At 40.1% G+C, this 265,147-nt stretch overlaps 7 protein-coding genes across 9 annotated transcripts in view; 2 read left to right on the top strand and 5 right to left on the bottom strand.

The window, feature by feature from the left end:
- LOC139442972 (uncharacterized) overlaps nt 1-11,625 on the bottom strand; it is a 24,970-nt gene extending 13,345 nt beyond the window's left edge. The window contains exons 1-3 of the mRNA XM_071223897.1: nt 11,497-11,625; nt 5,584-5,643; nt 1,244-1,406 (exon numbers count right to left, since the gene is read on the bottom strand). Of these exons, the coding sequence (XP_071079998.1) occupies nt 1,244-1,406; nt 5,584-5,643; nt 11,497-11,543 (270 nt within the window). The 5' untranslated portion in view covers nt 11,544-11,625. The remainder of the gene's footprint in view (nt 1-1,243; nt 1,407-5,583; nt 5,644-11,496) is intronic.
- A 26,994-nt stretch (nt 11,626-38,619) lies between these two features.
- On the bottom strand, nt 38,620-64,557 carry LOC139443503 (thiosulfate sulfurtransferase-like). The gene is made up of 8 exons (XM_071224489.1): nt 64,479-64,557; nt 62,818-62,983; nt 59,538-59,733; nt 51,412-51,507; nt 47,453-47,594; nt 46,159-46,257; nt 44,938-45,062; nt 38,620-39,440 (listed from the first exon to the last, which is right to left on the bottom strand). Exons 2-8 carry the CDS (start codon nt 62,970-62,972, stop codon nt 39,381-39,383), a joined length of 873 nt encoding a protein of 290 aa, XP_071080590.1. The 5' UTR covers nt 62,973-62,983; nt 64,479-64,557; the 3' UTR covers nt 38,620-39,380.
- Nucleotides 64,558-64,630: 73 nt separating this feature from the next.
- Nucleotides 64,631-72,022, top strand: LOC139444106 (uncharacterized). Its single transcript, XM_071225012.1, has 2 exons — nt 64,631-64,812; nt 71,439-72,022. The coding sequence occupies exons 1-2, from the start codon at nt 64,631-64,633 to the stop codon at nt 71,875-71,877; spliced, it is 621 nt and encodes a 206-aa protein (XP_071081113.1). The 3' UTR covers nt 71,878-72,022.
- An 8,702-nt stretch (nt 72,023-80,724) lies between these two features.
- On the bottom strand, nt 80,725-162,892 carry LOC139444032 (alpha-mannosidase 2x-like). Of its 3 annotated transcripts, none has more exons than XM_071224934.1 (2): nt 162,796-162,892; nt 80,725-92,594 (listed from the first exon to the last, which is right to left on the bottom strand). In XM_071224934.1, exon 2 carries the CDS (start codon nt 92,502-92,504, stop codon nt 89,262-89,264), a length of 3,243 nt encoding a protein of 1,080 aa, XP_071081035.1. In that variant the 5' UTR covers nt 92,505-92,594; nt 162,796-162,892; the 3' UTR covers nt 80,725-89,261. The 3 variants fall into 3 exon arrangements, with proteins under 3 accessions (XP_071081035.1, XP_071081036.1, XP_071081034.1); XM_071224935.1 differs by lacking the exon at nt 162,796-162,892 and adding an exon at nt 142,414-142,541; XM_071224933.1 differs by lacking the exon at nt 162,796-162,892 and adding an exon at nt 130,259-130,354.
- Nucleotides 92,668-94,446, bottom strand: LOC139442475 (uncharacterized). Its single transcript, XM_071223283.1, has one exon. The coding sequence runs from the start codon at nt 94,444-94,446 to the stop codon at nt 92,668-92,670; it is 1,779 nt and encodes a 592-aa protein (XP_071079384.1).
- Nucleotides 162,893-223,395: 60,503 nt separating the features above from the next.
- LOC139442471 (uncharacterized) lies at nt 223,396-224,487 on the bottom strand. Its single transcript, XM_071223280.1, has one exon. It carries the CDS (start codon nt 224,485-224,487, stop codon nt 223,396-223,398), a length of 1,092 nt encoding a protein of 363 aa, XP_071079381.1.
- A 25,580-nt stretch (nt 224,488-250,067) lies between these two features.
- On the top strand, nt 250,068-251,075 carry LOC139442468 (uncharacterized). Its single transcript, XM_071223276.1, has one exon. It carries the CDS (start codon nt 250,068-250,070, stop codon nt 251,073-251,075), a length of 1,008 nt encoding a protein of 335 aa, XP_071079377.1.
- The last annotated feature ends 14,072 nt before the right edge of the window (nt 251,076-265,147 follow it).

The raw sequence follows: 265,147 nt of genomic DNA, 5'->3' as shown, positions 1-265,147 counted from the left end.
CATTTTACGTCAAGCATGGGTTGGTGAAGAGCTATACCCCAGATCTTCACAGGTCAAATAGGGGTTAAAATAAGCTTTGTTTTTTCATGTGTTTAAAAATTCAGTACAGATTTTTATGTATAATAAACATATCAATGTCCTGCCTTAAGATACTAATGGGAAATACAAACAGCACTTCATGCTTAACATGCTTAAGTTTCTCATCGAAAGACTAGAATGACTCATTTGTGGTGTTACTGGGTTCTAGATCTCAACACCAACCACGCTCAGGTGGCCCCTGACCTTCGGTGTAAATCTTATCAAACATTTACTCTAATCACTAATCAATAATTTATAAATAGCCAGATCAGCAAAGGGAACCATTCAGTAAGCTGTGTGTAGTCATCTGTCCTTAGTAACTCCCAGATAGTATTTAATGTATGATATGCATGTGTTGATGGGTCAGTAGAGAAACACTTGGTGTCTTCTTAATGGCTGTGTTTACGGTGTGGGTTAATAAGCAGACATTTTAGACTTGTTGAAATAAAATTTTGTTTTTCATGATCCACCTGTCCTAAAATTGCCCATATATTAAGAAACGTTTTTTCGCTACTTAAATTTCATTTCTTTACCATATTCCAACTTCTACAATACACCATGACTTTCATAGTGTTTCAAATTTGCAGGGGAATCTAGCCATGGCGGTATCTTTATATTTTGAGTTGCAGGAGGCATATCAAGTTAACTTTTATAGATTTCTATCAAATAAAAAAATAAAAGGAAAAATTAAATTTCCTCCATACCCAGGCATTTTATAAAAAGTCATGAGAAACACAAACCTTTTTAAACCGGCCTTATTTTGCACTTTACTGTCATAATGTTACTGTGAAATACACCACTGGGGTTTGCCTGGAGTACCCAGTGCATCAATGCATCATATGACCGTTTTTTGGCCATGGACTGAGTGAGTGAGTATGGTTTTACGCCGCTGTTAGCAATATTCATGCAATTATCAAAGCGGGGGACACCAGAAATGGGCTCTACACATTGTACCCATGTCAGGAATCGAACCCGGGTCTTCGGCGAAGTGAACGCTTTACCAACGCTTTACCGCCCCTTGTTGCCATGGAAACTTGTTGGGGAGCCAAGGAGGTAGTGGAATAGTCCTCGATGATTTGGCGTTATGTCTGTCTGTAGTTCTGTATAGGTGCGTCTTGTTGTCAGTGCCCCACATACCCTCCCACTGAAGGGTACAATAACTCACCTGTATACCTACATCAAACGAAGAGGATCTGGCGGAGAGGGAGCCACGGGTACGGGGGCGGGGTTTGTGGCCGCCCGGTGAAGAGGACCGGTACCTGGCTGTTTGACTCCCGGCCAGGGGGTGAATGGTGCCCATACGCCCAAAGTAGTCCTCGACTGGCATGCTGGAGAAGAGAAGAATTACACAGCTGTCATTGTAGTAATAATGCTTTGACGTAATTTTAGTTGTTTTGACACTCAAATAATAATTTCAGGACTTGTTGAAAGTACTGTGCTAAAACACAAGTGTTTTAATTATCACATTCAGGTTGACAACTTATAAATCATACAATCAATGTTATGAAGATAGCACTGAGCTATTCTAAAGCTCTCCAAGTGAAGAAAAGAATGGCATAGAATCCCACGTCTTCGTCCTGTAAGCTTTAATGGTGTCAGATAAATGGTTCTGAAACCTCCTCACTTACCATGCTCTCAGACAGTTGGTATGATAAGTTCCTGATCATTCACCTAAGGTAACCATGGTAACTGATCATGAACTGGTATCACAACCAGTTAATCAAACACTCATTCATCACTTGAGTGAAGTTTGTGTCTTATTGATGAAGATAATTATAAATATTAAAATAAGGGAGTTTTTCTAAACTGAAATAAGATCTTCAGGGATGTAAACACACTAGCCTAGTTGGGTATTCATAAAATTGATGTGTTCTATCCACCAAACCTGGACTTTGATCCGCTGATGTCAAACAGGAATTATGATATGCATATCTGCAATTCATAATCCAAAATATTCCATAGTTGAAACAAAGCTGAAAATACACAAAATGAATAATGCAACTTAACTTTTTAAATTTTTTTGGTCAAAGTCTAGATTAAAAATTATAAATGTGACACAAAGTCTTCATTAACAGTAATATCGCTGAAATATACAATTCAAACAAAGTGGTAGAATAGAGACACTCTACTGACCTGTCTTTACTTGAACAGATTCGTGATGGCTCGTAGCAGGTTTAGTCAGAAATTCATCACACCACTTGTACTGAGTACACTAGGGATGTCACTGAGTAAACTCCTTGCAGCATTCTAATTATCAACGTTTTGCTTGGAAGGTTTCCTCTATCGCTAATCAATTTACACATAAGTAATAAGCTACTAATCAATGTCAACTAGCTTGTGTTCATGCCTCCTTAATTTCTTACCATGAGTAAGTGGATAAATTACTAGCTTTATTAATATATAATAGGGTATATATATCAATTTATTTCATTTGATAAATGATGTTGATACGATACGATAATGTCTACAAAGTTTTACGTCTTAATTCAAGAATTATCCTTATGAACTAATGACATACAATAGTTTATCTGTGTATGAAATTGCTTTGTTTGACAAATAAGATGTATACCTATCTTGAGGGTGGCCAGGAGGAGTGAATGAGTATCGTTTTATGCCACTTTTAGCAATATTCCAGCAATATCACGGCAGGGGACACCCGAAATGGGCCTCACACATTGTACCCATGTTGGGAATCGAACCCGGGTCATTGGTGTGACGAACAAACTTTAACCACTAGGCTACCCGACTGCCTCTGGCGAGTAGGAGGTCCATAAAGTATTTCAAATATGCAAAGAATCAGTTATCAAGTTAAGACACGTTAGTCCTGAAAGCTGCCTTGTAAGAAATGAATGCTACGTGTTGTATGTAAATTTTTACATATATGTATATTGATATGATTTCATAGGTTATCTAAAATGAAATCACTTACAGTGCTTAATATTTATTTAATATGAAAACATTTGTTATGTTAATATTAATATGTCAATACTCTAGCGCATATATTATCTTTACGTTTAATTCTGTGTTTTGTTCCAATAATATTTTTTTCCCTATTGCTCAATTTGTTCAGATGTGCTTTCTTACCTCAACTGTCAATATTGATCTGCAACCAGTTTTGCTAAGTGATTTCTTTAGAGCTAGGTCTACTTTGTGAAAAAGTTTCACATTTGAAGACGGACAATATCTTATGTTTCTCAATCAATACATCCTCACTGAAGCACCACAGAAAGACAGGTGAAATGATTAGCACAGGTAGATAGACGTGTTGTTACCTTGGCACCAGGGGGAATAAAAAGAATTTGCCTGTTTGTTTGTTTGTTGTTTAATGCTGCACTCAGCAATATGTCAGCCTGCTGAAAATAGTCGAGTCTGGACCTGACGATCAAGTAATTATCATTATGAACAATCTATTCTGTCAGTGTACGATGACACACACAACCAAGTCACCAAGCCTGACCATGAAGTGAGTGAGTGAGTGAGTTGGGTTTACCGCCACTTTTAACAGTATTTCAGTTATATCGCGGCGTGTCAGCTTAAAGAGGGAGGAAAGCCCGAAGTGATGCAGGTCTCAGACGTTTACCACTTCAGTGAAACCCACGAGCAGGGGTATGGTGCTGACAAACCTAGAAATATAATCGGGGCGAACTGAGATTTGAACCCACAATCATAGGTTTCTGACATGCTCAAGGGACGCACCTCTGCACAGCGAATGAAACTCCATCTCGCTCACGTATCTTTACCGAATCTTAATCTTAGCTATGTTGGACAAATAACTCATGTATTAAAATCAACTATGAGCGTCATCTTCCCGAGGCAAGGGAGTTAACTGACTATAAAAGTCCAGTTTCCACCCTTGACGAACTAGGCTGGTATTTCAGAGTTACATTTTGGCTGGACTAACGTCTATGCATAGTCCAATCGAAATTACTTAATGAACTAGACATCCAGTTCGTAAACTGCCATGCAGATTTCGATTAACTGCATAGCATATTTACCGTCAACTGGGCGTCGACAGACATTTTCCAAATGTTTTCAATCAAGATGCTCAAGTGATTTGATTCACTTAGTGAAATAAGACCCGTTTTATTAAAATATGGATCTTGATTATTGATCAGATCGTCTTGATTGGGTGCTACCATTTTTTTTCAAGCAAATGTAAGTGATGTGAGAGATGGAATCTAATTGGTCAATTGGAGGGACACAGATGGGACCTAACTCGTAATAACAACTGGTGGCGCTACGATCGAGCCTGGAAAATCCAGCCTAGTTCGGCAAGGGTGGAAACTGGACATTTACAGTCAGCTAGGCCAATGCCTCGGGAAGATGTAAGCATGATAATTGGTTAGTACAATTAATCATATTCATACAATCTGAAAATTAAAAAACACATGATCTATATTCCAGTGAGACAAGTGTTATATCACATATGACAAAAACAAAACATGCACATGCATAATTAGTGACTGTGACAATGTGTGTGACATCACATAAATACAATTTAGGGCTGGGACGAGTCAAATTTACTACCCGGGTACCCGACCCCCTACTACCTGACCCTACCCAGGTACCTCCTATAGGCCTCAAAGTTGGGTACAAAATGTCTGATTGAGAATAGTTTGACCGTAGCCCTGGCAAAATGTATTCAGATACACGTATAAAACGATCTGGTCATGCATACACTGAAGGTTTATACATTTGGCGTATCATGCTTTGTGTATGGAATATCAACATTCATGTGACATATAGAAGTCAATAACATGCAGTTTGAAAGAAGGATGCAAATACCAGGAAACCTTGTTAATCCGAAAAAAATATCATCTAGATGATTATTGTTGTATATATAGTGTCACAGAATATTTGTGGTGACCAAATATTCATAAATCCAGAAATAATAATAATTTGGACAATTTCACATTTAACAGCCCTATCTGGATTAACAGGGTTTTATTGTATATGTATACATATGTAATGATATAGCCCATATGTTTTATACATAAAATTATACCCTATATGTAAATTGAGGATGTAAGGACCGGACCATTGTATGTTCTGGGGGATGGGTGCGGGGTTGGGTTCATTTTTGCGGAGGGGGATTGGGAGTTTTGTTACAGGAATGTGTTTTTAGTTACTGCTTCAAAACAGAACATTTACTTCTCTGAAGGGACAGAAAGACATCCAAAAGTTATAAATGTATGCATCGATGCTCAATCCATTTAATTCTTTATATTTTTGAGGGGGGATACAGTGTATGCATTGTTGCTCAATCCTTGTAATTCTTTATATTTTTGAGGGGGGATATGGGTGGAAGTCTTACAGAAAGGACCCCCAATATTACTTTTCGTTCACAACACATTTTAATCCAGTGAAACCTTTTTGTGAAAATGATTACCCCCACCCCCCACCCCCCGAATATAAAATGGTCGGTCCCTATGACATGCATATGATACATCAAAGGTGGACACATCACACTTGGTGCTGAAAGTGAGGACAAAGGGAGACAATTACTCTGGCTTGGAGGCGGTGGGGATTTCTGGGAGAGGCTCGATAGCTCCACCGCCGGGTTTCCTGTACAAAAAGCAAAGTTGTCATGGAAACGTGACCAGCAAAATGACAATCAAAGTTAACTGTGTCTAGAAATAACAGTCTTGTCATACTTGTTAAAAAAATGTCTTGTTCGTTATCCTTTGCCCCTTAAATTCCTCTGCCTAATATATACTTTTATTTGTAATCACTGTCACATGGTAAAATAACAACTTTTTCAATTTAGTTTTATGTTGCATTGGAAATTGACTTTTTACAGCTCTAGGCCAAATGAAGTAACGTTGTACATTAGAATCATGTTTTGTTTACTTTAATAGATTTGTAACGTGCCAAAGAAAAAAATAATATTATCATCATCCATTCAGTATCTATATTTTAATTTTTCTGTTTAAAACAGACATTTTATAAATTTGTAATCTTTTTAGGACAAAATTGTTAAAAATATGTTTTCAATAATACAATAAAGTAATGCATTATTCAGGCAAACATCATGAATTTTAGTCCTAAATTTGAGATGTTGATAACCACACTGTCTATTTTCTTCTGAAAAAGATGTCAATAATGTAGATATTCAATTACAGTTAGTGTGGAGGTGGACACTTCCACAACCTGAAACCATGTTTGACAGTAAAAGGCTGTTACTAGCATAAATAGTTTAGAAAATACTTAGGCCAAAAACACTTGTGTTTCAGACAAAATACCCAAGTTGCTATGTTGGTAGGTAGGTACTAAAGTCTTAATCCAGACCAATCTAATTACTAGCGGAAATTATTTCTATACCTTAACTTTCTGAAGACAGGAAGAAACTATAAAGAAATAATAATAACATTTTAAAATATACAAAAATAAGTGATTAAATTTAATAATTATGTTTAACAAGTTATTATGTTGATCTGTCCTTATATTTTGTTATCATGGAATTATTGAGCGTTCTTGGGAAAAATTCAATCAGAAAATAAGTGACCACATAGGTAATTAAATAGGCCTGTTATATTATTGTTAACAGACTTCTTGAGCTACCTTGATGACTATGATGAAATGATGGATGGGAAGAGTTACCAGAAACAAATATATTGTGTTGTCCTCATGACATTTGACACGGCCATCTTGTGGGCCTTCTCATGTCATACACCAGGGTGCTGGGAGTGATATATATACAAATCTTGAAAAAGAGGTTTATTAGCTTGTGACACTTGATGAATGAATTATTACTCTAGGATGACGTTATGTCTTCATAAGGTGATAAGTGTTTTGTTAGGGTGTATATCGTAGGCGTGGGTTGTTTGTGTACATTGTTGACCCTACACCATAAACAGTGACACAGGACAACTTGTTACAATCTTGTACAAGGGTGGGGGAAAATGGCCACACTTTTTATCTCTTAGTTTACATATTTTATATATAATGCTGCTTGGTAGGTGAACAAAAACTAAAAATATTAATAGGCTTTTCAGATTTTGTTGTTGTTCAAAATGTTATCTGAACCAGAGACCATATAATAGATTATTATATACATATATAACATATACCCATCTCTCAATTTTAAAAGCTAAACTTGTGATGCTGTTTAAATATTATTTTGAAAGAGATACAATAGAGAATGATATAAAAGATTTTATACATATTTTCAATCTGAGGTCAAATTGATCTAATTTGATGAACAGACTAACATTAATCTATAAAAGATTCAGATTCTTTGTTTATTGAGAATATAATGACCCTATTTTCATCATAATTCATAGCTTTGGTATTAATGACAATAAGGGAGGCGACTCTTGCATGGACAAGAGATTTCACCCAACCCCCTCCCCCCCTCCCCAACTAGATAGTCATGTTATTTATACATCTACAAATCTAAGAAGAAACTTCAAATGGAGCCCGGAATGCCTTTTTTCAGAGCTGAGGTAATCTAGACTTGCCAAATCATTCTAGACTTGAGTTGGGATTTTTTAAATTTATTCTGTAGGGTGTTGAGACAAGTCCCCTGTTATACAAGCATCATGGAAGACACTGTTGTATCAGCCAGCAACTGTCAGATCACCAGCCTCTTTGTGAACAGGTATTTTGTAACAAGATAAATGTCAGCTTGTATGCATAATGTATCTTCACATTTACAAGTGAATAGTCTAATCAATACTATTACTCTTCATGTAACCTGTGTTTGTATGAAGTGTGTTCGTCACTATACTATCCTTCTGCATGTATGAGCATATCAGAAACATTGATGCCAAATGTTTTCGGTTTATGGATTTCAAAGACTGGAGCATTACATCATTAAATAAAACAAAAGAAATTCTTATTTTTATTTGCTGAACTGTTCCATCTGATAGATTAGAAAAAACCCCATAAAACTACAAAACTTGTAAACAAGTTTTTATATAATAATTGATCAAATGCACTGTATGTTTTTACTGGTCTCTGCAAACCTCTTATGAAGATAAGTAAACCTTCTTGTAGTAAATAAATGTTACTGTAGAAATACTAAACATCCTGTATGTAAATTATAACAATATTAGCATTTTTTTTTCCTTCTAAACCGACTGGATCAAACAATATTATGCCAAATATGATATATTGAACTACACACATTTATTTAGAATTTTATTCTGACTGACCCATGCTAATCTGTCATTAAAAATAACCATCCTCTGTTCTCCAGGGTATTATATCTCCCTCCCATCAAGATAAACACCCTTGACTCATTCACGACCATATCTTCATTTCGGATCGCTCTTGTCTCTAGCAGAATTTGATTGCATAGATGGATCCAGAGGGGGTCCAGGGCGTCTGGACCCTTCCTTTTGAAAACCAAAAGTTGTATGTTGTAGGCAGCAAAATGATCTGAGAGAGGATTTTGATGTTTTGGACCCCTCCCTTTTCAAAATGCTGGATCTGCCCTTGGTTTGGATGGGTATTTTCAGCATAAGTGCCATTCAAATCGGGCTCAAAACAAGATATCATTTTAAAGGTAGCGAATGTGTCCGGGTTTTAATAACATCAAAATGGAGATAATACACAGAAAAACTGATGATGATCAAATACCATCCAATGAAATACTGAACACAACTTGGTAGGTAGGCAACCACACATACAATCCCAAAGATGGCTACATTATGCATGCACACACTCTACTCAGTGTGAACATATTCGACCAGATTCCTAACATAATGAGATTTCCCACCTGGAAGTGTTCCATCATGAATGTTATTAAATATTCCCTGTATAAGTCATGTTTCAACTGCCAAGGTTATTCCCACTCACATAGAGCTGACACACAATTAGCCAGGTCCCACGTTACGACCACTGGATCCCCATTTTAGTCGACTCTTACAACAAGCATGGAACATCGGGGGCTTATTCTCCCTTGACTCAGGCAATAGACATGGTTCAGTGCCCTGAGTGTTCCTTTCGTGACACTTTCTTTATTTATCCATTTATAGATTTGACCAAAAGAGTCCAAAGCCACAATCATAAAATAAATAAAAAATGATTTAAATTTATTTTTATTTGCCCAACTATCTTTCTTTGAGATATTAGGAAATGATTTGTTAAATCACAAATAATTAAAGTAACTGTTAAATCAATAATAGTTATTTTGTTCTAATGTAGATTCAAAATATAATATTGATGGACTTCCCTTTCCAAACCTATTCTCTGATTAAAAGTTAATCATAGTTTAAAAAAATTGAACATAGGCATAAAATAATATGCATTTTCATATTCAGGTAGTCATGGTGGATGAACTTATATAAAAAAGTTCTTTTATAATATCTTCATTTATCTTAAAAGAGTGAGTGAGTTAATATTTAAAGTCACATCAGCAATATTTCAGCCATATCGTGACTTGAAAGACAAGCGCTTAGGTAAATAATACCAATAGCTGAAAAGTGGCGTGAGAATAACTGATTAAAACAGAGCACATAGAAATGGCTTTTCTAAATTTCTTCAACAATTCTTCACAGTTGCTCATAAAATGGAACTTATTGCAAGGCGGACATGTTACCACGCCATCTCCACTCATAGTGTAATTTTAAACATTATTATACAGGCTAGGAATTTTCTTTAAAGGTGTGCCTTTGAAATACTATGGAAAAAATTCATGTCAAATCAAAAAGGCTCCATTTATTATCTACCATATCTTGAAGTAAAACTAATATAACTGAAAGTGTAAATAAATCTACACAGCCATAAATCACTACAAACTTCAAATAAATAAAACAAAATATAAATAATTTTACACCAACAGTTCAATAAAGCTCTGCTATAAAACCATATCATTTATCAAATGCTTTCAAAAGAGATCAATTCTTAAGTCATACATACAACCGACTTCAACCCAACATGGATAAAAAATGATTAGAGATAATTAAATACTAAGCCTTTTTGCCTGAGTGTGCTTTATTGTTGAATAATGGACTTAGTCCGTCTATGAGAAATACCCTCTTTTGCAGGCCTCTCGGAGATCAATGAAATATGTAATAATATATGAGTTGAGGTGTAAACGAACTACATGATATCATAACTTATTCAATGTGGCATGCAGGGTACAATGCCACCCCTGCCTGTATACAAAGGCAACATACAGTGCCCCTGTACGCTCATAGAAGTGAGTGTACCTCACTCTGTTCTGTACGCGACAGGAGTTTCATGCTTGAAGGAAAGTCAATAGGTAATTTGTATATTGATGAATAGGGAGACATATGTATTTGATTTATTGTAGGGTTCTATGAGGAGGGTTTCTGTGGGGGTGATAACTTATTTCTTGGGGTGACACCAGCTGTTGTTGAATATAATATTGGTGTGAACTCAGAACGAACTTTGTACGTTGCATGTATGTCATTAATGACAATGATAAGATACAATTTCTTAAAGTACTGTCGTAATGGAATTATTCTCTTTATTTCAATCAATGTTTTATTATGTTTTATTGCTATTTGATTTTATTATGGAAATCATTACAGAAGCCAGACTTGTACACAAATTTACTAAATATGAACAGTTTATCAGTACAATAATTATACAAACACTATGGTTATGATAAACATGCACTGCATGACAGCAAAATCATAAAAAGACATATCTCATTTTTCCACATTACTTATCATTTGAACAGAAAAAACTCAACTTTAGAGTCTGTTACATGCAGTTTTATAGGATAAACCACCAACACGGTCAAGAGCTATTTAACTAAGCAACCCTACGTTTATGAGAACCAATGTATAATTCATAATCTTGAGCATTGCCGTTGTAGGATCCGTACAAGAAACACTATAAACATACAACAGATGATATGGAGTTTGCAGTGAGCTTGCCATGATTTATTCACTTAAAGGGGAACTTGACTCGGCCAAAGTGATGCATGCCCCTTGAATAACAGTTTTTTGGTCTGATGTTCAAATGTTAACCTGAATACCAATTTAGCAATTAATAATAACACTAATTATAAAGAGACAATATCTATGTTTTGAAAAAGGTATTAATTACTATGTTTTGATCTAAGCAGTATATTGGCACAAGACTTTGAAACATATAGTCTTCCTTTTATGCGTACAGGAACAGTTAACACAATGTTACCACTTTATGAATGATTTACCTACAAGAAAATATATAGTGTATAGGAACAGTTAACGCAATGTTAACACTTTATGACTGATTTACCTACAAGAAAATATATAGTGTATAGGAACAGTTAACGCAATGTTACCACTTTATGAATGATTTACCTACAAGAAAATATATGTATAGGAACAGTTAACGCAATGTTAACACTATAATTCATATTCCCTACAAGAAAATAAATAGTGTATAGGAAAAGTTAACACAATGTTAACACTTCATAAATGATTTACCATACAGGAAAATGAATAATGTACTTACTCTGCGTACATGTCGTACATGGTCCTAGCACGTCTGATGTCCTGCATGGCTGCTGGTATAGTTCTATGGCAAACCTAGGTTAAATCTCTACAAATTCCACAGTTGTTGCAAATGCAATATCAACCTCAATTGACAGCAGTGCACAAGCAAGCAGCTACACAGACTATAGTAAGATTTAAAGTCACTCTGTTTGTCAGTGAACCATATCCAAGCAATCTGCCTACACCTGATATCCCCGAGTGCCGATAGCCTGACTGTGGTGGACCCTTGAGACCCTCTTGTTGTAGACACCTGATGATTTGTTGCTTGGCAACGGACAGGTGAGAGAAAGCGGGGGGGCTACAGTGCGATGATCGTGTATCCCGTAGTTTCATGAAATGTTTAAGAGGTATTACTACAGCCAGACTTTACACTCGGTTGACAAATTAGCTACACTGGCCTGTTACTGCATAAGTTGTGATCAAAGTTCTCATTCCACTTACTTACCTGCCTAATCGAGCAGGCTCACCCACTTTGATTACAGGTGAGAGTGTTACCTGTGACAAATTGTGCCAATACCAATAGAGGTGTTGGTATGCTAAGAATGGAGGCCCTTGACAGTAAAGATGGTAATTTTGGTTTGAGTTTGATCTTGGAATACAATGACTTCACACTTAATAAAAGACAGTTGTTGATGTTGTTGTTGTTATTGTTATTATTATTACTTAATAATAATAATAATAATAATAATAATAATAATAATAATAATAATAATAATAATAATAATATAACAACAACAATAATGAAAAATAAAAAATGATATAATTGGGCATTAGACTGAATAACGATAACAGCAGATGTGTAGTGTGATGTTTTGTTTGTTTCTTTTCTTAGTTTAATGAAAGTCGTAATATTCCATCTACGACATGGCTGCTGCTTAAAGATAATTGTGTCTCCAACAAATATAAAGCAGTGGCTCATATACCACTAAAAAGAAGTTAAAGAACACAGTTTTCTTTCATCTTACTATAGTAAATCTGTCCTGGCATGATGGATTAACTATAGTAATATGAAAGAATCAGGTTTTCCACTTTTTCCCTGTGCAGGTGTATGGTGCTGACAATCCTAGGAGCGAATGAGTGATTTGGGTTTTTAACGCAGCTTTTAACAGTAATCCAATTATATCTCGGGGTGTCAGCTTAATGTGGGAAGAAAGCCCGAAGTGATGCAGGTCTCAGACGTTTACCACTTCGGTGAAACCCAGTAGCACGGGTATGGTGCTGACAAACCTAGAAATATAATAGGGGCGAACCGGGATTCGAACCCACAATCATAGGTTTCTGGCATGCCCAAGGGAAGCAACTCTGCAAAGCAAATCGCGGTGCCTTAGACGACTGGGCCACCCGTGCCCCCCGACAATCCAAGGACATAAAATGGGTAGTTTTATCTCGCAATCCTAGGAACACAATATGGGTAGTTTTATCTCACAATCCTAGGAACACAATATGGGTAGTTTTATCTCACAATCCTAGGATTCTGGCATGCAACTCAGCACAGTGTATTGTGAAGCCTTGGAATTATTTTTTATAATGGGGAAGTCACATCAGCATGTGGCCTTCATGTGGGATGAGGGCTGTAGAGCTTTACTTCGGTTAATGCCTTGAGCAGAGGTAATGGTAAAGAATCTGGGAATTCAACCCAGAACCTTTGGATCCTGGCATGGCCAAGGGATGTAACTCTGCACAGAGAGATGAAGCACCTTAGACCACAGGGCAACAAGTAAAGTCAAAGGTCAAGTCCATTTTACCCGGTTCGAGTATTATTTCGGTTTTGTGAAATAAAATTCAAATTATTTGCCACAAATGAGAACTAATGCGAGCAGTTTTTAATAAATAGTATCACAGGTCAGTTAATATGTGATAGTGAGTGTGTTTGGCTTAATCCCTCTCAGGATTGTAGCTATATCACAGTGTTACCGTAGTTTGATGTGAGAGGAAAGCCTGACCATGTAGGTCATACACGTACACCACCGTAGAGAAACCCACAACTATATTATGTTAACAAGCCAACAAACACAATCAGGGTGTATTTGGGATTCAAACAGTTTCAGTTTCTGACAAGCCTTGGACAACTGGGCCACCTTTGCTCCATTAACATGTGATAATTAACCCTACAGCCCTATTCTGTGTCAGTGTTGCTAAAGTAGGTCAGTGCCAGCAGATAGGGTAGGTCACTCCGCCACCAGTCACAGAGATCAGTGCTACACAAACACTGGTATTGTTTATTTATATATCAAGGAGGCTCACCCTCAGGTAACGGATCCTTACAGGCCGTGTATGTAAACTACTCCCAAGTTAAACAACACTCGATTCTTTCATATTTCTATTGGCTATCTGTCATGGCTCAAAAAAAAGTTAAAGAATCTGTCATTCCATGACAGAATAACTATAGAAATATGAAAGAATCGGTGTTCTTTAACTTCTTTTAAGTTGTATACATTCATATGAATCTGAATCTTGGAACTGACCGATCAAGTTTCGAAAATTATTATTTTGTTAAGTAATAAATATGTTATTCAAATAAATATCTTAATGTCATAATGTTTTCCTTGAATAATATATATATATATTTTTTTTATTTATCTGTAAATTACTGAGGAAATGACCTGAAAATGGCATTTATAGTGAAGCTAGGCCCCGGACATAGCAGTTCTAGCATGGTTGGTTAAAATTATTCAATGCTTCTTAACCTGCTAACTTTCATTTCTAAATTAATCTTGCAATTATTGAAGATCCTGATGACAGAATGTTCATGTCACATTTCCAGCATGGTGCTAATTACAACATGAAGACCTTGGCTAGAAAAGGATGCTGACCTTTAATCATACACTGAGACACTGAAAACACATATTTTCCGGGTATTTAGGCATGAAATAATCAAACAAAACAAAATCTTTGTACGAGTTCAAATCTTATTCAATGTTTTTTGAGATGGACTACACAAAAACAATTTTTTTCTGATTATGAGTTAAAGTTGATTTTGCGTTTTTCACAGCATCTCAGAATAGTCTCCCTTTAGTGTATAAAATAGAAGAAAACTGTATTTCAGTTACCGCACAGATATCAGCTTAATGTCGAGGAAGATTAAATTGATGAATGTTGTGATTATTTACTGCTTTGGTTAAATCCACGAGGAACTGCACAGAAAAATGACTGTGGTAAGAGTATATCTGAGGTTCAAACCCACTGCCTGTGAGTTCAGTCACAGCTAAGGGACACAACTCTGCACAGAGTGATGTATGTGCTTCAGACAATGGGGCATCTGTGGACCCCCGCTGACAGGAGTTCATTAAGAAATAAGTCTTGTCTGGCTGAGCCTGTCACTGATGCCATCTGTCTGAACCCAAACACCCCAGCAGATAGCACTGAGGAATAAATAATTTAAAAAAAACACTCCACCTCTGAAGTACCTGGCACAGCGATCTGTTCTTAGTGGTAGTGTAGGGAGATGTTGATGGTGTTGGTGGTTGTAGTGTAGGGAGGTGTTGGTGGTGGTAGTGTAGGGAGGTGTTTATGGTGGTAGTGTAGGGAGGTGTTGGTGGTGGTAGTGTAGGGAGGTGTTGATGGTGTTGATGGTGGTAGTGTAGGGAGGTGTTGGTGGTGGTAGTGTAGGGAGGTGTTGGTGGTGGTAGTGTAGGGAGGTGTTGATGGTGGTAGTGTAGGGAGGTGTTGATGGTGGTAGTGTAGGGAGATGTTGATGGTGGTAGTGTAGGGAGGTGTTGATGGTGTTGATGGTGGTAGTGTAGGGAGGTGTTGATGGTGGTAGTGTAGGGAGGTGTTGATGGTGGTAGTGTAGGGAGGTGTTGGTGGTGGTAGTGTAGGGAGGTGTTGATGGTGGTAGTGTAGGGAGGTGTTGATGGTGGTAGTGTAGGGAGGTGTTGATGGTGTTGATGGTGGTAGTGTAGGGAGGTGTTGGTGGTGGTAGTGTAGGGAGGTGTTGATGGTGGTAGTGTAGGGAGGTGTTGGTGGTGGTAGTGTAGGGAGGTGTTGATGGTGGTAGTGTAGGGAGGTGTTGGTGGTGGTAGTGTAGGGAGGTGTTGATGGTGGTAGTGTAGGGAGGTGTTGGTGGTTGTAGTGTAGGGAGGTGTTGATGGTGGTAGTGTAGGGAGGTGTTGATGGTGTTGATGGTGGTAGTGTAGGGGGGTGTTGATGGTGGTAGTGTAGGGAGGTGTTGATGGTGGTAGTGTAGGGAGGTGTTGATGGTGGTAGTGTAGGGAGGTGTTGGTGGTTGTAGTGTAGGGAGGTGTTGGTGGTGGTAGTGTAGGGAGGTGTTGATGGTGGTAGTGTAGGGAGGTGTTGGTGGTTGTAGTGTAGGGAGGTGTTGATGGTGGTAGTGTAGGGAGGTGTTGATGGTGTTGATGGTGGTAGTGTAGGGAGGTGTTGATGGTGTTGATGGTGGTAGTGTAGGGAGGTGCTGGTGGTGGTAGTGTAGGGAGGTGTTGATGGTGGTAGTGTAGGGAGGTGTTGATGGTGGTAGTGTAGGGAGGTGTTGATGGTGGTAGTGTAGGGAGGTGTTGATGGTGGTAGTGTAGGGAGGTGTTGATGGTGGTAGTGTAGGGGGGTGTTGATGGTGGTAGTGTAGGGGGGTGTTGATGGTGGTAGTGTAGGGAGGTGTTGGTGTAGGTAGTGTAGGGAGGTGTTGATGGTGTTGATGGTGGTAGTGTAGGGAGGTGTTGATGGTGGTAGTGTAGGGAGGTGTTGATGGTGTTGATGGTGGTAGTGTAGGGAGGTGTTGATGGTGGTAGTGTAGGGAGGTGTTGATGGTGGTAGTGTAGGGAGGTGCTGGTGGTGGTAGTGTAGGGAGGTGTTGATGGTGTTGATGGTGGTAGTGTAGGGAGGTGTTGATGGTGTTGATGGTGGTAGTGTAGGGGGGTGTTGATGGTGGTAGTGTAGGGAGGTGTTGATGGTGGTAGTGTAGGGAGGTGTTGATGGTGGTAGTGTAGGGGGGTGTTGATGGTGGTAGTGTAGGGGGGTGTTGATGGTGGTAGTGTAGGGAGGTGTTGGTGTAGGTAGTGTAGGGAGGTGTTGATGGTGTTGATGGTGGTAGTGTAGGGAGGTGCTGGTGGTGGTAGTGTAGGGAGGTGTTGATGGTGTTGATGGTGGTAGTGTAGGGAGGTGTTGATGGTGTTGATGGTGGTAGTGTAGGGGGGTGTTGATGGTGGTAGTGTAGGGAGGTGTTGATGGTGGTAGTGTAGGGAGGTGTTGATGGTGGTAGTGTAGGGAGGTGCTGGTGGTGGTAGTGTAGGGAGGTGTTGATGGTGTTGATGGTGGTAGTGTAGGGAGGTGTTGATGGTGGTAGTGTAGGGAGGTGTTGATGGTGGTAGTGTAGGGAGGTGTTGATGGTGGTAGTGTAGGGAGGTGCTGGTGGTGGTAGTGTAGGGAGGTGTTGGTGGTGGTAGTGTAGGGAGGTGTTGATGGTTGTAGTGTAGGGAGGTGCTGGTGGTGGTAGTGTAGGGAGGTGTTGATGGTGTTGATGGTGGTAGTGTAGGGGGGTGTTGATGGTGTTGATGGTGGTAGTGTAGGGAGGTGTTGATGGTGGTAGTGTAGGGGGGTGTTGATGGTGGTAGTGTAGGGAGGTGTTGATGGTGGTAGTGTAGGGAGGTGTTGATGGTGGTAGTGTAGGGGGGTGTTGATGGTGGTAGTGTAGGGAGGTGTTGATGGTGGTAGTGTAGGGAGGTGTTGATGGTGGTAGTGTAGGGAGGTGTTGATGGTGGTAGTGTAGGGAGGTGTTGATGGTGGTAGTGTAGGGAGGTGTTGATGGTGGTAGTGTAGGGAGGTGTTGATGGTGGTAGTGTAGGGAGGTGTTGATGGTGGTAGTGTAGGGGGGTGTTGATGGTGGTAGTGTAGGGAGGTGTTGATGGTGGTAGTGTAGGGAGGTGCTGGTGGTGGTAGTGTAGGGAGGTGTTGATGGTTGTAGTGTAGGGAGGTGTTGGTGGTGGTAGTGTAGGGAGGTGTTGATGGTTGTAGTGTAGGGAGGTGTTGATGGTGGTAGTGTAGGGAGGTATTGATGGTGTTGATGGTGGTAGTGTAGGGAGGTGTTGATGGTGTTGATGGTGGTAGTGTAGGGAGGTGCTGGTGGTGGTAGTGTAGGGAGGTGTTGATGGTGTTGATGGTGGTAGTGTAGGGAGGTGTTGATGGTGTTGATGGTGGTAGTGTAGGGAGGTGCTGGTGGTGGTAGTGTAGGGAGGTGTTGATGGTGTTGATGGTGGTAGTGTAGGGAGGTGCTGGTGGTGGTAGTGTAGGGAGGTGTTGATGGTTGTAGTGTAGGGAGGTGCTGGTGGTGGTAGTGTAGGGAGGTGTTGATGGTGGTAGTGTAGGGAGGTGTTGGTGGTGTTGATGGTGGTAGTGTAGGGAGGTGCTGGTGGTGGTAGTGTAGGGAGGTGTTGATGGTGTTGATGGTGGTAGTGTAGGGAGGTGCTGGTGGTGGTAGTGTAGGGAGGTGTTGATGGTGTTGATGGTGGTAGTGTAGGGAGGTGTTGATGGTGGTAGTGTAGGGGGGTGTTGATGGTGGTAGTGTAGGGAGGTGTTGATGGTGGTAGTGTAGGGGGGTGTTGATGGTGGTAGTGTAGGGAGGTGCTGGTGGTGGTAGTGTAGGGAGGTGTTGATGATGTTGATGGTGGTAGTGTAGGGAGGTGTTGATGGTGGTAGTGTAGGGAGGTGTTGATGGTGTTGATGGTGGTAGTGTAGGGAGGTGCTGGTGGTGGTAGTGTAGGGAGGTGTTGATGGTGTTGATGGTGGTAGTGTAGGGAGGTGTTGATGGTGGTAGTGTAGGGGGGTGTTGATGGTGGTAGTGTAGGGAGGTGTTGATGGTGGTAGTGTAGGGGGGTGTTGATGGTGGTAGTGTAGGGAGGTGCTGGTGGTGGTAGTGTAGGGAGGTGTTGATGATGTTGATGGTGGTAGTGTAGGGAGGTGTTGGTGGTGGTAGTGTAGGGAGGTGTTGATGGTGTTGATGGTGGTAGTGTAGGGAGGTGTTGGTGGTGGTAGTGTAGGGGGGTGTTGATGGTGGTAGTGTAGGGAGGTGTTGATGGTGGTAGTGTAGGGAGGTGTTGATGGTGGTAGTGTAGGGAGGTGCTGGTGGTGGTAGTGTAGGGAGGTGTTGATGGTGGTAGTGTAGGGAGGTGTTGATGGTGGTAGTGTAGGGAGGTGTTGATGATGTTGATGGTGGTAGTGTAGGGAGGTGTTGGTGTAGGTAGTGTAGGGAGGTGTTGATGGTGGTAGTGTAGGGAGGTGTTGATGGTGGTAGTGTAGGGAGGTGTTGATGGTGGTAGTGTAGGGAGGTGCTGGTGGTGGTAGTGTAGGGAGGTGTTGATGATGTTGATGGTGGTAGTGTAGGGAGGTGTTGGTGGTGGTAGTGTAGGGGGGTGTTGATGGTGGTAGTGTAGGGAGGTGTTGATGGTGGTAGTGTAGGGGGGTGTTGATGGTGGTAGTGTAGGGAGGTGTTGATGGTTGTAGTGTAGGGGGGTGTTGATGGTGGTAGTGTAGGGAGGTGTTGATGGTTGTAGTGTAGGGAGGTGTTGATGGTGGTAGTGTAGGGAGGTGTTGATGGTGGTAGTGTAGGGAGGTGCTGGTGGTGGTAGTGTAGGGAGGTGTTTATGGTGGTAGTGTAGGGAGGTGCTGGTGGTGGTAGTGTAGGGAGGTGTTGATGGTGTTGATGGTGGTAGTGTAGGGAGGTGCTGGTGGTGGTAGTGTAGGGAGGTGTTGATGGTGTTGATGGTGGTAGTGTAGGGAGGTGTTGATGGTGGTAGTGTAGGGGGGTGTTGATGGTGGTAGTGTAGGGAGGTGTTGATGGTGGTAGTGTAGGGAGGTGTTGATGGTGGTAGTGTAGGGAGGTGTTGATGGTGGTAGTGTAGCTAGGTGTTGATGTGGTAGAGCATGGTGATGACAATGCGCCATTATAACTCATTGTGAAATTAGTGGTTTTAAAAAGTATATCAGTAATATCATAGATTGCATTTAAAGCCTATGTTAGCAAGGTTGAAGACCTTTACCAAGGAGCCCAATCTAGGATTTGAACCCCGGACCTTCATACCACCTTAGACATCTGCGACACCCATGATTCCTGGGCCCTCTGTAAATATCTGTTAAGTCATAACAAATTCATTGTTAGATTTTCTGTCTTACTGGCCTCACTACCAAACACCTGCCCCACATGATTTTAGTATTCCCAAGTGCCTTCAGATGAAAAAACTGCATGTGTTGACGAATGAGTCGAAACTCATCATCCTTCCTTACATCAATGCTTCCTGTGAATCACAACAGTTGACAGATACCTGACACAAATACCTCGGACAGTTTGTTTTAGAAACAGAATCTAAAAATAATAATGGCTCTTGTCTCACATTCATTAAAATTTGTAAAAATATATAATCATTATTTTATTGTGTCCTTAAACATTATGAATACAAAGTTATGAAAAACATGTATCACATAACATGTTGTTTAATGAATGAAGATATTCTTAATGCCTTGCTGATAATCAAAAGCAGTATAAAAACTTTCCAGAGTTAGTTACATGGCTTGGCTTACTCATCATATGACATAAGCATGGTATCAGCATAATCCCCAGGGAGCTGAGAATGAAAATTAGGGTTATAATAATGTAGCACCATGAGCATTCACTTGAGTGGAATTATGTTGTTGATGATGATGATGATGATGATCACGATGACAACGGCGATGACGATGATGATGATGATGATGATGATGATGATGATGATGATGATTATATATACTGGATCCCACTTGCTTCATATTTATTAAAAATAGTTAATAATTTAGTGTGAATGTACCGAATGGCTAGGGACGTTGCACAACTTCCATTTAAATCAGAATGGACATATATGACAGAACAGAAGTAACATCAACAAAAACGAACATTATTTTTCAAGAAAACTGTACATTTATGGAAAAAAACGATATTAATCATTAGATAAATACATATGTTCACAAATGTTATTGCTCCCAATGTAAGTGTCGATTAACTCTTGTTAAAAAATCAAAACAGTCAGAGGTCATAATCTCGACATGACAAGTGGGGCCCTACAATTGTTCCTGGCTATAGAGTATGAGGTTTGAGTAAGTTCCACATGAGATTATATACCTATGTACAATAACAGTCTGAAGGGGTCCCTTGATATGTGATAAGCTTAGATTATACCTGTACTTAATGCCTCATTGTTGGCAGAGATTTGCCTGCATTATATTCATTATCCAATAAGTAATTTCATACTGCTCTCATTGATATGTCTTCATGTTGGAATGGTTTTTCTTATTTCAGTGCAGAACAATTCAAGTGTGTGTCTTCATGGAGTTTGGGGCTGAATGTTTTTCTATTTTAGTGACGCATTATAACAAAGTATTTTAGCTTGAAATCTCATAATATATTTTCCCATGCCTATAATGTAAAAAATTGCAGTTGGAGGGGACCTTGTCATGAACATATGTTTTTTTGTTTATTAGGTGTAACAGTTTTTTAATTGTTTCACATATTCCACCAATGCAGTAAAATGAAATGATTATGATTATTTTTAATTGCCCTAAACAAATTTATGGGTTCATCACAAATATGTTGAGTGTCCAAAAAGTAAACAATGAGACAAGCTTAACTTACACAATAAACATGAGAACATATTCAGCTGACATTTTGAAGAACGAAATATACATTTCCCACCTACTGACAATGACTTTTTAACGAAAAAATCTGTAAAGAAGTACATAAAGAAGTCTGGCCTTACACTGCCCAAAAAAGTATGCATGGCAAAATCATTTCTTACGTAAGGTTCTGAAGGATTGTCCTTCTAAATATCAGCAATTCTTAAATTATGGTGTTCCATCAATTTCTTAAATGTTCCTTTGAAAATAATTAAAAATGTTCTTTAAAAAATAATCATCCACAGTATCCTTACTTTAGAAAAAAAAATCAAATGAAGTTGTGGCTTAGAACTGATTCTTTCACAAAACATTACTTATTACTTTGTACATGAACATAATTGTTAGTATCAAAGTATTACTGCATTGAATTCAGAATTTTTAATAATTAATTTCACAATACGATATTTCTCTTGTAACACCTAAGACATAAATTAATATCAGTTCACACTGCAAAGCCTCAAGTAATTACCTACTGTAAATTGGGATATCTTATCAATATGTTTTTGTCATTCAGGACAGGTTCTTGATATTACCTTGACATTGACTGTTATTCAATAGGTAAAACTACAGTGATTGTCAGGGTAGACGGCCATGTAATCCTTGACAACTAATATGATAATTGAACTTGTCAGATCATTGGGTACAAACACTTAGTACATGCTGACTACCGTATTACATGTATTTAAAGCTTGAATTAGTAATATTTTCCTAATTTGATGTCAGTCTTCAGAAAAAAGCACAGAGGGTCAGTAGCCCACAACCCGGACTCTAATGTTAATGTTTGGGGTTGCAGATATCGAAATGGAGACTTCGGTCAAGTTGGCAGTCACACAAAGTTTGATTCATGGCATAAAAAATTACTTTGTTTTGGTGTAAACTAAAATTCTACAATGCACATCAATCTTGCTAACAATTTAGCTCAGGTTGGTCAAAATACAAATAGAAGCGTACTACTCACAAGAATTAAAAAAACCCACCTGAAATTTTGTGTTCTTGAACTTCTTAAGCATTTGTGTAGCTATTTTGTGTGTGTTTTTTTTGGCATGAATTTGTGTGTTGGTCATTTAGAGGGAAAAAATAAATGCTGATATTGTTGTAAGTGTAGACTGTTTAGTCTATCTACATATTAATGTGTATGTATTTACTTCTGGGAAGGGACCCATGAAGATCCGGGATAGAATAGGTCTTCAGCAACCCATGCTTGCCGTAAAAGGCGACTAACGGGATTGGGTGGTCAGGCTCACTGACTTGGTTGATGCATGTCATCGTATCCCAATTGCGTGAGTCGATGCTCATGATGGCAATCACTGGATTGTCTGGTCCAGACTTGATTATTTACAGACCACCGTCATATAGCTGGAATATTGCTGAGTGAGGCGTTAAACAACAAACAAACAAAATTCAGGGAAGGAATTGTTATCTTTATAAGAGGATTGCAGTGACCAGAGACTGCATACACTAAAGTTAGCAGTATCACGAGGGGTGTCATGTGGTTTTAAGCATTTTATAAAACCTAATGTGGGGTGCATAAAACCGCATGAAAACAATTAAAAGAATTAAAACATGATAGACAACAGCCTGTTCGATTGAGTTGAGTTTAACCTGTGCTATGCTATGTCAGGTGACTTTCATTGACTCGGAAAGAGAGTGCAGCTTTTTGCTATGAAGTGGGGTGTAAGTGATTGATTCTGCTTGTCCGAAATCCACATGCAGTCTGTCTTGTTCATGGTGGGGTATAAGACATTTAGTCTCCTGCTGAGAAATTTATTTCCCTTCAAGGCAGGATACATAGCATTTCATCAAGATCACATGGACCAATCAGGTCATATCATTCTGACATGGAGGTATTTTATCACCTGTCATCAAAAAAGTAATAGTTGCTTGAATTTTGTATGATTTTTGTGTTAGTATATTTTATGTTCTCATATTCATCAAAGATGAAGTGGTCGTGTAAACACAATTTATTTAAACTAACAGTATTTTTATTTATGGGGCTTTTGTCCCATTACTCTATTTCACTGACAGATTAGGCTATCACAGTGCCAAGTATGTAATGAAATATTGTCCTTGCTTGAGAAAAAACACACAATCACCAGTGTTGCAGACTTAAAATAGATTTCCCCCAAACCACAGGACTGGCTACTTGAAAATCTTACCAGTCCTTGTCAAAAAGGCCAGTCCAAAAGTTTATGCATAAATTTTGTGTTGTCTATTACTTCGAACTTGAATTAGGGTGGTTTAGTTTTTGTACACAACAGACATTATGGAGATATGGATAACTTATTGACAGATAAAAAAACCCATCCACAGGACGGGGAGACTTTGTATTCCACCGTCCTTCGTGAAATGAACCCGTCATGCGGGGTGTTTCTAACTCTGCATACACCCACATACACATCCATGCATGCATGCATACAGAAACACATGCACACACCCATGCATTGCTGAAACAAAGTCAACCCCAGCAAAGACAAACATGCTTTTCTCAAAGCAAGACATGTTCGTAACTGACAGCTCAATGTTGATCCGACAAATGCACTTTTATTACTTCAAAGAACCATGAGTAGATCTACGTCAATAATTAACGTCTTCTTTCACAACCATTCAGGTTAGCCTAGTTAGTAAACATGTTTTGAAGCCTTGGAGACCAAACTTTTTATTCCTGACACAAAGATGAAGCATATCATGCAGAGACACAGAAATCAGAAACAGCCACCAAGTGTGAGGTGCCTGCTCCCCTGACAGTTGCCTGACACAGGAGGAGTAAGGATACTGTTGCCATGAGGGAATACTGTTGACATGACATGACAGATTAACTATAGTGATATGGGTAGCGTGTACTGTACTTGGGGCCCATGCCCTATAACCTCTACTTGGGGCCTATGCCCTATAACCTATACTTGGGGCCTATGCCCTATAACCTATACTTGGGCCCATGCCCTTTACCCTATACTTGGGCCCATGCCCTATTACCTCTACTTGGGGCCTATGCCCTATAACCTATACTTGGGGCCTATGCCCTATAACCTCTACTTGGGGCCTATGCCCTATAACCTATACTTGGGGCCTATGCCCTATAACCTATACTTGGGCCCATGCCCTTTACCCTATACTTGGGCCCATGCCCTATAACCTCTACTTGGGGCCCATGCCCTATAACCTCTACTTGGGGCCTATGCCCTATAACCTATACTTGGGCCCATGCCCTTTACCCTATACTTGGGCCCATGCCCTATAACCTCTACTTGGGGCCCATGCCCTATAACCTCTACTTGGGGCCTATGCCCTATAACCTATACTTGGGCCCATGCCCTATTACCTCTACTTGGGGCCTATGCCCTATAACCTATACTTGGGGCCTATGCCCTATAACCTATACTTGGGCCCATGCCCTTTACCCTATACTTGGGCCCATGCCCTATAACCTTTACTTGGGGCCCATGCCCTATAACCTATACTTGGGGCCTATGCCCTATAACCTATACTTGGGCCCATGCCCTATTACCTCTACTTGGGGCCCATGCCATATAACCTATACTTGGGGCCTATGCCCTATTACCTCTACTTGGGCCCATGCCCTATTACCTCTACTTGGGGCCCATGCCATATAACCTATACTTGGGCCCATGCCCTATTACCTCTACTTGGGCCCATGCCCTATTACCTCTACTTGGGGCCTATGCCCTATAACCTATACTTGGGCCCATGCCCTATTACCTCTACTTGGGGCCTATGCCCTATAACCTATACTTGGGGCCTATGCCCTATAACCTATACTTGGGGCCTATGCCCTATAACCTATACTTGGGCCCATGCCCTATAACCTATACTTGGGCCCATGCCCTATTACCTCTACTTGGGCCCATGCCCTATTACCTCTACTTGGGGCCTATGCCCTATAACCTATACTTGGGCCCATGCCCTATTACCTCTACTTGGGGCCTATGCCCTATAACCTATACTTGGGGCCTATGCCCTATAACCTATACTTGGGGCCTATGCCCTATAACCTATACTTGGGCCCATGCCCTATAACCTTTACTTGGGGCCCATGCCATATAACCTATACTTGGGCCCATGCCCTATTACCTCTACTTGGGGCCTATGCCCTATAACCTATACTTGGGGCCTATGCCCTATAACCTATACTTGGGGCCTATGCCCTATAACCTATACTTGGGCCCATGCCCTATAACCTTTACTTGGGGCCCATGCCATATAACCTATACTTGGGCCCATGCCCTATTACCTCTACTTGGGGCCTATGCCCTATAACCTATACTTGGGGCCTATGCCCTATAACCTATACTTGGGGCCTATGCCCTATAACCTATACTTGGGCCCATGCCCTATAACCTTTACTTGGGGCCCATGCCATATAACCTATACTTGGGCCCATGCCCTATTACCTCTACTTGGGCCCATGCCCTATTACCTCTACTTGGGGCCTATGCCCTATAACCTATACTTGGGGCCTATGCCCTATAACCTATACTTGGGCCCATGCCCTATAACCTTTACTTGGGGCCCATGCCATATAACCTATACTTGGGCCCATGCCCTATTACCTCTACTTGGGCCCATGCCCTATTACCTCTACTTGGGGCCTATGCCCTATAACCTATACTTGGGCCCATGCCCTATTACCTCTACTTGGGGCCTATGCCCTATAACCTATACTTGGGGCCTATGCCCTATAACCTATACTTGGGGCCTATGCCCTATAACCTATACTTGGGCCCATGCCCTATAACCTTTACTTGGGGCCCATGCCATATAACCTATACTTGGGCCCATGCCCTATTACCTCTACTTGGGGCCTATGCCCTATAACCTATACTTGGGGCCTATGCCCTATAACCTATACTTGGGGCCTATGCCCTATAACCTATACTTGGGCCCATGCCCTATAACCTTTACTTGGGGCCCATGCCATATAACCTATACTTGGGCCCATGCCCTATTACCTCTACTTGGGGCCTATGCCCTATAACCTATACTTGGGGCCTATGCCCTATAACCTATACTTGGGGCCTATGCCCTATAACCTATACTTGGGCCCATGCCCTATAACCTTTACTTGGGGCCCATGCCATATAACCTATACTTGGGCCCATGCCCTATTACCTCTACTTGGGCCCATGCCCTATTACCTCTACTTGGGGCCTATGCCCTATAACCTATACTTGGGGCCTATGCCCTATAACCTATACTTGGGCCCATGCCCTATAACCTTTACTTGGGGCCCATGCCATATAACCTATACTTGGGCCCATGCCCTATTACCTCTACTTGGGCCCATGCCCTATTACCTCTACTTGGGGCCTATGCCCTATAACCTATACTTGGGCCCATGCCCTATTACCTCTACTTGGGGCCTATGCCCTATAACCTATACTTGGGGCCTATGCCCTATAACCTATACTTGGGGCCTATGCCCTATAACCTATACTTGGGCCCATGCCCTATAACCTTTACTTGGGGCCCATGCCATATAACCTATACTTGGGCCCATGCCCTATTACCTCTACTTGGGGCCTATGCCCTATAACCTATACTTGGGGCCTATGCCCTATAACCTATACTTGGGGCCTATGCCCTATAACCTATACTTGGGGCCTATGCCCTATAACCTATACTTGGGGCCTATGTCCTATAACCTCTACTTGGTGCCTATGCCCTATAACCTCTACATGGTGTCTATGCCCTATAACCTATACTTGGGGCCTATGCCCTATAACCTCTACATGGTGTCTATGCCCTATAACCTATACTTGGGGCCTATGTCCTATAACCTATACTTGGTGCCTATGCCCTATAACCTCTACATGGTGTCTATGCCCTATAACCTATACTTGGTGCCTATGCCCTATAACCTATGCTTGGTGCCTATGCCCTATAACCTCTACATGGTGTCTATGCCCTATAACCTCTACTTGGTGCGTATGTACTATAACCTCTACATGGTGTCTATGCCCTATAATGTCAGGTATGGTAAGGACCCTAGCTTCCATCCCAGGGGATCGGCCTAATTTAAGGAAATGAGGACAACTTTTTCAAATTTTCATGAAAGTGTTCATCAGATGTGTTGGTATGGTGAGAATTAAACTTCATTCATTTGAACAACAGAAATATTTGGGACTTAAAACAACCCTAAATGCATAGGTAATGCTAAAATGTGTCTAAAAAGCTGATTTCGAGGTTTTCGGGAAGTGCATTTCTCATATTTGAGCATGAGCAAGTCTTTTACCCCAAGCTGACTTTCTCTGGACAACAAACTGGAGATGTAGGTACTACTAACACCACAAGAAGATGGTACAGACTTTGTCTTACGTCACAGACTAGCTCATACTTAAATTTTCTCTTGAAGTTTGGTAAATCAACCTTTTTCAGTCATATTGGCCATACTGATAATTTGATCTTGGTTATGAAAAAAGATAAACCAACTGAACTGCATAACTATTTAAAAATATATATCCAGAATGTTTGAATGCATTCAAGAAATGAAAAAAATTACTTTGTTTTTTATATAATTGTTTTTGGTTATTCTGGAAACAGAAAGAACCTCAGTCCGAGGGAACACTCTGCTCTGTCAATGGATGTCCTGTGTCTTGCCTTTACCTTACTATAAGTAGTGAGCCAGCGAGTTAAATTCTTTGTCAAATCAGCAATCTTTTAACACTAACAGGTCTCACGCCTTTGCTGGCTAGCATATGGTTCATGTAATGTTATAAGGTTATGACTGTGATCTAATGGTTTTTGTGCAACCATTGCCCCATGATTATGATCATACTGTTAAGCTGATTGGAGAGATTTGTATGTACCGGTAATGAATAGACCTGTCGGTTGCATGTTATTCATGAAATATTTCACGTCTACGTAAATTCATGTAACACTTGATGATTATGCAAGTGAGATTATTTTCTTTAGAGCATTATGTTCAAGACGCAAAACCAGTCTGTGTTGTTTGAGAACAGTTATTACTAATCCCCATATATGGTCACTGTTACCCTTCCATTAAGCAACACTTCATATTTTCTTGATTATGGATTCAATGGACTGAAGCCAAAAGACACACAATGAAAATAAGACAAAATGAAAGTAATTTATATGTATTTGGATTTGCCTAGATGCTTCATCTTTGATGAATTAAATAAATGAAAAAATACATCTACAAACTCAAATAAAATTACAGTAACTGTTAAGTTTGTAGTGAGTGAGTGAGTGAGTTTGGTTTAACGCTGCTTTTAACAGTATTCCAGTTATATGACCGCGTGTCAGCTTAATGTGGGAGGAAAGCCCGAAGTGATGCAGGTCTCAGACGTTTACCACTTCTGTGAAACCCACGAGCACGGGTATGGTGCTGACAAACCTAGAAACATAATTGGGCGAACTGGGATTCGAACCCTGAATCATAGGTTTCTTGCGTGCCCAAAGGACGCGACTCTGCACAGCAAAAACGCAGCGCCTTAGACGACTGGGCCACCCGTGCCCCATGTTAAGTTTGTAAATGATAATTGATCAAATGCATTCATTGCATGTAGTGTTTGGCCACTGCACCCCTCTATCAAGTGAAAGAGGTCTTCTCTGGAAAATTTATAGAGGATATTATATTGTGCTCGGGAAATACTGGAATTTAGACACTCGTGTCATAAACACGAATATAATCTTCTATTTATTACCAAAGAAGATGTTTACATACAGAGACAAATTTTAGGGTTTACTTATAAGGACAGCAAGTTGCAACAGAAGGTTATAAATACAGATACTGTTGCTGTGAAAATAGCAAATGTCCTACACTTTAAACAGTATTAGCATGATCAGCATTCATTCTCTGACTAAACAGATTGCCCCACATGACTTCGTGGCAAACCAAAAACTAAAATATTGAGCTATACAAATCTATTTTTGTTACTTATATGTCAACCTACCCAAGCTAACTGGTTCAATTATGTCAACCTTAACATAAAAAACTGTACTCTTAGTTAAAACACGAGGCATAAAAAAGGCTAACCTCAATGAGATTTTTGGCAAAATTAGATTAATAAGAATTGATCATAAAAAATCTCTACATATCATAAAAGTGATGCACTGCAAATACAGCCAACAACCAGTCTATACTAAGCTACATGATAGAAGTCCATTTACCCCTTCAGTTCTTGTGAATTAAACAAGCAACATCTGTTTCTATAGAGACATATCAACTTATATATCACACAATGACATATGGTGATAAATAGCTCAGTAACGAACGAAGCTGACATTTCAACAGGCCAATCAGCCATATACATACTCCATTTTTATTATGCAAGGAAAGATCAGTGATATTATTTCCAGATAGTGTTCACATTTATTATTGAGCCCTGGCTCCAACAGGAGATATCGCTTGTGTGAGCTGAATAATATCTCCAGACGATGGCAGATTTATATAAGTGTTAGCTCGAGTTTAGAATATTAAAATCTGACAAAAAGTTTTACAACTTTATTCTACCTTTTACTTTAAAATAAAATACCGTTTTTATTTAATTATTATACCACTAGGGTGTGTAACACTGGGTCGTTATTATAACGACCTCAGCATACGCAACATGCTGAGGTCAGACCATGTGATTCAGTGAGTGAGTGAGTGAGTTGGGTTTAACGCCGCTTTTAACAGTATTCCAGTTATATCGCGGCATGTCAGCTTAATGTGGGAGGAAAGCCCGAAGTGATGCAGGTCTCAGACATTTACCACTTCAGTGAAACCAACAAGCATGGGTATGGTGCTGACAAACCTAGAAACATAATCGGGGCGAACCGGAATTCGAACCCACAATCATAGGTTTCTGGCGTGTCCAAAGGACGCAACTCTGCACAGCGAATCGTGGCGCCTTAGACGACTGGGCGATTCAGACGAGAGGGAGTGAGCCTCAGTTAATGGTTTTGGCTAAAACACATCATGTTCTTGGCCCAAGTTATCGTTCCCTCTCTGTGGGAGGAGGGTGCTAAGCTATACATATTAAATAGCCTCCAAAACTATAAAACTCTTTGATTCCATGTCTGTGACATCAAGCAAAATAATGTTACAATGTTACTTTTCAGCTGTGTCATCAAGAATTAACGTAGCCAAAATGTACAAATTGGTCGGATTTATCAACATATAAAACTCTTGACATTTCATTCAGTTTAACAATTCAAACAATAAAATTCAGTGTTGACTTCAGAGATATCAATGGAGCACACGTAACCCAATTGTGTAATGTGCTACGTTTCATGTGCAGAGTTGCATCCCTTGGGTGTTCCAGGATCCTATGATTTGAATGCCAGATTCGCCCTGATTATGATTCTTGATTTGTTAGCACCATACCTGTACACCATGTCAGACATTCCTCCCACATTATTTGTTTGTTTATTGTTTAAGTTAAATTATGATGGCAGCATGTAAATTGTCATGTCCGAACCACACAATCCAGTGATCGATATTGTGAGCAACAATTCGGGCATTCGGAATATGAGAACACACTATCGACCAAGTCACCAAACCTGACCACCTAATCCATTCAGGCGCCTCTTACAATCAGCATTGGTTGCTGGAGACATATTCTGACCTGGAATCCCCATGGGGGCCTAAACATTAACATGACAATGACTTGGTGAATGGAAATATTCAGCCACAATCCACCAAATTAAAAAAAATCCGCCTTGAAGCAGTGGTTGATAGAGTGAACACTTATCAAAGCCCAACGCATGATGTAACCATTACACATTTGTCCTGTTTGTTAAACACCACACACAGAAATAGTTCAGTTACCGACGTTATTGAGTCAGGACCAAACGAGCAGGTGACTGATCTTATGAGCATGGCAAGCTGTTAGGGAATAATGACACACAATCAATCAAATCAGCCGATTCGTTTAGTTACCTCTTCCAGAAAGCATAGGTTATTGTGATAATCCGATAGAAAAACTTAGTCTGACACAAGTTACCTCCCCTTGATCCCTTCAGTTGTGGATCTTGTAAACATTACATGTGAAAGCATGGCATTCATCAAACGTCCTAGGTGATGTCATTGTAGTGCCATGACCATCAGTGTAACTCAATGTTAATGTATCTGAATAATGCATTCTTAAAATATGCTTCTGAAACATGTGCCTTGAAGTTAAATTAGGACTGAAATAGGCTTCTCTACTCACAAAAATGCAGCCCTGGCAGAAATCAGAATACAGAAGTGTGCCTAGCTGGCGACTGCAGAGATGTCAAACTGTACACACAACCATATTCCTGTTATTTGTAATGTAGAGACTCATTTTGGTGGAACACATTATTGTTAAAAAATGTCAACTGTGCATTGAAATAAAACAGATCTTATGAGAATGCATGATTCAACCTGAAAAGTGGTTCTGAAAAACAGTTAACACATCACCAAGTCAAGTCTTCCTGCAGGTGGGAACTAGTTAAAATGTTCAAGCACCGTTGATTTACCTTGTCCATTGGCGCAAGTGGTCAGTTAGGGTACATTTCTGTTCTCTGCTTCCAGCTAGGGTACCCTGCATCATACGACCACTTCAGCGTGTGTCTTTCATAATGTAGCGGTCATAACATTTCAGAATCACAGGATTTGGACCATGGACCTTCTGATCCGAATTCAGACGCCTTGTCCACATGACCAAAGAGGTTAACCCCATCAGCAAGCTGACAAGGTAAGGATGTCATCTGTGAGATGACTCCATGCCCTGCTACATACTCCCCCGTCAACAGAAGGCACGTCCCGGGCCGCAAAGTAGGGTACTGAGGCTTATTTTGCTCAAATTTAATATGAACGTGCTCAGCCCCACGTTGGGCGCCAATGTAGCGGCCATAATATTTCCGAGTCCCGTGATGGGATTAGAACCACGGACCTTCTGATGACAGGTCGGACGCCTTGTCCACATGACCAAAGAGGTTAACCCCGTCAGCAAGCTGACAAGGTAAGGATGTTATCTGTAGGATGACTCCACGCCCTGTACACAAGAACACACACCCACATGAATATACTCAATACAAGCTTTATTTTCAATATATCTTAGATGACATAAAACATCATCAGCTTCTCATAAACAGGCAAAAAGCAACTTATTCTAGCTACAGTTGTAAATACTTTTCAGACAACACTATGAGCCCTACACAACTTAGTACACGCAGCAAGGAACATTTCAAACAACAAAGTTTTTAATAAGTTCTATTCATTTTCATCCATGTCAAGCTCATCTGAATATGTAATACTGCCCGATAATCAATATTACTTGATGTTAATGTAAACACTGGAAACAAACAGCTTAATTTCAGAATACAAAGCTGCTGGGTCTGACAGGCCACTCTGTTTCCAGGGTCAAGCAGCCTTTGCCAAAATGGTAATTAACGCCTCACACAGCCAGAACAATACTGTCAAACACAACTACTTCAATACTGGAAGAATTACATCACCTGTATTGAGTGATGATGTGCCCAAAGAATTCATGGTGTAGATTTTTAGTACCGTATTTTGACGTAATAAGCGCCCAGGGCGCTCTCAAAATTAGAAATAGGGGCTCTTATAAGAATATTATTTTGGTGAAAAAAAAACAGTAGAAAGATCGTAAATTTCGTGGTTTATGCTGACAGCCTGAAATGTTTATATGCAACAGATATATTTTTCCAGAATTTAATTGCCCATAATTAGGGGTGCATATAACACACGAGTGCATATTACACATGAATAAATAAGTCTTCTGTACATTGATCAATCTGAAGGGGTGCTAATTGGGATTGTTCACTAGCCAATATATTCGGAAATATTGCTGTGGTCGCTTATTACGTCGAATACGGTATATGGATAAATAATCAATTACTGGGATCTACAGAACAGTAGAATTGGCTGTATTTCACACACAGAGAGCAAGGCACAGATAACACCAGACAATCTTACCATACAATCAGTAAGAAAGCTACACTGACATACTTTAAAAATACGTATTGTCTGTCTTCATAGCACCATTACTTGTACTGGTATTCAGGAAGTGCTGACAATTTGCGGACCATGGTTTGTAGAAAAAGCAACTCTTTCATGCTTTAGGCTTGGTAGGGTCAAGAATTGGAGATTTCTTGAGTCTTTGTCGATTCAGTTAGGAAAATATAGATTCAAATATAGAATGCTGATGCCATTTATTGTATCCAAAATAGCAAGAGGGCCCCAAAAGGATGGAATTATGTGGTCATTGAGTGTAAACAGATGGTTAACAGGCCTTCCATTGAAAATTAGGAAAGAGCAACCAAATTCTGGAATATCTACACACTTTAAACAGAAAAAGATACATAAATTAAAAACAAGACACAATCCCCACAAAGTGTGCATCATAAAGATTAACACCTGCAATATTTTAACTGGAACCAAACATAGCAAAATCACTCAGATCACAACAAACCGATTACCGGTACCGTATATGACCGCGGATAAGCCGACCCCGTAGATAAGCCGAGGTGTTTATTTGACCATTGAAATACGAAAGATAATGATATGACCCGCAGATAAGCCGAACCAGGAATTGAAAGACAAAAAACACTGCGAAGTCGGACTGCAAGACATGTGCCGGTACTCGCAGATATTCAAAAATATAAGATGAAAAATGTCATTATATTGAAAAAGTCATTATTATTTCTAATAAAGATTTAACAAACCAGTCATCCACTTTCATAATGTGGGAAGCTGTTTCTCGTGTTTTTTTTTAATTTCATAATGATCGTTATATGTTGCCATCAACAACCAAGCGTGGCTTATACGCGGTCATATACGGTATGTGCATGCTCGGTGTGCACGCTTGGTGTGCACACTCTCCACTGTACCTATTCCATAACTGGCTGACTGTGCTGGTTTTCTCTGATAGGCCTGGCTAAGTGTCTGCATACAGTAAGAAAACTAAATAAAAAAGGCTTAAATTTATTTTATTTATCCGAGTGCTAAATCTTTGATGGCTCATAAGAAATTATGGGACAAAAATACATAAAATTAATAAAATTACATGACACAGTCTACTGTATAAATTGCTAATAGCTACACAAAACATTACAAATCTAGGGAATAGCTGCATGTTTGAAATGACAGGTGTTCCATACACTAGGCCTGGCTAAAGAAATTTATATCAAAATAATCGTCAATGGGAAGAAATATTAGCGATTATCAATATGAAATTGTTTTCATCCATTTCAACTTAGATAATCAACTGTGATGAAGTAAAATTTAGATTTATCAAAACAGAATTATGAAAATTCCTCTTTGACATTTCCTTTTACATTTTTTAAAATTCTGTAAACAAATGGTTTTTTTATTACATCTCTGTGACCATGGTCAAAAAGATTATCATTTTCAGCTAAGTCTTCCTGATACTTCATCGTGACAGCTGTAGTATTCACTATCAACTGCCTTTTTGTTTAATTTATTTGACATAAACACAGTCATTTCATGGAATTCTTGTGCAGCAGTACTTCCAATGTCTGTTCCGTTTATGGCTCTGCATTCTATCCATTTCTGTCATAATTACCATATTCGATGTAATACGCACCCATGGCGCTTACAAAATTAGAAATAGGGGGCATTTATTTTGGTTGAAAAATAAACAGTAGAAAGATCATAAATTTTGTGGTTTATGCTGACAGCCTGAAATGTTTATATGCGACAAATAAATTTTTCCAGAATTTAATTGCCCATAATTAACGGTGCATATAACACACCAGTGCGTATTGCACACAGATAAATATGTCTTGTGTACATTGATCAATCTGAAGGGGTGCTAACTGGGATGGCACTTATTAGAGCGAGGCGCTTAATACGTAGAATACGATACATGTTTTCAAATTTGTCTTTACCCTTAACTAACTATCAGGATTTGTTTCATGCTTTCTTTTTACATCATATTCTTTTGTTTTTCATTCAGATTATGTTTATATTTATTGTGATTGTATGTCTTAGTTTCCCTGTTGCACATGAACAATATACAGGAACATCTCTCATAAACACATCCAACATTTGTTCCTGTTGACCAGAACTTTTCACTACAGGGTCGGAACATTTTCACTGAAATTTTATGTATGTTAATATCCTGATATCCTGTGGTGAGATAGAGCTATTCCTGTAACAGTTTTACCTGAGAGTACCCATCAACATCATCAGGTAAAAAGTCATAACATTCATATGTACAGATAAACTTTTTCTCGTCCAGTTAAATCTTTATCAAAAGTGGTATGTATACATACAAGGCACTCGTGTGAAATCAATAAAGTTCAATATAAAGAGTCAAAAGAGATCTGCTACGGAACATGTATTCATTCACAAATAACACTAGGTATAAATCATAACTTCTTTCAGTGCCATTTAGAAGTTGGTGTGATGAAGAAAGACAAGTTCTGTGGATGAACAACTTCTTTATTACAATTAGTGCGACTTTTCCAATCATCTCTATCAGTCTGCTTGCTGACTGTGTCCATATTAGACAATTCACTGGCTTCGTATTCACGGGCTTCCAATCATCCCAATCAGCTTCCGTGGTTGTTTACCTTGCCCCATCAGTCATTCACTGGCTTCCAATCATCCCAATCAGCTTCCGTGGTTGTTTACCTTGCCCCATTAGTCATTCACTGGCTTCTAATCATCTTAATCAGCTCTCTGTGTCCATCAATCAATTTACTGTATAAACATTGATGTTAATAAGTATATATACCTATGTTGTTCAGCACTATCCATCACTTGCTTGATCAAGGTGTTAGGATCTACACCGAAACGTCTCACTAATTGTAATAAAGAAGTTGTTCATCCATAGAATTTGTCTTTCTTCAAGTATAAATCAGCAGTAAACCGACACAGGGCTATCACATGGACTGTGGATGTGCATCTTCCCGAGGCAAGAGAGTTAACTCACTATAAAAGTCCAGTTTCCACCCTTGCCGAACTAGGCTGGTATCATGGAGTTACATTTTGGCTGGACTAATGAGTTTATGCATAGTCCAATCAAAATCATGCACCGAAATCCGGTACGTAAAGTGTCATGCAGATTTCGGTCGATTGCAGGATTTGCAAAGCATGTGCACGGCCAACTTGTTGTCAGCAGATATTTTCCAAATCTTTTCATGTTTTTAATCAAGGTGCTCACGTGATTTGATGCATTTCGGGTGTAAGACCCGTTTTATCACAATATAGATCTCGATTAACGATCAGATCATCCTCAATGAGCGCCACCATTTTGTGTGAAACAAATGCAAGTGATACGACAGGTGGAATCTGATTGGTCCATAGAAGAGGCTTAGAAGGGTCATAATTGGTAATAGCCACTGGTGGCGCTACGATCGAGCCCAGTAATTCCAGCCTTGATCGGCCAGGGTGGAAACTGGACTTTTAAAGTCAGTTAACTCTCTTGCCTCGGGAAGATGCAGGATGTGAGGTGGGGATCAAACAGACAACATGAAGTAAAGTTCTTGAATATTGCAATACTGTTTGGTGACTAAAATCAAACACCATAAAAAGTATTGACATCAACATTAGATAAATTAGTTAATGGCAACATGACAAAGGAGCAGTTCAAACGTTTGAACATCTGACACCACTCGTACAGTCCATAAGGGTTCAGTTCAAACGTCTGACACCACTCGTTCCGTCCATAAGGGTTCAGTTCACACGTTTGAACATCTGACACCACTCACTCCGTCCATAAGGGTCCAGTTCAAACGTTTGAACACCCGACACCACTCGTTCTGTCCATAAGGGTTCAGTTCAAACATCTGACACCACTCGTTCCGTCCATAAGGGTTCAGTTCAAACGTACGACACCACTCGTTCCGTCCATAAGGGTTCAGTTCAAACGTTTGAACATCTGACACCACTCGTTCTGTCCATAAGGGTGCAGTTCAAACATCTGACACCACTCGTTCCGTCCATAAGGGTTCAGTTCAAACGTTTGAACGTCTGACACCACTCATTCCGTCCATAAGGGTTCAGTTCAAACGTTTGAACATCTGACACCACTCGTTCTGTCCATGAGGGTTCAGTTCATACGTTTGAACATCTGACACCACTCGTTCAGTCCATAAGGGTTCAGTTCAAACGTCTGACACCACTCGTTCTGTCCATAAGGGTTCAGTTCACACGTTTGAACATCTGACACCACTCGTTCCATCCATAAGGGTTCAGTTCACATGTTTGAACATCTGACACCACTCGTTCAGTCCATAAGGGTTCAGTTCAAACGTCTGACACCACTCTTCTGTCCATAATGGTTCAGTTCACACGTTTGAACATCAGACACCACTCGTTCCGTCCATAAGGGTTCAGTTCAAACGTTTGAACATCTGACACCACTCGTTCTGTCCATAAGGGTTCAGTTCAAACGTTTGAACATCTGACACCACTCGTTCTGTCCATAAGGGTTCAGTTCAAACGTTTAAAGTCCTAATTAATAAATAATAAATTCCTTTGGGATTGAGACATACTCCCACACACAATCAAACTTACTTTCGAAAATACTGACATTCTCAAAGAGATTTCAGAAGAAAATATTATACAAGTACACAAAAAAACCACAAACGCATAGTACCATTACTTAAATGTTAGCAAAACAGCACTACAGAATTAAGAATTTTGTCTCAGAATTCCCAACTGTTGAACCACTCTCTTACATCCTCATATTCACATAAACTCATTTTCATTGGTGTCAAGATTTCCTATGTCGATCGCGTGTCATCACCTGTCTAAATACTCTAAATCGTGAAATTAATGCTTCTCCAAAAGAATGTGACCGCTGGCCCCTAGCCAAAAATGCGACTCAATATGACTGTGACACCCCCCTCCTCTCAAGCATCAGTTGATTTATATCTTAAAAAAATGTCCTCTGTCAGGTTTACAGGAGAATCCTCACCTTAATCCAACCTTACATCAATCCAATCACACACCAAGTAGCACCGCTTATTAGTGCTGAGTAAAGTACTTCCGCTAAAGAAATACATGCACGCTGGCTCGTGTCGGCCTTTGATGCAGTCACAAAGACACAAAGACCACTCGCATTTTTCTCATTTAATTCACACTCGCGTTAATTTCAAGATTTACAGTATATCAGGGGCGGTGGGGTAGCCCAGTGGGTAAGGTAGGGCTGGGACGAGTCCAAATTTACTACCCAGGTACCCGACCCCCTATTACCCGATCCTACCTGGGGACCCGCTGTAGGTCTCAAGAGTTGGGAACAAAATGTCTGATTGGTAATTGTTTTATTGTTTTACCGCAGCCCTGGCTAAAACTATTAAGATACATGTATCAAACAATCAGATCATGCATTCACTGAACGTTACTGAATCTTTATCTTTACTCAAACATATATAAGTGAAATGAATGTGTGCATCTTCAGAAATGCGAACATTAGCGACATGTGATGTAACCGCAGAGCTATAGTGAGTTTTTGTCATTAAACATTATATCACGTGGCTAACCACGGGTCCGGGTAGTCCTGTGGGTACCCGGGTCCTACTCAGGACCCGCCCGATCAGAGTACCCGAGTTACCCGTCCCAGCCATAGGGTAAGGCTCATCATGACGAAGACCCGGGTTTGATTCCCACATGGGTATAATGTGTGAAGCCCATTTCTGGTGTACCCTGCTGTAATATTGCTGGAATATGGTTAAAAGCGACCTCAAATCAAACTCACTCACTCTAGGTATATGAGACGTGATGTATGCCAACAATACATGTCTCGCTTCGTGAAACATCGCTACAATTGCAATAAAGTCTAATCCCATCATACAATCATCTATTCTATCTTGTCATTAGCATATAGTTCTGCTTCAGTGACAAAGACAACTAGTGAAATTGTTATTATAAATGGTGACAAATTTCATCCAAATGGACATTCATTCGTACTTGATAACATGTAATGTGAAAACAAGAGTATGATTTGACTTCAATACATGAAACACAAGGTTGAAAAAACTTCCATACATTCAACACCTAAATATGATAATGACTAAAGTTATAATATTGTATAACATACAACCCTGTTTAGTGCAGACCGCAGATCTTGACACAGATCACTATCATCTTGCATATAATTTCAATGCAAGTTTTGTGTAGAAAATAAATTTTATTATTGCATTTAAATGTCAGTAATGAAAGTGCATAGTATGATTATTGCATATATTGTCAATACTGATCCTAGAGCCCGGCTGCTGTCACTTGCCAGTAACACACAAGTCAGCATCAGCTCTCTGTCCCCACTCAAGCCAGGAGCCCTGCAAATACACAAACATCTAGGTCAAAGGGGGACAACTCTTGTGTGACAAAGGTTTACTGCAGTCAGACGCCATGTGACCAGCTGGGTGATCGCCAGTGGGGCAACATTTAAGTTATTTAAAATACAGCTAATTTAAGCTCATGCATAAATTCTAAACATGATCAAATCACACAAAAATGCATGGGCAGTACGAAATATACAGGCTAGTTCGAATGCAGCATGGATGGTGAAGCAAGAAATTAATGCTTTTCCTGTATTAGATATGTACGCGATGTAATGTCCCTGCACCATTTTGTGTTGTATTTATTTTTGTTTATTTATATGTTTTAACTTTCAGACTGTATTTTAAATCTGAGCATGCAGTATTTTGTCACTTCGATGCTGTATTTTAAGTCACGAACACGTTACTGGACATTTGTTACAAGTTATGAGACTCGCCAGCTTTGATGGCTCAAACATTATATGTAACGAATGTCCAGTTACAAGTGCATGGTCCAGAAAATATTCTTCCTGGTCCCATTTGGTTAACCAGCTTAATGTGGGTATAAAAGAATATGCACAATAACTTAATTGTGGGTATAAAACAATATGCACAATAACTTAATTGTGGGTATAAAACAATATGCACAATAACTTATTTGTAGGTATAAAACAATATGCACAATAACTTAATTGTGGGTATAAAACAATATGCACAATAACTTAATTGTGGGTATAAAACAATATGCACAATAACTTATTTGTGGGTATAAAACAATATGCACAATAACTTAATTGTGGGTATAAAACAATATGCACAATAACTTATTTGTGGGTATAAAACAATATGCACAATAAATTAATTGTGGGTATAAAACAATATGCACAATAACTTATTTGTGGGTATAAAACAATATGCACAATAACTTAATTGTGGGTATAAAACAATATGCACAATAACTTATTTGTGGGTATAAAACAATATGCACAATAACTTAATTGTTACATTTTCCACCAAATGTTTCAAACATTAGTCCTGCGCCATGACTGTGGAATTTATATATACATATATATTTTTTTATGAAAAGCCTTGGCAAGTCTAGATCAAACTAAACCTAGTTTCTTAGTTTCCGAATATATATAGCAGAAGAGGAAAGGTTCTTTTGGAGAATTTTATTTGGTGTTAGTCTATTCAAACATGTATGGCCAGAGGTATTTAATTTTATTATTTTTAGTTTATATTGTTGAACAAAACATGGCAATTGTGAACATGAACTGTCTGCTGATGTGATTCAATATTGACAAGTGTAGTCCCTCGATGGCCATATGGTCAGAATGGCAGACACTGACATCAGCAACAGGTGCAGGCAGGTCAATTTCACCAGCCTGCCCATTGTTTTCATGTCTTGTCACAGTTCAATAACTTCCCATAAAGAAACAACACAACATGTTTAGTGATATTCTTCATCTGTAAATGGGGACAAATGATGCGAGGGCCATTGGTAGCGTGGCAGGTGGGGATGGCTGAACTAGAATGTGTTTTTACTCAAAAACATAGGTCTCCACACTCTTTTTTTGATACTTAACCGTATTCGACGTAATAAGCGCCCTGCTCTAAAAAGCGCCCACAGCCATATTTGCTAATATATTGGCTTGTGAACAATCCCAATTAGCACCCTTTTCGATTGATCAATGTACACAATACTTATTTATTCGCGTATAATACGCACTCGTGTGTTATATGCACACTTAATTATGGGCAATTAAATTCTCGAAAAATATATCTGTCGTATATAAACATTTCAGGCTGTCAGCTTAAACCACGGAATTTATCTTTTAACTCTGTTTTTTTTCGAGAAAATAAGCCCCCTGGGCGCTTATTACGTCAAATACGGTAGTTCAAGTTGTTACTGTAAATGTGTATGCAAGTCTGTAAAACAATACTAGCAACTTATTGGTCGAGAGAAATAATGGTTTCATGCAGAAATATTCATTAACTGCTGAGTTTTGCTGGGAAACAAACACTGCTTGTTAGAGACTTAGTCCAACATGTTTCCATGGAAACACAACAAATTAAAAACTTTAAAAAATATGAAAATGCAATATATTCATTAGTTTCCATGGAAACGAAACAAAATAAAATTTAGAAAATTTCAAAATAGCAAAAGGCACCAGTTAAGCTGATGAGCAATGCATATGGCAAGTTTTGTAGAACAAGGTTGAACAACCATTTACAACAACAGCCATACACCGATACAACAACCAACTGTGTTGCGGAATAAAATAGTTCCTCAAAGAGAGAAGTGACATGAGAGTATGTATGCTCAACTTGCTCTACAGGAACATCTGTTGTAGTTTGTTTACAACAAATGTATTCAAATAATATCATCGTTGGAGGAGAAAGGTCTGTTAAGAATGAATTCAGGAAGTCAGTCACAATGACAGAGCATTGTAATTTATATACATCATGTACAGGATGTCAAAATGTCCGACACGATAAAAGTGACGGGAGAGATTTCCAAAGTTTTTAATGAACCTGTGGCGGTTACATGTGTTATTCATCACAGATCAATTGGCCGATCATCGAAAGGTGATTATAAAGATGTGTCAAATAGACACTAAGGTAATTTCATAGATTGCTGTAGACTGTCACTGTCATTCTAGACACATCCAGTTGATACTACGATAGTTTGGATTTGCATTTCTTCGTTTTGTTCGCTAGGATGGGTCGTAGGGAGGATATTCGTAATCGATCATGCAGTCAAACTCTCTGACGTTTTGTCAATGTACTCTAAAACTCTGAGTTCAAGATTAAAGGGTCTAAATGATATATGATCAGAAACAACGCTTCTGTTTGTATTCGTGCTAGAAAATTCCAAGGGGTTCCACCAGGAATATGGGAGTAGTCCATCAGTGTTTACGTCATTTCAAGAATATAGTCTTGTGAAAAACGTATGAATATCAACTTGTGTCGTTCATACACCAATGAATGTCTATTTTGTGGTCATGTGACCAACCTCTTGTCCAATGAAAAAGCTGTATATCATGTAAACGTCACAAAAAAATTATTTAGCTTTTTCACAAAGGTTCCTTTGAGCCAGCTCATATTCAATGTATGATTAAGTATTATACAATGACCCTATCTACAGTCAAGTCCCGTTAATCCGACATCGTTGGTTGCATATGATTGTGTCGGATTAACGAGTATGTCGGATAAACGAAATTTAGTAGTATCAACGTTCGTGATCGAAAATCAAACAACTACACGATAGATAATGATTCAAACACGTTATAAAAAATATGAAATATATATTCATATTGTTATGTTAAATTATTGGCGGAATATGTTTTCTAATCATTCAACCTCTAAAGTTTAACACAAAACAACTGTTACGGACTGTTTGACAGATTCAAAATACTTTAAAAAGCATAGTCTGAAATGGAAGTCGCAACTTTGAAACTGGTACCCAAAGTTTAAGAAAGCTGCTTTCTAAGTGGCTAACGTCGACTTCCTATTGGTCATTTCATTGGTAGGTCATAGTTCGCGAAAGGTTGTTCTGACGTGACTTGTAATGGGATGTCCTGGTCTATAGCGAGAACTTGTATCTTATTTTGATAAGATTGAGGTAATCTAAGCATGTGAATTATCCTGTTTTCTTTATTTAAAGCATTAATTGTTTATTGTTAAGCATGTTTATCGCTGCAGCCGTTGTAATATGCAGCTACCAGTTGACTCGCCTCGCATCAAAACACTGGCTGTGTACTCGCGGGCAGATGACCACGGAGTACGCTGATCACTGTGTCGGATTAACGAGACTGATTAATGAGTGATTTCGGTATTTCGTTGCAAATTAGGTGTGTCGGAGTCGGAGTGCGAGAATGTCGGATTAACGGGACTAAATAGCGCTGAATCAATCGGTTCCCATCATTTGTGTCGGATAAAGCCGAGTGTCGGATTAACGAGTGTCGGATTAAGGAGACTTGACTGTACATTGGTTTAGTTTTGCCAAATACCATCTAAGGGCTAACATCTAATATAAAGTATTGAGCGTATCATTCCTTTTCCGATAATTCGTATAGCATGAGGGGGCGGAGTTGGCAAGTGGTCTAAAGCACCAGGGCCCATTTGTACAAAGTGATCTTAGCGCTAAGATGATCGTAACTCCCATGCTTTAACATAGGCTTACAATAATTGTAGCGCTAAGATCGCTTTGTGCAAGTGGACCCAGGCTAGGAAGCATAAATACTGTATCTATCAAGGACATGATGAAACAAGCTTAGGCTCTTTTAGCAATATTCCAGGCAAATTGCAGAAGTTGAAGCCAAAAATGGGCTTCACACCTTGTACCCATTGAACATGGTTCTCCGGGACATCAACAAATCCCCCATGAGGATTCCGGGATAGAAAAGGTCCCCAGCAACCAATGTTGGCCATAAAGGGCGGCCAAATGGATTGGGTCAGGCTCAGTGATTTGGTTGATTGCTTATCATCGTTCCCAAAGGCATCATTGCTCATAATATCGACCACTGGATTATCTGGTCCAGACTTGATTATTCGCAGGCATCCATAACATAGTTGGAATATTCAAACAAGCAAACAAACCAACAAAACCGTGCAAGTGCTTTATGCCATACCATGACCTCTTAGGAGCACGGGTGGCCCAGTCGTCTGAGGCACCGCAATTCGCAGCGGAGAGTTGCATCCCTTCTGCACACCAGAAACCTATGATTGTGAGTTCGAATCCCGGTTTGCCCTGATTATGTTTCTAGGTTTGTCAGCACCATACCCGTGCTCGTGGGTTTCACCGAAGTGGTCAACGCCCAAGACCTGCATCACTTCGGGCTTACCTCCTACATTAAGCTGACACGCCGTGATTTAACTCAATAACATTAAAATCTAAGTTCTCACTGCCGCTAAACAAAGATCTGAAATGACCAACAAGAAGTCGACAACAGCCAATTAGAAAGCAGCTTCCTCGAGCTTTACAGCACTCGTTTGAACCCGGCGACTTCCATTTCAGACTACGCTTGAAAAATATGTTGACACAATTCTCTATTAAAATTTTGAAAACTGAACAAACGAACATTCCGGAATGTCTAATATAAGGTTGAGATTGTATGGCAGTGCTCCGAACGTACTGCGCAACGCCTCCTCCGTTTAAATGTTTGTCCAAGGGAAGCGAGAGATAGACGATAATTTTGACGGAATCAGTTGTATGGGCCATAACTGGAATACCCCGTGTGAACGTTTTTGAGGTTGCATGATTAGAAAACACATTCCGACTGTCACTTTCATGATCTGGTAAGCGACGCTTTGATTAGTTGGATGAAAGGTCGTTCTGACGTGACCCGTAACAGGATGTCTTCAGATCTTTGTTTAGCGATAGCGAGAACTAAGGTCTGATTTTAATGAGATTGTGATATAACGGGGATACTGTTAAAAGCGGCATTAAACCCAACTCACTCACTCACTCACTCATGACCTCTATGAATGAATACAGGTGTTTTCTACTTACATAGTAGACGGGGACAACTTCCTTTCCCAGGATGTGAGCTGCTGTAGAAAGGCCACATGCTGTTAGTCCAGCCAGGCAAGATGCTACAAGAGGCTTGCCAAGGTCAATACCAGCCTGGTCAAATACTGCAAGGGAGATAACTCTCAAAGTTAACATACAGCTACGCACATGAAGACATTATCTGCTTGTCTGGACCATGCTTCTACAAGCTCTACCACAGCTTGTTAGTTGACACGTTAAATTATATCTATGTTAAGTCTAAGTTAGATATAAACAAGCATGTCATTACAACGTCCACGACACAACGGCTACTTCTGAAATCAGTGCGTCACCTTCAACATTACTGACGAAAGATGGTTTTGATCATCGTCAGTACTTCACGGGCTACACTACGGTCTTCCATCACCCGTGTTTACATACATGAGGGTTGCCTGGGATTTTGTATCAAGATTAGATGTTTTTCAGCTTCAGTTTCAAAACCAAACATTTTTTATGTTTAAAACAAGATATTTTTTTATTTAAAACTATGAGCCTGAATAAAAAAACACCTTGCAACAATGTAATTTTTGTGACCAGTAATCTATTTTTTTTCAAGCCTACAGATTATTTTTTCAAGAATGTTTTGGGACAATTTATTTTTTTCAATAATGTTGTGTCGTTAGTTGTTTTACGTCGCACTCAGCATTATTCCAGCTATTTGACGGCGGTCTATAAATAATCGAGTCTGAACCAGACAATCCTGTGATTGATATCATGAGCATCGATCCACGCAATTGAGATCAATGACATGCTTCAACCAAGTCAGCAAGGCCGACCACCCGATCCCGTTAGTCGCCTTTTACGACAAGCATAGTTGCCTTTTACAGCAAGCATGGGTTGCTGAAGACCTATACTACCCCAGATCTTCACGGGTCTGTTGTATGAGGATCAGGTGGTCAGGCCTGGTGACTGAGTCGACTGCTTGCCATCATACCTGTTGATTGCACTGCATATACTATCAATCACTGGTTTGTCAGGTCCAGACTTGATTCTTTACCACAACACACAGCTGGAATATTGCTGAGAGTGATGTTAAACAACAAACCCAATCTCATTGTTTAGCGGTAGCGAGAACTAAGATCTGATTTTAATGAGATTGACAACAAACCCCAACCACAATATGTTTTACATGTTGGATGAAACTTGGAATAAACATATAACTGATCATGCATGTCAACTTACATTTCTTGAGATCTTTCTCAGACTTGAATGTTCCATCGGGATTGAAGATATCTTCAAATGGAATACATCTTGATCCAGGAATGTGGCCAGATTGGATTTCTGGATGAAAGGCAGCAGTAGTCATGGTTACAGGAATGAAAACAAACGTCTTATTTTATTATATACATAAGAATGAAATACTGGAATTTATCAGTTACGATAGATCAAGTTATCAGTCACTAGTGACTGATATAAACAAGGTGCCGGAACTACTTTCTCCTGAATCAAAACATTACGTTTACGCCAGATGCCGACTCTCTCAACCGCAGGTGCACAGCTTCTCTTCAACTGCGTCACTTGTGAAAATATTAGACTCTCCCCACTTCACTCGATGAGATAAAAGTGGTATTTGTGAAAACACATTAAATATCCTCTGTATATCCTGAAGGCTGCATAACTACACTGGATTTTTAGAACCAAGCCTCTTGCCTAAGGAGACACCACAAGTAACATGTGTTTCAATTATTATTCAAAATATTTCATGCTCTTACTTTTAACAGAATTAGCATCTTTATGTTTATACTGAAAACTATGGTCATAAGGAACTCAAAGGGACCAATAACTTTAGTTCGTTATAACCGTAGTTCGTTATAAGCATATATACAGCCTATGCAGCAAATAGATGGGACAGTTTGTTATATCCGTCAGTCTGTTATATGCAAGTTCATTATAAATGTATTTTACTGTATATATTTTGACTCCCCAAAACTAACTGACATGTAAATTTATCAGTATACTGTGATTCAGAGGAAAGTGTGACCCTAGAATGCCATTAACTGTGGTATTTCAGGCCTACAAGGTATGAACATGTAGCGGCCATAAAATATCCGAGTCCCGCGATGAGATTCGAACCACAGACCTTCTGATCCGAGGTCGGACGCCTTGTCCACATGACCAAAGAGGTTAACCCCATCAGCAAGCTGACAAGGTAAGGATGTCATCTGTGGGATGACTCCACGCCCTGCTACATACTCCCCCGTCAACAGAAGGCACGTCCCGGGCCGCATAGTAGGGTACTGATGCTTATTTTGCTCAAATTTAATATGAACGTGCTCAGCCCCACGTTGGGCGCCAATGTAGCGGCCATAAAATTTCCGAGTACCGTGATGGGATTCGAACCACGGACCTTCTGATCTGAGGTCGGATGCCTTGTCCACATGACCAAAGAGGTTAACCCCATCAGCAAGCTGACAAGGTAAGGATGTCATCTGTGGGATGACTCCACGCCCTGCTACAAACACATTAACATGGCTACCTGGGGGCAGATCTGTCTCTCCCATGAAGCTCTCCACATCACGGGCATCGACTATTTGTTCACGCTTCGTCTCGACATTGTCAACCATCGTGTCGTAGTCCCTCAGCAAATTGGGATTCAGACGAGTTGTAAAATTCCCTCTCTGAAACAGACAGCCAAGTTGGGTTTTCACCTATGTCCACAATAAATTTTCAGTGTAAGCATTACAAAACACAAATTCATATACACATGTACCATGTGTGACATACCACCCATGTTAATGTGTGGAATAACCAGGCTTAGCCGCATGTACCTTCAGCATAACGACAAAGAAACAAGAAGACGGAATAATACTAATTATTTAAGGAAGAGAATACATGGATGTCAACTTCATTATTATGAGTGAGTGAGTGAGTTGGATTTAACACCGCTTTTAAGAGTATTCCAGTTATATCACGGCATGTCAGCTTAATGTGGGAGGAAAGCCCGATGTGATGCAGGTCTCAGACGTTTACCACTTTGGTGAAACCCACAAGCACGGTATGGTGCTGACAAACCTAGAAACATAATCGGGGCGAACCGGGATTCGAACCCACAATCATAGGTTTCTGGCGTGTCCAAGGTACGCAACTCTGCACAGCGAATCGCAGCGCCTTAGACAACAAGGCCACCCATGAGGAACACAACATTTCGGAGTATATGCTTACACCTTCATTAGGTGAATGTATACCATGAGGCAGAGGGCATATATATATATATTATAGGGCTGTTATGGTTCATTCATGTATTCGGTGAATCAAACCGTATCCCTTCATGAATTGAATTCATTATTCGTGGACACAAGAATCGAATATTTACAACAAAAATAAAATGAGTTATTTAAATAAAAATATCCTTAAGAACTGAGAGCATGTGTAGATTTCTTTAAAGACAGCACTCTTATATATTTGATTTGACAGAAATGTGGTCACTGGTCACTGTCGCATTTTAGCAGATAATAGTACCTGGATCAGTGCAGTATATGAATGTATAATATTATAATAATCATTATCGTTACCATCAACTGATGACCTGTTACTGTATTCATGATTCAATATTCATATTCGTAACCATATATTCGTGATACGAATCGTATTCGCCTCACAGTGTATTCATTGCAGCCCTAGTATATATATATTTGAACATTCGAATACCATCTGTTGATTATTAATTACACATATATATGTGTGTGTGAGTAATTAATCAACAACAGATGGTATTTGATTGTTCAAAATTGGCACACATTGTCATTGACCCCGGTTCAAGATGGCACACATGGAACAGTGGACTTTCAAGGTGAAGGTCTTCCGTTCTCATTATGTTGTATGGCCACCATTAGAGTCCAAAACTGACTGGCATCGTCGTCCCATGGAAGCAGTCAGATCCCGAATTATGGGATCCATGCAGAAAAGAACGATTACTTTTTTGTATTAATATTGTATGGATGTCAGCAACTCTGTCAGATATTTACAATTTTACTACTTTTGTGTTTATTTTCTTCTGGAGTACATATGATTCAAATGACGTCAACAATGCCGTCCAAATGACGGAAACAATACACTGTTGTCTCATGACATGATATGACCCTAGATTTTTATAAACTCCGATATGTTTGCCCTCGTAGGTAATAAATTGTGTTATGGATGTGATAAACCATATCAATAAACTTGGTATCACTATCCAATAAATACGCAAATGAGGTCATTCAACTGGAACTACTTTTTTCATGAATGTATATCTAAATCTGATGCCAGTTTATTCAATAACCTTGATATGACATTCCACAAAAGTTGATTTAGGTTCCCTGATGTGTAAACAATCATGGCCGCAAGTCATTTGGCACTGTGTTATAAATAGGATGGTTCAATCAGGCATTGGATTCCTACACTGATTCTAAAATTACTTGAGCAAACGAAAATGTGTCCTCAACTTCAAGATAAAGATATAATTACGCTTGTGTGTTATTTTAAAGTAAATATCATAAATTAGCAATAAACAGTATTGTGTTCACCATAACCTCGCACAAGGCAATATTTATTCCTAATATTTAATATTTGCTATTCAAAAGCATACTCGCCTAATGATCTTTATTTAAGGCATATGCATCGTGTGTATCGGAGTCGCTACGTCCCGAATTTGACTTTCAACCCCATTTAACCTTAACCCAATCTCATTAAACTCAGACCTTAGTTCTCGCTACTGCTAAACAAAGATCTGAGGACATCCCATTACGGGTCACATCAGACCGACTTTGCACGAACTTTGACCGACCAAAGGAATGACCAATCAGAAACCAGATTTCTCGTGCCTTTACGGCACAAATTTCAAATTGGCGACTACACTTCGAAACATATTTTGACAAATTCTCGATTACAAATTTAAAACCTAAACAAAAAAACATTCTGGAATGACTAACAGATGGTCTAGAATGTAATGATTCAGTCGTTAAACCCGTTCGTTCGGAATACCCCATGTTAAAGTTTTCGAGATTGCATGATTAGAAATCACATTCCGACAGTCACTTTCAGGATCTGGTAAGCGACGCACTGATTGGTGGGATGAAAGGTCGTTCTGACATGACCCCTAATGGATTGTTTTCAGATCTTTGTTTAGCGTTTGCGAGAACTAGGATCTGATTTTAATAAGATTGTGTAAAACCTCTACTGATGGAGGAAAGCTAGTTTTGCTTCTAAGATAGAAGGTTAGAGCATATGACATTACTGTGGAATCGGTAAAAGAAAATTCACTTTCAGATCTGGTATTGACTGACTGCTTTCTGACGTATCTGAGACTGAGAGAGAGAGTTGGTGTTCTTACGTGTGCATTCAGACTTTATTCATATTTCCCGAAACTGCCCCAGGCCAATTAGTGGTTTTTCCAAGGATATGTCCAAAAAGAAAGGGCAACCTGGGGGACTTCAGGGTTGCTTATTGAATTTTGGGGAAATTTGGAATTTGGAAGAATGTTGTACAATAGATGGGGGAACTAAAGGAGTTTGTGTGGGTTTTAGTGTCTTTTTTTTAGGGTTTTAGTGTGGTACAGATTGATTTTGTAGTTTATTAGATGCGGCCTAGAAGACCTGCTGAGCATCACAAGACAGATTATATAGTAGACAGATGATGCAACCAAGTCGACATATCAGACAATAAAAACATTCATCACATACCACTGCACTGAACGGTTTAGGCCATACCCAAAAAGTTTGCGTTGGAACCTGATGTTGGAGTGTGCTAATATCAGCATTTTCACGTGGACATTTGAATTCTTTCTACAAATGTTATGAATATTTTCTCTCTTCGGAATTGCTTAATGATACTGATATTCACAATGAAAGCGCAATCCATTTTTTCACCTTACTTTCACATTAAGTAAAAAAAGAAGCAGAATCGAAATCTGAATGTCAAGCTCTAATGTGAACCCCACTGTGCCAAAATATCAACATTTTCATCCTTTCAGCCTCTGACAGACTGGATCAGACAATTCAGTGATTGATATTGTGAGCAACTATCCATGCCGCCAGGGTACAAATGATTATGCTTAAATAAATTCCACAATTGAAGGTTTGGTTTATTTTTCATTTTACCGCCATGAACAAATATGAAACCCATTATGGCACAAACTTGGGCTTCAAACCTACAAACAGGATTCTGGTACACCTAAGGGAAGCAACTCTGTAAAGCAAAATGTCTGAGCACCTTGCTCCCCACTAGTTAGAGTGAGTGAATATGGTTATACGCCTTTTTTAGCAATATTCCAGCAACATCACGGTTGGAGACACCAGAAATGGGCTTCACACATTGTACCCATGTCGGAAATCGAACCTGGGTCTTTGGCTTAACGAGCGAACGCATTAACCACCAGGCTACCCGACCGCCCCCCACTCTTTTGAGGTAGTTGAGAGGTATGTAGATTGTGAGTATGTCACAACAGCATCTACTTACTTTGACTTCGGGTTCTTCGTCTGTAACTTCATACCCATTCTCCAGCCACTTGTTCAGACCTCCGTCAAGCACCGATATCCTGTTGTGACCGTACAACTGAAAAATAATGTCACTCCAGTCACCATGGTTACAAACAATTTAAATATTTTCCTTTGTAATTCAGAACTACTTTTTATCATGTACAGGTAGTTTCCCCTTAAACATAAAACATCTTGTATCACATGTATAACAGACAGACATTTCGCTCAACTTGATGATTTGAGGTGGGGTTAAGGTCAATCTACCGCTAAACAAAGATCTGAGGACATCCCATAACGGGTCACGTCAGAACGGCCTTTCGCGAACTTTGACCGACCAATGAAATGACTGACAAGAAATCGACATTAGCCAATCAGAAGGCAGCTTTCTCAAGCTTTACAACACAAGTTTCAAACTGGCGACTATGCTTCGAAACATATTTTGACGTATTCTTGATTAAAAAATTTAAAACTGATAAAAAGAACATTCTGGAATGGCTTATAGATGGCCTAGATTGTATGGATGTAATAAAAAAACGTAACTGTCGTTCGGAATACCCTCTGTTAAATATTTCGAGGTTGCATGATTAGAAAACACATTCCGTCCGTCACTTATATGATCTGGTAAGCAACGCTCTGATTGGTTGGATGAAAGGTCGTTCTGACGTGACCCAAAATGGAATGTCCTCAGATCTTTGTTTAGCGCTAACGGTTAAGGTGCAATGGGGTTGAAAGTCATATTCGGGACGTAGCGACTCCAATACACACGATGCATATGCCTTAAATAAAGATCATTAGGCGAGTATGCTTTTGAATAGCAAATATTAAATATTAGGAATAACTATTGCCTTGTGCGAGGTTAAGGTGGACACAATACTGTTTATTGCTAATTTATGATATTTACTTTAAAATAACACACAAGCGTAATTATATCTTTATCTTGAAGTTGAGGACACATTTTCGTTTGCTAAAGTCATTTTAGAATCAGTGTAGGAATCCAATGCCTGAGTGAACCGTCCTATTTATAACACAGTGCCAAATGACTTGCGGCCATGATTGTTTACACATCAGGGAACCTAAATCAACTTTTGTGGAATGTCATATCAAGGTTATTGAATAAACTGGCATCAGATCTAGATATACATTTATCAAAAGTAGTTCCTGTAGGATGACCTTATTTGCATATTTATTGGATAGGTATATCATGTTTATTGATATGGTTTATCACATCCATAACACATTTTATAACCTACGAGGGCAAACATATCGGAGTTCGTAAATATCTTGGGTCATATCATGTCATGAGACAACAGTGTATTGTTTCCGTCATCTGAACGGCATTGTTGACGTCATTTGAATCTTATTGTGACGTGAGGTCGGAATGACATTGTACTAGAAACGTCACAGCTGAAGATTGTTCATCCGACAAATTGTGGTTCCTCTGCTGTTGAGACTTGCTATCCTTATAGGAAAACACTAAAAATCGTCTCTGTATGTAGACATCTTCAGTAATAAATAGAACCTTATATGAGTGTTCATATTATATTTACAACACTCATTGCTAAATTCATGAGAATAGTGCTGATATAATCAGGGAGGATCTGGGATTCGAAACCACATTCAGCGGAGTCTGGAATGCCTAAGGGACATAACTCTGCAAAGGTGAATTTCGACCCATTAGATAACTTGGCCACCCATGCCCTCTGAATGTCAGTTATTTATATTGCCATTTTCAAGATCGCTGATGCGTAGCATGTGAAGAGCTAATCAGTTCTCATCCTGGTACATGGTCAGTCAGCCATAACCCATTCCCCATCACGCACATTGTCCTGATGTAAATACACACAATAGTGTTTCACATCCTGGAATATACCCAGCGGTCAAACAAGGGATCTAAAAAACATATACCGTATTCAACGTAATAAGCGCCCAGGATGCTCTCAAAATTAGAAATAGGGGGCTCTTATTAGAATATTACTCTGGTGAAAAAACAGAGTTGAAAGATAAATTTCATGGTTTATGCTGACAGTCTGAAATGTTTATATACGACAGATATATTTTTCCAGAATTTAATTGCCCATAATTAACTGTGCATATTACACACGAGTGCGTATTATACACGAATAAATAAGTCTTGTGTACATTGATCAATCGGAAGGGGTGCTAATTGGGATTGTTCACTAGCCAATATATTAGCAAATATCGCTGTGTGCGCTTGTTAGGGCGGGGTGCTTGTTATGTTGAATACGGTAGGTCTGTTGTGGGCAACTTGACATCTACAAGCAAACCAGTCATCCATGCTAGTAAAGAGGCTGCCTCCCCTGAATCCTGAACACCATGAAAGTTTTCACTCCCACTGCTCACCCCTGAATCCTGAATACTACATAGCATTAATATCAAAAGAATTGAGAAAAAGGTGCCATTTAAAGTTAAATTACTGAAAAATATATATATATAAGGATATATATAAAATATAAGGAACATGTTTACATACACCATTTATGAACACACAACTCCACTTAGAAAGAGGTCAAATTCAACAAATGTTATATTTGGGATAACATTTTCTGAGTAAAGTACAGATTCTCATACTTTTTGGGGTTGAGTCCTGTCCGGGATTCGACCCACACTGCCAGAGTGAGGCACCTAATCACCAGCACACAAAGTCAGCGATCTAACCCACTCAGCCACCAAGGCTTCCACAAAAATGAAAGTCCGACAACTAGTACATCTAGATCACATACTTTTATGTTTAAATGTTGAATCAGTATATCAAATACGAATATATTTCCATCCTGCCCGTCACACCGCTGAGTCTTGTACACCTATGAATGGAATCCTGAATCTTGTGTACCAATTGTTGGCAGTCTCAGTAAACAGGTTGATAAATTGTTGCTTGATCAAAAGAAATCACTTGTGACCCAACCAAAACACACTGGTAAACTTGAGACAATCAAACTAGCAATGGTTAAGAAAGTTATAGTTATTTAAGAATTGAACATCAGTTTGCATGGGTTCATTGAAGTGTGAACGACTGAAGCGATGGTTAAACTGTGTGAACCTCAGAGCTTGTGAGCTTGGTTTCATGAAGCAGCTAAACGACATCAATCACCAGAACCAAAGCATTTATTTATCTATAAGTCAGATGAAATGTTACAAGACCGGGGAAAAATACTAAATTAATTATATTGCTGATAAATGCAGGTGTTAGAAAGAAAATAGAAAAACGAGTTGATCGTAAACACCAATTGAGAATACGGGGAAACCCTGGAAAGTAGTTCCGGCAAAAGTTCACACGATCAATTTCACGAAAAATTGTTCACATCGTGTGAACTTTTTTTGGCCGTTCACAGGTGTGTGAACTCAGATCACGTGACTACCCATTCAGCCAATCAGCACGAAAGAAACAGTGTGAACGTCAAAGTATGAAATTATTATCTATTATATAACCATGATATTGTCTTGAACAACCCGTCCAACATTTCACTATAGTCCTGTTACAGATGTTACAGTGTGTTAAAGTATGAGTGGTTCTGGACAGAGCTACAGCATGGGGACTTGTATCAATACAACACGATCCACCTGCATATTAGAATGACATTTCATTGAAATAAACTGCAAAATAATATTTCTATCACTCTGCACTTACCGTATTCGACGTAATAAGCGCCCCACTCTAATAAGCGCCCAAGGCGATATTTGCTAATACATTGGCTAGTGAACAATACCAATTAGCACCCCTTTCGATTGATCAATGTACACTTATTTATTTGTGTATAATACACACTCGTGTTTTAAATGCACCCTTAATTATGGGCAATTATATTCTGGAAAATGTATCTGTCGTATATGATACGCACAGACTTTTCTTTTGTATCATTTCAGGCTGTCAGAATAAACCACAAACTTTATGATCTTTCGACTCTGTTTTTTTTCTCACCAAAATTATATTCCAATAGGAGCCCCCTATTTCTAATTTTGAGAGCGTCCTGTGCGCTTATTACATTAAATACGGTAATCATGTTAATCTATCTCTCAAACAACATATAATATACCTATAATATTTGTTTATTAAATTAAAAAAAAGACAGTCACGCAGTAGCCTTATCATGCCAATGTGCTTTTGGTATATAAGTAGTCAGAATCCCTTGCACCCAAATACTACAATGCCCTGTTGTCTTCTATGTACACATAGCAGTGGGAAAATATGATTCAATTAATAGTAGTTTTTAAGGGCTTCAAAAAAGTTAGGCTATACTATTTTCAATTTTTGACCAGAGCCAAATCATACGATATAAATATATATAAATATATATACGAATACAATAAAATACAATTTATTTATATCTTCACAACCACCTCCTATTTGATGGAATAGTAAAAAGAATACAACAAAATCAAGCAAAATTAAAGAATGTGTTAACTTTGATCGAATGAATTGTATGTAGTGCAATCATGACAAAAGCCTTCTTGCATGTAAATAGATATACAGGTTACTGTAGGGACGGTGGGGTAGCCTAGTGGTTAAAGTGTTCACTTGTCATGCCGAAGACCCGGGCTTGAATCCTCACAAGGACATAATGTGTGAAGCCAATTTCGGGTGTTCTCTGCTATGATATTGCTGAAATATTGCTAAAATCCTCGTAAAAGCATACTCACTCGCCCGCTCAATGCAAAACTATTAATCATCCTGTATTCGAAACAGGTCTATGAGCATGGCAAACCAACAAATTCCTGACAAATAAAAAAAATATTGAGCTACATAAACTTCTTGATTTTGATAAAACAAAACTACCTGTAATTGGTTACCAAAAATCTGTTCACCAAATATTGAGACGTGTGGTCATCATAAAGAGCCCTGATCATACTGATGGCTGTCACAGTATGCATGAAGGGAAGTTAGCTATCACTTCCACAGTTTGGATGTTTCCTGCTCTAAAAAGTCATTTTGATGGAAGTTCTACGATCTGAGTCAGAGGACTATACACTGAGTGCCAGGGGTGTCACGAAATGTGTATCTTACAATACGATACATAACGCGATGCAAGGGTCTTTATATGGTTAAAAGGTCGGAGCACCTTAGAATACAGCACCACAACTTCCCTTGATCACCATCTCTGTCGTTGGTCACATATTACTAAGACAAGCAATTCTGTGAGAATCCATCTGACTCGAACTTGTGACCTTCAAATTGTTCGTCCAACAGCTAAAGGCCTCCTCCGTGGTCTTGTGGAAGAGGCCCTGCCCGGAGAGCGGAAGGTCCTATCCCCGGCCGCGTCATACCAAAAGACGTTAAAAGATGGAATATGTTTTTACCAAGTCTGGCGCTCGGCATAAAGGGGGCTAAAACAAGGACTGGTCGGCTCGGAGTCAGTATTCTGTGTCTGAGTGGGGTATTCATGTTAAACTGCGGCATGGTATCTCAGTGAGCTAACACTATAAATCGGCATCAGTCCGGACTAGTACAAGCAGCCACGCAAACACGTGCATGCACGTCACTATGTAAGTGCAATAATCTTGGACGCGACGTTAAACCTAATTTCACCTCACCTCACCTCCAACAGCTAACCGACTGAGCTATGTCCACTATGTCAAACACAGTGCAATTTTATCTAGTCATGACTAATTTGTTACAGAAATCAACGGAAAAGGTCAAATAGGTCACAGACACTTTGAGGATTATGGGTAGGCATGATGTCCTTGTGACTTAAGTCTATGGGCACTTACAAGCCATCCCGATGCCATTTGGCACTTTTATCCCATTCCGTAATCTACAAGATACCTAGTGGTGAGGAATGAGCGAGTGAATGTGTCTTGGGTGGAAGTTCAAGGACAGTTTCAAGTTGCCTAATATTTGACACTAAACTATACTCAACATTTAAGGGTCACCCATATAGCTAAGGACGATACAATTGAAGGTCTCCTATTCAAATTTGAAACTGACAGTTAGCAGCCCCAGTTGTTAAAGACCTAATTATTGTTAATGTTTGTGGCCATATTAATGAAAAACAAAATTTGACCCATGTTACTAATGCAGGGGCACGGTACGAAGCAGGCTGCGTTCTGCTGGGCCCCGTTCTCGCTGTCCAGCAGTTCGTCCACAACTGACACCACGTCACAGACAAGCTCGCCTGCAATGGTGCCGACATCATCTGCGTTGGAATCAATGAGTCAATGCTGTTAAATGATGAAAGCAGAATCAACCTGTCCTTCCATGACGAGTTTACCGATGGCAACGTGAACGTTTTCATGATGCTACAGTGGTGGTCGCATTATCCATTTTGGAGTAGTTCCATAATGGTCTGGGGTGGCATAACAGCTACTGCAGGTACCCATTGACTACCTCTTATAGTTGGTAATAAAGTGTGTCATCAATGACAATACACTCAATTTTAGTCAATATGTCCTCATTATTTATATAAATTAGTTTTCAGTCCAATGACATTGGGGACCCTTCAAGAGTTGCATTTTATATATTTTATCTTGCTCTCTTGATGTTTTTGTGTGAAAAATTGTATAAATGAATGTAGAAATTTTAAAGCAATAGCTGACAAGTACATTTATTTACACATGTCGACACTTCGTCTCCCATCTTGTAAATGCACGAAAAGGGGGTATTACCCCCTTAGACCCGCAGCACAGCTTTTACCCATCGCTAGCCTAGAAACCTCTTTGATATGTTGCTAAAGATAGATAGCAAGCGAGCAAGTTTGGTTTAACGTCGCTTTTAACAGCATTCCAGTTATATCAGGGCGTGTCAGCTTAATGTGGGAGGAAACCCCAAAGTGATGCAGGTCTCAGACGTTGACCACTTCGGTGAAACCCACGAGCACGGGTATGGTGCTGACAAACCTAGAAACATAATCGGGGCGAACCGGGATTCAAACCCACAATCATAGGTTTCTGGCATGCCCAAGGGATGCAACACTGCACAGTGAATTGTGGCGCCTTAGACGACTGGGCCACCTGTGATAGATAGTGTTAGTACCGGCAACGCTGTGGATGTGTGCATCATGAATATTCATAATATACGTAACATGCATTCCTGTGCATAATAATGGCAATTACTGTTTCGAAAAAATAACATATGTCAATAAGCTTCCATTTATGACCTATGAATTTGGTTGAAACCGAAAAATAAAATATATTGAAAATAGAAGTGCTTTCATAATTTAGCGTTTGCTTCAAAATGCGCTGCTGCAGGCTATATTAAGTTAACAAATATTGAAGATAAAATATTCAATTGAACATAAAATGCGCCGCAATGTCACAGGACATTGTGTCAATGATGTGCTTTGCATCAAAATGTCACAAGTTACGTCATAGGGTATTGAGATATGTTGGTAAACGTTCTTGGTGCTGAATTCTAAAAGTAGGCCTAAAAATATATTGTTATGTACAACAATACTTTACTTGTGCCATATTTGCATGAAATTCTCCATGTTCCATTGGGCATGGTTGACGAGGGGTCATTATTTATTTAGTGTGTGTATCTGACAAAACTATATAATTTGGGTTTGTTCTAACAGTATCATGCAATCAGATTTCGGATCATGTTCCATGATGGGTGGTAAGAGATAGCCAAAGTAGCTATCAGACCGGGTTATCATAAAACTTGATAAAAATTACTTTTTAAAAATCGATGCAAAATTAAAGCATAAATTAATTCATGCGTAGGTGCAGCATGTTTGGAAAAGTCATCAATGTATACTACTCAAAATAAGTAAAGGATCACCCAATTAATTTCATGTGACGATAATTAATCTGTCCTGGTAGTATACACAGGTGAATAATAAAGTGAATTGTACTGTGTCACTCGGGGGCACGGGTGGCCCAGTTGACTAAGGCGCAGCGATTTGCTGTGCAGAGTTGCGTCCCTTGGGCATGCCAGAAACCTATGATTGTGGGTTTGAATCCTGGTTCGCCCGGATTATGTTTCTAGGTTTGTCAGCACCATACCCGTGCTCGTGGGTTTCACCGAAGTGGTCAACGTCTGAGACCTGCATCACTTCGGGCTTTCCTCCCACATTAAGCTGACACGCCGTGATATAACTGGAATACTGTTAAAAGCGGAATTAAAACCAACTCACTCACTACTGTGTCACTCACCCTGAACAGCCACCAGGTACGCACAGAAGGCCTTGTGTTGAACCTGTCATATGCTATGATGTGAGTGTCACTTGAGATACCGAGGCCCTGTACGTAGTCAGCGAAACACTTGGGGTCAGGGAGATTGCGAGGTATCAGAGGTGTGGGCTGCACGCATTGGTTCAAGTCAAAATGCTTGGATCCAGGAATATGACTTCTGCAACAAGATTGGTATCAAAATATTAACCATTATAAATACTGTAATTGTCAAAATAGTTTACCTCTTCAATGCCTGGCACACTAGATACATGACACCCTGATCTAGCTGGAATATTGGTGATTGCGAGCTAAAACTACAAACAGAAATGATATTGTGATGTGATACATAGACTTGTTTGTATGTTGTTTAACGCTGCTCACAGCAATATTCCAGCTATATGACAGCGGTCTGTAAATAATAGTCTGGACCAGACAATCCAGTGATTGACATCATGTGCATTGATTTACGCACTTGGGTTATATGCAGACCTTTATAGTGATATTGTATGTAGGTATGCTATAAAGTTTAGCAGAAATATAATGTTATTAATGAGGACTGTGGATGAAAATAGGGCGCGGTGTGGATGGTGTGGACGGGACAGTATGCGTGGGAGGCATAGTTGCAGACGGTATAGATATGGGATCTGGAAACATCAGGCAGGGAGATTTGGACTGACGCCATAGAAGCAGCAGCCAAGAACCCAGGGTTAAGTGACGTAGGGCATGTGAATGTACGGAAGTGACGTGATTTCCGGTTGCTGATGATCAAGGAAGTAAATGAGGGATTACATGTGTGAGGTGAATTTTGTCTGTTAAAAGTAGGCTTACTTACAGAGGGAATAAATGGTGGGATGTAACATAAATGCTGCCTATAAACCCATCTAGCGAATTACTGCTAAATGTTAATAAGATGACATGCATCAACCAAGTCAGTGAGTCTGACCACCCGATCCCGTCAGTCCCCTCTTACAATAACCACAGTTGCCTCTAATGGCAAGTTTGGGTTCCTGAAGACCTATTTTCTCGAGGCTCTTCATAGATAAAAAGACCAATGAGGAAACAGGCTGAATAACCCAGATTATATAATATCTCAGAGTCAAGATTGTTCAATTTGTCAACGTCTTACTAAAGACAATGATAAAAAAATAAGTACTTATATTTTGAAATATATCAGTAAAACACATACTTCTCCCAGTTGTGCTGAACAGTTGGATGTTACAGACAGCCATTAGGGAGGAGTGTTAAAGATTAATACCACCAAAGATACAGGGGCTGTTTTTACCTTAGAGTTAACGAGGACACAGGTTAACAGGTAATCAGGACAAAATAACAATTATGTTGTGTCAGGCAACAGTCAGCAATATTCCAGCTAGATCACACTGGCCTGTACATAAACAAGCCTTAGGCAGTTAACCAGTGGTTGATATCATGAGCAGCATTCCCTAGCAAGCTTGAATCAGGTTACTGAACAGCATTTTACTCACCTGATATATCACGTCTAGCACACTGAGGCAATAAGGGATGACTCTAATTAGAATTCACCCAATGGAACTGTGTCAATTCCCATCCCACAATGCACAAGAATAACATCTAGACACTGGGATACAAACTGGCACTAGCCTGCTAGCCGGGTCAGGTTTAAAAATACATACTACGCAAAAGAAGTTAAAGAAAACACAATCTTTTCATATGATTATAATTAGTCTTTCATGTCATTACAGACAGACCATTCAGACAGACAGAAACATTTATTCGGTACTTCAGGCCACCGGCCCATAATACAATGGAAATATACTATAAATATATTTGCATGCTGAGTAGATTTAATAATGATTTACCGTCCAACACTGTGTTTCCGTTCGAATGTTCATGACTTAGAGAGAAATTTACCTAAGCTTTTTATAATTTGCTCTTTTTCAGCTGACATGTCTTATAAAATTCTCAATAGAGGGAGGGGTAACGAGACGCTTGGGAAAAGAGTTTCTTCTTGCTCTAGAATACTGGTCACAAATCATAAGAACATGGAATTCATCTTCAACATGGTTATGACCCTTCGAAAAACAGATTACAGATTAACTATAGACACATGAAAATATTGTGTGTGCGTAGTATATATGTTGTCACTATTCAGGTTGGTAAATGTTTCGGACTAAAACAGGTACTCCTCCACGATTATCCAGGGTATAACATCTCTATTCAAAAATGATAAATACTCGGAACTTGAGCTCATGAACTCATGAACAAGAAACATTTTGTGATAAGACAGATGGACTTTGTGATGGCTAGGGTGCAACGAATACACTATAAGACAAATACGATTCGTATCACGAATATAAGGTAAAGAATACGAATATTAATTCACGAATACAATAACAAGTCAGCAGTTGATGTATTATTTGTTATATTCAGTGAAACAATAACAACATAAATTATTTGACATGGTTTGTTAATCATTATATATTATACATTTATAGACTGCACTTATACAGGTACTAGTATGTGCTCAAATGCCACAATGACCAGTGACCACAATACTGTCAAATTAAATATTATGAGCGTGTTGTCTTTTGAAGACATCTATGCGTATAATATGTTCTCGTGTATATTTTTAGGTACAGGGTATGTAAATGCACATGATTTCATATTCATAAATATTCAATTCTATTTGCCACGAATAACGAATTCAATTCATGAATGGATACGGTTCGATTCACTGAATATGTGAGTGAATCATCACAGCCCTAGTGATGGCACTTCTGGAGCAAAGGCGAGGTGAGGTGAAATTGGGTTTAACGTCGCGTCCAAGATTATTGCACTTATATAGCGATGTTTGCGGGTGTGTGTGTGCGTGTGTCTGCTTGTACTAGACCGAACTGATGCCGATTTATAGTGCTAGCCCACTGAGATACCATGCCGCAGTTTAACATGAATACCCCACTCCGAGCCGACCAATCCTTGCTTTAATCCCTTAACGCTGAGCGCCAGACAGGGTAACAACAAGTACCATCTTTTAACGTCTTTTGGTATGACGCGGACGGGGATCGAACCCCGGACCACGGAGGCGGTCTCTGGAGCAAAGCTTCAACTGTGGCCCAGGGTACTTGTGACAACAGAATTGAGAAATAGTTCTAGTTTATCAATGTTTCTTAGTACCCAAGATAATCAAGGATTCTTGAGTCTAGCTTCTCCCACAAGAGCTATAATTAAAACTTATAAAAGTGACATTACACTTCAAGTAACAAATGCAAACAGGAATGCTTACTTTTGATAGAATTCTGTGTAGCTATCGATACCTGGTTTTGGCAACCAGGATGTGTCAAGAATTCGCAGGACCCCATTGGTGCTGTGCTGGATGGAAGCTAACTGCTCACGGAGCCAATTGGTAGAAACTAAAGTTCCAAGTCTTATAACTTTCATAGTTCCAATATCTGAAAACAAAACAAAACAAGCCCTATATACATGAAAAATATATCTGTCGTACATAAACATTTCAGGCTGTCAGCACAAACCATGGAAATTATCTTTCAACTCTGTTTTTTTTAACCAAAATAACATTCTAATAAGAGCCACCTATTTCTAATTTTAAGAGTTCCCTGGTCGCTTATTATAAGTCAAATACGGTAGGTGATTTTGTTATTATTCTCAAAAAATAAGTAACAAATGAGATAAACAGCTGGTTTGGTTGCAAAATGATGGCCCTATTGCTGCAAGACAGATACTTTGCCAATGAATTTACTTATTTTTTACCACTATTATTATAAACTATATTCCTGTGGATGGATGCTGTGGGTCTGACTATACTGAACATTAAGGGATTATGTCTAGGTTTTGTGATACAATGTACACTGGCCCATATTTACTGTTATTAGCTCAATTGCATAAATAATGAATTAAAATGATAAGATACAACATTTACTTCCTATGAAGCTACGTTAAATCAAGAGAAAAATGCCCTGGTAATATTAACACCAGAATCATGAACATGCCATTAGACAACGTAGAATACAAATACAAAATGTCTACATTATGGTCAGTATATATATATGTTCATGTATGTTTCATCAACTCAATATGTTAGAATATAGCATGAAAATGTTACATATATTAGGTCAGGGTTTTACCATGACTTACAAAAGTTGGGTTCAGAGGACCCCCAATAATTACTTTTAGGGTCCCTGCAGGCAATATGAGCTAGGGTCCTGTGAAGTAATGAAATGGTGTAGTGTACTGTACGTTTTGATAATTACTTTAGAGCCTGGAATGAATCAATGATCATAGGGACAGTGGTCATGATTGATGGGGAAATAACAGACACCATGACTGTTCCTGATGCGCTGTAAGTACAATGAATGTCACTGACTTTCCCTTGAGATGTAGAATAATTGTTTTCTGTGTCCATTCTCTACACTTATGCATACTGGACAGACATTTGTGCATCTTGTAAAGCCCTGATATATCTAAAGTTGCTTGTAAATTATGCGCTAGAGACATTGTCAATTATAGAAATTTGTCTCATTTTCTTGATAACATCAATAACAATAACATAGAACAAAATAAAAACTTTATCTTACTAATCTGATTATCATCATTGAGGTCATTAACTTTTCTAAGTGTGTGATCGCTACATATATCTAGTGGCTTAGGATAAATGACGATATAACTGTACAAAATCTCAACCGGTACATACATGTATTCAGAGCACTCTACATGTATTCAGAGCACTCTGAGCTGACCTACTGACCACTGACCTACTGACCACTGTCTGACCAAACTTGACTGCTTGAGCCTTTTGCAGTGGACACAGACCTCCCCTCACCAACAGCTTACCAGCAACAGCGAGCAGATGTGATTATTACCGTTGTGTTTGCTTTCATGGATAACTGTGACAGCGACTGCAAAGCACCTAAAACTAAAAATACTCACATAATACTGCTCCTGGCAACGACAAAAAGTGTCTCCGGCAGCGTGCAGCTCGTGCCAACTGCTTCGCGAACGTGATCACAACGCCGTGCGAGTTACATGTGACCTTGACCTGTAATGTTTTGGAATGCAACATTTAGCTTCCGGCGACGTTCATGTCACGTGACTATGTTTCTTCCGGGTCCATTTTGACGACATGTTGGTTACAGAAAGCAAGGAACATGCCACACTGTTGTGTTCCTCAGTGCAGAAATAGAAGTGAAACAAATCCTCATTTGTCATTCTATCGTTTCCCTGCCAATCCTGCCACTCGAAGGAAATGGATCTTGATGATTCAGTAAGGGACACCGACGAATTCATTTTTAACGTCTGTTGTCAGTGTGGTTTATTAGGCTGATGTTGCCTCGATGACTTTTCCTGCGATTTAGGCATAAGGAGGATTTGCTTTAGATAGTTGTAGCTACATTCAGCATATGTTATGTTTTGTAGAAACTTTAAAATGCATGACGTTTTCCAGACTTGGACCTTACGATTCGTCTCACGCAATGTTAATGCAGCTTTTGGTACTTTGCGGTACAATAAATACTACATTGCTTCGCTTTTATACCATCAACGGGCCTGCTAGTCCTGTATCAAGCAATGTAAGCAAGCTGACCAGTATGTCATTGATAGTAGGTTAGTGTAGCAATATATCACAAGTGGCGTAAAAATAACCTAGGCTCTGATATCTTGGAGACTGTTCCAAAACAATGTCGAAAATGTATGTATAGGGCCTATGATAATTTTTTAAATGAACAGTTGTTTAAATGAGTATTATCTTTATAAAGAGTATGTGTCCTAATGATATGATAACTGCAACAAAAATAAACATGTGAGTGACACCTGTAATCATGGTCATGGCTCTGGATTTGCACTCACTCATTAGGGCTGGGACAGGTAGAAATATAGGCTGGGAATATGGACAGGGAAATATCTAAGTGGGGTTTGGTACTATTTCGAACTCAAATCATCTGACAAAACTAAATATCTACTTTGTTAAGTAACTTAATTACTCTGAAGGACATAAGAAGGACAGTAACAATATTATTATTTCGTCTATCCTCATCTCTAGTTTGATGAATTGTCATAGATGAGGTGAGGTGAAATGGGGTTTAACGCCGCGTCCAAGATTATTGCACTTATAGAGAGCCGTTCATGTACGTGTGAGTGTGTGTGTGTGTCTGCTTGTACTAGTCCGGACTGATGCCGATTTATAGTGCTAGCTCACTGAGATACCATGCTGCAGTTTAACATGAATACCCCACTCAGATACAGTATACTGACTCCAACCGACCAGTCCTTGTTTTAGCCCCTTAATGTCGAACGCCAGACAGGGTAACAACAAGTACCATCTTTTAACGTCTTTTGGTATGACGCGGCCGGGGATTGAACCCTGGACCTTCCGCTCTCCAGGCGGACGCTCTACCACTAGACCACGGAATTGTCATAGAAATGTCTGAATTGGCAAGATAGTGAGGCAGGAACACAACATCTGGAGTCAGAGGTCGAAGCCCGGGACATTAAATTCAGTTTGTTATGGAAAACCTAGGTGTCCATTTACTGCAATCAACATTTACGTCTTTGCCTAAGAAACTAGTAACTTGAATCGTGACCCTCTTGTCCACTACATGCATGAAATATATATTGGCACTTGAACACTTTTAAGGTCCCCGGTAAGTTTTGTCTCTGCCACAAACTTCTGATAAATCTATCTAAACAGAAAATGAAACATGGGACTCATTATGAAGGGTTTATTTCTTTATCTACAAACATGGGTCTGGTAATTAATTCAGTCTCGGGTAAACTGGTAACAGCTCTCCAAACCCAGGTACCCTGGGTACCCATCCCAGACTCCATTAGTACAGTACTCAAAAGATACGAGATTAATGGATTATTCCAAAACTCAGTCCTTCATCACCCATCATCAGATTGTATTCTTTTGTGTGAGGAGGAGGAACCAATACTACGTCCTATCAGCAGCACTCTGCTCTCCATCTCTGACATGGTCGCTTCTACATATTATGAAATCTGTCCTAAAGTATTATCTTGCACCTTCCTTCTTAATGTAAGCTCTGTCTCAGGAAAAAGTCAATGAGTATCATGGGCATTTTTTATCCCAAATTTTGGATTAAGGTAATATTCAAAATGGACCCAATATTTGAACAACTGAATGTTTATTTTATATGTTTGTATTAGGGCTGGGACGAATCCAAATTTACTACCCTGGTACCCGCCCCCTATTACCCGACCCTACCTGGGTACCCACTCTAGGTCTCAGGAGATGTCTCAAAATGTCCGATTGGGAACTTTTCTAGCATAGCCCTGGCAAAACTTATTTAGATACATGTATTAAACAACCTGGTCATGCATACACTGATGTTATATCTTTATTCACCCATATGACAAATCAGAAGGAATGGGTGCATAGTCAGAAAGAAAAGCGAACATAAATGACTTGTAGTGAAACCATAGAGTTGCAGATAATTTTAGTGATTAGACAATGTATCATGTGACTAACCACGGGTGTGGGTAATCCTCTGGGTACCTGGGTCCTACTCAGTACCCACCCGACCCGGGTACCCGAGTTACCCGTCCCAGTCTTAGTGTGTATGACATTTATATTCCGTCTGTGCTTTTCTTACTTGCCATTATTTTAAATATTTTCCAATTTCTTGATTTATATTTTTATCACATCTGTATTCATGACTAGCGTAATTCTTATTCATCCTGTGTACACTGACACAGACATGCAAATAACCCTAATAAATCCATTTTTAGCTCACTTGACTTAAATTCATGTGAGCTTATGTACAGTCATGTCCCGTTAATCCGACATTGTTAGTTGCATATGATTATGTCGGATTAACAAGTAAGGCATGTATCAACGTTGGTTGCAGCCGCTGAAATATGCAGCTACCAGCCGACTCGTCTCGCATCAAAACACGGGCTGTGTACTGGCGGGCAGATGACCACAGAGTACGCTGATAACTGTGTTGGATTAACGAGACTGATCAATGAGTGATTTCGGGTGTCGGAGTCGGAGTGCGAGACTGTCGGATTAAAGGGTCTAAATAGCACTGATTTAATCCGTTCCCATCATTAGTGTCGGATAAAGCCGATTGTCGAATTAGCGAGTGTCGGATTAACAAGACTTGACTGTAGTGACTTGTCTGTCATGCATCGTAAACATCTTCTTAGAAACAATTGGACCAATGAAGCTGAAACTTCACATGCTTGTTCCCACCAGTGATAACACCAAATTAGTTAAAGAACTTTGAATCTGATTTTAAAAATGTGCATCCATGGCAGCTGTGTTGAAAGACCTGTTTATGGCCATTAATCAGTCTCGTCTTGTTCCAAATCTAATGGGGCGATCTGGTAGCCTAGTGGTTAAAGCGTTTGCTCGTCACACTGAAGACCTGGCTTCGATTCCTGACATTGGTACAATGTGTGAAGCCCATTTCTGGTGTCCCCTGCTGTGATATTGCTGGAATGTTGCTAAAAGCGGCGTAAAATCAAACTCACTCACACTCCAAATGTAATGAAAATTTAGTAAAATGGCTTAACATATATGTTCTGATTTGTTCTGATTTGTTCTGACCATGCTCCTAAATTCTCTTAAAAGGCATTTTTTGCACTGTAAATATAATCTGCTCAGAAACCATTAGACCAATTAGACTTAAACATGTTAAAGTTCACATGCTTGTTCCCACAATGATGTTACCTGAATTTGTCCAAGAGGTTTGAATCCGACTTTCCATCTGGCAGCCATACTTGTAAATAGTTTCCTGCAGGAAGTATTGTTGGTAACCTATGGCGACTTCAGACTTGTAACCATGGTAACACAGCTATAGTTTGTAACAAGTAACTGTTACACTTTTTATATCTCCTCTGAAACTTTAAGCACCAGGTACATGTTTTTTATCAGAATAACGTAATATGTTTTAGGCATATTACTGCATTTGTGACATCTTGTCTCAAACTACAAGGCCTATGTAGCTGAAAGTTTGTTTGAATTATACCAGCCATGGTGTCGCGAAGAAATGCTTATGGAACTCCAATCCAGTTTAAAATATGTTCCCCAGACCAGACATATATCAACACCCATTAACGTTTTGTAATCGGCCATCAAATATCAAATGAATTTCCAGTACTTTCTTGACTGCACACTAAGTCTGGAGCAGAACAGGTTCCCAGAAAATTCTAAAAGCGTTTAATTTCTTCTGACTGACAAAATATATGAAAGAAGGGAGTTTCTTTGGTCTAATATGCTAGGGTTCTTGACATCAGAAGATATCCTTCATGGATTTCTTCCAAGCGGTCCTGGGAATTTGTTTTGCACCTCATCAGAATATCAGAGGTCAAGGTCATGAGAGAGAGAAATGTCAGTGAAAGTTTGTGGGTACACTTTTCTTCAAAAAGCTGTATCATAAAACTTTGTAAATGCCTTCTCCAGGATTTGAGGTCAGCATTGAGGTGTCTATAAGACATAGTTATGACATTGTCAGCTTTTGAGGCATCGTTTAATACCTCTACAGACATGGAACTTATATATTTGCATTTACGTCATCTTAACAGATCCTACAACCTCAAATGTACCTATTTTTTTAGTATAGTGCACTCCCAAGTTTAATGTGCAAACCCCTCTAGGTGATTCATTTTTTGGAATATATATTTTTTTAGTATTATGTAAGTGGCATGTTTATCAAAGGTCAAGGCTATCTTGGATATCAGCGTGAAGCCTTGTGCCCATGTACAAAAGTAGTTTACAAATAATATTTACCGTATTCAACGTAATAAGCGCCCCGCTCTAAGCGCCCACAGCGATATTTGCTAACATATTGGCTTGTGAACAATCCCAATTAGCACCCCTTCTGATTGATCAATGTGCAAAAGACTTATTTATTCGTGTATAATACACACTTGTGTGTTATATGCACCCTAGATTATCGTCAATTAAATTCTGGAAAAATATATCTGTCGTTTATAAACATTTCATATAAACCACAAAATTTATCCTTTAACTGTTTGTTTCACCAAAATAATATTCTAATAAGAGCCCCCTATTTCTAATTTTGAGAGCGCCCTGGGCGCTTATTACGTCGAATAAGGTATATCTGAGTTAGTGGGATTCATGATGTTGCGGGAATATGGCACTAAGTGAGAATGGCAATCTCAAGGCTTGCTGTTATTTAAATACTTGCAGGACAAATAGCACTAACATTTACATATTGATCTAATTCCTTAAGCTACTTTAAAGTTGACCCTGGTCAACACATAGGTTGTTGTTCTCAACTCTCGCCCCCAAGATTTGTGTGTGTAATTAACGATGGCGGAATCTACTGACTACTCCGACTATTGTTTTCTATTCATTATATTAGGTTAATTGTGAAGCCGAAATTATTGACAATACTGTAAGCAGTCAGGTTGACCTCTTGTTTATGCAGCTTTTCGAGAGGTCAATTTTCATGGCTCTGTGTTTGAATTCAATAAGCGCATTTCAGACCAGAATTTACACATTTGTCCCCTATTTATTATAAAAAAAGATGCAAACTCACTTTAAAAAAAGACATAATTAGTTGTATGTATTCATTTTAATTATATTAATTTAATTTTTCAAAACGAAATAACAGTAAATCATGGTTATAACGAACACAAGGGGAACTAATTCTAGTTCATTATAACCGTAGTTCCTTTAAAGCATGTATACAGCAAATTGCGGGAGAAAAAACCCAGTTCATTCTATCCAACAGTTCGTTATAAGTGTAGTTTAATGTAACAGTAATCTTGATGTAGAGAGGGAAAAATGTTCAAACAAATCTTATATAAGTGGGGTCGTTTCAGCTGCTCACCGCAGAACTTATATATTGAATTATGTTCTAAATCTTACATATGGTAATAATTATGTTCTAAAACTTACATATGGTAATAATTATGTTATGATACTTACATATGGTAATAATTATGTTATCAAACTTACATATGGTAATAATTATGTTATAAAACTTACATATGGTAATAATTATGTTATAAAACTTACATATGGTAATAATTATGTTATAAAAATACATATAGTAATAATTATGTTATAAACATTATGTATGGTAATAATTATGTTATAAAAATTATGTGTGGTAATAATTATGTTACCACATAAAAAATACATATGGCACTAATTATGTAATAAAACTTTCATAAGGTAAAATTATGTTATGAAACTTACATATGGAAATAATTATATTATAAAACTTACATTTGGTAATAATTATGTTATGTTACTTACATATGGTAATGATTATGTTATGATACTTACATATGGTAATAATTATGTTCTAAAACTTACATATGGTAATAATTATATTCTAAAAATTCATTACATATGGTAATAATTATGTTATGATACTTACATATGGTAATAATTATGTTATAAAACTTATATTATATATGGTAATTATTATGTTATAAAACTTACATATGGTAAAAATTATGTTATAAAACTTACATACAGTAACAAGTATGTTATAAAAATACATATAGTAATAGTTATGTTATAAACATTATGTATGGTGATAATTATGTTATAAACATTTTGTGTGGTAATAATTATGTTACCACATAAAAAATACATATGGCACTAATTATTTAATAAAACTTTCATATGGTAAAATTATGTTATAAAAATTACATATGGTAATAATTATGTTATAAAAATTACATATGGTAATAGTTGTGTTATAAAACTTACATAAGGTAATTATTATGTTATAAAACTTACATATGGTAATAACTGTGTTATAAAACTTACATATGGTAATAATTATGTTATAAAACTTACATATGGTAATAAACCTGGAATAGTGCTGACTGTGTTGTAAAAACAAGTAGACTTATTCTCTCTTACATATTCTGTTTGTGTCATTTCAGGCGAGATGACTTTGACCCAACACCTAATACGCGAGTTTGCAGTTGGCACTTCCCCCATGGCAAGGAGAGGGGACCATCCAGATTTCACTGGACTGAGAATCTGAAGGAGGGACAGGACACTCCTCAAGATGAGGCTTCTGATGCGAGGAAAACGAGGCAGTCAAGGAAAATGGGTGGCAGTACTAAGAATTACGCTAAATCAGACAATCCACTGGAGATTCTGGCTTCTGCTGCTTCGGTGATGGAGGCACTGGCACCACATCCTGTAGCCAAGGCAACAAAGGATCATGGGAACAGATACTTCAGAGTCATTGATGATATTGAACGCTACAATTTACATGCTTATGCTAAAAAGCCACGGTCAGCAGATCATGTACATGATAGTAAATCTGAGACAACAGTTGACAGTGGTGTGTCTGAAGACTATGTGGCCATGTGACCATCAAGACTTATTTTTGTACATATGTATTTGCGAGATATATTTGTATATTGTTTATTGTGATATTGAAAAAAATATTTCCTATTTTGTCATGTACTGGTAATTTCTATTTCAGCTATGTGAACTGATTAATTTTCAAATAAAGATTTGGGACAAGTGATTGAGTTTTATTTAGCATTGCTTTGAACACTCATGGGACACTTAATGACACTCATGGGACACTTAACGTTGTGAAGAAAGCCAGAAGTGATGCATGTCTTAGACATTTACCATCTTGGTAAAACCTATGAGCATGGGGATTGTGATGGAAAACAAAGGAACAGGGATATGAATCTGGGATTCCAACCCATTATAGGATTCTCATTGGATCCTTCCACTCCTAAGGGATGCAACTCAGACTGGACTGCCCATGCCTAGAAGGTAGAATGCAGCTTTTGATTTTCACAAATTTACAGGCCTACACGCACCAATGAAAGCTGATAGACTGCACAAAATCTTAACTCCCTTTCCTTGGGAGGATGTCATGACATGACTGTCAACTTCCTTCTTGTTCTGCCCATGCCCAGTTCGTCAGGGATGGAAACTGGACTTTTATAGTCAGTTAACTCCCTTCCCTTGGGAGGATGTCATGACACGACTGTCAACTTCCTTACTGTTCTGCCCATGCCCAGTTCATCAGGGATGGAAACTGGACTTTTATAGTCAGTTAACTCGTTTTCCTTGGGAGGATGTCATGACACGACTGTCAACTTCCTTCTTGTTCTGCCCATGCACAGTTTAGAAGGTTGCAGTCTGTGTGTTGTAGTGTTTCCGTTTGCATGTTTACTGCAACATATTCTCAGATTTATGATGCTGTTTCTTAGTTTTTGGTTATGTTCTCGTTGTTTTCTGTTTCCGATTCCTTGTGTATTGTAGACATATGACAGTTTCTGTTGAGGGGCGGTCGGGTAGCCCAGTGGTTAAAGCGTTTGCTCGTCATGCCAAAAACCCGGGTTCGATTCCCGACATGGGTACAATGTGTGAAGCCCATTTCTGGTGTCCCCTGCCGTGATATTGCAGGAATATTGCTAAAAGCGGCGTAAAACCATATTCACTCACTCAGTTTCTGTTGCAATCTGTCAGTTTTCATTGGAAGGCCTGCTTTAAGTTCCTGTGGATGATAAACTGAAACATCCTCCACAGTTACATAATTGAGGCCATAATTTCATGGACCTTTTTGATCTACAGACTGCGCTTTCATAAACACTTTCATATGTGTTCATACAGTAAGAACTGTTTTGTACTATTAGTTTGTTTGTTGTTTAATGCCGCACTCAGCAATATTCCAGCTGTATGACCGCGGTCTGTATGTATACGAGTCTGAACCAGACCATCCAGTGATTGACAACATGAGCATCGATCCACGCAATTAGGATTGATGACATGCATCAACCAAGTCAGCGAGCCTGACCACCCGATCTTACGACAAGCATAGTCGCCTTTTTTCTTGAAGACCTATTCTACCCTGGATCTTCACAAGCCTTGTAGTATTAGTAACACTGTGGGTATAGATAAGGCTAAATGTGTCAAAAATGATTATTTTGTAAGAAAACTTAGTGAGTCTTTGTCCCAATCTGTGCTAGGAGATGTAGAAAAGAAAGTACAAGCTTGTCAAAAATATGTCACAGACTTGTTCATAATTAGACTTGTTCGAACAATCTTCCTTTTCACTCATGTTAGTCTTATGTATGTTTTTAGATCATGTCAGAAAATTTTACTGCCTACAACATACAATTGGTTTTCAAGAGCAGGGGGGTCTGGACCCCCTTGGGATCTGCCTATGGGCAGGGACACAAACTTTCTGTGGAACATGGAATATTTTATGTGTGTTTCATATTATATGCCAATATCAGTCCTCTGACTCAATTATGGCTGAGATGCTAATCAGAGTTACGTCCCTTTGATTGTAAACCTAAATCTGCAAAGGTGGTGGAAGCTGGAGGTTTCCAGTGTGGGCAGGCTGTTAAACATTCAGTTTGATGGTAGGTTTGTTTATTGAATTAACCATAAACTGTATAAATGTCGATGTCACCATAGTAATAGGGTAGGGACCCGTGAAGATCCGGGGTAGAATAGGTCTTCAGCATCCCATGCTTGCCGTAAAAGGCAACTATGCTTGTCGTAAGAGGCGACTAACTGGATCGGGTGGTCAGACTCGCTGGCTTGGTTGATGCATGTCATCGTATCCCAATTGCGTGGATCGATGCTCATGATGTCAATCACTGGATTGTCTGGTCTAGACTCAATTATTTACAGACCGCCGTCATATAGCTGGAATATTGCTGAATGCGACGTTAAACAACAAACAAACAAACAAACAAAACAAACAAAGTAATAGGGTAGGGGTGATACTTTCCCATCCATCCATTCATAGTGAGCGAGTGAGCTGGGTTTAAGTGTTTTCAACATTATGTTGCTGACAAATCATTGTGAATCGGGAATTTAAACTCACAGGTTTCTTGAACACACGAATTGTGAAACCTTTGCGACACCTGTGCCCAATCCATTCATTGTGACAACATAAGGAATTGTGACAAATGTTTTGACAGTCATTCAGCGTGGTACTTACATTGCTGCCCTGCCCTTTTAGGATTGATGAATCGATGCTCATGATGCCAATCACTGAATTGTCTGGTCCAGGCTCGATTATTTACAGACCGCCATCATAAGGCTGGATTTGTCTGAACGCAGCGGTTAAGCAACAAATAAAAACAAGCAAGCAAATGTACAGGCCTACACATGACACAATTAGTTGCTGCCAAGTAGTCTCGTAACTACCCAGGCGATGACCTCACAATTGCGGCCATATCATTTTTTTCCCTCACCTACGACTAGAGGTAGATGAATTAGGGAGGTGGGAGGGAGTAATTTGTATCTAATAGAGGTAGTATTCTTAGAATTATTAACAATGATAACTACTGTTCGATAATTCTTACCTCCATTGCCTATCTGCCAGAATATGTCAGGGGGACATATCTGGTGGGATCTGCTAACACCGTATTCGTGCGTGCGTGATTCCCGTGCACCCTTTCGAGTTGAGTTGATTGGTTCAACTGTGTCATATGGCCCTGTGACGCAGGGGTAGCATTATGCAGATGGCTGTTTCAGTGAATGCTCGTTCCACCCGTGACGAACAGGTCTGGTTGTTGATGAAATATAGTGATAGCTAAATAGACAGATTTTTAATTCATGCACAGATTGTCTTTAAATGTAATATCCTTTTATGTATGACTGTTTAATAATCTCATACCAACTTTGACTGGAGTAGGTCCAATAGTTTTTCAGATATTGTAGTAAATGTTGGTACCTTAAAGGGGAAGTGTACACGCAAAAATCACTTTCTTTCTTTTTCTAAACAAAACGCAATTTTAGAATTAGTTAGTATCTGTGTTTGAAAATATACACTCATTTTTTTCACAGTGAAAGTAGGAAGCTCACAATAGTGTGAAAGTGATATGCCGTTATGAGGCCTTCGTTTTACGAGCGAAATAGGCCTGAGTTATCCCCCTTAGATTATGACGTAATTGGTGCCAATTCAACTGGGTCCCTGTCTATTCTCAACGCAAAAGATATCAAGGACCAGTTTGCGGTAAAACAATATGGTCTACGACACACTCCGGCGCAGGGTGACTCAGCATAACACAATTCTGGCTGGCATCTGAGATGCTAGAATCACAAAACTGTACCTACCCCACGTGAAGCGGCTCTAACAAAGCATGATGACGTCATAATGTTTATCAATTGGCACCAATGACGTCATATTGCAAGGGGCATAAGCCATGGTGTTTTTTTATGGAAATAGAACACTTGCTAAATGTGAAAAATATAAATCGTTTTAGTGCAAAAAATATGTTTATTAAATATGATGTTTTTATATTTTTGTCTATGACACTTCTATGTGAACACTTTTAATGTGGAAAAAGTACAAGAAAAAATGGTTCATTTCCGTGTGAACTTGCCCTTTAAATTACCTTCCAGACTATAGTTGTAGTTTGGAATCGTTCTGCAGTGTCTTGTCTCACTTCATCTATCACGTGTCCCAAGTTTCCGTTGAATGTTGTGGTAGCTCTTGGTCTGGTTAGAAACAGCTCTGGATCGGATGTCGGCTAAAAGTTATTGACGCTGTAGCCATAGGTGTTGTGAAGACATCCAAACTTGGGAGGAGAGTAAGTCATCTGGCATTCTGACAATAGTAGTGAGTGAGTTGTGTTTAACGCCGCTTTTAACAGTATTCCAGTTATATCACGGCGTGTCAGCTTCATGTTGGAGGAAAGCCCGAAGTGATGCAGGTCTCAGACATTTACCACTTCGGTGAAACCCATGAGCACGGGTATGGTGCTGACAAACCTAGAAACATAATCGTTGCGAACCGGGATTCGAACCCACAATCATAGGTTTCTGGCGTGCCCAAGGGACGCAACTCTGCACAACGAGTCCGTGGTGTGACTGTTTTATGTCCTAACGTGGGCGGCAGACCCATGGAGTCCGTGCGACGACCGTACGGTGTCTTATGCTGGCTGGTCAGTTGGCTAGATAGCTTGATTGCCGTGGACGGTTGGTCCATAGATACCATGAGGTTCCTGTATAGTAATGTGGCATGATATATCAAAGCCTGCTGCTTTATACCCGAATAGCTGGTCGGCTTGGTGGTCAGCTGGCTGGCCGTATGGCTCAGCTTGCTGGTCATCTGAAGAAGGCCGTGTAGGAAGATTGGATTTCTTCATCCAGCACTGAGAGCTTTGTCTTGAACATCTCCTGTTGTTGGAATAGTTGATAAATAAGACTCATTGAGAGTACAGGAGATGATGGGTTATCCGGAGATGGAGACGCTGGGGTGATTTCTCAGCTGAGATGTTTTCCACCTTCTTAGTGGCCTCACGTCTCTTGGCCTTAGTCGCAGCCTCGGCCATCTTGGAAAAGATCTTATCAGATGTGTTGACGCACTTCTCAGATTTTTTATCCTTATTACATGAAGTGCCGCTGCAGGCCATGGTTAACTTTTTTTGACGGGTGGGGTGTGGGGGAAGTGTGTGTGTGTGTGTGTGTGTGTGTGTGTGTGTGTGTGTGTGTGTGTTTGGCAAATATTTGTACAAGTATCACTTGTCCCCACTAACTTGATTCAAATAAAACTGTTTTCTAAAAAAAAAAATCTTGGGGGGCAACTGCCCTCCATGCCCCCCGGCTGGCTACGGCACTGCACTGCACCTCGTGCAGCTTTCATGAGGATCTCCTGTGACCATGAACCGGCCACACTTCTTGCACCAGGGGTAGAGGGAGACTGCATGCTGATCTCACAAAGAGCACCAAACACTAGCTATATTTACGTGCGTGCTGTTATTACTCCAGCAGCAAAATTAATGTATACTTATATGTCTGTTATTACTATTATTATTAGAATAATCTTAGGTTGATGTGACTTACTACCAACTGTTAGATCGTTACCATTATTATATAAGGTGTTGACTCTAGCACACACAGGAAAAAAGTTATGTTGCTGCCATTATGATGTTATGGCTTTGGTAGTTACGAGACTACCTGGCGACAACTAGTTGTGTGTAATTGACAGTGAAGAGGACGTCTGTTGAAAATTTTAGTTAGTGTGATTGAAGCCCAAATACAGGATTTATGGCAGAGATGTAATAGAGGTAGAGATTTTGTAAGGATTATATTGAAACTGATTCCGTGGCATTTTATTGGCTAACCAAGCAATTTGTTTTGCATTTGTTTCAATAAATTACCACAAATAGATTGATATAGGAACCTAGTTCGTTCGTCCGTACGTTATCCATAGATACGTTATCAATGAGGTCGAAATTTCTGAAACACTTTATAAGTTGGAATGAAAATAAGAAATAGAATTTTACACCTTGATGTTACTAGTCAGGATCTCAAATGAGTTCGAAAATTTATGTCCTAAATAATATTTTCACAGAGTTATGGCCCTTGCTCAGTGCTTTTTTACTTATACATGTATTGCATTAAATGGGAACAGGTTTTACAGAAACTGATGAAGTTACATGAATGAAAGTTTGCATGCTCATCTAAGAGATACTTGTCGAGACAGAGTTCGAAAATTGGTGCCGTAAAATATTTCTTTTACACAGTTACGTCCCTTGATCAGTGTTATTCTACTAGTGTGTCTGCAGTGGGGACAGGTTTTCTCAGAAACTTCTTAAGTTACATAAATGAAAGCAAGCTTATCTAAGAGATACTTATCAAGACTGAGTTCAAGAATTGGTGCCATGATTTTTTTCTTCAAAGAAGGGGCCTCCTGTGTGTATTAATTCCACATTTAATAATTTTTTCTTCCATTAAGGAAAATTAAAGAAATATCAATTTTGCTAGCGACAAACATCGAGTTTTGACACTGTGGTTACAATTCGGGTATTTTCGGGCAGTCAGGTGACTATATATTTAGGCTAAATTTAGCAGCATGTGCAACTTACACACATTTATCAGCACGAACTGAAAAAAAACCATGTGCAGATGTAGTATTCAAAATACAATTGACCAAGGTCATTGCTAAATATAACCACTCACAGTCACCTGAATGTCGATTCTTAACCAGATTGAGACCACGTGATCAAAACTCAATGATAATGTTTATCGCAGAGAAAACTGACATTTCTTGAAAAGCGCACTTTGCAATGTTTGTCACTGCTAAGAAAGATTGTCGGAATGCCTTGTTTTCACTTTATGAGTTTAAGCACACATGCAGCTATCATTGTTAAATAATCATCGCGATATTTTGTAATTCTATTTCAAGCTGCGAGTACTATGGTGCCTATCTCTAAGGTTTTATAGGACTCTTTTATATACTGTAAATCTTGAAATAAACTCGAACGTGAATTAAATGCAAAAAATGCGAGTTGTCTTTGTTAGCATTTATGAAACTTCGCATTTATGTCTCCAAAATGACCATCAACAATAAGGCAGCCTCACTGCACATTTGGATAGCGGAAATTCCAACTTGAATATAAACACAAACACGGTTTATTGAGCAGCAGTTGTAACAAGTATATAACAATTTCATTCAAAGAATAGGAATTACATAAAAGGTATCTGGTGCGTTATCACTGCGGGGGTCAAGAGTTCTACCCACTAATATCAAGCTGGGCATCATTGACCACTCCAATCAGTGAAGTGTTGTTGGTTCAATTTTGTTTATTGCCTTTGAACTTCCTTAGTGCCAGTCAGCAGAATAAACATATAAACTGTGAGTCGTTAGGAAAACACTTTTATTGTTATTACAGAAGTGTTTAACTCAGTGCTAAGAAGCGGTCATTAGCTGTTTGATTGGATTAAGGTAGAATAGGTATCATTCCAGTTGTATTAATTTGGGGACGCATTAATTTCAAGATTTACAGTAGTTAACATTAACTTCCATGTTATTCCCTACTGTATGAAAAGACAAAATTCTCATGTGCTGTTTTCTCCTTGTTGCTGGATTGGTTGATAATAGAATGGGTGAGACTTGTGTTGTATTACTGCACTGAAAGAAGTGGCAGATTTAAATTATACAGTATGCATAGACACATAAGTGAGTGAGTGAGTGAGTGAGTATGGTTCTACGCTGCTTTTAGCACTATTCCAGCAATATCACAGCGGGGGACACCAGAAATGGGCTTCACACATTGTACCCATGTCGGGAATCGAACCCGGGTCTTCGGCGTGACGAGCGAACGCTTTAACCACTAGGCTACCCGACCGCCCCGCATAGACACATAAAATATTGAAGTCTATTTTATAAATCACATCACACATACATCCTGCCTCATACCAGTTGAGCACACCCTCACTGTCAAGCTCCAGTCCATGAATACCAACAGATCAATACCAAGCAAAACATAAGACCATCTTGGTTAGATTATTTTATTTCCAATCAACATGATCAGTTCAAGGCATGAAAAAATCTGACATTCAAACTGAACAAACATTTCAAACATATTCACACAGTTAATGATGAAATTCCTGTATAGGTTATTGTAAAAACCATTGTCGGGACAGAATCGACATGAGGATAGCGTCACATGAATACATCTTAAGTAGACCACCATGGCCTTTCTGCACCAATGGAAATCAGGATTTATTCCAACTGACACACATCACTCCACATGTCTTCAATGATGGTATGTTTCAAAGAATCGTAAGACTATGGAATACATATTTGAGCATCAGACATGTTCTCGGCTAGTAAGTGGAGTGAGTGAGTGTCTTGACTCTGCTTCTAGCTGGGGATGAACCAGCCACACTTGACATGGAACACAATATGGAAATATACCCACATGAAGAATTAAACCCATGCTGTCGGTGAGATCCCAGGCCCACTAGGGCATCGGTACCTCTGTAGTCTGTACTGACGCCTTCGTGTGTACAGTGTAGTTGTTCCAATGGCATATGTTGTCATATTTTTAAACACTTTTTGATAAGAAAATGGAATTCCATTAAGCTCAGCTGAGTCATTAAGGGTAATCATTTTTAGTTTTTAGTTTAATCATTTTTTTCTTAAATGTCAAGAATTTCAAATATTTCAACAGGTGACATTTTGTCAACTGAGGACCATTATGTTAAACATGAAACGGCCTGATTTCAGCTTAAACATAAACTGTAGTTTAGCCGGTGATCTGCCTTGTGTAGGGTTGTAGATTAGCAGGTGATCTGCCTTGTGTAGGGTTGTAGATTAGCAGGTGATCTGCCTTGTGTAGGGTTGTAGTTTAGCAGGTGATCTGCCTTGTGTAGGGTTGTAGATTAGCAGGTGATCTGCCTTGTGTAGGGTTGTAGATTAGCAGGTGATCTGTCTTGTGTAGGGTTGTAGATTAGCAGGTGATCTGCCTTGTGTAGGGTTGTAGTTTAGCAGGTGATCTGCCTTGTGTAGGGTTGTAGTTTAGCAGGTGATCTGCCTTGTGTAGGGTTGTAGAATAGCAGGTGATCTGCCTTGTGTAGGGTTGTAGAATAGCAGGTGATCTGCCTTGTGTAGGGTTGTAGATTAGCAGGTGATCTGCCTTGTGTAGGGTTGTAGATTAGCAGGTGATCTGCCTTGTGTAGGGTTGTAGATTAGCAAGTGATCTGCCTTGTGTAGGATTGAAGTTTAGCAGGTGATCTGCCTGGGGTGTGATAGCATACAAGCAATCTTGGTTTAGCAGAACTACTCGACCAGTTCACAGAAACCACAAATAGATATCCCTCACATAAATATGGCACATGATATTTTCTAAATATTTCAAACATATAAACCTCGCAAAACGTTTAGTACTGCTAACTCAATAAATATACTTAAAATTTTCAAGTTTCTGAAGAAAGCATCTGTTTTTCTTTGACAAGTGACGTCTTCAAAGACTGAAACCAAATGGATTATCTGTTGACATTTTTTGTAATTGTTCAATTGTACTAATTTTTTCCCTACCCATGCTACTGCATCAATGACCTAGTTCTTGCGACCATCTGGAGAAACATACATTGTTCTTGTACCAAGTTTCAGCAGTTAATGGTGGTGATTAATGTCCAATCTAGATATTTCCGAATTACACATTCAGAAGAAAAGATATCTGCAATGTTGTTCCTGCAAACATAATCATGGAAGCGAACCCATCATCACAGGTTCCTGCCGTGCACAAGGGATGCAACTCTGTACAGCACAATGTGATTTTGGACGACAGGGCCACCTGTGCCTCCCATGACAGAGGTTGCTAAGCAACAGACACTCAGATTTTTCTACTATTTACCTGTACATTCTGGCAAACGTGCAACATTGATAATTTAGTGCACAATATTTTACAAAACTGGGAAATTGACAATTATTGAAAAGGACGGTCCTTGCAACTTTCACAGATATATTCATCAAAAGTGGAAACATTTCTTGAAATGTGCAAAGCTTTTAAACAAGACAACCCTCTTTTCGTCCCAGTTTGAAGCCCTTGAATTAACCTACCATATCATTAATTAACTTGGCAGTTAACTTATAGTTTAAAATAAAGTCTTAAATAATAAATTATATATACCAATTGGATTGGTCACAGGAGTAATCAAATAAGCTCTTGTATATGGATATAATACCTCGTACAAGTTTTGCACATGAACGCACAGATTAATGTATGGCCTAGTATATATATATGTATCATCAATATTCAATAACTACTGAATAAATTGAATAAACATTATTTTTTATGACCTAATTCAAGATTATGTAATGACTACACTCCTGGGTTTTAGGGCTGGGACTAGTCCAAATTTACTACCCGGGTACCCACACCCCGCTTACCCGACCCTACCCGGGTACCAGCTGTTGGTGTCAAGAGATAGGTACAAAATGTCCGATTGGGAATAGTTTGACAGTAGCCCTGGCAGAATGTATCTAGATGAACGTATAAAATGTGTGGTCATGCATACACTGAAGTTGGCTGAAGTTTTAGCTTTGTTCAAACATATATAAGTCAGAAGGAACGTGTTCATAGTCATAAAGAAATGCGAACATTAGAGACTTTAAATTGTCGTGTAACCATGTAGTTATATGGTGAATTTTTATATCAACAATATATCACGTGACTAACCACAGGTCCAGGGTCCTGTGGGTACCCGGGTCCTACTCAGTACCCCAGTACCCGAGTAACCCGTCCCAGCCCTACTGGGTTTCATCACAAACTTGCATAAACTGTGCTCTTATAAAGTCATTGATTTGAATAACTATATCCAGGTTGAATTTGTTAATTAATAGGGGTGTCATGTTATGCCTATGTAGTGTATCTGTACATATAGCGATACTAGCATCATGATAATATAATTATCCTGATTCTGAAACTTCACTGTTTTAACATTAAATCTTCCATGTTCCATGTGGCCTCGCTTACAAAGATTATTGCTCTCATGTCTTGCGTGACTGGTTGGTTTTGGCTTGTCTCTGCTATGCACTAAAATTTAGCAGTTTGTTTTGTAGTAACAATACGATAGGCGAAATCAAGAAATTATGATGGGCTATTTTGTAATGTAAATTGATACAAAAGTAAAATATGAATTGATATAATCGCGTATCACAGCATCGGATGAAAATTGTGATGCACTGAATAAATGACACTCCTATTAATTAGTAATACTGTATTCGACGTTAAAAGCGCCCTGCTCTAATATCTGCCCGTGGCGATATTTGCTAATCTATTGGCTGGTAAACTATCCCAATTAGCACCCCTTCCGATTGATCAATGTACACAAGACTTATTTATTCGTGTGTAATACGCACTCGTGTGTTATATGCTCCCTTAATTATATGGGCAATCAAATTCTGGAAAATATATCTTTTGTGTATGATACGCACATATTTTTCTTTTGTATCATTTCAGGCGGTCAGCATAAACCACGAAATTTACAATCTTTCAACTTACGGGTTTTTTTCTCACCAAAATTATATTCTATTTATAGCCACCTATTTCTAACTTTGAGAGCGCCCCGGGCGCTTATTACGTCGAATACGGTAACAAAAATATGCCAACAATTATATCAGTCCACTCTAAAGTTCATTACCTCCCTCTGGAAGTTTAATTGTAGCATGTGGACATATATATTCACAAGTATCAAACAAGTTTCTACAACTGGAAATACTCAGATGAAGCTAAAGAACAATACATTTATGAAAAAATAAATTCAGAAACATTTACAATATTTCAAAAGCTTATTCCAATCACATACGAGCCTGTTGGTAATGATTTCCAACTTACAACATTTCGGTATTATAATGTACTGTATTTCCTCTAATAAGCGCCAGTCTCTGATAGGCATCGCCAGTGTTCAATAACCACTGGGTACAAAACAGCTACAACACAGTAAGCATTGGCTATGTTAGATTTAAATTGCTACATTAATTAACACTTATCGGTACAAACCGTATTCGACGTAAGAAGCACCCAGGGGTTCTTAAAATTAGAAATACGGGGATCTTATTAGAAGTTTGGTGAAAAAATTGGATACATTTGGATTTTGGATACAAAAGAAAAGTCTGTGCGTATTATACACGACAAACATATTTTGTAATTGAATTATGGGTGCATATAACACACGAGTGCGTATTATACACGAATAAATAAGTCTTGTGTACATTGATCAATCAGAAGGGGTGCTAATTGGGATGGTTCACTAGCCAATATATTAGCAAATATCTCCGTGGGCGCTTATTACGTCGAATACGGTAATTGACACTCGACGGCATTTTTGTTGCAATTTCTTCGTACAATGTTCACATTCACCCTCTATCTTGAAATACATTCGGTATGAAGGAACATAAGAAGTGTATTTATGTCAATTTATTAGTGACTGCAGCTTATGCAATACCGTAGATTAAATATTAGGCGCCATGTTTGTAATTACTGCCAGGCCTGCATTATTCGCGGTGTTTGGAAGGGCGCGAGGGAATCTGGTACTCTTGCCAACACCTGTCAAAGTTCCACAGTAGCTGCTCAGTTACACTACAGAGCTCTATCAATAATTCAAATATATATCCTTTTCTCATGATTAAAAGTGTCAGACTTCTATATGATTAATATGCAATACAATATATGGCATCATCTATTGTTAATTTAATCACAGCATTTGGTCAATACATGGTCAGATATCATCCAAATAATGATTAATATAGTTTTGCTCTATTATACAATAACACAAATATTTTTATAGATTTTCTTTACGTAGAATTTGGACTCGGTAACATCAAGCTACTCAAGGTAAATATTCACAATAACAATCCTTGTTAGTTAACAAAAGTGACGTGCCACCATCAAGTCCCCATCATTATTTGTAGGTTTTTGGGATCAAAAGTGGAATGCTGCCTGCAAATATTTTTGGGTATTTTTCTTTGTTAAAATCAACATAAAATGTTTTCGAAATAGCAAACAATAATTTACACCATTTGGCCTTACTCTGGCCTAATCACAACTGTAAAGATGATCAATTTCTTTATATAATTGTGGCAACATCTTACTGTTTTATTCTACCATTATTATTTACATGTTATACAATGTTAATCCATGGAAAACAGTGACCTTTTTAGCCTCATGGTAAAATTACCTTAAATAGATGTAGCAGTCATTCTGACTGACATACCGTATTCTACGCAATAAGCGCCCACGGCGATATTTGCTAATATATTGGCTAGTGAACAATCCCAATCAGCACCCCTTCCGATTGATCAATGTACACAAGACTTATTTATTAGTGTATAATATGCACTCGTGTGTTATATCACCCTAAATTATGGGCAATTAAATTCTTTAAAAATATATCTGTCGTATGTCAACATTTCAGGCTGTTAGCATAAACCACGAAATTTACGATCTTTCAACTCAAAATAATATTCTAATAAGCGCCCCCTATTTCTAATTTTGAGAGCGCCCTGGGCGCTTATTACGTTGAAAACGGTATGTGATTCTGTTGCAGCACTTTCATGTTTAGTGTCATTTTACAGAAATGTCCCTTCACCATCTCAGAAACCATCTTGTTACCCCATGCCTGTGGTTTTGCTTCATCTGAATACTCACTGTGTAAAAACAATGGAAATAATATATACAAACAAATAATACAAATATTTACAATTAAAAATATCCATCACTGTATCATGCTGGAGTGTACTAATGAACACGAGACTGTCTGACGTTCACTCATCCCTATGTCAAACATTGGCAGTTGTGTTAAGACAATTACACACAATATTGTGACCAATCAGGAGATAAGGGACAATATGGGTGAAAAATCACATTTTGACTTTTTATTATGTTTTTATACTGCATCTTCGGAAAACAAAACTACAATTCACAAACTTCAGTTCCTATTTATTACAGTGATACATGACTTCAAACATTTGGACTCATTTTCCGACATAACTGGTTATGTAACAGTAACTTTTTAGACATAATGTCGGATGAATTGATTGTAGATAGTATGCTGAAAAGTTTTTAAATAATGTTTTTATTACATTACAAACTAATAAGAGAAAAATACGATATTTTTTGTAGAGTCTGTATCATAGTGATCTTCACTGAAGTAAGTTGACGACAAACGTCTTTTTGACATCACAGCATAATTGCATCCTTGCACCAATTGTCCCTCATCTCCTGGTGGGTCATACTTAATGTGATTTTAAGTTATGGGCACAGATAAATTTTTGTGAGTATGTGAGTGAGTATGGTTTTACGTGGCTTTTAGCAATACTCCAGCGATATCACGGGGGGAATACAGCGTGAAGAGGAAACGCTTTAACCACTGGGCTACCCCAACGCCCCAAATTATCTAGACTTTAGAGGGGTAGTAATAAGACTTTTTTGAAGAAGTTTGTTACTGGAATGATAAAACACTTCTCTACCATGTTATTTTTCAGGCATAATATGCTGAATTATTCTCTCCCAAGAGAAATGTATCTCTTGTTTAGTTGCCTCTAAGAGTTTTTGAAAAGCATCACTTAATGAACAAACATTTTATTTACCAAGAAAACAGTGATATCAATATGTAACAATGACACACTGTTATATTTAGATAAATATACTTGTGGTAATCAATAAGGAAAAACAGGGCTTATGTCTGTTATCTTAAGTTTCATGAATTTCTCATAGCGATGAATGTGCTGGAATATTGATCAGGGTAAATGGTTTGAGATTTTCTGATGGTACTTAAGGGTAAGCACTTAATCATCACAAGATGAATACAAAATTAATGAATTCATGCATCTACATTCAGAGCTAGATAAAACTAATTTTTCTACCTGCAATGTCATGTCACAAATAATCCCATGGTATTGATGGCCATAAATTATGTAAGTAATCTAAGTACAAATGACTCCCTCTCATGAAACACTCTCCTTTCCAACACCTTTCAACTATACTTAGCACGAGATGAAATTGACGAGATTACTTTTTCTGTGTAATTGCGACTTTTTGAAAACCAATCACTTTTGAAAATAAACTTAATTTTCTGCTAGTTTGGTTTCAAGCATCTTAATTCATACACATCCTGATGAAAGTTTCAATACTGAGATCAAATTTGCTAAAAGTGTAAATTTTTCAAGTAAGATCACATATTCCAGAGGCAAGTGAGTTAACTGACTATAAAAGTCCAGTTTCCACCCTTGCCGAACTAGGCTGGTATTATGGAGTTACATTTTGGCTGGACTAACGAGTCTATGCATAGTCCAATCAAAATCGCGCACCGAAATCGAAATCCGGTTCGTAGAGTGTCATGCAGATTTTGGTCGACTGCAGGATTTACAAAGCATGTGCACTGCTAACTCGTTGTCAACAGATATTTTCTAAATCTTTTCATGTTTTTAATCAAGGTGCTCACGTGATTTGATGCACTTCGCAATGTAAGACTCGTTTTATCACAATATGGATCTTGATTATCGATCAGATCGTCTTGACTGGGCGCCACCATTTCGTTTGAAACCAATGCAAGTGATCCGAGAGGTTGAATCTGATTGGTCAATAGGAGAGCCTTAGAAAGGACATAACTCGTAATAGCCAGTGGTGGCGCTTCGATCGAGCCAAGGAATTCCAGCCTAGTTCGGCAAAGGTGGAAACTGGACTTTTAAAGTCAGTTAACTCTCTTGCCTCGGGAAGATGGTAAGATCAGTGTTCACCTATAACAATAAAGTAGTGATTTTGGCACAAAAGACATCTAAGAATTTGACAATGTATAGAATCAGCACCATTGGTATAGTTTCCTGTGCTGTGGAGACGAATTAAGCTGTAAAAGTTCTTCTCTCCAAGATGTAAAACTAATGATAACGTCTGCATGAAGACAAATTCTATATGAAACACGTAGGTCTGTTTGAAGGCCTCCATTCGACTTACTACTACAAGTATCCAAGCTAGGTCAGGCCAATTTCATTATTTTGTTTTCAATTTTGCATGTCATTTTGAAGCCATTTCCACCAAAATATATTACAAAAGTATGTAAAGGGGAATAATCCTGTCTTGAAAAACCTGTTATCTCAGAATTTACGTTTCATTTACATGAATTTCTTGTCTCTTTTGTATGCTCTAGTCTGAAGCAAAAGGATAACATTCACCTACTCACATACAAACATACAATACAAAATAACTCAATAAATGTCAGTGTGTCCTATGCAAGAAAATAGGGCAATGGGCAAAGTTATGTACCATGAAGACATTGATTTCTTTTCTAAAAAGTGTTAATTACTCCCCACCCCCTATTACTTATATTTAGGACATAACAATCATAAAAAATAGTAAGACTTGGGATGTGATCGTACATGTAAAACCTTTTTTTCCTGTCCTAAAGTAAGAAACATATATTACACAGACACTCAGGGTTTGGGTCATATATATACACGCAAACACACCCATAGCAGTGTTGGACAATATTCGTAAATAACCTAGCTTGGATAGAAATAGTGGCAGCTGAAAATCAAAGATGATTATTTACATATACTCTTGAACTAGTCAGCAAGTTTGGCGACAATATGTAGAATATGTTGCTTAATGGACGAATACTATACAAAACATGTTAAAGAACACCCACAATTGGATGGCTGTGTTACAGATTAACTATAGTCATATGAAAAAATCAGGTGTTCTTTAACTTCTTTTGAGTAGTATATATCCCACCCAGGAAAATACCAAGCATTCAATGCAAACTAATTTCCTCTCAGTAAGAAGCACAATACAACCACGGATGCTCTCATTCTAAACTGCCCGACTTAGGACAGGGATAATTTATTTTAGTGATATTGTTTTTGCGTGACACGCAAAACCGATTCTCATATGTCAAGAGTATATTTAAATAGTGACTTATCTGATTATCCCTATCAAAAGTTGAGTGGTATATAAATTACTAGATCACTAAACGCATACGCCGTGGTGTTATCAAACACAAGAAACTCCTAACATACTAACAATTGTCTGTCTAACTAGGCTTCTATTTAAACTGTGTCATATGAACAAAAGGACCTGATATCGGATAGTGGGCAGTGTTTCCATCGAGCAGAATCCATACATGCATCCATTCTTTGCATTTAGGACTGAAAAAATACCCAAGCCGTTTGACTTTCTGGAATTTTGTCGAAACCTAACATTCCACTGTTTTTGAGTATTGATCACTGAAATGATAACACTGTATAGAAAATAAATAATGATCTGTATTTCTATCTGCATGAATACAGTTATTGTTAAAAGGACAGCACTTATGAATGATTTATGTCATCACTGGAGTCTTACGCTTGACCTAGTGCTTACACTGGTGGAAATGTGAGAACAAAGTCACTGACAGGCATTCGTACCATATCTGTCTATGAAGTCTATGCTTGTTGGGTGTAGATGCCTTTTGTTTCCAGCCTGTCCAATCTCATCACAAGACTACCACCGTATATGGTATGTTACAATTTCCATGGGAGATAACTCTAAAGGAGAATGAAGATCAACAGTGGCTTTGTCATAAAGATGGGTGAGAGTTGTCTCCCTTAGAGACCCCACTGGAAAGTCCTTGAGCAATGATGCAAGAGACACAGACCTGTCAGTCACAGCACATTGCAACCCTCTAGCAGGGAAATCACAGTTGTAACCACGGCGATGTAAAATCAAACTTGTACCATTGTAGGCCAGGTTTGCTGTGGAGAGACTACGGAAACTAACCACTGTCGTGTCACAGGGCAGTGCTGCGCCCAATGGCAGCAGAGTTCGCTGAAATATGTCGGAATCTACAAGACTGAAGTAAATTATGACTGGCTGCTGGAGGATGTCGTTTAAGGAAATGCTGAGCAGCGATGGTAGTGCATAGTGGGCATCTGGCTGTTTGGAAATATGGTTCCGCTTCTCAAGGAGCAACAAGAAATCCAATGTAACCTCCTTGATATCCTCAATCGACTCCTGAAGTCCACGGTTGTCATCGTAGATGGTCTGCCTGTCTAGCATAACCTCTAGCCAACCAGATTCCAGAGCAGCTACACCATGTGACTGACTGGAGTGTAACGTCAGCCTTCGATGTTCATCCTCTAAGAATGCTGTCGAGGTCATCGGGTAGTAGTTAGCCTCAATGCGAACATTTTTATTTGTTTTGCGTTTGATCATTTGGAATCCGTTTTGGTCTGTGTAGTATGATGAGTCTTTGTTATGAATGTCTGTTTTCATTCTCATAATGATTTCCTTCTCCTTCAACAGCTTGATGTTGATGGTGTTGGCGATGCGGACTCCGGTCGCCTGCAGCTCGGGGTGGCTGTACAGTTGGACTGAATGCTGCAGGTAGGGCTGAAATAGTACCTCCAGTCTCGACATCAGAGGTCCTTCAATCACACGAATAACTGGAATGTTGTTGATGTAGAATGCAGGTTTGGCCTCACTAGAAGGATAGAAAAGATAGGCGCCACTGCCCTGGGATTTATAGGCTAAAAACTCCAGACCAATATCGGTCTTGTTGCCTGTGGCTTTTTCGATGATGTATTGCAGTCCTCCCCTGGTAGGTTCAAACACAAGCTTAATATTCTCATTCTCCATCACTATTGGGTTAGTGTTGTCTTTCTTGGGCCTTGCCTGGGGAAATCTGAGCTCTGGTGGTACTATAAGAGTCTCAGTATTATACACAGATATCTTGGCTGGGAAGACATTGTCACGATCAAATTCATCTGTTTTGAATAACATGAAAGGTGTTATACTAAATGGCGCCAACTCAGCAATAAACACCACCTCAAATTTCATATTTGAGACAATTAAACTGTCATCCCATATTGGATTTATCTGGCAAGGGATCACATGCAACTTATCATTTTTAACGATCAGATGATCCGTGTTGACATGGAGATGGATGACTTCTCTCCTGTACTGGGCGAGAGGGTTGAACAGGACTACCCTGGAGCCCTCCTCCCCCACCTCAATGTTCTGCTTCCTGGGCTGCTCATTGAAGTTCCGCCTCACGGTTTCTGGTCGGAACACAAGTGGTGTTTCCACCTTGCCCTGCGACAGCAGCGACTGGATCGTCATCTGCATCACTGACTGAGTGGCATTGTAAGCCTGCAGGAGCTGAGTTTCATAATCCACAACCACATATTCCTTGGAGGTTCCTGTGATGGCATCATGATGAAGAAACAATCCCAGGCTTCTGCGAGCTTGTTGTAAGAAGGTGGCGTACTTGAAGTAATGATCTCTAGTTGGCATCCTCCACTTTTTGAAATACGCATACGCCACAGTGTTCAGTGTGTCTGCAGCTTGGATATGGTTCTGGACGTCCCGGGAAAACTTCTTGTCAAAAGGCCTTGTAGTGTAGTAGCCTGTCCAGTACTCATTGTTCCTGTCAGAATAGGGGAAGAAATCCCCGCTCAGGACAGGGAGATCTTTATTCTTCTTGAAAAACATCTTGTTTTTCTGCTCCTTCATGTGATCAAAGTAGTCCTTGAGGGTTCCAAATCTCACATTTATGTTCCAGTCTCTTCTATTGTTCATATAGTTCATAAGCTTCCCATAGTTTGTGTACTGTTGGTCCCACTCAACCTCGTAGTCGAAGCGGAAGTCGTCCCCCAGAGGGACAAGGATAGTGTTGTATTTATATAGGTAGGACTTTTTGCGATATTGTTCATACAAATATTTGGCTTGTTTTTCAAGGTTGTCAGAAGTAATACCCTTTGCTCTGCTCTCAGAGAATTCATTCGGGACCTGCCTGAAGTCAAACAGTAAGCAAATGAACCTATTTGGTCCACAGGTGTATTTGATGCTGTACAACATGTAGGGCATGACGTGACACAGGATGTCACTGCTTCCCTTGGTGTCCCAGTACTGTCGCCACATGAACTCAAGACTGTTTTTGGATATGAGAGATCCTTTGATTGCCTGATGAACTCTCTGAATCACCATATTCTCCATGCCAGCCTTCTTCCACAGATAGGGCATAGTCCCAGAATATCCGAACGGGTCAATTGACCAACTGTTCTCGGGTTTCACCCCCAGGTTCTCCCACATCCACTGATGTCCCTCCAGAAGCTGATCGATCACAGACACATAGTGGGTGGATGCTTCATCAGGCATCACCCATCCACCCAGGACAATCTCCAACTGCCCACGACGGACCAGGCGGCGCACGTGCACTTTCACAGCGTCCTCCAGCTCGTTCCACCACATACTGAAGTACACTGTCTCTGCCCAAATGAAGGTCATGTTGGGGTAGTCGGTCAGTTTGTTGACCATGTTGGTAAGGATGTGCTTGGTCTGGTCCACATAGTACTCGTCTACAGTCTTCCGCCATCCTGGATCGTTGTGCGAGTGGGGCACCACAATCACCTCAAGATGTTCTAGATCATGGTCCACCCGCCTGGGGAAGTCAGGAGGCACTGTCGGCATCTCATAGGACCCGTCAGGGTGCAAGTTGAAGTCTGTCTGCTGGTACACGTCAAATGTAGAGATGTTTGAACTGGATTTGGCTGTCTGTTGAAAGTGACACATGCTGGCGTCCTGTTCCAAGGAGAAGTGTTTGACTGGCCAGTAGTTGGGCTCCACCAGTCGTGCATGGTTGATGTGGGGGTTCTCGTACAGGCCATCATCAGTGTAGTAGTACAGAACTGTAAGGGTTATGAATGCAGAGCTGCATAGGATCACAAGTCGCTGCCAAAACTTCATCCTGGAACAATCTTGTTGTGGGTGACGGCCAGCCTCTTACACATCTTAGCCTCCACCCGCCTCCCTCATATAGTCACTGGGCAGTGCTGCCTGGAAACAGAAGTACAGTCATTAGGCTTACAGAAAACAGTACATAAACACACAAACACAACCTGTCATTGATTCAAGGTGGGTGGAGTTGAGTGGGGTGAGGCATGGTGGGGCAGGGTGGGTTGGGGTGAGGCATGGTGGGGCAGGGTGTGTTGGGGTGAGGCATGGTGGGGCATGGTGGGGCAGGGTGGGTTGGGTGGGGCAGGGTGGGTTGGGGTGAGGCATGGTGGGGCAGAGTGGGTTGGGGTGAGGCATGATTGGGCAGGGTGGGTTGGGGTGAGGCATGGTGGGTTGGGGTGAGGCATGTTGGGGCAGGGTGGGTTGGGGTGAGGCATGGTGGGGCAGGGTGGGTTGGGGTGAGGCATGGTGGGGCAGGGTGGGTTGGGGTGAGGCATGGTGGGGCAGGGTGGGTTGGGGTGAGGCAGGATGGGCAGGGTGGGTTGGGGTGAGGCATGGTGGGGCAGGGTGGGTTGGGGTGAGGCATGATGGGGCATGGTGGGTTGGGGTGAGGCATGGTGGGGCAGGGTGGGTTGGGGTGAGGCATGGTGGGGCATGGTGGGTTGGGGTGAGGCATGGTGGGGCAGGGTGGGTTGGGGTGAGGCATGGTGGGTTGGGGTGAGGCATGTTGGGGCAGGGTGGGTTGGGGTGAGGCATGGTGGGGCAGGGTGGGTTGGGGTGAGGCATGGTGGGGCAGGGTGGGTTGGGGTGAGGCATGGTGGGGCAGGGTGGGTTGGGGTGAGGCAGGATGGGCAGGGTGGGTTGGGGTGAGGCATGGTGGGGCAGGGTGGGTTGGGGTGAGGCATGATGGGGCATGGTGGGTTGGGGTGAGGCATGGTGGGGCAGGGTGGGTTGGGGTGAGGCATGGTGGGGCATGGTGGGTTGGGGTGAGGCATGGTGGGGCAGGGTGGGTTGGGGTGAGGCATAATGGGGCAGGGTGGGTTGGGGTGAGGCAGGTTGGGTTGGGGTGAGGCATGGTGGGGCAGGGTGTGTAGGGGTGAGGCATGGTGGGGCAGGGTGGGTAGGGGTGAGGCATGGTAAGGCAGGGTGGGTTGGGGTGAGGCATGATTGGGCAGGGTGGGTTGGGGTGAGGCATGATTGGGCAGGGTGGGTTGGGGTGAGGTATGATGGGGCAGGGTGGGTTGGGGTGAGGCATGGTGGGGCAGGGTGGGTTGGGGTGAGGCATGGTTGGGCAGGGTTGGTAGGGGTGAGGCATGGTAAGGCAGGGTTGGTTGGGGTGAGGCATGATTGGGCAGGGTGGGTTGGGGTGAGGCATGATTGGGCAGGGTGGGTTGGGGTGAGGTATGATGGGGCAGGGTGGGTTGGGGTGAGGCATGGTGGGGCAGGGTGGGTTGGGGTGAGGCATGGTTGGGCAGGGTGGGTTGGGGTGAGGCAGGATGGGGCAGGGTGTGTAGGGGTGAGGCATGGTGGGGTAGGGTTGGTAGGGGTGAGGCATGGTGGGGCAGGGTGTGTAGGGGTGAGGCATGGTGGGGCAGGGTGTGTAGGGGTGAGGCATGATGGGGCAGGGTGGGTTGGGGTGAGGCATGATTGGGCAGGGTGGGTTGGGGTGGGGCATGATGGGGCAGGGTTGGTTGGGGTGAGGCATGGTGAGCCATGGTGGGTTGGGGTGAGGCATGGTGGGGCAGGGTTGGTAGGGGTGAGGCATGGTGGGGCAGGGTGGGTTGGGGTGTGGCATGATGGGGCAGGGTGGGTTGGGGTGTGTAGGGGAGAGGCAGGATGGGGCAGGGTGGGTTGGGGTGAGGCAGGGTGGGTTGGGGAAGGGTGTGTAGGGGAGAGGCAGGGTGGGTTGGGGTGAGGCAGGGTGGATTTGGGTGAGGCCGTGAACATATGACATTTCTATTTACAGATTATTTTGTGAAAAATGGGGAAATGTGAAAGAGGGGGAAAATACAATATAAAAGATATTCAGATAAATATTGCTGTTCAAATGGTATACATTATATATCTATATCTATCTATATCTACATCTGCATCTATATATATATATGGCTATGTGTGCAGTGGTAGCTGAGCTTGTCTCGTGGTTTAACCTATTGTAACCTGATCAGCTAAACTATTTATTGCAGTGAGCATAAATTTCATTTTGTTGTACAGATTTCTTTTTGTAGAGTCACTACTTATACAATAATCACTTATTCAACTTGCTTCAAAAAGTGTTTCTTTTCACTTTTGCTTGTTGAAATTATGGCATGCTTTGCTACTCGTTAAATTTCGAATAGTGAATTAAACTAAACTGAGCTGCAGCAAACATAATCTGTGGCTCTGATGACAACAGACAAAAACAGATAAATGCCATTCTCAAGTCACCAAACAGAACAGTTTATAAAAGTCATGCAACTTAAAAGCTGCCTTCTCTAGAATTCTGATTTTATCAATATTACCGTACAACCAAATCTATCTCCTTCTCTAGAATTCCAAGTCATCTCAATATTACCGTACCACCAAATCTATCGCCTTCTCTAGAATTCCAAGTCATTTCAATATTACCGTACCACCAAATCTATCGCCTTCTCTAGAATCCCAAGTCATCTCAATATTACCGTACCACCAAATCTATCGCCTTCTCTAGAATCCCAAGTCATCTCAATATTACCGTACCACCAAATCTATCGCCTTCTCTAGAATCCCAAGTCATCTCAATATTACTGTACCACCAAATCTATCACCTTCTCTAGAATCCCAAGTCATCTCAATATTACTGTACCACCAAATCTATCACCTTCTCTAGAATCCCAAGTCAAATTACCAACTACCAAATCTATCAACTTCTCCTCCTGTGATTACAACAAACCTGTGAAATTCTGACTTCCATGTAAGGACCTGTTTTAATACTTTATTATTCACAACAGCTGCCAATGCTAGCTTGGATAACATCACACATGTGTAAAATGGCTTTTATGACCAAATATTGTAAATGAAAGATAAACAGATATTTTTCTAATCAGTCCTGTGGCTGACAAAGGGTCCTGTTTGGTCCTCGGTATATAATTAGTTAATAAATGAGGACAGTCTTTACAAATCATTATGAAAAATCAGTAGATCATATCAATGAAAATTAGCCTATGTTCATTTCAACACTTGCATGTTTAGGATTTACAAGACTATCAAATTAAAGGTATGGTGAAACTGTATGTCATAAAGATTTTAAGTTTTTCAGAAAGCATATTTCTAATATTTGAACATTAACAAGCCTTTAACCAAATCTTATTTATGAAGATAGAACCAGCATGTAAAACAATCCATCTTTGGTCACAGACATTCTTAGATTTTCCCTTCAAGTTTGAAAAATCTGCCTTTACCACTCATTTCAGCCATTTGAACACGGCTAAATAATTTCAAACTAATATTTCAAAGTTTTCCACAACCTTAAAAGTGGACATTTTGAGTGAGCCCAAAAGGGGCCTTAACCTATTTCGTCCCTTCCAAAATTTCACATCTGCGCTCAATGTAATTTCTCCTTTAGTTCTCGGCGACAGATGACTAAATCTCAGTTCATGTTGATAGAACAAAACCCATATACTTCTGTATGCCATGGCAGATTAACTAAATCTCAGTTCATGTTGATAGAACAAAACCCATATACTTCTCTATGCCATGGCAGATTAACTAAATCTCAGTTCATGTTGATAGAACAAAACCCATATACTTCTCTATGCCATGGCAGATTAACTAAATCTCAGTTCATGTTGATAGAACAAAACCCATATACTTCTGTATGCCATGGCAGATTAACTAAATCTCAGTTCATGTTGATAGAACAAAACCCATATACTTCTGTATGCCATGGCAGATTAACTAAATCTCAGTTCATGTTGATAGAACAAAACCCATATACTTCTGTATGCCATGGCAGATTAACTAAATCTTACTTCATGTTGATAGAACAAAACCCATATACTTCTGTATGCCATGGCAGATTAACTAACAGTCATAGGAAAAATATTGTGTGTTTTTTAGCTTCTTTTGAGTTGTATATAAATAAATATTCTTTGCGAATAACAGTTCATCATCAAACAGATGTAGAATGCTGTAATTTCTTTTTAAATAATAAAATATGCACAGACTTTTCTGTAAATAGACAGAAATACATGTCATATACCATATTCATATTAGAGGATGATTATGAAGATTACTTGGTTAAGATTGGCCTAGATGTTTGTGAGTAGGGACTTTTTGGAGCAGAGCATTTAATATGGGAAATACAGTATGTTTATTTGATAATTATTTCATTGTTTCAAAAGATTGTGTTCCTTGAAATTCATACACAATGTATAACCGTGAATGTCAGTGACATAAATATGCAAATGGCAGGCAAAGGAAAAGCTGGCCTCAAATTTGGAAGCCAGCATGTCAGATCAAACCTCTTTCACACCAACTACAGTTTACACATACATCTAACAAGAAACAAGAGTGAATCTCTTTATCAAGAGCTAAATCATTCCCATAAAACACCAAGACACAAACTGTGACAATCCATTAATCTTTGCCAGCATGTTAATCTCCTTTCAGAAGGGTTTAAATAATGCATTTAACACTGGAAATGGGAGCCCAAAATATGCTTTATCCATAAATCTGCAGGAGAATCAATGTTCTGTGGCATTTCAGCATAGGTACAAATGATGTTCACAAAATTAGACGGAGCAGTGAAGGTAGCCTGTTGGACCCATGCATGACATATCTAAGCAATGAATTATAGAGGTTAGTTTTGGTTTTTCACAAATTTTGATTTCTACCCTTGTGAGACACATTGGTCATTAAAAGAATAAAACAAGTACACAAGTAAAACGAGTCATAGTATGGCATTTATGATATATGTATCCATTCTCTGTCAACTAAAATTTGTTTCAAGGAGTCAATAGCGGTAATCTTACTGTGGTTGCTGTTAATAACGGTGAGTTGTGCGATCTTCCGATCGTTTCTCACACGATTTCGCCGAAATTAATTAAAACAATATTAAAAGGAATTTTGAATAAAATCAATGAAATAAGTTACAAACATAAGTCCAGATATACAAAGAACACTTTTTATAGCCAGTCAGTGTAATAACATGATTAATTTGCGTACTTCAGTATGGATTTGTTGACATAGTATTTCCGGTGTTACGCACTCACGGTAATGTCTTTCCATGGGGGAAAAACATCAAAACTCATTAATTTGTGTATAATACGCACCCCCTCCAACACACCTTTTTTTTGGAAAAAAGGTGCATACTATACTCAAGAAAATACGGTAATGATAAATTAACACCAAATTTTAAAATATGCACAGTTAGAAATGAGTGAGTGAGTTAGTTGGGCTTAATGTCGCTTTGAACACTACTTCTTGTTTAAAGCCAGAAGTGACACAGTTCTCAAGACGTTAACCACTTGGGTGAAACCCATGAGCACGGGTATGGTCCTGACAAACTTAGAAACATAATCGGGGTGAACTGGGATTTGAACCCACAATCAAAGATTCCTGGTGTGCCTTAGGGACGCTACTCAACGAACTGTCGCGCCTTAGACGACTATGCTTGATACAACAAACATTCCAACCCAAAGATTTTACAGTCACACCTTGATATAACAAACATTCCAACCCAAAGATTTTACAGTCAAACCTTGATATAACAAACATTCTAACCTAAAGATTTTACAGTCAAACCTTGATATAACAAACATTCCAACCCAAAGATTTTACAGTCAAACCTTGATATAACAAACATTCCAACCCAAAGATTTTACAGTCAAACCTTGATATAACAAACATTCCAACCCAAAGATTTTCAGTCAAACCTTGATATAACAAACATTCCAACCCAAAGATTTTACAGTCAAACTTGATATAACAAACATTCCAACCCAAAGATTTTACTGTCAAACTTTATATAACAAACATTCCAACCCAAAGATTACAGTCAAACCTTGATATAACAAACATTCTAACCTAAAGATTTTACAGTCAAACTTGATATAACAAACATTCCAACCCAAAGATTTTACAGTCAAACCTTGATATAACAAACATTCTAACCTAAAGATTTTACAGTCAAACCTTGATATAACAAACAATACTAGTCATGCTCTTGGTATTACACAAGGACAATAATGTGTACACAATGAATATAAGTAAATATAATATTTAGACATTTTAAATAAGTTCCCAAAGTCAATGGTTTGTATCAAAGGTTGACAAGACTTTGCATATGAATCAGACCTTGTTATCACACTAAAATTACCGGTGCTCCTGTGCCCTTGCCATCTAGTGCATCCTTGCTATACATCATCTTTCTAAAGTGCCTCTGAAACCTGGTAATACAATATATGAATCCTGATTATACTCACTGCATAAGTTATGAAAAGAGCTAGATGACATTTACTAAAAGTTGACAAATTCACTGTAAATTATTGATGATGATGATGATGATGATTCACTGTAAATTATTGATGATGATGATGATGATGATGATGATGATCATCATCATCATCATCATCATCATCATCATCAATAATTTACAGTGAATTTGTCAACTTTTAGTAAATGTCATCTAGCTCTTTTCATAACTTATGCAGTGAGTATAATCAGGATTCATATATTGTATTACCAAGTTCATCATCATCATCATCATCATCATCATCATCATCATCATCATCAATAATTTACAGTGAATTTGTCAACTTTTAGTAAATGTCATCTAGCTCTTTTCATAACATATGCAGTGAGTATAATCAGGATTCATATATTGTATTACCAAGTTCATCATCATCATCATCATCATCATCATCATCATCATCAATAATTTACAGTGAATTTGTCAACTTTTAGTAAATGTCATCTAGCTCTTTTCATAACTTATGCAGTGAGTATAATCAGGATTCATATATTGTATTACCAGGTTCATCATCATCATCATCATCATCATCAATAATTTACAGTGAATTTGTCAACTTTTAGTAAATGTCATCTAGCTCTTTTCAGAACTTATGCAGTGTTTATAATCAGGATTCATATATTGTATTACCAGGTTCATCATCATCATCATCATCATCATCATCATCATCATCATCATCATGTTGCATCGATCACGAGCATTGATCTACGAAATTGGGATAGGATTACTGGATCTTCATGGAGAAGCTGCTACTAATTTGCTACAGTAACATACTAACACCCTATTTATAAAAAAAACACCCCTTTATATCAGAACAGAATTACATACCAAAGTATATAAGTAGAATCCATTGATTGTCCTAGTGATACAGTTTGTGATCAACAAGTTTCCACAAATCAACATTGAATATCAGTTCCCAGTACTTGAAAACACTTAACCCCCAAATCAGTTGACAGGTATGCATGATTTAAATAGGGAATAAAGATACTGGATATGTGAATCAATAGTTGACTGAATTCATTTGGATGGAAACCGCCACATATGGAGAATTTCAGTTGAGTGACTTATGTTATAAAATGTATCAACACGGTCGATAAAAGTTTAAAACTCTGAGGTTTGCAAAGGAGTCTTAAACTTTTATTGACAAATGTTGATATATTTTATATTAAAAGACTTTTGTGGGGCAGATTCTATTTATATTTCCAAAACATTCTTTTTTATTTGTGAAGAGAAATATCCAGCATCTTTAGTGTAAAAAGTACAGCTAACAAGCTTCAGTGACAGAGAGATTAGTGATGTCATTTGATTGTGACGTCATGGTAACCGATGACACCACAACGGTCTGCAAAGCAGTGATGCATTTTCATAGATCTCACCCAATCGTCTTTGGAAGCCAGTTTTGGAAGGAAAAACCAGTTGTTCACAGAAGAGTGAGTGAGTATGGTTTTATGTCGCTTTTAGCAATATTCCAGCTGGTGACACCAGAAATGGGCTTCACACATTGTACCCGTGTCGGGAATTGAACCCGGGCCTTTACCATGATGAGTGAATGCTTTAACCAGTGGGCTACCCAACCATCCCCTATTCACAGAAGAAACCTTGACTAATACCATGAGTAAAAAGCCACAAATGTGTGCTGACTGTTTCACAGCACCCCAACGGCACAGGACATTGCTCACAATATCAACCACTGGTTTGTCTGGCTAGACATGATTATTTACAGGCCACAATGATATAACTAAAATAAAAGCTGACTCCAGCGTGAAACAACAAGCACATGAGCACCATCAAATGGTTTTTTTGTTTGATTGTTCTTTAACGCCACACTTAGCAATATTTCAGCCAATATTGATATTGTGAGCAACGATCCATGCCATGGGGGTATGATGACACACAATCAACCAGGTCAAGAAGCCTGGCCACCCGAACCATTTGGTCGCCTCTTTCGACCGGATGGGTTGTTGGGGAACCGTGAATCACCTCGGAGGACCAATGAATTGAGGTGTATATAGTTTCAGCGAACAATACAGACATGCACATCCCATCTGAAACCCTCTACTTAACAGAAGCCTTAATGCAGACGTAATACATCCCAAACCTCTGACATGATTCCCTCAACAAACGAGCTAACAATCCGTATAAGAATGTGAAAGACTTTATCCTTCAAGTTTACAGTGGGATTAGTCAGGGTTTTATTTCTGTAAACATTGAATACCTACTTAAACATTCTCCTTAATACTGTCTGGGATCCCCCAAAATAGTACCTTGCAATGTCATCATCAACCTTGGCATTAAGTGTAACATTCGTATGCTGTTCAACGTTCAGTTGAGGAATGAGGAGTTGCCAGTTTACACACAAAGTAAATACAGAGACTAGCACAGCTTCTGAGCTCCACCGAATTAAATAAGATTAGTTTTGAATCCCAACATGACAGAATATCTCCATGTCTCATCAAAGAGTTTCAACTTAGACAGACTAGGCAAGTTGTCAACACCTTTGCTCAGAAACACAAACCTTTAGACCCCCTTTAACAGCGCAAAAAACACCAGTGTTACACAATTGTAGCATATGATGTTTTGTTGTCATAATATGATTTGTTTCATAACAAAAACAGAACCATTATCACAGGGCTATTCCAACAGTTCGACTTCTTCAGAATAGGAATATGAGCAGCTTCATCATTGGTTATTAATCATCAAGCAACAGTACCCAGAAGATAAAGTCCATGTAAGTGTATGTAATTTCCTCGCTATCGGAGATACACAGCTCTTGATGTGTTCTTCACACCTATAATTGCATCAAATTTCTCCCAGAAAATAACTACATCTTCAAGCAGATACTGTGTGGGGAGTCGATACTATGTGCTTAACATGGTAAAAAGCTGAGCAAGGATCAACATTACATCTATTTTGGCCACTTTCGAGGTATTTCCGTGCACATAGTCAAACCATTATCACAAAAGAAATGTGCATTGTCAAATCTGTTCGAAACATGTGTAATTATCAGAGTCAAAACAAGCCCGGGTTTATTTTTATACCATATCAAAGGTTTAGCAACACCAACAGAGCGCTTGACTTAGGTTTTGTGTAAAACCTTTTCACCTTGACATTTTTATCTTGCATGCAGAAATCACTTAGCTCGTTCAAATGCCTTCAGATAATGCAGACAAGAAAAAACAGGGATATCTTGTATAAACACTAGAAGGAGGATCTCGGGAAGAAATCACTTTCATGTATCACCGATAATTAACATGAATAATATTTACAGTGAACCATTCAAAGAAATCTATGGCTATTAATACATCATCACCTTAGAAGCATTTTTGTTTTTACAAGCAGATAAAATGGCCTTAAAATCAGAACAGTTTACATTCAATGTGAGTGTCCAAAATGATCTTGAAGCTGAACACTATGACAAGAATAAATCTTTGTCAGTGTTAGGCTGTGAAGAAAAGAAAGAAAAATCTTTTTCATCCAAAACCTTTTTTAAAATGGAACTTGTTAGCAGCCATGGCAACATACATGGTCAAGGCACATGTCAAAATCAGATTTTTACAGGACAAAACCAAAACTTATTGATCATCTTGTAACAAATGTAAGATAACCAGGTACAAGTTACAAAGAATTAATGTTTGTAAAAACCTAGTTTGGACCAGACAAGCCAGTGATTGATATTATGAACAACAATCCATGCAATTGGGGACCTATTACAACCTGTCATCCCCATAGGATTTACACAGACAGACAGACAGACAGACAAAGACCATATTGGTCTGTGTCCTCACTTCAGGGCAAAAGATCCAAAGAACAAATTATCATTTTGTGATGGTCTAGTATGAACCTGACTCTTTGACAATAGTATGGAAACAAGAATGTGTATAGCTTCCCAGGACATGAAGGTAACCAGTAATTTAGAAACGTAAGATCTGGTAGGATTAGCTAATGCGATGCTGCATGGTAGATACTATCACATGCTTGTGAACCTACTTGTGACAGAAGCTGTTCTAAGTAATGTTAATAGTCCCAGGCACACAGATCAGGTTTCACAAAAAACACAACAACAAGTGTACCAGTTCCGGAAGACCTGTACAACATTATAAGTGTGCCTCTTATAAACCTACCCAATACTGGTGTTCCTCCATCCACCACCCAATACTGGTGTTCCTCCATTCACTACCCAATACTGGTGTTCCTCCCTGAGTGTTCTCCCCTCCACAACCCTATACTGGTGTTCCTCCATCCACCACCCAATACTGGTGTTCGTCCATCCACCACCCAATACTGGTGTTCCTCCATCCACCACCCAATACTAAGTGTTCCTCCATCCACCACCCAATACTATGTGTTCCTCCATCCACCACCAAATACTGGTGTTGCTCCATCCACCACCCAATACTGGTGTTCCTCCATCCACTACCCAATACTGGTTTTCCTCCCAGAGTGTTGCCCTCATCCACTACCCAATACTGGTGTTCCTCCATCCACCACCCAATACTGGTGTTCCTCCATCCACCACCCAATACTATGTGTTCCTCCATCCACCACCCAATACTATGTGTTCCTCCATCCACCACCCAATACTGGTGTTCCTCCATCCACCACCCAATACTGGTGTTCCTCCATCCACTACCCAATACTGGTGTTCCTCCCAGAGTGTTGCCCTCATCCACTACCCAATACTGGTGTTCCTCCATCCACCACCCAATACTGGTGTTCCTCCATCCACCACCCAATACTGGTGTTCCTCCATCCACCCCCCAATACTGGTGTTCCTCCATCCACCACCCAATACTGGTGTTCCTCCATCCACCACCCAATACTGGTGTTGCCCTCATCCACCACCCAATACTGGTGTTCCTCCATCCACCACCCAATACTGGTGTTCCTCCATCCACCACCCAATACTGGTGTTCCTCCAGGAGTGTTGCCCTCATCCACTACCCAATACTGGTGTTCCTCCAGGAGCGTTGCCCTCATCTACTACCCAATACTGGTGTTCCTCCAGGAGTGTTGCCCTCATCTACTACCCAATACTGGTGTTCCTCCAGGAGTGTTGCCCTCATCTACTACCCAATACTGGTGTTCCTCCAGGAGTGTTGCCCTCATCTACTACCCAATACTGGTGTTCCTCCAGGAGTGTTGCCCTCATCCACTACCCAATACTGGTGTTCCTCCAGGAGCGTTGCCCTCATCTACTACCCAATACTGGTGTTCCTCCAGGAGTGTTGCCTTCATCCACTACCCAATACTGGTGTTCCTCCATCCACCACCCAATACTGGTGTTCCTCCCAGAGTGTTGCCCCCATCCACCACCCAATACTGGTGTTCCTCCCAGAGTATTACCATGTACAGTTCCACATCACACTTCACGGAAATCCTACTGACTTGTATGTCTATAGGAATAGGAAACCAGAATCTCTCTCCAATGTACAACGGAACTGGCAGCCCTATACTTTACTTGTATACCTCCCCACTCTCTCCAGCAATTTACAACTGAAGCTAATTACCAGGGCCTATTTTATTAGTCGCACTTGGGACTGTGTGCTTCATGAAGCATGACCCTCCCCTCTGTAAATGATCCAGCGTTGATGAGCGGGGCACCTACTTCCTACTCCACAGACACCAGTCCAGGGCCCCGTTCCTCAAAGCCATCATAGCACTAAGGTGATCATAACTCCCATACTTTAACACTGGCTTACGATAGTCGTAGCGCTAAGATCGCTTCATGGAATGGTGTCCAGCGCCACAGGCAGAGATATACCTAGCATGTCTCCGTACACGATACACTTATCTCATTACCCTTTTCACTTTGAGATCACAATAAATTAATTATTACATTTTGTTAGCAGGGGTGTGCATCCCCCTTTCTTTCGACACCTCACATGTCAACTGTGCAAAGTAACGTCGTGACTTTGGTATCATGTGCAGTCCCTATTTCCAATCGGATCATCACTTTCCTTGTAGGTCAAACCAAAGATGTACAGTAAACTACGATTATAATGAACACGCTTATACAAACTGACGGATATAACAAACTTACTTTTTTGGTCCCGACTATTGCTGTAGTTATGCTGTATATATGCTTATAACGAACTACGGTTATAACGAACTAAAATTAGCAGTCCCTTTAAGCTTGTTATAACCATAGTTTACTGTATACACATCTTTGGCCAAACAGTGTGCTATCCCATTCTGGCAGTGTGCTATCCCATTCTGGCAGGGTGCTGTCCCATCCTGGCAGGGTGCTGTCCCATCCTGGCAGTGTGCTATCCCATTCTGGCAGTGTGCTATCCCATTCTGGCAGGGTGCTGTCCCATCCTGGCAGGGTGCTGTCCCATCCTGGCAGGGTTCTATCCCATCCTGGCAGTGTGCTATCCCATTCTGGCAGGGTGCTATCCCATCCTGGCAGAGTTCTATCCCATCCTGGCAGTGTGCTATCCCATCCTGGCAGTGTGCTATCCCATCCTGGCAGTGTGCTATCCCATCCTGGCAGTGTGCTATCCCATTCTGGCAGTGTGCTATCCCATTCTGGCAGTGTGCTATCCCATTCTGGCAGGGTGCTATCCCATCCTGGCAGTGTGCTATCCCATTCTGGCAGTGTGCTATCCCATTCTGGCAGGGTGCTATCCCATCCTGGCAGGGTGCTATCCCATCCTGGCAGTGTGCTATCCCATTCTGGCAGGGTGCTATCCCATCCTGGCAGTGTGCTATCCCATTCTGGCAGGGTGCTATCCCATCCTGGCAGTGTGCTATCCCATTCTGGCAGGGTGCTATCCCATCCAGGCAGGGTGCTATCCCATCCAGGCAGTGTGCCATCCCATCCTTGCAGTGTGCTATCCCATTCTGGCAGGGTGCTATCCCATCCTGGCATTTAATACGGTGGTCTCGAACAAGTACCAAAGATGAAAATATTTCTATACACTCAATGTGTTTGTCTGACTCTCATCCATGATACAGTGCCATGTATTTACCATAAACAATCAAATCGTCCCTGTATACTGGAAAAAAACTCATCTGTTGATGCTGGAAGTCATGTCTATCTGATGAACTCAAAACATTTACATTCCTTGTGTATCTTCTTGTCTTGATTTTTACCTATTCTTTTTAACTCATCAAAAATGTATTGAAATTGTAAAATGTCAAAGAATCTGAATAGGGTTTTGTACATATTAGAACAGCGTGAATATTCTAAAAGGACAAGATATGATAAGGATCCTTTATAGCCCACTTAAACTGGTAAACTTACAGTAAAGGCTGCGATAGGAATTCATTATCATTTTTATGAAAGTGCCAATCTGACTTTTTCTAACATTTGCCATTTCCAAGGCTTGAAAGTTTTAGATACAGACATTTGGCTTGGATGTTTGAAAAAAGATACACTATACTACTCAAAAGAAGTTAGGGACCACTCTTTTCTTTCATATTACCATAGTTAATCTGTCAGGCATGAAAGAATCAAGTTGTCCTTAATCTGTGAGTAGTTTATCAAACTATACAATCTGTGAATGATATCTCCCAGTCACCTTCTCTTATTCCTAAACAAACTCCTAAGTGGGTGAAATCCATTTGAGAATTGCGCCAAAATACAACTTTGGCTAATCACCCCCAAATGAAATGAGTTGCGAAGGAAGGAGTCTAAAATCTGAAGACATATGTTACAGGAGCCCCGACTGTCTTCAAACATATGGCAGTTGGAAATGCACTGAGCCAGAAAAGAGTCGGAAACTCGAGCCAAATGTATAACAGTTTTGCTGAAGCTGTAAATGAGGTTTGTGCTTTGAGGGGAGCATGCAGGCCGTTACAAGCTCTTTTAGGTCTAAACATGAAGCCTTACCCCCGTAATGAAAACATAGCCTGTTTTTTCTGGCTTGTCCCTTTTTTTGTTTTGGAAAATAGAAAAATAAACACGAAGTAGAGTTCCTGCATGTAGAAATACATTAAATCAGTGTATCCATTTGTCAGCGAGGAAATTGAGGGACTCAACTTAAGTGTGATGTACAGCGATACATTAAAAAAGAACTGTGAAGAGAATGTAACACATTGAGAATGACAGGAAAAAGTGCGACCATTTAATTGAAAGAAAAGTTCACACTGAAACACCATTGATGAAAAAGAAAAAAATATTTGTGCATAAACTTGAGCATATGGTTTTAAAACATAAACAGTAATTGAATCAACGCTGGGTTTTTTCTTCTTTTGTGTTAATCTAGTTTGTATGTTAACAGAAAGTGGACTGTTTTAAAGGTAGGGAGATCAAAAGTATCACAGAATTTTTCCATAAGGAACAGGATCGCAGTTTGGAGGCAATATGTAAGCTGACACAGTGAGTGAGTGAGTGAGTTGAGTTCAAAGCCGCTTTGAGTTGTTTCCATTAATATGACAGCATGTCAGTTTCATGTGAGAGGAGTGAGTGAGTGAGTGAGTGAGTTGGGTTTAATGCTGCTCTGAGCAGTATTCCAGTTATATCATGGTGAGTCAGCTTCATGTAGGGGGACACCCCGGAGTGATGCAGGTCTCAGACGTTTACCACTTTGGTGAAACCCAAGAGCACGGATATGGTGCTGACTCACCTAGAAACATAATTTGCAAATGGTCACCAAAGACATTCTATTTATACTGATCTCACAAGAGTGAGTGAGTGAACATTATTTCAGTTCCATCATAGTGAGTGAGTTGGGTTTAACCGCAGCTTTTAACAGTATTACAGTTATATCGTGGCGTGTCAGCTTAATGTGGGAGGAAAGCCTGAAGTGATGCAGGTCTCAGACGTTTACCACTTCGGTGAAACCCACGAGCACGGGTATGGTGCTGACAAACCTAGAAACATAATCGGGGCGAACCGGGATTCGAACCCACAATCATAGGTTTCTGGCGTGCCCGAGGGACACAACTCTGCACAGCGAATCACTGCGCCTTAGAAGACTGGGCCACCTGTGCCCCCTCCATCATAGTGTGTCAAAGTGGTGCAGGTTCTACGCCTTAACCACGTTTATTTCACGAACTCAGGCAATAAACCAGGATCTTCATCTGGTCGAATCTGGGATTCAAACTCAAGATCATAGGTTCCTGGCATGCTCAAGCGGGATGCAACCTAGACCACTGGGCCACCCTGGTTCTTCTGTGAGATACAACTCTGTACAGTGAATTGCATATAGACCATAGGTTCTACAGAGCACACAAATGCTTTTCTTGTGTTTCTTTGTTTGTTGTTTAACGCCACACTCAGCAATATTCCAGCATTATGGTGGTGGTCTGTAAATATTCGAGTCTGGATCAGACAATCCAGTGATTGACATCATGAGTATCTATCCCTGAAATTGGGATAAGATGACATGCATCAACCACCTGACCCCGTTAGTTGCCTTTTCCAGCAAGCATGGATTTCCGAAGACCTATTCTAACAAGGATCTTCACGGGTTGCCCACAAATGAGATAGATCCATTTACTCTGCTGATGACAGTTCAATAAAGAAATCTTCCAAAGAGATCACTGAATATGAAATGTTCGAGGAAACGGTGTAATGGATTTGATTTTATAATATATCAATGTCAGCAGTGTACAAAAAATATAAAAACCCTGCTAACGTGCTAGGCGATTGAATCAAGACAGAACTTTGGAAATCCAGTATGTCAATGACTGTTCATCTGCAGAAAGCTGAATTCCAGAAACCTCACGCCAGCGCACGTTAAAATGTCATTACTTCTATTCATTTTGAAGAACCTATAACAAGCCAGTGTTACTTGGAAAATGAGATAACGAAGGACAACAACCATTATTGCCATTACGCAAATTCCCGGAGGTACAAGACAGCATAGCCGCCACACTCCCCTCACCAACTGTGACCATGGGAGTTAAAAGCACTCCGTCAATATCTAAGTACGGCCCTAGGCTCAGCAATAAACTAATGGGTTTATAGAGTCGTCTTGATAGCCATGTTCCTGTAGCCGGGAAGGGAGTTAAGCAAATCTCTTGTTGTGGTCGTCCATAAAGACTATCATTACTCCACTGTTTTAGGGTATATCTATTGAATTGTGTAGTTGGTGAGTAGTCGTTAAGTGATTTTTCCTTTTGATGTCTGAGTGGTAAAAATCCTCTGGATCATATCTTTTTACAAAGAACATACTTTAATTTTCAAGTGTTATGTTTAAAAGGACGATTTAGTTGTTTGGAGAAAGTATTTTTTGCGTTGGATAACATTGATTGTGTTTTTAAATGCTATTCTATATTAGAAATACAATGATAAATTGAAATTTATATTATCTTATGTAAAACATGTTAATTATTTTCGGAAACCCATTGAGTGAGTGATAAAGGTTTTAACTTGGCAGTTCATTGTTTTTTCATAACCACATATCAGATGTGAAGTAGGCATGTACTGTCAGAAAATAAAAATGGTTTAAATTTATTTTCATTTGCCTGACTGCTCTGTCTGAGTTGGATTAGAACAGAGATACCACAAAATCATACAACAATAAATTCACTTCATCTAGTGCCCTGGCTGTGTGAAGCCTCAGGCAACCATGGCTGCTGCAGTCCTCTCGTAAAGAGATCAAAGGCTCTCTGATGAAATGTTATATACATGTTTCTGACAAATGTTATATTTTGGATAACACTTTCTCAGTAAAGTACTTTCTCATACTTTTGTTGTTTTTTTGTTTGTTACCCCAAATATAACATTTGTTACATTTGACTACTTTCTAAATGGCATTGTGTGTTCAAACGTTTCGGCCATGGGTGCCGTGCCAATTTACACGTGTCAGAGGGGTACACAAAGTATGTGATCTGGACTACCAGTTGCCGGACTTTCATTTTGTGGAAGCCTCGGTGGCTGAGTGGGTAAGATTGGCGACTTTGTGTGCTGGCAATCAGGTGCCTCACTTTGGCAGTGAGGGTTCGAATCCCGGATGGGACTCAACCCCCCCAAATGTACAAGAATCTGTCCTTTACTAAGAAAGTGTTATCCCAAATATAACATTTGCTACATTTGACCACTTTCTAAATGGAAATGTGTGTTCATACATGTTTCTACATGAATACTAAACATTCTGTACTTTAATCAGGACTTTTGTATCTTGTTTCATTTCAAGTGTTTGCATAAAATAAAAAAATGTGGGCTTATTGTTTAAGTGAGTGAGTTTGGTTTGGTTTGCTCAAAACAATATTCAAGTCATATCATCAACTGGCACATAAGTTTAATGTGGGAAAAAATGAAAAAAACCCTCAACATTTCCATGATCATAAGATTTGGTTGGTTGGTTTGTTGTTTAACGCCGCATTCAGCAATATTATATTGAGTCTTGACCAGACAATCCAGTGATTGATATCATGAGCAGCGATCCACGCAATTGGGATAAATGACATGCATCAACCAAGTCAGCGAACACAACCACCCGATCCTGTTAGTCGCCTTTTACGACAAGCATAGTCGCCTTTTACGGCAAGCGTGGGTTGCTGAAGACCTATTCTACCCCGGATCTTCACGGGTCCATGATCATAAGAGATCTCTTCCAAAAGCAGAGTCCTCTGTATGATTGCCACTATATCATGAGCTTATGAATCATTATCAAATAGAGATGATACCAGGTGTTTGTGAACATGTTAGTACATCCTGCCCCATTGTGTGTCAATCACACCCATCACAAACACATGTAAAGGCAAGTCAATTGTTCACCTGAAGAAACACAGGAACATGGTCCAAGTAAAAATAGGTAATTGCATCAGATATCTCTTTGGTCAACGATGCATAAATTTTGGAACTGTCCTCTACATGTCTACCATAAAATCTTTTGAAAACTTAACTGAGGCCTTGTATATTGTAACCCTGATTGAAAAGGAAAGTGATGCAGGTCATCAACGTTTACGACTTTGGTGAAACCACTCAGCAGAGTTTTACATGGATCAAATTCAGGACAAATCTGGTATTTGAACCAATGATCATCGCTTTCTGTCACGACAAAGGGACACAACTCTACACAGTGAATTGCACAAGCATAGACACCAGAGTGAGTTTCAGGGTCTCCATGTGTATATACACCAGCATCTTCCCGAGGCAAGTGAGTTAACTGACTATAAAAGTCCAGTTTCCACCCTTGCTGAACTAGGCTGGTATTATGGAGTTACATTTTGGCTGGACTAACGAGTCTATGCATAGTCCAATCAAAATTGCGCACCGAAATCGAAATCCGGTTTGTAAAATGTCATGCAGATTTCGGTCGACTGCAGGATTTACAAAGCATGTGCACCGTTAACTCATTGTCAACTGATATTTTCTAAATCTTTTCCTGTTTTTAATCAAGGTGCTCACATGATTTGATGCACTTCGCGATGTAAGATTCAGATTATCACAATATAGATCTTGATTATCGATCAGATTGTCTTGACTGGGCGCCATCGTTTTGTTTGAAGCAAATGCAAGTGATACAAGTGGTTGAATCTGAATGGTCAATAGGAGAGCCATAGAAAGGACATAACTCGTAATAGCCACTGGTGGCGCTACGATCGAGCCCAGGAATTCCAGCGTAGTTCGGCAAGGGTGGAAACTGGACTTTTAAAGTCAGTTAACTCTCTTGCCTCGGGAAGATGATACACCAGTTGAGGCAGTCAACATGAGCAAATCATGTCAAGGTTTGTTTAAAATATGAAACTTTTCCAGTTTATACATATGCCAACAATACTGGATATGTTTCCTTAAGTAAACAGTGATCTGAAGTGAAACCAATCCACCAAATTAGATCACATAATACAAGCACCTCATGATTAAATGTTAAACATTTCAACAAAAATATTGTTATGGCACTAAAATGGTTCTGTGTCAAATTCCCAAGAAAACAGTCATAAATGTAACAGCATATTAACACATACCTCTAAATTGGAAACATACTTAGTTTGTCTCCAAATGAGCTGCAGTCCATATATGTTGCGACATGTCTGCTAATGTGTCAGACCAGCACTGTTGGAGACTGGCTGAGGCCACTATTGAAACAGACGTTTATCATGTGCACACCAGATTTTCTCAGACAAATTATTCCCACAAATCCCTTGGGATATTAAACAGTCCAGATAGCAGAATGAGTGAGGTAACTTGTTTTCTTAAAGAAAAACACACATGAAATATAAGCCTGACAAAATACACGCTCACATCTGTCAACAAACAATCCCAGCTCTGAAGCATTCTCGAACACACAACATTCACTTGTGGGAAAATGTTGAAAAATACAGTTCCAAAATACAGCTTCTTTTCCTGAGTATTCGATATGGCAGAAATATTTCACTTGTAGAAGTTACTCAAGTTGAGAGAAACCAAAACATTGATTTGTCATTCTATGACATTGCACTGTGTGCTCATGACACTGCATTCACACTTCAAGAGGCTGCACTCACACTTCAAGAGTCTGCACTCACACTTCAGAAGGCTGCACTCACACTTCAAGAGGCTGCACTAACACTTCAAGAGTCTGCATTCACACTTCAAGAGGCTGCACTAACACTTCAAGAGTCTGCACTCACACTTCAAGAGTCTGCACTCACACTTCAAGAGTCTGCATTCACACTTCAAGAGTCTGCACTCACACTTCAAGAGTCTGCACTCACACTTCAAGAGTCTGCATTCACACTTCAAGAGTCTGCACTCACACTTCAAGAGTCTGCATTCACACTTCAAGAGTCTGCACTCACACTTCAAGAGGCTGCACTCACACTTCAAGAGTCTGCACTCACACTTCAAGAGTCTGCATTCACACTTCAAGAGGCCGCACTCACACTTCAAGAGGCTGCACTCACACTTCAAGAGGCCGCACTCACACTTCAAGAGGCTGCATTCACACTTCAAGAGGCTGCACTCACACTTCAAGAGTCTGCATTCACACTTCAAGAGGCCGCACTCACACTTCAAGAGGCTGCACTCACACTTCAAGAGGCTGCACTCACACTTCAAGAGTCTGCATTCACACTTCAAGAGGCCGCACTCACACTTCAAGAGGCCGCACTCACACTTCAAGAGTCTGCATTCACACTTCAAGAGGCCGCACTCACACTTCAAGAGGCTGCATTCACACTTCAAGAGGCTGCATTCACACTTCAAAAGGCTGTACTCAAACTTCAAGAGGCTGCACTCACACTTCAAGAGTCTGCACTCACACTTCAAGAGTCTGCACTCACACTTCAAGAGTCTGCACTCACACTTCAAGAGTCTGCACTCACACTTCAAGCAGCTGCATTTTTACTCCAACAGGCTGAACTCACATTCCAAGACTGCATTTACATTTCAAGACATTGTATACACTTCAGGACACAATATTTTAGGTAAACTAGATTGACTTTTCATTTTCTGGCTTGAAATTTGAACTGCATGATAGATATTTTCAGTCAATGACATTCTATGGTTTATTCCATTCCATTTATACTCAGAACATCATATTGCCTCTCATAACATTCAGGTTTCTACATGATTGCATTGTACTTAGTCTTCTCAGGGCCATGTTTGTTTTCACCCTTGATATTTCACATTAGCTGTCCTCTCATTCACTCAAAGGCTTGGCAAATCTACCAGAAACAGTGGCAACATACAGATTGTTCAAAAGAATTATCTAAATTCATCATCTTGAAACAACAGATGAACTAAAGAATGACATCCTTTTCCACGTCAATACATTTGGATTTAACAGCAATACCTTTATATCAAAGAATATTACACAGAAAATATTCTACATTTGCAACTTGGCAGGCCCAAACCTGTCATTGTTATGGACAGCATATGGCTTCCAGAACACGAATGAACCACTCAAGAGGGAATATAGCCTGCCTGTCTACAGCCAAGTTCCCGACAGGGCAATTGCAACAGACATATTGTCGAACAATAATTCTAAAATAATTATCAAACTCCCACAACAGTACTCAAATCAGACAAGACAACTGAACATTGACAGCTTAATGAGAACACTGTTGTTGATCCATTGTGAGTGATAGAGTGAGTGAGTTGGGTTTAACACTGCATTGAACAGTATTTCAGTTATATCATGGTGTGTCAGCCTCATGTGGGAGAAATGTTCTAGGGGATTCAATTGGACACAATCATAATCAGACGTCTCACTCCGATACAATGTAACCTCTTTGCTTGAAGATCTCACTAAGGGACACAAACTCTGCACAGCAAATGGTGGTGTCTTAAACGACTCTGCTACCCTTGCCACTACTCAATTGTGAAGAGATAATGTTGAACTCAATGCATACTTACACGCATGCAACCAGTGATATTATATTCTGTAATACCGATAAGGTTTAAGTTGTGGCAATTCAGACTTGTGCTCTCATCTTCCAAGCTCTTAAACCACAACAAACAGACCTCTTTTCCTATAAAAATTAATATTACTACAACCATTACAAAGACAATCTTGACTTTAATGAGTTTAAAGTATTAAACTGTGGCCCTTAATAATTCAAGGATAACATTTTCAGTCTATTTCATTGGATTCTATCACACTGCATGAGGAGAATTTTTCAAAAAGAAAATTTAATCCATGAAGATGACAAGTGCTGAAATAAATGTCATCGATTTTTAGAAACAAATAAGAAGAACCCAAACGATAGCAGACTCACTATTGAAAATGACTTGGATGAAAATCTGCCTCGGCAATGTTCCTGATGCTTATGCCGATGGTGAACTATTGGCTATATGGGATATTAAGACCGTCCAATATGCGTGTCATGACGACTGTCAGTGTCAGACTTATTGGGCATAGGTCTACTTAGGATGGAAATGTCAAGTGATATTTGAGGAAACGCTACGATATGTCATGAAGAGGTTTATCAGGTTTAAGGATGGAATTACCAATGTGAAGGACGGCTCATAATTTCCATATTGAGTTTCACTCGTTATTGTATATTGTTTCACGTCATATGAGTTTATCTAAATGATAATGAAATGTTCCATGCTGTATACACTCTGTAACATGTAAAGAGGCAAAACAAATATCAAATGACAAAAATAAAAATATGTAAAAAATATATCAAGAGGAGGCAGCTAAGTCTTAAGCTTCTCAATGAGAACAAATTTCACAAAATGAACCAAGTTGGGAATCAAACCCAGGTATTCTTCACGGCAAGCAAACACACTACCCACTGAGTGGCCGCATCAGTGAACAAATTTCAACATATCTCTGCTTTCAACAGTATTTAAGTTACTGTCAGTTGTGAGGAAAGCAGGGTGAAGCGATGGACACTTTGGTGAAAACCACGAGCATAGTTTCACAGTATACAGGCAAACGTGGGTCCATGGGTGGCCCATTGTATAAAGAGCCCAGAATTGGCTGTGAAAACTTGTATCCCTTGGGAATGCCAGGATCCTGTGACTGAATCCCAGTTTGTACTGATTATGAACCTTGGTTTAAATTGTCAGCACTATTCCCTTGTAGTGGGTTTCACTTAAGTGGCAAACATCTAAGACCTGTATTGCTTCCAACATTAATCGGTCACATCATGACACAATTTAAAATTCTGTTCAAAGAGCATAAACCACAAAATTTATCTTTAACTCTGTTTTTTTCACCAAAATAATATTCTAATAAGAGCCCCCTATTTCTAATTTTGAGGGAACCTGGGCACTTATTACGTCGAATACGGTACCCTGGACAACCGACGTTGCTTGACTTCTGATTTATGAGTTGTGTGCTATAAACAGGACCACACGCCACCACTTGACATGAAAAGTTAGTTAACAGTGTGATAACAACTATCAGTGTGACCCAAACCATCTCAAATAGTCATGACACTGTACATTAGGAAAATCTCGCCTAATTCGCTATCTCTGCCCTCAGATATTGAACAACTGATTCAAACAAAGCCCAAATGGTAGAAGATAATAATCAATATGGGAATTATCGTACACAAAAAATTGATAAAATAAAAGAATAAAAACAAAAATCCTTCATACAGGATTTATCCCCATGTTTGGCGGAGCGACTTCTCTAAATAAATATTTATATAGCAAATGTACATGAACAGTGTTTTAAGAGCTTAACATCAATTACCCATTTGCATTGATTAAAGTCTGACTTGGATTTACAGTAGTCGGGAGCTAGACACTGTTCACAATGACTCTGTTTGTCAGGGCTCGACTTCACAACACAGTGTAATGATTGCATAAATAAGAGTTATCCCTAACCTCTGATGGCTGGTATTGTGTGATCAAGTCGAAATGGTATGGCTGAATTAATGAATGCTCAACATGAAAGGATATATAACTGAACCATTTGTATGCAACAGGGTATGTTTGACTCAACATGAAATATCAGGTGACCTAGACTATTCATTTTAACTAAGGTCATGTAAAAGGTCAATGATTAATTTTATTTCTGAAAGACAAGGACATCATATATAGTCTGGAAGGTAATTTAAGGTACCGACGTTTACTACAATATCTGAAAAACTATTGGACCTACTCCAGTCAAAGTTGGTATTAGATTATTAAACAGTCATACATAACTGGATATTACATTTAAAGATAATCGGTGCATGAATAAAAAATCTGTCTATTTAGCTATCACAATATTTTATCAACAACCAGACCTGTTTGTCACGGGTGGAACGAGCATTCATTGAAACAGCCATCTGCATATTGCTACCCTTGCGTCACGGGGCCATATGACACAGTTGAACCAATCAACTCAACTCGAAAGGGTGCACGGGAATCACGCACGTTGTGAGGCCCAACGCTAACACCGTATTCGTGTGTGCGGGATTCCCGTGCAAATTTTCACTGGTTAGCCAAAATGTCACCCAAAATTTTCAATAACCAGCCAACATACTAAATGGTCAGCGAAAAAATGTCACCAAGTATACTAAATGGTCAGCCAAAATGTCAACTAAAATTTTTAATGGTCAGTCCAAATGTTACTCCAAAATACTAAATGGTCAGCCCAAATGTCACCCAACATGCTAAATGGTCAGCCCAAATGTCAACTTAAATTTTCAATGGTCAGTCCAAATGTTACTCCAAACTACTAAATCTTCAGCCCAATGTCATCCAACACACTAAATGGTCAGCCAAAATGTTAACTAAAATTTTCAATGGTCAGTCCAAATGTTACTCCAAAATATTAAATGGCCAGCCCAAATGTCATCCAACCCACTAAATGGTCAGCCAAAATGTTAACTAAAATTTTCAATGGTCAGTCCAAATGATACCCAAAAATTTCACTGGTTAGCCAAAATGCCCCCAAAACTTTCAATAGCCACCCCAAACTTCACAACCTCTGTTCCACCAAGCTGCTCCCATGGGGAAAGACAGTCAAGTCATTTAGTGTTCAACCAAACACACCATTTGAATGAATGAAATTTGACACGTGTGGAATTTACCTAGAATGCTCTACGGGACAGTGGACTGGATGGCAACCATCTACCATTCTGCCGGCCAGCAGACAATGTTTAAACAAAGACGGGTTGAATGGCTATCTGACCACCGATGTGATGCTGATCCAGGCAATCTACATACCGTCCACCTGACATGAATACTAATGAACAGGGTAAATAAACACCGAGCTGCCACCCTGTGATGATTGGTCAACAGTCAACAAAAGAGGGGATTTTATACAGCCAAACAGAGCAAGCAGGGAACGGCTACAAACACGGACTCATCTTTCTCCAGGCATTAGCTTACTGACTTTTTTCAACCTTATTTTCCATTGCTTGGTAACAAAATGTTTGGCCTGAATAGATTGCATAAAAAAATAAAAAATATCCTACCCCCCAAAAATGAATGACCACCCGATTCTTCAACATTATATGGTTAATCTGACAGAATGAGACAGATGACAGATAAACTATACAATATGAATGAATCGGGTGGTCCTTAGGTTTTTGTGAGAAGATTATTAAACTTCCAATTTAATGGGATACCGTATTCGACGTAATAAGTGCCCAGGGTGCTCTCAAAATTAAAAATAGTTGGCTCATATTAGAATATTATTTTGGTGAAAATGACAGAGTTAAAAGATAAATTTCGTGGTTTATGCTGACAGCCTGAAATGTTTATATACAAGAGATACATTTTTTCAGAATTCAATTGTCCATAATTAAGGGTGTATATAACACACGAGTGTGTATAATACACAAATAAATAAGTGTTGCGTACATTGATCAATCGGAAGGGGTGCTAATTGGTATTGTTCACAAGCCAATATATAAGCAAATATTGCCGTGGGCGCTTATTAGAGCGGGGCGCTTGTTACGTCGAATACGGTAAGTGTGTTTACCAATGTAGTGATACCCATGAGCATGACAAACCTAGAAACATAATCAGGGATTCCAACCGATTATCACAGGATCCTGGTACTCCCAAGGGAAGCTACTCTGCACACTTTCTGCTATGCCTTAGATGACTAGGCCACCCATGCCCCTTAAAGACTATTAAAGATTGGAGAAAACAACCAGTTTCAGCAGAATCTGTCATCTCCGTATACACGCTAACACAAATACTTGCAGTGAAAGTTGAGAATATGAACCATAATTTTTGGGTTTTCGGAATCTGTAAACAAATTCTTAAAACCAAGTCTGACTAATGAATCAAATTATTTCAATTTCTCATGAATATGAGGGTAATCTAAAAAGGATCACTTACACCTGATTGTATTAAATTTTATTCTCCTAAAACTGTAAAGATAATCAAATACTAAAATACAATTTCAAATAAAAATACAATTGAAATTTGAATTGATATCAAACTTAGAATTACTGAAAAAGAATCCAGTCCTACTGAAAAATGAATGTGAATATGTTAACACAGAAAGCAAGAAGAAAGATATGATCAAGATATGATCAAGTATGTCAGGTATTCAGTACCTGTTCGGAACAATTATCAGGCCACATCAGTTGATGTGGCATTTGTACTTTCAGTTTCTGTTCTTATCAGTTCAAATATTAACATTTTTACATTCCGGTCCGCAGGTCTAAAAAATATCTTAAATACTTCCATTACTAATTCCATATTACTCTGCTGTTAACGGATATGTCTAGATATTTAATACCATATTCCTCTGCTGATAACGGATATGATGCTAAATCATGAAAACCACATTACTCTGCTGATAACGGAATTGTTTAGATCATTAAACATATGTTACTCTGGTGATGACAGTTGTGCCTAGATCTTATAAAACCACATTACCCTGCTAATAACGGATATTTCTAGATCATCAAACATATATTACTCTGGTGATGGCGGTTGTGCCTAGATCATGAAAACCACATTACTCTGCTGATAACGGATATATCTAGATCATCAAACATATATTACTCTGCTGATAACGGATATGTCGAGATCATCAAACCATACTACTCTCCTCATAACGTATATGCCTAGATCAATGCCACGTCAGTCTGTTCATAAAAGACATGTCTAGGTCATCAAAACCATATTACTATGCTGATAACAGATTTCTCTGGACCATCCATACCACACCACGCTGGTGATAATGGATATGTCGAGATCATCAAACCATACTACTCTCCTCATAACGTATATGCCTAGATCAATGCCACGTCAGTCTGTTCATAAAAGACATGTCTAGATCATCAAAACCATATTACTATGCTGATAACGGATTTCTCTGGACCATCCATACCACACCACGCTGCTGATAACGGATATGTCGAGATCATCAAACCATACTACCCTCCTCATAACGTATATGCCTAGATCAATGCCACGTCAGTCTGTTCATAAAAGACATGTCTAGATCATCAAAACCATATTACTATGCTGATAACGGATCTCTCTAGACCATCCATACTGCACCACACTGGTGAAAACGGATATGTATAGATCATCAACACCATACTACTCCACAGATAACAGAAAAGACTAGACACAAGAAACAGGTGCTTGCTCCTGTCTGCATCATAACACAGAGAGCTCCAGAAAGAGACATTAGAAACCCTATCATGTACAATCTGATGTCAACGAAAAATAAATGAATTGTGACAGCATGTAGCTGGAAGCAAAAGTCAAGTGCACAAACTACTTGGGTCAACAACATTGAGATTTCTATATGAAAAGAAGCCATGAGAAAGCAGTGATCAGAAGATGATATCCACACACACAAGCAGACAGGTGCAGATCAACAATCCAATAATAACATGATCGCTCCATAATGTTATTCAAGGGACAATTGTGCCAGTTCTTGCAGGTTTTTTACCAATATTCCATGGGGATATTTGTGGGAAATAGGCCCCCAAGGGATGCCCCTGACAGTTTATCAGCTTGACAGGACTTATCAAATCAGACCCACATCAATTGTGTAGACACCCTAGTTTAATTCACAGCATGGTGTCGCCGATATTGAATTAAATTCTGGTAAAATCTCAGGCTCTCCGAAAAAGCTGTTGATATTCTAGAAGCACATGCAGACTTGCATAAACATGCCTGGCTTTCTATGGATGTAACCTTCATTACAATGAGTCTGTATGTCTTCTATCCTGAGGTATTGCTACTACAACGATATCTGTCATAGAGTGTCCAATCTCACACACAAACCTGTGTGGAGGTGTACCACTGATATGGGTATGGGTGGCCCAGCTGTCTAAGTGAGTGAGTGAGTTAGGTTTAACACCGCTTTTAACAGTATTCCAGTCATATCGCGGCGTGTCAGCTTAATGTGGAAGGAAAGCCCGAAGTGATGCATGTTTCAGACGTTTACCACTTCGGTGAAACCCACGAGCATGGGTATGGTGTTGACAAACCTAGAGAAACATAATTGGGCGAACCGGGATTCGAACCCACAATCATAGGTTTCTGGCGTGCCCAAGGGACGCAACTCTGCACAGCGAATCGCGGCGCCTTAGACGACTGGGCCACCTGTGCCCCCTCCCAGCTGTCTAAAGTACTGCAATTTGCTGTGGAGAGTTATGTCCCTTTGGCACACCAGGAACCTATGATTGTGAGTTCAAATTCCAGATTCACCCTGGTTATATTCACATTATTTCGCCAAAATGTCTGATACCTGGATCACTTCAGGATTTCATCCCATATCAAGATAATACACCAAGATATAACTGTAATTATGTTGAAAGCAGTGTTAAACCCAACTCACTCACTCACTCATGATAAACACAGCTGTAGTCTGCACATGGTTTCACTTCATTAACTTGTTTACAAATGTCATTTAGTTGCATTTTTATGATCTTCTGTTGCTGCTGCTGCTCTTCCGATATCCGGCACAGCATCTATGTACATCATTGTGGTTGACCTTTTCACTTCTACTTAATTGATAACAAACTTTTTAAAGTGTCATTGAGTTAACTTTTTATGACCTGTTATTGCTGCCAATTGTTTTGTCCTGACGTATTCAGCACAAAATGAATTTGTTCTTGCAGTATAGCTCCACAAACAGACAGAAAAACATGGCTGTTACTATGAAGAAATGAAGCAAATGTCCAGAGGCTGATGGAGCTATTTGCGATGGCTGAAGTGATAATGTTTTAAGTGTAAGCAATTCATTATTTATAATGCCTCCAAATACAAGAAATAATAATCCTCTTTATTTTAATTATGTGGATTACATTTTTTTTAAAACCTTAAGTTGACCAAAATTGAAATAGAGAGCAAGTGAATAGGGTTGGGAACAGTATTCCAGTTATATTACAGCTTGTCAGCATAAGAGTGAGTGAGTGAGTTGGGTTTAACGCCGCTTTTAACAGTATTACAGTAACATCGTGGCATGTGAGCTAATGTGGGAGGAAAGCCCCAAGTGAAACTCACAACCACATGTATGGTGCTGACAAACCAAAGATAAGGCTAACTGAATTTGGGATTCAAACCCATTACCATCAAATCCTGGCATAACCAAGGGACACCACTCTGTGAAGTGAAATGTGCCTCAGACCACTAAGGCCACCCTGCCCTAGCCACTGCACAGAGAGTGACATATCGGGAGGAGATGTGTTTGTGGAACCCAGGTGTGATTACACAGCCATGCCACACACCTAGAGCAACTCCTGCCATTTGTGACTGCCGCCTGTTTGTGAAGATTATCTGCACAAACATTGGGACAAACATGCGATGCTGATGCTGGTGGGATGGAGAGAATGCTGGCTGCCACTGTGTCAATACATTACATGACTGCCTTTATCCTTGAAATATTATGGTCATCACAATATCTAGACAACTAGACAAGGTCATCTGAGGGGGGATTGCTGTATGACAAAAAATGGATTCAGACAAAGGTAATAATGTTTAGGGACTGGTCATCCCATTCGGTGGGGGGTGGGTGCGTTGGATTGGTCTTAGGACTGTATTGTATTCCACCAACACTCACCTCCACCTACTCATTTTATGGACTGAGTGAGTATGGTTTTACGTCACTTTTAGCAATATTCCAGGATAATCACGGCAGGGGACACCAAAAATGGGCTTCACACATTGTACCCATGTTGGAAATCGAACCCGGGTCTTTGGCGTGATGAGCGAACGATTTAACCACTGGGCTACCCGACCGCCCCACCCATTTTATGGAACATAATGTTATCTTTTTAGAGGTTGTAGAACAGTCAGCTCATGTTCCTAACTTACCACAAGCCAGTCTGAATTTATCAAACAGTGTCTGATGCGTAATATCTTCAGACTTTCGCACAATGAAATATTCATGTGACAATCTCCACATACATTGTAGATTTATGTTGGGAAGAATAGCCCTGCCCTTACATCTGAGATACTAATGTCAGCTGTTACATCAGCAGCACAATGGATGCACTGAAATCAAGATAAAGGGGAATGTTTCTGAAATATGATGACAATATTGTGAAATATTTGTCTCGGTCATGTGAGATATGATCGCTACAAGTAAAACGTAATCCTCTTCAGCGTGTTAGCTGTCTGGCGTGGTAACACTTCAGCTGGCTGAGAGTCGGGATAATCCAAGCCCACTTGATGACTTGGCACACAACCATGGCACATGGACAGGAGGCTGCAGACATGATACTCATTAAGTAAACTGCCAGTTAGATCTATCACAGGAACTTTGGTAGTTATTTATTCCATACCGGTCAACAAGTGGAGAGTGTGAGCTGGTTTAATGCATCTTTGAACAGTGTTTTACAGTTGTAACACAAGTCGTTTTTTATATGGGAGGAAAGAGAGGAGAGATACAGGTCTTACCACAGGTATGGTGCTGAGAAACCTAGAAATATAATCATAGGTTCCTGGCATGCTCAAGGGATGCAACTCCGCACAGGTTTCTGTATTTCACTATCGGAATGTCACTTTGTAAACCAAATCAAATAGGATACAGGATACAATTTTGTGAAAATGGATATTTAATATGGAAATATATAGTATAAAGCGTTACTTTTGTCTTTCAATGTGTATTAGCTGTTCAACTAGGTTCAATCAGATCTGACCGCCTCCCTGGTGTAGTAGAGAGTCCGCCTGGAGAGAGGAAGGTCCGAGATTCGATCCCCAGCCGCGTCATATAAAAAGACGGCTGGTCGGCTCAGAGTCAGTATACTGTGTCTGAGTGGGGTATTCATGTTAAACTGCGGCATGGTATCTCAGTGAGCTAGCACTATAAATCGGCATCAGTTCAGACTTGTACAAGCAGCCATACAAACACACACACGTACATGCACGTCGCTATATAAGTGCAATAATCTTGGACGTGACGTTAAACCACATTTCACCTCACCACTCCTCAATCAGATCTGAACGTTCAAGTATGTAACTGCTTGGTTTGGCCTCCCCGTAATATATATATAGATAACAACCCTGTACCAGTGACACAAACACATAGCTCACCACAGCTCCATAACTTAATACAAACATACAAAAGGGTATACCGTATTCGACGTAATAAGCGCCCTGCTCTTATAAGCGCCCACAGAGACATTTCATGATATATTTGCTGGTGAACAATCCCAATTAGCACCCCTTCCCATTGATCAATGTACAAAAGACTTATTTATTCGAATTTAATATGCAATTAAATTCTGGAAAAATATATATGTCGTATATAAACATTTCAGGCTTTCAGCATAAACCATGAAATTTATCTTTCAACTCGGTTTTTATCACCAAAATAACATTCTATTAAGAGCCCTCTATTTCTAATTTTGAGAGCGCCCTGGGCGCTTATTACGTTGAATACCGTATTTCAATAGAGATGACAGATTGAAGACTGTATCCCATTTTGCTGGACCCTCCTCCCTTTTTATGTGAAAAAAATCATCCCTTCAATACATGTAGCATTCTTTCATGACCACCCCCCTACCCCCCATTTAAGGAAATAGGACTGTCAACAAGAAAAGCATCTACCAAGTCCTTTTTTTTAACCAAAATAACATTCTATGAAGAGCCCCCCATTTCTAATTTTGAGAGCGTCCTGGGCGCTTATTACGTTGAATACAGTAATGTACAAGGATATATACATACAGATTATCATACAAGCATGTGTGTGAAACTGATATTACGAAACGAGTGTGAGAATTCTTGTATTTTCTAAGAGAAAGCGAGTGTAATATATGAACTTTTACACGGGTTTCTTGCATATGGGTGGCCTGATTTCTTTGTTACCAAATTTTTCTCAATAGTTTTTAGATCTTTAGAAAAATGCAATTATCCTGACCGCCGTCTTGGAAAACCACAATTGTGGAATAACATCAACAATCATCAGTTATGACATCGTTTCTAGTGTGACATCATTCCGACCTTGTGTCAATAGTAACCAGTCCAGGATAATTCAAACACTAAAAATGTTATTGTCTACTGAACCTGAAAAAAATGTGCCCCCTTTCAGCGAAAAACAATTTATGCTTTAAAGGAGTAAATGAAAATATATCCTCTCTGTGACAGCAAAAAAAACCCAGCCCCCCTACCCAAATATGAATTAGTTGGTCCCTATACGTATCCAAATATCATATTTTTCAAATTCTATAAGGAATCATAATGTATCTATAAATAGGGTCCTGTAAAGGCACAACACTCCTTTGTTCTGAAGTCTCAGTTAGCATATTGACTCTCCACTCAAAGAACTCAGAAAATACAGAAAAAAACTCCGTGATGATCTGGACATATGTTGAATGGTTAACAACCCCATACACACTGCAAATGTCAGTGCAGTGGGTCGCGCTGACATTGGAATGATCCAAGGATGTTATACACCGTAATGCACTTGTACTCAACCTAGAAACATACATGTATTATTTGTTGCGAGTGTATTTTCTTACAAACTTAATGTTGCAAAAATAACTGATTTGAATATCGTTCAGCAAACAAGTAAAGTTCTAGTGCAGTATATTAATAATCAATGTCAATATTCCCGATTTAGATAATGAACGCTTTTGTATGCATGAGAAAAACAGAAAAACCTAGGCTTAATACATATAATAGTGAAGTTACTAGGGTTGGGACGAGTCCAAATTTACTACCCAGGTACCCACCCCCCTATGACCAGACCCTACCCGGGTACCCGCTGTAGGTCTCAAGAGGCAGGTACAAGTTTTAGATACTTTTTGTGACTAAACCATATATCACGTGACTAACCACGGGTCCGGGTAGTCCTGTGGGTACCCGGGTCCTAGTCAAGACCCACTCGACCCGAGTACCCGAGTTACCCATCCCAACTCTAGAAACTACACTTTACATTTACCCTTGTAATTTTAAAACAGGGTAGGTAGGATTTTCTTTTTGGTAATTTTTTCAAACTTCCTTAACCTATCACTGTAAATTTAGAAGTGGTGTCCATTTTAATGTCAGTCTGTTAGCCCCTTGGATTAGGAGTGATTAGGTAATAAGAACCACATCATTTGTTCTAACTAACAAATAGTCAATAACAGCTATTACACAAACCATTTCTCTCCTCTAAATTGTTTTCCTTCCTGGTGGAATAGATCTAGCTTAGACTTTGTGTAATCTTGATCACTTTTCGTTTCATAAAATGCATATTTTTCACAACCGTGGTGCAGCACTAATCCCTTCAGGCCCTATATAGAATTAACACATGTGTCGAGAGATTTTGTTTGTCAACCATATGCTAAGGCTGTTGGTATTGACGATATATCATATATCATATATCATATATCATATAACATCAAAACAGTTTGCCTTCTTTCAGAAGTTTTTGAAACAATTGATCATAAATAACTTGAATGCCTCCATGCTTTCATATTCTAGGGTATAACCAGTTTCTGGGGAGATAAAATTACATTTTCATGCTATATTTCATATAAAATATCAACTTATATATAGGAATTAAAAATGTATAGCAAACTCTAAACAATGTGTTTTAGGTGACTTAAATACTTATATAATGGCAAACAGATAATATATATATATATATATATTTATAGACAATCAAAAGACGTATATATAATAGTATATATGTCTTTGGACAATCCTACAGCCAGGATAACACTTAACTTTGGTTGCAGAAAGTATCTATCACTTAGATAGAATTAAATGTCTTCTACCATCAGTATACAGAAGTTTATTACTTAATTTAGACCAGTCACCATTATAAAGTAATCGTCTGTATCGGAGTGGTAAAGGGTCTCATCGCACCATGCTAAAAATACGTTCAGGTTGATGCCTTAATTTCAGCCTGAGTATTGCTGCGGATCAATCAGTTGGAGAGAGTCGACTCTATAACCTTTTAATGCAAAGCAAACACAACCAAACAAGCAGCCCCACCACGCACATGACAATCTCACAACTTTCAAAAATTACATAACGGAAATTCTGATAGCTCTTTTCATGTCCATGAGTCCCCCTGAGCTTTCCGATTGTCTTCTATGAATTATAGATATCGCAAACACCATTTCAAAAGGCGGAATCAGTGACGGGTTAATATGAAGAGCTATCTGAGGTTTCCTTGTATTGTTGAGGGATGCTGGCTACCAATCTCAGCCCTGGCAAACATACCCCTCAAAAATCATCCTCGTCATTTGGGAGGCGGACAAACACTGATTGGAACTGATATGATGATAGAATCAATAGCAGCGATAGTCTTCTCCGTCTGGTGTGATACCCTCAAAACGATAAAGTTCACTACAGTAGCTTGATCCTGGCCTGACAAGTCATGCTCCACTAACTTGAGTCAAGAGCTGCACAGCAAGTACAGAGCAGTTGCCTGGAAAGCAGTGGGGGAATCGTGGGAGAATTTAGGGTCATCTTTGTGCCCTAGTTATGCAATAACCTTATCTCATGTTGTCACAGTGTCAAATCCATGTCACTGCAATGTCAAATATTTGCCCAAATAACTTAGCAAAAGTTGACAAGGTTTAAGACCAAGCTTAACAATTAAGACGGTATCTTTAGCAAACCAGTTATGTTCAACTGGGCATTAAAGGCGACAAAAGGCGACAAACGGCGACAAAAGACCACATGATACCTCAAGGAAGTTTGGTGATGGTTATGCTGCACATAAATGTCGACCTCTTTCATAGCCGTGAGAGCCGCGGTGATGAGGTTGGTAACTCTAGGAAATCTCTCACTTGGTCGTACAGCTGCTGCCAGACCTGGTATCAATAGAGTCTTATGGTAATGTGCAGTGGAGAGAGAGGCCTGTGTCAGTCAGGATGCTGCGTCATATTAAAGAGATGACTTAGCATTGCAAGCTTGTCAAATAGCTAGGTTCGTTTTTTGTTCCCATGAAATGGCTCACGAATGTAATTTACGACTGACATTTATGATTTAACATAAATATTGCACTTTCGGACCATACTCATATCCTTCCTGTGAACTAAATTTATAAGTTCTTGGGTTAGTCTGAAATTTAAATATTAACAAAAAAAGAGTAATTCAAAGGCACTTTTGAATGTGAATTGAATACTTGAACTAGCCGGCTTTCTAACTTAGGCTCCAGTTGAAAACATGATGCCTGCTGTTCCTATCTGTATCAACACCTCAACTTTCTATTTCTTCTCAATGTAAAAAGATTTATTTTTTAAAAAAAACATGGAAAAAAAGCTTTTTGAAAAGCCCACATTACTGTGCAATGTATAAATTGTAAGTCAAACTCTCCCATTCTTTTTGAAGTGATGTTAGTACCTTCTTCCATCATTAATTATTGAATCACCCCATATCTGAAGGTGAAATTTGTTGAGTATGAAGGCTCTGCTCGTGTGAACACATACTGGAAATGGGCAGATGTAATTAATTGATGAAAGTTCAGACAATTTAACAAAAAAAAGTATTCTTGAAAAAAAGAAGATTTTGTAAGGAATACATTCCGATCACAATCAAAGCATACTATGCTCTCAAATCCCTTCACAACTTGATATTCATCTTGATCACACATGCAATATTTATTGCAATACCGTTGTTGAAAGAGAACTAATTCCGTAGCTAATTAGGGACGTGTGTGAAAGGTTATCAACATACAAAACACAAGGTTCCGGGATCAAGCTTCCATATTCACAAACAACGCCTTAATGCCGGCACAAGGGAATGAAATATTAATATCATTGACTTGTTCACACTCAGAACATTATAAATGTATATGGTATACAATATTTAAGAGAATCAGTGACACTGCGGTTTACTCTGACGGCCACCCCCAATAAGGTGAAAGCTATTTTCTCTTCATGTGTTCAAATATAAAATGTGAACCAACGCCAGAGAGTAACCAGTCTCAATTATCCTACAAAACAGATTCTAGTTGACGTAAAAAGCAAAATAGCAGTGAAAATTACCGTATTCGACATAATTAAAAAATAAGCGCCCAGGACGCTCTCAAAATTAGAAATAGGGGGCTCTTATTAGATTATTTAGGTGATAAAAAAAAGGAGTTGAAAGATTGTAAATTTCCTGGTTCATGAACAGCCTGAAATGTTTATATATGACAGATATATTTTTCCAGAATTTAATTGTCCATAATTAAGGATGCATATAACACATGTATTATACGCAAATAAATAAGTCTTGTGTACATTGATCAATCGGAGGGGTTGCTATTGGGATTGTTCACTAGCCAATATATTAGCAAATATCGTCATGGCGCTTATTAGAGCGGGGCGCTTGTTACGTCGAATACGGTAAGTGTGTTTACCACTGTAGTGATACCCATGAGCATGACAAACCTAGAAATATAATCAGGGATTCCAACCAATTACCACAGGATCCTGGTACTCCCAAGGGCAGCTACTCTGCTTATTAGAGCGGGGTGCTTATTACGTCGAATACGGTATACGAATGTATCACTGAAAATCAGTGATGACACCAGGTGTTTTTAAACAGGATACAAATGTCTTTAGCTGGCTCCTATCTTTAGACCAAAGGGAATTATATTTTACGACTGATCAATTATGTGTTGAAGCATGGATGTGCTCGTTGTGAATGGAATCTAAGTGGGTTTACACCTCTTGCTATAGACCTGGACACAACGGTAGAACTATCAAGGGCTCTACAAGTTCATTGGGGAAATTCAACTTTTGGTTTGATCTGCCAATGTGGTTAAAACTTTTACATTAGTTAACTCAAGTTCTTAACATACTGTTTCCTATCATAGACTCAAAGTCAGTTAAAAGATACACACTACAAAGGATCTACCCTATACACAGACAGTTCTGCCAGACACAAAGTCAGTAAATCATCTTAATTATTAGTTAATTTCATAACATAAAATATATACAAAATTTACTCAAAGACAGAATTTACCTCAACACATTAAACTGAACTGCAGCAGTAATTTATGTAAATTTTTTATTAAATCAAAATCCATGAATAAAAGTCCAATAGTTTCAAATTGTATCCATGTAAATCTTAACTTTATTTGTCAACTTTTCAGATATATTGTTGGTGTGAGTGAGTCTCTACAAACACTGTGGTATGACACTTTGAGGTAATTAAAAAAATCCCTCCCTAAACCTGCCTCACTCACCTACAAATAAGTTGACTGTTATTTTAAAAGCTTCTATTACGCATCACAAAGGAGACCCACTAAGAAATATCCTGCTTATTTCAGTCCAACATCTAAACTCGGTCAAGCAGGAGAACCTTCCGTTGTCAGTTTCCCGAGTTGCCGGCCAGGCCAGGTAAGATCATTAGCAGCTTACCTGGCTGCGAAAGTATGCACGAGGGTCAAGTTAACAGTAGCATGTGTCATGCAGGACCAACACATGAACAGTAACAACTATGACTCATATGTACCGGTATATCTCCAACCGATTGACACACTTTGCTGTACATTATAACACACCTGTGATTTACACCTGAAACCATTAATAAACATGTGCTACAACTCCTCTTGTTTTTTGGACTATAGTAACTACCTTTCATACACAACTATCCACCTACCTTTCAAACTCCTGGAGAGACTCACACAACCTCAATATTCCCGTACCTAAAGGTACAATGACAGAAAATCCCTCTGCCTGACTAAATATAACTCAGCTCAGATCAATGGAGACTTGCTATATGACCTTAACCTTGCACCAGCATTCAGCCTTCACCTTTACAACTCAGGTAGGTTTGCTGGTGAGATTTCCTGTGCTTGCTCACCTTACTGGGCCATTCGGGTGTGACGTTTTCAATTATTGTGTTTACGGTATTTGCCAATAAACTTGTTCTTAATGCACTGTCTGAATAATTCATAAAGTGTTTTATTTCTGTTATAATTGTCTGATAGGAATTAATTGGCAAAAAATCTTTATTTGTAAAATGAACTTGTTTGTCATCAAGTAATTATCTGGTTTGTTTAGACAAGTGGAAACTAATAAATTTTCCTCAGGTAGGGTTAATAGATTAGGTACAAGGTTTTGTGTTTGTCAGTATTGATGGATGTTTTATCCTCTTGTATAGGTTATGCTTGAAATTATCAATTGTTTTGCTCCCGCAGACAATATTCTATTGTTACTTGATAACAGTTGTTAGGAAAGTGTATTTGCTCAGTAATTGTTGAGGATATTTGTACAACAACTGATCTTAGACTTGGGTTCATCAATTATAATATTTGATAACAATCTTGCTATTTTGTGAAAACATCTGATCAACAATCCAGTTTAATCCCAAAATGTGTGACTACTTGTATTTTTGAAACAGTAAATTGGATCATGTGTAATTAATTTATTATCAGGGATTTAAGGACTGCTTAAGGTAGGTTCATTTGAAAATTATACAATTTCTATTTCATGATTGAGAGGTGTGTTTTTATTGCATACTGGTGTCAAGAAGAAACGCACACATCAAATCTGCTGAACTAACATTTTCCACAACTTGTGTGAAAAACACAAACATTGTAAGGTAGAATATTAAATTGATTTTTTAAATGTTAAATTTTATTTTTCACATTAAAAATATTTATGATGTATACAATCATCTTACGCCCAGTTATATTCTGTGGATATTAAATATTCAAAGATGAGCTATTAAGATTGAAGCACTTCTCAGTTACTTCTGACTTTAAGGATATACACATAAACGCACGATTGCTTTCTCTGTCAAAAAAGATAACTACACAAAGCTACTTTCTTCATTAAAACCATAGATAACAAATAAACATTATTGTCTGAAAATCTATTTAACATCTTTTACAGAAATATTTTAATGAAAACAATTATCAAACATCCCCCAACCTTCAACCCCCCTCCTCTGTTTGTTTGTTTGTTTGTTGTTTAACGCTGCACTCAGCAATATTCCAGCTATATGACAGCGGTCTGTTAATAATCGAGTCTGGACCAGCACCAGACAATCCAGTGATTGACATCATGAGTATCAATCCGCGCAATTGGGATTGATGACATGCATCAACCAAGTCAGCGAACCTGACCACCTGATCCCGTTAGTCGCCTTTTACGACAAGCATAGTCGGCTTTTACAGAAAGCATGGGCTGCTGAAGACCTATTCTACCCCGGAATCTTCACCCTTCCTCTGATACTTTCTGTCAATCATTAACTATGAAGAGTCGTCCGATATTTGTGAAAAATGATGCAGTGATGAGTGAGTGAGTGAGTGAGTGGGTGGGTGGGTGAGTGAGTGAGTGAGTGAGTGAGTGAGTGAGTGAGTGAGTGAGTGAGTGGGTGAGTAAGTGAGTGAGTGAATGATCGAGTGAGTGAGTGAGTTGGGTTTAACACCACTTTTAACAGTATTCCAGTTATATCACTGCGTGTCAGCTGAATGTGGGAGGAAAGCCCGAAGTGATGCAGGTCTCAGACATTTACCACTTCGGTGAAACCCATGAGCACGTGTATGGTGCTGAAAAACCTAGAAACATAATCGGGCCGAACCGGGATTCGAACCCACAATCATAGGTTTCTGGCTGCCCAAAGGACGCAACTCTGCGCAGAGAATCGCAGCGCCTTAGATGACTCGGCCACCCGTGCCCCCTTCAATAGGCATCGTGGTAAGCCACTCCACTGTCAGGCGATCAATAAGTCATCAGCTCCAACTTCATCCACCACAAAAACCTGTGCAGGTGAATGCATTTGATCAGTTGCTCTCTATAGAAATGTGTGAAGCCTTGAGTGGGAACTTGCATGGAACATGTCAGGGATATTGTCGCCAATCACGAATGTGTGTTGTGTGCTTCAGGACGGCTACAGGAAATGACAACATGTTGTTGAATATATAAAAGACGCACATGACAGTGTACTGTATGATACTGCATGCCTTCTGAGGAAGCAATGGCCATGTCTTGTGTCTTGTGCTATTAACATTAATCCTATAGAGATCCTATCCTCTAAACGATCTTTTAGTGTTATTCATGTATAAAATCAATATCGTATTCGAAATCATATTTGATGATATTGTTTTGACATGATTACGTATTGGTATCTTTTCAGGAGGAGATGCTATTTGGGGATGGACTAGCTTCCACATCAGTTTAAATTTCTGCTTCTTTTTCACGATGTAAAGCAATGAAATCCGAACCTGGTTTAGGAAATCTCCACGGGATGTTTTATGTGAAAGTCTATTTGTTTAATCACTACCAATGTTTAAGGGCGCAGCATATATCATAACAAACATCCGGTATATATCAAATATCATGATGGACAGACAGTATATCATATATCATGATGGACATCTGGCATATATGAAATATTATGGACATCCATTATATATCAAATATCATGATGGACATACCGTATATCATATATCATGATGGACATTCGGTTTATATCAGTGAGCCATGATGGTTTTACGCCGCTTTTAGCAATATTCCAGCAATATCACGGCGGGGGACATCAGATATGGGCTTCACACATTGTACTCATGTCAGGAATTGAACCCAGATCTTCAGTGTGATGAGTGAACGCTTTAACCACCAGGCTACCCGACCGTCCCCCCCCCCCCCCCCCCCCGCCCCCCAGTTTAAAGTAAATATTATGATGGACATCTGATCTGGTATATATCAAATATCATGATGGACATACAATATATCATATATCATGACGGACATCCGGTATATATCAAATATAATGATGACATTCGGTATATACCAAATTTTATCATGGACATCTGATATCCATCAAATATTATGATGGACATCTGGTATATATCAAATATCATGATGGACATACGGTATATCATATATCATGATAGACATCCGGTATATATCAAATGTCATGACATTCAGTATATATCAAATTTTATCATGGACATCTGATATATATCAAATATCATGATGAACATACAGTATATCATATATCATGATAGACATCCGGTATATATCAAATGTCATGATGACATTCAGTGTATATCAAATTTTATCATGGACATCTGATATATATCAAATATCATGATGGACATCCAATATATATCAAATACCCGAATGGACATACAGTATATCAAATACCATGATGGACATACAGTATATCATATATCATGCTGGATTTCCGGTGCAGACAATAATCCTTCATCAGAATATTAAAGCTCTTTTCATCGCAAGTCAAATATACTTTTCTGAATGTTAGATAGGAATTCATGAACTGAAATCGCATACTTTGTAATGAAACAGAAATAACAGGATTGCCATAACAATTTTCAATCTTCATTTTCCTTCTGGTAAGAATAGTTTGATGGTAAGTAGTTTGTATGAAGGCCTATTTTTGGATAAAGTACTTCTTTATATTTCTGACTTGATGGTCATTGGTAACTTGAAGGCTTTAGAACATATACACATTCAAAGTAATTGCCCCCGCAAAGATACCGAAATGTATTATAACAGTTGAAATTTTTCGGTTCGGTTAGATTGAAATATATGTTGTAAGTGCCATAACTTTGTTTTTTAATCAAATTACTACTTTTAGGTATGTGATGGGATCAAACATGATTAATAGTTCACATGAACATAGTTTTTCAATGCCAGTTCATCTAATAAAGCGAAACATGTCAATATTACTAACCAATGAGATTCTCTATTTAGTGCCCTACATCTGTTTCCTGGCATTTGATTGGCTAACATTATCTCGAAATGGCTCAGCAAACTTTAACACATTCCAGTTTAATTGTAATGACGAGTCATTATCAGAAATAGGTCCCGCCCAATGCTGGAGAAGAAACAATCTTGAGTTTACTATCACAAGAAAGATGGCTCTCCTAATTTAACCCCCACCTGACGAGACTCATCGCTTACAGCGCTGTAAACTACATGTGTTTCGCCAACAAGTGTGAAGATTATCTCCCTCCGAAAAGTTCACTGCATTAATTCAAGGCTGTCTCGACTTCTCCCGCTTCACCCACATACAAAAAGTAAATAAATCATTCCGCTTCTTCAGGTGGAAGTCATTGAGAAGCTTCCTGCTTTTTCACTATCTGTTTCTAACAAGATTTGTCACCATGCCTGTCATGAATGCTGGAGCAGACGTACAATGGCAGCCATGTTTGCTTTCAAGACACTGGCTCCAAAATTGCAGCTAATTATATGAATCCCTTCAATGAAAAACTTTTGAAGCTTCAACAAATAAAGATCTTGAGATGCTGAGAAAATATAACTCTTCAATGAAAGAATAGATGAAACGATGTGAAACAAATTATCCTCAGTAAAAATTGAGATTACACCATGCCTGTTTCTTTATCAAGTCAACAAATATTGACTACAGTGGAATAACTTGGTTTCAAAACGAAATGTGGACACGCTTAAAAAGCATTGGAGCAGACGTCACCACAGTATTCATGTCCTCACGAATAACTGACACAATAATCATATCATGAAAATTGCACTGTCACTTCTCAGCAGACATGGGTCACATCGAGTGTTTGATTCCGCAACAATTCTACCTAATTGCCTCAAACCTTTTCTAACTGGATTATTTTCCCAGAAATACTCATGCAACATTGTGATGAAATTATGAAAAGGTTTCTTTATAATATTTACACTCCATTTACAACCAACCCCTCATTTGACTGATAAACTTTTTAAGCAAACATATATGCTTGCATAATGAGATTATGAGATTAGAACATGGTTGTAGGTAGTTGAAATATTTCATGAAGATCCAGCACGTAAAGTCATTGTCAAGACGTAGCCTTGCTCAAAGGCTGTTGTGAAAAACATGTACATGGATGTGTACTAATTCCATGCTCCTGATAGGCAAGTCTAGATATGTTGACAGTCTATGGACTTGTTGGGACAACTTGTTCTTATTATTTATGTAATCTAGAAATTATGATTTAAATGAGTACTTATTGCCTTAGAGACTTGTGCAAGTCTAGTCAAGATGTTACAATTGGGGAAGACTTATCAAGACAATAAATAACACTTACTCCAGGTGAAGCAAGCGTATTCAAAGACAACGTCTTCCATACATACATTACGAAAATAAACAGTTCAGAGTGTTTTCTGATTTAAGGTAGCATAGTGCATGTAAATTGACATGTTTACACTGTTATTTGCTGGATACATCAACAAACTGCACCTGTTTTCAAGCCAAGTTTTGTGTGATCTGCATTTACCAGCAGATATTGCATATATACACACAAGACACTAGCTGATCCCTAGCGCTATGTAGTTGTAGACTTTGTACAATGTCCCCCACCCAAAAAAAGAAAAAAGAAAAAGAAAATCCACCGAAATATACAGAAGCTTTTTAGGGACATTTTTTTTTTTCATTTTTTTTCGATACTATCTTGAAATTTCAAGACACTAAGTTCAAATTTCAAGATAATAAGTTAACATCCTAAGATGTAGAATACGTTTGAAGTGAATAATCTTGAAATGTCAAGATCCTACGGAAGCCTTTTAGGGCCATTTGGTTTAAAAAATAATAATTCGATCCTTTCTTGAAATTTCAAGATGCTAAGTTGAAATTTCAAGATATAGAAGTTGAAATTTCAAGATACTAAGTTGAAATTTCAACTTAGTTTCTTGAAATTTCAACTTAGTATCGAAAAAATTTAAAAAACAAATGGCTATACATGCTTTCAGATAATATTTCTGGTTTACATACATTTGTATCATTCTTTTTAACTGTGCATACATATTACCTGACAACTATTTATCATCATGTATAGCATGCAGCTATACAGAAGCGTTAATAAAAATCTGTGTCACTTCTGTACTAATATCATGACATTTTTATAAATTGTTAAAATTTGATCAAACACAATGCAGACACATTTAATACCTTAAGTACTTGAGACATAATACTGGTTATATATACTTCCTTCTGGAGATTGTATTTCCCAACTAGGTTGGTTTGTTTGTTGTTTAACACCGCACTCAGCAATATTCCTGCTATATGACGGCGGTCTGTAAATAATCGAGTCTGGACCAGACAATCCAGTGATTAATATCATGAGCATCGATCCACGTAATTGAGATCAATGACATGCTTCAACCAAGTCAGTGAGCCTGACCACCCGATCCTGTTAGTCGCCTTTTACGACAAGCATAGTCAGCTTTTACGGCAAGCATGGGTTGCTGAAGACCTTTTCTACCCCGGAATCTTCACGGGTCTTTCCCAACTAGGACATTTCCAGATCGAATATATGTATATCAATTAGTAAATTATTGCATCATGCTGTAAATTGTACATGAGGTAAAAGATGGCAAGATATGTCATAATTTTTAAAGTTGATACACGCATACTATCTTGAGTGCTGAGTAAGGAAGGTGAGCTACCTAACACCATGACACTCCATCCTGACTGTGCAGCTTACTCACACACACAGACACTATCAGCCTCATCAACTGTTCCCAGATACACTGCTCTGATACCTTCATATTGCCTCTTCTTATTAACAGGACCAATTGATAAGAAGCCCATCTGTTCCCTGCAGCTCGGAAGCTGACACGCTAACCACTGTTGTATGTTCTATTCTTTACCAGGGACTCTTACCGAATAAGCTGCTTGATGGAGATCTAGCAACATGCATGTGTCATATTTTTCCATGTGTTTATCCTCATTATGAGGGTCAAGTCAACCTCAGCTCCTTATGCCGACAGCTTCTTTCAGAAGGGACATTTTAGTTCCAAACACACAATACAGGTAGCAATCTCAGGATTCAAGGTGAGGTGAGCTGAAATGGGGTTTAACGTCGCGTCCTCTAGATTCAAGAATGAAATACATGTAGCAGTATGCTTGTAAATAGAACATTGCTAGATTTTAAAGTATATAGTACCAAACATGAATTAAATTAATAAGCTAACCTACATATTTAACATGTATTTTCTTAAATACTTGTGTTAATTTCAGCACTTGCACAAACCTACTAATTCCCAGGTGAGCTAGTTTCTGTATATGGCTTGGGTAGTTCAGCCATTTCGTTCTTAGGTTTATGGCTATTGTCACTGGGTCGTTCAGGGCTTGGCCTGGGATTAGGAGCTCTTTGTTATCTAGCTTTTTGCATGTTCTCTGCAATCATGTGGATACCCTGATCACAACTTCTACTGGTCAGTCAGCACATATTTCTCAGCACGTTCTCTTCACTGTATCATACAGGGTAAGTTCATTTAATTATTACTTTATTTATCTGGAAGCGTAGGTTACTATGTATTTTAAGCATTTTTGTTGTATATAGTATTTAGCTAGCATTGTATTTTGACATTGTAATGTATTCTTAATTCAACTTAACCGTGTATTTGACTGAGGTAATAGCCAAGTGTACATTTAATAGAACAGATATTAAGTGGTTAGAAGTGATATATGTATCATGTATATAGGTATAGTATTTTGTAGAATTTATAATGCTTGTATTTCATACATACTAGGGTAATGGTGGCTATGTAATATTTTTATCGGTATATGTAGCATACTTATTTGTGCAGGGCTATTCACTGTACATCAGGGGGCACGGGTGGCCTAGTCATCTAAGGCGCCGCGATTCGCTGTGCAGAGTTGCGTCCCTTGGGCACGCCAGAAACTATGATTGTGGGTTCGAATCCCGGTTCGCCCCGATTATGTTTCTAGGTTTGTCAGCACCATACCCATGCTCGTGGGTTTCACCGAAGTGGTAAACATCTGAGACCTGCATCACTTAGGGCTTTCCTCCCACATTATCACGATGTAAAAAGCGCCCCGCTCTAATAAGCGCCCACGGTGATATTTGCTAATATATTGGCTAGTGAACGGTACCAATTAGCACCCCTTCCGATTGATCAATGTACACAAGACTTATTTATTCGCGTATAATACACACTCGTGTGTTAATGCACCTTTAATTATGGGCAATTAAATCCTGGAAAAATGTATCTCTCGTATATAAACATTTCAGGCTGTCAGTATAAACCACAAAATTTATCTTTCAACTCTGGTTTTTTTCACCAAAATAATATACTAATAAGAGACCCTTATTTCTAATTTTGAGAGCGCTTATTACGTCGAATACAGTATCCCTTTGCTCAGAGAGCTGATATAAAAAACTGAGTTCAGGGATTTCAACTTTGCATCAGTCTTCTAAGAAAGCTGGTGCGGTCGGGTAGCCTAGTGGGTTCGGTTCCTGACATGGGTACAATGAAGCCCATTTCTGGTGTCCCCTGCTGTGATATTGCTGAAATATTGCTAAAAAAAAGCGGCGTAAAACCATACTCACACACTCACTCTAAGAAAGCTCTCTGTCTGATTCACCTCAGCTTACAGTCATACATGCATGGCTGACATCATTGTACTGCTGCTGTCTGTCACTCACTCACTCTGTGGACCCTGGCCTAAAGAGGAGGCCACTCATCTCAATTGCAGCTACTCTTTATGCAGAGTTATATCCCTTGATTGTGGCAGGATTTGCTGATCTGGTTTTGAATTAATCAACAATTGTCACCCCATCTTTTTCTCTGATGGACAGAGGCATGGATAGCCAAGTTTTGTTTATTTGTTGTTTAACGCTGCATGGTGGTCGGTAAATAATTGAGTCTGGACCAGACAAGTGGCATAAAGTGGTCTAAAATTGCAATCTGTCATCATTAGGATGGTAATGGGTTTAAAGCCACCATAGTCATGCTTGACAGTTTCATCAAACTGATAAAAATCTACCAAACCTGCATCACTCTTGGCTTTCCTCCCACACTAAACTGACACAAAGCTGAAACAATGTTCAAGGCAGTGTCAAACCCAACTCGTTCACCCACACACAAAGAGACCAATGTTTTCCTCTTGTAACATTGCAACCATAGTCTAGACATTCCCCACTGGGTTCTTCCATCAACCACAAGTATATTTCCTACATGCAAAGACCTCCCCTAATGAAGCATATCAGATCAGCATTTGAATTTTCAAAATGGCCGAAGCAACAATGTCATGCATGGCAACAAGCTTAAACCTTCCAGACTGGAACCAGGAAACATTTATCATAATCGGTCACTTGCACATTCCAGCAGTCCCCAAGTTCCCAGGCTACATAAAGCACCCGCTGCTACATCTGCTCAGGGCTTATAAACTCTGCTTGACATGCAGAAATAACAAATTATTGGGGAAAAACCTGCGTCCCCATCTTGTTGTGCCTCATCATTCATTCCTTCAAGGGGAACTGGTACACCCAAGATAGACTCTGATTAAAGGGAGGCAACAGCCATATATCACTTGTTGCAGCCTTTCAAATAACTGGAGAGGTTGCAATGAATAATTGGAATTTATGTTAAACTTTGAAATATTTTGGCTACAAGCATGAGGCAACTGTTAAGATTGTCATAATGACCCTCCATGATATTGCCACATCCATTGCTGACACTGATGTATGTTTATAATAAACACCTTACACCTGCTGGGAGATTCAAACAGAATTAGATTGAAATTAAAATTAGAATTGATTAAATGTTTGAAACTGCATTAAATTCTTCTCAAGTTTTTCTGCATTGTATCTATTTCTATTATTGTAATTTTGCCATGTCTATAAATAATGTCAGTAGATAACAGTTTCTCAAATTGCCACAGAGATGGCCTTGCCACAAACAGTCAATAATTGCTGACTGAGTTGCAAACTTGGCAACAACTTCCCTCAGATTTACTCAACTTCTTTTTACATAGTCTATTTAAGTAAAGTGGTGAGGTTATTTTAAAAATAATTTTTATCGTCAGGAAGCTTTATATGTCCGGAACTTGCCACAATGTAATAGCTGATTACTCAGACCTGGAGGAGCAAACCAGTGGTTGACAGCATGAGCATCACATCATCACTTCAAGAAGGTTACAAAAAACAATCTGTCTACAACCAGTGAGCTTACCATGTTATAAATAACTTGGAGTGAGAGAATGAGTAGGGTTTAACACTGCTTTTCATAGTATTCCAGTTATATCACAGCGTGTCAGCTTAATGTGGGAAGGGGGCGGTCGGGTAGCCTGGTGGGTAAAGCGTTCGCTCGTCACGCCGAAGACCCGGGTTCGATTCCCGACATGGATACAATGTGTGAAGCCCATTTCTAGTGTCCCCCCGCCGTGATATTCTGGAATATTGCAAGAAGCAGCGTAAAACCATACTCGCTCACTCACTCACTAATGTGGGATGAGAGCCTGAAATGATGCAGGTCTCAGACGTTTACCACTTTGGTGAAACCCATGAGCACGGGTATGGTGCTGACAAACCTAGAAACATAATCCGGGCGAACCGGGATTCGAACCCACAATCATAGGTTTCTGGCATGCCCAAGGGATGCAACACTGCACAGCGAATCGCGATGCCTTAGACGACTAGGCCACCTGTGCCCCCAAATAACTTGGAAAAACAGGTACACACAGACACACACCACATGCACAGAGACACACACACACGATACACCACACACCACATGCACAGAGACACACACACACCATACACCACACACCACATGCACAGAGACACACACACACCACACACCACACACCCCACCCAAACATCCTCTGCATGCTCAATAGTTCCATCCACCAGTGCCAATACAACATGAAACCGTAAATGTCAACATAAGATCTGTATTCTCATAAAACTGAGGCTCATTGATAATTTAATATAACATCAGACTAATCACCAGTAATAAGGCTTTTTCATGGCTTTAATCAAATGACAAGTATTATGTCTAGACTTAGGGTTTACGTAAACATTGGAATCGGCTTTGGATTACGCTATAGAATGCTCACATTAAGGTTTGCTGGTCATGAAATTGAGCTGCAGTTACAGCATAGATCAGTCATAAAATGAATTAACTTCAAACATGAATCCTATTTATTAACTAACCTCAGGACAATATTGCTATGGAATTGAAAAAGGGCACACACACACAAGTTCATAAAAATAGAAAAATATCAATGTAGTGCATTTGAATGGATGCAGACAGGCGGTTTGTCAGGTGAGAAAGTGAGTGAGTATTGTTTGACGCCACTTTTAGCAATATTCCAGCAATATCACGGCAGGGGACACCAGAAATGGGCTTCACACATTGTACCCATGTCGGGAATCGAACCCGGGTCTTCGGCGTGACAAGCGAACGCTTTAACCACTAGGCTACCCGACCGCCCCCAGGTGAGAAAGAACTGAGCCTTAAATCAAAGATTGATTCAGAATCGAAGCATCTTTTTTCACATTTGATAATGCAGTGGACAAATGTCAACCGAGCGAACGCTTTAACCACTAGGCTACCCGACCGCCCCCAGGTGAGAAAGAACTGAGCCTTAAATCAAAGATTGATTCAGAATCGAAACATCTTTTTTCACATTTGATAATGCAGTGGACAAATGTCAACCGTATGACAAAATGAAAATATGTGCACAGATAATTCATCGTTATGGATAAGAAAGGCACATGCAATGATTATATATACAAATGTCACCTTAATAATGAAAAAATACATGTAACACAACATACCCCATGATATACAGAAGTTATAACATTTACAGTCTTGATCATGAACAGATTCCGAATCATATGTGGCACCTAACTGTGTATTTAATGATGCCCAAACCCATTAAAAAAATTCTAGCCAGCTCTATTAAATGAGCATCAGGGAATAAAAATCTGAAGAGAAATACTGTAATAAATGATTCATTATTAAGACTATGATAGTCAGGGTAGCATGGCACATACAGATATCAATACTATTTTAAGCACCTACCTTTCCCATTCCATGACATCAATGAACACCGATATAACCAGCACGGCTTTTAATCCTTCAACAGAGCAGCGAGGGAGATTAGCGGCAAAACTACTCCTTGCCACTCTCTCACGACATCCAGCCGAGAGAGAGAACAACGTTTACACAGCAAGCACACAACATGCTGTGTGATCACTTGTAAGTGGCGCTATTTGTCTATATAGTCCAGTCACATGACTACCAGAGCTTTCGTCAAAGTATAAACGCAGTGGAAATGAAAATACTGTGGCTCTATCAGAAGTAGGAGGCTATGAGAACACCATGAGGAGCTTCTCATGGGTCCTACAGATGTTTTAGGAAAATAGATTGCTGTTTTACAAAAACAAAACTTTGGAATTGATTGTCTGGTGGTTCAATTTGAAAGACTGATTGTGAAGATTTCCCAGAAAAGAGTCGGATGTGATACCGAGAAGTGGATCTGTCTCTAAACAGGTCTCCGTCAGAAGGAGCTTACCATGTTATAAATACACGTCATTTGTTTGTGTAACGGTGTCAAAGTAGTTAAAATGTTGATAGTTTGGTGCAAGTGCACGTGGTTGTTATGTGTGATAACATCATGCATTGAGACACGATACATCTGACAGGCACCATGGACTAAGTAAGCTGATGATATTTATAAGTGTGTACACCTTAAACCTTACCAAAATCAATATACCGTATTCAACGTAATAAGCGCCCCACTCTAATAAGCGCCCACGGTGATATTTGCTAATATATTGGCTAGTGAACAATCCCAATTAGCACCCCTTCCGATTGATCGATGTACACAAGACTTATTTATTCGTGTACAATATGCACCCGTGTGATATATGCACCCATAATTATGGACAATTAAATCCTGGAAAAATATATCTGTCGTATATAAACATTTCAGGCTGTCAGCATAAACCACAAAATTTATCCTTCAACTCTGTTTTTTTTTCACCAAAATAATATTCTTAAAAGAGTCCCCTATTTCTAATTTTGAGAGCACCCTGGGTGCTTATTACGTCAAATATGGTAAGTTATGACAGGAATGAGGAATCGGAAAGCCGAAATGATTCTGAAACCGATGTTTCTTATTAGGACATTGATATATATATTCAATCAGATTTGATGGCACATTAGCATGTAATCTCAAGTTTAGATGTTACAGACTTATGAATAACAAAACTATGAAGTTAGTTTTTGCCTTTACGAAAGAAGTTGGAATTATTGACTCATAAAAAATGTGAATGCATTAAAACTTGGATGAATTCATCATAATATATCTACTGCAGTTGTCAAAGAAGATATTAATAGATCAGAAAATGCTTTATCGTAAACGAAATGGGTGAATTCGGCTTTTTTCATTAATTGATTAAAATGAAAGAATTTTATATCTGCTTATCACACATGGATGTCCATGAGGGAGTTTGTGGAATATATTTTATCTTATCCTATCTTATCATGTAAACCAAATTGGGGTTCAACCCTGATCTTCAGCCAGCATGAAGAGCTCACACGATGACCACTTGACCACCTTGCATTGTTGAATACGGTAACACAAATCTTATGAGTCAGATATTGAATCACATGTCATGAAAATGGCCAAAAGCATAACAAAATAGCTATCCCTCCCTGTGAGGAAATGAGGGTCCCTCTTCCCATCTGTTGCGGGAGGTACCTGCCCTTTCTGTTTACGGGAGAATCTGACAGTAGAGTTTCTAATTGCTGTGATGACAGGCCTGGTTATGACCTAGATAAGTGTTGATTAATGGCAGTCTATCGGAAGCTCAGCCCACATCTGGCAACTCTGCACTGATAAAAAAGCAAGTGCCACAACTAAAAAACACTAATATCAACTTGCCATTTCAATTACAGTTCACTGCAGTGCCAAAAAAATGCTTGTCCATTGAAATGAAAAAGGATGCCTTCTACAAAGCCTTGAAATGTTGGTGGCCGGCTTCACAAGGGTGGAAGTGTGTACACTGGAGAACCTCATTACAGGGGCTGATCACATCATTACAGGGGCTGATCGACCCTCGAACCCAGAGCCTTTCACTTTTTTATAAGTTGGTTCACAAAATTTTGGCCTTAAATTCAATGTAGGTTTGTAAAAAAAACCACATCAACTTTCCAAAAATGTCAGTATTGCAACTAATGAGTGAGTGAGTTTGGTTTAATGCCACTTTTAAAAGTATTCCAGTTATATTGCGCCGTGTCAGCTTAATGTGGGAGGAGTGATGCAGGTCTCAGACATTTACCACTTCGGTGAAACCCACGAGCACGGGTATGGTGCTGACAAACCTAGAAACATAATCGGGGCGAACCGGGAGATTCAAACCCACAATCATAGGTTTCTGGCGTGCCCAAGGGAAGCAACTCTGCACAGCAAATCGTGGCGCCTTAGACGACAGTGAATAGCCCTGCACAAATAAGTATGCTACAATCATTGTAACTAATTGTAAAACAGAGCCGGCCACTAAAAAGTTTTTGTCACGTCATTACATTTTAAAATGGTTGGTTTTGTAAACCTACAAAGAAACAACAAGGCAACAAGCAACATTATTTATGACTGATTATTTATACTTAATCAGGACACACTGTTATCATGGTGAATGTTTTACATATTTTATCCTAATTTGTGGAGTGTAATGTTTCGACGTGTCTGCCTTCTTTATGTTTTGGCTGCTGGAGCTGAGAAAGATGAAGAGGGTGGAATGGTAGTCTTACACCATGACTGTGAAATTTATATTTTTTAGGTGTTTTGTTTACTGAAAGCCTGGGCAAGTCTAGATCAAACTGACCAAGCCTAGTTTGCCTGATTCCACAAAGAGGAAAGGTTCTTTCGAAGAAAAAGAAAAAACATATTTTAAAGACATATTTTCATTGACTAAGTGTTAGTCTAGTGGAATGGGAGTGACTGTTTTATTCAATATACGCACTGTATGCTGGGTCTGTCAGAGTATATAATTCACCATGAAAGACAAACTTTCACTCTTTCCACATTCCATTCAAAAGACAGTGTTACCCCAAAAACACAACACCAAAAGAACTTTACAATCTTCTGTCTTTTCAATAATTGAAAGCATCACCCATCAAATGCACAATTGGCCCTGTCCTGTTCTCTTAACCTAGTCAGCATAAAAGGAAGTGTTTTGCAAAGAAGATGAATTAGCAACAAGTGACACATTCCTGCTGCCAGATAATATACGCACCACTGACAAGCTCTCCCAGTAATGACATAGGCCCTGACACAGTTAAACCTCAAACCGCTGATCTACTGTGGCCAAACATCAACAAATACATTCTTTCTTGGCATAACAGCCCAATACACAATCTCGCCGTGTTTATTGATCATTGTGTGGTGCTTTTTACAAGTTTACTTGTCAGCAGGCCTAATCATGTCAGTGTGCTGTGGTGCTTAGTGTCCCCCACAATGGGGCACTTTGGGCTGGTGCTTGACGAATTCATCTATTTCCTTCCACTTGAGAAATACAGAAAGAAAATTCCTCGGCACCAAAGTTGTCCCTTGAAAGTTGCCTCCTTTGAAGTCCACTTTCTTTTAAGTTCCTCAACAATGATTTAAGGACAGCTCTAGGGGAAAACATTGCTAAATTGAATTTCATTTTCAAACTGAACAATTTTTGAACAAGAAATAATCATAACAATAACAGTTAATTATGTAAATAAAACAAAAATATTGCCATGAAGATTTTCATTATTGCAATAAAAAATTAGTTTCTGAACATTTAGCAACATTTTAATGACAATCAACAACAAATTGAATTAGAAACAAATAACCCAGATGATAATGTTCATTATCTTAATTAAAACATTAAAAAACAACACATTAATTTTGGCAGGTGAATGGTTATTCCTTGCAAAGCATTGAAGATAAACGATTAACTTGACATTGTTCCACAACATATGCATATTGTTTATGTATGTCATGACCTTCCTTGGCAAGCAAAGGGTGTATATTATGTCAGAAAACAAACATTTTCATTGCTGCCTCAAAGCAACAGCAATATTCTCGAATAACAAGCAGCAGGGAGATCCCTTTAAACACAGGCTGCTGAACACATTGTCACTCGCTGAACATTTGTTTGGATTCACTGCTTTTGCGCTATTGCAGCACTGCGAATAGCTGCTGCATAAAATCACACACAGTCCTCGTGCTAATGAAATCACTGTTGCACCTCTGTGAAAATAAACTTCAACGTGCAAAGCCAAACAGCAGGGCCAATTATGAGAAATATTTCCTGCCGCTGGACATTTTTATAGTGAAACTGACACTGTAACATGTTGCATACTGCAACTTGTCCACCTATTGTTTAAATTAGGTTGTGAGAATTTTGGAATGAACATGCACACCTAATTACTATCAGGTTGGTGGACAGACTGTATTAGTCATACAATTGCTGTACACTTGAGTTAAGGATTACATTAAATCAGCCTTGCACTTAGCCTTCCACGCTCCAGGAAGTGGAACAGCTCTCATAGTTGAAGCTTATTGCTCTCCTTCGGGTGGATCTCATTACCCGCTACCCTTTACTAGAGATCATATTGATATACATGATCTCTGCCTTTTCTTACTTATCATAAAAGGGTGTTTATCTGTTTGTTTTGTTTGTTTAACGCCTCACTCAGGAATATTCCAGCTATATGATGGCAGTCTCTAAATAGTCAAGCCTGGACCAGACAATCCAGTGATTGACATCATGAGCATCGATCTACGCGATTGGGATCAAAGACATGCATCAACCAAGTCAGCGAGTCTGACCACCCGCCTCTACGACAAGCATAGTCGCCTTTTACGGCAAGCATGGGTTGCTGAAGACCTATCTACCCCAGATCTTCCTGGGTCTAATGGGGGCGTAAAGACTCCATTATCTATACAACTAAAAAAGGTAAATATCACCGATTCTTTCATGGTACTATAATCTGTCCAGCCATGACAGATGAACTATCGTATAGAAAAAAATCAGATGATCTCTAACATGTTTTGAGTAGTATATATCCCACAGACTATAACAATATGGCTTACACACCAGTAGCTGGTGTTCCACCATATAATAATAGGCTATACATATCTCGTCTGTTTACCCTTACTGTCACTACATCCCTGGGTTTCAACAGATGGCGGTCTCGCACTGGAACCTCTGCATATGACCTTGGCTAGAAAACCATCTGATGCTAAGAAAATCTGTTTACCGGGTGATTATTCCCACTTTCAACAGACGACATTTGTGATGCTTCTTTTTCAGTCAAGCCTGATGAGTAATTTCATGGAGAATATGACACAGCTACTGTAGCAGCAGGCTCCACTACACTTCAAAATCAAAATCCTGAATTACTGTCATGTATATTAACTGTATTCTTGTCAAGGTGTTCATGTAACTGTGTATAATGTGGGATGATGAATGTGAATATTATTCTTATACCTGGAGTGACTGAGTTGCGATAAATGGCAGATCATCATCAGAGCGAACCTGGGATCAAAAGCCATGACCAAGGGACATAACTCTGCACCTTAGACCACTGGCCCAACCATGCCCCTGCAAATGTGTAACGTGACGAGTGTATGGTCAGACGAGTGAGTGAGTGAGTGAGTGAGTGAGTGTATGGGTGAGTGAGTGAGTGATTGAGTGAGTGAGTGATGAGTGAGTGAGTGGCAGGGTGTGCAATAAAGAAAAGAGTGATGAGTGAGTGAGTGAGTGAGTGAGTGAGCAAGCGAGTGAGAGTGGCAGAGTGAGTGAGTGAGTGGCAGAGTGAGTGAGTGAGTGAGTGAATGAGTGAGTGAATGAGTTAGTGATGAGTGAGTTAGTGGCAGGGTGAGCAATGATGAAACGAGTGAGTGAGTGAGTGATTGAGTGAGTGAGTGAGTGAATGAGTTAGTGATGAGTGAGTGAGTGGCAGGGTGTGCAATAAAGAAAAGAGTGATGAGTGAGTGAGTGAGAGTGAGCGAGCGAGTGAGAGTGGCAGAGTGAGTGAGTGAGTGAGTGAGTGAGTGAGTGAGTGAGTGGCAGGGTGGGCAATAAAGAAAAGAGTGATGAGTGAGTGAGTGAGTGAGTGAGAGTGAGCGAGCGAGTGAGAGTGGCAGAGTGAGTGAGTGAGTGATGAGTGAGTGAGTGAGTGAGTGATGAGTGAGTGAGTGGCAGGGTGTGCAATAAAGAAAAGAGTGATGAGTGAGTGAGTGAGAGTGAGCGAGCGAGTGAGAGTGGCAGAGTGAGTGAGTGGCAGAGTGAGTGAGTGAGTGAGTGGCAGGGTGAGTGAGTGGCAGGGTGAGTGAGTGAGTGAGTGAGTGAGTGAGTGAGTGGCAGGGTGAGTGAGTGAGTGAGTGAGTGAGTGGCAGGGTGAGTGAGTGGCAGAGTGAGTGAGTGAGTGAGTGAGTGGCAGGGTGAGCGAGCGAGCGAGTGAGAGTGGCAGAGTGAGTGAGTGAGTGAGTGAGTGAGTGAGTTAGTGATGAGTGAGTGAGTGGCCGAGTGAGTGAGTGAGTGAGTGGCAGAGTGAGTGAGTGGCAGAGTGAGTGAGTGAGTGAGTGAGTGAATGGCAGAGTGAGTGAGTGAGTGAGTGAGTGATGAGTGAGTGAGTGGCAGGGTGTGCAATAAAGAAAAGAGTGATGAGTGAGCGAGCGAGTGAGAGTGGCAGAGTGAGTGAGTGGCAGAGTGAGTGAGTGAGTGAGTGAGTGAGTGGCAGGGTGTGCAATAAAGAAAAGAGTGATGAGTGAGTGAGTGAGAGTGAGCGAGCGAGTGAGAGTGGCAGAGTGAGTGAGTGGCAGAGTGAGTGAGTGAGTGAGTGAGTGAGTGAGTGAGTGAGTGATGAGTGAGTGAGTGGCAGGGTGTGCAATAAAGAAAAGAGTGATGAGTGAGTGAGTGAGAGTGAGCGAGCGAGTGAGAGTGGCAGAGTGAGTGAGTGGCAGAGTGAGTGAGTGAGTGAGTGAGTGAGTGAGTGGCAGGGTGTGCAATAAAGAAAAGAGTGATGAGTGAGTGAGTGAGAGTGAGCGAGCGAGTGAGAGTGGCAGAGTGAGTGAGTGGCAGAGTGAGTGAGTGAGTGAGTGGATGAGTGGCAGGGTGTGCAATAAAGAAAAGAGTGATGAGTGAGTGAGTGAGAGTGAGCGAGCGAGTGAGAGTCGCAGAGTGAGTGAGTGGCAGAGTGAGTGAGTGAGTGAGTGAGTGAGTGGCAGGGTGAGTGAGTGAGTGAGTGAGTGGCAGAGTGAGTGAGTGAGTGAGTGGCAGGGTGAGTGAGTGAGTGAGTTAGTGATGAGTGAGTGAGTGGCAGAGTGAGTGAGTGAGTGAGTGAGTGAGTGGCAGAGTGAGTGAGTGAGTGAGTGAGTGGCAGAGTGAGTGGCAGAGTGAGTGAGTGAGTGAGTGAGTTAGTGATGAGTGAGTGAGTGGCAGGGTGTGCAATAAAGAAAAGAGTGATGAGTGAGTGAGTGAGTGAGAGTGAGCGAGCGAGTGAGAGTGGCAGAGTGAGTGAGTGAGTGAGTGAGTGAGTTAGTGATGAGTGAGTGAGTGGCAGGGTGTGCAATAAAGAAAAGAGTGATGAGTGAGTGAGTGAGTGAGTGAGCAAGCGAGTGAGAGTGGCAGAGTGAGTGGCAGAGTGAGTGAGTGAGTGAGTGAGTGAGTGAGGCCACGTTGAACACTTTTCAATCATGTGACTGGACATCAGCTTGATGTGGGAGGAAGCCAGAAGCTGGTCTGACACATTAACCCACCAAGTGCAGTCAATAGGTACTGATACAAACCCGTGATCAAAACCATTTCATATGGGATTCAAATTCATGATGATTAAAAGAGTAAATCTAAAAAAGAGAAATCTCATAAAGCTCATCAAACAAATCTGTTTCAGAGCCATCAGCAGATCAGACAAACAGAAAAGACATATCATTAAACATTTTCAACCGCGCAAGCTTGATGCCACAGCCCTACAAAGAGGCGTCATAGCGCTGATTTACGACAACCATTGTCTGAAGAACATTTAATTCCAAAGGCTAAGTACCCTGGAGCCATGACATCTATATGCCATGAAAACACATAATTGCCTTTATTTATAAGATGTTGATCCCAACTGTTAATCCCCATTGTATTGTACATTGACTGTCTGCAATCCTGAACAAGATGTGCAAGAATGTCACTGATGAATTATTGTTTATTTCATTAATGACTTACTAAATGTCAGTTGACCTTGGCTATATAAGCCTTGATCCAGAGATGAAAAGAGCTCACTTAGTTCTCCTCCCCAACCCCATTGGCATCTATTCCAAATCTCAAAATTCCCAAATTCTACCCCTAACACACACCACTTTCGCCCCTTTCGGAAACAGATTAAATGGAAGGGCCGGGCCTGTGTGCGAAATACGCATCAGTCGGAAAGCGCACGTTAAATCTCCAAAGTAAGTAAATAAGTAAGTAAGTAAGATGAAAAGAGAGAGAAAGGGAGAAAGAGGACGAAGAAGGCCTTACCCTCAGCCTAGCTAGGGTTAGGCTGGGTGCTCTCATTCTGATATTGCTATATTTCATATGAACTTGCAATCATTCAGCCTGTATGTGAGGAGTCCCTTTATATTAGCTATGACATTCATGTTTGATAGTGTTACTCTGTCCTAAGAGGCTGTGAAACCTGATCTGACAGCTGCTTGACAAATAAGTTTGAAAATCCACAAACACTTGGATTGTATCAAATTCCACATTCATAATGCACAGGCTCAACACACTGTAAGGCGCTGTATCAAACTGTCTACTTCACAGCCACTGTCTAAAAACTTCAGAAGTGTCTTTCAAAAATAATTTTTTAACATGCTGACGATAACAACTGTTCAACCAGGAAGTATATTTCAAAACTGACAACCATTTAACCGAACTTTGAATGGTATTACAGTTTATGTCAGTGAGTTGGAGATTGTGGGAGGAGGGCACTGATGTTGATGCATAAACAGAGGATCCTGGCATGACCAAGGGGAGCAACTATGTTCTTGGCAACCTTCTAGCTGATGGCATTATACATACTTTGCGTTCTTCAGATATTCATTTCTTATCCTTAACATTTATCAAATTGACATTTCGAACAAAGAGTAATCAGATCTGAAAACAAAAGCACATGGTTACTTATTATCTACTGCCATGTAAAAATCATGGCAGTTACATGTTAAGGTTCCTATACACCCACTCAAGTTGACAATTTAATTGACTGTCATAACAGCTGGAGTTACGAGTAAATTTCTTAAAGCTGTCGTCATGTTGCACAACTTGTAGAGCACAATACATCTATCTCTGCCTCCTACACAAGGACGCGAGTAGGTGGCTTGAAATGATAGTTATATGTACTTGCATTGACAAAGGCAACAAGGAATAGTCTCAACTTTTTTAAACAGCTACTTACAAAACCAACTTCATTTTACATCTGTTAAAAGCAGAATGAAATTAATCTCTATGGCCACATTTGACATACTTCATAAAACCTGCTTCAAGAAGATTTATGTGTCAGTCATAATGGAACTGAATTTTTGAAAATTGAGAGTTGAAATTTAAGACGTAATTCAAACAAACTGTAACCAAAATATGGGATGGGAAAAATGTTTTGAAGCCAACTGTGTGACCTTGACCTTCATGTCAAGAGGGCAGACATATTGAACGGTTTTGCAAATAATTTTATAACAATTTGTGATAGTATTTATCGTGTCACTTTTATGTTGACTGCTTTCCTTTCCTAGAGATATATACTGAAAAATGAAGAAGTTAAGATGAAGAATATTTTGGGGGATATTTTTGTGTGCTCAGTCTTTACTACAGAAACATATCCTCAAAATATTCATGAAGCCAAGCGTTTTTGTTCAGTATAGACGCAAGTATGTACACTTTGGTGAAGTTGTGAAAACGTTTATATAAGAGTGAGAAAGTGAGTTGGGTTTAACGCCGCTTTTAACAGTATTCCAGTTATATCGCAGCATGTCAGCTTAATGTGGGAGGAAAGCATGAAGTGATGCAGGTCTTAGACGTTTACCACTTCAGTGAAACCAGCGAGCACGAGAATGGTGCTGACAAACCTAGAAACATAATCGGGGCGAACGGGGATTCGAACCCACAATCATAGGTTTCTGGCGTGCCCAAGGGATGCAACTCTGCACAGCGAATCGCAGCGCCTTAGACAACTGGGCCGACCGTGCCCCCGTTTATATATGAAGTGCATGGCAACCTATGCTTGGTGTACAAGAAAACTAAATAGATATGGTGGTCAGGCTTGGGGGTTAGGATGTTTGACCATGCAGATATTTACTATGCTAAAGAAATTAAAGGACTCTATTTGTCGAGTCAACAATTATTTCTGTAGAGGCTGTTCAGTGCATGGCTTAATTGGCTCATGAATTTTGTTCACAGACAAATTTGTAGAGGATCATTGAGGATTTCTTAGGTTCACATGTGATTATCAGTAATGCCATGTGCGAGTGTTAATTTTCACAGTGATTAACTCTAGAAACTGTATCTGCAATTCAATTAGGAATGGAATACAAAAAATGCGCCTGATTACACATGCCCCTGAGGATGATCATTCTCACACTGCAGGAATCTGGATTGCAGAGCAATTTGAAACCAGACCAGTCATATGAAATATTGACATAATTATGAAACTGTTTGACATAACTACACACAGTGCTCATCACTATAGAAACAGCACATAAACTATGTCTACCCTCTCTTAGGTTTTATGTGTCAGGGTATTTGTAAAATGCGATACCATAAGACGGATATACTCCCAAAACGATGATGTAATTTTAACTGAGAAAAAGCTGATATTTGGGTGAACATGTAGCGTGATAAAACATAAAAAAATGTCGCATTGTAGTAAGACCTTAATCTTAAAATTATCCTTTTTTCAAGTGATTTCAGCTGAAACAGTTCGAGGATTTTGGTTTTAACCTATATTATGGGATGTTGGGGGACAACCCAGAGTTGTGCAGCCCCTTGTGGTTAACCCCTGGGTCAAACCAATAAGCACATGTATCGTCAAGTCCCGTTAATCCGACATGGTTGGTTGCATATGATTATATCAGATTAACGTGTATGTCGGAGAAACAAAATTAAGTAATATCAACGTTCGAGATAAAAAATCAAACAACTACACGATAGATAACAATACAAACATGTACTAAAAAATAAAAATGAAATATTCATTTTGTTATATTTCATTGTTAGCGGAATATGTTTTCTAATCATGCAACCTCTAAAGCTCAACACAAAACAACTGTTACGGACTGTATGACTTATTCAAAATACTTTAAAAAGCTTAGTCTGGAATGGAAGTCGCAAGTTTGAAACTGTTGCTGCAAAGCTTAAGAAAGCTGCTTTCTAAGTGGCTAACGTTGACTTCCTGTTAGTCATTTCATTGGTCAGTCATAGTTCGCGGGAGGTTGTTCTGACGTGATTTTAATGAGATTGATGTAATCCAAGCATGTGATTAATCCTGTTTTCTTTATTTAAAGCATTAATTGTTTGTTGCTAAGCAAGTTTATCTCTGCAGCCGTTGTAATACGCAGCTACCAGCCGACTCGTCTCGCATCAAAAGACGGGCTGTGTACTCGCAGGCAGATGACCACGGAGTACGCTGATCACTGTGTCGGATTAACAAGACTGATTAATGAGTGAAATTCGGTAATTCGTTGCAAATTAGGTGTGAAACTGTCGGATTAACGGGTGGAAATAGCACTGATTTAATCAGTTCCCATAATAAGTGTCGGATAAAGCCGATTGTCGGATTAACGAGAGTTGGATTAACGAGACTTGACTGTATAGTGCTCTAAAATCCACGGATCATAATCAGAGAAATCAAGGATTCAAACCCCAAACAAAAGGGTGAGCGGGTATCTCAGGGACACAGCAGTGAGCCAGTTTGGGGCCTCAGTTCACCAATAGATGTATTCAGAGAAAGGGTTTGCCTTGACAGTGTTTCAATAATATCCCATCATGTCAGCTGTATGTTGAAGTAAAGCCCCAAGTGAAGCCAGTACATGTCTCAGTAGACTAACATCTGTCTCTGAAATGACCATATTTTACAGAAAAAACAGTTGTTAAATAAAGGATTCATCACGAGTGTTTTTTAATATGGGAAATATCAACCGAGTCTTAGTTAATCGATTAACGGGACGAGTGATGAATTCTATTTATCATTTTCACATTTTTGCTTCCCAATTAAGGAATAATTGCATTTAACATTAACATCAGCAACTTGTCGAAATCTTACGTATAGATGGTGCGTAGTGATACATGTTTTCCATAGCCGTGTAAACCAAAATAAACAACCTCTTAACTCCTTTATGGCATATTCCTTCGCTGAGAAAAAATGTTCTTCGGATTATTTTAAACAAAATACTTGAACAGACTTTTGCAGAATAATTGAAATAACGTCTCCAACATCAAAGGTATCCATGTTGTTTGTAAACACCTACTCACGTGCACCGGCAAAAAAAGTCCCACTTCTGGTTATCTAATTTGCATATCTAATTTGCATACTTATGTCATTGGGGTATGACATACATGTTTTTATGTCATAAGCTTTTGTCATGGATAAATGCTTTAGTTAAATGATAAATTATAGTTATAAAATATAATAAAACGGAGCCCAAAGACTTTCTTCATTTTCAGATAGTAATCTACACTTGCCAAACATTATAGACTTGCATGGGCTGTTTTGGATATATCTGTTTCAGGGTCTTTATGACAGACTAATGTCTTGACCACTTTAGTGAAACACATGGCCATGGGTATGGAGCTGATAAAGGTAGAAACAAAACCAGGCGAATCTAGGATTCGAACCACGATCATAGGTTTTTGGCATGCCCAAGGGATATAACTCTGTGCAGTGAATTATGACGTCTTATATGATTTAGCCACCAGAGACCCCTGGAGGGGACCAGTAAGTCCAAAAGCTTCCGACTTCCAATACAACAAAAAATGTCCCAGATATGCATCAGTAGCTTGTGATGTTGATGCAGAGTGACACATGAGAGAACACATCATCATGTTGACATTAGATCACAAGTATTAAGTTACAGCCAGCTCTACCATCACGCAAACAACAGGCACAAGTCATTGATCTTCCATTCCAGCCATCATACAGATTGTCAACATGTCACTCTCCACCCATCACCCTCCAATCAGGTGTGACATCTCATGGGATGAACTGGAACACTGGAAGCCGTTCAGAATCAAGAACAGATCTGTGTTCTGACCTGGAACGTCCTTTTGTGGCAGAAGCTTATGGGAAGCATTAGTTGGGCATCATAAGTTTTGTAGTTTGGCGATAGTTTTTCCTACGTACAGTGGAACATTCTAAGGCAATAGAGCCATGATAAAGAACACAGTCGTAAGTCTGTGTGTTGCAGGAACAGATTGTCGTAAGTCTGTTCTTTCAGGAGCAGTTATGACTGACAAAAGATTTCAGTTATTTTAGGAGTTATGACTGAAATAAGTCTACGTTCCAGGAGCAGAGTTAAAATTGTCATAAGTCTATGTTTTAGGTCCAGAGTTATGACTGTCGAAAGTCTATGTTTTAAGAACAGAATTGTGACTCTCACTACAAGATTTCACTTCGTGAAACAAGGTTTTAAGTAATACAACTCTAAGACTGAAATGACAGACTTGAACTGTAATAACATCACAATGACATAATATCACTAATTAATCCCATCACACAGGCACTGTTGCAATTGGTGTTGAAGAACCACTACAGGAATATAATGGTCGTATCAAAGACATTTAGTTTCAGACTTGAAAAGTTTTGTGTAACACATTGCTTTCTTTGAATAATAAAGTCAGTTCTGGAACTTCATCACGTCTTTGGCAGTTTGAGTTATTCAAAGAAACTGAAATAGTATTTGTAATTGATGGGAGATAAATATCTTGATATATCTGTTGTGGTCACGATCAGACAGCTAGGAAACAAAACCATGAAACATCGGAAATGTTTCGCTGAGTGGCCTGTTTTTCTCAATTGCATCACATAAAATGTAACTATGGCTATCGCCATGGCAGTGTGGGAAGGCACATCCAGACTGAGGCAAATCCAAAAGTCACTTGTCCTCATAGGTGCTGCATCCTGGTGAAACCTTGTAGACAGTAGATGCAAAGTTATACAAACATCCTCCCACCTCCCCCGATTAATCACACCAATGTCTACATCTACCCTCTTATACATGCATTACAAAGGGCGCTGGCAATAATTAAGTATGTAGACTTGTCTGCCTTCAATAGATTTTCCGGGTGAGTTAGAACAATTATTTAAACCTATATTACCATATTTTCTAGAGTATAGTGCACATCCAAAAGAATAATGCGCACCCCCTCTACCAGATTCAGTATTTTGGAATTTTTCCCCCCAAATATTATGCACCGAAAAAAATTACACCGTACCCCTTCAGCAAATTCCGGTAAACTATTTTTTTATCAGAACAATATATTCCAATATCATGTTATTTTAGATGCAGCTTTTACTAAATATGTTTAAAATAATAAGGAGCATAGTACTTCAGTGCAGCTGATCGCTATTTTTTTTCACATGGAACAATTTGACCAGTCACCATTGAGGCTCCCGAGAAATACTTGTTGACATAGAATCGTCAAACTACAAAAATATGACAAAGGATTTCGCCAAAATTAATTAAAACAATATTAAAAGGAATTTTGAATAAAACTTATGAAGTCCAGATATACAATAAACACTATTTTATAACCAGACAGTGTAATTACATGATTAATTTGTGTACTTCAGTATGGATTTGTTGACATGGTACTTCGGGTGTTACGTGCTCATGGTAATGTCTTTGCGTTGGGGGAAAAAACATCCAAACTCACTATGACGTCTATAATGCGCACCCCCTTCTGCACAGCTGTGTTTTTTTAAAAAGAGCGTGCACTATACTCAAGAAAATGTAGTATGTCTGAAAATCATTGCGGGGTTCCATCTAGGTGACAAATATGTCTTCTTTTCTTGTTCTACTGGACCCCGATCCACAAAGCCATCTTAACGCTAAGGTGATCGTAACTCCCATACTTTAACACTGGCTTACGATAGTCATAACGCTAAGAACGCTTTGTGGAACAATGCCCTGGACTTAAGTACAAGCCAGTCCCTACATAGAGATAGAATGAATGAAGAAGGTTTATGACTAGGTGCAATTACTGTATTCGACGTAATAAGCGCTCCGCTCCAATAGGCGCCCACGGCGATATTTGCTGATATATTGGCAAGTGAACAATCCCAATTAGCACCCCTTCCAACAGATCAATGTACACAAGACTTATTTATTCGCGTATAATACACACTTGTGTGTTATGTGAACCCTTAATTATGGGCAATTTAATTCTAGAAAAATATATCCGTCGTACATAAACATTTCAGGCTGTCAGCATAAACCACAAAATTCATCTTTCAACTCTGTTTTTTTCACCAAAATAATATTCTAACAAGAGCCCCCTGTTCCTAATTTTGAGAGCGCCCTGGGCTGTTATTACGTCAAATACAGTATTGCAATAGAGATGACTGATTGAAGACTGTATCCCATTTTGCTGGACCCTCCTCCCTTTTTATGTGAAAAAAATTCATCCCTTCAATACATGTAGCATTCTTTCATGACCACCCCCCTACCCCCCATTTAAGGAAATAGGACTGTCAACAAGAAAAGCATCTACCAAGTCCTTGTGTCAGCTCATTGCTTCGGAAGTTGTTGACAAGAAAGGTATCTCTAAATATTTTGTCTGATATTAATTCTGTATACATTTTACAAAACTGATAATAGTTTTGGCTATTGGTTATAATTAAACTTGATCACATCATCGCCATCGCTGCCTTGTAAATAGCTCAGCTGATACGTGTTTCATTTCCAGACCAGCTCCCCATGACAAGGTATAAATACCGTCATCATACTTAGCTATCGGAGTTAATGTATTAGCAGGAAGAGGACTTGGCTTGGGTATCACATTGCATCAAATATTTCCATCTCCATTTGTGTTTTCCATAGAAGTTTTAATGGGAAAACTTTCTTGATCATCATCATAGAAGTCTTAATGTAGTGAAAAAGCAATTCAAACAGGAGACATTTACACTGAAGAAATGTGGCTTGGTAGATGTTAATCTGAGCTGCATGATGTTTCTTGCAACTTTATCAAGGCCGAGGATGGAACACGCCACAACAGGTTAGAGGAGCTTGGCAGTACAGATGCTGGCAGATATAGGAGATGGGGGTTCACTGGTGGACCCAGGGGTGGCGGGTGGTGGGTGGTGGGTGGTGGGTGGTGGCAGGTTGTGGGTCCGGGTTGGGTGGCGCCCGGTGATCACTGGCAGAAAAAGGAGATGGGGGTTCAATGGTGGACCAAGGGGTGTCTTGGGTGGGTGGTGGTGAGTGGGTGGTAAGTGGGTGGTGGTGAGTGGGTGGTGAGTGGTGAGTGGTGTTCACTGGTGGACCCAGGGGTGGTGAGTGGGTGGTGAGTGGGTGGTGAGTGGGTGGTGAGTGGGTGGTGAGTGGTGTTCACTGGTGGACCCAGGGGTGGTGGGTGGGTGGTGAGTGGGTGGTGAGTGGGTGGTGAGTGGTGTTCACTGGTGGACCCAGGGCTGGCAGGTGGTGGTGAGTGGGTGGTGAGTGGTGTTCACTGGTGGACCCAGGGGTGGTGAGTGGGTGGTGGGTGGTGGTGAGTGGGTGGTGAGTGGGTGGTGAGTGGTGTTCACTGGTGGACCCAGGGGTGGTGGGTGGGTGGTGAGTGGGTGGTGAGTGGGTGGTGAGTGGTGTTCACTGGTGGACCCAGGGGTGGTGGGTGGTGGTGAGTGGGTGGTGAGTGGGTGGTGAGTGGTGTTCACTGGTGGACCCAGGGGTGGTGGGTGGTGGTGAGTGGGTGGTGAGTGGGTGGTGAGTGGTGTTCACTGGTGGACCCAGGGGTGGTGGGTGGTGGTGAGTGGGTGGTGAGTGGGTGGTGAGTGGGTGGTGAGTGGTGTTCACTGGTGGACCCAGGGCTGGCAGGTGGTGGTGAGTGGTGTTCACTGGTGGACCCAGGGGTGGTGAGTGGGTGGTGAGTGGGTGGTGAGTGGTGGTGTATGGGTGGTGTGAGGGTGGTGAGTGGGTGTTGTGTGTTGGTGGGGTGGTGGTCACTGGTAGATACAGGGTGTGTGGGTTCAATGGTGGACCCAGGGGTGGTTGGTGGTGGTGGTGGTGGTGTATGGGTGGTGTGTGGGTGGTGTGTGGGTGTTGGGTGTTGATGGGGTGGTGGTCACTGGTAGATACAGGGTGTGTGGGTTCAATGGTGGACCCAGGGGTGGTGGGTGGTGGTGGTGGTGGTGTATGGGTTGTGTGTGGGTGGTGTGTGGGTGTTGCGTGGTGTGTGTTGGTGGGATGGTGTTCACTGGTAGAGACGGGGTGTGTGGGTTCAATGGTGGACCCAGGGGTGGTGGTGTATGGGTTGTGTGTGGGTGGTGTGTGGGTGTTGGGTGGTGGCGGGGTGGTGTCCACTGGTAGATACAGGGTGTGTGGGTTCAATGGTGGACCCAGGGGTGGTGGGTGGGGGTGTTGGGGGATTGGCTGCAAGGTATGTATACAAAACTGTTCTGGGGCCTTGCAAAACATGACAAAGGCATTAAGACTATTGGTCCCATTGTTTAACACAGATTTACAATAGAGTAGCACTTCAATTGCAATATGCAAATGACTACCGTAATTGACATCACTTGGAACTGCTTAGACAAACATGAGATTATCAAGAAATGTTAATAAGGCGGTGATAAGTTCAGACTATTCTTCAAATACCTTTTCACAATGTTTTCAACCAATCAGATTACAGCACACAGTTTGATCGACACCTCATGTTGCTGCAGTACAGTGACACATAAATGGCATGATGTCATAAACAAAATGTCTCTCCCAACTTTCACAAGTTATCCACAGTTGGTTGGTTGTTTGGTTTGTTGTTTAACACAGCACTAAGCAATATTCCATAATCTGGACCAGACAATCTAGTGATTGATATCATGTGCATCGATCCTTGCAATTGGGATCAACCAAGTCAGTGAGCCCGCCAACCCGATCCCGTTAGTCGCCTTTCACGATAAGCATAGTCGCCTTTTACGGCAAGCATGGGTTGCTGAAGACCTATTCTACCCCGGATCTTCACGGGTCGGTTATCCCCAGGCCTGAGTGGTTTGGGTATTGGGTACTTAGTCATCCAAGCCTGCAATGCCAGTTAGAATATACAGCCACATACCCTTACAACAAAATGAATCATTCCCCCCAAAAACAGCCAACACATCTTCCCCTTCTACTCTGAACTGCTGCCTTGGAATTCAAAAATGAAACTGTATTTTCGTATAATGTAAAACACAAAAATGATCACAAAGACACTGAACTGTCAAGACTTGAACTCTATTATGTGCTAATCCATAATTAACACAATTTTGCCCCTCTAACCCGAACATAACTCCACAATTGAATTGACAAAAACATTGAAAGTCTGATATTTGCCTTACGGCAAAAAGACTGCGTCTGCTGGCCGAGCTCGGCCACATTTGCTGCAGGTGGTGGCCATTACCTCTTCCAAACTGTATCCCCACGTTCAGATAGTTAGACCCCAGACTCGACATTTACATTGTCTGTATATTCCTGCCTCCAGGTTGAGCTCCAAACCAGGCACAAAGTCGTGTAAACATACTTTGTTCTTCAAAACCATTACCCCAGCCCTATAATGTTGATGCAGACAGCTCTAGGCGTGCACAGCCACGATTGAAAATGTCATCTCAATGACGCTGTAATGATGGACATTATTGAAACATGCATCAAACGTGCACTTCATCAAATGGCTGTGTTTATGCATCAAGGTTTAGAGTTTAGATAAATCAAGTCTAATCGTACTGTAGTCCGCCTCATCATGACTCTTGTCAAATACCACCGATAGTTGATTTGAAAAATACTTAAAACACACGTAGTGAAGGTTATAACATGCCAAAAATATTGAACTTTCATCTGAAGAATTCCTGTATTTTGCTTTTCTTATTAGCTTTAATTATGTTAGTAAACTATCACTAACTTGTACTCCTAAACTGAGAGAGCACAAGACAGAGCAAGAAAAAAATATAAAAAATTGTTTGACACAATGTCCATTTATTCTTAAGCTGTGCAATACTTGTTGGTCAAACAAAGGATATTCCAGCCAGCTTGCTATATGATACCTGTTGACTTGGTGGTACCACTTCAAGCCTACACCAGAACATGTGCCTGGAGCATGGCCATTCATGAAACAGATTCTTGTAGAATGTGAGATAATTTATTGGAGTGAAAACTTTATTACCGTATTCGACGTAATAAGCGCCCTGCTCTAATAAGCGCCCATGGTGATATTTGCTGATATATTGGCTTGTGAACAATCCCAATTAGCACCCCTTCTGATTGATCCGTGTACACAAGGCTTATTTATTCGCGTATAATTCACACTCGTGTGTTATATGCATCCTTTATAACAGGCTATTAAATTCTTGAAAAATATATCTGTTGTGTATAATACGCACAGACTTTTCTTTTGTATCATTTCTGGCTGTCAGCATAAACCACGAAATTTACAATCTTTCAACCCTTTCACCAAAATTATATTCTAATAAGAGCCCCCTATCTCTAAGTTTGGAAGCACCCTGGGCGCTTATTACGTGGAATACAGTATATCTGTTCAATGCAACATCCTGGCTATTTTAAAGCAACACTGTGCAGAATTTAATAACAGTGTTGAGAACTGCTCTGTTCTCACAGCACAAGAAGACTCAGTCAGGTATGTATGATGTCATGGAGTTATGCTGCATCGCTAACACCGTTTGGCATTTGTTCACAATTTGTTCACAGATTCCAATGACCCCAAAAATGACCCCAACACTGAAACAACACTGAATCACAAAAACACTATTTTTCATTTTTATTCCATCGAATGCAAACATGTGCATTCTTTTGCAGACAATAGTTTAAGCTGCAGACCAACAAGACAAGTCTTACAAGTACTGCTCACACGGCAACATATTAAAATAAATATTTAAAGAAACAAAAAATCCATTTCTGTGAGTTTGCAACTTTTACATTGTTTGTATCAATCGAAAGAGATTTGAGAATTTTAACCCTAACACGTTGTCATTCACACCACCAATACCTGCAGGTATTTACTCATTTCTACATTCTAGATCATCAACCAAAATTCACACATTTATTCAGGTCAAAAAGAACCATTTCCCAAACACAATCTTAAGTGGCATGAAGATCAAGTATATACTTCTATTCAGTTTAACCACCTCATGGGGTTATCATGCCATGGAGATTTATGAGATAATCTGGCCGGTGATCTTTGACTGGGTTAATCTGCAGATGCTTACCTCATCCTGACTCTGACAGCTTCCGTTTCATTTCTTCTTGGATGTAATAATATCCCGATGATACGAGCGGGGCTAGGAAAAAAGCAGAGGAATATCCCAGGTCCTGGAACGGAGAAAGATCATTGTAAACTCGGCTCTGTCTAGTGATGACATATAACAACATGAAACATCGTGATCTGAAAATGCACATTGATAGATAACAAAGATGTAACAAGAAAATCCACTTATTGGTCTCAATGACTGATAGTGAATTCAGGTAAAAAAACACCACCGCGATTACTACTCCTTCATTGTGAAGCCAGAACATATTCTACAATTTGGTGGTATTTGCCAGGCAGCAAGATCCAATGGTGGAGGGCGTCTGATTCAACAAAGTCAAGCGGTGAGGTAATTGATTGCGGGATTGCGAGGAGTGGAAGGGGATGGAGAGCCTGGATGATACGGGACGAGGGGAGGAGGTGTCCATGGTCATCAATAGCTGCTGAATTGATTGCAATTGATACTAATGATGGGCCCTTCCTGTGCAAATCACACACGCAGTTGGACAAATTCCCCACCCCATCATACAAACAATCCCTGCCCCTGTTTCTGGGCAGGCTCTCTTGGAATAACCAGATGAAACAATCGTACATCATTTTCTTTCCAAATATGAAATTGATAGGGAAGTGATGTAGAAGTGCGACTGATATTTTCCACAATGCCGTCCTCCGATTGAGGAATTATCGGGCAATATTTTGTCAGTTATCTCTCAATTACATGGAAGCGCAGGTCAGTAACGCTGATGCTTGTACAGTCAGGGACAATGGTCTTGGTAAATAGCGACGTGAATTGTGGACACGCATCATGCGTACCTGCCTTAGAGCTATTTGCTCGGTGAGAATGATTCGCTGGAGAAAGTGACGACAACAAAGATTGGAACTGACAGAAACAACAGAGGCTGTTTCAGAAATTAACACAAATTACACAGTTAGCGGACAAAGTCAACAGTCAACGATGTGCCAGTCATGATGATAGAGAACGATTTCAGCTGAAGTGAGAGTTGATGGGATCAGGCAACCAGGACAATGCCATGCTCAATTAACCTTCCCAATATTCTCAAAGTAACAATAATACACTTCATACTTATACTCAATGCCAATCCAAAGGTAGCCCTTAATTACAGATTCTTATAAACCTCCGGTGACGTCATCCTATTGTTCTCCAGTCAGGTTAAATCTCATAAACAGGGATGTTGTAATGTTCCTGGGATTTTATATAATATCTCTGGGATTTTATAGGATATTCAAGTCATATTTGCTATATAATGTGTTATAATATCTCAGGGATTTTATATAATGTCCTGGGTATTTTATTAATATAACTTCCGTTCAGATTGTAACATGTAATGAAATGTAAATCAAATGACAAATGTTTTCTTTATATTCCCGAGGATGGAACTCGCAACCTTCATATCTGTAGCCCAGTGAGTGTACCACAAGGCTACAGAGGTGTTGAAACGTCGCACTGGTTTTTAGAATGTCCTTTTCAAGATCCGTACGCCAGCAACAGATATTTTATGCCCATTTCCTAAGGTTCATGGAAAGTGTGTTCGAAACATAAAAATGTTGATAAATGTTGTTTTAAGGTTCAAAATTGGTTTATAAGTAAGATAAAACACTTCCCCTCGGGTTGTTGTGATATTTAAAACCCTTACCCTCGGAAAATCCCTCGGGATGTGGGTTTTAAATATCATAACAACCCTCGGACGTGTTTTATCCTATACATAATAACTGAAAATTGATGATATACTACTTACAAAGAGTTAAGGACCACCGGATTCTTTCATATTACTATAGCTGATCTGTCATGGCAGAACAACATTTATAGTTATTACATCAAATAGCATGAAACAACTGGGTGTCCTGAACTCTTAGCATCCAAAACTGGCTCCCACAGGAGATATTGCTTGGGTGAGATCGAGCAATATCTACAGTGTAGATATCGCTTCAATGAAATTGCATCACAATGTCACTGGTTACTATGATGTCACAATCAAATGACATCACTAATGGCTCTGCTCCTGAAGCTGTTAGCAGTTCTTTTTACACTTAAGACACTGCTTATTACTGTCTACAAACTGAAAAAGTTGGAAGAATGATGTTGGATGATAAATAAAATCTCACCCTCGTGTCTTTTGATAACAAATATATCAACACTCGTTGATAAAAGTGGAAAAAATCCTCGGCAAGCCTTGGAGTTTGGCCACTTTTATCAACTCGTGTTGATATATTTCATATCAAAAGACACTCGGGTGAGATTCACTATTTATTAGTAGAAAACCTGGGGAAATATTGGATTCCATGATTCTGAAAAAAGTGAAAATTGGAAAACAATTTATACAATTTGAAAAGCACTTTCTTTTATTCCACCAAATGCAAACTTATGTGTTGAGCAAGATCAGCTTGCTACATACACATTGGTCACAGTGCAAGACAATGAGTTAGTAGGTTATAATAGGTTCAACATTGAGACAAGCTTATTTCACACTGCACACTGCATTCATTTAACTGTGGAGGAACTAAACAGTTAGTTATTAGAAAGTCTTTTATAGTATTTTTTTTCCCACCAACTGAATGTAGAATAACAAAAAAAATCGACAAACCAAGAAAATATAGAGTATCTAACCGTCGTGTCTTTTGATATCAAATATATCAACACGAGTTGATAAAAGTGGGAAAACTCTGAGGCTCACCCAGGATTGTTGATATATTTGATATCAAAAGACACGAGGGTGAGGGTGAGATTTTATTTATCTTTCAACATCATTCTTCCAACTTTTTCAGTTTGTAGACAGTAATTAGCAGTGTCTTAAGTGTAAAAAGTACTGCTTACAGCTTCAGTAGCAGAGCCATTAGTGATGTCATTTGATTGTGACATCATGGTAACCAATGATGTCACAATGGTCTGCAAAGCATTGTGATGCAATTTCACTGATGGGATATCTACAGTGTAGATATCGCTTGATCTCATCCAAGTTATATCTCCTGTGGGAGCCAGTTTTGGACGATAAAAAAGCATCTAAACCCTTTCCATAATTAAAATCTCTACTAAAAGTCTATTGTATGATTCCATCTATATCATGAGTATGTGTTTATGAATCACTGTGAAACAGTGATGACACCTGGTGTTCGAGAAAAGTGAGCACACCCTTCCCCACCCATCAGAAACACAAAGACATGAAATACACAAAACAAAAATGGCCTTAAGAATGGTATGAAAAATATATGACTTCACTCAAGTTCACTGACTGATCAATCCGTGTTCACATCAATGAATGAACCAGGGAGTTTAGTCTCTCCATCCTTCTCCATCCATCTACCTCTGTGGTATTATGGGGGCGGTCGGGTAGCCTAGTGGTTAAAGCGTCCCCTCATCACGCCGAATCCCCGGGTTTGATTCCCGACATGGGTACAATGTGTGAAGCCCATTTCTGGTGTCCCCCGCCGTGATATTGCTGGAACATTGCTAAAAGCGGCGTAAAACCATACTCACTCACTCACTCACTGTGGTAATATGAAAACCTAAATGATCCAGGTCTTGTTTTAAGATGGGTTATATTGAATAAATATACCAAACAAAAGAACTGCGACTTTTACTGTGTGTACTCTGCATAACAATCATTAACATTTAACACGAATGTGTTGCTAAATTTTTTAAGATACTGCAACATTTAAAGAGAACAAATATAGCATCTTTGCTTGGAATATGAAACATTGACGCATGACATTAATAGTCCATAGAGTGCATGGATCACAGGGTGCTCCAGACAGGAAGGATTAACTCTCTCACTTACATCAACTGAAAGTTCTGAATGTCAGCTATGGGAATTAATTAATATTATAGACATTTTAACTCTTTTTTTTAAAACATGAAACAAAACTACAAACAAGGTTGGAAGTGAACGTAGAGTAAAGCTGATGAGAGAATTCCATCTGTTGCCTATTCTCTTTCTTTACAGCGGAACCCGTGAAGATTTCGGGGTAGAATAGGTCTTCAGGAATCCATGCTTGCTGTAAAAGGTGACTATGCTTGTTGTAAGAGGCGACTAACGGGATCGGGTGGTCAGGCTCTCTGACTTGGTTGATGCATGTCATTGATCCCAATTGCGTGGATCGATGCTCATGATATTAATCACTGGATTGTCTGGTCCAGACTCGATTATTTACAGACCACCATCATATAGCTGGAATATTGCTTAGTGTGGCGTTAAACAACCAACCGACCAACCAACCAACCTTACAGGGGAAAACATTGAAAGAGTTGGGTTTGATGCCGCTTTGAAGAGCTCGTACATCCAGCATGCATCAGTTATATCCTGGTATGCCAGCTTGAGGTGGGAGGAAAGCCCGGAGTGCTGAAGGTCTTGGTGAGCGAAATGGGGTTTAACAGCTTGGTCCAGATTACAGCACATTACAACGAGGTGCATGCTCGTGTGCTGTGTCTGTGTGTGTGGCTGCTTGTACTTGTCTGGAGTTTGTAGTGCTAGCCCATTGGATACCACACAGGGATCGAACTCTCAACGTTTCACTCGCCAGGCAGATGCTCTATCCACTAGACCACGACAGCAATCTTGTAGGTCTTTGATGAGTTAGTGAGTGAGTGAGTTGGGTTTTAACGCCGCTTTTAACAGTATTCCAGTTATATCGCGGCGTGTCAACTTAATGTGGGAGGAAAGTCCCAAGTGATGCAGGTCTCAGACGTTTACCACTTCGGTGAAACCCACGAGCATGGGTATGGTGCTGACAAACCTAGAAACATAATTGGGGCTAACTGGGATTCGAACCCACAATCATAGGTTTCTGGTGTGCCCAGGAGATGCAGCTCTGCACAGAGAATCGCAGCGCCTTAGATGCCTGGGCCACCCGTGCCCCAAGGTCTTTGATGAAACTTAGAAGCATGTGAATGGTATCATAAGTAGAGTGGATTTTCATAAACCGGAGAGGTGCACTTTGTATTAAACATACAAGTGCTGGATGAATGCAGATAATTTGTTTATGTTAAAGCATTTCACTGAATGGGTTGGTCATTGTGTTGTAATATGTCTTCCTGTATATACCTGATCATCTATAAAACAGGATAATTTCTGTATTCTGAATTCTGCTACTGTACATTTTTTGTACTCTGATTTCCACCAGGAAACATTTCTGCTTTCAGATTTCAGACAGTGTATGTTACTGAATTCTGATTTCAGATGGTATGTTACTGTATTCTGATTTCAGATGGTATGTTACTGTATTCTGATTTCAGACAGGGTACATTTCTGCTTTCAGATTTCAGACAGTGTATTTTACTCTATTCTGATTTCAAACAGGGTATGTTCTTGTATTCTGTTTTCAGACGATATGTTACTGTATTCTGATTTCAGACAGGGTACATTTCTGCTTTCAGATTTCAGACAGGGTATGTTACTGTTTTCTGATTTCAGACGATACATTTCTGCTTTCAGATTTCAGACAGGGTATGTTACTGTATTCTGATTTCAGACAGGGTACATTTCTGCTTTCTGATTTCAGACAGGGTATGTTACTTTATTCTGATTTCAGACAGGGTACATTTCTGCTTTCAGATTTCAGACAGTGTATGTTACTCTATTCTGATTTCAAACAGGGTATGTTCCTGTATTCTGTTTTCAGACGATATGTTACTGTATTCTGATTTCAGACAGGGTACATTTCTGCTTTCAGATTTCAGACAGTGTATGTTACTGTATTCTGATTTCAAACAGGGTATGTTACTGTTTTCTGATTTCAGACAGGGTATGTTACTGTTTTCTGATTTCAGACAGTGTATGTTACTGTTTTCTGATTTCAGATAGGGTACATTTCTGCTTTCTGATTTCAGACAGTGTATGTTACTGTATTCTGATTTCAGACAGTGTATGTTACTGTATTCTGATTTCAGACAGTGTATGTTACTGTTTTCTGATTTCAGACAGTGTATGTTACTGTTTTCTGATTTCAGATAGGGTACATTTCTGCTTTCTGATTTCAAACAGGGTATGTTACTGTATTCTGATTTCAGACAGTGTATGTTACTGTATTCTGATTTCAGACAGTGTATGTTACTGTTTTCTGATTTCAGACAGTGTATGTTACTGTTTTCTGATTTCAGATAGGGTACATTTCTGCTTTCTGATTTCAGACAGTGTATGTTACTGTTTTCTGATTTCAGACAGGGTACATTTCTGCTTTCAGATTTCAGACTTAACATTTCTGCTTTCAGATTTCAGATAGGGTATGTTACTGTATTCTGATTTCAGACAGGGTACATTTCTGCTTTCAGATTTCAGACAGTGTATGTTACTGTATTCTGATTTCAGACGGTACATTTCTGCTTTCTGATTTCAGATAGGGTATGTTACTGTATTCTGATTTCAGACAGGGTACATTTCTGCTTTCTGATTTCAGATAGGGTATGTTACTGTATTCTGATTTCAGACAGGGTAAATTTCTGCTTTCTGATTTCAGACAGTGTATGTTACTGTATTCTGATTTCAGACAGTGTATGTTACTGTTTTCTGATTTCAGACAGTGTATGTTACTTTATTCTGATTTCAGACAGTGTATGTTACTTTATTCTGATTTCAGACAGGGTACATTTCTGCTTTCAGATTTCAGACAGTGTATGTTACTGTATTCTGATTTCAGACAGTGTATGTTACTTTATTCTGATTTCAGACAGGGTACATTTCTGCTTTCAGATTTCAGACAGTGTATGTTACTGTATTCTGATTTCAGACAGTGTATGTTACTTTATTCTGATTTCAGACGGTACATTTCTGCTTTCAGATTTCAGACAGTGTATGTTACTGTATTCTGATTTCAGACGGTACATTTCTGCTTTCTGATTTCAGACGGTACATTTCTGCTTTCTGATTTCAGACAGGGTATGTTACTGTATTCTGATTTCAGACGGTACATTTCTGCTTTCAGATTTCAGACAGCATACGTTGCCATATTCTGATGTCTGCAGCACCCTACATGACTATGACCCCTCCAGTGACACTTGCAATGTATGACATAAAATGCTGACATCGAAAAAACTTTTGACAGTTAATTCACATCAACCACGCGCAGACATGACCGAGTGTGTCGGACAAGAGGAACACAAGATAAAAAGCGAAGAATGACAATAGCAGAAAGTAGACATGTACGATGTATCAACAATATTGATTGTGCAGATGTGGAGGGTGACACACATCCCCTCACACGGAGCGGTATCGGCTTCAAAGCGTTAGTCTCACGATATGTCCAAACACAATGAGTGACTGAGTTTGGTTTTACACCGCTTTTAGCAATATTCCAGCAATATCACGACAGGGACACCAGAAATGGGCTTCACACATTGTACCCATGTCGGGAATTGAACCCGGGTCTTCGGCATAATGAGCGAACGCCTTAACCACCTGGCTTCCCGATCGCCCCTCCAAACACAAGCTCAGCCAGGAGTTCTCATCTCAGACGTAACAACGCTTCTGCCTGTATGTCTCCGTTGTCTCAGGTGGGCTGAAATCGGGCTTAACGATGTGTTTTAAATTAGGTCTAAGATTTTGGGCCTAAAGTCAGTAGGCAATGAGGTCTAGGGCCTTAAGTCAATAGGCAGTGAGTCTAGTCAGTAGGCAGTAAATATTTTATCAAGTCATTAAAATCAATGCAAAGACATTTGAAATGTTATTCATATATAGTCAGTTTTATATAAAAGGGTGCAAACAGCAACATATTCTTTTTTCTGTGTTTTAAACTTTTTATTATTTTTCATTTAATACATGTTTTACCAAACAGTTTTGACTGACTACAGTGTGAAATGCCTTGAGGGACAATAAGAATGAGTTTATATTTGTTTTCTTAGTGTTTTTCAACTTTTATGATTTTGCAAATTCTTATTCTATATAAGCATAGACTAACACTTTGTCAATGAAAACATGTCTTTAAAATAATAAAAATATTTTTTCGAAAGAACCTTTCCTCTTCTGCTGTGGAATCAAGCAAACTAGACTTGGTTAGTTTGATCTAGGCTTGCCTAGGCTTTTATTAAGAAAATACCTCAAAAATATAAATTTCAGTCATGTTGCAGGATTATATTAAGCAGTAATTCAGTGTCTTTTGACAATAATCTTTGGTAGTGTGCCCTACATTTACACTTATGTTAGTGACCGGTAAAGATCCTGGGTAGAATAGGTCTTCAGCAACCTTTGCTTGCCGTAATAGGCGACTAACGGGATCAGGTGGTCAGACTCACTGAATTGGTTGATGCATGTCATCGTATCCCAATTGCGGGGATCGTTGCTCATGATATCAATCACTGGATTGTCTGGTCCAGACTTGAATTTTTACAGCCCGCCGTCATACAGCTGGGATATTGCTGAGTGCGGCGTTAAACAACAAACAAACAAAACTTATGTTAGTGTTTTAAACTAGCTATATATAGTCTGACCTCTGTGAATGCATGACTTAGTTTAATAGACTGCTAGAATGGAGCATTCTCCATTGTAATATTACATGTAGAGAAAATCTCCAGAAAACTTAAACAAGCAATAAAAAATTAACATTGGGAATTGGTACTGCTTTTGTCTACATAACCTGAGACCTCTTGCATTGTTTCTGCTATGCTGGTCTTCTATATTGGTTTGTACAGTTAATGCCTTGATGTTGTGTCTACATGTTTCTGGCCTTGCTCCATAACAGTTCTTGGCTGTTTCATCTTCACTGCTTCGACTTAGGTTAGCCTTAATTGTTCTGTAATTGACACAGCATTGTCTTTGTGACAAAGTACATTGTTAAAACTCATTGTCTCCACATCATCACAGACTTGACTCAGTGTTTGTACAACAAAGACCACTGTTGCTGAACGGTTGCAGTATTTTCCACAGAACAGGTTTCCCCAGTGACCTTTGCTTGTAGTATGAAGTGACCAAATGGGTATTAGCTTGCTGCCTTGGTTGATTACAAGTCATCGTACCCTGATAATTGGTATTTATCATTCCAACAAGCTAAAACAGAAGCAGACCCTTCCTGAACCTTTTCATGAATGATCCATAGCTTGCCCATCAGAAAACACGTATCATGAACCATTTTAAATCCACATTCCGACAGTTTACCACACTCATGCCATTTCAATACAACGTACGTCAGAACAGAAAGTCCTTGTGTCTATCTCAATCACAAAGTTATGAGCACTGATTTAATGACCTTGACCTCCAATCTCCGCCATGAACTGATCAAACAGACGTCACCCAAGAATTGATACGATGAGATCATGCGCACCAAGTTTCAACAAATTCCATTTGCATATATTCATGTAAACAAGCTTTTCGGACACATAGTTCATTCTGGTTGACCTTGACCTTGACCTTGACCTTGTCATCCCTTGCCATTAAATCATCCATCAGAAAACTTCTTCCAGCTTTGCCTCCATATTGCCACTACATCTTGCAGTGTATAAGTATGGGTCGACGGGGGGGTGGCTCGGATTGTTAAAGACATAATTCTTATTTGGTCACTGATTGTTTCAAGACATTCAAAAATAAATTCTGAAAGGAAGAGATTATTTTTCTTGCAATATATCTTATGCAGGTGGAAAGCATGACCTTTGAACAGTCTTGTGTGTAGAACCCTTTTGGGGCAGAGATTTGCTTTTGCAGTATTTTCTAGAACATTTTATTTGAAATAAATAAATTCCATCCCCTCAAGAAGGTGAAATGGTTGTTCCCTATTGTTTAATGTAATAGCCCATCATTGATTCATGCCCTTCACTACTTGTGTGTGGTCTTCGTTTTTGTATCATTCCCTTGATTGTTTCTTTACATGCTCGACAAAAAAACTGATAAGTGACCCCACCTTTCTCCCTGCACCGATCTATCATGCCAGAGTGTCATATACATGTCGTCCAGAGTTAGCAACCTCAACAACTTAGCCAATCACATCAACTAAACATCTATTTCTCCTGAAACATGTATACCACACAGATACAATGACGTTCCAAGCATGTAAGTTCTAAGGGAATTTCAAATGGCAACTGCTGTTAATTAAACCTAGCTCCCACAGGGTTAACAATGAAACCCACTTGTGGGCATCGCCAGTCACAACAGCTAACAGGCCATAAGGTCTTTCAAGTGTTTCTTACATTTTCATTTCTTTGAGCACGTGAGGTTGCGATACATTATGCTTCACTTCAGCAGTATAACCTTCACTCCCAATGGTGGTGATTCTGATGGATATCCAGTCACTCCCAAGTACTGCTACATTGTCATTAAGAGCGAAAATATCAAAGAAAATGTGTTTATTGCAATGTTGACGGCCTGCCTGGTTATTGTTCTCATGTGGAGTACAGCGGTTCTTTATGCACATATGGCAATGAACTAGTTTCCATGGGAGACCACTGCGGCCATTTCTTTGCCTTTCAAGATCTTACAAAGTATTTTTTCATCTTTTAACTTGCACTTTGACAACCCAAGATTAGTTACTATGGCAACATGCAGTGAAGTCCAAACAATAATATTTGGACGTTTCAATTTATCTTTTGATTATTTTATTCTTTTCTAACAGATTTCACAGTTCTTGGTTCAGATGCAGACATCATGACACTGTCAATCAACTGAAGAAATATACAACCTTAATCAATAATGTTTAATGTTACCCAACAGTACGTGCCTCCAGTGACTGAGCCAAGCAAACTGCCAATGTCTCAATAAATATATAGGGGCCATGGGTGCCCAGTCGTCTAAGACACCGCGATTCGCTGTGCAAAGTTGCGTCCCTTGGGCACGCCAGAAACCTATGATTGTGGGTTCGAATCCCGGTTCGCTCCGATTATGTTTCTAGGTTTGTAAGCACCATACCCGTGCTCGTGGGTTTCACCGAAGTGGTAAACGTCTGAGACCTGCATCACTACGGGCTTTCCTCCCACATTAAGCTGACACGCAGCGAAATAACTGGAATACTGTTAAAAGTGGTATTAAACCCAACTCACTCACTCACTCACTCCTTAAAGCGGACAAACCTAGAAACATAATCTGGGCGCACCAGGATTCGAACCTACATTCATAGGTTTCTGGTGTGCCCAAGGGACGCAACTCTGCACAGCAAATTGCGGCGCCTTAGACAACTCGGCCACCCGTGCCCCTCAACTATATGGAAGCTAGATTCCATATCATGTTTCAGTACACATCTGTGAAATCAAATGATCAGAAATATGACACAAAGTGGAAACAATTTAGAAATGCAGTGATGGAAGCATCATTCATACGGAACAATTCAGACATTTGGGTCAAATTACAGAATGGTCGGAGAATATTACCTAAAAGCATGATAATATGCATGACTACCCTCCCAGATATTTTTAAGCATCTGACATCTGATATTCAGGGGAATGTCATTGTGTTAGAGGCAGTAGAGGCAGAATTTGTTTACTGCCTCGGATCTCGACTCAAAACATATATTTTTTGGACCACAACACATTTTTGGGGGACAATCACTGAACAGTTACTTTTGTGTGTGAAAAACCTGAGGCTCTTTTTCCAGCATTTTCAAAAACAAACTATTTAAAAAAAAATCCAGGTCATTATCCACCCCCACTACCCCAGAATGGCCATTCTGTTTGTGAGTTCACACTTCAAGGTAGTCATGTGACACCAATTTTATTCCTTGTTTAATAGATTCCTTGAACCAAAACTCAACAGAGAAAAAACAAGTGTGCCTAATCTCGTACCTAACAACCACAATATATCGCACAATTTACAACATGTTACCAGACAACAAGGTAAAAAATGTCTGTCTAATGGTTTTGTTGCTCTCATACCAAGCAGAAAGATGAGAAAAAAACGCACAAGGCTTGAGATGGTGAACAGTTTACGTCTTGCTACAGTTTATCTAGAGCAGTCATTGACTGTCGATTGAAACAGACTAATGCCACCTCTCCACTCAACTACCTATCTATGTGGAATTCATCAATAACACTTTCGAGTTTTTTTGTTCTACTTTCCACTGAATGATCACATTAATGGGTTAAGCAGTGTGCTCTACAGAGTACTGGAATAGGAACGAGGGGCCGGAGAGATTCTTGAGGACCTTCTCCGCCAGGATCACTCGGTGGAATCCACTTCACCAGCTATTAACCCGTGCAGAAACTACAAAAAATCTTTATCTACTCGGGGGTCAGCTTAAATGTATCGTAGAATGTTAAATGTTGTTTTTTCTGGGAAGTGCAGTGATTGGCATCTTAGGGGATGCAATTGGAACTATTTCCTGGCTTTGTTCTGTCGTGACATTTGAATGATTTTTTTTCAGGAACTGATTGGAACATGAAGATTAAAACAAAAAAATAAATATGTACATCGTTTAACAAGGAGACATTCATACAAATGATACAACATGGTTAATATAAACAGTGAAAGAAACATGTTTGAGAAATTGAACAGTTAATTTTTTTCACTGAAATTTTCTATTTAAGCTGGACAAGGTTCATTCCAATGTCACTTCCAGCAAATCTGATAATGGTCATTCACTACCTATCTTAATTTAATGATGTATTTCACACTGTTTATCCTCACCCATACACAGAGTGAGTGAGTGAGTGAGTTGGGTTTAACACCGCTTTTAACAGTATTGCAGTTATATCATGGCGTGTCAGTTTAATGTGGGAGGAAAGCCCCAAATGATGCAGGTCTCAGACATTTACCACTTCGGTGAAACCCACGAGCACTGGTATGGTGCTGACAAACGTTGAAACATGATCGGAGCGAACCGGGGTGCGAACCCGCAATCATAGGTTTCTGGCGTGCCCAAGGGACGCAACCCTGCACAGCGAATCGTGGCGCCTTAAACGACTGGGCCACCCGCCCCCTGAAGTAGGTAGAGCCATTCAGGCACGGCCTCCACGCACCCTGGCGCCTTAGACGACTGGGCCACCCATGCCCCCCTTATCAATCAAGATACAGACTTCGGCTTTAAATGGTAATTCATCAAAGTATTGGACAGCTTCAACTTGCGCATCGACCTGAAGACACAGATATATAGATATATATGTATGTATGTATGTACTGCTGACCTTTACTAATCGTTGTGATTAGGACAATTCCATTTATTAATTGCCAACAGACTGAATCAAGAGCAGTAGACTGCCAATTAGAAGGTGATGAGGTCCCTAGGGAACAGTTTATATACCTGTAATTGGCGGAATCCTCTACTTCTTGTTTGCATTATTGTCTTCAAAATGTACAAATGTCCTTTCAAAGAAATACCAGAATAGTATTTGTGTGTTTTGATTGTTGTTTAATGCTGCACTTCACAATATATGCAGGTATATGGATCACTTACCCCTTGTCTGCAATATGTTAATTGTACAAATGTCAATTCAATGTCTGTTTGTCGTAGCACTGCACTCAGCACTATTCATGACCTGTACACAGGTCAGGGTATAATCACACACGACAGGCAGGCCAATGGCTGGACATGATAGCATCACCAATGTCCCACACTGAAATTACCCTCTCCGTAAATAAAAGCAACAAAAAAAATTCCACTGTCAAAAGAAATCTTTGCTAAAAGTATTGTTCATTGTTCGATTAATTAAGTTACCTGTTCATTTGAACCAAAATGAACCACTCTCCTGTAAAATAAAGTGACCTGTCCATGTGAACCAAAGTGAACCACTCTCCTGTAAAATAAAGTGACCTGTCCATGTGAACCAAAGTGAACCACTCTCCCGTAAAATTAAGTGACCTGTCCATGTGAACCAAAGTGAACCACTCTCCTGTAAAATTAAGTGACCTGTCCATGTGAAACAAAGTGAACCACTCTCCTGTAAAATTAAGTGACCTGTCCATGTGAACCAAAGTGAACCATTCTCCTGTAAAATTAAGTGACCTGTCCATGTGAACTAAAGTGAACCATTCTCCTGTAAAATTAAGTGACCTGTCCATGTGAACCAAAGTGAACCACTATCAGTGATTACATGTCAGTTTGATTTGTTCAAGATGTTACACTGAGGTCAGACCAGTCCACATCTGATGACTTCTTGCAGTCACAGTCCAGATTTAATCACAAGGACAACTAATCACGCCACAATGACTGATGTGTTCAACACATTGAAATTCATATCAGATGATTCCAGCAAGAAACCATTTGCTGGAATCCCTCACAAATTCCTACTGTAACCGGTCATGCAATTTTGATGTGAAAAAGAAATCTCAAACGTGGATGATTTATTTCTGGATGAGTCCGTGTAATTGCTATTGTTTCGCAGTGCAAGCATGATTAGACCCACGGGGCAGATGTTCCGGAGTGTATCAGGTACGGCATGTGATCTGGGTTAAACGGCACACGAACAAACCAGCTACCTCCCAACATGGCCAAGTAGTCACCAGTATCTGTCAGAAGCTGTCTATAGTAAACTGAGAAGATTCAGCTGGCTAATAACTCCATCACCACAATTTCTTTCCTAAGTCCAACGTGTACTACTGTGACACTTTGGTAAGTGAATTGGGTATGCTTTGGGGAATCCTTGGTATTCCATGAATTAACAATTGATAATGATTGCACTCAGATAAAATAAACATGCTCTTGTAAAGAAGTTAATATGAGCTGCTAATCAAATAAGAGGTTAAAATAAATGTATTAGAATACACATTTTACTCTTCTTAAAAATTAATTTGTGCAGCCTATTTTGTAGAATATGATGTTTCCGTACTTTAATACTGACAACGGGACTTATCAAGAAGAAGTAAACCTGTACACAGTGAAACCTGTGGAAATGCTGCTTTCCTCATGACTACTTTTGAGAATAACTTTTTGAAGCCACATTTCTTCCAGATGATGTGACCCAGTGGTTAAAGCGTATTCTCATCACACTGAAAGTCTGGGTTCCATTTTCCTCAGAGGTTCATGGAATGAAGCCCATTTCTGGCATCCTGCGCCATGATATTACTGGAATATTGTTAAAAGTGGCATAAAACCAAACTCACTCATTCTTCAGTTTTACCCAAAATACATGAGCACAATGGTTTGATCCATGAAGAAAATGGTATATAAAACAATGGATAAAAATGATATCTAATTTGATTTGAAATTAATTGAAATACTCAATTTGTTGCCTGAATAGCCGAGGAGATTAAGAATAGATTATCTCCCGTCATGGCAATGTGTCCAACGACATTCATGCATAATATGAACGTTTCCAACTGTTGCGAAACATCAATCTCTCCTATGGGGAAGGAGAATGTGCGAAGCTGGACATCAAAGTGGGTCTGGTTTACATCAGCTATGGAAGTGTCTCCGATTACCATAGATTTTCGCATAGAAACATTTGTTACCTCAAATGGTGATAACATAAATAAGGAATTTGCAACACAAACTGATTTCGGAGGAAAAAATTCAATCATGGTACTGGGAAACACGTTGTATATTTGATGCATGATATTTCAGAATTTTTGGGGGGCCTAAATCCGTTTAGATTTTTTTGTAAATGTAAATTCGATACCAGTGAGTCATTTAAAGGGTATGATTACTTAAAAATGTAAATGTATTGTTTGGTGGGAACTCTCATATCATGTTACCGATTCCCCAAATGTCATTATGCACACTGAATATCACAAGATGATTTCATCAGAGTACAGGGTGCATGGAGGCCGTGCCTGAATGGCTCTACCTACTTCAGGGAGCACGGGTGGCCCAGTTTGTCTAAGGAGCCGCGACTCGCTGTGCAGGGTTGCGTCCCTTGGGCACGCCAGAAACCTATGATTGTGGGTTCGAATCCTGGTTAGCCCCAATTATGTTTCTACGTTTGTTAGCACCATATCCGTGCTCGTGGGTTTCACCGAAGTGGTAAACATCTGAGACCTGCATCACTTCGGGCTTTCCTCCCACATTAAGCTGACACGCCGAGATATGACTGGAATACTGTTAAAAGGGGTGATAAACCCAACTCACTCACTCTACCTACTTCCAGGCTAAAAATCAGTGGTTTGTTTGTTTGTTTGTTTGTCATTTAACACTACACTCAGAAATATTCCAGCTATATGACGGCGGTCTGTAAATAATCAAGTCTGGACCAGACAATCCAGTGAATGACATCATGAACATTGATCCACGAAAATGGGATAGATGACATGCATCAACCAAGTCAGAGAGCCTGACCACCTGATCCCGTTAGTCGCCTCTTACGACAAGCATGGGTTTCTGAAGACCTATTCTACCCCGGATCTTCACGGGTCTAAAATCAGTGGTAGCAAGTTGGAAACTATCACCTCAACATCTGTTTTATGTCTACAATAAGAACACATTTGGAAGCAGGTGTTTGTGACTCAACACAATCTAAAAAGCGGTTTTTAATATTTTATTTGAACTTTGTGAGTACAATGTTTATGGACTTAAGGCCACAATATATTAGCTTTGTGTCTTTACTTTTCTAAAATGTGAGGTGGGAGTCATTTAAATTTTTGTTTTGTAATTACTTTCTGTAATCCAACAGTTCAAGGTATTTGGGTAATTAGTGAGTGTGTGTGTATGGTTTTATGCCGCTTTTAGCAATATTCCAGCAATATCACGGCGGGGAACACCAGAAATGGACTTCACACATTGTACCCATGTTGGGAATCAAACCCAGGTCTTTGGCGTGACGAGCGAATGCTTTAACCATTAGGCTACCCAACCCCTCCTTATTTGGGTAATTAACTGTGGGCAGATGAAGCTACTTATATGGTGTTTTCAATAAGGAAGGAACAAAGTCATTTTCTTCATCTGCAGGTACCAGAGGCAATAAGGTGGGTTGCTGGGAAGTTAGGACAGGGGTGGGGGTGGGGGTGGGGGTTGGGGGGGGGGAGGATTGGGGGAAAGAAATAATTAATATATAATGGCCTTATGGTTCTATTTAAACAAAATAGTATCGTCATGTTTCAATTTCACTTCAACGAAATGAATGCTGTAACGAAACAACCGCTAATCTGGTAAACAGATGTTTACTTTGACTGCATTATTCCCCTATCATTATATGATCATTTTTAAAATCAAGACATTTTTGTATATATAGAAATGGTCTTACATCAAAATATTCATAAGACTAAAAATAATTTACCTTGCATTAAGGGAAATGGTCTTACATCAAAATATTCATAAGACTAAAATTATTTTACCTTGCAATAAGGGAAATGGTCTTACATCAAAATATTCATAAGACTAAAAATAATTTACCTTGCAAAAAGGGAAATAGTCTTACATCAAAATATTCATAAGACTAAAAATATTTTACCTTGCAATAAGGGATTCAGTTTCATCAAACATAATAGGAGAAAATAAGTTAAAGAACCCCCATTGTTTCACATGATTACAGTTAATCTGTCATGGCTGGTGGGTATTGCAACACAAACTCCTCCAATTGTTGGTGTTCCTTAACATGTTTTGAGTAGTATATATAAGAGCTTCAACTAAACACTCTTGTTAATAATGTTTATAGACACTGCTAATGGAGTCCCCTCATGACAGTGGTCTCAGAAGGTACATTAGCTAAACGACTGCCAAAACAATGGCAGAAGATTCTTTAATGCTCATGAAATAGGGATGGTATACAAGCAATATACTTCTCATAGTTGTGGAGAAGGTACTCCTGTTGTCTTTAATGCAAAGATTCCTTCCACAAGCCATATACATAATCTATCAGCAATATCCAACCTTAGCAAAATCAGGGAGAGTTGTTGTCACGATGAGAGATCTAAAGCCGATCTAATTTTGCGATCAACTAATTTTTCTTCGATATTCAAAGCAGATAACCTCTGATTATTGAAAAGTACCGCTGATGTTCAGTGGAAGAGTGAGTGAGTGAGTGAGTATGGTTTTACGCCGTTTTTAGCAATATTCCAGCAATATCACGGCGGGGGACACCAGAAATGGGCTTCACACATTGTACCCATGTCGGGAATCGAACCCGGGTCTTCGGCGTGGCGAGGGAACGCTTTAACCACTAGGTTACCCGACCGACCCTGCAGTGGAAGAGATCATTAGATTGTGACATCATGAAAACAGATGACATCACATATACATACACCCAACCACACCAAGATCCTACCCCCCCCACCTGCCCCCATCACCCCCCCCCCCCCCTCCCACTACCACCCTCCCACACCCCAAACACACACACGTCCTTTCCCGCATCCTGAAAACCAGTTTAAAAACAGAACCATATTCCACTGACCACAATATGTTACGTGGAATAAGTTTCACTTGGAAGTACATGGAAGGTTGAACGAATAGACTAAAGACTAATGACACAGGCTTTTCCAGCACTGCTCACAAGGCAACTTATTGAGATAACTTTTGAAAAAAAGTAAAGAAAAAATATGTATCTGAAATGTCTGTTTTATTTTCTTGTTTTTTCCATCCTCATGACCATTTTTTTCACAAAAAAAAATGCTAACCAAGAAATAGGTCTTGTCTCAGAGGTATGTGCAAGTCAATGTTGAGATGACTGCCAAATGACAGTCTGAGATGAGAGACGTTCACGACTGAATAACCTGTTTTTATATTACCAATTTACTATCACAGAACTGGCGTCATAGGTGCGTTAACCATACTGTCAGCCATCAAATCAGCCATCATCTGCTGGTCATGGGTTAGAATCCCAGATGCAGTCCAGTGAATTCCTTATTCAGTTCTGACAATGCTTGTGAGTTTGAGTGTGTGAGTTTGATTTAAGGCCACTTTGAACAGTTACATCCTGTGTGGGGGAGTCATTCCAGCGTGATGCAGGTCTTAGACATTTACCATCAGGAAATGAACAGGGATACGGCTCTGATGACCATTTAATGCCTGTGGGTTTCACAAGTGTGGCAACCATCAACAACAGGTGCCATTGCAGCTCTCATCCCACTGATGTGACTTGTATCGCAAAAATGTTCCAAGTTTGTCCGCCACCAGCAGCAAGTGACAGTCCCGCCAATATTCTGATTGGCTAACCAATGACAATGAGTGCTGTTACCCCGCGGTTGAGACCATCCAAAACAGACTTATCCAAAGTGTCCTCATAAATGACATATTGTTGCTGAACCCACTTCAACAAATGTTCTTGTGTCAGCCTTATTAACAGAATATACAACAATGGATGAACTTGACACAAGACAAGTACTTTCATCCCATCAAGACTGAGATTAACCTAGGCAGGTGTGCATGTGCATATGTTATACATACTCTCTTGAACCAGTTTGCACAATCTAGTCCTGTTCAGGAACACACAATGAGAGGGTAAAGTTATTTGGACTTCATCTCAGAGGCTGCAAAGAGACCTCCGGGTCAGTGGGTTGATAAGAATTTGGTCTTTATCTTCAGAACAAGGTCTATCTTTTCGAAGACCTCCTCCCTCTTGGCCCATATAAAGCCTACAACATCTACCTACCCTCATACCAAAGCCACTATGCACACTACATCAAGGTACCCTGACCTTTTTTTCAGAGGCTTTAGACACCTTCTGACATTAGCCAGAACCTGATAGCCTTGACCTTGCCATCACATCAAACATCTAGCCTTGCTTCTAACTGACCTCAGACGTACCTCAGCATGTTTACTGCTGGTTGTGATCATGTTTGTAGCTGGAGTATGTTGACTTGGTGCCGGGCAGAGGGAACCACCTCTCAACAACTGTCAGGGCATCCTCAGTCCTGATGAAGCTGGAGATCACACTCAATGATGTTTATCCACACACTTGATCAGATTCATTGCACAAATGATAAGAACATACAGTATGTGATAGTGGAACATTCTATCATAAGGAGTGATAGGGCTTTTACATTGCTTTCAACATTATTCCAGCTATATCATGGCAGGGACATGATTCTCACATAGCACCCATCAGAGAGCTGAACCAGGCCTTTTGATTTCTTTTATTAATTGTGCCTCAAACTGACTGACATGATTAAAATAAAAAAAATAAATGTACTTTTGGAAGTACTACAACTCAGAGCTTTTGGGGGCCACAGGTGACCCAGTTGTCCAAGGCGCCACGATTTGCTGTGCAGAGTTGCCTCCCTTGGACATGCCAGAAACCGATGATTGTAGATTTGAATCCCGGTTCGCCCTGATTATGTTTCTAGGTATGTCAGGGCCATACCTGTGCTTGTGGGTTTCACCGAAGTGGTAAACGTCTGAGACCTGCCCAACTCACTCACTCACTCAGAGCTGTGATTGGAAGACGAAACCACCAAGACTTACACAGCCATCACTCAACAGTGTGTATGAAGAAAATATTATTCCCAAATTTCCAACTTCAAAGTCAACCTCATGCCAAGATAAACATGTTTGGTTTTCAATCATAAATAGTTATAATGGGTAGGGCTGGGACGAGTACAAATTTACTACCCGGGTACCCTATACCCCCCCCTATCACCGACCCTACCCGGGAACCCACTGTAGGTCTCAAGAGATAGGTAAAACATGTCCGATTGGGAATAGTTTGACTGTACTCTTGTCAAAATAAATTAAGATACACGTATAATCCGATCTGGTCATTCATACACTGACGTTGACTGATGTTTTATCATTATGCAAACATATAAAGTCAGAAGGAATGTGTGCAAAGTCAGAAAGAAATGACTTTTATCACTTAAAGTGTAACCATAGAGTTCTAGATAATTTTTGCCATTAAACAATATAATCACGTGACTAACCACGGGTCTGGGTAGTCCTGTGGGAACCTGGGTCCTACTCAGTACCCACCCGACCCGGGTACCCGAGTTACCCGTCCCAGGCCTAATAATGGGGTAATGTTTCAGCCAACACTTCAACCAACTGGGTGCCCCAATATTGCCACACTATCGCATGATCGAATCACTGCCTGCTTTATAGAAAGAGAATAGGTATTTTTTATTTCTAAAAAGGTGATACAGCAATTTTGTTTTATAGAATTTTTCAGACCAATATATTTTCCCTTGCTTATTTACGAAAGTGTCTTTGCCTGACTCATTTCATTACACATTTTTGTCTTAATCTATTACGGGACAGAATAGACTAACGCTTAGTCTCTGAAAACATATAATTTTGATGGAAACAAAAATTCCACTTACCGTATTCGACGTAATAGGCGCCCAGGGCGCTCTCAAAATTAGAAATAGGGGACTCTTATTAGAATATTATTTTGTCGGAAAAAAAAGAGTTGAAAGATAAATTTTGTAGTTTATGCTGACAGCCTGAACGTTTATATACGAGAGATATATTTTTCCAGAATTTAATTGCCCATAATTAAGGGTGCATATAACACACGAGCACGAATAAATAAGTATTGTGTACATTGATCAATCGAAAAGGGTGCTAATTGGGATTGTTCACTTGCCAATATATTAGCAAATATCGCCGTGGGCGCTTATTAGTGCGGGGCGCTTATTACGTCGAAGACGATAATTTGAAAAAGAGCCCCTATGAGATGGGACAAGCTGTGGAATATCTAGACTTGCTTCAGTTAGAGCTATGGTATACAGTAAGGGCAGATAGGAAAGGGAAATAGCATGGTTCAATGACTGTGAGACAGACAAAGGATGGAAATGGTCTAACTTTAGAAATAAGTTAATCAGTTGAGCGTTATAACGACAAAACTCACACATCAAACCAAACACATGTGTTTACTATTACACAACAAGTTATTTATTTTCACATCAAACCACTACCATAAAACAGTGTTCATTGCTTCCATGTGAGGTTTATTAACACATTAATCTGTATATTTGGATGAGTAATTAAAATATCACCATTAGAAGGGATGTGTTTCCTGGAGGCAAGGATTTATTACCCTGATGCTGGAACACTAAAAGTAACCAGAGCCTGTTTCAAACACTGAGACAGACACCGTTCCCAGAGATTAGCTAATGTACCAATTATACAAGCTGTCAAACCGTACAAAGAGAAGTGAAGTTCTTGAGAATTCTATCTATGGCACAATGATGATCTTAAAAATAAATTAATGTAAAGGTACTTGGCACATGCCACTTAAACCGCAATAGCTTTTATGAATTTGAAGATCAATAGACATCCAATAAACATTATAAAGATTTCACAAATTTCGACTTTATATAATATGACAACCTCCAAGGGAACGTTCAAAACAAAATCATACACTGAACTTGTTACTGGAATAACACTGTTCAATAAGTCAGCTCAGGGGATTAGAATCAAATTTAATTATGGCCGATATCCTATTCAGATATGTAAAATATTATTACAGCTAATTACCAAGACAGTTGTGATGGTGAGGTGTCTTCTAACTTCTAGAAAGGCAGTTTCTTCAGTTGGCAGATGTTTCAATTAGATTTCAATTATGTGTGAGGTGAAATGGGTTTAAAGTTGCGTTCAAGATTTTTGCGCTTATATAGCGACGTGCATGCACATGTATGTGTGTGTGTGTGTGTGTGTGTGTGTGTGTGTGTCTGCTTGTACTAGTCCAGACTGATTCCGATTTATAGTGCTAGCACACTGAGATACCATGCCGCAGTTTAATATGAATACCCCACTCAAAACACAGTATACTGACTCCGAGCTGACCAGTCCTTGTTTTAGCCCCTTAATGCCGAGCGCCAGACAGGGTAACAACAAGTACCATCTTTTAACGTCTTTTGGTATGACGCGGGCGGGGATCGAACCCCGGACCTTCCGCTCCCTGGGCAGACATTTCAATCATGTGCAGGGTGAATAGGGACTATAATGTTCCTAGCTTCATGCAGCAATATCATGGCAGCCTGTGCAGTAATCAAAACTGGACCACCAAACCGGTGGTCGATATTGTGAGCAACAACAGTTTTAGGGAGGGGTAAATCCCCCAGTATAGTGTAAAGGGACTGTCCAGTAGTCACACTGACAAATGAAGGTTACAGACACGAAGAATTGACATAATATTTTTTACAATTTTGGAATCAAACCCAGCCCAAGTACATGACCCATTAACCTAATGAGCAGGGCCTTACTCTAGACCAACATTAATTCTCTAAAATGAAAATATTTTTGGGGGTTGAATTGTCTTTAATATATAATGGGAAGGATCCCAGAGAATCTCTATATTATCATACAAAAAAGTCAAGCCTGAGTGAATACTTTAAATACTGGGCTACCTACCATCCCACTGGAGTACAACATCTTCCCGAGGCAAGGGAGTTAACTGACTATAAAAGTCCAGTTTCCATCCTTGCCAAACTAGGCTAGTATTATGGAGTTACGTTTTGGCTGTACTAACGAGTCTATGCATAGTCCAATCAAAATCGAGCAACGAAATCGTAAACTGATTTTGGTCGATTGCAGGATTTGCAAAGCATGTGCACTGCCAACTCGTTGTCAACAGATATTTTTCAAATCATTTCATGTTTTTAATCCAGGTGCTCATGTGATTTTCATGAACTTCTCAATGTAAAACCTGTTTTATCACAATATAGGTTTTCATTATCGATCTGATCGTCTTGACTGGGCGCCGCCATTTCGTTTGAAACAAATGCAAGTGGTACGTGAGGTGGAATCTGATTGGTCCATAAGAGAGGTTTAGAAGGGACATAAATTGTAATAACCACTGGTGGCACTACGATCAAGCCAAGGAATTCCAGCCTAGTTCGGCAAGGGTGGAAACTGGACTTTTAAAGTCAGTTAACTCTCTTGCCTCAAGAATGGCCCTGTATGTTATGCCCTCTTTGTTCCTGGGAACATTAAATATACTACTCAAAAGAAGATAAGAACAGCCCGCTTTCTTAATATTACTGTATTTAATCTGTCATGGCATCACAGATACACTATAGATATGAAAGAATCGGGATGTCCTAAACTTATTTTGAGTAGCATAAGTTTGACATCAGGCTTAAGAGTCCTGGAAGTAAGGTCATAAAAACACACCTCTTACAAGATTTGAGATGCGTTTGAAGCACTCAGCAGAGAATTGTTATCTATGAAATGTAGCGACCTGTGAAGACAGCCAGAGAAGTTACAAGTGTTGCAGTCATTAGTTGATGAGCTGCTCACTTTAGCCCTACACCCTGGGGCTAACTCATCTCACAGACATCGTAGCCAGTAAGGAGAGACGAGTCAGCCTCACGTCTACTTGCCCCCCAGGGCTTGCCCAGGCATCAGAGATCATACACAGTCTATAGTAGCAAGGGTCGTGATGATTTGGCACAGGGTCTTACCCATATCACAGCATCTCGACTTATTGAAAGGAGAGCTTGTTACATTTGCCAATAGGCGCTCCATACTCCAGGGATCAGTCACAGTATTATGCCATCAAGAGAGTACCGGTAACTATCACAGAGCATAAGACCTGTTATAGGAGTATTCACAGTATCATTTTGAGAGCATTACCACTAATACTTGGCCCTGGGAATAATACTTGTCATAAAAGTATTAACAGTTTCATCTTGAGAGCAGTACCACTAATACTTGGCCCTGGGAATAATACTTGTCATAAAAGTATTAACAGTTTCAGAGCCATGAAGATCCAGGGTAGAATTGGTCTTCAGCAACCCATGCTTGCTATGAAAGGCGAATACGCTTGTCGTAAGAGGCGACTACTGGGATCGGGTGGTCTGGCTCACTGACTTGGTTGATGCATGTCATCGTATCCCAATTGCGTGGATCGATGTTCATGATCAATCTTGTCAATTACTGGCTTGTCTGGTCCAGACTCCATTATTTACAGACCGCCCCCATATAGCTGGAATGTTGCTGAGTGTGGCGTAAAACAACAAACCAACCAAACCAAACCACAGTATCATCTTGAGAGCAGTACCACCAATACTTGGCCCTGGGCATAATACCTGTTAGAAAAGTATTCACAGTATCACTAGGAGAATAGTGACCACCAATACTTGTTATGATAATTGAAAACAGGTTGTTTTTTTGTGTATCATTGGCTCCTGCCACAGGCAAGGGAAGTAAATCTGCAGAGTGAATTGAGGCTCAATAGTCCATTGGGCACACGCTTCCACTTGTGAAAGAAGTGACGTGAGGTGAAATGGGGTTATTGCACTTATATAAAGCTGTTCTTGCAAATATTTGGTGGCCAATTGTACTAATGCTGGTTTTATAGAGTTCCTAGCCAACCAGTCCTTGTTTTATCCCCTTAATGCCAGGCAGGGTAACAAGTACCAATTTTTAACATCTGTTGGGACGACAAAGCCGGGGATCTAAACACTGACATTCCGCACTGCCGGCTGAGCTCAATCCACTACACCACCGAGGTGTTCACTAGTGTAAGTATGAGTGAGTGAGTGAGTGAGTGAGTTGGGTTTAACACCCCTTTTAACAGTATTACAGTTATATCACGGCGTGTCAGCTTAATGTGGGAGGAAAGCCCGAAGTGATGCAGGTCTCAGACGTTTAACCACTTCGGTGAAAACCACGAGCACAGGTATGGTGCTGACAAACCTAGAAACATAATCGGGGCGAATCGGGATTTGAACCCACAATCATAGGTTTCTGGCGTGCCCAAGGGAGGCAACTCTGCACAGCGAATCGCAGCGCCTTAGACGACTGGGCCACCTGTGCCCCCCAGTGTAAGTAAGAAGCAAGAACTGAGCCATATGAGAGACCTCAGTAAATTGACTCAGTAATAGGATAAAACTGTCAAAAACATAATCCCCTGTATAAACTGTTGTCTCGTGCAATCGCTTAGTATGATGACTTTATCACAGATCAACAAAGAAACTAGAAGACATTTTTTCACGCATGCTTAACTACAAGCAAGAAGTGTTGGCACCATGTGTACCAAACCATCTGTAATTAATGCCTTCTAAACCTCAACACTCCTCTGACAGATTCTTGGGATTTATGAGGCAATTACTAATAGAAACTATGATCTACCTTTCACGCACCTGGTAATCTTGCTAGTCTTCAGCTTCGTTACTGTGTATGTTATTAGATCAAAGCTGAATCTCCTGGCGGTAATTAAACATGTGTTGCCGTCTATTTCCAGGCCTGTGTAGTCACATGAAAACCATTCATAATCCCATAATACCTGGCACCCTAAACATGGTTTCCCCAGCATAGGACCCACAGCAACTTGGGACTTAAACACCAGGGTGAGCTGGTAATTGGGGCGTGGTACTTATCTCCCAGCTCTATCATTGTGCTCTGCACTGTGAGTGAGTGAGTGAATCTCCAAAGGGGGGACAAGCATGGAGTACTGGGTCCGAGCTATTCTGCCTTGGAATCTCCAGGGAGACAAGCATGGAGTACTGGGTCCGAGCTATTCTGCCTTGGAATCTCCAGGGGGGACAAGCATGGGATACTGGGGCCGAGCTATTCTGCCTTGGAATCTCCAGGGGAGACAAGCATGGAGTACTAGGTCCGAGCTATTCTGCCTTGGAATCTCCAGGGAGACAAGCATGGAGCACTGGGGCCAAGCTATTCTGCTTTGGAATCTCCAGGGGAGACAAGCATGGAGTACTAGGGCCGAGCTATTCTGCCTTGGAATCTCCACAGTGGGGACAAGCATGGGGTCTGATCTATTCTACTATGGAATCTCCTAAGTACTGGTGACCAGTCATCCCAGGACTCTGCCAAGGAATCCCCACAGGGGAAAGAAGCATGGGAGACAAATTCTGCCCAGGAATCCCTAGTCCATCTCACAGTCAGTCAACCATCATTGCCCCTTCTGCCCAACTCTTTCTGTAATGAAGCAAGTCTACATTTTCCTCAGGTTCTGAATCTCCCATCTCATTGGGGCTCCTGTTCAATTTAAATGGGGTTATTTGAATCAATCAAAATTATATATTTTCCATGTTTTCTGAGATGAAGCAATAGTCTTAGGAATCTACAGTGCACGTCGCCCTCACCAATGCTTTCAGTACCCCATATCACTGGTCCGAGCTGCAGTGTGGCCTCCCCAGGTGCCGGCCTCCCTAGGTGCCGGCCTCCCCATTCTTGCTCACTTCAGTTGGTAAATGTTGCCTTTATATGCTTGCTTTACATTCAACACATATAAAAATACAGATGAAAAAATTGACATATATAAATTATTAACAGAAAAGAAAGCTACTAAAAGAGAATGTGTGAAATGTTTCATACCTCAAAGAGCTTCATTGCTGAGATGAGTGGATCATATAAACTTATCTAACACACACCAATCATTGTGCCAAACCAGCAGAATCTCAACTGAGCAAAATCAATTACAAATAGATTTCATGAAAAGATTTTTTTTCCACTCTCCAGATATAAAAATCTCGGGCAAATCCACATGTCATAGCACTATTGACATGGCCTTATAAACCAATCTCTGGCAAGCATGTTGTCAGAAATCCAAAGATGTCAAAAAATCTCCCATTACATGCTTCCATTAAACTGAAGCATTTCCGAATTATGTGGAAATTCCCTCTGCCCACATGATAAGATAAAATCAATTGGGTAAAATATGAGATAAAAATGTTCATCTTGCCTAAGAACCAGCAGTTAATAACCTTTTTTTCAGCTTCTACAATTAAGTATATTACTTTCAGTCAATGATTCAGCTCCTCACAGAGATTTGTTCTCTTTCCGTGAGCATCGACAAGACCTGATTACGTTGAGAGCATGGAGGATTAAAGAATACATATTAAATCCTACTGTAGCAGCCTGACTTCATGCCCACATGTCCGGTGGAAGGTTCAGATCGGAAATATAAATTCATTCTCTTGCTTAGTTACAGGCCATAATTGGTTCAAAGCTTGGATGGTTTTGAAAATCGCCATTCAGCTGATAGGTGGTTAATGCAACTACTTGATGATCATGTTCACATGCATAATGGACCCGCAGAGGATATTTCAGAACAGTGCAACGTTCCATGTGACAAAGTCTGAAGCATGATATGTATTGAATTGTAAGGGACCAAGCAAGGAGTATTGTCTTTTTATATTAGTGACAGGACATGTGTTCAGTCACTACATATTCTGTTTTTCACTGAAAGGAGAAGCTGAATTGTTTTCTTTCAGAACATATCCACAGATTAAAAAAAACAACTTTTTTAAACCTGAAGTTTTCTTTTCCAGATCGGAAAGGTGCTTGTATACGCTGTAGGTTCAGTGTAGCTTGCATTATATACCCCTGGGGGGCTGAAAGATGAATACACTGGTCTTCCTAACATCCTCATTACCTCCGCCACTCACTCACTCACTCACATACTCACGCATTCATAAACTCAGAAATTACCCATTGCAAAACTCACCCACTCACTCATTCATAAACTCAGAAATTACCCATTGCACAACTCACCCACTCACTCATTCATAAACTCAGAAATTACCCATTGCACAACTCACCCACTCACTCATTCATAAACTCAGAAATTACCCATTGCACAACTCACCCACTCACTCATTCATAAACTCAGAAATTACCCATTGCACAACTTACCCATTCACTCATTCATAAACTCAGAAATTACCCATTGCACAACTCACCCACTCACTCATTCATAAACTCAGAAATTACCCATTGCACAACTCACCCACTCACTCATTCATAAACTCAGAAATTACCCATTGCACAACTCACCCACTCACTCATTCATAAACTCAGAAATTACCCATTGCACAACTCACCCACTCACTCATTCATAAACTCAGAAATTACCCATTGCACAACTTACCCATTCACTCATTCATAAACTCAGAAATTACCCATTGCACAACTCACCCACTCACTCATTCATAAACTCAGAAATTACCCATTGCACAACTCACCCACTCACTCATTCATAAACTCAGAAATTACCCATTGCACAACTCACCCACTCACTCATTCATAAACTCAGAAATTACCCATTGCACAACTCACCCACTCACTCATTCATAAACTCAGAAATTACCCATTGCACAACTCACCCACTCACTCATTCATAAACTCAGAAATTACCCATTGCACAACTCACCCACTCACTCATTCATAAACTCAGAAATTACCCATTGCACAACTTACCCACTCACTCATTCATAAACTCAGAAATTACCCATTGCACAACTTACCCATTCACTCATTCATAAACTCAGAAATTACCCATTGCACAACTCACCCACTCACTCATTCATAAACTCAGAAATTACCCATTGCACAACTCACAGACTCACTCATTCACCCCCCACTAACTTTTCTGAAACAAATAATTTAATGAAAAAAGACAGACTAGACATCCTAGTCAGGTTGAATGTGAGATTTAAACCCAGCAGATAGTGGGAGCTAAAATAAGCCGCTGAGTTGTGGCACCCTAAACCACTGTGCCACCTGTGGCCTCCTTAATGAGACCATTACCTGAAACCAGGAAGTCTTTGATGAGGAATAATTCAATCATTGCTGACCCAGTTGAAGGTATATAGATGTTCTTTATCCCCTAGATTGCATTTATTATTCCTTTGATAAGGAATCAAACAAACCGATCAATACGACCCCTTTTAAGAGTACACATAACTCAAGGAGGCCCATAGCGCCAGTCACAATCTGGGAAGGACAAATATGCCTTCATTTAGATGCAATAGTGATGTGTTATGGAGTGTCAGTATGACTGCAGTACTGGAAGTGAGTGAGTGAGTGAGTGAGTATTCGAACCAGGATTCGAATCCCACAATCACAGGTTTCTTAAGGGATGAAACTTATAGTTAAACAATGATTATAACTGTGTTTTTGTTGAGATTCAGTAGAAGTTTGTTGCATTGTATTTGGACAATGATTTGTTGTCAGGAATGTAGTACTATGTAATGTAAGCAGTGGTGAGGAAGTTATCATATTTAGGTGCTTTAATTATCCGTAAACTTCCGGAATAGCACGGATGGATGTCAAGCATTATAGAAACATGTGGAATATTCTGTGAAGTTCTAGTGACACTGGACTAGTCAAGCACTGTGTGGAAATTTCTGGAAGCTAGTTTGACATTATAAGTGGAGTGGGCACGTGCCTGTCATCTCACATTACATCAAGGCCACCTCTTGTGTGAAGATCACTTATCATCCTAGACATGGCCTATCTCAGAAGCTTGACCACTGTTGTAGATAGGGGAATATTATTATTATTATCTCTGAACTTTTTTACATCACCACTGCCATCATATTTTGTATTTGATACAGTCATTGAAAATGGTACTACCACTCTATTGCATACTGCTTTTGTAATTGCTGTACAGTATTTGTATTGATTTGTAAACCTATTTAATTGTATAATACAATTGTTGATTGTATACCATTTGTTGGTTGGTTGTTGGTTTCACATTAAATTCTTTACGTACAGATTTCTGGGTGCACATATTGACCTGACATATAACAGGGAAATGAGTGATGGGTTGTGTATGGTGAAGTGTGTCAGTACTACTACAGGCCCAAGTACTGTACAAGTACTGGTACATTCGCTCACGACATGGGTATGAAATATTGAGTGAGTGAGTTGGGTTTAACGCCGCTTTTAACATTTTCCCAATTATATCACGGCGTGTCAGCTTAATGTGGGAGGAAAGCCCGAAGTGATGCAGGTCTCAGACGTTTACCACTTCGGTGAAACCCACGAGCACGGGTATGGTGCTGACAAATCTAGAAACATAATCGGGGTGAACCGGGATTCGAACCCACAATCATAGGTTTCTGGCGTGCCCAAGGGATGCAACAGTGAACAGCGAATCACGGCGCCTTAGAAGACTGGGCCACCCGTGCCCCCAGTGTGTGAAAGAAAGTTTGCTGCGTTTAACAGAGCCTTAGTGATCAGATGGGTGGGAAGAGATCAAATGTGAAGCAGGTTGCTGATATTTATCACAAAATGTGGTTAAAAAAAGATGAAGCTCCAATGGACCAGATGTCACAGTGACAACACTGTTACTCCAAATGGTACTGTTACCAATGAATTCAAATCTTCCTGATCCACGAATTTCTCCATGAATCATGGGTACTGAGTCATGTTCTTGACATTCATAGCACTAATTGTCCAGAGAAGCATTCTTGACATTCATAGCACTGATTGTTGAGAGCAGCACTTCTGGAATAACCACAGGGGCAAGACTATCAGAGGTGTCAATGTAAATATATGACAGTAAATATATGAATATATGCCTCATAGGGCATAGGGCATAATCACTAATAGTTATACTCTCTCTTTTCTTTTCATTTTTTGTCCATTTTTATTGCAGGATTGTTTTTGTAATCAATTACGATGGTGCAAAATAATCCATTTTCCAAACATAGTTCAATTTCAAGTCATAGCCTTGTTCTCTCTTGAGTAAACGATAATAGAAATCGGCATTGAAATTCAAGCCCACACAAAAGAACAAATGAACTTAGGGATCTCTACCATTGTTTTTCTTCAGTCAGGGATGGAGCTGTGAGAAGATTGATTCGATCTGTGCAGAAGCACTTTAAACTGACAGGGATAGCGATTGGGAACACAGCAACACCATCCCCTCTCGATTACTGTCAGATTAATCGCGCTACGTACACATGTGTCATAGGGGCAGATAACTCTTGTCTATCTACACTCCTCACTAAGCCAATCATCTCCCTCTAAGTCGGACAGTCAACTTTACGTGCAGACAGATATGTTTACAACACTCTTTGATGTTGAAAGTATTCCCTGGGTAGTTTGTTAACATTTGCATCTTATTTTCCTTTTTGAAAATTTATACCTAAGTTCTGTAGTAAAAACAATCAGTAATGTTTCTGATGTTACGTTATGCACTCCTGAGAAAACTCCTCACTGGAAAATAATTACTCCCCTTTCTCAATATGTTAACATGAACAGTGACACATGGATATAGTTCAGTTTTTTTTAAAAACAATTCTTCAGCTTCAATCCGGAGGCAGATATTTTTCATAGCTACGGAAGGAGCTCATGGGTCATATTGGGGCCCCTTATCTGGCTTCCTCTTGATGTGCCACAGCTGATATATTCATGCTGTGTGTGCTGGATATATGTGGAGGTGTATGAACGACAACCACTAGTCAGTGATAACAGTGACCCACATCCACAGTGGAGTGTTTGTTTGTTTGTTTGTTGTTTAACCCCGCTCTCAGCAATATTCAAGCTATATGACGGCGGTCTGTAAATAATCAAGTCTGGACCAGACAATCCCGTGACTGACATCATGAGCATCGATCCACGCAATTGGTATCAGTGACGTGCATCAACCAAGTCAGCGAGCCTGACCACCCGATCCCGTTAGTTGCCTCTTATGACAAGCATAGTCACCTTTTACAGCATGCATTGGTTGCTGAAGACCTTTTCTACCTGGGTCTTCATGGGTCCCGCTGTGGGGTGAGTGAGGGAGTTGGGTCTGATGGGTCGGCATAATGTGGAGGAAAATGTGAAGTGATGCAAATGGTAGACTTACATAAGTCTATGAAATCTTATATTACACAATACCCTTCTTGATTCTAATATTAAACAGGGCGGTCGGGTAGCCTAGTGGTTCCCTCGCTGAAGACCCGGGTTCGATTCCCGACATGGGTACAATGCCTGAAGCCCATTTCTGGTGTCCCCTGCCATGATATTGCTGTAATATTGCTAAAAGCAGTATACTCTCAATCTCTAAAATTAAACATATAATTTTCCCCAAACGCTAGAGCTTTTGTGTACATATCTCAATTTTTTTCTTCCATAAAATAAATATATTCCACAGTCATGGTGCAGGACTAACACAGTGGCAAATCATGAAATAAATAGTATCATTTCTTGGGCGTTAATCCGTATTTGATACCCCAAAACTCCATCAAGTTAACAAGTTAACATATACTTAATAACACCCCAAAACCGTGATAATTCACTAGATACGTATTTTTCTAAAACTTGTCGGGGGCACGGGTGGCCCAGTCGTCTAAGGTGCAAAGTTGCGTCCCTTGGGCACGCCAGAAACCTATGATTGTGGGTTCAAATCCCGGTTCGTCACAATTATGTTTCTAGGTTTGTCAGCACCATACCCGTGCTCTTGGGTTTCACCGAAGTGGTAAACGTCTGACACCCGCATCACTTTGGGCTTTCCTCCCACATTAAGCTGACACGCCGTGATATAACTGGAATACTATTAAAAGCGGCGTTGAACCCAACTCACTCACTCACTCACTCTAAAACTTGTCAGTAGTTCAGAAGAGTTCATATCCAACTTAACCATTTAGTCTACGTGTCAGATTGTGGCACAGACTTGTATTTGTTTCCTATTTCTCCTTAAGATTCAGTAGACATTTCTTCTTCAAGCTTGATTTATCAAAACGTTTTTCAACTATATACAATCAAGATATCGCTAAGTTTAGACACAAACCAGTCAGTATCTAGTATCAACTCTTGCCAGCCAGTAAAATGAGAGATTCGTTGACATCCAACACATGCACACTTTAACTTTCATCACAATGAACCATATCAAATTCCTTGCCTTCAGACACCTGAAGAATATTGATTTAGTCTCATGTCTTCAGTTTTTATAATTGTAATTTTGATTCCTGCAGCTCGCGTACTTGAATCTGTTCTGTTATATCATCTGTTGATGTGGATGATTGTGATTCCTTCAGTCTGTCATGGGTTCAACATTTATCACAGCAGTTGTGGCTTTAGCTCAGTAGCATTTATCAATTATGCTGAGTCAACAAATAATGAACTGTTTAGGCTGAGACATTAAAACTGCTCCCACTGTCCGTAAAGCAACATATTTCTTAAATGTTTTTCTTAACTTACAAGCAGAAGAATCTCTGCACTTGAGTGAGTGAGTTGTGTTTAACTCCGCTTTTAACAGACTGAGGTGAGCAGAGCCAAGAAAGCTCGAGGGGTTTGTCTCCAAACAAAGTTTCAGAATGGTTGATATCATGTCCTTTTAACTACTAGGCTACCCAACCATACAGGTAAAAATAAGAGTGAGTGAGTGAGTTGGGTTTAACGCCACTTTTAACAGTATTACAGTTATATCACGGCGTGTCAGCTTAATGTGGAGGAAAGCCCCAAGTGATGCAGGTCTCGGACGTTTACCACTTCAGTGAAACCCACAAGCACGGGTATGGTGCTGACAAACCTAGAGACATAATCGGGGCCAACCAGGAATCGAATCCACAATCATAGGTTTCTGGCGTGCCCAAGGGACGCAACTCTGCACAGTGAATCACGGCGCCTCAGACGACTGGGCCACCCATGCCCCCCTCTGCACTTGACCATAGCAGACGTAATTAAAAAATATATTTAGTTTTAAGAAAATCAGTTGTTGCAGTATCGTGACACCTGATTTTCTGGTTCATCACTTCATTGTCTGGTTTGTCAGGCAAAAAACACTTATTTTTGTGTGCAAAATGTCAGAGTGGTCAGTGATGACGATAGGGCTGGACCTGCTCACCTTCTTTCCAAACGTCTGATTTTCAGTGATTCATTAATACGATTTTCACCCCTATTTTGCCTTTCAAGCTCAATCACAGCGGACAACCGAGACTGATGATTTAAGAATTGACCTTCACTTTGTGTGAGTTCATTGGAGTATGAAGCTTCATAGAGGGAGGGCCAAACTGTATGAACGTCGTCGCATACAGAACATACAGTTTGGCCTCCCTCATGTGACCGACTTCTTGTCCAATGGAAAAGCCGTATCTCATGTAAACTTCAAATTAAAAAATTATTCTTTGCTGTTGACGTTTTATATTTGCATTGTCAAACAACATCATTCGTCCTGCTTCAAAGCATTGTCATTCTTAGAAACTCCAAACATCGAACAGGTTTTACGGCTGACAAACACTTTCCACTCAATGTCTCCCATAAAAAATATCACGTCTTTTTAAAAAATGTGACTCAATTACTATTGAACTTTTTGCTATCCTCATGCCTGGCCAGTGTCAGTTTCTGCCGTCTGCTGATATATGACTGTCATTTTTTTGTGACAATACTTTTTAAATTCTTTATTGTATCTCTGCGGGTTAAGATGAGAATTTATTTAAAAGAATTTGTGATAATTATATATAGGCCAATGATTAACGTCGGACAATTTCAATAACTCACTTTACATCTACAAATCATCAGGCGGGTTGGAAAATAATTGAAAAAATTAACCAATGATATCACAGCACACAGGGGCAGCAAAATAACACTAGAGTAAACAGTCATAAGTTATCAGATCATAGGTTGTCCTTGAATGCGTCTGCAAGATAATATATATAAATAAAGACATGCGCATGTGAATGAGTGAGTGAATTTGGTTTAATGCCACTTTGGGCAATATTCCAGCAATATCAACGTGGGGGCAACAGCAATGGGCTTAACACATTGTACCCATTTGGGGAATTGAACCCGGGCCTTCGGTGTGATGAGTGAATGCTTTAACCACTAGGCTACCCCACTGTCCTATATGAGAATCATGAATGAGTGAGTGAGTGAGTTTGGTTTTACGCCACTTTTAGCAATTTTCCAGCAATATCACGGCTGGGGACACCAGAAATGGGCTTCACACATTGTACCCATGTCAGGATTCAAACCCGGGTCTTCGGCGTGGCGAACAAACGCTTAAACCACTAGGCTACCCGACCGCCCCCATGAATGAGTGAATGAAATTTTTAGAGCACCTTACCTTGACGGAAGTCTCTCTGTGCCCAACACATAACTGTTTTAATTAATAATCTGACCAGTATAATTAATACAATTACATCACTTTAGTTTAGTCAAATGTAAATGTTACATGATCAGAGTAGCCTCCCTTGGACATTTGGATTTGATTTGTTAAATCGTGAACTATTGGCAATAATGTTTTGTCAGGTATTATATTTTATACATTACATGATTAATTGGTTGCAGTTTAGGAAAAATATCATGGGCACGTCCATAAAACAGGAGTAAACAAGATGAGAGGACTAATAAAGAATGATTCCCCTAAAACTACCTTCAGCAGATATCTGGCAAATGTCCAAAGTGCTGGTGCCACATTTACAACTAACGCGAATATGGTACCCACCACTGCAGATACACCACTACTAGAGTCATACGAAGCATGCTACAATCCTCGTGACGTTTTAATTAGCCAATGGTTAACATATTTTACAACTAACGCGAATCTGGTTCCCACCACTGCAGATACACCACTACTAGAGTCATACGAAGCATGCTACAATTCTCGTGACGTTTTAATTAGCCAATGGTTAACATATTTTATAACTATCGTGATTCTGGTACCCACCACTGCAGATACACCACTACTAAGGTCATACGAAGCATGCTACAATCCTCATGACGTTTTAATTAGCCAATGGTTAACATATTTTATAACTATCGCGATTCTGGTACCCACCACTGCAGATACACCACTACTAGAGTCATACGAAGCATGCTACAATCCTCGTGACGTTTTAATTAGCCAATGGTTAACATATTTTACAACAAACTTGAATCTGATTCCCGCCACTGCATATACACCACTACTAGCGTCATACGATGCATGCTACAATCCTCGTGACGTTTTAATTAGCCAATGGTTAACATATAATCCGTTGTAATAGGACAGCTCTTTTTGTATGAAAAGAAGCAATCCAAACAATATATTTGCAGGGTAAACATCAAGAATGGGCACACAATAGTGTCCCCCGTGGGAAACACTTTCGACAGTGTACTCTGTTGGGCATCACGATTCGCTTGGATTGCTTCCATTTCCCCTGACAATGCCTTTACCATAATCTTTGAGCTGGGAACGCTACGCCAAACAGTGTGTACGAAATTAATGCCGTATCGAAATTCATTAGGCCTGATGACACTGTGCATAACAAGCATTGGATGCAAGTGAGATGAAAGCAGCTGTTTATCTTGTGCTGTGACTAGGTGCAGTGATGGGGCAGACTATATGATGTTGACATGCATTAATACAATTGTAACTAGCAATATTAAACAGAACAATTCTATTTGATGTTCTTCAGATGACGAAGAGTTGGAGTAAAGACTGACCATGATGAATGCTCCGAATCCTGTACATCAGTATGTCGGAAAGACTGCCTCACTGTTTAAATCTTTAATATACCACTCAAAAGAAGTTAAAGAACATCTAATTTTTTCATATAATAGTACAGTGAATCGGTCATACCAAGACAGATAAACTATCTTATAGCTAAAATTTATAAAATTATCATTAAACCGCCCGCATGTTATCAAAAATGAGCGGGCCACTGTAACTTGATAATGCCCTCATATTTCTTGATGACAGGCCATTATTAGGTGACTTCATAGGATAGGGATAGGTGACGTCACGTTCAATAGTGATGTCATCTCGTTTGTTCTATGACATTTCCTTATTTGTAAAAGTGGGTCAGTGCCATTCGTGTTGATTACAGTAAATGTTTCAAAACCGATATTGTTGTTTCTTTTTATTTGATAACAAATTCCATCCATTTTAGCTGTAATAACGGTGACGCTCTTTATCAGGTCATTATCATTTGCAGAAGCCCTCTGTCTTTTCAAATGCCCTCCTTCGTCGGGCAGTTAATGGAAGACCTTGGGCTTCTGCAAATGATAATGCCCTGAAAGGTAGCGTTACCCTTATAGTAATATAATTGGGTGTTCTTTAACTTCTAATCAGTATCGCGCTATAGTAGTATATTATGTATCAGGATACATCACTCATATTGAAAAACATGAAGCAAGTCTTGATTAAAGTTTGAAATAAAAGAGCAAGCTTACATTTAATATTAAACAAATAGTTCTGGTCAACAAAGACTCTAACTTTATGGTGGAACTGTACATTGGCAACAATATGTCATCACCTTATATAGTCGGCTACATGTCTTAGTTCTCACAAGGGGCGGTTGGGTAGCCTAGTGGTTAAAGCGTTCGCTTGTCACGCCGAAGACCCGGGTTCAATTCCTGACATGGGTACAATGTGTGAAGCCCATTTCTGGTGTCCCCCGACGTGATATTGCTGGAATATTGCTAAAAAAGGCATAAAACCATACTCACTCACTCACTAGTTCTCACAAGGTCCTTTCACCTGGATATCTATGTCAACAGTGTTTTCAGACAAAAGGGGAGAAAAAACCCTGACATTTCTGTTGGTTTCATAATGGCTGGTCCTTCTTGCATAGACGAGATGTGAATTTTTTTTATGAAATGGTTTGAGGATTCTGCAGGCCGAGTAAAAACTAACATGGACAACAAATCAGATCTGAAAAGCACTATTTCTTTTTTTCCTCCAAATGCGAACTTATGGCTGGTCCTTCTTGCATAGACAAGATGTGAATTTTTTTTATGAAATGGTTTGAGGATTCTGCAGGCCCAGTAAAAACTAACATGGACAAAAAATCAGATCTGAAAAGCACTATTTCTTTTTTTCCTCCAAATGCGTTCAAACACAAACCAAAATATGCCTACAATAGCAACAAAAGCAAGACAATATGTTCCATAAGAAATAAACGTTGAGTGGGAGTTGTTTATCGCACAAAAAACACTGCAGGGAGAATAAACCATAGGGGCTCAGTTGTTTATTTCTTATTTGAGATATCGATGTAATGAACAGACTCTTTATGGATGGTGATAAAATGTACAAGCTTTAAAAAAATATTTAATGTTTGAAAATAATGATTACTCCCTGAATAGAATCCAACCTTGGCCGTTTTAAGAACAGGTGTATTTGGTACTGGTATTTCCCACATTCTCACAATCCTCACGTCAGTTATCTGAACCTTTTATTTGAATACTGATTGTCATATGTCGTTTACCCCACTTTTGGATGCAATTATTCGGCCACTGCGTTTATCTGAGCTGCCAGCTAAATCTATGGGGAACAACATACTAGACACTTCCCTCTCAAGAATAACGTTGTCCAGTATACGACGATGTTCGAATCTCCAGAAATGATGTCATGACCGAACACTGTTTCACCATGAAATGAACCACGCTTCGTCTTTCATTGTTCTTTGCAATTTGCATAACTATCTCATATAATGGGATAAACGATGAGGCAAGAGCAGCCAATTATGCACAGATGGAAAAATAATAATCTAAAAACATCCTTTATACTCCCACCTATCAACTGGAATAAAAATTCTTTCCATAGCTCTACACATGTGGTGACCCGTGAAGATCCGGGGTAGAATAGGTATTCAGCAACCCATGCTTGCCGTAAAAGGCAACAATGCTTGCCGTAAGAGGCGACTAATGGGATCAAGTGGTCTGACTTGGTTGATGCATGTCATCGATCCCAATTGCGTAGATTGATGCTCATGATCGATGCTCGTGGCATTAATCACTGGATTGTCTGGTCCAGACTCGATTATTTACAGACCGCCATCACATAACTGGAATATTGCTGAGTGCGGCGCTAAACACATGTGGTAAGCCTATGTTAAGGCATGGGAGTTTCTTGACAGATGAATCACAGAGAAAGCTTTGTTGAACCAGGCCTAGAATTGAAACTAAAATAACACTTACATATATAATGTAAAACCCATAAACAATAATAAACGGATATCAATTAAGATGATGAAGGTAAATACATCAAATATCAACAAAAATAAACCCAATTCCTGACAGGAAATCACACAAAATAAACCCATCACATAACGACCATAGTTCACATGATGAAGTCTGTGTGATCTGACCACCTGAACTCGGATTCATTCATGGACTGGCCAAACAATGTCAGGTCCTCGGAGACCACCGGGCGGCTATTTGTTAACAATCGTTGTGCATTTACAAACTGGGAAGCCCTCCATATGGGGAATCAAAGGTGGGAACAAATTTTTTGGAACTCAGCGCTGGGAGTGTTGGCGCTGTTGAACTGCTCCCCACTGTGATGATATCAGTTGCTAGGGAAATGGTGTATATTGGGACACTCACCAGCAAATATGCTTATCTAAAAAAGCAAACAAGTTTTTTTAAGAAAAGGGAAAATCATGAAGTGGCTCCTAAATTTCATGAAAAATAACATCTTAAAGGCAGTAGTTGGTCAGAAGTTTGCTCGATATTGATCGAGAAATTGAAAGTAGAAACACTCTCCTCATAAATATTAATCTAAAAACGTCCTTTACACCCCCACCTATCAACTGGAATAAAAAGTCAAAGGCTCGGCAAATACCGATTAACTAAGACTCAGTTGATATTTCCCATATTAAAAAACACTCGTGATGAATCCTGTATGTAGTATACTGCTCAAAAGAAGTTTAGGATCACCCGATTTCACATTACTACAGTTGATCTGTTATGCCATGAGAGTTAACAATAACAATATCAAAGAATTGAGTGGTCCTTAACTTGTTGTGAGTAGTATACATGGAAACCTGTTGAACAGTGTTGTGAATTACCACAAGTGGTAGTTAGTAGAAGGATATAGTTACCACATGGCATTCAAGTAAAACAAAAAATCATCACCAAATATGGGCGTTAAAGGCCTTCTTAAAGACAGCCATGGCGGTTCTAAGGTCTAGTGCACATTCCCAATTGAGGCCAAGCTGTCATTAGTGGTTTCTGTGAAAATTGGAAAAAGACCCTGGGTAATTAGGATAATCAGTTACGATCCGATGGATCTTGCTAATTATACCGGAGTTAACAGAAACATGTAAGTTGTTGGAGTCGAGGTGAAATAGGGTTTAACGTGGCCTCCAAGATTATTGCACTTATATAGCGACGTGCATGCACGTGTGTGTGTGTGTGTGTGGCTGCTTGAACTAGTCCGGACTGAAGCCGATTTATAGTGCTAGCCCACTGAGATACCATGCTGCAGTTGAACATGAATACCCCACTCAGACACAGTATACTGACTCCAAGCTGACCAGTCCTAGTTTTAGCCCCTTAATGCCGAGCGCCAGACAGGGTAACAACAAGTACCATCTTTTAACGTCTTTTGGTATGACGCGGCCGGGGATCGAACCCCGGACCTTCCGCTCTCCGGGCGGACGCTCTACCACTAGACCACAGAGGCGGTGTGTAAGTAGTTGGAAGGACCTGATTCAAGCTTGTTGGGACTGCACACTGCACGGTCTCAGCCTAATTTAAACCCTCTTAATCAGGGATCAGCTCACCTCTCTGGAATCCATTTCATGCATTGTAATTAGTGCCCTGTGTGAAAATAATATATTTATCTGTGTAAACTGTAACATTACATGCTAGATTAGAAAATATTATAAAACTTTGGTAAGAGGAAAAACAAAATCACATTGACTGTGATCTGAGTCAAACTTGCATGGACTTCATATTGAATAAAATTTAGTTCCCCATTTATATATATAACTGAAATCTTCCAGTTTCAGAAAGGAAAGTGAGTGTGTGGGTGTGGATGTGGATGTGGATGTGGGTGTGGGTGTGGGTGTGGGTGTGGGTGAGTGGGTGTGGGTTAGGGTGTGCATGAGGGTGTTGGTGTGGGTGTGGGTGTGGGTGTGGGTGAGGGTGTGGATGTGGATGTGGGTGTGGGTGTGGGTGTGGGTGTGGATGTGGGTGTGGGTGTGGGTGTGGGTGTGGGTGTGAGTGAGTGGGTGTGGGTGTGGGTGTGGGTGTGGATGGAGATGTTGGTCACAATCAGGTCATGAAGTCGAAAAGGATGCTGTTTCCAATACAAAATATCAAACCTGACATTCACTTTTCATTTAAAATTTCACCAAAATCTTTAAGAATACTTTGATAACAACCGTCTGGGAAAATCAGTCTATCAGTCTTTGTACAGGAAATCAAACTCTATGCCTGATGTACTGAAACGACATCTATTCAAAATGCCTCCTTCAAGAAACTGTTGCATGTCCGGAATGCTGGATCCAGACACTGGCAGCCTGGTACTGATTACAGGGCTCCCTTCACTGGCCGGACATTGGTCTCGGACATCATCCAAACATGTCTGACCTTTCTTCAGGTGAGGATCAAGGGCCGTAAGTGTGGGCAGTCACATGACCAGGTACTGATTGGTCAATATTTATTCACCGCTTCTTCATATTTCCGCTACAGGAAGTCAAAGAATTGTCTACAACAATGGCTTTTCCCTTCCATGAAGACCATGAGCAGGAAACACCTTCCTCTTGAACAGACAGGGTATTCCTGCTGGAAGTGATTCTTATAAATGTCAAGATGTATTACTGCATAACGACTGTATGAATTCTTTCCCCCCGAAATAGTGGTTTCTAAACATCAATCAGTAGTAAATCCATCCCTGTCAACATGAACTGATCCAGGCTAATTCTAGGCCCCTACGGTGTTCCTGCAAGTGTTCCTTCAAGTGTTCCTACAACCTAAATAGAACATATTGAGAATTATCTTACTCATTGTAAAAACATGGATCACAGGACACATTTATCAAAACTGAAAAAAAAAAAAGCTGGTAGATATACAAAATTCCCAACCCCATTAGAAGAACGTCTTTGTACTACCCATGTAGTTCCTTAGAGGATGAGCAACACTATGCAATGTCTTGTATCAAAAATAATCAAGAAAAAGAATCCCTTTTCCACAGAATCTTCAATAATGATCAAGAATTTAGTAACTCAGTACAAAGGAAAAATTCTTAATAATTCACAATGAGCCAGAAACAATTTCCATGATCTGTTATCATACCTACAATATTAAATAGATTTCTTGTATGTATAACATTTTCTCAGTTATTGTTTCCTTATCATATTACATAACATTATGTTTCAAAATGACATTGTTAGAATGTTCCTCCTTTGTGTCTGGATCGTACCAGTGTTTTGTATTCACAGTGCATACCGTATTCGACATAATAAGCGCCGAGGGCGCTCTCAAAATTAGAAATAGGGGGCTCTTATTAAAATATTATTTTGGTGAGAAAAAAAAAACAGAGTTGAAAGATAATTTCGTGGTTTTTGCCTGAAATGTTTATGTACGACAGATATATTTTTCCAGAATTTTATTGCCCATAATTAACGGTGATATAACACACGAGTGCGTATTATACACGAATAAATAAGTCTTGTTCACATTGATCAATCGGATGGGTGCTGATTGGGATCGTTCACTAGCCAATATATTAGCAAATATCGCTGTGGGTGCTTATTAGAGTGGGGCGCTTATTACGTCGAATACGGTATATGTTGTAGTTTGTAGAACACTGGCACTGTTCATTCATGGACTGTTATGCAATAAAAATCTTATCCTATTTAAAGTGATGCTAGAAGAGGCATATCAGAAACACTGAAATAACAAAGCTAAATGAAGTTGAAATTGAAAATCTGTCAGCATGCAGGTCTTTCTTTTATAAACCTGCTTCGCAACTGTCAAAAATGTGGGGAAAACATTCATTATCATACAAAAACATCAATGGTTTTTTCTTTAATGACATTTTCATGACCGTATTTACTTTTCATTCATAAATGATGCATACATATTCTTGTTCAATTAGCAGGGAAATTGATGAAAAACTCAAGGAGGCATTTACGTACAGGCATAAGGGACTTCCCCTCAATTGTGAGGGCCAAGTAGAAGTGACAAGTAATTGATTCAATGCCTGGTTGGCACCTAAACCTTTCCATTGAGATTAAAAAAGCACTGTTTTATATTACTAAATATTCCCCAGCGGTTCACAGAAATTAGAGATCAATATTACTTTATTCCTCAAAGAAAGAAACATAATTGTTTTTATTCAAAAGGGGCTTGAGCACATCTGACAAGCATCTGGCATATATCTTACATTCGAGGAAAGCTTTGATTATTAATGTTAACCAAATCATTTTGAGGTTGCTCCATAAGACAATGTCAGTTTTAACCAAAGCACTAATGGCAACCTCTAGGCCTATACTGAAAATAGACAAAAGGCTTAATAATCTCTCTTTAAGGATTCCACTTCACTCATTTCTAGTCATCTGATCAAAACAATGGATCCTTGATGTGGTAGGTAAGTGCTAGTTACCTGTCAAGATAGTATGAGGGTCTGCTAATGGTCTGTCTGGTGGAGAAGATATATTCTTCCTATTCATCAGAATAAATATGTGGATCTATTTATTCCCAATGGTCTGTCTGGAGAACATCTATTCTTCCTATTCATCAGAATAAATATCTGGATCTATTTATTCTCAATGGTCTGTGTGGAGAAGGTCTATTCATTTGTATAAATAAGTGGATCTAGTTATTTCCTATAGTCTGTGTATGAAAGAGACCATCTATTCATCCATATAATTGTGTGGATCTAGTTATTTCCAATGGTCTGTGTATGAAAGAGACCATCTATTCATCCTGTTCGTCCATATAATTGTGTGGATCTAGTTATTTCCAATGGTCTGTTTATGAAAGAGACCATCCATGCATCCTATTCGTCCATATAATTGTGTGGATCTAGTTATTTCCAATGGTCTGTGTATGAAAGAGACCATCGTTTCATCCATATAATTGTGTGGATCTAGTTATTTCCAATGGTCTGCACCAAGATGGTGGAAAGGTCACAGGATTCATCAGCCCACGTGCAACCACATTGCTTGACCACATGTCCGCCCATGCCAGCCAAAGTGCCGGCAAACTTGGAACCATCCTGTTGTGTTTTTTTGTTATATGACCACCAGGGGGCGTGTCAGAGTTGGTGTGGATAGGAGCAGTCATGACCACATTGTGGCACACATGTGTGAGAGCACAGCGGTAGCCACCCATATCACCATCACACACTATAGTCACCTGTTGGAGAGAGTGTTGTTAATGCCATGCTAATCAAAGGAATGATCAGACGCTTGAAAAGGCCAGCTTGTCAGACAAGGACCCACCCCATATAATAATCTTTAAGTGTTGCTGATGGATAAGTCTTGATGAAAAACATTACTTTCAATGCTTAAAACTGATATTTCTATTCATAAAAAAATGGCTAAATATTTCTTTTAATGGAGCTTTAACCAACTTTCATCACAAGCAGATATCTCTTCCATGTCATTGGTAAATTGGTCTGCCATACAAATGACAGTCTAAGATTCAAATTTCATTGACTCTTAAGAAAGATAATTACAATAATAACTCTATCTAAAGTGCAGCAGATTCCATTCACCAAGTGAACGCTCAAAGCGTGAAACCATTTTTACCCTAGTCAATGGATCCGTGTGCACTTGACTTTCATCTCGAGCTTCTCATTCTTAACACGGACATTACTATTTTATGTGATTTCATTTCATTACTCAGTTACTGAAGTGTAATAAACGTATGACATTCAAAAATGTAATTATCTTTGATTTGTCAAATCCAAAAGATTTTAAATTTTATTCTTTGTTACCATGATGTGAAAAGATTCATTCTCCCCACAGTTAACCAATAAGCACAAGCCTTCTTAAAAGGGTTTGAAACTGAGAGCCACAATGCTACACATGAAATCAGTTCATGTGAACATGAATCCCACATGAATCCCACATGAATCCCGTATCTCCAACCTGAATTACATGTGATAAACTTAAAACACCCCCCCTTATAATGGCATCATCTTGAAGTTCTATATAAACAGTGCTATCTCGCTGATACCCACAGACAGGCATTACCAGACACACCAATACAGTTAATGTCACAATCACAAACAGAACCCAGCTGGGCAGCCATGGAGCGGGATAGAACCACAGAAACTAGACCAAAGTGTAAATAATTCACGTCTATAATTCCACCAAACTTTCTAACCTCCTCCTGTCACTGTTATTGTTAATACACTTCCAGACAGGTGTCACACGCTCAGCTTAAAGACTGATTATTGATACAAATAATCAGATTGAGGTAGGATATTATCCGAGCTGTAGTCCTGAAGATATTACAAATGTGGTTAAATTGACTACATAATACATTAAAAGAATAGCAAAGCGTAAAATTTCACAATAGATCGGACATGAACATATTTCTTCTGTGGGCATTATATATTCTATTAAGCTAGACTTTATGTCATGTAAGTACATTGTGAAATTTCAATCTTTCTGCAAACCCAGATGAGATTATTCCATCAACATATAAGTGTTTGCAATATGAGTCTACATATTGAATTATTAAAGATTTATGGATGGGTTTTGGAAAAATGTACACACATTCTTTTCTTTAATAATTCAATGTATGAAAAAATGAAAACACGAAAGAAGGCCGTAAATCAGTGATGGGAACTGATGGCTGATCAGGTTTCACGTTCATAGAGTGATACGTAAAACAACCATATACTCTCATCCATAACACCACATGGAGGCCATCGGGACTTTGTAAATGTACCCTTTCCAGATTTTAACATTTAAAAGGTCTCATTGTTTTTTAAGTACTAATCAATCAAGTGTCTGGTTGCTCATAAAGAATGTAAACCTACAGCTATATCAAACTTTAAACCAATTTCAAAGTCAGTGATCATTATATGGATTATAGGTAAAAATAACAAATTGATATATCAATAACACAGCTCAATTCCGTATGGTGGCCACAAATTTGAAAATAATGAGTTGTGATATTCAATAAGCTTACTCACAATTCAGACGTTCCTCTGACAAAGCACTAGTATTAATCCAGTAGTGAGAAAGGTACACCTTGTAGCAAGTAGAGCCTGGTCGCCTCACTGCAGCAATAGGCACCGACAGAGCTACAACGGCAATGACACTATGGTAACTTGTAAAGTCCTGTTAGTTAATCAGCCAGCTCGGATCTGCTGCTGCAGATAACTAGACTCTAATCTGCCAGCCAGATGAAAGTTTAGTCCTCGGCTGGGGAATAGTAAAGGGATGGCGATGCTTCTCCTGCTGGGGGTCTGACTACTCTCCACCAATCGCACGCTCCGATACCTGGCCAGGAGACCACGGCAGGGGGAAAGGGTGCTAGTGGTTTGTGGAGCTGAATGAGAGATGGTGGACTACCGGAATTGTGGAGAATTTTTATTTGTATTGTTATTCAGGATTGGTCAATGAAGCAGATTTTAGCAATTCAGCCTTGAATGGAGAACTCATTTAGTCTTGTACATATAAAACTGGAAGTTCACTATATGTTCTGGATGTATTTCTGTCAAAGTTAAGGCAAACATTGATATTTTATCACACAAGCAGAATACTGTATGACCTTATACAAAATTCAACATTTCCAAACTTCAGAATTCTGTTATTTTGTTGAATTTTGATGGAAGGTTAATTGGAACTTATATTTTCAATATTATCAACACCTATTTAATGTTTTCAAAACTGTACAGTAAAGCTTAAAGGGCCTTTACGCAAAAAGTAAAAAATACCATTTACCTTCAAATCCACTTGAAATTCATTTCATTAAATAGACTTTGAGATTTATCATAGGTTAAGACCAGCAACTTTTGAAATCTTTAAAAAATGAGGTAATTACTTTCAATCAGAGTAAACATAGTCCATGCTTCACTCCATGGAACCAACACAGGCTTATGCTGCAGTAATTTGTCTAACAGCATGCGGCTGCAAGAGACGCTTATTACACGGGCATCAACTGTGGCAGTGAGCGCAGCTGACGGATGGCGAGAAGAGCGCTGGGATCGGCTACGTTATGCAATGCCGCACTGTCGGAGCTTTCAATGGGCAGCTATCTGATGGATCAATGCAGGACCTGGGATAATCTCTGTCTCCTTTCATGCATCATCACTCAAAACCTGTTCAAGTTGAAAACAATATTTCGGACTGATAATGAACACGGTTGCAAGGTGATATGCTCCCTTGGGTCCAACCAAAGGCTCCTGTGAATCCATTTTAATTCTGTTAATTGGTGAGGATATTGTGATCAGGGGCTAGAGACGGAGCTGGCTTGATAGTGGTAGACAGACTACAGCAGTGCTTCCAGGGACGCGGTTACAGGAAGGCTCCCGGACGAGGATCCCCCAGGTGTAGTTACAGAGACAGACGTGGCCGTGTTGTGACTACAGCCGAGCTAAAACGTCCACTCAAGCTCGACTGGGTGGAGAACGCAGCATGATTTAAAATCTAAATTAATTAAAAAGTTTTTTAACTTGGTTGGTTGTCAGACAAGTGTACGTTTAGGTTGTAATTTGATGGGTCAGCATTTGGCAGCTTTCCTTTAAAATTTTTGTCTGAATCATGGCTATATTTGGTATGTGATAAATTCACAGTCATGTATACTGTTGTGCAACAAATTTGAAGAAAACTTCAGAGAATGAAATGTAGTGTGGTGTGGTGTGGCATGGCGTGGCGTGTGGCATGGCGTGGCGTGGCTTGGCGTGGCGTGGCGTGGCGTGGCGTGGCGTGGCATGGCGTGTGGTGTGGTGTGGTGTGGTGTGGTGTGGCGTGGTGTGGTTAGGTGAGGTGTGGCCTGGCGTGGCGTGGCGTGGTGCACTGAGCACAAACACTGGCTCAGTTTCTGTGGTCAGCTGACACAGCTGATATCTGACACATGTGTCATCTGTCATGCATTGAAAAACATGCACTGCACTAGATAGTGACAGGTGACACACCTGGGCCAGCACACCACTGTCGTACATAGCAAACAGTAGTGCCTCAGAAGACTGGGCCACCTGTGCTCGGATTGTTTGGGTTGTGAATGATGTAATTGTCCAGGTTCCTACCATACTGACTACTAGACAGCATTACCAACCAGAGCTGCCTTGACAAATAGTGACTTCAAGATTTGATATAAAAATGTAAACATATATATGCAGGATAATTTTGATGATTAGTAGTGTCCCTGGTGTTTAGCTAAGTCAGAAGCCCAAAGAGATGTATGCTTCATGGGATACTGTCTAGGAAGGGTGTCCTATTTCTCCGGTCTAGGATGGGTGTCCTATTTCTCCGGTCTAGGATGGGTGTCCTATTTCTCCAGTCTAGGATGGGTGTCCTATTTCCTCCAGTCTAGGATGGGTGTCCTATTTCCTCCAGTCTAGGATGGGTGTCCTATTTCCTCCAGTCTAGGATGGGTGTCCTATTTCTCCGGTCTTGGATGGGTGTCCTATTTCCTTCAGTCTAGGATGGGTGTCCTATTTCCTCGGGCCTAGGATGGGTGTCCTATTTCTCCAGTCTAGGATGGGTGTCCTATTTCCTCCAGTCTAGGATGGGTGTCCTATTTCCTCCAGTCTAGGATGGGTGTCCTATTTCTTCCAGTCTAGGATGGGTGTCCTATTTCCTCCAGTCTAGGATGGGTGTCCTATTTCTCCGGTCTAGGATGGGTGTCCTATTTCTCCAGTCTAGGATGGGTGTCCTATTTCCTCCAGTCTAGGATGGGTGTCCTATTTCCTCCACTCTAGGATGGGTGTCCTATTTCTTCCAGTCTAGGATGGGTGTCCTATTTCCTCCACTCTAGGATGGGTGTCCTATTTCCTCCAGTCTAGGATGGGTGTCCTATTTCCTACAGTCTAGGATGGGTGTCCTATTTCTCCAGTCTAGGATGGGTGTCCCATTTCCTCCGGTCTAGGATGGGTGTCCTATTTCCTCCACTCTAGGATGGGTGTCCTATTTCCTCCAGTCTAGGATGGGTGTCCTATTTCTCCAGTCTAGGATGGGTGTCCTATTTCCTCCAGTCTAGGATGGGTGTCCTATTTCCTCCAGTCTAGGATGGGTGTCCTATTTCCTCCAGTCTAGGATGGGTGTCCTATTTCCTCCAGTCTAGGATGGGTGTCCTATTTCCTCCAGTCTAGGATGGGTGTCCTATTTCTTCCAGCCTAGGATGGGTGTCCTATTTCCTCCAGTCTAGGATGGGTGTCCTATTTCCTCCAGTCTAAGATGGGTGTCCTATTTCTCCGGTCTTGGATGGGTGTCCTATTTCCTTCAGTCTAGGATGGGTGTCCTATTTCCTCCAGTCCGGTGAACTCATGCTCACGTTCACCACATCACATGGTTATTACAGGGTCATTAATAAAACAAATTCTGCCTGGTATTTGGCAAATTTTTATGGCTTTTCAACCATGCAAATAAGTTTGTCGCTTTAGGTTGGTTTAACTTGTTTAACGTATTGTCCAACAGTTTAACCTATTGTGCAACAGTTTAACCAATTATCCAGCAGTTTAACCCATTGACCAACAGTTTCACCTATTGTCTAGAAGTTTAACCTATTGTGCGGCAGTTTAACCCATTGTCTAACAATCAATGACTGACTGGGTTGATAGTATGCAACGTATCCATATGGTTATATTTCCTTGTCAGTCAACCAATCAATGACTGACTGGGTTGATAGTATGCAACGTATCCATATGGTTATATTTCCTTGTCAGTCAACCAATCAATGACTGACTAGGTTGATAGTATGCAACGTATCCATACTGTTATATTTCCTTGTCAGTCAACCAATCAATGACTGACTAGGTTGATAGTATGCAACATATCCATATTGTAATATTTCCTTGTCAGTCAACCAAACAATGACTGACTAGGTTGATAGTATGCAATATATCCATATTGCTATATTCCCTTGTCAGTCAAACAATCAATGACTGACTGAAGTTGGCAACATGAGCTTGTATCACAGAAGAGTGAGTGAGTGAGTGAGTTTGGTTTTACGCCGCTTTTAGCAATATTCCAGCAATATCACGGCGGGGGACACCAGAAATGGGCTTCACACATATTGTACCCATGTCGGGATTCGAACCCGGGTCTTCGGCTTGACGAGCAAACGCTTTAACCACTAGGCTACCCAACCTCCCCATATCACAGAAGACTGCACATTGTTAGATTTGGTGCCGACAAACTAGTGGTTTACTGCATGAGAGCAGTCTAGTGAGGTACAATCACACAATCAACCAGGACACATTGTAAGTGAGTTGATTGTGGAACATCAAATACTGGGGACGTATTCTGCCCAGAATTCCCACAGCTTAGTTTGCCAGTATGAGTCAGTTGAAGTCACTTTACACAAATGGACACCTATCAATAATGGTATCTGAGCTCAGGCCTATGGGCTATTGGAGTACTTTGTTGGTGTCTCTTACAAGAATGGCATACATGGAACCGCTTCTATCCCACAATCCCATGGGAGCACCATTGCTGAACACACATTACTATTATGTGTAATGATCACATATCTATATTTCATGGAAACGACTTTTTCAAATGGTGGTCTGTATAAAGCACTTATGCTGATTGAACTCATGGCTTTTATGTTCATCCGGGGACATTGACAACTACATCTCCATCTACAGCAACAGACACATTGACAACTACATCTACAGCAACAGACACATTGACAACTACATCTACAGCAAGACACATTGAAAACTACATCTCCATCTACAGGGACAGACACATTGACAACTACATCTACAGGGACAGACAAATTGACAACTACATCTACAGGGACAGACACATTGACAACTACATCTACAGCAACAGACACATTGACAACTACATCTCCATCTACAGCGACAGACAAGAAGACAAAACAGACTCACACAGACACATCAACAACATGAGAAACACAGACCTTGACAGACTCTCACAGACACATAAGAGGTGGTGAGGTGAAATGGGGTTTAATGTCACATCCAAGATTATTGCACATATATAGCGACGTGCATGCACGTGTTTGTGTGTGTGTGTGATTGCCTGCGTGCCTACTTGTACTAGTCCGGACTGATGCCAGTTTATAGTGCTAGCTCACTGAGATACCATGCCGCAGTTTAACATGAATACCCCACTCAGACACAATATACTGACTCCGAGCCGACCAGTCCCTGTTTTAGCCTCTTAATGCCAAGCGCTAGACAGGGTAACAACAAGCACCATCTTTTAACGTCTTTTGGTATAATGTGGCAGGGATCGAACCCCAGACCTTCCACTCTCTGGGCGGACGCTCTACCACTAGACCACGGAGGCGGTCAACAGACACATGAGGGGCTGATTGATACAAAGATGATGTGGTCTCAGACATGACTTTCCAAGCTGAATATACGTAGTGCTCATATATCCAATAAGGTGGCGGGGAGGGGGGGAAGGGGGGGAAGGAGGGGAGGGAGGGGTAATGTGCGATGTGTTGACATAAGGCCTGTGTTTACATCTTAACTAGTCATGTATCTAGCATACAAACCTCTTGAAGAGAAAAGGAATATGGTTATCTTGGCACATGGTGGCAATTGTTTGGCGTGATGATTTTAACACTGACTTGCTTGCCATGTAATCTCCCTAGATATGTCGCACATTCTTGGAAACCGGTACATTATTATTTATACAGAAACTGCTTATCTGAAATAATATATGGGTGTCACAAAATTGGTACCTAACTTTACCCCGCTGTTGTCGTATCTACGTCAGGGAAAACCACTCAGTGTTGAACTTACGATTTATAATAATATTTACAAGGGACCTTACATTTTGTAGAACATTTACACCAGGGAAAACCAAACACTGTTAAATTTACTATTTATTGTATTATTTTCAAAGAGACAAAGATAGACCAGAGACCATATACTGTCAAGACCTGAGACTTAAAACATGCATTCTGATTGAATATTTATTTCCTCATTAAGCCAAAATTAATTAATTATCAGATCTGTGTACGACCATTTACAAACATGACAGGTAGGACACATTTTATTTTTGAAATTACTTTTCATGAAACCAACCTGCTCAAGGCACCTGTGTACTCTGCTGATCGATTCCATGAAGCCTGAATGTTTGGTAGAACTTTATATGTGGCATATTTCATCAATAAAGAAGGCAACACAGAAAGAGATTTTTTTCAATAAGGAACTAAGGATAATAAAATGATCCGAAAAAAAGAGACACGTAGTTTGGAAGTGGAATCTAATACACTGTGGTTGCTGTAAATAGCGTTGAGTTGTGCGATCTAATAATCACTTCGCATACGATTATGCTAAAATTATTGTAAGCATTATTATAAATATTGAATGAAATTTTGAATATAATTAATAAAATATATTGCAAACATTAGTCTAGATAAACAGTGAACACATTTTTTATAACCAGATAGTATAATAATAGGATTAATTTGCGTACTTCAGTTCGGATTTGTTGACTGGTTTCCGGTGTTACGTGATCGCGGTGATCAGCTGATAATGTTTTCTGAGATGGGGTAAAACATTGTGTCATTGGAAAACTTGAATTTATAAAAAAATGTTAGTAAATTTTGGGAGCCATGCTTTAGCGCGATATAACCGAGTTAGCACTATATTGAAGAGCGCAATAGTGAGGTAACACTGTAATGAATTAATTGTGGCCTGCGTCAAAAGTTTGTTCTTCTGGGGCCTGTTCCACAAAGTGATCATAGATTTAAGACGATTGTTATGCCCATTCTTTAACATTGGCTTACGACAGGCATAGCTCTATGATAGCTTTGTGGAAGGGGCCCTGATATCTAGGTGAAAAGAACATACTTCAAGACAACAATCCATTGAGACATTTATTGAGAATCACAAATGTCCAAACTCCAAATAGAAAAAAACCATCCACACCAAATTTCATATCAACCCGTTTAGAGGATTGGATAGAATGGAAGCCCCAAACTAAATGGAACAAAGTATTTAAAGATGAACAAAAAACATTTGGTCTTCTGCGGGTTGTTTGCTGTCAGCCCAACTCAGCTTCCATGGCAACAGAATTCAGAGACGTGCTGACATGCTGGAGTCATCACCTATTGTAAATTATCCTCATAATGTGTTAAAGACCAAACTATACATTTCCAACTGAGTCTGCCGGTGTTTTATAGGGTGTTTACAACAGGCGAGCCTGGCAGGAAATGGGGCATCCAGGCCTGCTGCAATAGCAAACTACATCCTCCCCTGATCACGATGCTCTTCTGCAGGCTTCATCGTACAGGCCTTACAGCAGAATCATCCTTAGACTTAAGGACCATGCTGTAGACTATGGATGATCCTTGAGTCTTAGCATGGTCCTTGTGTAAGAATGGTAATAGAGGCCCAGCATGGTCCTAGAGTCTCAGCATGGTCTTGGAGTCTCAGCATGGTCCTAGAGTCTCAGCATGGTCCTTGAGTCTCAGCATGGTCCTTGAGTCTTAGCATGGTCCTAGAGTCTCAGCATGGTCCTAGAGTCTCAGTCAGCATGGTCCTAAGAGTCTCAGTCAGCATGGTCCTAAGAGTCTCAGCATGGTCCTTGAGGCACAGTATGGTCCTAAGAGTCTCAGCATGGTCCTAGAGTCTCAGCCAGCATGGTCCTAGAGTTTCAGCATGGTCCTTGAGTCTCAGCATGGTCCTTGAGGCACAGTATGGTCCTAAGAGTCTCAGCATGGTCCTAGAGTCTCAGTCAGCATGGTCCTAGAGTCTCAGTCAGCATGGTCCTAAGAGTCTCAGTCAGTATGGTCCTAGAGTCTCAGCATGGTCCTTGAGGCACAGCATGGTCCTAGAATCTCAGCATGGTCCTAGAGTCTCAGTATGATCCTAGGGTCTCAGCATGGTCCTTGAGTCTCATCATGGTCCTAAGTCTTAGCATGGTCCTAGAGTCTTAGCATGGTCCTAGAGTCTCAGCATGGTCCTAGAGTCTCAGCATGGTCCTAGAGTCTCAGCATGGTCTTAGAGTCTCAGCATGGTCCTAGAGTCTTAGCATGGTCCTAGAGTCTCAGCATGGTCCTAGAGTCTTAGCATGATCCTAGAGTCTCAGCATGGTCCTAGAGTCTCAGCATGGTCCTAGAGTCTCAGTCAGCATGGTCCTAGAGTCTTAGCATGGTCCTAGAGTCTCAGCATGGTCTTAGAGTCCCAGCATGGTCCTAGAGTCTCAGCATGGTCCTAGAGTCTCAGCATGGTCCTAGAGTCTCAGTCAGCATGGTCCAAGAGTCTCAGCATGGTCCTAGAGTCTCAGCATGGTCTTAGAGTCTCAGCATGGTCCTAGAGTCTTAGCATGGTCCTAGAGTCTCAGCATGGTCCTAGAGTCTCAGTCAGCATGGTCCTAGAGTCTCAGTCAGCATGGTCCTAGAGTCTTAGCATGATATTAGCATGATTGTCATCTATCTGATCACAATGAGACATGTCATGTATCCTGGAACAGTTAGTACAGAAACATGTGGGTTCTTGCTCTTAGACTAGCCTCTGAAGTAGAATATGTGTACGCTGACAACTTAACTTGATTGAGTCCTAACAGATCCAACAGGATGATCAAATTGTTTCTGCAGATACAGGACCCATGTCACAACGTATCTTATCAACTATCAATAGAGTCCCACAAAAGCTATAGTACTTCCCACAAAACTGCTTTGTGGAGAACAGCCTCCAGGTCAGAACCTGATCTGTCTTGAAGCAATCAGGCAGCGAGGACTATTGTCAGCAAATGTAATAGACTTATGGTAATAGTAATGCTCAGATCACATTAAACAGGGACCAAGCAATGAACCTCTGAGTCAATCCAAAGGATACAGACTTGATAATGCTATCTGTCAGAAATACTACTTACCTCAAAACTACCACAGACCCTATAAATAATAAAAGACATATACAAAATATTTATTATGTATTTAGTGCCAAATAACATTTTATGACAAAACTAATTTCAGACAGAGTCAGTGAATAAGTTCATGTAGATCAGTACGAATATACATAATATTCATGGCCTGAAACAGATGACATTTTCACTCATGGCGGCATTCCTCATGAAAATCAATTTTTTTTGTGAGGTCATTCATTGAGATATACATGTCATTTGACAAGAAAAGTCAAATATATATACAATTTCTACAACTCTGCAGGAGCACTTGCAGACATTTGTCATGATGGGTTTTGAACTTTTTAGAGTGAGTGAGTGTGTGAGTGAGTATGGTTTTATGCCACTTTTAGCAATATTCCAGCAATATCACGGCGGGGGACACCAGAAATGGGCTTCACACATTGTATCCATGTCGGGAATCGAACCCGCATCTTCTGCATGAAGAGCGAACGCTTTAACCACTAGGCTACCCGACCGCCCCGAACTTTTTAGAGTCCAGACATGGCTAGCCGTGGTCATCCAGCACTTATCACTGTCCAGGGTAGCAGAACAATGTTAGTGTGTTCCGGAAACTAGTAATGGCTTTACCATATCCCGGCCAGGTTCCGTCCAGGTCAAATCTAAAATCCTTGCTCTCTTGAGGACCAATCTAATCATGGCGATACAGATGCTGGCTGGAGAAAAACATTTCTTGTTTGTTTTGGGATTCACCTTGTTAACTTGCCAGCAGGTCATTCGCACACAGTGTGAGGGAGAATAAGAGCCTTCACCTTTAGTGTTGATGTGGGCAGTTACCGGGGTATCATACTCAACTCCACCAATTACCACTAATTACCTCCCTGTTTACACACAACTGAACCACTGGTTCTCATGAACATAGACTGTCTCCGTGGTCTAGTGGTAGAGCGTCCACCCGGAGAGCGGAAGATCCGGGGTTCGATCCCTGTCATACCAAAAGATGTTAAAAGGTGGTACTTGTTGTTCCCCTGTCTGGCGCTTGGCATTAAGGGGCTAAAACAAGGACTGGTCGGCTTGGAGTCAGTGTACTGTATCTGTGTTAAACTGTGGCATGGTATCTCAGTGAGCTAGCACTATAAATCGGCATCAGTCCGGACTAGTACAAGCAGCCATACACACACACACGTGCATGCACGTCGCTATATAAGTGTAATAATCTTGGACGCGACGTTAAACCCAATTTCACCTCATGAACACAGTGTCTGTAGTTGCTGACGACATTATGGCATATGGCTATGTATATATATATATATATATATATACTACTCAAAAGAATATAAGGACCACCTGATTCTTTCATATGACCATAGTTAATCTGTCATGCCATGACATGTAAACTTCAGTGATATGATTTGTTTGTTTGTTTATTGTTTAACGCCCCACTCAGCAATATTCCAGCTATATGACAGCGGTCTGTAAGTAATCGAGTCTGGACCAGACAATCCAGTGATTGACAACATGAGCATCGATCCATGCAATTGGGATCAATGACATGCATCAACCAAGTCAGCGAGCCTGACCACCCGATCCCGTTAGGTGCCTCTTACAACAAGCATAGTCGCCTTTTATGGCAAGCATAGTCGCCTTTTATGGCAAGCATGGGTTGCTGAAGACCTATTCTACCCCAGATCTTCACGGGCCTGCAGTGATATGAAAGAACTGGGTGGTCCCTAACGTCTTTATAGTAATATGCTTTTCAACTTTAAGATAGCAACATGTTTTATTATTTCTTGCTTGACATACAGAAATGTCCCTTGCAACATGTGCGTAGCATACACAATCCAAAGTAACGTCTTATGTTTTCTTGAGTGTAATACACGTTATATTTTCAAAAATGACGGCTGTGAAGAAGTGGGTGTGTTGGGCGGAGACAATACATTTTAACACCCCCCACCCCCTCTAGGACCCCTATCCCAAAGCATATTACAGCTGTGTGGGGCATGGAACATTGAAAAATGATGAAGAACAGTTTTATTTACACTAGTTTGTTGTAAAAAAGTTCAATGTAAAAGTGTTTCTGGCTTTAAATTTTTTAATTACAATTACGTGTGACACAACTGAATAAAATCATAAAAAGAAATAAAAAATAAGTTTGTCAAATTTCTTCCAGGCATGACTTCATGAGGTGAAATGATGTAGTTTTTTACAGCACACTGAACACAACACAGACTGTTTTTCTGAAAACTGTACCCCAAGAATACAAGAAATGTATTCTCAATTTGATGTTCAGAAGCATTTTAAGTACAATTAAGTGTGTGAAAATTGCAAATTAGTAACCTACATTACCGCATAGTGAGCAACTTGACCATAGAGTCAGCAACTTTAGTTTAGTCCGCAACTTTACAGTTTAGTCAGCAACAATACAGTTTAGTCAGCAACTTTACAGTTTAGTCAGCAACTTTACAGTTTAGTCAGCAACTTTACAGTTTAGTCCGCAATTTTAGTTTAGTCAGCAACTTTACAGTTTAGTCAGCAACAATACAGTTAAGTCAGCAATTATACAGTTTAGTCAGCAACTTTACAGTTTAGTCAGCAACTTTACAGTTTAGTCAGCAACTTTACAGTTTAGTCAGCAATTTTAGTTTAGTCAGCAACTTTACAGTTTAGTCAGCAACTTTACAGTTTAGTCAGCAATTATACAGTTTAGTCAGCAACTTTACAGTTTAGTCAGCAACTTTACAGTTTAGTCAGCAACTTTACAGTTTAGTCAGCAATTATACAGTTTAGTCAGCAACTTAATAGTTTAGTCCACAATTTTACAGTTTAGTCAGCGACTTTACAGTTTAGTCAGCAACTTTACAGTTTAGTCAGCAACTTTACAGTTTAGTCAGCAATTATACAGTTTAGTCAGCAACTTTACAGTTAAGTCAGCAACGATACAGTTTAATCAGCAACTTTACAGTTTAGTCAGCAACTTTACAGTTTAGTCGGCAATTATACAGTTTAGTCCGCAATTATACAGTTTAGTCATTATTATACCGATTATCATAGGGTAAATGAGTTTGAGCAAACATCTGACGGATTGAGCAACTGGTTTGAGCAACCATCAATCACACCCAGTTGATCAGTTGATCTGTGGACACAGAAGAGAATTTTATTTTCCATCAATATGATTAAAAATGACAAACGTTGAAAACAAATTTAAGGACCATTATGCCAGAATTTGAACAATTTGCATGTACAAAATAGAATTCCAAGAATTTGATTTCACAAAAGAGAATTCCTGTGTAAGATATGTCTTTATGAATTACTATGAATGATTATAAACCAACATACTGTTATATTCAACATCTAAAGAAAAATAACAGGTTTTCTTTTTCAGGACTGGGAATGCATGAAGAGCTTTTCTCTCAAAATCTGACACAAACCGTTCCTCGGAGGACGAGTACTGGAGTACTGTTGGATGCTATAAACAAGGAAATTCAATTTCTCGGGATTTCTGAAAGTCTTTCATACAGAGACATCTTTGAGAGACAGCTGTAATTGCTTGGTGCAAACAGAGATTGATTCAGGGTAAAACCAGGCTAGAGTTTGTGAATGGAGTAAGGTCTGTGAATTAAGTACCTACTTTCTACCTGAGTTTTACCTATCTCACCTGAACAGGTATTCCTGTCCATGAAGGTCTGTTATTGATTCCTATAGTGTCATGATTTGTTCTCATTTATTCTTAATGTGCAGGACCAACATCACTAACTACCACTGACAGCAGCCCTCATCGCCTTCCACGTAAAACACCGCTAAAGCATCTGCATCAAAACAAAGTGTATTGTGCTGGCACTAACTCGTTCTCGCAATGCTTACAAATACCCTACATGTGACACAACTTAAAAGGCCATTACACATTTTGAGGAGTATTTTAGTTACATGTATTCCTTTTAACTGATTTCAATCTTGTTTTATGAAGATCATGTCGGAGATGAAGTCTTCGCTGACTCAATTACATTTTCTAGAGATTGCTGTGAGGTGAACACACGACACAATTGCTGCTGCTGGAGCCTAAAGAACACAATGTGTCACCATTGTTGCTGATGATGCATTATCAAACACAATGAGTCATCATGGGTAGAGGGAAAGTAGTCCATAAATCTCTGTCAGACCTTTTAGGCAAGATTTCTATCAGGTTCCAGACAAATTTGAAGTTGATGTAGACAGGAAGCTATTGCAAGTTGTATATCATGTGAAGTACAATGATTTAAACATGTTCAGAAACTCAATCTGTCTCAGTTAAAACTACAACAAATTAACTTCAATGAAAACCTGTTAATCTGGACTACAGTGTTCCCTGTGAAATAACCCTGTGAGAACAGTTAAACAGTGAGTGAGTGAGTGAGTGAGTGAGTGAGTGAATAAGGGGTTGAGTGAGTGGGTGGGTTGGTGTGTGAGTGAGTGGGTGGGTGGGTGAGTGAGTGATCGAGTGAGTTATCGAGTGAGTGATCGAGTGAGTGAGTGAGTATTGTTTTACACCACTCTTAGCAATATTCTACACACATATAAATGTTCACAGAAGAAAACTTCAAGAAGGTAACAGTGGCCAAATTGCGGGGGTCTGGATTAACGAGGTTTTTGTATTTTACAAATTACAAATATATACAAGTAAGTTTATTACCTTTATTTCCTTCCAGAATATCAAGAATTAGGAAGCTCTTGAATGAATACATGCATGTAGTTTTATCATTGATTTTCTATCTCAAAATATGGGTCATCCCACTGCATAACTGGTATGTCTTGGTGGCCATTCTATCATGGTGCATACAAGACCTAAACCACCAAATTGTCATGGCAAGGCTCACACTTCTTAAGGTTAAAAGTAAGATGCATGTGTGTTTGCAAACAGGACATTCTTACCTTATTTCATTATTAGAATGGCACCATTGTACATGCAAATACACCTGTTTTCAATATCAGTTATTGATGAACTTACAGACTAGGTGTTACTACAGAATGTCATCATATATTGTTGGAGAAAAATAAAATATATCTATTAAGTAGTTGTGGCAAGGCATTTTATCAAATTTTAAGGCCTTGTCAAGACTTGATCCCCAAGTTTATGGCCTTTCCAAGACTGTTCAAATTTTGAGAAAAAAATCATAGGTGAAGAAAAAACAAGTATGTGGGTCCAGGTAGACAAAAAGTCTTTCGACAGCAACGGTCTCTTCCGCAGGAGGCATAGTAATATATCGGAAAATATCAGAAAAATCCAAAGCAAGTCTACACTACTTTGCCAGTTGTAGATTTGATCAGGTTCAGTTTCTGCCACTGACAACCACCATGTTCTTCTCCCTGTCAGTGCTGCCGGCTCAGCTTGCTCCCAGTCCTGACCCCGAGACAGATACTCTGACATCAGGCCACTGATACTGACAACAGGAACCACAAACACTCCTTGCATGATTTATGATATTTCATCTTTGTCAAAGCCATACATTTCTCAGAGATACTTCATGCGTCTTATCTTTCACACCTTGTTGTTGCTGGCTGGTGGAAATCGGAAGGTAAATGCAAGCTGTCTGAGGCTCTGCGGGAGGTGTCTGGGAGGCCAGCTGGGTTCCAGGATCCATGGACTCTTTGATGGATACCTTGAAGAACATCTTGATGGACACCTTTATGGACACCTTGAGGAACATCTTGATGGACACCTTGAGGAACATCTTGATGGACACCTTGAGGAACACCTTGATGGGCACCTTGAGGAGAATCTTGATGGACACCTTGAGGAACATCTTGATGGACACCTTGATGAACATCTTGATGGACACCTTGATGGACACCTTGATGGACACCCTGATGGACACCTTGATGAACATCTTAATGGACACCTTGAAGAACATCTTGATTGACACCTTTATGGACACCTTGAGGAACATCTTGATGAACATCTTGACGGACACCCTGAGGTACATCTTGATGGACACCTTGAGGAACATCTTGATGGACGCCTTGAGGAACATCTTGACAGACACCTTGAGGAACATCTTGATGGATACCTTGATGGACACCTTGAGGAACATCTTGATGGACACCTTGACGGACACCTTGAGGAACATCTTAATGGATACCTTGAAGAACATCTTGATGGACACCTTGAGGAACATCTTGATGGACACCTTGAGGAACATCTTGAGGGACACCTTGACAGACCCCTTGAGGAACATCTTGATGGACACCTTGACGGACACCTTGAGGAACATCTTGATGGACACCTTGAAGAACATCTTGATTGACACCTTTATGGACACCTTGAGGAATATCTTGATGGACACCTTGATAGACATCTTGAAGAACACCTTGACGGACACCTTGAGGAACATCTTGATGGACACCTTGAAGAACATCTTGATTGACACCTTTATGGACACCTTGAGGAATATCTTGATGGACACCTTGATAGACATCTTGAGGAACATCTTGATTGACACCTTGAGGAACATCTTGACGGACACCTTGAGGAACATCTTGATGGACACCTTGTTGGACACCATGACAGACACCTTGAGGAACATCATAATGTAGATTGCATTGATATGAAGGATATCTTCATGGATTAATTCTTTTTCCAATAGGGATGGTGTGAGAACAAGAAAAATATGGAGGATGCATTCTTGGATTCCCATAGGTCTGTAAGAGTGGTATTTGTAGCAGCAATCTGAAGGACATCTTCTTGGATTGCTGTAGCTCTAGGAGTGGTATTTGTAGCAGCAATCTGAAGGACATCTTCTTGGATTACTGTAGCTCTGTAGGAGTGGTATTTGTAGCAGCAATTTGAGGGACATCTTCTTGGATTGTTGCAGCTCTGTAGGAGTGGTATTTGTAGTTGCTTGTACAAGTCCAGACTGATGCTGATTTATAGTGCTAGCTCACCGAGATACCATGCCGCAGTTTAACATAAATACCCCACTCAGACACAGTATACTGACTCTGAGCAGACCAGTCCTTGTTTTAGCCCCTTAATGCCAAGAGCAAGACAGGGTAACAACAAAGTACCATCTTTTAACGTCTTTTGGTATGACGCGGTCGGGGATCGAACGCCGGACCTTCTGCTCTCTGGGTGGACGCTCTACCACTAGACCACGGAGGCGGTCTGCTTTGGTAGGTAAAAGTCTGGGTGGGGCACGGTCATATTCCAGCAAAAACCTGTTGATGCTGATCATACAGTTGTCTATTTCAGCTTCCTTTGTAATCAGACCCAACATACAGTAAACATAACCAGAGTTCAGAGTTTGTGAAGAGACCCAAGGCGGATCCAGAGGGGGGTTCCAGGGGTCCTGGAACCCCCCTTTTGAAAACCAGTGCAGTATGTTGTAGGCAGTAAAATTATCTAGAGAGAGGATTTTGATATTTTGGACCCCTCCCTTTTAAAAATGTTGGATCCGCCCTTGGAGACCCACAATTTCCAACTAGTGTCCTGGGATTCAAATCATGGACCTTCTTTTGTCCATTTGAGAGAGTGAGTGAGTGAGTTGTGTTTAACGCCGCTTTTAACAGTTTTCCAGTTATATCACGGCGTGGCAGCATAATGTGGGAGGAAAGCCCGAAGTGATGCAGGTCTCAGACGTTTACCACTTCGGTGAAACCCACGAGAGGTATGGTGCCTACAAACCTAGAAACATAATCGGGGCGAACCAGGATTCGAACCCACAATCATATGTTTCTGGTGTGCCCAAAGGAACGCAACTCTGCACATTTGAGAGGTTAACCCTATCAGCAATCTGATAAGTTAGGATGTCATCTGTGTGGTCACACCATGTCCTGCTACATAAAACCAATGATCTCAGGACCCGGTTGTATCAAAGCCTCATTAACTAATGGCTACATTAAACCCCAATGATACATTAAATGCTTCATTATATGTTTATTTCAAACTTGCTGAGTTTCTAGTGACGACGTGTTAATTATCAAACATTTACCTGTAGTTCAACACTAAGTGCGTGCGATCTTGCAGATTTGGCTGTAATTCATCGCTCACAAGATCGCAGACATATCTGATGCTTGCCTTCCCAAAACGGTAGCGTGCCCTTACTTCTTCATCGCTCATGGATTCGAGGTGATGAGGTCGTTTTCTGAAAACACTATCTTTCCTTGTGTGTCCTAAGAGTTTAAACAATATGTTCGCTGCCATGTTTGTTTTTAATGACACGCTAATGATGCCCTAGAACCTTCATTAAGTTAATGATGGGCTAATGACAGCATGACGTCATTAAAACGTTAGTACAACTGGATTTAATGATACATTAGTTAATGAAGGTTTAATGACACGTTAATGCATCATTAAAGTTTGATACAATCAGGTCCTGACCTTATCTCACTTGTCTTCATCCAAACTGATGCAAAGGCATGGCAAGAGGAATTATATTTTGTATTTTTTAATTGTTTTATATCATCTGTAAGTATTATATATCAAGGTCAGAGAAAATACCAGTGTTAATGGCAATGACAGTTCTGAATCCTTTGCAGTTGTTCTGAGCTGAATCATTATGGTCGAGTGAGGTGTGGGATCCAGAGTAGGTCAGATGGGGTGACAATCGAACAGTTCATGTCTTTCGACTTAGGGGGCTTAACTCTCGATGGCTGTCAGGCAGTTGGTATTGCTCTTGACCTGCTTGGGAACAACGCTGACCTTTCATATCAATGCTGGTCAAGACATGCAGGATTTAGCTGGAAATAACTCATACTTGTATACAAGCTATTACTGAAGTAGCCTCACAAGCCTGGATCACTCCAATGGCTAGACACCTCTTAAAGTATCAGACAACCAGCTGGGCTGATGTTCTTATCTCGAATTCTTGTTGCAGAAGTAATGTATTCATAATTTTTTCCATTTATAATGCGAGCTTTCATTCAGTTTTTCATGGTCAAATCCAAAAATTCCAACTGTGATATCTACAGGAAGCACAGCTCTAGAGATAAAACAGTATGTTCGGTGAAGTTCATTGTCGTCGTCGTCGTCATCATCATCATCATCATCATAGTTCCTGGGCCCTGTCTGGAATTCCCAGGGGGATCAAGCAAATGAGGTGAGGTGAGGTGAGGTGAGGTGAGGTGAGGTGAGGTGAGGTGAGGTGAGGTGAGTGTGTGTGTGTGTGTGTGTGGGTGGGTGCGTCCTTACTGATGCCAATTTATAGTGCTCGAGCTCTCGCCGCAGTTTAACATGAATACCCCCCTCAGACACAGTATTGGTATAAGGCAGCAGGGGATCGAATCCTGGACCTTCAACTCTCCAGTCAGACACTCCCCCACCAGACCACAGAGGTGGTCTCAAATGTAAAGGAAGAAAATATAGTGACGGGATATGGTTCACTCTCCGAATATACTTTACAACAAATCATCCGATACTGGGGACAAAACCTAAATCAGTATTTCAACATTAAATCATATAGATTTCCACAAGTCTCTGAGGAAATGATTACAAGTTTGAATCATAATTCCCAGGTTACATAAATAATAAGAACAAGTTATCCCCATGAAAGACTAGAGTCGTCATTGTACTGTCAGCTTGTCTAGTCTTGCCTGTTATAAGGATAAAATTACTATACATCGATGGACCTATCCGGTACAGCCTTGAAACAAGTCAAAGAGTCTTATTATCAAAGATACTAATGTATCACTATGCATGACAAAATTGGATGTTTTATCACAGATTTAAGTCCGACTTCACCTTTAACTATCAGTCTGTTCCAAACACATTTGAGTTCACTTGCTCGAACTTTCTCATCCTATTCAATAGATGTTACCGTATTCGACATAATAAGTGCCCAGGGCGCTCTCAAAATTAGAAATAGGGGGCTTTTATTAGAAAATTATTTGGTGAAATAAAAGTTGAAAGATAAATTTTGTCGTTTATGCTGACAGCCTGAAATGTTTATATACAAGAGAAACATTTTTCCAGAATTTAATTGCCCATAATTAAAGGTGCATATAACAAACGAGTGCGTATTGTACGTGAATAAATAAGTGTTGTGTACATTAATCAATCAGAAGGGGTGCTAATTGGTAATGTTCACTAGCCAATATATTAGCAAATATAGCCGTGGTTGCTTATTAGAGCGGGGTGCTTATTACGTCGAATACGGTACTCCTTACATACAGGTCGTCAAGCAATACATATTAAGCTTACAAGACTGAAAGAAATGAAGGTGGCTAGAGTCACACATTGTGAACTGTCTCACTCACAGCAATTAGAATCACACTTTGTAGAAAGCAGCACAAAGAAGCTCTTGAAAACCTATATCAATAACCAAGAAACAACAACTGACCTGACATAAAGTAAGTTAATACATTTATCACTACCATGTTTAGGAAAATAGTGTGATCAAAGACATGAAGACATTCATGTTATGGAGACACAAAAACTCCCATGATGCAGTTAGTTATTACATTTACTGCTTACATGTTACAAAAATAGTCCAGATAAAGGACATTTGAACACTCGTGAATTCACACTAAAGCTTATTAATCCTCATCAAAGGAGCTTCTACCACTTATGGCATCAGACGACCAGCTGAGATGCCACATGGAGGCTGCAGATGATGGCGGACACAGATGGATGGCTCGGTCCAGCTGTTGGCAGGACACACACCCTCTGTTGTAAGATTATATAACCAGAAAGTGAACTTTCCAAGGGTTTGAAATTTTTGTCCAGTGGGTGGGAGACGAGGAACATACCGTTATCTGCCTTTGATATAATACGATGGAAAAGATTAAAGAGTTAGACTTTGTGTTCTTCACTTCTTGAAATGCTCACGTATCGCGTTTCAATACTGACAGAGTATTTTCATAAAACAAATCAACAAAGGGATGAGGTTGTTGGTGGTGATATTTAAAACTAGCGGCTACTGGGTCAATAAATATCTGAAAGTCTACAAATGTGTTTCACTTTCATGTTGTTTTTTTGTGATGTGTGAGAGATGAGCTGTGAGGCAGCTTCATCAGATGCAACAGGAGCATTAGTCTGTCTTACAGACCCTGATACAAATATATATCAAATACAGCCCATGCAAGTCTATAATGTTTGGCAAGTCTAGATCACTGTCGTATCTGAAAATGAAGAGAGTCACTGGGATCCTTTTTATTATACTTTTATTAAGATAACTGAACAACTGGTTTTTTTCTGAACGATATGTTCATTTCAGAGACTAGATGTTAGTCTTCAGCAACATGGATCTTCATCCATCAAAATGAGCACACATGGAACACATGGAGACTTGTAAGGTGAATGATTTCATCATAATTGTAATCCTCAAGATTTTGTTTGTTTGTGATTTAACGCCGCACTCAGCAAAATTCCAGCTATATGAGTGTGGTCTGTAAATAATCGAGTCTGGACCAGACAATCCAGTGACTGACATCATGAGCATCAATCCACGCAATTGGGATCGATGACATACAACCAAGTCAGCAAGCCTGACCACCCGATCCCGTAAGTCGCCTCTTACGTCAAGCACAGTCGCCTTTTACGGCAAGCATGGGTTGCTGAAGACCTATTCCACCCCGGATCTTCACAGGTCGTAATCCTCAAGAAAGAAATGTACCTGTTTTATCTGTTGTTTCATGACACACTCACCAAATGAATATTCCAGCAATCTGACAGCTGAATCAGACAAAACAGTGGTTGATATTATGAGCAACATCTCAAGATGGCAAAAATGGCAACCAACCCAGCAACACATCCATTCCATTTAAGTTTGCTTGTTGTTGCCACACTCAGCAATACTCCAGCTATGTGATGGCAGCCCTGAAAATAATTGAATCTAGACCAGACAAACCAGTGATTGATAAGGTAAGCAATGAACCAAACACAACGCAGTACAGTGCATGTTGACTTTTCACAGAAGCAGAGATAAACTTATTTTTATTGAAGATTGTAAAGATCATACCATAGAGTCGTAGAAGAAAATATGGAGAAATTATAAGTGTTTTCACAACAGACAGAACTGCATTATGTCAAATTGCACATTTATACATCACTGAGTAGTTTTAATTAGATTTCAACAAGGTTGCTGTGGCAGCCACTTAAAAATTGCTCAGAGTTGTGTGAGCAGCCATAAAGACCCCGCTTCATCTTTCATCAACACTGATGCTTTGTCAGCAATTCTAGGTTTTAGAGCAACATGAAAGTCATAAAGCTTTAAAGTGTAAAATTTCAAAATAGATCCAGGATCACATTACCTTTCATAGACAATTTCATTGGGTATTGAATTAAACACTGACACAAGAATAATAGCATTCCGATATGGTATCATTATGGCCATGTTTATAAGTAGATATAATTCTGGGAGCATATTTTGAGATTATTCCTGGTATCGCTCATGCTAATGTACTGATGAAGAGCTGATTGTGTAGGTGAGCGACAAAATGTCTAACTTGACATGAGGTGACATGAGGTTTAGCATCGCTCGTGTTAAAGATTACTTCATTCATAGGGGCGGTCGGGTAGCCTAGTGGTAAAGCGTTCCCTCGTGACGCTGAAGACCCAGGTTCGATTCCCGACATGGGTACAATGTTTGAAGCCCATTTCTGGTGTCCCCCGCCATGATATTGCTGGAATATTGCTAAAAGCGGCGTCAAACCATACTCACTCACTCTCACTCACTCACTCACTCACTCACTCATTCATTCATGCACGTGTGTGGCTGTTTGTACTTGTTGACCGACTTATGTCGGTTTTATAGGGCAAGCCTACTGAAATGCCATGCCACAGTTTAACATGGATACACACTCCTTCCAAACACATTACACTGACTGCAAGCTGGCCAGTCCTTGTTTCATCTCCCTAATACTGACCGCCAGGGTAATAACAAGTACCATCTCTCACACTTTATGGTATGACACAGTCAGGGGATTGAATTACCACCAACCTTCCAATTTTGGTGGCAGGCACACTATCCAGTCCTTATTAATGTATTATGAAGCTGTCATAACTTTAGGCCATTTTTGTTAATTTGTTGTGAGTGTGTGAGGGAGTAGTGAGCTAAAGAGCAAGGGAATATCTCCTGATCCGCTTGTCCTTCTGGCAACCTTTCCACTAAGCGATCTTCGTGCCAAGACGTTTCTAACTCCCATACTTTAACATGGATTTAGGGTGGTCACAGCTAACATTGCTTTTTGGGATGGGGCCCTCGTTGTTTCACAATTAGATGTCACCCCAGGAATGTGCAGGTGATGTAATTTACAGCTGTTGTAGAATGAAACCAATCCTGTTTTCAAACTGATGGCTGCTGGTTTAAGAGCTGACAAATAAAACCCAGATTGACATACTGGCTGATGTTCTCCTTGACCTCAGCTACAAATATGACCTGGTGAAAGGAATCATGGTGGAACCTGTGAAAAATGTTCAACACAACCAAACTCAATGCCCTCCAACACAACCAGCTCAACGCCCTCCAACACAACCAAGCTAGACGCCCCCCAACACAACCAAGCTCAACGCCCTCCAACACAACCAAGCTCAATGCCCTCCAACACAACCAAGCTCAACGCCCTCCAACACAACCAAGCTAGACGCCCTCCAACACAACCAAGCTCAACGCCCTCAACACAACCAAGCTCAATGCCCTCCAACACAACCAAGCTCAACGCCCTTCAACACGACCAAGGTATTGCAAGGACTATTTTTTGTACCGCACAAAAACGTGGCAAAAAATTCATGTTGGGAGACAGTCCTGCTTATCTTTGGTTTTCTCTCATAGTTAAAAAGATAGGCTTCTTGACAATCAAAGTGATAACTTTCATACCATTATTACATTTTCTTTAACTTTAAAATTTTCACTGGGCCAAAAGAGGTCCTCATTCTACCTCGTCCTTTCGTAAATCAACTAATGTCCACATGGCATATAGGAGTGAGGGGGCGGTTGGGTAGCCTAGTGGTTAAAGCGTTTGCTCGTCATGCCGAAGACCCGGGTTTGATTCTGACATGGGTACAATGTGTGAAGCCCATTTCTGGTGTCCCCTGCCATGATATTGCTGGAATATTGCTAAAAGTAGCGTAAAACCTCACTCACTCACTCACTCAGCACCAATGCCACAGCTGAGTGACACGGAAATTGGTGTAACACATTTCATCCATATTGGAACCAAACCCGAGTTTTCAGCACAAGTGAACGCTTCCACCGCCAGACCCTCAATGTAAGTTCAGGAAGAACTGAACAGATTCCTATGTTAAGGTCCCGATCGGAGCTCACACCTTGGCCTTGTATTGATTGACGACCACAAGATGAAATGTGTAGCAGACACATTATTGGCACAGCTAAAATGCGATGTTTGTCTACTGCTGGATCTCTGCTTCGTCAATTAACTCCTCTTTAAAATTGTGTCCTGTTTTCGATTATGAGGCTATAAGCTCTAAATCATATTTGATCAGGTAAGATTTACGGAGCTCATGGCATTCTATGGCGCTGAATGGTGTGCTTGGTTTTGTGGGCTTACATGGTCAGCACAGGAGGCGAGACAGAGTTCACCCACTGTAGGAGGGCCGAGTCAACAGACGCCGGTTATCATAGAAAACATGGGCTTCAGTATCGCACTCAATAGATATAAATGGAAACGGTTGAAATTTTATTATGTTTTATTTTAATTGAGACCATTGAATCTGTATTATGATTTGCCAAGCGGAGAGAGCTGAGTCTACATCACGGTGATGTTGCTGGACGTAGCTACGATGTTGTTTCGGTATAATGAAGCTGGCTCGATCTATAGAACTTTCTAAGTGAAAGATAATAGCGTGTGTGCATTTCAAATGGTTTATTAATTATCAGGTCTTCTTATCTCCATTCACGCTGTATAATAACAAATTGACTCATCACCAGCTTAGTAAGTCAACAGTTCCATTTCGTTCTCATTCTGTCATATATCAGGAAGAGGGTTTTGCTGAAAGTGAGTTAGGTCGAACACCACTGCCAGGATTTGGTTTGTTTGTTTGTTGTTTAACGCCGCACTCAGCAATATTCCAGCTATATGATGGCGGCTGTAAATAATCCAGTCTGGACCAGACAATCCAGAGATTGACATCATGAGCATCGATCCACGCAATTGGGATAGATGACATGCATGAACCAAGTCAGCGAGCCTGACCGCCTGATCCCGTTAGTCACCTCTTATGACAAGCCGACAAGCATTGTCGCCTTTTACGGCAAGCATGGGTTGCTGAAGACCTGTTCTACCTCGGATCTTCATGGGTCCACTGCTAGGATAATACCTTGTGAAGATAATGAACACAGGTCAAATTGTACCCTGGTAGGATTGTACCCTGGTAGGATTGTACCCTGGTAGGATTGTACCCTGGTAGGATTGGACCCAGGGAGGATTTACATATAAGAGTGTAAATCTTAGTAGGATTGTATCCAGGAAGGGTTGTACCCTGGTAGGATTGTACCCTGGTAGGATTGTACCCTGGTAGGATTGTACCCTGGTAGGATTGTACCCTTGTAGGATTGTACACCGTTAAGTTAATACCTTGTTCAGAAAGTACCCGCCTAAGATTGTCCAATGCCAAGATTTTACACAACTCACACTGCTGTGCCCAGCAAGGAGTGTACCCTGCTGTTAGTGCCACTCCAAAGACATGAGTAGTTCTCCGCTGAGAGTGCATGCCTGCTCATCACGTCTGTACGTGCGGCTGAAGCTGCCGGCAGTGCATTGATTCACCTGGTCAACTCACAGGTACGGAGATGGAGCGCTGCAGGAGGGAGACCCAGGTAGGGGGGGGGGACTGGGAGGGTGGAAGGCGGGGGACACAGGGTGCAGAACAGTTGCATGTCACATTATTCTTTGATAAGAACAGATTACATATAAGCTGTTGTGTAAGTGACAAGGATGAGGGTGACAGTTTATCAAGCCACATCAGAATGTCATGCAGTACAGTGGAGGGATGGTATTGTACTGTCAGGCCAGCAGCGTGCACAGACAGGGAGCCATTCACTCCTTGCTTGAGAGTTCAGCTTTCTTCACTGAAGTTAAATACTATGAAGTGTCAATTTAATTTCCATTGTACAATGTTTACATAGTTCAATGATTGTTGACTCGTCGTGATTGTTAATACAGTACATTTGTCAACTCAGTACAATGACTGTCAACTCAGTACAATGATTGTTGACTCAGTACAATGACTGTCGACTCAGTACAATGACTGTCGACTCATTACAATGATTGTTGACTCAGTACAATGACTGTCGACTCAGTACAATAATTGTTGACTCAGTACAATGACTGTCAACTCAGTACAATGACTGTCGACTCAGTACAATAATTGTTGACTCAGTACAATGACTGTCGACTCAGTACAATAATTGTTGACTCAGTACAATGACTGTCGACTCAGTACAATAATTGTTGACTCAGTACAATGACTGTTGACTCAGTACAATAATTGTTGACTCAGTACAATGACTGTCGACTCAGTACAAAGCTGTCGATTCAATACAATGATTGTTGACTCAGTACAATGACTGTCGACTCAGTACAATGACTGTTGACTCAGTACTATGACTGTCGACTCAGTACAATGACTGTCGACTCAGTACAATAATTGTCGACTCAGTACAATGACTGTCGACTCAGTACAATGACTGTCGACTCAGTACAATAATTGTCGACTCAGTACAATGATTGTCGACTCAGTACAATGACTGTCGACTCAGTACAATGACTGTTGACTATGCTTGTCGTAAGAGGCAACTAACGGGATCCGGTGGTCATGCTCGCTGACTTGGTTAATGCATGTCATCTATCCCAATTGGTTGGATCGATGCTCATGATATCAATCACTGGAATGTCTGGTGCAGACTTGATTATTTACAGACCGCCGTCATGTAGCTGGAATATTGCTGAGTGTGGCGTTAAACAACAAACCAACCAGCCAACTACGTAGGTCACCTTATCCACATTTTGGTGGAAATTGGTACCTGCCATAAAATCTCCTCAATGGAGATAGGCTGAAGGGGTAGTCCCATGATCTGATATTTGGAGTTCACACACCTGTGAACAGAGGGAAAAAGTTCACACGATGTGAACAATTTTTTGTGAAATTGATCGTGTGAACTTTTGCCGGAACTACTTTCCGGGGCTTCCCCGAATTCTTCATCGGTGTTTACGATCAACTCGTTTCGTATGTCTGATGTATCATGCATGTGGAAGCAGATTCAAAGATTGAACCATTTCAAGTTTAATGGATGTGTCAAAACTGGGCATGGATTCAAACAGACAGGCGTGCCAAAATTACATATTTTAGGGACTGAAAAGTCAAAGGTTATCTTTCTAAACTTACAAGTGTCTGTCAAAAAAGTAAACACTGGAAACATTAGACAAAAAATACATTATCCCCTATATATACAATGTTATAAATGTCAACAACGTGTAAACAATCTTACACTTCAACTAAAACAATGCTGAACTTAAGTGCTCCAAAACAACCATGCAATGAAGAATGCGAGTAATACATTATCATATTCCACAAGTTTGACACACGTATCACACCTCGAAAAGACCTTACAGATATTTCTCGCCACGCTTCAACAATATTATGTCACAATTAATCTGTTTCATTGAGCCGCATGGTTGTGTTTTCAAGCCAGCCTCCCTAATGTAATGTTTAGGTAACTATCTCTTCAGTTTTTTTCGTTTAATAGGCCTGTAAAATACAGAAACAGTTAGCTTAAAGCATCCCTGCAACACTTGATATGATAAAATGCTTCTATCTAACCTAATACCAGTTTGTTTTTTTGTGAAGCAGAGATTTAAAGCATTATCTTTACTGGTTAAACATACCACTTCTTTCCAGCAACAACAGAAGATACTGTAATCTTTGTCTCAGGTAGCAAGGCAGCTGCCATTTTCTGGCAGTATTCCTGAAAGTTGTGGTGTTTGTACATAGTGCAACAATGTATATAATGTAGATGTGGCTGTATACAGAAGGAGTTGTATTTCCTTCCAAGTTCCCAACGCCAGGTCACTCCGTCATGTGACCCCCTGTTTTAAGAGAGCAATCATCCTTCGCTCTGGAGTCGGTATTTCTGATAATACTGCACGACTAGAACATCCACAATCTAAAACCAGAGTTAGCTGAGCTCTGCAAACATATATCAGTGCCTCTAATACTGGAACGATATAGAACCTGTTAAAAATGAACCTTATCAAATGAAAGGGAAACTTGGTAATGGGATTGTGAATCAGCTGTAGATGAAATGTAGCCAGATTTGCCATCAGAGATGAGGGTGGGACAAGTGATACATGGATGAATGCAAACAGGAAAACATTCCATGACATGATATGATTTGTTTGATATCTACACTTGTAGGGCTTGTACAGTGTGGAGCAGTAGGCTTGTACAGTGAGGAGCAGTAGGGCTTGTACAGTGTGGAGCAGTAGGCTTGTACAGTGTGGAGCAGTAGGCTTGTACAGTGTGGAGCAGTAGGGCTTGTACAGTGTGGAGCAGTAGGCTTGTACAGTGAGGAGCAGTAGGCTTGTACAGTGTGGAGCAGTAGGCTTGTACAGTGTGGAGCAGTAGGCTTGTACAGTGTGGAGCAGTAGGCTTGTACAGTGAGGAGCAGTAGGCTTGTACAGTGTGGAGCAGTAATCTTGTACAGTGCGGAGCAGTAGGGCTTGTACAGTTTGGAGCAGTAGGGCTTGTACAGTGTGGAGCAGTAGGGTTTGTACAGTGTGGAGCAGTAGGCTTGTACAGTGTGGAGCAGTAGGCTTGTACAGCGCGGAGCAGTAGGGCGTGTACAGTGTGGAGCAGTAGGGCTTGTACAGTGTGGAGCAGTAGGGCGTGTACAGTGTGGAGCAGTAGGCTTGTACAGTGTGGAGCAGTAGGCTTGTACAGTTTGGAGCAGTAGGCTTGTACAGTGTGGAGCAGTAGTCTTGTACAGTGTGGAGGAGTAGGCTTGTACAGTGCGGAGCAGTAGGGCTTGTACAGTGTGGAGCAGTAGGGTTGTACAGTGTGGAGCAGTAATCTTGTACAGTGCGGAGCAGTAGGGCTTGTATAGTTTGGAGCAGTAGGGTTTGTACAGTGTGGAGCAGTAGGGTTTGTACAGTGTGGAGCAGTAGGCTTGTACAGTGTGGAGCAGTAGGGCTTGTACAGTGTGGAGCAGTAATCTTGTACAGTGTGGAGCAGTAGGGCTTGTACAGTTTGGAGCAGTAGGGCTTGTACAGTGTGGAGCAGTAATCTTGTACAGTGCGGAGCAGTAGGGCTTGTACAGTTTGGATCAGTAGGCTTGTACAGCGCGGAGCAGTAGGGCGTGTACAGTGTGGAGCAGTAGGGCGTGTACAGTGTGGAGCAGTAGGGCGTGTACAGTGTGGAGCAGTAGGCTTGTACAGCGCGGAGCAGTAGGGCTTGTACAGTGCGGAGCAGTAGGGTTTGTACAGTGTGGAGCAGTAGTCTTGTACAGTGCGGAGCAGTAGGGCTTGTATAGTTTGGAGCAGTAGGGTTTGTACAGTGTGGAGCAGTAGGGTTTGTACAGTGTGGAGCAGTAGGCTTGTACAGTGTGGAGCAGTAGGGCTTGTACAGTGTGGAGCAGTAATCTTGTACAGTGTGGAGCAGTAGGGCTTGTACAGTTTGGAGCAGTAGGGCTTGTACAGTGTGGAGCAGTAATCTTGTACAGTGCGGAGCAGTAGGGCTTGTACAGTTTGGATCAGTAGGCTTGTACAGCGCGGAGCAGTAGGGCGTGTACAGTGTGGAGCAGTAGGGCTTGTACAGTGTGGAGCAGTAATCTTGTACAGTGTGGAGCAGCAGGGCTTGTACAGTGTGGAGCAGTAGGGCTTGTCCAGTGCGGAGCAGTAGGGCTTGTACAGTGTGGAGCAGTAGTCTTGTACAGTGTGGAGCAGCAGGGCTTGTACAGTGTGGAGCAGTAGGGCTTGTCCAGTGCGGAGCAGTAGGGCTTGTACAGTGCGGAGCAGTAGGGCTTGTACAGTGCGGAGCTGTAGGGCTTGTCCAGTGTGGAGTAGTAGGGTTTGTACAGGGTGGAGCCCTGCAAGACAAGGTCATGTCCACCCTGCAAGACAAGGTCATGTTAACCCTGCAAGACAAGGTCATGTCCACCCTACAAGACAAGGTCATGTTCACCCTGCAAGACAAGGTCATGTCCTACAAGACAAGGTCATGTCCACCCTACAAGACAAGGTCATGTCCACCCTACAAGACAAGGTCATGTCCTACAAGACAAGATCATGTCCACCCTGCAAGACAAGGTCATGTCCACCCTACAAGACAAGGTCATGTCCACCCCTGTAGGAAACAGGATATAAGCAACCAATCTCAATTCCATGCAGCCTTTGTGGAAAGCCTGGAAAACGGAATAAATTCTTTACCAGGATATTCTCAGAAGTATCTATTACATACAAAAGATACAAATCTAATTCAAATTGCCTTTTCAACTTTTCAAACAAAAATCAGAGGCTTTGTGTCTTATTTTTCCAAATTATATGATAATTTCATAGTAAACTGATCAGGGATATGGAAATAACCAGTGAGTTTGGTTTGATACAAGGAAATATAATTCCTACTATCTCAAATTCTGCTCAGATCAGTTTTCTTCCCATCCCTCAAATTTATTACTGTAATTAGTAGCCCAAAAAACATAAAATATATATATAGTCATGTTACGAATCAAATTATCCCAGTTCCTTGATCATCCTGTACTCAAGGTTGAACAATCCATTGAAAGAACACGTACACATATTTCAGTCTATTGTTGGCATTCGTGTTAATCTTGTAAGATCAAACACGACCACACCAAGGTGCACAATGGGCATGTGTCCATTGATTACATTCTTGACTTGTGTTTTTTCACCAGTCAGCCATTTCATTAGTGTTTTTCAACCCTCATACTGTTTCCTACACATCCATATCCACAGAAACAGCAACACAGAAATGAATCCTTTGAAGACGGCTTTACCACACTGTTCATGTTTTTTTCCCAGCTTGTCAACATGTTATGAAATGTAAATTAAAAAGGAAAAATCTATTGCCGGTCTTTGCATGTTATGGCTCAGGGCAAATGGCTTTCATGTTCCAAAGGTGTCCGAGCGATTGATTTGTCAAATTGTGTCATTGTTTCACTGCTTCTGCTGTTGCGGCACTGTTGGTGGGCATGGATGGCAAGTTGGCGAGAGAGTTGGAGCGTGAGTTTGTGAATATTGTTGTCATGCTACAGTCCACAAACCTGAGTGTTTGTTTGTTTGTTTGTTTGTTTGTTGGCGAGAGGAGAGTTGGAGCGTGAGTTGGTGAATATTGTTGTCATGCTACAGTCCACAAACTTGAGTGTTTGTTTGTTTGTTTGTTGGCGAGAGGAGAGTTGGAGCGTGAGTTGGTGAATATTGTTGTCATGCTACAGTCCACAAACCTGAGTGTTTGTTTGTTTGTTGGCGAGAGGAGAGTTGGAGCATGAGTTGGTGAATATTGTTGTCATGCTACAGTCCACCAACCTTAGTGATTGTTTGTATGTTTGTTGGCGAGAGGAGAGTTGGAGCGTGAGTTGGTGAATATTGTTGTCATGCTACAGTCCACAAACTTGAGTGTTTGTTTGTTTGTTGGCGAGAGGAGAGTTGGAGCGTGAGTTGGTGAATATTGTTGTCATGCTACAGGCCACAAACCTGAGTGTTTGTTTGTTTGTTGGCGAGAGGAGAGTTGGAGCGTGAGTTGGTGAATATTGTTGTCATGCTACAGGCCACAAACCTGAGTGTTTGTTTGTTTGTTTGTTGGCGAGAGGAGAGTTGGAGCGTGAGTTGGTGAATATTGTTGTCATGCTACAGTCCACAAACCTGAGTGTTTGTTTGTTTGTTGGCGAGAGGAGAGTTGGAGCATGAGTTGGTGAATATTGTTGTCATGCTACAGTCCACAAACCTGAGTGTTTGTTTGTTTGTTGGCGAGAGGAGAGTTGGAGCATGAGTTGGTGAATATTGTTGTCATGCTACAGGCCACAAACCTGAGTGTTTGTATGTTTGTTGGCGAGAGGAGAGTTGGAGCGTGAGTTGGTGAATATTGTTGTCATGCTACAGTCCACAAACTTGAGTGTTTGTTTGTTTGTTGGCGAGAGGAGAGTTGGAGCGTGAGTTGGTGAATATTGTTGTCATGCTACAGGCCACAAACCTGAGTGTTTGTTTGTTTGTTGGCGAGAGGAGAGTTGGAGCGTGAGTTGGTGAATATTGTTGTCATGCTACAGTCCACAAACTTGAGTGTTTGTTTGTTTGTTTGTTGGCGAGAGGAGAGTTGGAGCGTGAGTTGGTGAATATTGTTGTCATGCTACAGTCCACAAACTTGAGTGTTTGTTTGTATGTATGTATGTATGTATGTATGTATGTATGTATGTATGTATGTATGTATGTATGTATGTATGTACGTACGTATGTATGTACACCACACCCAGCAATATTGCAGCAATATGACAGCGGTCTGACATTCCAATGAATGATATCATGAGCATCGATCCACGTAGTTGGGATACAGAGACATGCATCAACCAAGTCAGCAAGCCAGACCACCCGATCCCGTTAGTCGCCTATTACGACAAGCATAGTGGCCTCTTACGGCAAGCATGGGATGCTGAAGACCTATTCTACCCAGGATCTTCACGGGTCTCAACCCGAGTGAGGCAAACCAGAGTGAGTCAGTGAGTATGGTTTTACGCAGCTTTTAGCAATATTCCAGCAATATCACGGCAGGGGACACCAGAAATAGGCTTCACATATCGTTCCCATGTTGGAAATGGAACCTGGGTCTTCGGCGTGACGAGCGAATGCTTTAACCACTAGGCTACCTGACCACCCCTTTGAGCCTTAATAAAGCCTGTATGTGAGTCTTTACGTGGCCCAGTAAGAAGGGTCAATTGTTGGTGTAGCAAAACATGATATAATGAAATGGGTGTATTATTGGTGCCCTTTGCCATAATGATAATCAAGTGAGTGAGCGAGTGAGTGATTGATTGATTGATTTGATTGGTGTGTGAGTGAGTGAGTGAGTGATTTGATGGGTGAGTAAGTGAGTGAGTGAGTGAGTGAGTGAGTGATTTGATGGGTGTGTCAGTGAGTGAGTGAGTGATTTGATGGGTGTGTCAGTGAGTGAGTGGGTGGGTGTTTGGGTGAGTGAGTGAGTGAGTCGGTCATTGTGTGAGTGGGTGAGTGAGTGAGTCGCTGTGTGAGTGAGTGAGTGAGTGAGTGAGTGAGTGATTTGTTTGCTGAATAATCTTCCACTCGTATCATGTATGGTAGGGTAGACCGGGCAACCGCAATTTAAAACACTTATTGTCTTCTCAGAATAAAGAAAAATGCCCATTAATGAGCATACTCAAATGTTTCACTGAAACTAAATCTTCAAGGCTCTGAGTAATGATAACTTTGTTACAGTAGTTGGAAGTAATGAAATTAATCAGCCGAACATTCCTCATACACAAAGCTTTGCTCTGGGGTGTACCGCACGACCTTTCAGCTGGTGATTCCCAAACACTCCATTACTGACATAAAACTCACACCACTTCCACACATGCTGAATGAGCAATTGTTTTCTGCAAGATTCCGGATTTTATGTTCACATTTTCTTTCAAAGAAAACCTAGATGGCGTTGTTGTTGTCCCTGCTGATGCAGAGGGTGGTGTTGCTGTCGTTGCAGTAGGTGGTGTAATCAGGGACCCCAGGGTACCGGGGATGTAGCACACATCAGTGCAGGAACTAACAGATCAATGTGTTGATTAAGCAACATCAAAACCCAATCAGAGCTCATGCATAAATCAGACTGACTTCATCTGCACCTACAGACGGATTTAATCTGGCTTCTGAGCAGACTGCTCCCGCTAGTCATCTTTACCCCATTTGACCATCGGCACTGCCCAGCCACGATTGCCCCTCTCAGACAACCAGTAATGGAATATTGCTAGCTTTCTTCATGAGAATAAGATTGGGGGGAATAATACTGCTTGATATACAAAGATATCTGGTTGATTTTTTAACACATTCTTATGAATTTAAAATGTCAATGCCAGAGAATAATAAGCCTAGAATATTAGTCAAAACATGATTCCCTTCGAGGGCGCAAAAAGCACCATAGCAATGAGAAATACTTAAATTGATCGCTGAAAATCTGTGGGGAAAGGTAAGTTTATCCTGCTCTTCCTGTAGCACCTGCAACTGGGACAACTTGCATACATAATTTCATCAAAACTTTCCAGTGATGGGAATCTAAATGTCAATGCCATGGTATCATGAAGTCATTGCTAGCCAACAATCTTACAAACACATATATTACCAGTGTTATGTAAAGTGTCATCCAAGGATTGTGGGGGCACGGGTGGCCCAGACGTCTAAGGCGCCGCGATTTTCCGTGCAGAGTTGCATATGATTGTGGGTTCAAATCCCAGTTCGCTCCGATTATGTTTCTAGGTTTGTCAGCAAAGTACCCGTGCTCGTGGGTTTCACCGAAGTGGTAAATGTTTGAGACCTGCATCACTTTGGGCTTTCTTCTCACATTAAGCTGACACGCTGTGATATAACTGGAATACTGTTAAAAGCGGCGGTACACCCAACTCACACACTCACTCCAAGGACTGTATTACATTTGCTTATAAAGTTCTGTTGTGGTTCTGATCATGAGTGAGTGAGTTAAAGTTTAACGTCACATCGGCAATATATCAGCCATATCGTGACGTTGTGATTATGAAAACAGAGCTAGGTATATATGCCATGACAAACAACCCGTCTCCTCAAGGTCATAAGTAGACAGAACTGTTCGTTCACAGGGACCCAGGCAAAAGTTATTGTGACATACTAAAAGCAAAGACAATCAGTCAAAAGATTAACTGCCCATAAGGTGAAATCCAGGGCTCCAGATAAGCTGCGTATCTGCGTAAAATACGCATCAGAAATGCAGAAATACACAGTAAAATAAAATCCAAACGTATCAAATGCACAACGAACATTACAGATACGCTACAAAAATAAAACTTGTGCGTATCATCAAAATATTGTGAAGTAACCCTGCATATTCGATTAGCAAATCAGCAACTTATTTTGAAATTATAAACGGGCATTCAGTCAACCTTGCTAAACTCCATGATGACAGTTACATCATGATCATTTGCCATCACACTTTCTTGTAGAAGTATCGTGGTATTTTTGAGTCCTATAAAGCTCTCAAACCCACACGACACCAGTTTGCAGGGACAAGATGAATAGTGTTTATAAATATTTAACTTAAATACCCACATGTGTAAAAACTAGTGGGTAACAGAAATTTTGAATACCCAGATAGAATTATACTGATACCCAATCATTTTAAAATGCATGGGTAAAATACCCACAACACCAAAAGCTTATCTGGAGCTCTGGAAATCACAGCAATAGTCCATGTGCATTGTTCACAGTCAGTAACGAGTGAGTACCCATACATTTTGAGCTTTGATGCAGGCGAAACAGCTCTGCCTGAGGCCACTACATGTTCCAAAAGCCTTGAGGAATGACATTCCTTATCTCAGGAGATATGCCGAGCTGCAACATTGTTGGAGAATTTGAAGACATCTCAAACCACGTTAATATTACCATGGCCTGCAAGATCTACTGATCGGTCACCACTCAGAGGCCAGACACTGCTGCACAACTGTTGGTCTGCTGTCTGGACTGCGGTCTTGAACGTGTGACGAAGATGTAGAATTCAAATCCATAAGTCTTGGCGAGTGGTTGTCAGGGGTGGGCAGTCACAGTGGGGACAGTCTCTGATGTGGTTGTTGAGTTGATGATGTCCCCACATGTGCCGTATGGTGTGTGTGTGTTTGTTGAAATGATATGCCATTTTCTGCTGCAAGGAACCGCATTCCAGCATTCCACGGGATCACATACTGTCATGTTCACTTTGGGGTGGCGTGGTGAAATCTCTTCAAAACGATCAAAAGTGCTGTTTTCTTGCACTCTGCACTTACGGAGATTGGTTAAAGTGGCGATGAAATGGGATTCTATGTCTGGCCTTTTATTGAGAACATTTGGAGCAATTTCTGCCGAATATTTGTTATTTCTTGCAAAAACCATGCAATAGCAGCAACATTGGTTGGCTGCATTTCTTCACCCTTTTCAAAAACACTTTTTGGGTTCTAATCTAGTGAGTGAGTGAGTGAGTTGGGTTTAACGCTGCTTTTAACAGTATTCCAGTTGTATCACGGCGTGTCAGCTTAATGTGAGAAGAAAGCCCAAAGTGATGCAGGTCTCAGACGTTTACCACTTCGGTGAAACCAATGAGCACGGGTATGGTGCTGACAAACCTAGAAACATAATCGGGGCGAACCGGGATTCGAACCCACAATCATAAGCTTCTGGCGTGCCTAAGGGACGCAACTCTGCAAAGCAAATCACGGCGCCTTAGATGACTGGGCCACCCGTGCCCCCCTCTAATCTAGTAATAGTGTAGCTTTTATTATGGGGTTGGAGGTAAATGTAGAAGTGTTCATGGGGTTGGAGGTCAACATAGATGGTTGGTTGGTTGGTTTCTTGTTTAACCCTGCACTCAGCAATATTCTTCCTATATGACGGCTGTCTGTAAATAATCGAGTCTGGACCAGACAATCCTGTGATTGACATCATGAGCACCGATCCATGCAATTAGAATGAATGACATGTATCAACCAAGTCAGCAAGCCTGACCACCCGATCCCATTAGTCGTTTCTTACGACAAGCACAGTTGCCTTTTACGACAAGCATGGGTTGCTGAAGACCTATTCTACCCTGGATCTCCAATGAAACACTGGCCATGTAGATGTACTGACAGTCAACATGACCCACCACCCTCAGCAATTGTTTCCCAATATCATTCTACAAATTACCTAGGTAATCACATTTTGTTTATTGATACTGCATATACCTTTATTTGTTGTGTAAAATATACACATGCACGTTACACAACAATCAATTTCCAAGGCTGGCAATAAATCACAGACAACGTACTAAATCAGCGAAGTCTGGACGGCGATACGAGCCAACATCAATTCTTAATTACAGACTGACTCAAACAATGAACAAATGAAGCTGACATCAAATTGTGTCTTTCACTTTGCTTGTTTGAAGTTCGGCCCAATAAAAATGTTTAGCCCCTTAACCCAAACTTCAAACTTACAACAACTGTAGTTCAAACATCTTCAGTTCCACAAACAATGTATCCTGTTAGTTGTACATGACTACTTAACGGTACTTCCAGCTTACGCTGCCTTCAAGAACAGTCACGTATTTGACATGCCCCTTGCACGGCAGGTAACTGCAACACTCATCATCGCTGATGACATAAATGCATGTGATGACCAACGGTGCTGTGGATTATACTAATTAACACTGTCCTGAAACAGGTCGTGCATTTGGTACAACTTAAACATAAGAATGAGAACCAGCCCAAGAATAATTTGCCTCCTTAATCACATTTTTTTCAGAAATCTATGAGATTGCCACAACATCAATTTGCGCGATAGGCGATTAGATTGCGACAAGGTTTAATTCCAATGACTACACACTGAATGACCTGAGGAAGAATGCGATGCCCTGAAGCCCTAGTGTGACGGGAGACATAAGAACAATCTCAGTGCGGTGCCAATCAATCGTTATTATAAGACAACATTGGCAACATCATTAAGCATTGTTGGAACATGAGTTGGATCATGGAACATCATGCTACAGTGATTGTGGAACTGTTAATTGTTTTCCTGTGTGTTGTTGTACTAGATAATATCACAGGGTTGTTCAGTTCATACCCATCCTGTGGAACTACGATAACAAAATGCTTATTTTCAAACAATTCTGTTCATCATATATTTATTTCTTGTTCATTGATGCACTTTTTTTTTATCAATGACACATCATGAGGAAGGGAGTGTTTCAGTTCATCCTGGTGACATGGCAGACACTATGGTCATCAATAAAACATCTGTATATTGTCAACAACAATGATGTGACACATGCCCATCTGATCTCAAATAAGTTTCACTGACATTCTACAGTGGTTATTGTGTGCATTACTTTGTAATGTATTGCTACTCCTTTTGTGAGGAATGAGTATAGATTTCAAAATGTATTGATGTCTTATTTTAATTAAGATAATTGAATTGTAGAGATCCATTCTGGCTTCTGGGATTTCCACATTCTCCCGCTCAAAAAACGGTCTCCCTGAATAAACAGTCATGGGATTCTTTACCATCCAAACAATACCCAACACATTCCACAAGTTCCATCTTACCTATACTCCCAAATACCATGCCAACCTGAACTCAAATTATTATCACTGTTTGTTTGTTTGTTTGTTTGTTGTTTAACGCCTCACTCAGCAATATTCCAGCCATATGACAGCTGTCTGTAAATAATCAAGTCTGGACCAAACAATCCAGTGATTGACAACATGAGCATCAGTCCATGCAATTGGGATCGATGACATGCATCAAACAAGTCAGCAAGTCTGACCATTCGATCCGTAAGTCGCCTCTAATGACAAGTATAGTTGCCTTTTACGGCAAGCATGGGTTGCTGAAGACCTATTCTACCCCGGATCTTCATTGGTCAAATATCACTGTAATACTGCAATGGTTATAGTATGCATTTCTTGTAACTTTTGTTAGGACTGCACCTTTCATTAGAATCTAAACATAGATTTCGAAAAATTGATGATGTTTTATTTTGATCAAGATCATTGAATTATAGAGATCCACTCTGGGTTTTGGAAGATCCATATTTTGAGATTCATGATTAAGAACACATTTTCTTTCTCCACCAACGGTCTCCCTAAATCAAGACAGACGTGGGATTGCTATCCATCCAAACACTACCCAACACATTCTGCTGGTTCCATCTTACCTCCACCTGATCACCATACTGTATATCTGAATACATACTGTACCTGAATATGTTAGTATGCATGAATACTGCAGTACATCACTGTATTGATCATACCTTTGTTAGGGTCAGAAGAAACAAAATCCTATACTGTAATAGTTGTTTTATTCTACAAAACAAGTTCTGTTTTATACTGTAATATAGTTGCTTCACTCTGTAATAAAGTTGTTTCACTATGTAATAAAGTTGCTTCAGTTTGTAATAAAGTTGTTTCACTTTATAATCAAGTTGTTTTGCTCTGTAATAAAGTTGTTTCACCCTGTAATAAAGTTATTTCACTATGTAATAAGGTTGTTTCACTCTGTAATATAGTTGTTTCACTCTGTAATAAAGTTGTTTCACTCTGTAATGAAATTGATTCACTTTGTAATAAAGTTGTTTCAATATGTAATAAAGTTGTTTCACTATGTAATAAAGTTGTTTCACTATGTAATAAAGTTGTTTCACTATGTAATAAAGTTGTTTCACTATGTAATGAAATTGTTTCACTTTGTATTAAATTTGTTTTACTCTGTAATAAAGTTGTTTCACTCTGTAATAAAGTTGTTTCAATATGTAATAAAGTTGTTTCACTTTGTAATAAAGTTGTTTCACTCTGTAATAAAGTTGTTTCACTTTGTAATAAAGTTGTTTCACTATGTAATAAAGTTGTTTCACTTTGTAATAAAGTTCCTCTTTAATTCTGTAACAGAACTTGTTTTATTGGGTATTACAAGTTGTTTTATTCAGTAAGAAATTTCTGTTTCATTCTGTAATAGAAATTCAGTTTTATTCTGTAATGAAGTTCTGTTTCCTTCTGTAATAGAAGTTGTTTTATTCTGTGATAAGGTTGATGATAAAGCAGACTTTCTTTACTGCTTGTCAGTTACAATGCTACATCTACCTCAATAATGAAACAACAATTGTATTTAGTTACATGTCACTTCCCAAATTGAAACAATATGTTAACCCAGAAATCTATATGTAAAACAATGTTCGTAAAACAGCATAATAATATGATGGCAGTGGTCAGTATGAATTACAAAAAATACAGTGGTGATAGTAAAAGTCAGTGATAATTACATATATTCACCCAGCGGCAGTGATCAAGCTACCAAGATGGGCTAGGCAGGGATGATGAGCGATCCTCACATGAAAGCTGGTTCTGATGTGATGAAAATGCATGAGAGATACATAAACACGCCACTGTCCCTTATACACATCTTAACAAGCAACTGGAAAGTTCCATTCCGTGCCCTCACCACATAAAACATTACAGAAATTTCAGTAACTGGACTGGAAGTTTACACACCACACTAGCATCAAAGTATAGTAATTTCCTGATGAATAATCACTGTCCAAACACAATGCAGCGAGCGTCTACCGAATCCCAACAGAAACAATGCCACACAGCTACAATCACTGTTAAACAATAAAATACACTACAATATAACAATACACACTTATAAACATACTAGATGCCATGCAGGTGATTTTATTTGTTTGTTTGTTGTTTAACGCTGCACTCAGCAATATTTCCAGCTATATGACGGTGGTCTGTAAATAATTGAGTCTGGACCAGACAATCCAGTGATTGACATCATGAGCATCGATCCATGCAATTGAGATTGATGACATGCATCAAACAAGTCAGCAAGTCTGACCATCCGATCCCGTTAGTCGCCTCTTACGACAAGCGCAGTCGTGTTTTACGGCAAGCATGGGTTGCTGAAGCCCCATTCTACCCTGGAGCTTCACGGGCCTGTGCAGGTGATGGGGAATTTGAAAGTTGCGGAATATAATCCAAACCTATTTTAAATGTTTTACAGGTTTCACTGACCCTAAAAATAAAAAAATATATCTGAAAAGAGTTATTGTATTTTATTCCACGGAAAGCACACTTATGTGTTTGCCTCAAACACAAAAACCTTGAACCCATAGAGAAAAGACAGATTGCGATATAAAAGGTTCAACTGCTGCAAGTGATGAGATGTACATGTTTATGTAACAATACACACACACACACACACGACAAAACAGAGAGGTAACCTTTTGAAGAATGAGACAAATATTCTCAAATGATTTTCCACTGACCTAGATTCAAGAATTGCTGACAAAACAACAATCAGTAAAACAAAGTGTATAGAAGGTTTCTGTAATATGAGTAACTATTTCCTCCAAACAAATTTACATGTGTTGTGAAATAGTTTCCTAACTTCCATCACTCAAACTAGAATTTCACATGCGATATCACAAAACACCATCTATGCTTGAAAAAAGCATGTTTAATTTTTTTGTAATATTTGGCAAAATGGTCACACAAGTCACACTAATTTCTGTGAGGTAATCAAACATAACGATGTTGTATTGGTCGAATCTCGTTTGATGTGTTTGGAGATGAACTTGGGCACAAAGACAGATCACTTCTGGTTTTGAGTTAAAGTTGATGAAGCGTTTTTCAAAGTGTTCAGTATATGTTGCTTTTATAACTGAAATTAAAATTTCACATGTGATATCACAAAGATATATCTCTTCGAATGGATAATATAATCACTAATTAATACAACACACAGCCTACTTCAGAGATGATAGAATATTAAAACTAATACTCTGTTAAGAAGTATATAAATGATTCAAGTTTCAGGATATTCCGCAAGCTAAAGTGCTGACGGTGATCAATACCAAAGTCAAGGTGAGTGTTGTCTTCCCCTGAATATTTCATACTTCACAAACCATATTCCTGAAGATTCCCCCTAATCTCAAGCTTCCATTCACATTTCAGGGATGCATGAATTAATGGAATTTGAGCTTGTTCTTGAAAATCACAACTGGACCGTCATGTAGCACATATTAACATGAAAAGGTGGGCACTAATACCCAGGCTCGTGAGTGAGTTGGGTTTAACATCACTTTGAACAGTCTTCCAGTTATATCTCTGAATGTCAACTTAATGTTGGATGAAAGCCTGAAGTGATGCCGGTCTTGGATTTTTACCACTTTGGTGAAACCCATCAGCCTGGTGCTTACAAACCAAGGACAATTATGAGTCGAAACATGGTTTTGAAGTAATCTCAGGATCCAGGCATGACTAAGGGATGCAACTCTGCACCTTAGATTGCATAGCCAGCCAAGCCCCGAAAAGAATTGTAATTAAGGCTTTTGTGAGCGATATGATAGAAAGACCAGGAAAACCAGTGGCCAGCAGCCCTTCTGACCAACAGGTCCTCCACAGTCTCCAGGGGGACTACTGATGGATTAGAAGCCCTTCTGACCAACATGTCCTACACAGTCTCCAGTGGGACTACTGATAGATTAGAAGCCCTTCTGACCAAAAGGTCCTACACAGTCTCCAGTGGGACTACTGATAGATTAGAAGCCCCTCTGACCAATAGGTCCTCCACAGTCTCCAGTGGGACTACTGATGGTTTAGAAGACCTTCTGACCAATAGGTCCTCCACATTCTCCAGTGGGACTACTGATAGATTAGAAGCCCTTCTGACCAAAAGGTCCTCCACAGTCTCCAGTGGGACTACTGATGGTTTAGAAGCCCTTCTGACCAACATGTCCTCCACATTCTCCAGTGGGACTACTGATGGATTAGAAGCCCTTCTAACCAAAAGGTCCTCCACAGTCTCCAGTGGGACTACTGATAGATTAGAAGCCCTTCTGACCAACAGGTCCTCCACAGTCTCCAGTGGGACTACTGATAGATTAGAAGCCCTTCTGACCAAAAGATCCTCCACAGTCTCCTGTGGGACTACTGATAGATTAGAAGCCCTTCTGACCAATAGGTCCTCCACAGTCTCCAGTGGGACTACTGATAGATTAGAAGCCCTTCTGACCAAAAGGTCCTACACAGTCTCCAGTGGGACTACTGATAGATTAGAAGCCCCTCTGACCAATAGGTCCTCCACAGTCTCCAGTGGGACTACTGATGGATTAGAAGCCCTTCTGACCAACAGGTCCTCCACAGTCTCCAGTGGGACTACTGATGGATTAGAAGCCCTTCTGACCAATAGGTCTTCCACAGTCTCCTGTGGGACTACTGATAGATTAGAAGCCCTTCTGACCAATAGGTCCTCCACAGTCTCCAGTGGGACTACTGATAGATTAGAAGCCCTTCTGACCAATAGGTCCTCCACAGTCTCCAGTGGGACTACTGATAGATTAGAAGCCCTTCTGACCAATAGGTCCTCCACAGTCTCCAGTGGGACTACTGATAGACCCAGCAGCCCTTCTGACCAACAGGTCCTCCAGTCTCCAGTGGGACTACTGATGGTTTAGAAGCCCTTCTGACCAACAGGTCCTCCACAGTCTCCAGTGGGACTACTGATAGATTAGAAGCCCTTCTGACCAATAGGTCCTCCACAGTCTCCAGTGGGACTACTGATAGATTAGAAGCCCTTCTGACCAATAGGTCTTCCACAGTCTCCAGTGGCACTACTGATAGATTAGAAGCCCTTCTGACCAATAGGTCCTCCACAGTCTCCAGTGGGACTACTGATAGATTAGAAGCCCTTCTGACCAACAGGTCCTCCACAGTCTCCAGTGGGACTACTGATAGATTTGAAGCCCTTCTGACCAATAGGTCTTCCACAGTCTCCAGTGGGACTACTGATAGATTAGAAGCCCTTCTGACCAATAGGTCTTCCACAGTCTCCAGTGGCACTACTGATAGATTAGAAGCCCTTCTGACCAACAGGTCCTCCACAGTCTCCAGTGGGACTACTGATAGACCCAGCAGCCCTCAAAGTTCACAGCTAATGTAATCGTGATATGGGCTTTGGACTCTGTTCAGAAAATCACATATGGATCCCAATGACTAAACTTCCTGAAATACCAAAGTATTTTGACATTTTTTTCAGAATATTTGACATTAACCCTGACTGAATTTAAAAATTTAAAATGTTAAGCCTCCCCTTCAAAAACTCCTGAACCTGACAGAGTTCTGGGCACCAGTTCCGTGCAGGAATCCCCATGGGTAAAAGCCAAGGCATGACTGGCTTGAAGGCACAAGTCTTATTTGTGTATAATGAATTCTTATATTTAAACTTCGGATGCAAGCTGAGTTGAGATGAAATAGGGTTTAATGTCACATTCAAGAAATTTATACAAAAGCAAATACACAGACTCCACAGACTCCAAGCCAAAAATACGACCATAGGACAGCCATATTGTCCTCCAGTTAATCCAAACATCTTTATGTGTAGATTCATTTGTTGTTTGATTGAATAACTTGACTCATTGTTCCTGTGATTTTTTCAGATGAACAACTGACTTGTCTTTGCATGTATTTGTGATGGTGGCCACTGGTGGGGCAGGATAAATGGTATGATCACTATTTGATATTGATTCAGAAACACATGCTTATGACATAGTTGGAATCATACAGTGATTTCTGCTTTAGTTTTATTGTCTTTCAACAATATTCCATCAATATCCCAGTGACATTCGTCTTCATTCACATAATCATGCTGGTAATAAAACACACATCTTCAGCACAATAGGTCAAAGTCTTAAGCACCAGGCTACCTACCCAACTGCATGATCGCACCAAGCAAAAAAAACCCATAAAGTTATGGATTTGTTTATTTGTTGTTTAACGCCACACTCAGCAATATTCCACCTATATGACGGCGGTCTGTATATATTCAAGTCTGGACCAGACAATCCAGTGATTGACAACATGAGCATCGATCCACGCAATTGGGATCGATGACATGCATCAACCAAGTCAGCGAACCTGACAACTCGACCCTGTTAGTCGCCTCTTACAACAAGCATAGTCGCCTTTACAGCTCTGGGTTGCTGTAGACCCATTCTACCTCGGAACTTCACGGGCCATGTAAACATTGAAAGCTATCAGTTCATCCATGATCTGTTTTCCTACAAATGATAACTTACAGCCAATCTCCTATGACCTTTACAGACTAAACTCAATGAAGTACGCAAAATTAAACCAATTTCCTAAAACTCCCATGAAAGCAGGTATAGAAGAGTCTAATCAAGCATCCAATTACCCCCAAAGCATAAACTTTATAATTTGACATCCATAAAATCTATCCGATGATGTGGTGTTGTGACACAACATTATCGCAGCCATCAGAGTAACTCTGGAAGTACTCAGCAAATAGGGGTAGTAAACCCAACATAAAAAGCCCTATAATGCCGTCAGCTGGCAAGACAATGTAGACCTTGTTCAAACTCCAAGCTCAAATGGTTGGTAATGTGTCTAGAATCTGACATTTATCCGTCAAGGATGCCATATTTGCTTTACCCTCTTGACAATATGGGCTGTTTATGTTTACTGTTTATTTGGGCAGTGTGTGCCTACCAGTCATAAAACAGGGGAATTTTCTCGTTTACTTGTTATTCTGTTTTCATATGAACGCTTTTAGAAAGGTAAATATGGCACACGGTGCAGGGGCACATATACCTGACATGCTGCTGACTCGAGCACAGGGGAGACCTAGTTACTAGCTGTGATTGATCTGGGAATGCAAGGAAGGTAATTTATTGACAGGTTACAGAGAGTACTCGGTTATAAAAAATATGCGACACATGAAGTTTTGGTGAGGCTTTTTGTTTGGCTTACAGATTCATCTGAAACTGAAAATAGGAAAAATGGAAGATTGTTGGATTGATTGTTTGTTGTTTAACACCGCACTCACCAATATTCCAGCTATATGATGGCGGTCTGTAAATAATCCAGTCTGGACCAGACAATCCAGTGATTGATATCATGAGCATCGATCCATGCAATTGGGATATGATGACATGCATCAACCAAGTCAGGGAGCCTGACCACCCGATCCGTTAGTCGCCTCTTACGACAAGCATAGTCATCTTTTACAGCAAGGATAGGTTGCTGAAAACCGATTCTACCCCGGATCTACCCGGTAGGGTCAGGTAATAGGGTGGTAATAGGTAATAGGGTGGTGGGTACCCGGGTAGTAACTTTGGACTCGTCCCAGCCCGACACCCAAGTGTCTTTTCACATCAAATGTTTCAATATGTATCAATAAAAGTTAATCTCTGAGGCTTGCTGAGGAGTTTTAGACTAGTATTGATGAGTGTTGAATGTCTGATTTAAAAGACACAAGGGTGAGATTCTATTTATCATCCAAAATCATTCTTCCAACTTTTTTCGGGGGCATGGGTGGCCCAGTCGTCTAAGGTGCCGCAATTTGCTGTGCAGAGTTGCGTCGCTTGGGCATGCCAGAAACCTATGATTGTGGGTTCGAATCCCGGTTCGCCCCCATTATGTTTCTAGGTTTGTCAACACCATACCCGTGCTCGTGGGTTTCACCGAAGTGGTAAACGTCTGAGACCTGCATCACTTGGGGCTTTCCTCCCACATTAAGCTGACACGCTGTGATATAACTGGAATACTGTTAAAAGCAGCGTTAAACCCAACTCACTCACTCCAACTTTTTTGAGTTCGTAAACAGCAATGAAAAGTAGAGCCAACCAGCTTCAGTGGAGAGAGACTACTAAAGGCATTTGATTGTGACGTCATGGTAACCGATATATCACAATGGTCACCCAATACTAAAGGCATTTGATTGTGACGTCATGGTAACCGATATGTCACAATGGTCACCCTGAGGAAGCCAGTTTAGGATGAAACTTATTTGTATCAGTGTATCAATGTGTCATGTTCTGATATAATTACAAACAAGGCAAAACATTCATCGAAAAGATTGACTCGAGACCTGATATTTGCCGACTTGAAAAGACTAAAGACATACAACACAGTTGTCATATTATACTGATAGGTGCAATGAAACACAATGTACAGACATGTCTGACAGACACAGAAAACAGTGAATCATATATCCATTTGATAGGTCATCATGAGAGTGTTCATATGAGACATTTCCAAAATTAACTCAAAATTAATTCAGATATTAATGGAGATAATATTTCTTATTCAGGCTATAGATTCACACACAATTCTACCCTAATCACTTTGTATTTACCAAACTTAAATATCATCTTGAGACAAATCTCAGGCTATCCTATCTCTTGGAATTAAAAGCATTGAATGGGTTTAAAATGAAGGCCTATTGGTAGCATTGGAACTGAAAGCCTTTACTATGCAAATGAAAAGAAACATCAGATTTGACAGTGGTTGGTTGCAGAATACGTGCACAGCCTCCATGCAAAAATCGGTCAAATGGAGCAGAATAACAAACTTCAGCTGTATCAATCAAAAGTTGATCGTAGTTAATTGACAACATCCGATCTGAAAAAACAGCAATCGAGAAATGGCGACAATAAACAAATAAGCTACAAGCGAAGTCATTTCTTTGGTTGGTCTGACCTGAAGTGTTGATGTTCGAATCCCGGTTCGCCCAATTATGTTTCTAGGTTTGTCAGCACCATACCCGTGCTCGTGGGTTTCACCGAAGTGGTAAATGTCTGAGACCTGCATCACTTGGGGCTTTCCTCCCACATTAAGCTGACACGCCGCAATATAACTGGAATACTGTTAAAAGCGGCGATAAACCCAACTCACTCACTCACTCACCGAAGTGTTGACTATAAAGCATAAAATCCATGGCACTGAGCATCCAGTATTCAGATGCAGTGGGAGACATGTTTTCTTGTACCAGTTATTGCATATAAATGGGTTGTAGTCAGGTTTGGTCTCCGAACACACACATTGGGATCAACATAATAAGCGCCCTGCTCTAATAAGCGTTCATGGCGATATTTGCTAATATATTGGCTAGTGAACAATCCCATTCAGCACCCCTTCCGATTGATCAATGTACACAAGACTTATTTATTCTTGTATAATACGTGTTATATGCATCCATAATTATGGGAAATTAAATTCTGGAAAAATACATCTGTCGTATATAAACATTTCAGGCTGTCAGCATAAACCATGAAATGTAAGATCTTTCAACTCTGTTGTTTTTCACCAAAATAATATTCTAATAAGAGCCCCCTATTTCTAATTTTGAGAGCGGCCTGAGCCCTTATTATGTTGAATACGGTAAATTGATATTATTGTTTAAGTGCCAGTCAGCCACAGATGAGTTGCCTACTGTTGACATTGACAGATTTTTTTTTATCCCTGTTTATATCAAGAATTACATGGAAAATTGGGCAAATACTAGATCTAGCTCTAAGACATGAACAGAGAATGAAATTATGGGTGAAGTCATTTATCAAACTCTATGACTGATAAACTTTCCATTCGACTCCCATCAAAATACATCGATAATGCATACAAAATATGTTTTTGCTGATAATGAATAATCTGTATTGAAGGGGAATCATGAATTATGTTCAATGCTAATAACTTCTTAATTAAAATTACATACTCTAGAAACAAGCTTTGATGAAAACACTTCCCCGTTTCTCTTCTCTGTTTCTCTTCTCCGTGACAGTCAGCCATGTTTCGCATGCTATGATTACAGTTACTGCTGTTATGATGATAGTTACTGCATTCACTTAAATCACACTTAAAACTATTCCTTCGCACTTATTTGTTTGACCCTCAATATTGCTTACATTAATTCAGATAATGCTTCTTTTTGTTCAAATAGATAGGAGGGCCTGAATCTTGCTGGACAAACTATCTCGACTCTTAACATCTATCAATAAAACAAATTTGTTCAATATTTGTCAAAATTCAAGGGAGATAGGCAGCACTGTTTGGGTAATTTTCAGTTGTCTAGACGATGCAATTACTGTCTTGCTTGAGACATTGTGTCTGATGTTATAAGGTTTATCACATATAGCCAGATTGAGTAAGGTGTTAAAATTTAGTAGATTAGTGAAATATCTACCAATATATCACACTTGACATTGTTGTCCAAGGAAATGTAGAGTGGTTTCGTGATTGGTCCAGTGAGTGCTTGAGTGAGTGGTTGAGTGATTGGTTGAGTGATTGTTTGATTGAGTGGTTGAGTGAGCCGTTGAGTGAGCGGTTGAGTGAGCGGTTGAGTGAGTGAGTGGTTGAGTGAGTGAGTGAGTGGTTGAGTGAGTGGTTATGTGAGGGAGTGAGTGGTTGAGTGTGCATTGAGTGAGTGAGTGGTTGAGGGAGTGGGTGAGTGGGTGAGTGTTTGAGTTAGTGGTTGAGGGAGTGAGTGGTTGATAGAGTGTTTGAGTTAGTGGTTGGGGGAATGAGTGAGTGAGTGTTTGAGTTAGTGGTTGAGGGAGTGAGTGGTTGAGTGTGTGGTTAAGTGTGCGGTTGAGGGAGTGGTTGAGTGAGTGGTTGAGTGTGCATTGAGTGAGTGAGTGTTAGAGTTAGTGGTTGAGGGAGTGAGTGGTTGAGGGAGTGAGTGTTTGAGTTAGTGGTTAAGTGTGTGGTTGAGGGAGTGGTTGAGTGAGTGGTTGAGTGCATTGAGTGAGTGAGTGTTTGAGTCAGTGGTTGAGGGAGTGAGTGGTTGAGTGTGTGGTTGAGTGAGTGGTTTAGGGAGTGAGTGTTTGAGTTAGTGGTTGAGGGAGTGAGTGGTTGATAGAGTGTTTGAGTAAGTGGTTGGGGGAGTGAGTGAGTGAGTGTTTGAGTCAGTGGTTGAGGGAGTGAGTGGTTGAGTGTGTGGTTAAGTGTGCGGTTAAGGGAGTGGTTGAGTGAGTGGTTGGGGGAGAGAGTGAGTGAGTGTTTGAGTCAGTTGTTGAGGGAGTGAGTGGTTGAGTGTGTGGTTGAGTGAGTGGTTTAGGGAGTGAGTGTTTGAGTTAGTGGTTGAGGGAGTGAGTGGTTGATAGAGTGTTTGAGTAAGTGGTTGGGGGAGTGAGTGAGTGAGTGTTTGAGTTAGTGGTTGAGGGAGTGAGTGGTTGATAGAGTGTTTGAGTAAGTGGTTGGGGGAGTGAGTGAGTGAGTGTTTGAGTCAGTGGTTGAGTGTGTGGTTAAGTGTGTGGTTAAGTGTGCGGTTGAGTGAGTGGTTGAGTGAGTGGTTGAGTGAGTGGTTGAGTGAGCAGTTGAGTTTGTGAATGAATGATTGAGTGGAGTGAGCTTATTATAGATTTGCCTTTCAGTTGAATCATTGCATGTCAGCTGGAAAGTGTAATATGGCATTTTTATTTCCAGTGCACGTCAACTTGAATCAAACCAATCACATGTCTATCTGTAATGAGTGTAATTGTTGCTAGACTGCCAAATGTCCTAAGTTTAACCAACTTTTATTAATGTGGTAGCAAATCCCAAAGTGAAGAGAACTTCGATGTTTAAGACTTGGGAGAGACCCACAAGCATGGGTATGGTGCTGACAAATCTAGAATAATAACTAGTGTGAATCTGGCACACCCTTTGACATGCAACTCTGTGCAGCTAATCCCAGCACCTATGATGACCAAGCCATCCATTCCCCAAGTGACAAATCAATTACTACTGGCGCATATATTCAATTTAAGTTAATTGTGAGAAATATTATTAATTATCAATTCACTCAAAGACGATAATGTACCTCTAAATTTCATTTATTGATATTCATTAGCTTAACTGACATAAAGAATCTAAAGTGTCTGACTGCATTCCAGATGCTTTTTGATTCATGTGTCATCATCCCAATTCACTGATATTCAAGCTCATCCAAACAGTCTCTGACAAGATTAAAGTACCATTTATCCTTTTCTAAGATTCAGATGATGAAAGTAATCCACTAACGTCCAATTTGAAGAATGGTTATATAATCAATATGGTGTCCCAGGTTGTTCAGTACGTTCCTCAGTGGCCAGTCAGACATTATCGGGGTTTCTATTTTATTATCAGTTGCTTTGTCACAAAATGAAATATGGGGTGGGTGGGGGGGTGGTGGGGTGGGGGGTGGTGGTGGGGTGTGTGGGTGTGTGGGGGTGGGGTGTGGGGGTGGGGGGGGGGAAGGGTTGGTGATGGTGGTGGTGTAAAAACAAACTCTATTAAAAAAAATAACACTTTCAAAGTAACTTACTACTAGTAATAATAAATATGAAAAAAAGTTTTTAACTTGTAGAGCATTGTGGTGAGTGTTACAGAAGAGTGAGTGAGTGAGTTGGGTTTAACGCCGCTTTTAACAGTATTCCAGTTATATTACAGCGTGTCAGCTTAATGTGGGAGGAAAGCCCGAAGTGATGCTGGTCTCTGCAGGAAAGGTTGATGAGAACAAGATTCAAGACTCTTCTTAACCAGTGGAATGCCCGAATCTATCCGGGAAGTTGCCTGTCAATTATCAACCAATAAAGCTGAATACACTTTGAGACACACTTCTACCATGCTATACAAACACTGAATGAGTCAATGTTGTTTTCACACAGCCAGCAATATTTAGTTCTTGGAGGTCTACCATTTTGGTGAAACCCATGAGATGAGATATAGTGCTAGCTCACTGAGATACCATGCTGCAGTTTAACATGAATACTCCTCTCAGACACAGTATACTGACTCCGAGCCGACCAGTATTTGTTTTAGCCCCTTAATGCCGAGCACCAGACAGGATGACAACAACTACCATCTTTTAACGTCTTTTGGTATGACGCGGCCGGGGATCAAACACCGGACCTTCCGCTCTCCGGGCGGATGCTCTACCACTAGACCACGGAGGCAGTCCCCATGAGATGAAGTACAAAGGAGCATAATTAGGGTTGATATTGGACTCAGACCCATGATCATAAGATCCTGGCATGCCTAAGGGATGCAACTCTGCACCACTCGACCCCACCCCACCATCAAGCACAACAAAAATACAAAACATTTGTGAAGAGGTTTGAGTGAGTCAGTGAGCTTTATTTTATGTCACCATTACAAATACTCTAGGAATATCACATCAGGGACAGTATAACATATATCAACCATGTTGGGAATCAAACCTGGGCCTTCAAAATGAGTAGCAAATGTTTGAAACCATTCGAAGACTCCATCATCCCAATTAAGACACAGGATGCTGCAGCAGCAGCCATGATGGACAGGACATGCTTGGATGCTCACAGCATGCCAACTAATAACACCTCTAATCTGACAGATTAATATGAATGGATTGTGCAGGGAGTGTTCCAGGGGTGTCAGAAGAGGACCATTATTTGTCCACCTACATAGCCACAAGGCAGGCCTCCAGCATGGTGCCTCTCTGTTGCCAAGTCTCTGGCAGGGCAGGAGTAGTAAACCCATCACTCACACCTATCACCATCCTGCACCTTATCCTTTTATACAGCAGACAGCAATTGATGGCCGCAGTGTAAACATGGCAGCCATGTCTAACAACTGATGACAGGGATCACTTTATTTCAGAGGCAGCAAGCACAGATGGATTGTTTCTCTTTGATATCAATTGTACAGGAGATGATCTCAGTGAGAGATTGTTTACACCCACAGTGAACCGAGCCAGCCAGCCATGAAATTATTGAAAGAAAACTGGGGGGGAAGGCTAACATCATTTGTAAGTCGGGTCACCATTAGTGTGTGTGTGTGTGTGAGTTGGGTTTAACACCGCTTTTAACAGTATTCCAGTTATATCACAGCATGACAGCTTAATGTGGGAGGAAAGCCCCAAGTGATGCAGGTCGACGTTTACCACTTCGGTGAAACCCACGAGCACGGGTACGGTGCTGACAAACCTAGAAACATAATCGAGGCGAACTGGGATTCGAACCCACAATCATAGGTTTAAGGCGTGCCCGAGGGACGCAACTCTGCACAGGGAATCGCGGCGCCTTAGACGACTGGGCCACCAGTGTACCGGGTTACCATTAAGATGATAGTATTGGTGTATTCTACAGCACTGAAGACTGAAGGTGGTTGGATGTTCTGGTGATGAAAGAAGATGGGTGCAATCCTATGAGCATCAAAGCGCGATCGTTTAATGCGTTTAATGGGTCATGGTGGGTATTACCTGTAGTGTTCAATGCATGCTGCAAGCTGGGAGGGTCATCTGCATGACCTGCCCCACGATCCGTTTACATTGATTAGTACAGATGCTGTGGGCAGAGACGAGGCTATGTTGCGATCAACCTGTTGGGAAGAATCTTGCAGACTGGGAAGTGTTTGTTTGTTGTTTAACTCTGCAGCCAGCAATATTCCAGCCATGCAACAGCCGCCTGTAAACAGGACAAACCTGTGCCTCGGAACCTGACAGACACGTGGTTGGAATTATCATGGAACTGTTCTGGGTGAACAATACCTTCCAAATGACGTGCTGGTTTTCTTGGGGAATTAGTCAGCAAAGAGCCAGAGTCACAGGAGACTAATCACAATTTTATTTACAAGAACAATTAACAATTTACAATTTATGCTTAGATAATAACTGAGGGTGCCACAGAGAGTCGGTACACACTCTGGGCTGTGGGAGAGAGGTCTGCTTGGTAAGAGAGTCAAACCCCTTCTCTGCTAGAACTTGGCTACAGTATGTATTTAATGAAAGTTTGAACAATAGAAAGGAATGTGATTGGTTGATACACGATTGGTTGTGTCCTATGCTAAATGGATGGCTGGACAGAGGGGAATACTAAATCCTGTTAATCCTGTTGGACTGGCACTAATCTTGTTGACATATTTACTGGATGCTTTGAAAGAGATTAGGGTGTCACTATAGATGAGCTTGTGTGGGGCTAATCCTTAATGCCCTATAGACGAGCTTGTATGGGGGCTAATCCTTAATGCACTATAGACGAGCTTGTATGGGGCTAATCCTTAATGAGTCTTAATTGAAGTAATGTTATTCTAATATACCCCGGTAGGTGATGACAGATATACTTAAATAAATATCCTTTGTCTGGGAGATGGGATCTTGATACCTTAGGCTAGCAACCATCTAAAAAGCTATAACTGAAACTACTGATATTTTATATATGCATTTTACCTGATGATAATTATTACTTGCTAAACTATAATTATATGAAATGGTGTATAAATATTACACCATGATAACTCATAAAAGCACTTGATGTAGATCTAATTATTATAAGATAACTTAGTATAAATGTTAACCATGATAGAATCATAAACACCATTCCTGGCTGGGGTACTGAGATACACCAACAACCATGTTGTGGACTGATAACTGATTACAAGTTGGTCAACTCATGACAAGAAGAGGTTGCTGGGACCATTGTCACTTGCAACCCCTTCAAGCTGAGACTAGTTTGGGAATCAGGTTTTCAATCCTTCAAACTAGCAATACAGCATCTGATTTGTTTGTTTGTTTGTTTGTGTGTTTAACGCCTCACTCAGCAATATTTCAGCTATATGACAGCAGTCTGTAAATAAAAAAAAATTGAATCTGGACCAGTCAATCCAGTGATTGACATCATGAGCATCGAACCACACAAATGGGATATGATGACATGCATCAACCAAGTCAGCAAGCCTGACCACCCGATAACGTTAGTCGCCTCTTACGACAAGCACAGTCACCTTTTATGGTAAGCATGGGTAGCTGAAGACCTATTCTACCCCGGATCTTCACGGGTCACAGCATCTGAAGTCACACCACCCAATCCACATCAGACAGCTTTTATGAAAAGCATGGATACTGTTTCTGCCCCGGAATCTCCACAGGGTACAAGTGATTAAAACCTGGATCCCCATAAGCATTGAGTCGGACCAAAGTTACTGCTTTTCATCTAACTTTAAAGAGGATCAACGATAAGGAACAACGATAACACTTGTTTAAAGTTGACCCACAAAGTGAAAGCATCGAAATAACTAAAGCCATCATATCAATGGTTTACATAATTAAATCTAATTCTAAGATATCCAGTTTGGAATAAATCACTTCACGCAGATAAGGCTCATCAAATGGTGGAATGCCAGTTCTACAGGTGTAGATGAGAGAGATATAGCTTGGTGTACAAGAACTGGAGATTTACTAGCAGTCTTGTTTGTACAAGTGGTGAAATACAGATGCTTGTCCAGGAGATGAGAAATGAGTATTAGATGATCACAATGACTGATGGTTTACACGAGGGTCTGGTCATTAATTACAGAGGGAGGTGGGCAGATCAGGTGCCCTTGTACAAAGCGATCTTAGCGCTAAGATGATCTCTCATACTTTAACTCCCATACTTTAACATAGGCTTACAATAGTCTTAGCGTGAAGATTGTTTTGTGCAAGTGGGCCCTGGAGAGCAGGGTGCCCTTGTACAAAGTGATCTTAGCGCTAAGGTGATCGTAACTCACATACTTTAACATAGACTTGTGACAGTCATAGTGTGAATGTTGTTTTGTACAACGGCACCCTGGTACATGAATATGACAGTGTTTACGTGAAGGTCACAAATATCCAAACTGAACTTTAGATCTGCTTTGGTATAATGGACAGTTAATTCTCTTTTGAACTTTGATCATATTTAGTGAGTGAGTGAGTGAGTATGGTTTTACGCCGCTTTTAGCAATATCCCAGCAATATCACGGCGGGGGACACCAGAAATGGGCTTCACACATTGTGCCCATGTCGGGAATCGAACCCAGGTCTTCGGCGTGACGAGCTAACGCTTTAACCACTAGGCACCCGACCGCCCCTGATCATATTTAGTAGGCTCAGGAGAAGGACATGTAAATATGGAGTAACCCTGACGTATTCACTAACATAACTTTCTTTTCTTAGTAGTTGTTTAATCCAGTTATATAACGGCTGCCTGTAAAAAATCAAGTCTGGTTCAGAGAAACCAATGATTGATACTCTGAGCAACGATCAAAGCCATTGGGGAATGATTGCGCTCAATGGACCAAGTCACAACCTGTTCCATTAGTGAGTGAGTGAGTATAGTTTTACACCGCTTTTAGCAATATTCCAGCAAAATCACAGCGGGAGACACCAGAAATGGGCTTCATACATTGTACCCATGTCGGGAATCGAACCCGAGTCTTTGGCGTGACGAGCGAACGTTTTAGCCACTAGGCTACCCGACCACCCCACCTGTTCCATTAAGCCACCTAGTATGACAAGGATAGGTTGCTGGGACCTACTTTAATCAGAATCCCCATGGGGACCAATTCGAATAACACAAGGTTAAAGATAACCATCTGATCTAATTACACTATGTGCAAGCAAATATGATAAGTGAGACGAAGATGGTGAAGTCAGAGTCTAAGCTGTGGTAACCTTAGACTTGCACAAGTCTCTAAGGCAATAATTATCACCGTATTCGACGTAATAAGCGCCCTGCTCTAATAAGCGCCCATGGTGATATTTGCTAATATATTGACTTGTGAACAATCCCAATTAGCACCCCTTCCGAATGATCAATGTACACAAGACTTATTTATTCAACAGTTCAATACTTACCAGTATCGTCACAGCTCCTTCCTCTTACATCTCACACATCTGAAATGCAAGAACCATTGTCCTATTGAAAATAAAATAAAGAGTGTATATTTATGTCATATTTCTAACCATACTTATTATAACTGGGCTCAGTAAAGTTTTACGAGGAAATAGTGAATAGACGCACAGAGTCTCAACATATCCCCACAAAATTTGTGTGGGATGAAATTTGTTTGGATAGTATAATACCTTAATATACTCAAAATGTGCACCAAAAGGGTTTATCACACAATCATATTCTGAAAACATATCCAATTTTTATTTCAGGTTGTTTGACGCCACACTCAGCAATATTCCAGCAATAATCGAGCTATGTGACGGTGGTCTGTAAATAATCAAGTATGGACCAGACAATCCAGTGATTAATATCATGAGCATCGATCCAATTGGGATCGATGACATGCTTCAACCAAGTCAGCGAGCCTGACCACCCGATCCCATTTAGTCGCCTCTTACGACAAACTTAGTCGCCTTTTACTGCAAGCATGGGTTGCTGAAGACCTAGTCTGTCTTACAGACCCTGATACAAATATATATCAAATACAGCCCATGCAAGTCTATAATGTTTGGCAAGTCTAGATTACTGCAGTATCTGAAAATGAAGAGAGTAACTGGGCTCCCTTTTATAATATTTTTATTAAGATAACTGAACAAACTGTTTTTTCTGAACGATATGTTCATTTCAGAGACTAGATGTTAGTCTACTGAATACCTTATCTATCCCGGATCTTCACGGGTCAGTCATTTCTGTATAAGATCTCTGTTTTAGTTGCTGTTTGCAACAACATCTTCACGGGCCTGAAAATTAGTTTGAACCTCTTGACCATTTTGTGTTGTCTTTATTAGTGGGAACAAGAATGAGAAGTTTTACCTTAATTCAATCTCATTAAAATCAGATCTAAGTTCTCGCTGCCGCTAAACAAAGTTCTGAGGACATCCCATTATGGGTCACATCAGAACGACCTTTCGCGAACTTTGACCAATCACTGAAATGACTAACAAGAAGTTGACATCGGCCAATTAGAAAGCAGCTTTCTCGAGCTTTACGGCACTCGTTTCAACCTAGCGACTTCCATTTCAGACTACGCTTGAAAAATATGTTTA

Source organism: Haliotis cracherodii, unplaced genomic scaffold (genome assembly GCF_022045235.1).
Source record: "Haliotis cracherodii isolate W230 unplaced genomic scaffold, xgHalCrac1.p SCAF_5, whole genome shotgun sequence".
NCBI lineage: Eukaryota > Metazoa > Mollusca > Gastropoda > Lepetellida > Haliotidae > Haliotis > Haliotis cracherodii.
The sequence above is the reverse complement of the archived record's forward strand: the minus strand, read 5'-3'. Positions and strand labels throughout refer to the sequence as shown.

Bases quoted from the DNA above. Each gene is read 5' to 3' on its own strand.
- LOC139443503 (XM_071224489.1), bottom strand. From the start codon at position 62,972: ATGAAAGTTATAAGACTTGGAACTTTAGTTTCTACCAATTGGCTCCGT. The intron at 59,734-62,817 runs GTAAGCATTCCT...ATCTTGTTGCAG, and splicing joins TACACAGAATTCTATCAAAA to AAGTCATATTCCTGGATCCA. The intron at 39,441-44,937 runs GTAAGTAGAAAA...GTGTATTTGCAG, and splicing joins AAGTTGTCCCCGTCTACTAT to GGCTCCTGGCTTGAGTGGGG.
- LOC139444106 (XM_071225012.1), top strand. From the start codon at position 64,631: ATGTCACGTGACTATGTTTCTTCCGGGTCCATTTTGACGACATGTTGG. The intron at 64,813-71,438 runs GTAAGGGACACC...GTGTCATTTCAG, and splicing joins AAATGGATCTTGATGATTCA to GCGAGATGACTTTGACCCAA.
- LOC139444032 (XM_071224934.1), bottom strand. From the start codon at position 92,504: ATGAAGTTTTGGCAGCGACTTGTGATCCTATGCAGCTCTGCATTCATA.
- LOC139442475 (XM_071223283.1), bottom strand. From the start codon at position 94,446: ATGTCATATGTTCACGGCCTCACCCAAATCCACCCTGCCTCACCCCAA.
- LOC139442471 (XM_071223280.1), bottom strand. From the start codon at position 224,487: ATGATGTTCCTCAAGGTGTCTGTCATGGTGTCCAACAAGGTGTCCATC.
- LOC139442468 (XM_071223276.1), top strand. From the start codon at position 250,068: ATGTCCTACACAGTCTCCAGTGGGACTACTGATAGATTAGAAGCCCTT.